At 41.4% G+C, this 209,716-nt stretch overlaps 17 protein-coding genes across 27 annotated transcripts; 9 read left to right on the top strand and 8 right to left on the bottom strand.

The window, feature by feature from the left end:
- Window positions 1-6: 6 nt before the first annotated feature.
- On the top strand, window positions 7-4,351 carry LOC109471010 (baculoviral IAP repeat-containing protein 3-like). The gene is made up of 6 exons (XM_019770159.1): window positions 7-30; window positions 356-540; window positions 1,230-1,272; window positions 1,595-1,656; window positions 1,877-2,222; window positions 3,079-4,351. Coding segments are annotated over exons 1-6 (846 nt in total). The 5' UTR covers window positions 7-29; the 3' UTR covers window positions 3,288-4,351.
- Window positions 4,352-12,341: 7,990 nt separating this feature from the next.
- Window positions 12,342-13,287, bottom strand: LOC109471299. Its single transcript, XM_019770596.1, has 3 exons — window positions 13,081-13,287; window positions 12,596-12,727; window positions 12,342-12,462 (listed from the first exon to the last, which is right to left on the bottom strand). The coding sequence occupies exons 1-3, from the start codon at window positions 13,261-13,263 to the stop codon at window positions 12,394-12,396; spliced, it is 384 nt and encodes a 127-aa protein (XP_019626155.1). The 5' UTR covers window positions 13,264-13,287; the 3' UTR covers window positions 12,342-12,393.
- Window positions 13,288-14,640: 1,353 nt separating this feature from the next.
- Window positions 14,641-16,740, bottom strand: LOC109470960 (protein rolling stone-like). The gene is made up of 3 exons (XM_019770060.1): window positions 16,583-16,740; window positions 15,884-15,996; window positions 14,641-15,519 (listed from the first exon to the last, which is right to left on the bottom strand). Exons 1-3 carry the CDS (start codon window positions 16,655-16,657, stop codon window positions 14,766-14,768), a joined length of 942 nt encoding a protein of 313 aa, XP_019625619.1. The 5' UTR covers window positions 16,658-16,740; the 3' UTR covers window positions 14,641-14,765.
- Window positions 16,741-17,896: 1,156 nt separating this feature from the next.
- On the bottom strand, window positions 17,897-24,167 carry LOC109471050 (nuclear transcription factor Y subunit beta-like). Its single transcript, XM_019770236.1, has 10 exons — window positions 24,025-24,167; window positions 22,988-23,062; window positions 22,573-22,661; window positions 22,132-22,247; window positions 21,382-21,447; window positions 20,418-20,485; window positions 19,938-20,067; window positions 19,608-19,701; window positions 19,209-19,297; window positions 17,897-18,817 (listed from the first exon to the last, which is right to left on the bottom strand). The coding sequence occupies exons 2-10, from the start codon at window positions 23,056-23,058 to the stop codon at window positions 18,779-18,781; spliced, it is 762 nt and encodes a 253-aa protein (XP_019625795.1). The 5' UTR covers window positions 23,059-23,062; window positions 24,025-24,167; the 3' UTR covers window positions 17,897-18,778.
- Window positions 24,168-24,795: 628 nt separating this feature from the next.
- Window positions 24,796-27,909, top strand: LOC109471247 (ubiquitin-like protein 4A). Its single transcript, XM_019770529.1, has 4 exons — window positions 24,796-24,997; window positions 25,483-25,588; window positions 26,062-26,261; window positions 26,619-27,909. Exons 1-4 carry the CDS (start codon window positions 24,950-24,952, stop codon window positions 26,724-26,726), a joined length of 462 nt encoding a protein of 153 aa, XP_019626088.1. The 5' UTR covers window positions 24,796-24,949; the 3' UTR covers window positions 26,727-27,909.
- Window positions 27,910-28,814: 905 nt separating this feature from the next.
- On the top strand, window positions 28,815-38,957 carry LOC109470505 (thioredoxin reductase 1, cytoplasmic-like). The gene is made up of 16 exons (XM_019769468.1): window positions 28,815-29,211; window positions 29,399-29,459; window positions 30,706-30,923; window positions 31,301-31,373; window positions 31,748-31,816; window positions 32,083-32,133; window positions 33,671-33,708; window positions 33,990-34,094; window positions 34,328-34,443; window positions 34,920-35,145; window positions 35,502-35,588; window positions 35,737-35,813; window positions 36,049-36,205; window positions 36,653-36,856; window positions 37,171-37,305; window positions 37,654-38,957. Exons 1-16 carry the CDS (start codon window positions 29,101-29,103, stop codon window positions 37,714-37,716), a joined length of 1,791 nt encoding a protein of 596 aa, XP_019625027.1. The 5' UTR covers window positions 28,815-29,100; the 3' UTR covers window positions 37,717-38,957.
- On the bottom strand, window positions 38,737-45,516 carry LOC109470819 (putative glycerol-3-phosphate transporter 5). The gene is made up of 12 exons (XM_019769910.1): window positions 45,232-45,516; window positions 44,427-44,519; window positions 44,014-44,094; window positions 43,753-43,821; window positions 42,957-43,082; window positions 42,665-42,724; window positions 42,466-42,538; window positions 41,436-41,502; window positions 41,149-41,239; window positions 40,929-41,023; window positions 40,320-40,555; window positions 38,737-39,998 (listed from the first exon to the last, which is right to left on the bottom strand). Exons 1-12 carry the CDS (start codon window positions 45,331-45,333, stop codon window positions 39,826-39,828), a joined length of 1,266 nt encoding a protein of 421 aa, XP_019625469.1. The 5' UTR covers window positions 45,334-45,516; the 3' UTR covers window positions 38,737-39,825.
- A 6,076-nt stretch (window positions 45,517-51,592) lies between these two features.
- LOC109470337 (pseudouridylate synthase 7 homolog) lies at window positions 51,593-80,782 on the bottom strand. Its single transcript, XM_019769260.1, has 18 exons — window positions 80,623-80,782; window positions 80,114-80,297; window positions 79,253-79,442; window positions 78,598-78,736; window positions 78,161-78,272; window positions 77,826-77,903; window positions 77,280-77,345; window positions 77,098-77,160; window positions 76,547-76,672; window positions 67,579-67,640; window positions 67,288-67,457; window positions 66,713-66,845; window positions 66,187-66,303; window positions 65,727-65,796; window positions 65,465-65,524; window positions 65,237-65,328; window positions 64,807-64,961; window positions 51,593-52,430 (listed from the first exon to the last, which is right to left on the bottom strand). Exons 1-17 carry the CDS (start codon window positions 80,780-80,782, stop codon window positions 64,834-64,836), a joined length of 1,950 nt encoding a protein of 649 aa, XP_019624819.1. The 3' UTR covers window positions 51,593-52,430; window positions 64,807-64,833.
- On the top strand, window positions 52,450-57,640 carry LOC109471084 (serine/threonine-protein phosphatase 6 regulatory ankyrin repeat subunit B-like). Of its 2 annotated transcripts, none has more exons than XM_019770294.1 (4): window positions 52,450-53,022; window positions 55,208-55,401; window positions 56,115-56,243; window positions 56,608-57,640. In XM_019770294.1, the coding sequence occupies exons 1-4, from the start codon at window positions 52,854-52,856 to the stop codon at window positions 56,836-56,838; spliced, it is 723 nt and encodes a 240-aa protein (XP_019625853.1). In that variant the 5' UTR covers window positions 52,450-52,853; the 3' UTR covers window positions 56,839-57,640. The 2 variants fall into 2 exon arrangements, with proteins under 2 accessions (XP_019625853.1, XP_019625842.1); XM_019770283.1 differs by having other exon boundaries at window positions 52,453-53,022; window positions 56,605-57,640.
- Window positions 60,941-64,540, top strand: LOC109470987 (hydroxysteroid 11-beta-dehydrogenase 1-like protein). The gene is made up of 6 exons (XM_019770110.1): window positions 60,941-61,139; window positions 61,422-61,552; window positions 62,055-62,166; window positions 62,523-62,723; window positions 63,274-63,440; window positions 63,968-64,540. The coding sequence occupies exons 1-6, from the start codon at window positions 61,058-61,060 to the stop codon at window positions 64,190-64,192; spliced, it is 918 nt and encodes a 305-aa protein (XP_019625669.1). The 5' UTR covers window positions 60,941-61,057; the 3' UTR covers window positions 64,193-64,540.
- A 547-nt stretch (window positions 80,783-81,329) lies between the features above and the next one.
- On the top strand, window positions 81,330-121,443 carry LOC109470192 (SRSF protein kinase 3-like). Of its 9 annotated transcripts, XM_019769034.1 has the most exons (20): window positions 81,330-81,554; window positions 81,647-81,749; window positions 104,157-104,287; window positions 106,719-106,827; window positions 107,163-107,192; window positions 110,920-111,007; window positions 111,493-111,580; window positions 111,960-112,066; window positions 112,877-113,077; window positions 114,352-114,495; window positions 114,777-114,875; window positions 115,018-115,222; window positions 115,481-115,732; window positions 116,726-116,890; window positions 117,289-117,333; window positions 118,270-118,358; window positions 118,833-118,940; window positions 119,143-119,212; window positions 119,439-119,531; window positions 119,995-121,443. In XM_019769034.1, the coding sequence occupies exons 1-20, from the start codon at window positions 81,539-81,541 to the stop codon at window positions 120,177-120,179; spliced, it is 2,328 nt and encodes a 775-aa protein (XP_019624593.1). In that variant the 5' UTR covers window positions 81,330-81,538; the 3' UTR covers window positions 120,180-121,443. The 9 variants fall into 9 exon arrangements, with proteins under 9 accessions (XP_019624593.1, XP_019624633.1, XP_019624584.1 ...); XM_019769074.1 differs by lacking the exons at window positions 81,330-81,554; window positions 81,647-81,749 and adding an exon at window positions 98,616-98,726; XM_019769025.1 differs by lacking the exons at window positions 81,330-81,554; window positions 81,647-81,749 and adding an exon at window positions 101,249-101,480 and having other exon boundaries at window positions 114,355-114,495.
- A 2,936-nt stretch (window positions 121,444-124,379) lies between these two features.
- On the top strand, window positions 124,380-135,606 carry LOC109470130 (coatomer subunit gamma-2-like). Of its 2 annotated transcripts, none has more exons than XM_019768916.1 (22): window positions 124,380-124,523; window positions 126,218-126,351; window positions 126,695-126,846; window positions 127,087-127,162; window positions 127,506-127,598; window positions 127,814-127,900; window positions 128,190-128,306; window positions 128,566-128,740; window positions 128,954-129,021; window positions 129,198-129,308; window positions 129,707-129,807; window positions 130,151-130,223; window positions 130,730-130,994; window positions 131,242-131,317; window positions 131,446-131,549; window positions 131,791-131,916; window positions 132,735-132,800; window positions 132,969-133,108; window positions 133,353-133,524; window positions 133,998-134,095; window positions 134,380-134,518; window positions 134,750-135,606. In XM_019768916.1, the coding sequence occupies exons 1-22, from the start codon at window positions 124,484-124,486 to the stop codon at window positions 134,977-134,979; spliced, it is 2,643 nt and encodes an 880-aa protein (XP_019624475.1). In that variant the 5' UTR covers window positions 124,380-124,483; the 3' UTR covers window positions 134,980-135,606. The 2 variants fall into 2 exon arrangements, with proteins under 2 accessions (XP_019624475.1, XP_019624482.1); XM_019768923.1 differs by having other exon boundaries at window positions 124,381-124,523; window positions 130,751-130,994; window positions 134,750-135,605.
- A 385-nt stretch (window positions 135,607-135,991) lies between these two features.
- Window positions 135,992-140,206, top strand: LOC109470814 (protein O-glucosyltransferase 1-like). The gene is made up of 10 exons (XM_019769896.1): window positions 135,992-136,180; window positions 136,476-136,575; window positions 136,942-137,091; window positions 137,240-137,375; window positions 137,805-137,929; window positions 138,179-138,338; window positions 138,463-138,521; window positions 138,723-138,890; window positions 139,028-139,084; window positions 139,227-140,206. Exons 1-10 carry the CDS (start codon window positions 136,012-136,014, stop codon window positions 139,369-139,371), a joined length of 1,269 nt encoding a protein of 422 aa, XP_019625455.1. The 5' UTR covers window positions 135,992-136,011; the 3' UTR covers window positions 139,372-140,206.
- An 889-nt stretch (window positions 140,207-141,095) lies between these two features.
- Window positions 141,096-142,191, bottom strand: LOC109470966 (protein CLN8-like). The gene has a single exon (XM_019770073.1). It carries the CDS (start codon window positions 142,167-142,169, stop codon window positions 141,291-141,293), a length of 879 nt encoding a protein of 292 aa, XP_019625632.1. The 5' UTR covers window positions 142,170-142,191; the 3' UTR covers window positions 141,096-141,290.
- A 1,531-nt stretch (window positions 142,192-143,722) lies between these two features.
- LOC109469980 (WASH complex subunit SWIP-like) lies at window positions 143,723-162,253 on the top strand. The gene is made up of 35 exons (XM_019768745.1): window positions 143,723-143,786; window positions 144,501-144,640; window positions 145,019-145,184; window positions 145,564-145,714; window positions 146,035-146,077; window positions 146,197-146,300; window positions 146,568-146,688; window positions 146,957-147,074; window positions 147,370-147,497; window positions 147,755-147,915; window positions 148,336-148,377; window positions 149,614-149,728; window positions 149,950-150,075; window positions 150,372-150,479; window positions 150,618-150,659; window positions 150,796-150,844; window positions 151,048-151,103; window positions 151,215-151,294; window positions 151,554-151,659; window positions 152,061-152,177; window positions 152,884-153,052; window positions 153,542-153,696; window positions 157,138-157,212; window positions 157,578-157,682; window positions 158,114-158,248; window positions 158,804-158,912; window positions 159,122-159,188; window positions 159,433-159,519; window positions 159,745-159,808; window positions 160,001-160,084; window positions 160,314-160,410; window positions 160,625-160,719; window positions 161,137-161,332; window positions 161,649-161,727; window positions 162,152-162,253. The coding sequence occupies exons 1-34, from the start codon at window positions 143,729-143,731 to the stop codon at window positions 161,711-161,713; spliced, it is 3,534 nt and encodes a 1,177-aa protein (XP_019624304.1). The 5' UTR covers window positions 143,723-143,728; the 3' UTR covers window positions 161,714-161,727; window positions 162,152-162,253.
- Window positions 162,254-164,023: 1,770 nt separating this feature from the next.
- Window positions 164,024-177,912, bottom strand: LOC109469016 (calcium-activated chloride channel regulator 4-like). The gene is made up of 11 exons (XM_019767408.1): window positions 177,736-177,912; window positions 171,691-171,979; window positions 170,420-170,694; window positions 169,726-169,974; window positions 169,059-169,301; window positions 168,529-168,717; window positions 168,066-168,200; window positions 166,808-167,105; window positions 166,300-166,479; window positions 165,959-166,180; window positions 164,024-165,703 (listed from the first exon to the last, which is right to left on the bottom strand). Exons 1-11 carry the CDS (start codon window positions 177,910-177,912, stop codon window positions 164,055-164,057), a joined length of 3,906 nt encoding a protein of 1,301 aa, XP_019622967.1. The 3' UTR covers window positions 164,024-164,054.
- A 4,095-nt stretch (window positions 177,913-182,007) lies between these two features.
- LOC109470753 (vasopressin V2 receptor-like) lies at window positions 182,008-187,680 on the bottom strand. The gene is made up of 4 exons (XM_019769822.1): window positions 187,260-187,680; window positions 184,404-184,593; window positions 183,698-183,908; window positions 182,008-182,481 (listed from the first exon to the last, which is right to left on the bottom strand). The coding sequence occupies exons 1-4, from the start codon at window positions 187,678-187,680 to the stop codon at window positions 182,008-182,010; spliced, it is 1,296 nt and encodes a 431-aa protein (XP_019625381.1).
- Window positions 187,681-209,716: the final 22,036 nt, after the last annotated feature.

Genomic DNA, 209,716 nt, shown 5'->3' with positions numbered 1-209,716 from the left:
ACCTGGCTAAAGCTGGCTTCTTCTACACAAGTAAGTATTACATGGTACAAAGCTATTGTGATACATAGGTTATTGTTGTCTTCAAAAGCTGTAATCTACTAGAAGTGGCCTGGTCACACAATAGTGCCCCTTTGTATGGTTCTTCAATGTAGTTTGAAGGTAGCATAATGTCAAATAGATGTACATGTGTACTAAATATACCTAGATATGACTTAGTGAAAAGAAATGATGTCATGATATATTTTACCCTTACCAGCTGCAGCAGTTTGTTATTTCCAGGTTTTGATAATTGTTTATTACTCAAGATTATCAACCTCTTTCTGACCTTCCACAAACCTTCCTGTTCATACTTCAGTGGTTGCTGACAACGTGAAGTGCTTCTACTGCGACGGTGGGCTGCGGAACTGGGAGCCTGGTGATGAGCCGTGGACGGAGCACGCCAAGTGGTTCCCTCGGTGCGAGTTCCTGCTGCAGCAGAGAGGGGATGACTACGTACAGGGAGTACAGGCTCGCTTCCCTAACCTCCATGCACAGCAACAGGTACAGGTACATGTGTGCAGAGTTCTCCTCCTTTGGTTTGATCTAGTCTACTGGATTGTTGTTAAAGATAAAGGACCCTGTTAGATGTGTGCCGTGCATGTGTGCACTTCCTTTGGTTTGATCTTGTCTACTGGAGAGATGTTACAGCTCTTGGGTTGACAGCAGTTGGAGAAAACCCTGTCCAATCTGTCAGCCAAGTTTATGATGTGTGCCTAGTTCTCTTCCTTTGGTTTGGTTTGGTTCACATAGAAGCTTGTGCTCTTCTGGAACAGTTGTTAAAGGTCTTGAGTTGACAGCAGTTGGGGAAAAAGACCCTGCCCAATCTGTCAGCCAGATTTGATAATCAATTATAAGATGTGTGCAGAGTTTTCTTCCATTGGTTTGGTTTGGTCTCCTGAAATGCTGTTCTTGGAGCTCTTAGTTGTAGGTTGACTGGTTGAGTTTGCACAAATATTAAAGATCTTGATGCATACAGCATGGAAAAAAGGCCCTGTCCAATCTGTCAGCCAAAGGTAGTTAGGTGCAGATTTCTCTTTGGTTTGATTTAGTCTAGAGTGCTGTTCTGGAAATTGTAAATTGTAGGTTGGCTGGTTGAGAGTGGACAGATATTAAGGCTGGAGCAACAAGGAACCCCCAGTTACCTGTTTCTATGTCAGCTAACATGGAACATTGTCTGTTTTGTTCTGTAGATACTGCAGCAGCACATGAGACCACCAGATGAAGCAGGCACTGGTAAGTACTGGTAATTGTACATCGTCTTCATGAATAACAGCAAGGAAAGTGTTATTTAAAATTCCTTGAAATATGTATGTAACAGATATTGGCAACACTTTTGAAGAAAATAAATGTGAACAATTTAATGACAGTGCCAGTTCTGTTGTAAAATGTAGTGCAAAGTTTTGCAAAGTTCAGCAGTCGACCTGTTACACTGCCAAATTTGCATATACTATGCCAGAGCCATCCCTGAGTCCCTCACTGAAATTCTTCAAGAGCAAATTGTCATGTGTAGTCCAGATGCTGTGCCAAGACTGAATCTGAACTTGAACTTTTTTAGGCCGGCCAGCTCCGCGACCGCAGACCTCCCAGAGCAGCCTGGCTGTGGAGATGCAGAGTCAGGTCAGTGTTCAAAATACCCATCAGCATTTTGCAGAGTCTCAGATTTACAATATTGTGGAAGAAAAATGCTGCAATTTTGCATTATTAGGTTGAGAAGGTTGTAGTATGGAGGCTTGTGTATTTGCAGAAAGTGTTTCCAAATTGCAGATCAAAATTTTGACTCATCTGCAATATTGCAGAACATACATTGTATTGCAAAGAAGTATTTCTACCACTGCAGGTTGTGTCAGGTGTGCTGGAGATGGGCTTCGACCCAAACATAGTCCGGAACGCCGTACAGCAGCACCTGCGGGAACACGGCAGTGGCTTCACGTCCGCGCACGAGCTGGTCGTCGCCGTGCTGGACCTGGAGGAGGAGGAGGAGAGGATGGAGCATTCAGGGTCATCCCAGATGGGGAAAGGGGCTGGACCAGGGGAGGGGGCGTCACAGAAGCTGAAGGAGTTGGAACAGCCGGCTGCAACAACAACCACATCTGCTTCTGCTGCTGCTGCAGGGGCCAGTGGGACAGAGGAACCACAACCAGGAACAAGTGCACCCATGGAGGAACCAGCCGCTGCTGCTTCAGGTAAGGTGCTGATGAAATCAGTCAAGTTTTCTTCTCGGATCAGATTCATAATTTGTATGACAAAAGTCTTTCACATGCTGCTTCCAAAGTTTGTAGTTTTTAATCTGCCATGATTGTGTGGGTATTATTATGATGAAATTTGAAATAAAGTCATTAGCCTTTTAGCTGAATATGACTCATCAAACACGCATTATCAAACATGCCTCACAAGCTTCAAACATCAACTATACCTCCTCCAATGGTGACCTTTGACCCATTAAATATGTCAATTATGGCCGACAAATCGGCCGATGGACATTAACAGGAGAAACAACCAAATTTTCTTTTGGCTGTTGCATTGTTGGCCAGATGTTTCCATGGCAACCACATATCTATCCTCTGTGCAGCCTTAGGCCACACTGACTTAATTTTATGGATGACATCCGCGCGCGCATTGATTTTCGCCTGTCGCCCTCAAAAAAANAAAAAAAAAAGATCACGTCCACCGAGGATCTGGCCTGGCTCTAGGCATGGTAGTCAGCGACAAAACAGAGCCGAGCACCCAGGCTATCGAATTCGAAGTTCCGCGACTCAAGTACTCAGTACATAAGTACAGTACCGATTCATAAATACCGCAAAAAGCAAGCATGTCGTACACGTTGCTAAGTACTGCCACATATTCACAATACCAGCTTTGTATTCCTGTGGTTTAGTAGCATTTTTATTTTTGGCCGGAATTTTTTTTATTTGCCCGCGCGCACTAGTTTGGTGGTCTTTAGAGGATGTCATCCATAAAATTAAATCGGTGTGGCCTTACTTTCACTTTCTTTTTTTTTAAACAATACATTTCTGATCATCTACTACTCTTGCTCTACAGGAGAAGGCAACAGTCTTGAACAGTTGCAGAAGGAACTGGATAAGTACAAGGATGAGAGAACGTGTAAGATCTGCATGGATGCTGAGGTTAACATAGTTTTTATCCCGTGTGGGCACCTGGCGGTCTGTGCCAACTGTGCAGCCAGCGTACGCAGGTGCCCCATTTGTAGGGCTAGCATTCGTGGCACTGTCCGCACGTACATGTCTTAGGTTGAAATTCAACTTCAAACACTAGTTCAGTTTAGGTTGCTGGTTATTGTTTATGGTTATTAATTTGTTACAGTTTTTGAACTGTGAAAAAATAATAAAAACAAAAATATACAGAAAACAACAATAATCATATAAACAATAACAACATCCTAACTTAAGTCTTATACATATCAAATCCAGCACATGCACAGAGACCTACATGTAGTCAGGCAGATATGCTTCTAAGATATACTTAACCAGGATGAAGAAGAAAACAGGAAGCTGATATCTTGTTTGGAACCCTTTACTGTGTTTTCATGTTGAACTGTATTCATCCTAATCCCTACATGTCTTGTGAACAAATTGAAGAAACTTAGTTTATATGAAAAGGGAAGGTAGCCAAATATTTCCAATCTATCACATATGTAGTACTCACAGCAATTACTTTCAACCTCTGTTATGTTACCACACGCTATACTTAAGATTACTAGTCTTATTTTGAAAACAACAAGAAATTAATCATGTAATGTACAGTACAATGGAAATGTTTGAAGTTAAGTCCAAGTTGAAATACATTGTACAGGCATTTCTTGCATTTGGCTTTACAGATATTTACAGTTGAATGTTTGAGTTATTGTTCTTGCCTTCTGTATGTACATAATATAAGTGATAACAACTACATGTATACAAATATTAAAATCTACTCTCAGATTGTTGAAAATTTTTCAAGTTCTGTAATTGTAATTAAACTTACATGCATAAAATGAGTAAAATAAAACAAAAAGTTGCAGCAAATTCTGACTGACAATTTCCGTATGAAATTTCCTAGATTTCATAATTTTAGTTTTTGTTCTTTCAGAACATTGATCAATATAATTCATCATTTTTGCAATATCAATAATTTCTTACCCCTATTTTCTTGATTTACTCTAAAACTTGGAACATGTAAATATGTAAACTTTAAATCAGTCAGTCCACAATAAGCCACAAAGTCCACAGGAAAGCTTAACGTACTGCTTAATAGAGGTCATTTATCTAAAACTATTCGCAAAACATAAATGTACAATGAATAAAAGGACTACCAAAAATACTGGTACAACTTTTGCTTTCTTTGTACAAGTAGAAAAGTAGTGACAGATGAGTTTGGTAGACATATGTTTTTGTTGATATGCATTAAAATATAACCTTATCTGTGATATTTATTTTGATATTGACAAGTTTATTGGACAACAATTGTATAGGGCAGCTTCTATTTTAGAGGACTTAACTGCTCTATAAAAGACCAGGATAAAAATATATACCTGAACGTCTTCATGCATGTGTACATAAATCCTTCGGCTGAGTTTTTCTAGATGTAAATGGACGAACAATCTTGCACGTTGTATGCTCCAAGGGCTTGTTCAGTTGTGACTCCGTTCTCAGCAAAGTCTGTGGTGGAATGATGGTAGCACTCAATGTTGTAACGCCCAGGAACCTCAGTGTTTTGGTGAATAGGCTTCCCTTGCACCTCACTGACATCATAGGCAATGGTTCCCATAAAACGATGGTAACGTCCATAGTCATAGTGTCCAGGTACTTCTGTGTTTTGCCGGAGAGGCCTCCCTTGCACGTCACCGACGCCAAAGTCCGTCGTGCCGAAACACCCATGGTTATAATGTCGAGGTTCTGTGTTTTGACGGATTGGCCTCCTTTGCACCTCACTGACACCATAGGCTACACTACCCATACTAGTGGGATGATAACGCTCAATGCTGTAATGCCCAGGCACTTCGGTGTTTTGACAGACAGCCATCCTTCTTTGCTTATCTCACTGAGATTACAGGCAACCTAGCAAATTTGAGGAAAATGTCAAAAGAATACATGCGAGGTGCTATAACGTCAAATGCACATGTACGGGTGGAATATAAAGCGGTAACTTGCTGTCGGTCACATTATACTTGGCGAGAACTTGGATTTAGAACTTGGCATGGAACGAAACTTGAATGTGTAGTTAAACAGAACTCACCTGTGCGCCGTGGAGGTGCTTTAGCCGCTGCCGCACTTGTTGAAAATTAAGTTGCATAGGATAATACGGATGTCAGTATTGTTGGAAATACTAGTAATAGCATGGTATAGTCTAGGTTGTCTTTCTATTGCAACGCACACCCGTGGACCTGGTGAATAATCAGAGTCATTCAGACTCAAAGATACAATATAGTGAACGTGCGAGAAATAGTGGACGTCTGGAAGTCTTAACGCGCCGGACAAGGGGATTCCCCCGACTCCCTCCGGCGTGACCGCATCGGCCAATCAGAACGCTGGAATGCATTTGAACCTTCCTTCCTTGATGACGTAATGACTTAGTGGGTCGCAGAGAACTGCCGGTTCTAGCCTCCTGTGCAGGCCCCGCGGCGGTGGAGAAGAGTTTTTAACGCGTTATTTTGATACAGCCGGCCATCCTACATAGCCGCCGAGAGAAGGTTGCTTTCCGCCCACGTCTTCTCTCGTCGGCTATGTAGGATGGCCGGTAGCCTGACTAAATCGCGCTCCTGGCGGCCGCCGCCCTAGGTTGGGGTGGGGGTCATTAAGTGATGATTAACCTCCGGCCGAGAGCTTGTATACACAGGCTAGATGGCCGGCTGTATTAAAATAACGCGTTAAAAACTCTTCTCCACCGCCGCGGGGCCTGCACAGGAGGCTAAGTTTTTAATTTCCCTTTTTTCTTGCCGAATGGGAGCAGGCCCCGTGGGCGGAAAGCAACCTTCACTCGTCGGCTATGTAAGGTGGCCGGCTGTATTAAAATAACGCGTTAAAAACTCTTCCCCACCGCCGCGGGGCCTGCACAGGAGGCTAGAACCGGCAGTTCTCTGCGAGCCGCTCAGTCATTACGTCATCAAGGAAGGTAACTTGGCTAGCAGCCAAGTGCTAGTAGCGATACCAAATTTCTGCATGTTTATTCACCAGGGGTGTACGTTGCGATAGAAGGACATCCTAAACTAAGCCATCATATTATTATATTTCAGTCCATACCATGGTATGGATGAAATATATTGTGTTCTCTGATGTTTCTTCTCCTTCTTCTCCTCCTCCTCCTCCTCCTGCCACACAGTCAGAGGGATTCAACTCCGCCATCATTCAGCCAAATAACTTGAAATTTGGCATGGAGGTAGAGTGGGCCAATACCCCCAGGCGTTTTTTTTTCATTTTTTTTATACTGTACATGCCTTTAAAAAATTTTTATGAAGGTTTTTTGGGGCAGTTTTCGCCAAAAAATGGATTTTTGGATCCTGAGCCCTGGTTTTACAACCAAATGATCTGAAATTCGGTATAAGGGTACCTTGAACATGTGTCTACAGAACAACAGTCACATATTTGGCATACACCACTTCCAAATGACTCATTTAGGGGACTTTAATGGCTATTTTCAGCAAAAAAGGGCCAAAAGTGCTATACCCGTTCCATGTTCTATCTAAAGAATGGCACGTTCTATCTGCCGTTGGCCATGGAACAGGTGTTCCATTGCGGGTTACCTGAGGTCACATTGCACGTAAGTCGTGCGTAATGACCCACACATTCAATTTTATGTGCCTAAGACCTTCAAAATGTATCAAATCTCATCATTGTTAGTATTTGCATACCTGTAAGAAGATTAGTAAAGCTTTCGAGATTCAATGTGCTTGTTGTTGCATCTTTGTTCTCAATTACATGGCTACTATATAATTCATTTATTTGAGAATCTTTGCCAGTTTTACACTGGGGTAAGTTTGGAATAGTCCACTTTTGCGTGGGAGGGAGATGGACTGAAATATGCTGTATTTGCTCCCAAGCAAATGTCGGCCTCTCTAGTTTCCAATTAGAGTTCGTGGAAAACATGCTTTCGCCATATGTAGAGTACATTCATGGCTTCACCGCACCACGAAGTGAGAGAAAGCAATATGACTATGGGTGTTACATCCGTGTTATCGGCACAACAGCCTATGGTGTTATAACACCATAGGCTTGTTTATTTTGGTTAGAAAACTTGGAGAGGGGTGGGTGTGTTGTTTGCTTGGAGACGGGTATGGAGAGGGGTGTTTCTCTCTCTCTCTGTCTGTGTGTGTGTGTGTGTGTGTGTGTGTGTGTGTGTGTGTGTGACACTGAACCAAAATATCTCCATGCAGATCATTGGCTGAAGATAATTACGCGGACTAAAGAGACTTGCTACCAGACGAGACCACTTGTGTGCCAAATTTGCAAGCAGCATGGCAACATCTGAAAGAACTGTTGAGTTAGTACCCGTTTCCAGGGGACAAACACATGGACGGTCCCTTAGGAATTCTAATGAACTGACCCTACCGACCTGCCGAACTCTAAGGTTTAAGAACAGTCCTGTACCGTCGATGTTGCGGATCCTGAACGCTAACTGATATTAGAAGCAATTGCCACTAATGTATTATTTTAAAATGTATTATTTTAAAGCTATGTATTATTTTAAAACTTTGTTGTAAATATTTTTAATGTGTCCTGCACAATATGTATGTACAGAAGGCGCAATTCAGCCTGTCTGGCTGCAATGTCTTTTATCAATAAACCATTTTGAAAGAAAAAAAAAAAGAAAAAAAAACGACCGTTGGTCAATGGTTACAGCCTTGCTACCCGGTTGGAAACAAGTTTGGTTTCCGTTTCACACACAAACACCCCTCCATACAAGTTGAACTGCATGTTCCGTGGCCGTGCTTCATATGCTGAAACACCTACACTAGTACATGTACTAACTAAACATCGCGATATTCGTGAGTCGTGATCGATATGGACGCACAATGTAAGTTGCCCAAAATTGTCCGACAGAAAACAAACACGCATTTCTCGGTGACTTCTGTTCAGGTGAAGACAAAATTCCGACAAATCGAACCTGGTGATAATTCATGCATATGTGCTGATCGGGGTTGCGGGGTTATACTTCTGTATAATGTCCTTGCTTTGATCAAAGAGCTTTCATGACATGTGATTGGAGTTTGAACCACCACAACACTGTTGTGCAAGCCTTGATAAAACCACTTAAACTGAGTGGTTTTATCAAGAATTGTGTACCTTGACCGAATAACAGCATCACCGGTACTGACGTATCCGCTTTTTGTGTAATGGGTGTCGTATTTGGATTTGATTTTAAATCTCCTTGGTCAAAGGTACCTTTCCGCGTGGGGGAAAGCTGAGGATCGCTTCCCACATCACGCACACAAAACATTTCCGTTTTCAATGAATGAATGAATGAATGAATGAATGCATGGGTTAGGTACAAAGGGTAACTTGAATACACAAAATATATACATAACAAGATCAATCTAGTACTAGCACTACAGTCTGTTACATAATTTCGACTTCTCTTCGCTTCTCTGTGATGTTGAAAAGATAAGAACATACAAGTTTAAGGATCGGGGTTTGTCTAAGTTCATTAAAAATGTGAATTTGTCTGTATTACTTAGGTGTGTAAAGTGGGGGAAACATCGATGTTATTCGTCTATAAAGTTCAATTCTCGCACTGTTATACAAACTACATTCTACTACAAAATGAAGTTCATCTTCTATTCTATCTAGATTACAGTATCGACAATTACGTTGTTCCAGGGGAGTGCGGTTATGTCGACCGGTCTCAATGTGCAGTTTATGGCAGCTGATCCGTAGTTTTGTGACGGCGTTTTTGTGCCGTGTGTTGTCGATATTTAGGTACTGTTCTTCATTGTAGGCCAACTTGAACAGTCTTTAGGTCCTCGGTTTGTTTTTAGCAGGACCACCTCTGTTGTCATTGTGTATTTCTTTAAAGAAGGTTTGGATGTAAATGTCTTTTAGTCGCTGATGGATGGAGTTAATAATTTGAGACGCATTTGTGTTGTATGAGAGGGGACAGTGCCATATGTAACCATAACCACACTCCTCCAGGGACTTGCGCACTCCTGATGCCCAACATTTGGCTCCAGCTTTGTCTAACTCTAGCTGGCAAGATAGAGCGTCAGCTTGTAGTAGTAGAGTGGTTTATTACAAGAAAGAGACAAAGTACACACAAGCCTCCTGGCAGCCATGATAGCTGAATTGCGAGGCTTATTCTAACAACATGTTGCGAACGAACTTTGTACATTCATAAAATCTAAAAATATAGTTGAATTTAAAAGCGAATATTTAAAATCGGCATACAATAAAGTTGTGTGGTAAGTGAATAAAACACAGTGTGGAGTTACTGCTGCTAAAACGTATGAGTAGTAAAAGTTCATGATCTAGAGTTCATTTAATCGTCTGACCAGGGCAGGGATCCCACTTGTCGTGTAGCGTTTGGTCCCGGAGGGCTGCTGGTACCTACTGGCGTTACGTAGATTTCTGCCATGCAGTTCACCACGGGTAGGGGGAAGCCAAGAGCGGAAGCGTGAAGACTTTTCCACGCTGGAAGCAAAGTTCGAGCATAAGTGTTCTCTTCTATCCGCCAGACGTTGCAAGTCGAGCAGCGCTAGGGTTTCGGTGTACGAGTTGTACCTGCGTCCCAGAATGATTCGGCAGGCGCGTTTCTGAACGCGCTCTAGGGCATCGGACTGTTTCTGCGTCAGCGCAGTACTCCAACAGGGGGCGGCGTACTCAAGTGTCGGCCGGACGTAACCGCAGAAGATGGAAACCAAATCAGTAGTGGGGACCCCAGAACGGCGTAGTCTGCTGATAAAGAAGAGTCGCTTGCTGGCTTTAGTAACCATCTCGTTCAGCTTGAAAACTATCCCCTATATGACAACCCTCCTGAACGAGCAAGACACATAAGCCAACACTGTGTATTTTATTATATGACGCCCCTTGTTTATAAGTACTTAGTATAAATCCTATATGAATAAGAGAAATATTTTTATAATTCGATTTTAATAATTCGATATAGCACATGAATGTCCATCTTTTAACCAACGCATTTTACTAGTTTTATTATACATTGTACACTTACATAAATTGTAGTTGTAATTCATAATTTTTAACCTTCAGTAATAATTGTTATAAGTCCATGATAATGTATGTATGTACTGTTACCATAATTCAGTCTTAGGACTGCAAGTGTGACATCTATGAGTGGAACTTCAAATAAACCATTCTTATTACTATCGGCTGGTACATTCTGGCGTAGTCTAAGCAAATGCTTGAATTGATAGCGTTTAGGGTGGCTTCCACTTGAATGGGAAACCTCCCTAATTCAATAGCCCTGGGCCACACAACAGTACAATCACTACAGCATTGATCCGTCAGCATTGAGCATTTCGAAATTTTCATGGAACTTCCGTTGGAAGTGGATTTTTGTTAGAGAACTCTTTTTAAAGGAGATCCTAGTGAAGTGTCGGATTGCAGTGTCAGTCCACATTTCACAAGTCAGGGTCTATGGGAATTCAACTACTGGTGGGCAAATCAGTCAACCGTCATCTGCTTTTTGCCTATACCACGATCACTGTTATTCTCAAATTGTGTATATGTGTGATCTGTTACTTTCATTGTCACTTCTGGTAACCCAAAGCACATAAAAAATCTAAGCATTACCACCAAAGTAAGGCGAATTGACTGTCAGTTTCAGCACTGTAGAGATTCTGTATTACGCCAAGTTTGTTTCTATTGAGATTCTTACTATAGGCTTGCATACAATTGAATACAATCAGTATTGTAAAAGAATATACTAGTTAGCAGAAACAGTGTTCATCTCATGTGAAACACACGTGATACGAGGGGTGTTCAAAAAGTTCTCGGCCTCACCTAGAAAACGTCAGGGCAGTAAAATTTTTCTTACACTATTTTTTAATATAGTCCTCTCTAACTGCAATGCACTTGGTCCAATAATGTTCCAGCTTTATTTTCCCATTGTGGAAGAAGGTTGCATCTGGACCCCCCAGATTGGCCTATACCGCATAGATGACGTCATCATTACCTTCAAAACGTTGACCACATAAGTGGAACTTAAGTTTAGAAAACCGGTAGAAGTCCAAGGGTGCTAGTTCTGGTGAATTGGAAGGGTAGGGTTAGACTTCAAAGCCAAATTCGTTTGTTGCTGTCACTGACCCCTGTGTTGTGTGGACAGGTGCATTTTCATCACGACAGCTCGGTGCTTTCCTCTCCTTTTCTCTTTGACTGTTGTCGTCAACTGTCGCAATTCTGTTGAATAATACTCCCCATTGATGCTTTAACCCCCTCGCAGGTAGTCAATAATGATTACTTCCTTACTGTCCCAGAAAACAGAGGCAAAAACCCTGACAACGGACGAAACTCGCTAAAACTTCTTGGGGGGCCGGGGAAAATTCTCCATCCATTGTTTTCCCTGCTGTTTTTATTCGGGCTGAAAGTGGTGAACCCAGCTCATCTTGGGTTACAAATGTTTTGAGGAAATTGCATGGATTGGACTAAATTCGTTCATTGAACATGATGTCCAGCCTGTTTAACTTCTGATGTTCAGAAAACATTCGAGGCACCCACCATGCAGACAGTTTGTTCATCCCCAGGATGTTCGACAAAACATTGTGAACTGAGTCATAACACAGGCCAAAGAACCTGCTACATGTTGGCCAGTCTCACATCTGTCATTCACTACCATGTGATGGATGGCCTCAACTGGATTGTCCGTGGTGCTGATTTGTGGCATCCTGACATATGTTCATCTTTTGTGCTGTCCTTGCCGCGCTTGTAGCTAGTAACCCACTTCTTTATAGTTGAATAAGAAGGGGAGTCATCACCAAGTGTCTTGACCATGTCTTCATGGATGTCCTTATGAGACATCCTTTTTTATCGATATACTTGATCACAGCACACGCTTGTGTTGCGGCCATTTTGTGATTTTGCCCTTACCTCACTCATTTTCACGGGGCGTCACGTGCTAATTAATGAATGTAAAAATTTGAATTTTTGTGTGCAGTGATGTAAGACGTCATAGTATACAGCTATACCAAAGAATAGGAGTTTGACCTTTATTTTCTAGGTGAGGCCGAGAACTTTTTGAACACCCCTCGTAAGAACAAAGAATTACTTTATACAGAACTAAACGTTATACAGAAAGAGTACAAGAACGAACACACAGTCATTAGGCAAACTTTTATTAAACTCCTAAGGCATTGTTAAGATGTGTTCTCCAATGTTTACCCTTCACTGTGTAAAGACGGCTGCCAGACAGGTTCTACTGACCACGTGGATCGGTAGGTTGGCAAACAGGGTTCCCCTGCACATCACTTGCACCATAGGCAGCCTGAGAGTAGGTAAAAGCAGAACATGAATTAAGACAAAAGATTAAGACAAACGCACATGAGAAAAACTACAACCTATTCATCTAGCATATTCTCGAATGTTGATAGATTGAAGAAAGTAGTCTATAAACGTACCTGTACCTGGTCCTGGTTGTCCTGTGTACGACGCTCAGCAGGAATGTTGCAGATATTGTGGCAATGCGGACAGGTGGCACTGAGGACGAGCTGAGCCTCTGCCAGAGCCATGGCGTTATCTGCACTCACATCCTGATTTGATAACAAGTGGTTGAAACTAATCGTAGAGTGATCTATTCCGATCGCCAAATGGATTATCGGGCATTGAGCTCCCTAGGTGCTGTTGTACATACGTAGTATAATCTTTATTCACATTCCCACATCATTGACTCGCCATGATGATTGAGACTATTCGTGTTCGCAGCATATTAATTCACAGAACCCCAAAGCTTTCCTTTTTCTGGACTTCCTAAACTTAAGTTACAGCCAAACTGTCTTCGTACAGGTTCAGTTTGATAAATAATGGCGCACAAGTACTGTCTACTGGAATTTCTAAACTCGCCAACTGTTGGGCGGTAGTACAGGGAAAGTTTTAGGTAACCCACCTGCGTGTGTTGCCGATCCGTCACCGTTGCCGACAGGCGAAAGTACCTTCCGCAGTCAAAGCGGGGGCATCTTTGTCGACACTTCACTACCAGATGATAGACTTGGTCGCGATCTGCTGCCGGCACTTCAGCGTTTCTAGCTTGCATGGTTCGAGTCTGAAGCCTCCTTTCAGAAAAGTGCATTAGCCCTTGTAAAACTAAAAGACTTGGTTGTGATGCCTCGGTTTGTGGCGGTGCGAGAAACCTATTTATAAATCTTTTCATACTGATACCATGCAGGTAGAATGAAAGTATGATGCTGATACCCTCACAGGCAGGGGAAGTCCCTACAGTGTCCACGTTTCTTATTGGTCAATTTGGGGGTGTGTGTCTGTACGATGGCCAATAAGAACGAGAATCTCTTATTTCTCTGGTTCCCCAGGAGCCACGTGATGAAAGTCGTCTCGTTTTTCCGTGCGCACGCGCAGGTAAACTCCACCCACGCTCTACCCCTACCTTTCTGAAAAAAGCCGATGCCGCTCTCTTCATCGGCTTTTTCGGACGTTTGCGAAGAAAGCCGATGCCCGGGTCCAAATTTAATTAATAGGCCAGTCCCGTGCAATGGGGAAATCCCCTAGCCTCTACCAGGCACCGCGGATCGCTGGAATAGTAGAAATTGGCCGAAATAAAGGGATAGTATACCAGAGAAGATCCAGGGCCATACGGGTCTGGTGTACTATCCTACTCTCCAAGCAGAGGTTGTGGGGAATGATCGTTACCTTTTTATATATGGCCGTTTTTTTTGTCCTGATCCCCACCACCCGTCGCGTCGGTGGCCGCGGAGCTTCTCTGGCTAATGGATACTGCCTGGCCAATTTGATACTGTCTTTTTGCCACCCAGAGGGATCTGCTTGGAGATTATACTATCCCTTTATTTCGGCCAATTTCTACTATTTTTCCACCGATCCGCGGTGCCTGGTAGAGGTTACGTGCAATGGGGGAATCCCCTTAGTCTCCACGCTTCTTATTAGTCAATTTGGGGGTGTGTCTATACGATGACCAATATGACGGTGATGACCAATAAGAAACCCCGCCGTCGGCCGTTCAAAATTGCCAAACCTATTATAGCTCCCGAGTCCTACATCCTCTCCGCCAATGCGGATGTAGGACTTGGGAGGTATAATAGGCATGATAGGTTTGGTAACCAGGCTACCCGCCCGCCCCTTCCGCCCGGTCCCCCCGCCCCGCCTGCCAGGCCAGCTCAAAACGCTGAGTTGGCAAATCTTTCATTTCCGTGGGCCAATCAGAACGCAGTGAACGCACCAATTTTGCTGCTAAATAATTTCACCAGTATTGTCAGTTTCTATATCTATCTTTTGTTTAGTTTACTAGTATTTGTTTATTAAAATTCATCAGATGGAAGGGGAGGGAGAACATGTGGGTCAGATTTACCAGCTCCCTCCCCAAATTACATTACAAAATTCTAAAACAATATTTATATCATATACATACATCTTAACGCAAATAATATACAAGTATCCACCAGTGGTACACCGCAACTAATGTTGATTTAATTAATCCATTTCAGGAAAATGACATTAAGTCAGTACAGTTATGATAACATTTAGCAAGACTTACGTAAGATTATGCTTTTGTTACAGGCAATACTAAGAATAATTTCTAAACCTGGCATTTATCCACGTATTCTATACTGTTGCCAGTTCAACCAGCGGTTCTGTCTGAGTCTGAGCGTCCTTCTGACCAATATTGGGTTCTGCCTTTAAACCCCCTCCGTGCACCATCCTCAGAAGTGCCAGTCTACACCTGTACAGTACGTACACGATCGCGTGAAAAGCGGGCACCACGAAAACGATCATTACCACAACCAAATAAGCGGTCCTCTTGGTCTTTCCCGCGAAATCTAGGAAAACGTACACCTGGCTGTACTTCCTGAACCCGTCTAAAGACGAAACCCAGCACACGAAAAGCACATACGTCACTAGATACAACTCCGGATAGATGACGTGAGCAATTCGTGAGGGGATGTCACAGATAAGGACCTCCGTCACGACCAAGACTGAGTTCATGATGTGTAACAGCCAACTGTTGGTGGAGAGATCTCCACCCATGGCGGAGTAATATACAGTGGAAATGGTCAGTGCGTGGGTGCATGCGATGTTGTACAGCGCCCAGTCTAACTTCATGTACCAAGGAAGTGGTCCCGTGTTTCTGCTTTGTTCGTGGTGCCTACTTTTACTACTTAATTGGCGGCTTAAGGATTCCTGCTCCATCTTCGGTCCGTTTCGATGAAAGTCGTCGTCTTCAAGTCGGGCGGAGTCGTCGAAAAAGTCGTCGTGGCCGTCCCTTCCGACTTTGACGTGTTCCCGGAGGCAAATGGCGGCGGACACGCACATGTGCGCGGTCAGGGCCACGAACCCCCAGTGCGTGAACTTCAAGAACCTGTAAAAAGGAGGATTGGAGAGGATTGATGAATACGTGAGAACTAAGAATGTACATGGACGACAAAGGCTGTTTCCAGTGCTCCCAACTAAGAAGTACGAGGGGGATACAAACTTAGCCACCACAGTAGCCACGTTTGAGATTGTGTTCTCGCCGCAAAAGCGCCGCATACATCGGCTATCATAATCAGAAACGTAAGCAGGTGAGAATCATGTTGTGTATACGTAAGAAGAAAATCTCTATATCCTATGTCATACCAACCTATTTTCGGACGCATTGTTCACGACAATTAAACATTTGAATGGTTACAGATACAACCTACAGATGAGCTGTTTAAGATTTTAATCGTCAGGTGAAGACGTACCAGCCGAAGTTTGAGGTGATGTTGAGCACCACCATGTTACCCTGCAGCACCAGGAAGGTGAAGATGGCGGCCAGACCACGGTACACCAGGAACGGCGTCTGGTCCGCAAACCACTGCAACACGGAAACGGACGTTTACTAGAGATATAGTTTCTACCAGCTCTTGTGTTGTGATAAAGTAGTTGGAATTAAGATTTTAGACGTTTTTTTCCAGTTTGGGACATGTGAGAAAGTAATAGTATACCTAATGTCATGAAATATTCGTTCTATTGTGCCAGAGAAGGCGCGGCCCAGTATTTAGATTCACCTCATAGAACGAACAAAACGCTTTCAAGAACCCGTTTATCAAAATGAGACCAAATCGTCCATACATGTAGTTGTCATAGTTGTGCTCTGAGGCAATCATACAGAAGGCGGTCGGACGACTTTTACTTGTCATTATGTAACTCAACTCAACTCACTCACATTTACTGACTGTCATTTTGGAAGCAAAGAAATCTGTAGTTTTACCGCCTCTTGAACTTGAACGAATGACTCTATGTGGAAAGTCCACCGTACATGTTGCCTTTCAGTGTCCACCGAGGAAAGAAGTGTATGAATGGAATAACCTTTCACAGTTTGTTTACTAGTAATACTCTGTTTAATTGTTAATACACCAAACGCCCATGAAATTAAAAGAGAACGTGTGTTATAAACATACCGGTGAAGTGTAGAACGCGCTCTTGTCTGTATGACTCAGTAGCATGGAGGCAAGTCTGCACATTCGGCGGCACATTTTGGGCAAGATTTCCGGCTGTTGCTTTCTCTTGTGGTTGTACTACAGGTTGCCGGTCGAACGAGTCAAAATTACAGATGACGTCAAGGGTCATCACGTCTGTGATTGTCAGTCTTGGATCCCCTGGGGACTGTTCCATTAACAAGTTCAGGGGTGGTCATATTTTATATACTACCTTCAAAGAAACTCTTCAGACTTCTACACAACTTTTATTCCTCATGTCGTGACTGCCAAGCGAGTAGCCGGTTATTTTTCTTAAAATCGTGTTATCCATACCCACTTATAAGCTAATTTCAAAGGACTCTTCCATTCCGAGTTTAGGACACAAATGATTGTATCTTTGGAGCATGCAGCAGCGCCCCTACAGGCCATATTACAAACTGCATGTTATGTCGCCAAACTGCAAATGTTCCGTAAATCTTAAAATGATTAAGGCGCCTTTATTGTCGCGACGCCTTGCCACTTCAAGATCACGTCAGCGCAAATTTGTTTTTGTGCTACAGTATTGTTTCGGCCATGAATTCAAAACTCTTCAAAAAACTAGTTCTCACTGCCACTACATCAAACTTAAAATACCATTTCTTTAGCAGCAACTTTATATGAAGTGCTTTGACCGACTGCCTATTACACCATGCAGGTTTGAAAATTCCAGAATTTCCTAAAAAAAGGTTTAGACTACAGTGGCAATACACCACGAATTCCTGGTAAAATAAACAATGACAAGTGTTTGAGATGGTCATCAATCTCTTTTAATGAAATCATTCCTTACATAATATCAGCAGTCACTGGTCTTAATGCCGGATTTACACTGGTAAAGATGAGTGTTTCAAATATGTGTTTTTCAAATGCATAAGGCCACACCAATTTAATTTCTTGGTTAACGGATTTTTCTAGAAAAAAAATGGAGCGGGCGGGCGAAAAAAAATTAAAATAAAAACAGGCCTAGGCATCGTATTATGACCCAAAATGGTACGATAGGAGCCATGAAGTCAACACACCAGGCTGGTTCAAATTTAAACAATGAATTTTGACCTTTTTATGACACCATTGCATTGAAAGATGGAATAACTGTAACAACTAGGATGAAAAGGACTGTTTTCAACTGTTCAGGTCAAAATATGAGCATTTTGCAGTTGATTCTGAATTTTTATTTTTATTTGCAAATCAGAAAAAAATGAAGCGGCGAATCCGTTAACCAAGAAATTAAATTGGTGTGGCCTAAACAAAAGTAATAATATACTAGTAATAACATATTCTGTGAAACATAACTTAAAAGTTGCCTTATTTGGAGGTTCTAGATACACATGTACTTTAAGTGGTAGTCATATGAAGAAATTGAGATAAAACAAAAGAAAAACCCACTCTGGTAGTTTAAGTTCAGTATATAGTCTTGAATGTAGCAGTACTATTACCAGTATCACATATTGATATATACAAGAGAAGGAATGGAGTAAAAAAAGCTGCATCAATAGACAAACTTTGCATTATGTGTAAAAACATGTCAAGGTCCTTACCGTATTTACAAGATACAAAAAATGAGTTTATCTTTTCGTCACGTTCAAATCATTTTCTGAAGGCCTAAAGATCAACTGTAGAGAGTTCATCTGCATGTTTTGAATGGAAGAAAGCGATTTAAACCTGATGTCTCATTTTTGTTACTGTAAGCCTCTGTGCCTTCACAAATTCAAACTGGCCGGCATTTCACGAAGAAGTCATCCAACACTAGATGTGGGGAAACACTCCACTGGAATACTTCACAGAAGTTTGACGGAATCTTTCAAACAATCTCTTAAAATGTTATAGCCTTCACTGATCAGTAAACAAACGATACAGCTCAGAAAAATGTTCTGTGTCCCTGTCAGTATACATACAAATCAAAGCAACAGACGGAAAATGCACAACCTGGAAAATTTAAGTATCTCACAGCTATGCTACCTTTGTAACAGATACTGTGACAAATGATATGATCTACATATACATGTGTTACTATTGAGGTACGGGATAACTCGTGAAACTGTATGTGTCCTGATCTCTGTACAAGTGTGACACGGCTGTACGGGAGTGCATGGAGGGACGTTTGTGCAGATTCTGTGTGATCGTGAAGCTGTGAAGAACCTGTGCTCAGCTGGACATTCCTGTGAACTGTAGCTGTTGGCCCATCTGTGAAGATAGATTAAAGTTAATAACACAGACATGGTTTAAAATAGTATAAAAGCATATTTTTCTGATTAACCATAAATTAGAAGTACTTCCATCGACCGTGGCATGATGCATTCCTCTTAAAGCTTTACATGGGAGTGCTGATTTCTGCTGCACTTTGCAGAACAAACCAGATTTTACTACATTATATATCATACATCTTTTTGGCAACAGGATAATAAAAGTTTAGTCTTCAGTTATGAGTTCTCATCCAAAACTAACTTTGGTCAAAAGAAGCATCTGAAAAACAGTGGGAGGACTATTCTAGAAGATTAGTATGGAACTGAACTCCTCTGCAGTCCATGAGTGTGTGAACGGTGAAGGTGTGAGGGGACAGAGAGAGGAGACTTACTTCCAGTACAGGAATCCTACCCACCTGAACCTGTGTGGGGTATGTGTACGTCATCGTGGTCTGGCCGTCTGTGGAGATGATGTTGGCAGCTACAAGGGAAAAGAACAAACAGTTTGTTTGCTTAGTACTACTATTAGAAGTAGTAGGGTCTTCATTACTGATTTTGCAAACATAATTCTCAGAGAGTCATTTTCACTATATACATCGGTGCCAATAAGGTAATAGGATCAAAACTTGTCCATTGTCAAAAGTTGCAATACAGGTCACCTATATATACACTAGGCATCTTTACATCAGTTCTGTCTGAAATGAATACTGTTTCAAATACAGCTTGCAGAAATCTGTACTTTGTGTAAGTTGCGACAGTAGTTTAGAAGGTACAACAATTACAAGACTTACTGAAAGACTCATCAGCCCCGAGGTCCGACGCGAGGCTCTCATCTCCAGCACCTGTAGTGGACGTATTCATCCCTCCCTTCTCTCCTTTCATGGACTGGGAGAAACAAAAGCTGTTAGTCTTACATACTTGAAGACAAACAACTGCTTCTACATTTTATCATAACCTGGTAGGCTGTATACTAGTAGTACATGATCAACATAAATCTTTGATACAAGATTATGTTACATTGTTTTTCCTAAGGCAACAGTACAATATATAGGAAGAGAAAGCTATGCCAGAGTTTGAACCACCTTTCATTGTTCACCAGTTAACTTGACTTGTAGTCTTACCTCCCTGTACTTCTGTAGGTACAGTTTGAGTGGTTCCACGTAGCTGTCAAACCCCAGCGTGGACATGGCAAACAAGATGTCCTCCCCGTTGATGGTCTTCCTCTTCTCCTGGTGACACCTGTCACTGGCTCTACACAGGTGGTTAGGGATCATGTCACTTAGACGTTACAGCTGCCCCTCTTATAACCCGTTTACCTCTTATTACTGTTACTGGGGTGGGCTGGGGGGGATGCAGGGTTCGAGTTAACATATGCTCAGGTACAAACCTCCATTAATTTTATCACCAAATTCAAATGCTTTCTGACCCCAACCACCCTTATGTTCTGGGCAGTATGGTATTTTCATGTTAAGTGCTTGTGTAAGAAATGCACACTGAATACACACACAATGTATAATAAATATCGAGACATAAAGGTCCTTTCTTGTAAACACATCCCCTTGATGACATGGCAAGCTAGCACAAGGCTGGTCAAAGGATACTCGCTTGTGATAAAACTGATGAATTCTGACACACACTCCTGAACACACTCTTTAGCGTCCTTGGCAATCTGTGGAGCCAAAAGAAAAAATTTCAGTTAAAAAGCAAGTAATTCCACTTACCTGAATATACTTATCTATGAAAGACATTTCTATCATTTGCTTGGCATAGAAGACAGTCATCTTTGACAACATTAAGAGTAAAAGAATGTATAGTACATTAAAAATGTAATTTCATACCCTTACCTAATTTAAAGAATTAGATTTTTTCACAAGTGTATGAATTTACTCAATTGAAATGTATTCATAGTACAATCATACTACATTGCTCAGAAAATCTACTTCAACAATGAATTTGACTGGATTAGAAGGAACTCTTTCTGAATACAATGAAAAACGTGTAAAACTATGTGCAACAAACTTTCTATATAGCACTTCTGGGTGTTTACAGTTATGTTTAAATGTGATAACGTGATATTAGTATGGTGGGTTAGTATGTATAACAATATTGTGTGCACTAGAACCTATCCTTTTTTAATGTGATTCTTTTTAACTTCACAAATATGCAGATGCTATAATGCATTGTGTTTTTGCATCTTGTTAGTGGTCTTGTACATCTACGAAACATATGTTAAGCAATTTAACTGCATTTTCATGTCTGCAGGAAAAACAACTTGAATCTACATCATTTTCATTCCGACTATTCACTATGTATGTATCAATTGTTACATGCAAATGCTTACACATACGAAAACTACTCAAACATGCATGTCTACATGGAGAATGTAGGTGTAACAACAACATTACCTTTTCTTTTTTGGGAATAGCCTTTCTCATAATGCGACTAATATTGTGAATGGGCAAAAACCGGTCCTGGGATTGAGCAGAAAAGAAGTGAAAACACAAAGTTAAAACTTGCTAGGCAGGCAGGGTGGGTAGCGATATACTCAGAAACATGCCACATTACCTTTGCCATTTTGGGGATAGAGTTTTTCATGATGCGACTGACATTGGCTATAGGCAGGAATCGGTCCTAAGAGTGGCGTAAGAAAGAAGGGCAGAGAACGCAACACACTTTAGGTGTCAGGAAAGTGGGGAGGCACTCTCTTCTGGTGCAGAATCGACTACCTATTTCCTAGCTGAGTCACACATAAGCCATCTGTTTCTACACACTACCGGTAGTGGTTACATATGAGATGTAGAAAGCTTGAGCATCACATTTGATGACACAGCCACATGTTAGGCAACATCTACCCATGGCAATTAATATTAGCATCATGCATGCAGAAAGCTATACATCATACACAGAATTTCATTACAAGGACTACTGTACCCTTTCATCTGTAGAAAAGTAAATGAAGAAGGATTTCTAATTTTCTATTTAAAAATCATGAAATAATACTGCATGTTGGGGTCTGTATTGTTAAGAAAATACAAGTTACATGCTATATCATAAACAGGAAAAATGATAAACACACAACTCAAACAAATTACTTCTCACAAAGATGAATGGCTTTAGTAGAATTACATATCTTTCTCCTTTCATGGTTGTATCAACTTTAAGGAAACATTTTCAATTGAACACACATCATTTTGAAAAAAAAAAAAAAAACATTCCAGTTATACTCTTGTTACTACATGTAGCTACTTGAAAAAGCGCCATACTTTATCTGAGTTGAGGTCAGTGTGACAGAAGAAGAGAACAGAGTATAGTCACCTGTTCCTGTAGAGGCTCCACGCCGACATGTTCACGGAGGCTGTCCCCGTCTTTATGCCCTCCGTCCTCGTCACCTCCGCTCGCTATACTGTCATTGGCCGACGCACCTGTTGCACCTGGGAGCATCAAAAGTGACAGGTGAGTTTCTAGTACTAGTATAGGCTTCAGTACAACAGACTAGAAAGGATATTGTAGTACAATGTACCAAGGATAGAAGTCCTCAGTGCCTGTTCTTTTGATAATTTTGTTTCGTTTGCAAACTTTTCATCTGCAAGGTTGTTACTGTTTTGAAGAAATGAAGTGTCTTCCTATACTGAAAGCTTTTAGATGTAGACTCTATCAAAATAAACTGAATTGACAAAGATGGATTTCTCAGGGCATTTAATAGTAATGGAATGCTCAAAGGTATCATTCAGAGTGAATACTAGTAGCTCTACTTACTATCATCCAGGACATAGCTGTAGTCGTTGGTCAGGAGACCTTGTGTGCCGTCACCTCCTTGTGGGGTTCCTTCTAAGTGAACAGCCATACTGGAAAAAAAGTGGCAATGTAAGATTTGCTGGTGGGACATTGCAGAAAATCCCAGAACCTGCAGACCAATATGTGAGTTCACTTCAGTGATCAAGAAGCTTTCTGAATCATGTATCTGGTATCTGTCAGTCAGTCAGTCTCAAAAGACAATGACTAACTGTGCAACAGGATAATACAATTCCAAATGTGTTTCATCATCATGTCCGACGGCTTGTTTACAGATCAAATCGAGCTTGGTCCAAGGTTAAGTTCACTGTTCAAAGGACAAGATATGGGGACTGTGTTGTCTCTGAATCATGTACAGAGTTTTGAGTACTAGTAGTACCTGAGAGTGCCACTTTCATCTGCTGTGTGATCTGTGCCTTGGTCCATTTGTCCCTCTCCACCACCATCCATGGGTCTGCAAGTTAACCCAGAAAATGGTAGGTTAACATGTAGTGTGTGTTGATAGATTGATATGCCATACAGGAGTGTGAAGGCTTCCTCCAGTCCTAGTCCTGTGATGTACTGGTCTTCAGTTTGAGTTAATTACCAGGACATAATTCATTATACTTGCCAGGACTCTCCGATTGCCCATGATCTTCACATTGGGAAGGCTCATCATATATAAGTTACCTGTTCCACTCAGTTAAAGATGTCATTTTCACTGGGGAGACGGGGAGCCCCTGGTTTACACGAAGTAGTCATGATCCATGTGACTAGCATCAAATTATGAAAAGGATGGGGATTCTATCCAGCGTTGATAGAACTTTTGAAAGAGGTGGCTCAGGGAATGTAGTTTATATATGGGCTTTCAAAAACAGTGCAAGGCTAAAATTTTACACACCGTTAAAAACTGACCTCCCTGTGTTTTAGCTGACAATAATATCATGCTAAGTTAAGCGTGGTACTAACTGACTATACAATGGGGGCTAGTAGAAGTATATGCTTCCCACCCGTGAGTACCCCCACCCCCTCCCTATACACTACAGTATCATGGCTTCCGACTTATTCTAAACAAAGGAGTATGAGGTGGTGACAGATGGTCAAAACCTGCGGGCAGCCGTTTCGAAACGGGTATAGGCAGCAAACAGTTTGCAAACATCGTCCCTGGATCACGATCTTACTGGATTTACGTTCCACAAGCCATAAACTACAACCTATACATCACTCGGGTAGTGTGGGCTGCCGGCTACCACCGCCGCACACCCCCGGCTCCAAACGGGCCCAGGCAAAAATTACAAATGGCGAATCTTCCGTCCCCCCTCCCCATCTCCTTCGTCCCATCCCCCCGCGTTTCGCACTTTCTCGTGCATCTATCAGCCCGCAGTCCGTTTGAAAGTGCAGCTAGAAAGTCACCATTGGTGGTTAGGAAGAACAAACCCGTGTTGGAGTGGGCGAACTGGTTGGCTGGCGGGCCGGGAGCCAGTGAGGAGGGAGCCCGCGGGAGTCTGTGGTTGGTAAAGCCTCAGCCAGTCGCCGCGCAGAACTGCCGCCCGCTGGCTACAACCTCCGGAAACACCCCCACTGTAAACAAATCCTTTTTGCCATATTTTCCAGATCACACATTTATATCGCATTTTATCTCCTGTAACACAATACATGCAGTATTGAAAATGTTTTTTGTTGGAAATTAGCGGCGTTATGTTTAAAAATTGAGATTAGATTATACATAACATTGGGATCCTAGGACGCTATGACAACAGATAGAACAGCCGAATGCTAGGAATCTGGCTGTTCCCTATCTGGACAAGCCCCCACTGGTCAGAAAGACTGCCAGCCTGATACTTCTTGAATGTATAGCGTATTTACAACTGCATTACTATAAAAATTGAGTCAGGTTTTGAAGCAAAATTATACTTTGTACTTTCTTTGATGGTCAGCGAAGCCAAATATACTAATATTTTGGGTGATGGTAGTGTATAGAATAGCGGTAACCTTTAACCTGGCCGGACATCAGTCATAAATCTCCCTGTGTGAGTGCGCTGGTTCGGAACTATTTCTTATGTTTTCCCACACGTCTACAATCATTAAGTAATAAGTTCAGCCATAATTTTTACGGCTACCATAGAATCTTCACAGACACAGACCTCTAAGTTAATAAACACACTGCTTTGACCGCTGTGTCCCTAGTCAAACTTTGACTGAGGCAATGTTGTAATGATATGTATCAATCCGCGACGCCATGTTTACAAATGTTCGAGTGAAAGTTTCAGTGTAGACTGGCACATGAATGTTTTTCCCTCGAAAACAGGAAGTTTCGACGTGTTAGGCTAACCCAGTGATCACGTACAGAGGACAGGGAAACATGTTTATCACTGTGAAGATATTACAAGGCAGAGAATGTTGCATAGAAGTAAGTATATCCATGGAAATAATTTAGAAAGCAGTTTTTTGGGGAGGGGGGCCGGGGGCAAGGTGTGCATGGTGTGAGAACGGAAACAACAAGCACGTCTTCTGCTTAGCCAGTCTATCGTTGTGGGAACTGGAATCTTGTAAATATTTCGTGACCATTTTGTAGATGTTGGTCTATCATGTTGATCCAACCATTTTTCTTGACCTTATGAGGCCATGCTGTTGTATCTTGCAACATTATATAATATTTTGCTGTCATAAATAAAATTTGTATTACATCGATTTCTGTGGACTTAGAACTTTGATATATAGTGTCACCAAACGAAATACATTATAAACGATATCATAATGTGGAAATTAATAGAACCATCAAAGCCTTTTTTTTACAATCTTACAAAGCAGTGCTCAGTAAAAGTTACGAGTAGTACTAGTACATGATCAGTCAGTATCATAATGATAATATCATCTCTGGTTGTTTGTGTACAGGTGGCAGATGCAGACTCTGTTATGTCAGTCAAGCAGCTTGTAGCTAGAGAACTCGATGTGCCAGTGGACCAGCAGAGATTAGTTTTCAGGGGCAAGACCCTGTCAGGTAACGTACCATTTTACTTTCATGTACCTTCATTTGTAATAGAACACAGCTATCCAATACACTTGGGATGGGTGACTGTCAGAGAATGAAAACGTTAGGATCATACACCCTAATGTCTGTTTGTAAATTACTAGTAGTACATTCATTCATTCAGAGTGGTACTAGTATCTGATGAGTAATCATGTTACATTTATACATGTGCTAATGTGGTCAGGGGCTGAAAACTGGCAATGTAATAAAGATTAGAAATAAATTCAGTATGCAGAATGTGATGACATATACTGGTGTTCATAAGTGATAATGAACTATCAATAAGACTCACATGTATAAAATATTGGGAACTGAATTTTGGGTGAACTTTCACTTTGTGAAATTATTAACATTATTAGATTATTAGAATTATTAAAATTAGAATTATTAGGATTGTTAAAATTATTAGAAGAAATGTAACTTATGATTTACTGTTTCCACAGATTCACAATGTCTTGGAGACTACAACATAGGACCAGATGCCAAAATACACCTCATGGTTCGTAAAGTTGAGAAACAGCAAAGCAGCACAGAATCCACAGACAGGAAGGATACAACAGTACTCTGGGCAGAGACAAAAAAGTTGTTGTTAAAACATTTTAGCCCCGAAGACGCAGACAAGGTCATGCATAATTTTAGAAGGGTGAGTACATGAAATACAGTATCATATCCAAGCATTGTATGTAGCACATTAGGCATAGTGTAACTTAATGCTAGTTTTCCCTATTTCTGTGTGTGTGTGTATGTGTGTAGTGAGTGAGTTTTTTTTGCACTAACCTTTAAAAAGAGTGTTTTGGAAAGAAAATTCTACTGGCAAAATTGAAGGACATTTAATTTTCTTCTATGTTACAATTCCCTTTCAGAACTTTAAAAAGAACAGAAACAAGTGTAAGTCAGGATGAAAGTCTTTTTCGAAAGCAGAGTTTCGTAAATTGTATTCAAAATCATATGTTGTGTAATTGACTAATATTCAACATACATGTTTTTTCTCTTCCTCTAGGAATTTGAATCTACAATAGCAAGTGTTAGCCTGGATGATCTAGAAAGAATGGCAACAGCTAACCTTCAGAAACGGCATTTCCTTGGTGACCAGTCAACTTCATCATAGGACTCAATGACACCTGTGCCATTCATGGACATTTTGTTTCCCATTGGATGCTAGGAGCATTATGTGAGGAAGGAAGAGGAGAAGCTGTCAACACGTAATGTTGGAACTTTTAAGAAGTCATGTATCTTGACACTGTGCCACCAGTATGATTCTATCAGCCTTAGGTACAACAACTGAAGTATGTGACATGCACCCTAATTTCAAATCAACAAATCCAGGGACTCCAGACAAGTTTTATCCTTAGGGTCATTGTCAGGAAATTTTCCTTCATATTTCTTGAAACAATCTAGGTTAGTATTTGAGGTAACAGCCAGAGAACATCTTATAGATCACGAAATCACGGGTAACACAGGGGCAAGTGACACCTAACCATAACAATGCATATGCAGTGCTTGTGTGCTGTAATGATTTTGTTTGCCCTGTGATTTTTCCAGAGTTCTCCATATTTCCCAGCATACAAAGGCATTTGTAAAATGGTCTTTGGAACAGGGTATGTTGTACATGTACTGGTAGTGGTATATTGTTGTATTTTACATTGTGATTTTTTCCTGCTTTCTTATGTTTAATAACATTCATTGTGTCATTGGTATTGTAATTGTCTCAGCACTTACTAGTATTAGTTAGTAACCCATTGAAGAATTTGGACATCAGAAATGCAAAATAAGGTATTTATGTATATTTAGTGTTTGGCTTCATTATACTTGGTTTGTCAACACATTTCCGGGATCCATAGATCACTATGTTGCTACCAACTTGTACCAGGACTTTGGATATATCCCAAAATTACTTTGCAATTATTCCAAAATGTAATCATATTTATTTGTAAATTAATGAAGAACGTGCTACCAATGCATTGCTCTTCGTAACATAGTGCATATCGGAAGGGAATGTATCTTCTCATGTTGAATGTTGGTAGATGTACAATTTGTACAATTTCCATCCAGCGTACTTGTAATGTTATACCCACCCAATCTTGCTGCACTTAATCTTTGCAGGGCAATCTTTTTAACTGAAGAGCTGTGACAAAACCATTTTTTAAGCAAGAAGAGGGGACTTTGTTTTGAAACAAGCACCACCAGTTTGTTTATGGTGATGAACATGGCAATGCTTTACTGATTTCTGAAGCATGTTTATAAAGACATTGGTACAAGGTGTAATAAAATGAAGCAAGGACCACAAACCACTACTGCTGTTGGTCTAACTTTGTCCTCAGTGAAAGGAAATATTTTTTGTACAATGTAATTATATATTGTGAGACCATAGAGTAGAGGTCTATTTTTTGCCTTGTCAAATGTTATTGCATCATTGTCAGCATTTTTTTGGTGCAAGTCAAACAAAGGAGATGTCAGCTGACATATGATATAGCCATTGGCTCTGTTCCAAGTACAAAATGTACTAGGTTGTCTTATTTGGAGTTACACCCATATATACGAAGCATACACCTAGTTCTACCTCACGTCTACTAAGAAACTAGCCTGGATGCCATCCGGTTTGTAACGGCTATCCCGAAAAAATCTTTCGGGGTAGCCGTTACAAATCAGATGGCACCCAGGCTACTAACAAACTAATGATATGTGACATGAGATCCTTAGTGAATGTCATCTACAAAATGTAAATTATACGGTAAAACAAGGATGATCTTACATGAGCAAAATTTTTAAAAATAAATTTCAAAATGACCCTGCAATTTTTGAAATGTCAGATTTTCCACTGGATGATGAATTGTATCGAAGTTCAAAGTCTTGAATGTCGCTGCGTCACTTTGGGCACGTATATTGCACAGCACAGTGACTAAGCACTATTAAAACTGATCTTGCTCAGGATAAGGAGTGACCCAGTTCTGAGTACTCGTGTATTGCGTAATCTTTGACGTCACGCTCTACGCCCTCACCTTATCCCTACAGTCCCACTCCCGGCATGCTCAAAATACATATATATCGTTCATTTCTGGTGATTTTATCATTACCAGATAAATGTTTATGATAAAAATGTATGTAGGATACGATATGGTCATCATATTTGTAGTTTTTATGTAATAGTTTATGTACAAAAGTAGCTACAAGGTCTGTGAGGTTGAAATAGCCATCGCGGACTAGGGTAAGAATATCCCCTCGAAAAACTTGGCGCGCTGACTGCCGGGTGACCCGGGTAGCGCAGAGCCGGAGGTGGCCGACGTAAGTTATAGAAGCATTTTCACCGCATCCTGTTGCTCCACAGTACCATCAACAAAGGTGTGGTATAGGCGAGAAGACACAGTTTCAGGAAGACCGACTCCTCAGCGAGGCAGTGCCGTGACCGTCGCGGCAAGATTAAGCGCACGTCGACCGAGACCTCAGCGGGCGAACGCGCGGCTAAGGCCCGAACTCCCGCCAACATGCCTCCGGTGACCGCGAACGGCGCCGACCTGAAGGCGGCGATACAGAAGTACATCGCCGACAACAAGGTTATGGTCTTCAGCAAGTCCTACTGCCCCTTCTGTAAAAAGGTAAGATTCTCTCGTATCTTTTTTAATCGCATTGTAACGTTTCAAACCTCCAGCTTGAGCCTCACAAAAATTTGCGACCCGAGTGGGAGGGGGGCGTGCACATGTGATTTTTTTTCGTGAGAAGTCTCGTGGAATTCTTCTCGTTGTTTTAACGCACTCTCAATGGTGCGTGTTTCCTTTTGTACAGGTGAAGGACTTGTTCAACTCTCTAAGTGTGACGTACACGGCTCTGGAACTGGACCAAATAGGTGAGCTCAGATGTCATGATGATAAGACAAAAAGCAGTGAAAGTGGGCATGGGTCTAAGAACCGTATTTTTCGCTGAACTGGACCAAATTTTACTCATGTTACTGTATATGATCAAATGTAGAAACTAAAACGCGAGGGATCACAAACCCATCCTCAAAATTTTATTTCATTATGTGAATCATAGCTATAATGTTATAGCAAATAGGGAATTTGCTTGTCATTGATTGATGACAAATACATATTTTTCCTCTCAATACACCTGTCATGATGAATTAGTTAACTATTAGTTAGTATTAGTTACTATTATACACGAACAACAGGATGATTTCATATGGACATTTAAATGATTGATGCCTATAGAAAGTTTCCCTCTTAATAGCCTAAATCCATTAAAAATTATGTAGTCATTTAATCCAAGGTTTTTCAATGTACAAATGTATTTATACTTATAGTCAGCTTGTGGAATTTAAAAACCTAAGGATATAACGTTACATATACTAGTAACGTTATTTATAAAAGAATTGTCATCTGCATTTGACAACAGATCAGTGAGCAATTAGGCTATGTGTGAAAATAGAAACCTGTTGCTAGCCACTAAATATGCCCAGCAGCTTCATCGTATCAAATCATATCAAGTAGAAATAGCAACCTCTCTCTACCAACAGGTATCAAATATGGCTGTTGCTTATGCTTTGATATTAAAAGCAGCATCAAATATTGTACTCTCACAAGAAGTGACATTACTGTTCCAACCATTCAGTGTCTTAATTACTGCACTTCCTATTGGGAGTGGGAAAGCAGCTGGTTTATACAGCGTCTTTGTAATTTTGACACTTGAGTATTTGCAGAAATGACAAATCAAGATGGCTTTTCACTGTGCAAACATTTTTAGCAACAAAGGACATTGTTTGATTTGAACCGTATTGTGGGATGTAATTTTGTGTTAGGGTTTTCCTATGGAGAGTTTTAAGTGGGAGTGAATAACAGTCCACCTGGACTATTTTAGACAGAGGAAAATGGCAGTAAAACAGTCTTTCAACTACACCAATCACACGCATTGCACATTTTGTATGTTAATGGTTACTCCAGCTAGACTGGAGATTATTCCCAAAATTTAAGTCAAATTTTGCATTGAAATGAAATTAGATAATTTTCCTTTACTCAAGGTTGTACTGAATTCAGAAATGTATCTTTTGTTATTAAAAATGCAACATTTGAGCATTAAATATTTTTGTTGTTTGACAGAAAATGGAGGAGACCTGCAGAATGCCCTGCATGAGTTGAGTGGGCAGAAGACGGTTCCCAACGTGTACATCAACCAGGCGCATGTGGGAGGGTGTGACGACACGCTCAAGCTCCACACTGACGCTAAACTCTTACCCATGCTGTCAGAGAACACGCAAACGTACGACTACGATCTGATCGTGATCGGAGGGGGATCAGGAGGGCTGGCTGCCTCCAAGGTCTGAGACTTTAATTACACTGTGGTGGGGTTTTATGATTACTGTTAAGCAATATGCAACCACACACACACATACTAATATGTACAATATACAACTGTTCCTTCAATACTGCTGAAGAAGACCACTCACAGGGCCAATAAAATCTGGTCTATGTGGACAGGTGGTCACTATACACAGGATTCGTAATGCTTGCTCACTTGGAAAAATCATCTAAGGGACCACCAAAAAGTTGACAGTTAACTTGTCACAATGGCCATGTATGTAGTCACTGGTATCACAGGTTGGACTGTCATTCAGAAACCATTGGTGTTTTTCACTTAGATTTACTGTCGTTTAACTCACAGAAAATCAACCTGGCGCCCATTTTTGTTTTTCAGGAGGCAGGCAAGCTTGGGAAGAAAGTGTTAGTATGTGACTTTGTCAAGCCGTCACCTATTGGAACAACATGGGGTGAGTTTTGTTAGCTGTCAAGAGCTAAAAAGATCAATAAATCAATAATATTCAACTAGACATATCCTGCTAGCCACCTGGTGTGGATACAGAAATGGCAAAGAAATGGAAGTTGTGAAGTAAACATTTCCAGGTGCAACTGTTGCAAACAAGTACATATTTTATGAAGTAACTGGAGAGATAGAGAAAGACAGAAACAATTTGATGAATGACTACAGATTCCTAAAGGCATTAATGCTCAAAAACTGCTTGCTGTGGAATAAATAATGTTACATTGAGAAGTGATTTGTATTAGCCAAATAGTCCAAGACTGAAATCATGCAAAGCATGAAGAGACATGAGTTAATGTTGTGATTTTGTTTGTTGACCTACAGGCCTGGGAGGCACCTGTGTTAATGTAGGATGTATTCCCAAGAAGCTCATGCACCAGGCTGCACTACTGGGTAAGTTTTTCGTCACAATACTAGTATGTACAATGAGTGTTGTTTGATGAAGTGAAGAAACATTTTTTTATGAAGTGGAAAATAAACTTTGTTGCTGTCTGCCCTGAATGAACAGTTTTTGTGCCTTGAATTGGTGGGCTTGGTTTCTCTTCATCAACTATAAGGAAAGATGGGAAATGCTAAAAGTTCTTCATGATTTCTGGTATGATTTGACACATCTTTTTTCCAGTTGTGACATCTTTGTCCTGTTTTTATCCTGTTGATAGGTCATGCTGTTGATGACTCCAGGAAGTTTGGATGGGAGGTGCCAGAAGCAGGTGAGAGCATGAGTTGGCCTGTCTTTAGATGGTTGCCTACATCAGATTACTTGATAGAAGAAAAACAAAATGAAACACAGGGTTAAAATGAGAAAAGGTTGTTCGTATTCATGGTAGGATAAGGATTTCCCATAGTTATGCATGCAAATCACTCGTTTTCATTCAAATGTACAAAATGCTGTCGCCACTCTTTACGACTAGGTATGAGCCAAATCATGGACCTCATCGTTGCTTTCTTCACTTTTCCACTACACTTACTATGTTTCACGAAAAATGTACCACAAACCCAGGTTTGATTGATGACTTGAGATAAATTATGGTCGCGGGTTGGATTTCTCCCCCTAAAAAGCGGCTGTCGCCTGAGACGAAATAGAAACTTTAAAAAGCAGCCTAAAACGTAGCAATTTGATTACGGCAGTAGTTTTCTGCCTGATGAAGTTGGATGGCCAGGCCCTCTGACTAATCAAGTCAGATCGCTCCTGTCACTATTCCTGTACGTCGTGCGAGGTGGTTCATACCTGTCGCCAAGTTCTGTAACATCCGTTACCGCTCAAGTAAGACGGTCGTGCAGTTTAGATAGAGTCACATATAAGACAAGAAATTGCCATTTTGATGACTTTTAGCAAGTTTTCTAGGTTTCTAAGAGAAGATGAAAAGAGTGTGTGCTGTCATTTGTAGCTACCTTCGCTGAACAAATTGTTTTACAGTAATGAATGTAACATCCGTTACCGTTGTTTTTACTTTCAATTTTAGTTACTTCACCTGGTATATAAAAAGTCGCCCAGTTTTAAAATGTCCGTACTTATGCCCCCTTGTTCTCAAAGGATGAAGATAAAAACTGCAGATCTTCTGGAGAAATAAACAAAAACGTCCGTTTTGTAACATCCGTTACCGGTAATGGAAGTTACACCTGTAGCGGAAAAGACGTAACAAGAGATTGAATTTCCCTTCCCTATGCACCATAAACATAATAGTTGGAAATAAAGTAGAAAAAATATGAATCCGAAGAAAAATAACCCTCTGTGGCGTCAACAGACTCTACTCTTCTTTGCTTCCAAAGATATTTTTTGCTACTTCTATACACTGCATTTAGCTATCTTCATGTGTTCGATACGTGTAAATTTACCAGTAAATAATGGGTTGACAGAAGTACTTTCATAGATACTGACGTCTAAACTAATGGCTTTTGAGGTGATGTCATGAATACGTTTACCCAATTCATGCTGATGTTCCAGCGTTTTTGCCGCACTAAAAATTGCATTGTTTACATATGTCTTATCTAAGTGCATAAATTTTCGGTAACTTCCCGTGGCAATTAAGCTGTCCTTTTTTGGTAATCATTAATTGAGATGTTTTCCTAAAAAATAAGGTAGGTTTGCCTGAAAAAACAGATCATCGATTTTTCGACCCAAAAAATCACCATTTTGTACATTTCAATGAGAATGAGCCAAATGCCCTCACAGTAATGCCAAGTACTACATACGAAACCCAATGTACTGTTATTAAAATGTAATGTTTTTCTGTTCTCTCTTACTAGTGAAACACAACTGGAACACAATGAAAGAAGCCATCCAGGTTAGTTACATGTACATCTGTTACATCCAGGTTTATGTTGTTTGTAATGTGCCATGATGTCGCATAAAGCAAGAAAGCTTCAAAGCAGAGTTTAAAGACATAATTTTTCTTATTTCATGAAAATGTTTCGAATAATCTATTTTTTTTATAAATGAAGATGTTCAAGATATTACCACCTTGCATTCTACATGTATTGGTCATTTAGTTTCAATGAAATATATGGATGCTGATACGAATCAGTTTAAGTAATGACCTCTTTTCTTTTTTGTCTGTTTGTATAGAGTTATATTGGATCCCTGAACTGGGGCTACAGGGTGGCCCTGAGGGATAAGGATGTGAAGTATGAGAACGCCTACGCTGAGTTTGTGGATCCACACACTATAAAGGTGGGTATTTTCTTCTACTGTTGATAACACATACTGTGAAATAAGCTGTGTAATACAGCAAGTTGTGTGGGAAGAAATGTTTAAGTAGCATCATAGACATACTCACATAGCTAAGAAGAGGAAACAAAACCTGTGGTATTAAATAAAACACAGCACATCAGTGTAATGACTTGCAGTGAACACCTGCAAACAAAACCATGTTTACCACGATGGTAACTAATATTGTTTTGCAGACAGTGAACAGGCGAGGGAAGGAGAACACAGCCACAGCGGAAAGGTTCCTGGTGGCAGTAGGGATGAGGCCGAGGTACCCTGACATCCCAGGAGCTAAGGAGTACGGCATCACCAGGTAAGGGGAGAGTGAGAGAAGGACCTGTACTGTTTTAGACAAGTCTGGCAGGCTCTGTGTACGCAAGGTGTGACTCTTCTCAAACACAGGACCTCCATTTAATGTCTTATCTGAGGGAAGTCCCCAACCAAAGCTAAGTACTATTTCCACTTGCACAAAATTGGTGACATGGCAGGATTTGAACCCGGGACCTCTTGGTTCTGAGGCAAACACTGCATCACGCCATTAATAATTATGCCACATGGACCCCGTATAGACCCTTCAGCATCTATAGTGACCACCTGTTCACATAGACCAGATTTTATTAGTCCCCTGAGTGGTCTTGTTGGGCAGGTTTGACTGTATATGGGTTATTTATTTATTTTTAGACATTAGATTCTACATTGCCATATTCAGTATATTGGATCAACGTAACAAACACCATGCTCAATATTGTTTTTTCAACCAAAACATTTAACGTTGTGTGTCTCCTGCAGTGATGACCTGTTCTCGCTGCCCTACTGTCCCGGGAAGACCCTGGTGGTTGGTGCGTCGTACGTGGCGCTGGAGTGTGCGGGGTTCCTGCGGGGGATCGGCCTGGACACCACCGTAATGGTACGGTCCATCCTGCTGAGGGGCTTTGACCAGCAGATGGCTGAGAAGGTCGGCGCCTACATGGAGAAGGGAGGGATGAAGTTCATCAGGGGCTGTGTGCCCACCAAGGTCAGGGTTACTGACTTACAGCTTTTTTTTCTAGGATATTTTCTTTTTCACGACCAACTTTTGTTGGTGTCTACCAGACACCTTCCTCGGAGCTCCTGGCTGGAGTTCTGCTTCTTGATGCCATATGTAGCCAATATAGGTGGCGCTTTAGCATCGAGAACACATCCCAATTCCAAAACGTGTCTAAGTGTTGTGTAGCCTGCATGAAGACGGCATCTTTTTTCTTCTTGACACACAAGAAAGGGATTAAGTACTGACTGAAATGAAAAAGGTCCAAAACCTCCTTTCTCGTAAGTCGTTGGCCGCGAGCCCATTTTTCAGACAACTGATGTTATTTCCTTTTCCCCCTCTTGTAGGTGGAGCGGCTGGAAGAAGGGCAGCCTGGGAAGCTGCGAGTGACAGGGATGCAAGATGGGAAAGAAGTGGTCTGGGAGGGCAACACGGTAAGGACCCTTCTGGTGATGTAAACCCCTTTGTTAGGAAATCGTAGACAGCTCCTTGGGTTTTTTTATACCTATGGCTGTCTTTGGTGTCAGACATTTTATTTTAGTGAAAGGTTTGACCTCATTGTTTGAATTCTTTCCTCCTCAGATACTGTTTGGCATTGGGAGGGATGCTGTCACAGAAGGAATACACCTGGAAAAAGCTGGAGTACAGTTCAACACAAAGTAAGCATATCTGAATGTGTCCTTCTTCTTTTACTTTACAGTTCACTCTGTTTACATGTTCAGCACATATGAGAGTGGGCTAGCCCTCTGCTGTAGTGCTTGCACAATTATGACATCCAGAAGCTATAGAAATGGAGGTGGGCATTGATCGCCCTATACACCAAAAGAATTTTAACTAACATTGTTGTCAGCAAAATGTATGAGACATTCAGAAATTCTTGTTTTTGACTTTCAGGAATGGTAAGATCTACGGGAACGATGAGGAACAGACAAACCAGCCTCACATCTATGCAATTGGTGACGTCCTGGAGGGAAAGTTGGAGCTGACACCAGTCGCCATTCAGGCTGGCAAGCTGCTGGCACAGAGGCTGTACGGGGGCTCACAGGCTAAAGTAAACATAGCAACACTTTGTGAAACTTAATTTTAAAATAATTGTAGTAGGTATAAATTATAAGTGGAAGTTGAATCACCGCTAATATCTAACAATCCTAAGAGACTTATCTACTTTTATAAATAAAAGTGAAGACACTCTAATTATGATAATACCCTAAACTTATACCGTAAGGACCGAAAGAATATTATAATGTCACCAACTCATTTTTTAAAACTCTACCCTGGGGTTATTTCATTGTTGAAATTGACGGGGCCAGGGGGAGGGGGGGCAGTCAGGAATGCTTTCCTAAACCTGGCAGGATCCTACAGTGAAGGAAAATATATTGTTTTGTGTAATGCTTTGGGGTGAATATTTTCCTTTCCAAATGTTGTTCTGTCACTATAAGATTGCTGTATTATTTATAATACATATCTAAAAAGTATTTGACTTCTTTACACCCCCTAGACGGACTACGTAAATGTTCCCACAACTGTCTTCACCCCCCTGGAGTATGGGGCCTGCGGTTTGTCAGAGGAAGATGCCATTGCAAAATACGGGGAGGACAACATTGAGGTGTACCACTCCAACTTCCAGCCCCTGGAGTGGACCGTTCCAGGTTACGACCCCAACGACTGCTATGCAAAAATCATCTGTAATCGTCAGGACAATGTAAGTATCATTACTCTGGGAGTCTGGTAGAGATTAAGTTCAATTGAGCAGCCCAAAAGTTGAAAAAAGTTGTCTTGTAATACTGTACTTACCCTTTTGTAGGTTCATGTTAATCATTTATTTGCTGCCTGTATACTTAAGTAGGCAGAAAGCTTATAAAGCTAGTGCAAATATATTTTGTACATGGCTGTGAGTAATTTATGTCTTGGGAAAGTATAACAGTTGTTATAGTACAACAACATTATACATTATAACCAACTTCCAAATAGACTGAGTCGGTTGAGAATATAATCTTCCTGTTCTGTTCCTGCCAGGAGCGAGTGGTGGGCTTCCATGTTCTCGGCCCCAATGCCGGGGAGATCACGCAGGGCTACGGGGCTGCCATGAAGTGTGGGATGACCAAGGCTCAACTGGACACCACCATCGGGATCCACCCAACCAATGCTGAGGTAGGTATCCACATAAATTGTATAAAAGAAAAGTAATTCCTCTGACATAAGGTATGCATGTGTATCATATTTAAGGGCCATTCAGAGATATCTTTAGTCTCAAATGGTGGTATTTCGTCTCATACATATGTCAAATCTATCATCTTTTTTTCCTTAACAACAATGTTTCTTAACATTTGACTGTCAAACACTTTCATTGCATTACTTCCTTCTTTGCAATGCCCTTGTATTATATTGATGTACCAACTAAGTAATACTATAGATTGACTTGAATTCAGGAAGAGACACAGTAATTATCATAAACACATCTTGAATCCTGAAGCTCTATATGCTTTTCTGTTTGTCCAGATTTTCACAACGATGGACATCACTAAGGGCTCGGGGGAAGACCCCACCAAGACTGGCTGCTGAGGTTAAGCCCCGCTGTTGCTCGTCCCCGGCAGATCAAAAGCCACCTCTAACCTTTAAGATAAACGTACAGGAGCCAGAATTATATACATGCTTGCTGCTCAGGTTGTAAGGAACAAACACATTCTTGCTCACAAAAGGAATTCACTCTCACTGACTTGATTTCTGTGGGTGTACATCTTTACTTGTGTTGGAAAGACGGATAAAATTTAAGCGATGCTCAAATCATCCTCTTCTATAAGACACAGACTTTGTCAATGTGTGATACAATTGACAATGTCCATGTTTTAAAACAAAGAAAACACAATGTGGTATCACCACACATGAAACCATACTTCAGCCTTGTAATTTATATTATCATAAGGTGAAGCAAACATCTGGCTCGTTACTGTAACATAAGAGGTGGCAGCCATGTTGGTCTGCAAGTCAAGGGGACAAGAAGCAATAGCGGGGGTGAAACTCCAAACTCACCAAAGGTGGTGACACAGCATAGCACGTTCCTGCCGTAAAACTCAGCAGTCTTTTCAACACTGTGACTGTCAGGTTAACAGAACAGCGGTAACCATTCAAGATTGGATCACACTGATATGACGAAAAAGAGTACACTTGTAAGTGGAAATTGAAGAGAGATCTTTGTGATTAGCCTGTGTGCCATTCTGGTTACATAGTGTCTACACTGGTAGTTGCTTGTTTGCGACTATTAGAGCAGATGTAAACTAACCACTGTTTTGTTAAAGTTCTTGATGGTCAGGACAGTTGTGACTGAACAGCTGATGAGTTTTTAAGCAAAGTGCATTTATGACGGTCTCCTTTTCAAACCCAGATCTGGGCTAGAGGAGACTTGAAACTGCTGTGTGTACCACCTGGTAAACTAAGTTTGTAGATTAAATATACAATGGTACTATGTATCTTACACATTTCACCTGTATAAATGCCTTGAAGCTCTTCCAATGAAAGCTTTGAATGAGTTTGAAATGAAGCTTTTGTCATAGGTTGGTGAACTCTGTTACTATGTACCGTTTAAATTAGTGGATCACAGCCACAATTCCTTAATCACTTGTCTTCACAATCCTCAAATCAGATGATATGTATGCTCTCTAGGACAGTTTCTAAGATGACATGCAAACTTAATGTAGAAAACCTACAGCATTTGTGGAATTCTGATTTATTTTAGACGAATCAGGAAATGTGAGAAATGGATTATTACACTACTTTCCTATGCACAATGATTACAGGTAAAAAAGCCTTTGTTGTTTTCTCATTTCTGTTTCCAAGTCTGTCAGTAAGGTTGTTGTAGCCTTCTTTGTTAGTAAGTACATATATAAATAAGTTTGCTTGTGGCTAATTAACTACTTCTCGAGTAAAGTTTGTAGACGGGAAAATTACCAATAAGTCTAACCTTTTTATTGGGATCATGTAGAACTTCAATAATGGTAAATAATTTTCACTTCACCATGGAAGTTTGGTTAAACATATACCAAACAAATGGTAAACAATTATCACAAGGTTAACCTCCATGATGCATAGAATATCAGGTGTCTAAGAGCATTGTAGCATGATACAATATACACTTCTGGTACTTAAAATAGCCTGCTGTTACACCAGGTGTCTTACTGCAAGCAAAATACAATTGACGAGAATTCCCTTATCCTTCTGTGAACTGGTCTTGTTTTGTATCAACACTGCAGTATTATAACTCATTACACTCACAAGGATCTAGCACAATGCGTTATGGAAACCTGAGTCTGTAAGTAACTACATTAACCATTGCATTTGAGAATATCCTAACGTATTTTGAATTGCACTTAAGATTAGATGGATATGTATTGGTCTAGAAAATATTCTGTGTGAAAATTGGGGAACATGGCCCAAAAGGGGCCACATGAACATGTATAGGAAGACACGTACTTAACACTTACAGAGTGTTACTACTAAGATACATGTATCAATGGAAGCTCTCTCTCTCTCTCTCAGTCAATATCATCATCAAAAGATGTAACAACAGGATGTTTCAGTTCCAAATTTGTTTACAGATCAAATTTGAGCTTAAAAATACAGATCAAATTTGAGCTCAAAACTGAAGCTAACCTACAGTGAAACAGTTTGACTGGGCTATCTAACCAATGCCCCTGGTAGATCCTGCCGTGTGGACACAGCTCGACAGATGCAGAACGTTGCTATCAGAGAAACGACGATCATGAAGTAGAAGGTGCCCTCCCAGCCGTACCACTCTGCTATGGCTCCGATGATGGGACCCTGCAACACTGTACCCACACTGCCAAAACCTACAGGGAAAAAAAATGACAAGATTGTGTTATTCTAAAAATAAAAACAGAAGATAAAGATAGCTTTATAAAGCTTTAAACAATGTTAGATAGACAGAGGCTAGGTGTAACAAGTCAACTTCTGATATAGCCAGCTGCCATTGCGCCGTGTGCCTACGAAGCTGGTGTGTTATGTGGAGGGGGGGCAGTTATATTGGCTATGCTGATACAAATACAGAAGGCACACATTAAACTACAGAACAATTGGGTAACAACCTGATCAGGCCCACAGTTGAACAGCAGCATACACATGACATTAAAGGTATAAGACAAGGTTCTCACCGTTAATGAACCCTGAGATGGCGGCGTGTGCATTCCTCCCATCCTTGTCCCCCAGCTGTGTAGGTAGTGACCCAGTCAGGATGGCATCAGGCCCACAGTTGAACATCCCTGTCAGCAGCATACACATGACGTTGAAGGGTATGCCCCAGGAGGCGGTGAGGAGGAACAGGATCAGGGACAGGGTACTGAACATGATGACTGTAGACACCCCCTGCAGACTGTCACCATGGAACAGTCTGCGAGAAATAAACGGAATGATCAGGAGATTTAAAGGCATCCAATGCAATTTTAAGGTAGCAAAACAAAATATTCTGGATGAGGAAATCTGATATTGACATTTAATCCAATTTCGTAGCACATTTCAAGTGTTTGAAATAGCCCAGAAATAAGCTACATGAGGAGTCCCTTTGTTTTTTGGGTACCACCCATGAATCTGAAAAGCTAGAACCAGATTACAATACAGAAGCGACTGTTTTCTGTCAACGTACTGCATTTTTGCCTCACAGAAATCGGTATGCTATGGAATAGGGTTGATTAAACTTACTACAGGAAATTGAGTCGACTCAACTTTACATGCCTGAAACAAGGAGAGGAACGAATAATACTCACTTATCAATGAACACTCCCAGTGTTGCACTTCCCAACACACCACCAATCTCAAATGAAGTAGACAGCAACCCTGCTTGAGCTTTGCTGTAATGAAGCTGAAAAAGTTTACAACAAGTGTTGAAAGATAAGAGTGAGCCAAGGATCTTTACAGGGCTTTTAATAAAGGGCTTCTAAAAAATACAAGTTAAAGTATGTGGGCAGTTTATGCATCCATGCTCACCTCTTGAAACAAGTACATAGGCAGCCACATCAGCAGACAGTACCTGACAATCTTTACAAAGAAGACAGTAGCAGCCAGCTCTGGTAACATTCTGGGAAAGATACAGAAGAACATATATACTAGTACATCAACTTACAATTGAGGCACCTTTTATTTTTTTTATAAACACAGCATTTTGTTAAAACAACCACCTGTTAGTATGAAGTAAGGGACATATAAGATAACATATAACCTAACTCTTGGTAAATTCAAATCATCAGTACATAGACAACAAACCTGCTACCTACTTTATTCCCAACAGTTGCCAGAATTTGAGGGAAGTGGTGTTTCCTGCTTTAGACACTGGCTCTGGATCTGACAAGTTACAAAGCAGATATTAGTGGTAGTTTTGCAGGTCTGATCACACATAAAACTTTCATACATACTTATGTTAGAGTAGTACATGAACAGCAAACATTGTAGCCCACATGCAGCCATGGAATGTTCATACAAAACATACAGTGTACGAGCAAACAGGTAGCATCCAATACCTGTGAGTTTTACCTTTTGGTCCGTCAAGGTATGTTCTACAGTAGGTTATTAATACAATTTCATTCTGCTAATACCTACATGCTATTGTCCAAACAGTGTTTGGTATATTATTTGCAAGTGTTAGGAAAATATGAAAGAGATGCTCACGCCTGTATTACCAGCACTAACATTTCTTAAGTATGTCAAACTACAGGTACATGTATGTGAGATTCATTTCATTCCACGAAGTTAGCTGTGGTCAACCTCATTCTGCATTCCTGAAGACAATATCTTCTCATATCTTTCTGACATGTTAAATGATTAGCCTGCATCAGCCAGCAAAAACTCTAGGGCAGTTCACACTCAGAAGGGCCTTACTACCAGCATATAGGACAGGAGTCCTGTGTGTTCTCTGGGCCTGCAAGGTTCTCATACTCTCCCCGTAAGGAGTGGACACCATGGGGCGGCTGTAGGAGGGAGCTGTCTTTGTAGCTAACACAGGAAGTGGCAGAAAACTTGGTGTTTTAATGCACTTTTGATGCATGATGATACACATGTACAGCCAGGGTGCCATCCTCTTTGTATTCCATATTATATTTAGGGAGTGAGTATGGGAGCCCCAGGTATACAAATAGGATGGTACCTAGGCTAACCTACGTTTTGTATGTACGAAAAATGTGGAAAGTTTAAACATTAAGTCACACTTGGTTGTGATTTATATATCATTAGGCAGTTCAAAATTTCGTATGAATGTATGTCAGTCCTGTTGTACATGTACTTGGGTCCAGCCTGTCTACTTAAACTTACCTTTCCCTGGTATATCCAGCCCAACTTCCCATGGAGTGTGCAGGAAGATATAGACAAGTGCTCCCACTGCAGCCTTAAAGCAAAACAAGAGAACAATGTTACCAAAACATCACAATTCTTACATGCTTTTTGGTGTGAAAAGTTCCGGAAAAGATCTGGGATCATTCGCAAATAACATGAAATCTGTTAATGAACTTACCACTACGAGTGCTGGGTAGAAGAACACAGACCTCCATCCATACATCCTCTGTATGTGTACCTGGGGGAAAGAATATCACTCATCAACTATTTTCTGAAGGTTACAAAAACTTTCAAAACCCACAAGACTAAAATAACCAAATGTTATGGTCAATCAATGAGTAGTGAGAATACAAAAAATGCAAAAAAACAACAACTGGTCATTGATTGAAAAAACGTTTTGTATTCAGCATCAATAAATCTTGTATAATGTGGTTTCTCCCTTCCTCTTTTTAACCCCATCCTGTACTCACTGCTAGACCAGTTCCCATGATGCCCCCAGCAAAGGTACAGGTCCCCCAGATACCAAATATGGCGTTGCGCTGCCTGTCAGGGTACCAGGAGCCGAGGGCCTTCACACAGCACGGCCACGTCTGAGCCTGGAAATGAATAAGAAAAAGAGAGTGTTGATAGCAATGTCACAAATGAAATAAAACATTTACCTATTACTTTTCCAACTACATGTATTATCACAATGCCATACATGCATATTAAGTCCTGTCTGGAAATACACGGGTACTGTAAAAGGTCTTTCTTAAAAATAATCAGTTTACCTTGATTGCCCTGTTTACACTCCAGATTTCTGAAGATTTATAAATTAGAGTCATTTACACTTGTCACCTATAGGTCAATTCTATCAATGAACAGCTGTGCCCTTAAAATTGGTCAGTGCCAACTGGGATTCAGGTATTGAGTACCAGGTGCAGCCTTCATTTGCCCTGGTATCACCTTTACTCCTCTAGAGAACTTGCAGACAGAAGTTGAATACCCTACTGTATGGATTACTGATATCCACTCACTTTTGATCCCAGGTACTCAATACCTTATTTTGTAGTTTTGTATAGTTTCTCTGTCCTTGGTGCTGAACTACCACATTGTTTCTCTGTCCTTGGTGCTGAACTATCATTGCACAAGATATATATATTGTATTTTCTTGACAGACAAGGTGTTAACCTGAATGTATAATTTGTTTTTCTCTGTCCTTGGTGCTGAACTATCATTGCACAAGATAAACATTGTATTTTCAGATACAATAGATAAGGGTTTTACCTGAGCAACTCCATTGAAGAACAGCATGATCATGAGAAGGAACACGTCTATCCATGTACCAAATCCAACCTGGAAATAGAGACAAAGTTGCAACATTCAGAAACAACTTGAGGATTGATACAAACACCCAGAAAAACACCTGAGAGAGTTGCCAGTTAACAGGGAATTGATTACCTAACACTTACATGGCATTGAACATGGCAAATGCTAATACATCTACTACATTGTTAGTGGCAGGTTAGCGAGTGGTTGATGACTTACCACAGAGGCTGCTGACAGAAACAGGCACCAGGCCAGGGTACTACGGGCACCAAACTTGTCTGCCAGAGGACCCAGGATCATCTATTGGGAGTACACAAAGTGTAAAAAAATCTAAAGGTACACAGGTATGTGCTTAGGAATGCCAAGCTGATTCAATGACAAAATCAGTATGACTATCTCATTTCTGTGTATAGTTTTATCAGGTTGGTAAGTCACTGAATAAAGAGACTCTTTTCACACAATCAAGTCTTTTATTCAGCCGACATTTTGGTGACCATCTGTTACCTTCCTGATGTGCCCTGAGAAGGGGACAGACAGTGATGGTTGTGTAAAAAGAGTCTCTTTATTCAGTATGACTGTCTCCAGTTGAAATCTTTGTGATGATAACCAGTAATAGAATCATAGAACAGTACCTGCATGGTAGCGTAAGGTAACAGCATGGAGGTGTCCAGCCATCCCAGCTGTGTTTTAGTCAAACTCAGTTCTGAGGCCAGGTCTGTCTTGATCTGTGTGTAAAGCAGGGGACATGCAAAAATGGACCTTTGAGTTATCTAGGTTTAAGATGCTAATCTTGTTACAACAATCATGGAATACATACTGATTTTATAAATTGTTTGATTGATTTATCATTGCATGCATCTTGAACTAACCAAACCTGTAACATCCGTGTCCATAATATCACCAGGGTCCATAATATCGCCACCTTGAGAAATAGTGTTTAATAACATATTTTTACTGCAACATACTTTTGGTATGCACTCCTGCACACCTCAAATGTACATACCTAGGGTATGTTGCAGTAAAAATATCTTTAAGCACACTTTTTCTTAAGGTGGCGATATTATGGACCCTGGTGATATTATGGACACGGATGTTACATTTTGGAAACAAATTGTCTCTTGGTAGGATGAAGGGTCATTGAAAACATACAAATACAGCAAATGATCTATACAATTGATAACAATTATTTTATTACTTTTACCCTTTCAAAACTGTGCACATCTGCAGTGTGATTTCATGCCCGCCACATAATTATATGTGGCTATCACTGATGAATATGTAACAGCTTATAAAGCTGTAAGAGGTCATTCAAGGCCACAAGTTGGCATGGGATGGCAAAGCAGTGAAACCAAAGCAGGACAGTATTATGCATTGTTGTCTACATATTTTACTTTTCTTCAATGAAAGAAGTCATGAATAATAGGAGTCCGTTCTTACCACCCCCAGCGGTTTCCTGACCAGGTATGTGGAGGCGTACGCCACCCAGGTCAGAACGAACGTCGCCACCTGTCTTCTCTGCAGACGACTAAACGACAACATCCCGACACTTCTTCCCTCTCTCACGCACAATTTTACCCCTAAGTCGTTCTACAAACTAACTATTCGAACAGCATGGGTCACAAGGAAGGAATGAAAGTAGATAATTAGTACAAACGGCGACGTTAGATTATGGGAGAACGAGATTTTAACCCTGTTTGTCGAACGACGCACCAGCCGCCATGTTGGAGCAGACGACCCGGAAATGAACGTTCTGATTTAATTTTTGGCGGGAAAGTTTGATCCGGATTTGGCAAGAGGTCAGTGTCGGTAAGAAATACAGTCTTTCGGAAGAAATAACATTATCTGAATAAAAGAAATGCTGTCATCAAATGATTGAATAGGAAAACATGGTGTTATTGGTCGATTATGCGACAACCTTGTGAAATATTACATTATTCAAAAGCGTCTCTATGCGGACCTACTCTGCACTGCAGAATCACGGAACAGGTGCAACGGCATACTAACGTGGAATGTCATTTCTTTTATTTTATTACCCGTAAGGGAAATTAATGAGTAAACCACTCATAAAACGTTTTGGAGATGGATAGTCTACACACAACATGTTCTGTTTTTCTCCGTCAGCTATGTAGTTCTGAATCAATTCAAATGCGGTTCATCAGGATTTTTATTTGGATGCGGTGTTCATACATATTCACTTTCCCCAATGCGAATCCTGGCCAGAAGGCAATGTTTACAATCGTACGGACGGATCCGCTGTTCCCAATCGCTTCATCGTGGGGCTCTTTGTCGGGCAGTGCATTACCTGTATCTGCAGAGGAAATGTCTCAATCTCTCTAAAAGGTTAGTGTTTTTTTTTTAAAGAAATGTTTTGATTTTCTAACGTTTTCTTGTGTGATTTATGTATTCCTCAAATGTCTAAATTGAAAATTCAGGCATCGGTGAAGAAGAACAATGAAATATTCTGGATCACCATCATAATCGTCTCCTCTGGCGAAAATTCAGAACCAAGGGTTTCCATCGAGGGCGGCAAAATTTAAGATTTGCAATACCGGCACTTCATATCCATTATGATTTGTTTACATTGCATATGTAGTAACGTGTATGTAGTTAAATTTGAAACGGCTTGAAAATAACGGCCTTTGTTGCAAAAAGACGCATATCCACCGTAATAAATTATTTTTTTAGAAAACGGGACAGAATGGATTTTAAACTTTTCCGTTCTGTTATCTGGCACCACGTAGGCTTGTGCTGCAAATTGTGCATCAATTGGCATCACATATAAAAGCCGGGTAGAATATAATTTTTGCATCTCTCCCATGGGATACAACCTTTTACAGATGTGAAAAATCTAACCATAGGGAATAGACTTTGTCTAAATTTAACGTTGGGAGGTGATTTTTCACTTTCCTTGCGTGGAAAAAAGATTGATTGCATCTTGTTTCCTGGCTGTGAAAATGCTCGTGCTGGTCACATGCACGCTGCGACCGTAAATCTTGTGCGCCAAAAAAATATGTCTTTGGCAATTGCAGTAATGGGATATTGGAAATGCAATGAGCGTGTTTCATGTTAGCATACTCAATCACCTAACGCCAAGAGCCCTTACAAACAATACGCCTGCTTTGTGTAATGGAAATTGCTCCCAGGAAATTTAATATCGCTGACTGAATTTATTCCTGCATGGGCTGTGAACGGTTGTGATTTTTTTCTCTGGGCGAAGCGTGGTCAAAACCGGCTCTCATGTGCTCCTTCTGCAATTGCTAATTGATTTCGGGAGATACTAGTAGTTGACATCGGGCAATTAGGACCAGGGTCAAACGATGGGTTGGAATGAATTGCCCCCCGGAAAAAATTGTAGGAGGCTCTTAACATTCGAGTGGTTATACCTCGCGTACCGCACCTGTGCGTTAAGGAGGATTATTTCTCACTTTTCTCCGGTTTTGGTTAAGCCTCACAGAGAGGGAAAATGCTTCAGGAGTCATTGGGTTACCGACTAGTACTATAGTATTACAAATGTATGTACATTGGTACATGGAATAATCCAGTTGATTCCATTTTTGTAGGGGGTAGAAATTTTCCCTGAAAAGAACTTGCCACCACACTGCATCCTTTGTAGTTTTTTTTTTCACGTGCAGATGGCTAGGACCACTTTAGCCATGGAATAATATATCAAGTTCAAATATCGAAGATAATGTTTCATAAGCAATGTGAGCAGCAATGTTTCCAATGACAATGCTGAATATTGCATATTATAAAATGTTCTCTCCCAATTGATGCAGTTTTTTTGCTGCCCACTCTGCCAGTCACAAGATGCTATTGCTTGGAACAAACCATAAACACCAGTATAAAGGGTGGTGTGAACTAGATGTAAAGTGCTGATACACACTTTATATGCTTAGGACACAGTGCACACATTTCTGTATGCATTTAATTAGTATCTCTAATTCAATTGCCTGATAATTTGAGAACAGCTTTTTGCACTACTACTAGTACTAGTAACATTACCAATGTATTTGTGAGTCGGTATATTTTCAATTCACAAAATTTGGGCAGTGGCTGGGAAAAGCGGGACAGTTGGGGTCAAAGGAACACGGCTTTCGACCCAAACATCTGTTAAAGCGTGAACCAATCAATTTGGTATCGACCCATTACCTTCCAGAGCTGCCGGTCTTGTGCATGAATATCTTAATGTTTAGAAGACATGGGAGCAATTTTCACTTCGTGCTAAGGGCATAATGGTGTAGTTATGGTGTAGTGGATAGTGGGGGAATTTTTATGGTGAGGTGCTTGCTTTTTTTTATAGAAGATCAAAATGGAATTATTTCCTTTAGCAGTACAAATGAACTTTCATTCTCCTGTATAATGAGATTGTGGGAGTGTTGAGGCATGGGAAATCACATTTTGCTGGTGTGATCAAATATCAATGGTCGTTTAGAGCAAATAATCAGGTGTGAAAAAATTAATAAAAGACAAACAAGCTTTTGTTAGATACATGTATTTGGAAGTGGCCTAATGCTCGGGTTTTCATGATTCACCCTTAAAATACCTACTACGTAATTGCTAGTGAGGCAACCAACCAAATCAATGAATGAATAAATTCTGCCTTTACAAGGCGAAACCTTGTGTTTGCAGTTACAGCATGTACAAATCTTCTATTTGCCAGCAAAAGGGCAAGTACTCTTAAAGTAACCCTAGGCACTAACCATATCAATTTGGTGTTTGTGAGAGGAGAAAAAAAAGTGGAAATGTAAACAGCAGGAGTGCTGTCTTAAAACCAGGTTAATTCTACTTCAAGTCGGCGCAACCTTTTTGTGCTGCCCACATCCTGCTCCTTGACACCTGCAAGGCTTGCAGTGATACAGAGGGTACTGTAATGCACTTAATGTTCACGGTAGCAAATGTTCCTGGTCTGAAAAAAATGCTTGCAGAACTATATGTTCACGGTGGCGGTAGGTGTAGAAAAAATAAAGTCAGCGAATTACTTGTTCACAGTAATAAGTTCGCAGTACAGAAGTGAAGTGACCACAAAAAATGCAAACATAAAAGGACAGCGAAAAAAGTGAATTACAGCATCATATGGAAAGAACTTTTGAGATACATTCTGCAAGTCATCAGTTATTGCAAGTACAGTCAAACCTGTACCAGACACCACCTATGCATAAGGACCACCTGGCTATTGAGGCCACTTTTTTGGTAGTAACTTAGATTACATTTCCCATTGACCCAAGCATTTGGAATCCTGTCTATAGTGGCCGCCTGTCTACTGTGACCACTTCTTTCAAGTCCCTTGAGTGGCTGCTTCAGACAGGTTTGATTGTACATGTTAGCCTGGTATCCAGTCATGTGCAGCTTAGATCCGCTTCCCAACAGATCCTTGGCTGGGAAGCAGCCATTGGGACACTGAAATTTTCAAGTAGAAAGAATCTATTGAGAACAATAAACCTGTTTGTTAAATGGCATGAAATTATTAAACCTTTTATTATGCAATAAAACATAGATTTACTACAAATAGACTTTGTCTCATTTCATTCTGCATGTAGTACTCGTACTTCGTTTCCAGTCTATTTTCTTTAATTGATTAAGCACACTTGCATGTTTATGCAATACATGATGCTATGGGATCAATGTTTCAGAGTAGGACCAATCGGTTTACATAAACTTTGATCTGAATACTGCGTCCAGTTTGAAATAAAATTAATGGCAGGTCAGCTTACCCTACCAGATCCCTTGAAAGCTGAATCTTGTAGACAAAGGACCAGCATCAAACGCTCAATACACCTAATTGAACCCATTGTAGATTAAGTGGATTCAGACCCGACATGCAACAAAGAAACATGGCAGTTGGCTGATACCCTGATTGCAGCAGTTGACATGAACAATTGCTTGCAACTAACCAGGTCAAGAGACAAATGATTCTATTGGATGAACTCGGGAAGGCCTGATGAAGTGTGCCAATTAATGATCAGGCCACACCAATTTAATTTGTTGGTTCTCGGATTCGCCTCTTCGTTTTTTTCTGATTTGCAAAAAAAATTGATTCTGGTCCTGAATCAACTGAAAAATGCTCATGTTTTGCCCCCAACAGTTGAGGAAAGTCCTTTTCTTCCTAGTTGTTACAGTTTTCCCATCTATCATTGCAGTGGTTTGATTAAAAGTTCAAAATTCAATGTTTAAATTTTAACCCAGCCTTTTGTGTTGACTTCATGTTGACTTCCGTAGCATTTAAGCCTATAATAGGATGCCTAGACCTGTTTTTATTTTTATTTTTTTTTCGCCCTGTCGCTTCATATTTTTCCTGAAAAAATCCGAGAACCAACAAATTGAATTGGTGTGGCCTCAGGTACCATCTGTCTAATAAAATATGGATGCATCAAATTTTTCTCCCAGTTGAACAAGTCAACTTCTTGTTAGCACTAGTGTTATTATATTTCAGTTTTTCATTTTCATATCATATGGATATCATATGGTTGTTCTTGGATCCAGTAAAAACTGTTTGTCAGGGTAACCATTGTCTTTTTCAAATGTTTGATCACCATCATTCTGAACCATCATCTTGTACTTCTTCTTTTTCATCTTGTACACTTTTGGGAATCGATTCAAAGGCAAAATATATCCGAAAGTAGTTTCATCAGGTTATTAGAACATGGGATTTTCTTACACACAACCAGTACTGTCTCTTATCTTGCTTGCATTTAGGTGTTTCGGAATCTCTGAGGAAGGTGTCTGACAGACACCGAAATGTAAGCAAGGTATGAGACGGTACTGGTGCATGTTGTGTGTGGTTATGTAGTTTGTAGTTAAGCCCTACCATGTTGTGATGATAGTAGTTTGTAGTCAACGACTCAAGGAAGAATAGTATGTATGGCAACTGTACAAACTAATGGAGATCAGTCTAATAAACAAACAAATACTGGTTGTGTATAAGAAAATCCCAATATTTTAAAACCTCATAATCATAACTGTTACCAACAGTACAGATAAAACAAATTGATTATACAGAAATAATGAGCAAAATACAATTAAGTGTGATGCTAATTTTATGTCCATGATAACCGTACAGCACTGAAGAACCAAAGAACTCACGTGGGAGTGATCCGATCACTTTCAAATTGAGACCATCCCCTTGCAGTGCTACCGTGCTGATGACACAGTAATCAAGTTGAGTGCTGCCGTGATGGTATCAATGCTCAGGACAGGACATCGGTACATGTATCATAGCAACACAGGACGCAATCAGCAATGAGACATCAAACCTAATTGCAGTCTGCAGTTTGCCTCTATTTGATTAGTTTTAGCCAAGGTCGCCGTGCATTTGACCTACGATAATCAGAATCTGTCGTCCGTGTCAGAGGATTGTGTGTGTAAAAGTATAGGAAACTCTAATGGTTTGAATGGGGATCTAGCATGTATCCTTGAGGAACCCCTTCATATGAGTATACTCAATTTGATAACTTTAACTGACGCCAGATGTGAATTTGACCTTTGATATCCAACAAAATTTCACATCTATAATTGTTGGAAGTTTTAGAAGTTTGGAAAAGCATAATTAGGCCACACCATTTTTAATCAATTGGTTCTTGATGATGAGCAGCAATAAGCATCAACAATAAGCTGAATTTTCTACTAGAGATATTATCCATTTGCCACAAGCAAATTTCAGCTTTCTACTATGCACATACTACACTGCTATTATTATCATTGCAACTTCACAATACTTGATTGCTGGTTGCTGGAATACATTCAAGATATCTTTAACTTCAGAAAATTTAATTAAGTCTAGAAATACCAAAAGGCAGGTCTGATACATGTTGTACCAGCATCCAGCAAGTATAAGGATAGAACACACAGAATGCCTGGCAAAATGCATTTGTCTGAATTACAGCTTTTTGAATGTTATTTCTAAAATGACCTTTCCTGTTATGAGGAAATCAATACCCACGCAGCACTGAGGGTATTTGTTTGGATGAAGGGCACCGCAGAGAAGAGCCCCGTGCCTGATGGCACATTAATTTCAATTAGGGAATGCAAAATATGCAGGGGAACAGATGTCAGTGGATCAAGTTAAATCATTTTTGTTACATCCCTGAACAGCGTCCATACATCAACAAAAATGTGGGCAATTCCAGCCTCCTACTATGATCTCTCTCCTGCTGAGGAATAAAACAAATGCACAACAGCTGATTTCCAAACCAGATGAAGCCATTAGTCCAGCCTGGCTGTAGGCATGGCGATTGCACAGCATGTTCACTGCCAAATTCATCAATCGACCATCATTTCTATTCCAGGATAGCCGAGCAGATTGCCCACGTAGAGCAGGAAACTGGACTCGTGAATTCTCCATCGACAGAATGATTGAAGAGGACATCAGCATAACCAAGGGCTATTATAGGTGTTGATAGGAGGACCACCACTGGGACAAGTACCGGTACAAGCAGGACAAGAAACCTCCACTGGACTGACCCTGCAGCGATGGTTTGATGTGTAAGATATAGGAGATAACTCTTGTTCTGGTGATGCAGTGGCATTGATGTGTAAGTTGTAGTATCCAGTCTTTGTGACAAAGTGGAACTCCAATGGCTTCTGTCTCCACTTCCAAGGCCATGTGAGGGACTTTGAACTGACAGCGGCTGAGGATTCATCTGAAAGAAAAAGAAAAGAGTGATGAATGCTTGTACAATTGAAGGAGCCAGGGCTACCACTGTGACAGGTATCACTGCAATCTGAACATTCGGCTTGACAGACAAAGTTTGTTGCAATCTAAGATGTCATTTGCACTGTTCCACTGATCAGGTCTAGAGGAGACAATGCAATAATCTTACAGTAAACTTGATTCTGCTGTCACAAACGAACCCAATAATTGTTGGAATCCAAGACTTTATTCCTGAATCTGGCAAGTGGCTGTGGAAAACTTAATTTGGCAACTGCTTATACATGTAATAAGTGCCCCGAGGACTATTATTGTGTGACGAATGCTGCTCTGATGAACCGAATTTGACAGAACCAAAAAAAGACTCTCTCTGTCCGAGTCTGAAGTGGCTGTGGGGAGACATTCTGGGACCACCATGGGTGTGAAGAGCAGCTCACTGTACATGCTGGACTGCCGCATGTCCGGCCAACACAAACAGACGTGCCTGCCCAGAAAGCCTCCCAACTACAACCACAACTGGACGGAGCTGCACTACACCGCCAGTCACGGCAACGTCGAGAAGCTCAGGGCAGCCCTCAGGAAAGGTACGTGGGTCAACAGTATAATTAACGGCCTTTAAATTTAGCAGGCTCTATATCTGGGGCTTTTTTGTGTGCACTTTTTCTGACAACTTCCATTTGTATTTGGGTTCTTGTACGGCTGGCTGATACAAGAACTAGGGCACTAAGAGAAGCCATCAGCAAAAAAGCATATTTATGACACAAAATAAGCCCCATTTGTAGAGCTAGCTAAGGAGGTTAGCATGACTACCTAATGTAAGTAATATGAGGTGTAAACTCTAATCTCACTATACACAGTAATTCTATAAAGTTGATTGTTTATTTGTATGCATGACTTCTGCCATAAACATCCGATTCAGAAACCTCAACATCAGTTCAATTTTCTGACCCTCACATAGGATAAGTGACCTTCCCACGTTACGATCCACATAAATATCTTCTAGAGGTCATTTTGACAGGCTTGGCCTAGTTTTTTAATAGCATTATTCTGACATATCCTCTAGCTGTGTAAGGTATAATTCAACCATTCTATTGACATGGCTGCATATCAGCACCTGATATGTAGGCATGTCATATGAACGAAACTCGTGCTAGCCTCCTGATATGTAGCCATGTCACATGATAGGAACTTGTGCTTTTAAGCCTCCACAGTAGGCTTACAGTTGGCCATTTTGAAATATGCTGTTTTCTGATTGCATGTCAGTTAAAACTGTACCCAGTTTCTGACAGCTGCCACCTGTAAGCCTGCTGTAACTTAGGTACAATCCGATATTGACATTACAATTAGCCCAATCTGCAAGCCTGTTAACGAGGCTAGCGTTTTGTGCCACGGCCCAGTCATAACATACTTAACACTGAAAACAGTTCAATTCCCTGTTGGTTCTGTCATAATTTATTTATTTACCATTTAAATTGATAAGCTGTGCAGGGATTGGATACAGGAATCCTGTAAACTCTTCAGGGTGATGAACTTCCCTGTGCATGGTGCTAGTATTAATGTGCTAATATCTCAAGAGGGTTGCCTGGTAATCACATTAATGGTACTTAAGTGTTTTGAGGTTCAACAACTATATGTTGGCGATAAGGAAAAGTGGATTCACATAAATCAGCCAAGAACAAAATCAAAGCATCCTGTGCATTGACAAGATTCTGCGGTACCCGTGTTTCATTCCATAAAAATTCCAGTAGACAATATTTTCAGGTTCAATCTGCCATTCTGGTGCATAAAATATGGGGTCGCAAATTCCTTTATTTGTACAAGACTAGCAGGTTAATGATTGTGATTCACAATTGAATACGCATTGATTTTTAAAACATGAAATACATGTAAAACTGATTACTTTCAATTTGAAAATTACAACAGTTACTGTTACAATAAAATCTATTTTATTCAAACCTTAGACAGCCAATACATCTTCCATAATGTTTTCATCAGAGTAGACCAACTAGCACTGTTTAGTATCGGTATCTGTATTGGTATAGCCGGTATAACCGCCCTTCGGTGTAACACACTAGAGAAGAGTTGGGTATTGTGTGACAAAAAAGATGTTTCAGCTTGAATTTATGATGCAGTTCAAAGAGCAACTTCAAAGAACGTCAAGTTTGTTTTACATCAAAAAGTCTGAAACACTTGGAGCTCGAGGGTGATGTCCTTCCTAATACCTGTAACCTTGCAGCTGACAGGTTTAGATGAAGCATGTATAAGTCTGAGCCTGCAGGGCAGCTGGAAATGGAGCTGGATACCTTGCGGGAAGCAGGAAATCCCCCAGGCAGACAATCATTACTTATTAACCGCTTTACGCCGGGCGAGAGTGGCTCAGAACAGCAGCTGAATGCGCAATGCGAATGTAAGAATCTGATAATGGCACATGGTGAAATAAACATATCAATCACCTTGTACATGCATCTTTGCACCACGGCAACTGAAAAGTCACGGGGCATGTCAGAGATGATATTACTCCAGGGTAAAAAAGACTGGCAGAACATACCTGGAATATTAAACTTTCGAGCCAGTTTCCATATGCATGCAAGGGTGCTGAAAATACGCTTTTGATGTCTATTAGATGCTATGCTAAAACAGAAGGAAATAGGCAGATAACTCTTTCTTACTGAGTATTATCATACCTTTAAGTTATTATAGTGCCCAACTCTAATCTTTGTCATTTTTTTGTCAGTTGACACCATGACTTCTTGCCTTCTTTTTCCACAGGTAACTGTGATGTCAACAAGACTGACTACTATGGAAAGACGGCGCTGTACTGGGCTGCATACAAGGGTCACACAGAGTGTGTGGAGGAACTGATCCTGCATGGTGCTATGGTGAACATGCAGTGCAAACACGGCTCAACACCGCTGCACGCTGTAGCCAGCCTGTACCCTGACTGTACAGCACTGCTGGTGCAGGTAAACAACATGTATCTTTGAGTAAAGAGACTCCTTTTACACAACCAGGAGGTTTATTCAGCCTATGTTTTGGTGATGGTCTGTCACCTTCCTCAGGGAAAGTCTGACATTTTCACATTGCACAGCACAGGTGTTGCTAGCTGTAATAGTGACTTATTCAGTGACTAACCAACCTGATGAAACTATTCATGGATGATATATCTTAACATGAACATGGAGTTCTTTGATACATAACGAAGAGGAATCTACAACTAACGTTTCCATAACTCTTCTGATACCTTCTTCAGTGCTACATGGTGCTGAAATGCCATCCACTGGACGTTATCTTGCCATTCTGTTCAAGGCAACTTTAGGACAGTTCTTACTGATCATCACTTGTGTCTATGTTTCCATAGCTCCATCATTGACACTGACAGGAAGTTTAATAGGTCAAAGGTCTCAGGAAAGTTTATCAGAGGTTATCTTATTTCCTGCCATACGCATGATTTTAAAAAAAAAGTTTGCTCTGTGAAAAGCCACACGGGGCACTTCTGGGCACTGACCATAGCTCAATAAAGCAGAATCTCTTCCCCCTCCCTAAGTCAGAAACATCAAGCTTTGGGCCAGTGAGAAAATAAACATACAGAATCAGTGAGATATTCACAAAAATCAAAATAGAGCAAGATATTTACAGCTCTCAATATTTCATGAGATGTCTGATTTCTTGTTTGTAGAATGGTGCGGATGTAGATGTGCGAGACAAGTGGGGAGTGACTCCAATGTACCTGTCTGCCACTGCTGGACAGCTGGAGTGTCTTAGGATACTGGTGGACACTGGGGCCAGGATGACATACAAGAATCAGGTAGGGGAGGATTGTGGGACAGATTAGTTAGCTTGGTACATGGTAGCTAGTTCTAGCTGTTATCAAAAATATGTTGAGCACACTTTGTATTATTTAAGATTTTACTTTTCTAAAGATCTGTTTTGTATCAAGGAAAAATTCTTGAAAATTGTCCTCTGTATGCAGCTCTCCATCCATATTTGTCTCAAAATTTAATCACTACTTTGTTTAGGCAAGAGCTATTATTGGAGTTAGTTAATAACTTTTTTTTAGTTCTCTTGCTTATAAATCACTTAAAAACCAAGAAAAGAACTGAACCTGCAAGTTCTGGCTGCCCTGGCAGTGTTGGCACTAAATCACAACCTTCTCGCTCTTTCACCAGAAGACGGGGGAAATTCCCAAGCAGCTGGCGGCACACAAGGAGTTCTGGAAGTGGCTGAACCACCTGTCTCGGAACCCGCGCAGCCTGGCGCACCTGGCGCGGCTGGCCATCCGCAGACACCTGGAGGACCACCGGGAGTGCACCGTTGCCCAGCTGCCGCTACCCAGGGTCCTCACAGACTATGTCGCTCTTAAAGAACTCGATCAGTACATCAACAGGAACACCAACAACTGAGATAGCGCTTCTAAACACTCGAAGAACAATGCACGACAACATCAGTACATGAGATCTCCCGTTTCTTTAACACCCACTTTGTGTCTTGAATGTGAGAAATGTGTAAGTTGTGGGTTAAAAAGTGTGATGGACTAGTACAAGAAATGTGTACTGTGAACAGTGAAACTCACAGGTTGAGTACGATGGAGTTGTAAAGTATATGATGGACTTGAAGATATTCATCCTCTTACTCTGAAACAACTAAATGTCTCAGTCGTTACATCAAAAGGAATACCGTACTACCAGTTAGTAACAACTGAGAATGTACTTAACCAAGAGGGAGGATATCCAGGATGCATTTTCCCACTCTCAAAAGAACTGGACAAACAAAAACTAACAACAAAAATCCATGAGGAGAGTTTGAATTTTTGCATCCAATATCAGGGTACAGACATTTGGAAAGGCATAGATTTTTGGGTTTGATCCAATGTTACCACTTACAACACACCATAGAGCTTTTAGCCTAACTGAAAATCACTAAACACGAATTTTGTCTTGAATAATTTTATTATCCAGAAAGCTATAACTGAGTGAACATGGCCGTGAGTGATGAATCATTTACAGATGCAAATTACCTGAAACAGAAATCTGCCCAAAAACCATCTGATAAGAACATCAGACACAGTTAGAGATGAACACAGGATAACCAGCTGTCTTCCTGTGAGCTCTCTGTTAGAGGTAAATCTCTGCACCACACACGACAGGCTGTAGGCAAGATAAATCACAGAACATTCCACAATCTTCTTACCTGCTTCCTGAATCCATTGGTATGTGTAAGGCAAGATGCAGATGTGCCTGTACACCTGTTTTACCATCCATTCCAAAAAAAAAAATGGTCAGATCCAGTAAACAACATGGGATGTGACCTGAATTATGAGGAACAGAAGTGTGAGGCTGCTTATAATAACATAAAATCTCACCTTAGGATAGGCCAACGAAACCTTTCATGTTGATGGTAGCTAGTGAAATACAGTTACTAAAGCCTTTCCATCCAAGCTAATGAAAGAAGTCATCGTGGTATTGTCATAACCAGCAGTTGGGGCTGAGCAACACTCAAGTCTGATAGAAAAATAATTTGTAAAAAAATGTAAAAGATTTCAGTTGAAGGCATCAAAACCAATGCTCTGCAGACAGACATTCTTGCAGTATAGCTAAGACAGAAATAGAAGACTGCAAATTCTGCAAGGAGAATACAAACACTTGCATACGATTGTGAGACCTCATTCCAGAGGTAAACACATCTAGCTAAGCCATGTCTTGTATTCTATGAACAGGCTTATGCTAATTGTTTAACATGGCAAATGTTGATTCAGAATAATGGACACTTCTCCCTCTGTCACCTTACAGTCTGAGAGAAAGTAATCCTCTCTAAAATCTAAACCTAGGCCCAACCAAACCAAATCAAACCAAGAGTGTCAACTATGAGGGCTACTTGTAACTATTAAATCTGGTTTCATGATCACAACTGTATGTAGTACATGGTACTAACCAATGTGTGATTCCTAGCAGACTGCAGCTAGTAAAATCGGCAAATGTATGGCAATAGACATAATCCAATACTTGAAGCAGCAATCTAACCAATGGTAGTAATCTACTACATATATGATAGTGTTGATGCAGGCAAATTACACTTCTGACACAATGCTAGCAACTGTTGATGTACCAGCAAAATAAAACTTTCAGACTGGACACAAAAACTTCCCTAAAAGCACAGGGAAAAAGACAACAAGTATCACAACTTAAAAAGAAGCCAATCGCAAGCAGATTAAATCATCAGCTGCCTTTGTCTTGATTGTATTACAGACGATGTGAATAAAACATGCAATTTTGTAGTTTTCTATTGAATAATTTATACTAATGGCTTGCTGCAAGTCGGCACGGAAATGTAATTGATTTGACATGTAGTAACAAAAATAACTAAATGTGCGTAATCCTGTAATGTCCTCCTCTTTGATGTATGACTGTGCAAGTGTTGAGTTTGGACCTCTTGGTTCGTAATGTCACAAGGTTTAGTATTTCATTGCTGTTTGTGCAATAATGTGCTCATCTATCATGTAATACGTAGAATGAGTGCAAGAAAAGGTGCTAGTGTTTTAAGAGGAATGTTGCCCTCTTCTACGATATTTTACATATGAATCAGTGTTTATAGGGATTGCAGACTGTACTTCATACGGAGTTAAGACCTGACTTATGTATCGTTATCATTTCAAAAGTTTTAAAAACTTTGGACAACTCATTTTACCACTGGGTCAAAAATACCAAGGTAGCCTTATATAAGGCAACATACTTCCCATTTTCTTAGGTATCATAGAATCTGATGTAAAAACCTTTCAATGCTTTTAGGAGGATGTAATGTTATGAAAATTTCATTTTGGGATGTTGTACAGGCTTCTGTGAATATCTGCTAACACAGTTAGGGTATTGATCAGCTTTGGTGTTTGCGACAGAGATAGAGTGTCTGCAGCTGGCAATAAAGCACAGTAACTGTTCCGGATCTTTGTACTGACTGACCATCTGTCATGGTGCTCTGTGCTAATGCATGTCAGTTTACAAAGTGCTGGCAAATATTAGCATCATGCTTCAAGAATCCAGCTAGTGAAGTCAGCTACCTGACCTCCCCTTAGCTATTCCCCTTGTTTTGACAGAGACATACCAGGTCACCCACAATGACACAATTATCATACAATTAATATGTGAAAATAAACATGGGCTTGAGTCAAGATTACTGATTGCAATTGTCCAGGAAAGAACAAGAAAGTTTAACTTTGTATAAGTTTCACCATATACATTTGTAATATAACTCATATTGTTCAAAATCTATTCATTCCTGAATCTAATGCAGTCAACAATGAAATTCATTCAGCACTACAAGGCACTTAACATTTTATGCCAAACAGCTTAAACATTTTCTGGACATTTTGCAATAAAGATAGACAGACAGACATGACACTACACACAGGACAGGGGCACCTGGCAGCCTGCCATCAGGTCACCAGTTCTGTATGCATGCCTAACTCTCACAAGATGGAGAACAACAGATGAACACTGAACTCATGAAAGGGTCTGACAAACTCCCTGCAGGACAGACCAAGTATTGTGTGAGAATCAAACCATGCAGCTGTGTAGGAAACAAAATCTTTCTAAGGCTATGCATGTGCATAAAAATGCAATGTCATACAATATAATATTCTTGGGCAAGGGTTGCTTTATTGATAATATTTGTAACACATGTGCCTCTAACTTGTGGGTCAGGTACAGTTAACTGTTGAGGTTTTGTAAAATCAAGAAGCTTGAAAATGGATGTTTAACTTCCTGAAATTTCTTATCAAGATTTGTGTGAAAGACTTTAAATATGTGCAAAGCAAAAACAACAACATGATTTTGGGAGAAAATAATGCTAGTTAAGGTTTCAGGCTAATGGTCAGTGCTGTAAGTCTTTTACATATTAGATTAAGCCTGCAGTGAAAAAATCATCATACATGTACATGTAGTTCGTTGTTGGACAACTTTTCTTGATTTGACCTATAATTCCAGGGTCACCAGATTTACCCACTGAACAATTGATACTGCCTGCCGGCTTCTTTTTGAATTCAACCATGTAGGTAACAATATTGGAAGGCTACGGCTTCAAGGCTACATGTTACATGAATAGGCATGGAACAGTATCTCTACTCATGAAGTATAAACACAAATGGGACAAGCCTGACTCACCGAGCTTTACTTTACTTGGCAAATCATTAACCAACAGTGTTCCACTCCCTCCAGCAGACTTTGTCCTAAGTGTACTATATATTGTATAAAGTAAACAAATTAAGCATTACTGTAAGCTGAGGCTATTCCATTTGTCAAAAAGATCAGGGGGGAGAGATTACAAAAGGAGTGGAACTCTTTTTGTATCAGGGCCATTTATTATAGTGTTCCAGTAAGTACAAGACTCTGGACGGGGGGTTTAGTACATTAAGTTACTTGGGGGTATTGAAATTAAAATGGAAGGAAGAGGGGTCGAACAATTTTCCGACAGCCCCCACAAACTCTTCAAATGGAATAGGCATGAAAGCATGATGATCGTAAGATGCTGGCAGTTGTGAACACACATGCCCCTTACTCCCATGTGCCAGTAGAAGTCCTGTAAATCACGCTATTAGCCGTACAGTCAGCGACACACTCCCCAACTGCAGCCATGGCAAGAACACTGTGGTTGCTGGGATCCCTGATTGCTGTAGGAATTGGGTACATCTTATATGAACCCAGCTTTGACCCAGGTATGTAGACACTAATCTGGCAAACATACCGGTATGGCATTTTGACTTTTCACATCTTCCTTTGGCATCAAAGAAGAGTGAAGTAGCATTCAATGGTCTTTTACTAGGTTTGTTTTTCTAGTTTTGAATTTAGGAAATCTGGTGTATGGGCAGAGATAAGGTCAATGATTGTGACAATGAAAAACTGATGCTGGGCATCTAGTTGACATTTCTCAATACTAAGAGGTTAGAGAGAGACCAGTTAAAAATCAGTTGACCAACATCTTTCTGATTTCCCGAAAGAGTCCTTGCGGGGTGCGAGAGTGGTGATCACGGGCTGCAGTTCCGGGATCGGGGAACAGATGGCGTACGAGTACGCTCAGATGGGGGCAAAGGTCCTCATCACAGCCAGGAGGGAGAACAGGCTGAAGGAGGTATTAAACTAAAGATGACAAGTGATAACGACAGGATTGTCTTAAAACTTCAGTTTAAAAAAAACTGTTACTCTTAAAAAAAACAGAAGGAAAATATTTCTAAGTTAAAACCCTCGTCCTGTTGGCAGTTCTGTTATTGCTCCCTATGCTGGGATTTCACATCCTCTTGGAAATTGGTGTTGTTTTGTCTACAATTGTCTAAAAAGTCCTGAAAATATCAGTATTGCATTCATGAGAAAACAGTCCAACCTTCCCAACATATGTTGGGCACAACATTGGGGATATGAATATGCTTGAGCAGCAGGGCAAGCCATTATAGGGTTGTCTAATTTAATAAAAGCTTAACCCATGCCCCTCAAATTTTAAACCATAACTTTAAAACGTTATTCCCAAAACTCCCCTGGCAAATCGTCTTCCCCAAATGATTTGTTTTAAGTCTTTTTAGTCTGATGGAAATTACTTTTCTGGAGCAATCTGGTCTAACACTAACCCGGTGTTTCAGGTAGTGGCCAAGATGAGAGAGCTAGGTGCCCAGGAGGCTCTGTATGTAGCAGGGGACATGGGGAAGGCTGAGGACTGTGAAAGGACCATCCAGACTGCAAAGGAGAAATTTGGTATGACAGCACAAAAAAGTCTTACAGCAAACTTTCCAGAATAAAAGAAGGAGGGAATATCCATGTATATCAATCCGACATGATGATTATTACAACGTTTATGTTGCATAGCAACTGTATGTCACCATAGAGTTCATCCTTTAACAAATACAAAACATCAGCCTTCTCCCATCTTGGTTTGACAATGGATTTGATGACTGAACATTATATCTTTTTCTTGAATCACAGTCTCAACTACCCTGGGAGCCAGACTAGAGTCAGGCCTATCACTAGTGAACTGGCCATTATACGGCCAGATACTAGTCTGGCTCCCGAGGTAAGTTACTGCATTGTGATATATGTATTGTTTTCTGTAGGTGGACTTGATATTCTGGTGATCAACCACCTGGCATCAACAATCGACAACAAGTTCTTCCAGTTCCTGTGGGACGGGGACATGGACTATGCCCAGAAGCACATCCAGGCCAACTATGTCAGCTACCTCCGCCTGGCCTCCCTCGCCTTACCCTCCTTACACAGGAACAGTGGCAGCATTGTTGTGGTGGGGTCAGCTGCAGGTAATTTGGTATTTTCATTCAAATTTGCAGGATAAAGGCTGTGCACTGAAAGTATAGCCTCTACTCAACTGGCCAAATTATTAATAGACAGATTATGCCAGGCATTGGCCCGTGTTAAGGGAACTGTTTGCGTGGACCAACTCCCCTGACATAATCTGTCTATGTGGCCAATTTCTTCTCTTTTCAGGTACTTCCCAAAGCCTGGTAGAGGCTGTTGTGAAAGTGAATATGAAAGAAAGTTAAACTGTTGAGTTTGTGAATTGTTTTCCACATTTTTGCATCCTATGTTTTGACTGAGGTGGACAGAGCTTCCATAAGCATTTCTATCCTTCCTATCCACATGTACTATTATGCCAAAAAGGCACTGTAATTATATTTGACAGTGACTGTGTGTTCAGTTCATCAGACTATGTTTTGTTCAACAACAGATTATCATATGCATAAGGATGCCTAAGAGTGCTTAAGCTTTGGTTCACCATGCAATCACAAGAAAAGACCACTGCATGGACATGTAACAGTTACTTGTACTGACTCTTCCACTTTTTTCCAGGCAGATTCGGTGTTCCTCTGAACACACTATACTCAGGCACCAAGTTTGGCCTGCATGGGTTCTTCAGCAGTTTACGGCAAGAGCTTCACATCCAGAAATCCAATGTCTCTGTCACTTACATTGTGCTGGGAGCCATTGACACAGTACTTGGCAAGAAAGCAATCCACGTAAGTGTTGTATTACTGTTTACTTTGTGTTGTAATGATACTAGGGAACTGTCTGTAACAACACTAAAACTGATTTTGATGTTTTCTGAGCAGATTTCCAGTTCAGATCTATATTTCTTGGTAGCTGTGGGCCGTGGTTTTGCAAGTCATCGACGTTGGTGTACTTAAATTATAATAGGCTTCATATTTCTACAGTGGCCAAAATTGTCTTTGGTGACCCTCAACCTCATGGAGTATGATGCAAGATGGAAAAGTATGATTTCAAAGACAACAAATGAAAAATTAGTTATCTAATAGATAAAGAATAGGTAAAGAAGTGATTTTTTTAAACAAAAAAAGTCCTTTATATAATACTATAGATAGATATTTGTTTTAGTATCTTTCAAAACTTTTTGCACATCTTGCATCACACTCCAATGAAATTGGTTGAGCGATCTTAGACTATCAAATATTTGGTCACAACCTCTTGTGGAAAGAGGGTTCATAGAAACAATACAAAACATTTTCCCACTGCTGTTTCACACCAGGATAGAGGACTGGACACCAAACAGCAGATGGCTCCTGTCTCCAGCGCTGCACAGGCCATCATCCGAGGAGGGGCGACTGGACAGAGAGAGGTGTACTATCCCTGGGGACAGATCTGGACTCTGGTCAAAGTCTGGGACTTCTTCCCACAAGTTGCAGACTACTTTTTAGAACTAAGTGTGATTGATGGCCCAAAGAAATTAGACAGGTCACCATTGTTAGAATAGTAAGAACGTACTGTATGTTTAGCTGTATTTGTCTGTTATGAGAGATAAGACAGGAATAGTAGCACTTGGAGGCTAACCTAAAATTTAGGTGTGCAGGAAAAACTTTTGGTGCTCAACATAAAATAGAAACAAAACAGTATGATTTATAGGGTTTTGACTTGAGACAAGGGACTGACCAACACTTACAACTGCCAAATTTACATGCACCTTTATTTCTAATAAATTAATATATTTAACACAGATATTCAACTTCAAACTTGATTTCATTATCAAGGTTAGCAATGCTTAATACTAGTAGTGGCGCGGGAAAGCGCACGACACGAAAATAAAGTCTTATTCATTCATTCATTCATTCATTCATTCATTCATTCATTCATTCATTCATTCATTCATTCATTCATTCATTCATTCATTCATTCATTCATTCATTCATTCATTCATTCATTCATTCATTCATTCATTCATTCATTCATTCATTCATTCATTCATTCATTCAGTAGTGTCTACATTAAAACAAATAGTGTCTAAATTCAAATAATTTAAAAGTTGGTGCTATGTGTGAGCAATACACAAAGTAATGATGTAAAGTTGTGCAGCATGTCTCCTCTCCTTACTTTCTGTATGTTGGTTCCTGTTGTTGACTACTGTGTGTTGAGCAGAGCCTGGTGCCCGCTGGACGTGTCAGTCTTCAGGACCTCCCGAAGGGCCATGGTGGCGTAGGTAGAGGGCGGCAAGGTGAACTCAACCTTCAGGGCTTTCATCTTCCCTTCTAGGGAGCACAAGAAACACACAAAAATAATCCAAAACTTTTGGCACAGTATCATAAGAAAAGATGTTGATCATATTTCTTTGCTTTCTGGCTATGGAAACTTCGAGAATTACATATATAAGTTATAGTGACTGTCATCAATAAATTTTTATCCATTGACAATAAAGTAGACTTTCCAATATTTGCTTAAGTATCATGACACATGTGCAGATGAGAATTAAGAAAACACAAAATTGAAACTTCAAGCTAATTACAGTCACAGTGACTGCTCCCACCTGATGCAGCTAAAGGTGCTTCTTTTCCATCCAGAATGTCTTTGTCTGTCAGCATCAACGGAATCTTCACATCATCATAATACATGACTGACCTGCATGTATAATGAGAATGGAACCAAAATAAAAGCAATTAGAAGGTGATAACTCTTATACACACCATCAGTAATTCATGGTAATGGCATTCAAATGTCACGAAAGCAAGGTGCTTTAACAACATCTAAAACTTGCCATTTGCAATTTGTTGGTTTCATGACGATCTTCCTGTAGGCACCAGACAAGGAGTAGTCCCTGGAAACATGAAAACAATCAAAGTGTTTTTGACCATAGAAAAGTCTTGTCTGCTTGCAGTTATTTCACAATTCAGGATCTACCACACTATGTTTAGATCTAACTTTAAAAAAAGGGCATTAACAAGCCATAATACAATATTTTCCTATTACAGGATATCACCCTATGAAGAAATTAAAGAAGATTTAATTGCCAGACTGACTTGACTTTGTGTCTGATGTTGTCCATATCCAGCTGGTCCACTGACAGCATCTCTCTATACCACTCCTCAGCTGAGCACAACACAGAAAATTACAGAACTTTTTGTGAAACCACACAGTCACAGGAAAAGAATTACACAACAACAGATTTCTTTTTGTCCAATGTTTTACCAATTTGTCAGCTGGACAGAACAGAGCAAAATTTTGTCAGTCACCCATTATGTTAAATCATAACAGTTTGAAATGTCCATTGCAATCAATAGCTTGTAACGATGGCCAGCTGTCACTAGCCAATCACGTCACCACCTACAGTCAAGAGGCAACATGATTGGCTGGTAACTCTCCCTCCAACTACAAGGGGGTTATCTGATTGGTTGGTGACTGATTCATACAAGGGACAGACCTGGCATGAGAGGATGAGCAGAAAAGAACTATAAATGCTGAGATGTCTCATAGCTGTACCTTTGTGCTGTGGGTAGATGACATCATATCCAAACAAGGGAAAAACAACATCGTGGATGGTGCAGTTTTCTAAGTCTCCCTCTGTTAACGCCTTAGCTTCAGCCCTCTGGTCTCCATCTGTACAATACACACCAATTCATTTGTCAGCAAAACATCTCTTGGGTGGCACCTATAAATGTTTAACAGGTCATGCCAACAAGCTCCATGTAGATTGAAAAGATAACACAGTAACTGCAAATAGTGAAACATTTAGATAGCTGCTCAGCATGGAACTATAATACAATTGATAAATTGAATGATAACATTTTTGCTATATATTAACATACTAGCTATAATGTTTACCTTTGTTTGTGAAGTGGACAGACACACGTCTGTTAAGAGTAAAAAAGACTTGTACAACTCTTTCCATTTCTGATGAAGACTTTGGAATAAAAAGTCGAAACTGGTAAATTGATAGTCTCAGCCGTCATCCTTCTGATGAACTCTTGACTAATAAAAAAGACTTGTGTAAGAGAAAACGCCCAACCTTTCCTGTCCTGCAGCACCAGATCCCCCACCACTGGCTGGAAGCCGTACTCCTGCAGCCTCCTGCTCACCACACTGTTCCAGATGTAGCTCTGGTAGCTGTGAACATACAGCATCCGGGTGTTCCTGGGGATCTGGGAATACAGGGCGAATCAAAAAAGGCACCAATCTCTTTAAACAATAGGTTTGGTCATGTACAGTCAACAATACATCTTAGCACTCAATCATAACACAATGTTCCATGTGCAGCATCTTGTCAGTTAACAGCACTCAAGACGTATTGTATATTTATCACTTTAATACACTCAATAAACTTGAAAGAATAAACTCCAAACTATAATTAAGTATGCAACTAGTTTCTTATAACTGTAATACAGTTACAGAAACTAATTATAGTATTAATTATTATCATAATTATGAAATTTGCTGTGTTACCACCATTGCACTTAAAAAGTGGCTCACAAACAATGTTTAAATGTACATTTATATACTTATTACAATGTAGATTCAGATTCAGAAGGTTGAGATTTGCAACCAAAGACATGAAACCACACAACAGATTCATCCCAAACTCACAGATGACAAAGCCCCCACTAAGTCCTTCCCATTTTTCACAAGCCCCTGCAGAAGGTGGCCCTCTATATCCTTGGACATATTTCTCTTCGGCATCCTCTCCAGAGCACCCTTGGCATCCCTCGTCTTCCACCAGTAGTCCCTGCAGGCTGACACTGCCCCCTCCTGGTGCTCTGTGGTATTGCAGGAAGACAGAGGACATAAACTTGCAATCGATGTGCCATCTGCAAGATTTGAGTTTTCGAGGATTTCCGGAAGTTATGAACTATGAATTAATGTGAAAAGTTATCCTACCTCCTTCCCTTGGCTTCAGGATGAGCTCTATTGCCTCTTCCCACTTACTGTGTAGCAGGGCTCTGTGAAGAAAAAGGAACAAGAATGAAAGTTTGGACTGTTGAGCTTCCAAAACTGGCTCCTGCCCTCCAGAGGCGATGTGAGCAGGCAGAAAACTGGCTTTTTGACCAATATTATTATTTTCTAGCTATTCCAAACCAAACCTCCAGACAAGGACGACAAGATAAGGTGAAGGTGAAACAAACCAGCTGTTCTGACATGCGTGGGTGATCAAAGAAAAAGTAGAATACTTTGAATGTAAACATGTTGATGATCCAACTGTGCATTGAGAAGTTGATGTGTTAAGATAACTGGTCCAACCTTACATTTGCTCAAAGACAATCTTAAGAGCATGATTTTAAAAAGTCTGTTTATTCCCAAAAAATAGTATAGCAAAAGTTACTAAGCTGTAGAGGAGGTTAACAACCTGTTAAATGTTGTTGTTGGAATCTCCTGTTGGTGCGACAGATGAGTAGGCGTACCAGTGAAACGCCTACTCATCATATTCAACAATGTTAATATTCATGTAACTACTCTCAGACAATCAACCAATAAAAGGCTTAGAAGTTTTACAGCTTGCCGGAGAAAGTTAGACATTTAGGTAATAAGATATGCCAAAAAAAAAACAACAGTTACTCAAGCAACTGGATATGATTTTGGATTTTCCAGTTGCATTTAGTAACTGTTTTTTTGCATGTTTTACAGCTTGCTTCACGAAAAAAGGCATTTGAAGGCCACAACCTTCAGGGTAAACAGCCTGCTGAATCTTAATATTCATGATGATGATGATACTCAGAGTCAGACAATTAACTCAACCATATAAGTAATGCTCCTTTAGTGCTGTTGCCACAACTACACGGTAGCCAGTCAGAGTAGCTGGTGTGTTATGCCTGTGTTTTAGCTGGCGTGTTACGCCGAAAGGTGGTTATACCGACTATACAGATACAGAGTACACATCCTACAACAAGCACAACTGTGACAGAATTCCAGAAAGACCATCGTGGTGAGAAGAACCACGGCCAGCTGAAGATACCGGGGTATCAGCTTTGGATAAACTTCAAAGGTTAGTGTCTTCAGTAGCCAGCGGAGGTTTAAGCTTAGCAAAAGATGCAAAGAATATTATTGTATTATTAGCAGCAGCTGCCATGTAGGAGGGCTGTAATCTATAAAAGGCCAAGGAAAAAAATGTTGTGTTTCTGCATGGTTTCATTCCTGAAAAAACTAGGGTTGGTAGGTACTAGGTAGGGATTCTCTTTTTAGATTTTGGCTGAAGTGATCCAACAAATACGGATTAACAAATGTAAAGACCAAATTCCTAATGATCAGGGCTGTCTCTGGGAGTGTTCCCTCCATTTGCTTGTGGGGGAAGGACTACTGGTAATATAATATTAAATATAATTCACCCGATTTTCTCAATGAAATTTTGGTTCTGAGGGTGAGAATCCTTGAAAAAAGGGTTTGAAATTCAGATATCAGATTCATAATTTCATGACTTGCCAGTGGTCAATTGTAAAAAAAAAAGGCTAGGGTCTACGTTGCATCAGAATTTTGCCTGTTGCAGAAGACATCTTTTCCGGCAAAACATTTGGAAACTACAGACGGATTATTAGCGTGAATAGGACCTTATGCCTAAGTGCTATGCACAATACATACGGGTTTCGTGCAGGTGCGGTATGTTGAGCCTGGTATGTTCTGCCGATGTGATGCCTACCCCCTCCTCTAGCCTGACTAAATCACACTCCTGGCAGCCGCCTGCCCTAAAGGTTGCCGCTCCCTGTCATTAACTCATGGCTGAGAGGAAAACACAGGCTACCTACTTCTCTTGTTTATCCCACATTCACCCTAAGGCTTCCCAGTTCACCTTGAATGCACTTTTTTTTTCTAAATTCCTGCCTTCTGTTTTTTCAGGTGTGAAGACAAAATGGGAAGAAAGTTAAAGGAAATGCTCATTTTTCTCCTCATTCTCCTAAAGGAGCCCAACATGCCAGAAGCAGCAGATTGTACCTGTGATGACATAAAGGCCTGCGGTTGTACCAAACGGGGGCTCCCTGCCGTCCCTCAAAACCTGCCAACATACATTACTTGTTTAAATTTGAGACAAAACCAGATCACAGGCTTAAAACGGTCAGAGTTCTTAAGGTATGAGTACATGATAACTTTGCACCTGAATAAGAATAAGATAACTAACATTGAACCCGGGACATTCTCAGACCTAAGGAATCTCCAATATTTGGGCCTGCAACACAACCACATAGCTGACATTGTGCCTGGGATATTTTCAAAACTGTTACAACTCAGATCGTTAAATCTAGCTCGCAATAGAATAACTAACATTGAACCCGGAACATTCTCAAACATGTTGAAACTCAAACATTTACACCTGTATAGCAATAAGATAACTAAAATTGAGCAAGGGGTATTCTCAAACCTGTTGAAACTGGAAAAGTTGGACCTGTCATGCAATAAGATAACTAACATTGAACCTGGGGCATTCTCAAACCTAGCTGATCTCCAATATTTGCACCTACAAACAAACCACATAACTAAGATTGGGCCTGGGATATTCTCAAACCTTCTCAAACTGAAATATTTGGCCCCATTTGAAAATCAGATAACTAGCATTGAACCCGGGGCATTCTCAAACTTAACAAATCTCCAATATTTGAACCTGCACTCCAACAACATAATTAACATCAAGAATGGGACATTCTCAAACCTGTTGAAACTGAAAAGGTTGGACCTGTCTCGCAATAAGATATCTAACATTGAACCTGGGGCTTTCTCAAACCTAGCTAATCTCCAGTACTTGAACCTGCACTCCAACAACATAATTAACATCAAGAATGGGACATTCTCTAGTCTGCTCAAGCACAAACAACTGAGCCTGTACTCTAACAAGATAACCAAGATTCTTCCTGGTACACTCTCAAATCTTCCGAAGCTCAGTGAGTTGTATTTACACTTAAACCAGATTTCTGTCCTTCCCCCCTCTGCTCATCACGTGTTGTCATCTATTGAACTTGTTAAAATCCACAACAACCCCTGGCAGTGTGACTGTAGGATGGTTCCTTTCAGGAAAAAGATGACTGGTTTGCATCCATTTGAAAACCAGATAACATGTGTCCATCCTATAAACTTTTTGGGAAAACAGCTGAAGGAAATCAATCCTGAAAAGCTGACCTGTGAAGAGTCAAGCATATCTACACTGCCCAAGATTAATACCAAGGTTTTTTCCACATCACCTGAGGCACTGATACCTTCATTTGGCAATCCTGAACCTACAGCGCGTCCTGTAAGCCCCAGATATGCCACATTGCCTGTTGATACCCAAGCCTTTAAAATCACATCAGCTGTAGTGTCCACATCTTCTTCACTTGTCAGTATGAAGAGCAATGCTGTGGGCTCCCCATCTGCCACACAAACCCTCACCTTGAATAAATCGACTCAAGGGCCCACTATTTCTTCTCCTGGTAATTCCAAGAGCAGTGCAAGCTTAAGGGCAGCACATAATGTAGGCCCCACATCTTCCTCCATGGCTTTGATCACCCAATGGCAGGTCACTACAGTTACAATGGCACTATTAACTCCACCCCTTGTTATCACTGGTGCACCAGACAAACCAGGAAGCACAACCCATGACGATAATAGCAAATCTGAAACCAGCTTCCCCCTGCCCATACTCATTGGCTCTGTAAGTGGTGCGGCTGTTGGCTCTGTCCTCATTGTGTCTGTCATTTTCACAATCTGGTACAAGAGGCGGTCCAACAATTCTCCTTCAGGCCCCAAACCTATAGCTACTGATATTTTGAGCAGCACAGCTACTGCTGCAATAAATAGTAGTTATGAGCAGACAGGGCAGGGACAGGCTCAGGCTATCCCTGAATCCTCAAATGTCAGGAATCCACCACCGTCCAATAGCAACGATCCTCCCAAAGATGAGCCTCCCCCACTCCCTCCTCGCTGGAAAGGTGCAGCTATGGCACAAGAGAATGACAGTTTATATTCACACACAGTCCCACACCACTACCAACCTCTGAAAAAGACCAGCAATGAGCCAGCTGATGCTAATAATGACACCCCTCACTTCTGCCAACCCCTGAAAAAGACAGAGAATGTCAATGGGCCTGTTGATGCCAATGACTACTTGATATTGGTACCAAATGCCAATACTAGTACGTAAAATTTGTTCTAAACATCATAGACCCAAAGCACTCATCGAAATATGCTCCTTAGGCCACACCAATTTAATTTGTTGGTTCTCGGATTTTTTCAGAAAAAATATGAAGCCACAGGGCGAAAAAAAAAATAAAAACAGGTCTAGGCATCCTATTATAGGCTTAAATGGTACGAAATGAGCCATGAAGTCAACACAAAAGGCTGGGTTAAAATTTAAACATTGAATTTTGAACTTTTAATCAAACCACTGCAATGATAGATGGGAAAATGATTGGAACAACTAGGAAGAAAAGGACTTTCCTCAACTGTTGGGAGCAAAACATGAGCATTTTTCAGTTGATTCAGGACCAGAATCAAATTTTTTTTTGCAAATCAGAAAAAAACGAAGAGGCGAATCCGAGAACCAACAAATTAAATTGGTGTGGCCTTATCATGGATTTCACTTAAAATTTCAATGAAAAGTCTAACTATGATTAAAATCACCTAATTTCCTTTATTTTATATTCTAGCCCCTCATAAAAAAACTTCAACAATGAGTACAAATGAAAGCGAAACAACTAACCAAGCCCTACCCATTCTGTTGTGGACAGTAGTAATAAATTGAATGTAAAACTTGTAGATCAAACCTAAGAAATAGTCTAGGGAGTTGCAAAAGCTGTGCAAAAGTTAGTATCTTAGGTTTCTCCTTACTTATCCTTCACATAATTAAACCATGCCATCATTTTACGACTACGACTGGCAGTTTGAAAATTCTGCCATAACTGCTGACCTTTGTGACCCTCTGTGGACCTATTAAAGCTCTAGAAGGGGTAAACGACCTGTTAAAATGTAAATATTCATGTAACTACTCTCAGACAATCAACCAAAAAAAGGCTTAGAAGTTTTACAGTTTTTTGACCAAAAAAGGAATTTGAAGGCCACAACCTGAGTAAACAACCTGCTGAATCTTAATATTCACGATGATGACGATGGTGATACTCAGACAATCAACTCGAGAATGTAAGTAAGGCTACTACTGAGTGCTGTTACCAGTCAGAGTACACATCCTGCAACAAGCACAACTGTGACAATTCCAGAAGGACCATCCTGGTGACAGAGTCACAGCCAGCTGAAGATATCAGCTTTGGATTAACTTCAAAGGTCAGTCTCTTCTGTAGATAGCAGGGATTTATGTTTAACAAAATATGCAAAGAATTGGATTATTGCTCCTGCCATGCAGGAGTGCTGCTAGCTATAAAAGTCTGAGGAAAAAATGTTGTATTTCTGGTTTCATTCCTGAAAAAAAAAAGGGTAGGTAGGTAGGGATTTTTTAAAAGATTTCGGCTAAAGTGATCCAACAAATACAGCTTAACAAATGTCAAAACTGAATTGCCTCATGATCAGGGCTGTCTCTGGGAGCGTTCCCTCCAATTCCCTCCAATTCCTTGACAGTTGACGGATCGTCATGATTTTTGGATTTTGTAGCTTACATGATGCTCGATATAAATTATGTGACAAGCATGCAAATATGGATGTAATTTGCATAATTGATGGGGAAATTCTATAAATCAGCTGCATTCCAAGATAGGACTATTGAAGCTTGTGAGCTTGGCAATTGAGAAAGAAACACAGGCAGATATTGATTATGTAAATGAAGACTTAATTTGCATAATTAATGAGAAAATGTTATAATTATGTAATGATAACTGCCTGGAATTTCATACTTGTGGTATTTGAAAGTTCAGTGAAGGTGACCATCATTATACATAATGTTTTTGAATCAATTTATGAGAAAATGCTAGAATGGCATTGTTTGTTAATATAAGACTGTCTTTTGGTTGAGATTTAACTTGAAAATATGATAAACTGATATAATTCATGAAAATGAGGATCCTATTTGTTAAATTGGGGAACAAAGCATAATTTGTCAGTCATAAAGATTACCCAGTAATATCATTTGGCGAAGGTAAGAGATCGGGGAACTCTAGTTTTCATGTATTTCTTGCTCCATTACTGCATTTTGTAAATGAAGTTAGACCAATTGTCTAAGACAACCACTTTTCCCTGGTCCCATGGATGTCTGTATTAGACAAGTTTGACTGTACAGCATATGAATACCGGTATGTTTCTTTATTTATCCAGTAAAGTTGAGACTTGCAAAGCATGCACCATGACAGACTGTTACATAATATAATACATAAAACTTTCATATTGTCAAATCTTCTTAAGTATTCCAAGTACTTCCTACTCACTGCCACTGTCACTTCCAAATACTTCCTACTCACTGTCCAGTGTACCCTTGAATGGCCTGCACTTACTTTTTTTTATAAATCTGTGCCTTCTGTTTTTTTTTTTTCAGGTTTGAAGACAAGATGGGAAGGCAGTTCAAGGAAACATTAATTTTTCTCCTCACCCTACTAACAAAGTGCAACATGCCTGAGGTGGCAGGTTGTAGGTGTAATGTTGTAAAGGCTGAGTGTCACAGTAAAAAACAGGGGCTACCTGCCATCCCGCAAAACCTGTCAGTATCCATCACTTGTTTGGATTTGGGAAGAAATCAGATCACAGCCTTAAAACGGTCAGAGTTCTTAAGGTATAAGAATATGATAACTTTGTATCTGAACAAGAATAAGATAACTGACATTGCACCTGGGACATTCTCAAACATGTTGAAACTCAACTGTTTAGACCTGTCCAACAATAAGATAACTAACATTGAGCAAGGGGCATTCTCAAACCTGTTGAAACTCGAAAAATTGTACCTGTCTGTTAACATGATATCTAACATTGAACCCGGTGCATTCTCAAACCTACCTAATCTCCAATTATTGTACCTACACAACAACCTCATAACTAACATTGAATCTGGCATATTCTCAAAGTCAAACCTGTTGAAACTCAAACGGTTGACCCTGTTTGACAATAAGATAACTAGCATTGAACCGGGGGCATTCTCAAACCTAATGAATCTCCAATTTTTGAGCCTACGTTTAAACCAGATATCCGTCCTTCCCCCTTCTGCTCATCACATGTTGTCATCTATTGGTACTGTTAAAATCCACAACAACCCCTGGCAGTGTGACTGTAGGATGATTCCTTTCAGGAAAGAGATGACCGGTTTGCATCCATTTGAAACCCAGATAACATGTGCCCATCCTGCACACTTCTGGGGAAAAAAACTTAAGGACATAAATCCTGAAGATCTGACCTGTGAAGAGTCAAGCATATCTACACTGCCCAATATTAACACCCAGGCACTGGCACCTTCACTTGGTAATCCCGAACCCACAGTGCGTCCTATAGGCCCCAAATTTGGAACACTGCCTGTTGACACCCAAGCCTTATTCACATCATCCGCAATATCCACATCTTCTTCTATGAAAAGTAGAACTGAACCTACAGCACATCCTGTAGGTCATGTATCTGCCACACTGCCTGTTGCCTTGAATGAATCGACTCAAGCACCCACTTTTTCTTCACGTGGTAATAGCAAGAGTAGTGAAAGAGCAACAACACATATTGCAAGCCCCACATCTTCCTCCAGGCCTATGACTACCCAATGGAAGTTCGTAGCAGTTACAATGGCGCCGTTAACTCCACCAATTACTATCACAGGTGCACCAGACAAACTACGAAGCGAAAGCCATGACAATAATTGCAGACCTGAAACCAGCTTCCCCCTGCCCATACTCATTGGCTCTGTAAGTGGTGCGGCTGTTGGCTCTGTCCTCATTGTCTCCATCATTGTCACAATCTGGTACAAGAGGCGGGCCAAGAATCCTTCTTCAGGCCCCAAACCTATAGCTACTGATATTTTGAGCAGCACAGCTACTGCTGTAATAAATAGTAGTTATGAGCGGACAGATCAGGGACTGGCTCAGGCTATCCCTGAATCCTCAAACGTCAGGAATCTACCGATGACCAATAGCAACGATCCTCCCAAAGATGAGCCTCCCCCACTCCCTCCTCGCTGGAAAGGTGCAGCTATGGCACAAGAGAATGACAGTTTATATTCACACACGGCCCCAAACCACTACCAACCTCTGAAAAAGACCAAAAACATCAATGAGCCAGCTGATGCTAAAAATGACACCCCTCACTTTTACCAACCCCTGAAAAAGACAGAGAATGTCAATGGGCCTGTTGATGCCAATGACTACTTGATATTGGTACCAAATGCCAATACCTAAAATTTGTTTTAAACATTGCACACACACACAATGCACAGTGGCTGAGCCAACTAATGATCATGGTAATATGCTCCTTATCATAACTTTCGCTTAAAACTTTCATCAAAAGTTTATCAACTATGATTAAACTCACTGGATTTCCTACAATATTTGCATATTCTAGGCCCTCATAAAAAACTGCAACAATGAGTGCAAATGAAAGCGAAACAACTAACCAAGCCCTAACCATTCTGTTGTGGAGATAACTTTTGGACAGGAGTAACGTATTGAATGTAAAAGTTGTAGAACAAACCTAAGAAACAGTCTGGAGAGTTGTAGAACCTAAGATGCATTCAAAAGCTGTGTTTCTAGTGTTGTAATAAATAAGTATTTTAGGTTTCTCCTTACTTATCCTTTACATAATTAATATGTAATAACTGTAAACAAGGAATATGTCAAACTACAAAATGTATCAAAGTTTAAACCTAAATATCCAACTCAAGAAGTGTTATAGATGTAAAGAAATCTAAAACATCTGTACCAGAGTTGACAATGACTGAAAAATGGCTGAAGGGGTGAGAAAAGATCTTGTATAAATGACATACCTGCCCACGTGGTGTGAGGGCACAGACGTTGTACCAAACCTCTGCATTCCAAAGTAGTTGATGAAGCCGTTGTCTCTTAATGAGCTCATCCCAGCTTCTATCTGTTCTGGCCTTCCTGTACAGTTCCTGAAAAAGGCTGGGGCTACATTATCAAGTGCCTATAGTATTGTCTTAGTGCCTGTACTTACCGTAGTTGCACTAAATGTGCATATCATATGTAGTACAATGTACATGTATATAATTCCATGTTAAGTGAAACCTACTTCAACAGACAACACTTTCAAACTTTTAAATCTAAAAAATTTATTAGTGACCAAACTTGGATTAGTATGACCTACGTGATGTATGACTTATTATTTGAATATGATACATGTACATGAATTACATTGTAAAAGTGTGACTTGAATTTGAAAGGAACTTAAGAAACAACAAAAAGCAACTTACAAAACAGCAAGATATACAAAACTCAATTCTTTGTCAATGACATTTATTAGAAAAACTAGTGAGATTTTTTGGCACCCAATATCTTGGTTAAGCACAAACAGGCTCACCTTAGTACAATGGTAAAGTGATTGCCGCTAAGAAGCCCCAGCTTTAGGGGCTGTTCAGTATATCTGAAATGGAAATATCACAAAAGATTATGTTTAAGAGTTTAGTAATCCTTTCTCAATGTGGGAACAAGACGTAGAACAAAATGTACAAGACAATACAGTATGTGAAGAATTCCACGTACCTGAAGTTTCCTATAACTACATTTCTTGTCTGCTTGTTGAGGTCACAAAATCTTTCTGCTGCTATCCTACAAGGTACAGTTGTAAGACAAACCTTACCATGTATATTTTTTTATATATATCAACAAGGCAATTGTTGTTTTAATCATAAGGGTGTTTATGTTCAGTAATCAACGATGATACAGTGAGTTTGTGATTGTAGAAGTCCAGGAAGACTATACAATATATATATATATAGTAGCACACTACTAATGAATTTTCAATAAAGTGTCAGATTCCAACACTCTTTGAAGCTTGTATATATTACTGTCATTATGAGGAAAATTGCTAGCATTCTGACAATTTATCCTCCTTGATAAAACCTACATGTTCCAGACTTGGTTATCTGGTGCAGGAACATTCATGCCATAATCATTCATGGTATCACTATTTCAAAAACTAATGAATAAAAAGCCAAGCCACTAATTCAAAATTCTCTAAAAAAAATTCCCTGTCTAAGGACATATTACAAGGAACATAATGTAGGTAATTCACATGACAGTGTGTACCTGTATGCTGTTACCTCTTGTACAGTTATCGCCCTTTTGTCCTTTGTTCCTGCATATGCAAAGAAGCCAGGCCTCACCCTAAATGCACAGATTGAGTATACTAAATGTGTGATCGAGATTTATCAAAACCATTATAATGTATGTCCATCAGCACACTTGACAAGTATCTGAACAAAGGAACAAAGACACAAATCACACAGGTGTTAAAATTAGGGTGTCAGCTGATTTAAATCTGAAACTTTCTTCCTTTTCAACATGTTACATTAAATGTGTATAAACATGTTTAAGCATATCTTAATATCATACTAATGTCTCACAAGCAAGTGTAGCCTTACCGCAGCTTCATAGCCAGTAGGTTGATGGCGTCCATGGTGTCCAGGTTCTCTTTATACAGGACAAACTGACAGTAGTCTGGTCTGCCTTTGGGCCACTTGAACCTTTTCTGTACTAAAACAACAGACCATATGCACACATAGAGTGTATGAGTTAACATGACAAATAGCATGCAAGTATTTTCCAATCTGGTGCCTTATTTTTTCAATGTTATAATTTCATGCTGGACACCTCATCTTACACCTCATCTTCAGATCCAAATATTTTAGCCTCTAAATAAATTCATTCAAATACAAAGTAACTTCAACTTTATATATATTAACAAGTATGCCATGTTTCACCACCACAAATACAATCTGGCCAAATTTAGGAGTGAATACGTACATGTCATTATAATCAATATGTAATACAGGTACTGTACAGTTGATCAACATCTTACCTCGGGCCTGTGAACCTTTTCCATATCTGACCCTGATGACCTTGGTGTCGCCGACCTCCAAGGTCTCACTCTGCAGTTCAGAGAAGAGCTCCTTGATGGCGTGGTGAACTCGGGTTCTCTGCTCCTTGTCTTCTCCAACCTGAGAGTGACAGCAAAGTAGAATCAGTAAAAAAAAAACAACACTTAGATACCAGATATCTTTGACCAATTGTTGACATCACACTTCAGAAAAGCCATGTGACAAGTCTCACTGGGTCAGTCTCCTGAGGAAAGGTGAGAGCATTTCCCTTTGTGTTGGAAGAAAAGTTTTACCTTTAAACAGATACAATATGTATAGCTACAGTGGAAACTGTCTAATAATAGTATGTATAGTGTCCACTAAATGGACTAGAAGAATTTAATGGCAGTAGACAGAAGGCCACTGGACTGGATTCTTCACCATTCTTAAGTCAAGGGGACCACAATGGCCTAACATGGGTGCCAGACCATTTCCAGGGCCAACATAGTCCAGTTCCTTGAATCCGGGGCCAACATACCCCCGAGAAAACTACACCACATTATACCACTGTTGGTTCAAGACTAGCATTGGTTGAGGTAGTCGTTACAGTATCACAATGCAAGAAAAGAGGAGAGGCACAATTCTTCACGTTCTCACTTCAATATCAACAGTAGCTGACTTGTCCTTTGATTCCAGCAGGTTTTCCAGTTTCTGCTTGTCTTCCTGAGAAAGCACATTGTCAACACTGCCGGCAGCCTGGGCACCGCTGTCTACAGGTGGGGATGTGTCGGTCAGCTGGACAGTCTTCCCCTGGACATCCACCTCTCTCACCAGGAAGTCTGAATACCTGTGACAATGGACAGCAGATATTGAAGCAATGTCTTTATTGGTTTGGCTATTCAGGACACACAGCCAGGGCAGCCTGTGGCTATTGCGAACAGTTTGCCCTGCTGACACAGACAAGACATTACAATATCATACAACAGCTCCATATAATTTATGTGAAGATATTGAAGCACTGACACAACCAGCACATAAATTGTATTTAAATGACAGCATTACCATTGTCATGACACAGGGAATTCTGCTCTGTGTCAAGTACTCTCTGGTGTGGCTAGGCTAGCAGACAACAGATCGAAAGGTCACAAGTTTGAAATTCCTGGCTAGACATACTCCACCATGCATGGGTACCTGACTTCGGTTGGGGAAGGAAAAGGAAGTGGAAGGAGAGGGATGGGCTTTAATCTGCAAGCAGATCTTTTTGGGGCTGTTGGCCAATAGTGTTGGCCAAGCTTTATCCATTTTACAGACTCTCTCCATTTGCATACAATCTGGCAAATGGATACAGCCTGACCAATTTGATACTCTCTTTGCAGCCACCGAAAGATCTGCTTGGAGATTACCCCCGGTAGATGGGCTCCACTGTGCCTTACAATGTAGCTAACAACCCGCTGTCCCTACAGCCTCAAAGGCTAATTGGGTCCCGGACCTTTACCTGTACCTTATCAACCTCCTCACCTTTGTTTGATGATGCCTGAGAACCCCTCATGTTTGCTGATATATTCTGTGATGCCGACGTCTGTCTCCCTCTGTGCCAGCAGGTTCACTCTGCTGGGAACCTTCTGAGCCGAGACACTGGTGCCGACCGCACTACCTTCCTCTGTATCTGCCTCACAGCTAGCGTCATTGCCTTGTTTGTCATCTTTCAGTTGCAGAAGAGAAAGAAAATCATTTTTAATGAAGTTAATCACGTCCCATGTCCTTTACCACTTTATGTTGCACTATTCACTAGTTTGAGAGATAATATAGTATTTCAAATTCCACATGACATGTTCAAATATACTCAGCTGTATCATTTTAAAGAGCATCTAAATGTATCTACCAATAGATAATTAACCAATGCACTGTACAAGAAAAAACTACTAGCTATTGTAGCATGTTTGGTGGCAAATTACAAGAGTTAATGAACAGAACTTGAAAAAATTACAATTAGTAAATAAACGTAGTGAGAAATATATCATTCCTACCTCCCACAAGTTCATCAGTTTCTGGAGTCTCCCTAGTAGCAGTCTGCTCTTCACCTTTATCAGGGATATCCTCAGACACTTCTGATAATTTGATCTTTTTAGCTGATTTCTCTGGTGGCTCAGAGTCTAAAGATCTCTTTTCTTGTTCCATATCTGCCATATCCCTATAGAGTATAACCGTTATAACTGTTAAGTATAACGTGTGACTATAACATATCTACAAGGACATTATACTATACACAGATGTGTATATTAAATGTCCTTGATATCTAGTATGATCAGATGTATGCTAAATTCTAGTGCCTCAACACTTTTGTTGGCTTTGTTATCATCAGGAAGTTACAGGTTTTGTGCTTCTAATATTGTACCTCAACAAGCAATCTGAGATAGCAGACTTCATCCCATACTAGTGATAGGCGCCCTCTGCCAGACCACACAGAAACTGCAGCATGGAACCACAGCCAGGCACACATACATGTGAGTGCATGGGACAGTCACGCCACAACGTATTACTTCATATCATGGGGTGAGGTGGGAAGTACAACGAAACGTTGTATACATGTGGTTAGTTTAAATAAATCAGGGAAACTTCCACGTGCACGAAAGAAGGATAAGAAAGAACCAAAGCAAAGTTTACCTCTCGCCACTTTCCCTTGCCCACGGTCGAAACTACACCTACTATTCCCTGGCCCTGCACTTGCTTACTCTGCTAGCTAACTCCGCTGTTGCTTCCTATGTGCTGTGTGTAGGTTAAAAACCACACAAGAAACCCAGATTCTGTAGTTTTGCCGAAAACCAGAAAATTTCGATTTCCCTCTTTCCACGTTTGACCCCTGAGCCATCCCACAATGCATCGTAATCACCCAGGGCGCAGGCGCGGTGACCCCAATTTCAAAATCGAGAAAAAAGTTTGAGAATGAGTTCCAGAAAAGGTGAGCAAATTGGACCATTTTCTCGGCTGTTTTTAACCGTGCCCCGTTCCGTCTCGGTCAGGTTTGTTAATGTGTATTCTTCTGATTCGCAGTGTTAGCAATCCAGGCCCGGAAAAAGCGGACAAAAGCGCCAAAGGGCCGACTGAAAAATGCGGCGTACCGGGACCGCAATCGGCAGGCTGGCAAGGGACAGGGGTGAGTAGAGCTGACATGTTGTTCGATGTACTTGTCAACATCGCAGATTGATCAACTTAACTAAATAAACACTGCCCTGTTTGCTGTGCTAATTGGTATCATCCCGTCCATGACGAATATTCGCCAGCAGAACGGCTCGGAGACCACACGGTCTCCTGATTCATCATGAAAGACCTGCGTCCCGCTCACGCCCGCTATCCGATATGGCTTCCTACAATCGTTTTACCACACTATTCATCATGTTCTAAACTAGCTAGCCATTTCCCCCATTCGTGATGGCATCTAAAACACTTTTGTGCGCCAAATTGGCAGCTTTCCGCCGCTCGCAGGAGCTTGTCGGCGACCTAAGTGTGTGAAGATTGTGTCACAGCTGAGAAAAGCGCAGTCGTACTGTATTTGCGCGGGAGGACAAGGTTGTGTGAGGTCAGGGCGTGTGTCTGACAAGGCCAAGCCTCTGACCCTCACACAGGATGGCTGTTGTCAGTCCTGAGTATCGTGTACCCTCACTTCATGCTTCCACATATTTATCCTAAGTATTAGACAGATCTATGTCCCTTCTTAAAGGCCAGGTTTGTAGTAGTACATTTGACAGCAGCCTTGAAGGCATGTTGAGGATAGTGTGCAGTACTGTGCACCAATGTCAGTTTAGTGTGTTAGGAATCTTCACTGAATGTTTTCTCATGTGCAGTGGTCCTTTGTGCCATCTAAATGACCTTGTTTGTGTAATTAAGTACACCTGATGTGACAGCAGACTTCATGTCTGTGTGTTTTTCTAATGTCCTTGGTTTTACCAAGGAGGTTTTGTATTTAACCTTCTTGGTTTCACCATGTAGAACAATATAAAACATAATCTACTCTCCTGAAGTCAGTAACAAGTGCATGTTTTCTCATATTTATTCTGTAACTATGTGTAAGATCTGAGATCAACTTGCACCAAGTCGGTAGCAGTAATGGCCTACCTCCGTACAAATCATCGCAAGGAGGCCTTTGATCATTTAGCTTTATGTACATATATCTATATCAAGGACATTATACGACATCCTGGCATATATGCTGTCAAAAGTTTTAAGTGTTGGAAACTTTGTATTGTAATTTGTAGTGTGTTGTTTTACTGCATGCTGGTTTTGTTTTTGTTGCAAATCTTAACCCCACTCCCCACCCACCCACAGCAGCAACTTTTGAATCTCTGTTCCCAATATATTCTAGTTCAGCAAGCCATACTGTTGGCTCTGACTATTATTTACATTATAATGGTCAATTATTTTGTCAGATTTGTTGCATCTTTCTAGGAAAGTGGCACCTATGACCCACATAAAATGACATAATCAATATTGCATCAAGCCCAGTAGAAAAACATAGGTAACAGATCACAAAAAAATCAATGCTGTTGGGTGTTTCAGTGTTTGTTGAGGCCCATTCTCAGGCCCATGTGAGACAAGTTTGCCAGAAACACCCCAGTGATACCGAGAAAATGGGGAAGCTTATTACTGGTATTGTATACCTCTGTCCAATAAATGTCCAACACTGTCCTCTGTCCGTTACTGTTTTAGGCAGTAAAAGTGTCCCAGAGTCTTGACTTGGAAGGGCAAGTATACTGCAAAATAAGGTGGTAAAAGACACCACTCTCAAGTGTTTGCTTAACTGAACTGCCAAGGAAAAGAAATCCCTGCTATATGCCCTTGACAATGACATTGTGCAATTCTATCTCAAAACACTTTTTCTTCACCTTTATTAAAACATGGGGATAGCAGTTGATACCTCTGTTGACTGTCCACATATCTTTTGGAACAGATCATCTACTTTTTATGTCTCTAAAACCAAAGACTCTTAGTTTTGCTAGTGTGCAGTTTTAAGCCTTGAAATTTTTCTCCATTTTTGCCATTCCCAACAATGTGTAGTTATTTTGTTTCTGGTATTAGATGTATCCCTTTAATGCATTTTTTTGTTAGCTACATTATTTAAGATTCAATATTATCCTAGTGATTCACCTCTGTTACTAAGTGTTAGTGATTGGTCTATTTCTGTGCAAGCAGTTGATTCATTCATGCATTGTAACAGTATGGCCACACCATACAAGGTTAGTGTGTACTGTCTGTACAAGGCAGCTTAGTGTACTGTTTCCGGTTCTTAGCTTGTCCACACTGCTTTCCCTCAAGTCTGAGCAAGGGGATCTAGGTTGTTTATAGAAACAAACACAGATAGACTCCATGTGTGCCTAACCTAGTATCTGTCCCCAGTGGGGAAAGACAGGACATGCTATAGGTCATTCATGGGTCAGGATATGAGACAAACATGCCTCTTATAATTACTTTCCTCAGTTTTATGTTTGCTGTTTTAAATTGTCTGGGATGTCTGCCTTTTCCCTGCCTTGTTAACCTTTTCTCCAACCACTAGCACAGGCGAGCCCTTGTAGTTCTTCTGTGTTGCACTGTTTCAACTGCCAGAAGAAATATGGCACCTGCTTTGAAGATATATGATACATGTGTGTTTGATATAGGATGGAAGGTACCACTGCACAGTTAATCCTACAAGGTTGAGACTGCATTAGTGTATTAAATGGGCTGCTTTTGCATGATACTCATGTGTCAGTGTTGTCCTAAAAGGCCACACCATTTTATTTCCTTGGCTGCTTTTATTTCCTCAATTGATCATGTTTTAAGTAAAAATCTGGTGAATATCATGAAAAGAAAACAGAGAGCCAACAAGGAATTGAAATTCTTGATCCTAATTATATATGTAACTCTCCAAAACTGTTTGTACCAAGGTAAGACTTTATAATTTTTTTCATTTATAAAGAATTCTTAAACCACAACTTGAATTGGCATGGCCTAACAGAGTGATCATTGTACCAAGAAACCAAACACTGTATTAGAGCTTTCCCATATCTCATACAAGTAGTATGATACACCTACTATGTAATGACCCAGAAAATGTGATGGTCGGTGCTAGTAGTACTTGGATTGCAGTTACAGTGAGATTTGATGAATCGTGCAGATCGTCTCTGTCCTGTTGCTTGCGTTGCATCAGATCATTGATTTTGCAGTGACATTGCAGTCAGCCCATTTTTGTAATAACGCCTGCCTGCTATATATTGGCACAGTGGCTTCCTAACATGTTTAATTTATGGATGTCTCAAGTATTGCATTTAGAGTAAGCGCCTTATTATGCTGACCACTTAATCTTGTTGCCAAATATGTCCTTTGTTGTTACATTTTAGACACTAATGTATCTCACATCCTTCTTCTACCATCTATTTCTGTGCCAGGCAGCTTGTTGGTACATTTTAGCAGTGCAAAGCTTTAACTATTAGTATACAGGACCTATTAGATAACTGTACACATAATATTTGTTTACATTACAGATCTAGAGAAATCTGAATGAACAGGATAGGTGATATTTTCCCTAATCAAACAAATTAAATATTTTACTGGCAGAAGAAACACTGAACTAATTTCAGCCTGCCCAGATATTTGATTATACTATAGTATAGGATTGAAGTTGGAAGGGTCAAAAATGGCAAACAATTGACAGCAAATCTTTGCCATATCATAACTGGATCTGAAGCTTTGTAATAATGTCTTCTTCATATTGAGGCCAGATATATACATTGTCCATGAACAGTTGTTGGCCTTGATTTGATATGGTCTGGCAGCTTGGCATTAATTTAAAGGTCATGTCTTCTTCTACATGCTCGAGGGACTGTCGACTGCCCAATAAAGTGGCAATACATGTACATCTTGTTCCAGAGTCCAGTTCAATGGACAAAGATCAGTTAAAATAGCAAAGTCCAAGGCCATAGAGCTTTTTGTAGCGGGACTGTCCTATATAATTATCAATTTGTTTATGTTATCTATATTAGTAATCACCATAAATTGTACATATATATATAGTTTTTGATTGATTGTTGAACAATTTTGGTCAGCTTTCTACATATCTAAAAGATATATGTTTTTCGTTGTCACTCTGGGATATATTGATATTGCAATATCTAATAAATATGGCTAAAACTTTGTGACTGCACCGGTGTGTTATTGATTTTAAGCTTAAAAAATAATGTAATGATATGCACATTTATGTCATTGTAAATACATGTATGTAGTTCATATTTTGTACTGGCTTGAGATAGTAGGAAGTTGCATTCTCTTCTGTCCCTGCAGGCCTGTCTAGTATGTTAGATCAGTGCCATATGTTATCTGTTTTGCTTGTCAATACTATAGAGTGCTTGTATATCTGTTCCAGAAATACACCAGAAGTGTTCTTATGTCAACACCTGGAGTACCCTGGACAGTTTTTAACTTGAAAATTCCAGCTTTGGCATTATTTACAGTTGACATAGTTCAGAACCTAACCTGGTTACCTTCCAGTTTTATGATATCCTGCTGTGGTAGTGGTTTGTGTGGATTGTACATGCAGAAGTGGGCATAAACTAATCAAGATGGTACACAGGCTATTGAGAACTGTCTTTAGAAACAGATGTTCCTACATGTTCTGACACAAGCACTGGCAGATTACTGGTTTTACAACCTTTGTGATCATATTTTTATCAGACTCAGAGGTCTTAGTCCCACTCTCTTTATAAATGATAAAAATGTAAGTGTTAAAGTGGAAATTAATCCTTATCTTTCTGTTGATGTACATGTAGACAAATTTAGCTGTATCCTAGCTCTCTGCTTTATCAGTATTGCTAGTTGCTTTTATCAGTCTAGACATTTGTCTAATCTATTATTTAGGGAACAAACTCCTGCGAGTTTGTTTGGGCAGTGCGTACGTAAGTGGTTGGATTGGTAGGCTTTTTGTTCCCATGCATGCCTAAAGTGCAAACTAGCAACACTGATCATTGTAAGGCTTTCATTAGCAGACTATACATGTGTGAGTGAAACCAGAAATGCTTGGATAATGTGCAAATATTATATATGTATTTGCAAAGAACCTATTGGTAATATACATATAAGTTTATAATCAAATCCATGTAGGATACAGATTGCTAAGATTTATTGCTTTCTTCCTGGTATGTATTAAGCTTATTTATTTGGGGCAATCAGATAATATATCAACTTTGTAATACCTTTTAGTTTTTCGTGCAAGGATAGAGTAATGCAATGTTGTTACATGGGTATTTTGAAGAGAAAATCATTCAAATAATTGTACAATTTTCTTACCAGGTCTACCCAAGGGCTGAAGGAATGTGAATTTATTGGCAGAGCAAATGCCAGCAAGTGGCTTTGATTTGTTTGTGGCTGTTTGCTTTAGTGTAAATCACAATACATGACATAATTAGTCCAGTCTGGAGTATCAAGACTTAGTGTTTTCTGACAGTCTGAGTAAGGTAAAAAAAATAACGCTGCAATTTTATCGTCCTTATTTTACAACTGATAATACTGTATTTTAATTATTTTTACAAGCATTATGATTTTATCATTGTCCTAAATAGATAGTTGAAGAATCATAGTGGTTTCAGAAACAAGACTTGTTACTCATTTTATACATGTACTATGATGTAGTATCTAAAATTTCCTTGCTGTGTTGTGACCTGTAAATCTGCTTTATCTCAGGCTCAACCCAGATGTCTTCTTTAATCCCCCTGAGACTGTGATGCCCCCAATACCAAACATATCTCATCATGCAGTTTGAATGTAGGAGCCACCCCTTTAGAAACCAACCATCAACTGCAATTGCTTCTATTTCTATCTAACATATACTAGTAATTCTTTGGCTATCATTTTGATCAAAGCTAATATAACTATAAGGTATTTTCTTGATATTCTGTATTATTTTTGGCGCCATCATATGATCATTGCTTTTACCAAGATGGATGGGGATGGGTGGACAGCGAAATTGAAAGTGATCGAAAAGGGAAAATGAAATTATTGATGTGCAAGAAAAGATAATTACTCTTGGGCCTGGTTTTGAGCTAAGTGGTTTTGGGCTTACAGTGTATTGAGCAGCATTGCCAAAAACACAGAAGGTGCCTCGATAATTGGAATAACATTATCTTGTGTTTTTTGATGCAATCTTGTAATTGTGCAATCTAATCTCGTGATGTGTAACTCAAGGAGTATTTTCTTGTTAAAACTAGTCATGGTGTATGGAAATGGAAACCTTGAACAAATTCAGACATCTGTGTATGTGAAAATGGCTTATGTTTCAAATTTCCAAGTCCCTTTTTAAGAAATGTTTGACTAATTGTTTGGAACTACATGGCCCGAGGCCAAGTAACCTATTTTATTGATGTTTTTCATTTGATTTCAAACCAATGTAGTATTTCCCTTTGTAGCTATTAAACATGGACACAGAACAACCTCCTTCTGTACACCAACTGACTGATGTCTTAGGTCAGTGACACCAGAATAACAGATGTGAATGGGATCAATGCAATTAAAACATTCATCCTTTGCTGAACTTACTGTTGTGTTTTACAAATTGTATGTAGTAAAGTGTCATGTTCTTTTATGTGATTCTAACATATATACTTACCTATAGATTGATGATACTAAATATTCCTCATATCTGATGAGGAAAAAATTACAGATACGTTGTAAATTACTACTGGTATCTCTTGAGTATTTTGTAAGTGCAGTTCTGTATTATTTTCCCAAAGCCATCATCTGATCAACTAGAAATGTCTATTACCTGATAATAAAAAATATTCTGATAGATTATTGATATTTTTTAAGGTTTAAAAAAGGCAGCTTCATTATCATATACAGTATGCAAACATGTCCATTTGATTTTCTGACTGATCAGATGTATCCCCATTATTTTTCCATTGACTGGTGCTTTACAAGCTTTTGAATGGGCATTGATTAGAAGACCCTGTGGGAAAAGCACTAGTTGTCACACTAGATATCCCAAAGCAGGTGATCTCTAACAAAGAACAAGTGTTGAACAAGAATTGAAGGCCAAAGGTCAGTAAGTGTATGACAATGAGACAAAGGAATGTCTCTTTGTAAATATCCTTGACCTTTGACTCTTTGACAGCCATGGAGTAACTTCATAAGAGCAATAATCAGCTTGTTTACACTTTCAAATTTGATTTAAGTTCTGTACATTTATCCAGAAGAACTTAGTTTGTCCATGACATTCAAGAAGAGACACTATTGCCCCCCCCCCCCCCTTATAATTGTTAAATTGTCTGTAAATCTCTAGCGGGAAGTAACCTCAATGCAACTGCAGTACCAGTGCGAGCTGCTATGTCCTAGTGGCACTGCAACAACTTGGTGTGGTGTAATACAAGGATCACACCATTTCAGGCTCAGAATTACTGGCAAAGGCCAGGCCAGCCAGATCTAATTAGGTTAATGGGAAAGCAGTCATCATAGCCTTGTAATATTCCCAAGTGTAATCATTACATTCAGTAAAGGCATATTTTGAATGTTGTGTATTGATGTTCAAATGCTTACAACTTTAAGCTAACAACTTTACAACGTTAAGTTAAGAATTTAAATACAAACTTTTTGAGTCATTTTCTTGTGTCTATATCCAAGATGATGTTAGCAGCCAGAGGAGATGCAGATGTGATATTGAGCTGCTTGTGTTGTTTTCCTGTACAAGGAACTTGTCCTCGAGTAACATCGGTACATGAAATATTCAAAAGTATGCGAATAATATTTCAGATAGCTCCATAACCCTTTGTAGTGGAACAGTTTGCCTGATTGTCTATCTTCAAATCAAATTGAGTTTTGAAATTTGTGACATTATTAGTACCTATGGAGGAAATGTTTATATGGGAAAATTGCTGAGCAGTAGTCTAACCTTCATGTTTTTCTAATGTAGTAAAAGGCGGGTTCATGGTCGTCCATGGTCGTATCATTTTTTCTTGGACAGTATATTGATATGGGAGTTATCCCATGTTGCTGTTTGCAAACGTAAACCAGAGCATAAAAATAATGAGGCTGGTGGTAAGTTACCAAACATTCAGTGTAAACATATGTATGTATTGTCTGTCCTTTGTGAAAAATGTATATTGGATAATGATTTAATTATCAGATATAAGAAGAAAATGCTTCTGCCGGAATTGTATGCATGATGTGTAGGAAATTGATACTGACTGTCCCATAGGCACAATACATTATACAACTGGGTGCTAACATTGCAACATATTCTGTTGTGAGGTCTGTCAAAATAACCATTGTAGTGCTTTGTTTACATCCCTTATTTGAAGTGTCACATTTCAAACAGACAAAAGCAAGGTGGAAAATACATACATTCAAAAGAATGCAGACGTTGAAAGGTGGCGGTTAGTATATAAACATGAAGATGTCAAACAGAGCTTACCCTCAACAAGGCAACATGTTACTGGTACTTTGCTCTCAACAAATGCTTGTTCACGCTAGGAACATTTGCACCTGTATTTCGAACTCCTTTCCAAATAATTCAACACTGTTCTATTGTTACACCTGTTCTTGTAAAGCCATTTATTTTCTTACAATACACAAGGGCCATGTTGTCTGAATGGCATCAGTGCACATGAAAGATTTTCCGTTACAGCGAAGGTAATAGCTGAGTGATTGTAAGAATGTTGTTGCTTGCTACAGGGTGCCACATTCTGTACGTTAGGCTTGACCTTTGGCTGAGTTGTATTTTTCAAAACAAGAAGTCTGTTAGTCATTAGGTTGGATCTCACAGAAGCTGCAGGGTTGGGCCAAGCATTCTATATATGATGATTGTGCTTGCTTATCAAGGCAAGCATGCCGTCATAAGCATTCTATTTATTGATCTAGAGACAAGCTATGCAGTGAACAAGACCATTCCGTTGCAAGAGCTGTCTTAAGAATTTGAAAGAAGGATCCACCATCAGAAATCCGTTGGGGAAGACTCCTGTAGTAACCAGTTGTGCAGGTATTCGCGTAGAATTACTGACCGATCGTCAGGGTGGTTCGTAATTATGTCGTAAAGCTGGACGGAAAATTACCAAGAAGTAGCGTGGTGTTGAAGAAGACATTTCTCTCCAAGACAACAGTGTGTGGAGGTCACCACCAAACTGTCCCAGTCAGCTGTGTCGGAAGTGGGAGCGTGCCAGTAGTGATATATCGATAGACCTGATCTCAGTGTGAACCTTTTGTCTGGAGCCCCGACAACATGAAGGAAAAGATGGAGAAAGGGAAGCTGAAAACAGCGTGCCTGTCCTAGACAACGGCAATGAAAAGATCATACCGGTGGACCCTCTCCAGGAGATAAAGGATTTCCTGCGCAGAAAGGACCTCAGGGGCCGAGCAAAGGTGCGGAGGCAATATGTGGAGAATATCATGGCAAAGGCCATTAAGAAGAAGAGGTATGTACCGTGTATTAGACGTTACTTTGAAGCAGAGATGTTTGACCCAGTATTTGAGTCAGTTGGTAGTAATTATATGTTTATGTTTGCTGTGGAGTCTGTTTTACTGTTGGCTCAAGTAAGGATTCAAGCACCCTCTGTGTTTGTTTATGTTTCTTTAAACACTATCAAGACTCAAGCTAGCCAGAGTGCTAGGAAACAAAAAGAATCCATGTATGGTTATATCAAATTTACAATGACCATTTTGACAGTCTGACTCTGAGTCTGACCCTTTTCTTGCCCCTGAAGTCAAGCCCCATGAATATACAGGTGCTGCTGCTATAACCCTTGTTGGGGAAGAGTAATAGCCTGAAATGACTGCTGACTGAGTCCAGTGTTCTCAAGAATTACATTCAGCTCACACCCAACATTGCCTCCATGAAATATAACTCGTCTGTTCAATACCGAGAAACTGTTGCAGATAGGATTCACGTTATTGTGGTCATTTCAATTTACTATCGTGTATCATTGACTCATTTCTAATCTTACATTCTCTTATTGCTCGACTTGCTACTAGATTTTGTATTTTTAGTTTGGCCTTGGAGAAATCAAACAGTACTCAAATGTCTTCCTGCCAGGGTAGTGCATGGATATGGTGATAGGAAGATTATCCGCAGTGTAATAAAAATGATTCTGCTGTTAACAGTCATGTCACATCTTTAAAAGGTCCAGACGTTACGTCACTGTTTACCTGTGGACACTAATAGATAGGCACACACAGACATAGTCATAGGGTTATGTGGGGTCAAAATGATTCTGAATGAGTGAGTGATTAATATTACTACTATTGGTTATTTTAAACTTACAACATGACATTGTATTGTTACAACTTCATCCAAGACCGTTGTACCGAAAAAAAAAAGATATGTAAGCTTAGGTATTCACATTTGTCTTTTTTTTGCTATACATAACTGTATAACTCTGTCCTAGTCAGTTTTCCATTGACTGAGTGATGTAAAAATGTATGGGATTGTGCATGAAAACTATATATAGTTCAGTCAATAAGAAAGGGGCACTGCAAGGAACTGTGCAGTGATTCTATGCATCAGTGCATGTTGTATCATACCTACTACCTGGAAAGCTTCCAAGTTAACTATATTGGCTGTGGTTGATACAGGGTCCATTTTAGATTACAGCAATCAGACTTTAAATGATTTAGTGCCATGAATGTTGAAGTGGCTGTGCTCATTGTTACCTGTGTCTTGGCTGGGGGTTGTTAAAGGGGGGTTTCCAGGGAGTCAATTCACACTGGGATGGAAATAGGATGGGAGGGACTTTGTAGGGGTGCTAATTTCCACGCCCCTCCCCTTTAATTAAGTGAACTGAAACTGTGCATATCAGATAACAGACTTTATTGCAACATTTAGTCTGTATAGATGCTCTAAAAATAGTAAAATGAAATCAAACATCTTCATTATCACATATAACTTATCCTGCCTCTGGGTCTAGTTTTGCCAAATTTGCTCGGATTTCACACACATTGTTCCCCTTTGCTGTACTTTAGTTCCTGTCCATTTATAATAGTACAATATACCTCTGACCCTGCAAACTAAAGTAAAGACATATACAACTTTATCAAACTCTCATGCCAAAGCCTCTCATGTAGTAACTTGTATTAGCATCCTACATTGAGATATGCAACACCCTGCACCTGTATTTGGTGTAAACAAGAAGGTTTAACAAACAGGATGTTTTTGAGCCTCCTTGGTGTAACATTCAATCAGTCTGTTAATAAATTTTATATGTTTATGTACAGTTTGTTGTCATTACATGCTTGAGAAGGTGTGATAATGACTGTCAATTAGGTAATTGGGTATCGGAACTAGTCTATAAATGAAACAATTTACATGTTTTATAGAGGGTTTTATAATTCATACTGTAACAATTTGGCCATTTAACGCAATGGTGTCAATTTCCCCACATGAATATGAAAGGAAGTCTCAATTGAGCTAGTACTTTGACTCCATTTATTTACTACCAGCTTTTGTTGCTGCAATACTGCAACGAACCACAAGAGGGCATTAATTAGCTAGCTAACCTGTTGCTTTGCACTGGACATTACACAAACATGTATATTGAAGCATAACCATAGGCCAGACTTCTAACAGACAGACATTCATAGTTACCTTCGCCAAGAAGGTTATGTTTTCAGTAGCGTTTGTCTGTGTGTGTGTGTTTGTGTGTGTGTGGTTTAGCAAGATAACTCGAGAAGCAGTTAATGGATTGGAATGAAACTTGGTAGGTGGGTAGGTCTTCATGAGACCTAGAAATGATTAGATTTTGGGCCCCCTTGCGGCTTTCCTAGGTACTGCAGCTTAACTTCCGGTTTTGATATCTCATGTTCTGGACATGCTAGGGTCACGAATTTTGGTTGGTAGATAGCTCTTGGGGTAGGAAAGAAGTGACATGGGTTTGGGTCCCCTAGCTCCTTGTTCTGGAACTGCAGGAGCATTTGTTGAAAAAAATTAGAAGGACGATAACTCAAGAACCGGTTGACGTATTGTCGTGATTTTTGGTATGTAGGTAATTGAAGTGATGCTTGACATAATCAGATGGCAATTATGCAAATCAGGGGCTAATTTGCATAATTAATGAGGAAATTCTATAAATCTGCTTTGTTCGATAATAGAACTATGAAACACTTGTGACATCTACTTGAGAACGAAAAAAAACATCTGAGGATATAGATTATGTAAATGAGGACCTAATTTGCATAATTAATGGCAAATTTTTATAGTTTCATAGTTGTAACTGCTGCACCCCGAATTTCATACTTGCCACATTTGGAAGTTAAGTGAAGGTGAACATCAATAAACATAATTTATTCAAATCATGACTTCATTTGCATAATTTATGAGGAAGTGCTATAATAGCCTTTTTGTTATGATAAGGCTGTCATTGGATGGAGAATATGATCAACTGATATAATCCATGCAAATGAGGCTCTTATTTACAAAATCAATGATTAAAATTGTATAATTCGTCACCCGCAAGGGTTAACATCATTTGGCGAAGGTATGAGATCGTGGAACTCTTGTTTTTCCTGCTTTCAAAGGAACTTGAGAGTTTTCTATCCATTTCTTGCGGGCTCAACAACAGAGATGCATAAACTGGTGCAGAACTCGTTTTTGACTCATGTACAGGTTGCATGGCCTATCACTTTTACTGCACAAACATGTAGTGAAAAGGAAGTATGTTTTGGCACTGGGTAATATACAACAACTCAGCTAACATGAATTCGCAACAGTTATAAAGCATACTCAGCACTATTTCCTTGCAATCTAAAGTAGATTTCCCTGCTGTAATCTTAAATTTGTCCAGTCCAGGCTTGCATCAAACCCCATGGGTTATCCTAATGCAGTCAAAACGAGCCTCATGCACAAGTTGTACTTCAGGCTTCATTTAAATTACCTGCACTTGATGAGATCCACCCTGCTCCGCCGCAGATAAGGAACCATCTAATATCAGTCAATGTTTTCCTGAGGCACCTCTGATGCCATGGGGCTATTTCTGGATCCTCCCGAGTGAGTGGCAAGGGGGTAATGAGATAGAGGCTCTGTGTGATGTCCCCGGCAAGGGCAGAAGGGATAATCAAGGAGAATGGCGGAATAGAAGTGAGCCGCAGCATTCCAAGTAGTCGGGCTGTAAAAAGGAAAGAATATTTGAAGTGTCAATTGTTTTGCCCCATTTTGGGGAATGAAAATTGTATTCGTGACTTGAGTTCTGAGTATCAGTTGTAAGTTTACAGTACTTCAATTTCTTAGCTATGTGAAATCAAGAATTGTGTTGACGTTGTCTTTCAGTCCTGTGTACGTATAACTCATTGAACAACACAGCATGTGTTCACAGTGTGAGGAGTTTGCGGTGGGGACATATGTACCACGAAAATGAGAAACATAAAAGTTAGACTGCTGTGAATGTTCCACAATTTACAATCAGTATGTACGAATTCCTATTCAAGAAGAAAAGTTTTGATGATGTGAAGGATTGGTTCAAAGTTACCTTTATCCTTCAAACAGTACAGGAAAGACATGTTAAGTCTTACTCATGCTGGCTACCATATCTCTACAGTTTTTCAAAAGCCATCAGGCACTCGTTATCCAAAATGTAAAACCTCGTTTGGGACCAAGGAGGCTTTTTGAAACTTACTTAAGAAGTGCATGAACACAAAGGACTTCCAGAAATAGCCACTCTGCATGCAAGGTCTCGTGTCTTGGCATCAGAACAGTCAATCTTGCGTGATCTTAGCCCAGCCAGCCCTAATGACAGGACCGGGGCAGGCTTCCCTTCATTTCTGTTTGATAAGGGGCAGGCTGGGGCACTTTTCTTGTAGACTGAGCCATAAATTATGTGAAAATCACACTGTAGTTCAAAGGGAACCTCCCAGGATCAAATTCAGGGCCGGAGATAAGGAAGAGCCCTGTTGGCATGTTGGGATGCATCACGTGTAATGATACTCCTTACTGCTGGACCTTCAAGACGTGGGAGTTATTGCAGAAATAAGAAAGACGTTGAAGCTGCGCCATGGATCTTAGATTCCTGTGGCTTGTAGGCATCGAGCCGTCATCTTCATACATCACAATGTAGGTACCAAATAATGACTTACATGTACATGTACATGTGCATGAACATTTTTTTTAGCTCCAGGGCTTATTCTATGCAGTCAGTTGTTAGATATTGTTGGAGCATTCATGTTATATTCAACTGATATGTTGAACCTGTGTCTTTACATGTACAATGTTGTAGAGGGACAAGCAGCTTAATTTACCCCAAGGGTGTGTGCAGGTAACAATGGTAACAACAGCATTTGCCTGCTCAAAATATATTTTTCCCTCAAGCCATTTGATGTATTGGTAAGTTTATTGATTTTGACATCAGATTGTCAAGGTGTTGCCCTTGTATTAAGTAAGGGCTGCAACGTGGAACATGCATAAGATATTGTAAATGATGATCAAGATCAGTGTGGAAGTCAAGCCTCTGTGCTGTTTTCAAAATGGATACAATTTTGCTACTCACTGAGAATACTAGTAGCAGACGTTCAATTTTGCTCTTACTGTACAGTACATTATTGTCAAGGAGCAAAAAGCACAAAGCAATTCCTTCTGTTGCTATCTGTAAACTCCGGAGATAATCACACAAGAATCTATGGTCATAAAAATTGTCTCTTATCTTTATTGTCTGTCTTCCAACTTGAGCAGATTGCTAGCCTGTGTGTGTTACACAATTTCTTGCTGTTAGAGGCTGATTGGGGCTTATTACTTGTGCAAGTTGTGGCCATATGGTAACTCAAGAGAACCATTCTCATGCCTAAAACTAGAAGCTCTTCTAAATCTATCACCTTTAAAATCAGTACAATAGGAGCTCATAATTCTCAGTCACCATGGAAACCCAGCATCATAGCCACCAACTTTTTTTGAGTAGCAGAGAATTCTCAGTCTGACAACAATTTTTTCCATTTTGCCAATTAGACTTACCCAGTAGAGGTGTTGGCTAGAAGTATGATGTAGTTAGGCCAGCGAGCTAGTAACTCCAAATTTATATTTCCATGGTTTGTGTGTACCATAGGATTATAGCAGACAGTACCTGCATACATTTGTACATGTCGGTTTCACCTTCGGGGAAGGTCAACTGAACGTAATTGGATTTCTGACTGTCTGTCAAAGAAAATTTACTTTCAACAAGTGTATATATCATACCTTGCGGAATGCGAAAGGTTGCATGATATAAATTCATACCTCATTTTCTACATGCAACCTAGAAGTTATATATTTTCAAGATTTGGTCATGCTGCTAAATACGCTAAGATTATTGACTCATAATTTGAATACCCCATGGCCATGTTAATTACAGTAGGAGTATGTTGGTATGTTCAACAGACATATACTGTAATCCAACAGGATGTAAGTGACAGCATATCGACTCGGCGGTAGAGCAAAATTGCATAATTCCGTACAGTTCAATTTTTGAGTAAACGGTTATATTGCAAACTTGTAATACAGAACCATCACCATCATTGTATGACATACACTGAAAAATTGTGCAGTTTGCTTTATATACATAATCAAGTTTCAAGCTCATAGTTTATCTCTGTGTTTAAGGAGTATTAGTTCACTGTGAGTTTTTTAAAGTATATCGTAATATTCTTATACATTTGTATGTATAACCAGTCTGATAACATATGATTGCCAGCTCAAGCCTTTTACAAGTATTCTGGTATGCTGGCCTCATGGATCAAAAGTAATTTTGGACAGGCAAAGCTGCCTCTATGCCTCATCCTTCATACATACATGTAGTATATGGGCTGTATATTTCCTGGATGGTGCTGCATTATGACTGAGTTTTGTGGGCTTTCAGCATGTTGCGTATGTATGAAACATTCATCCTCTATATGGGTTTCCAAAGTGCATTCAAAGTGAACCCAAGTATTCCACACTGTCCTCTGAACTCTGATTGATGAGACCCTAGAGCATGTGCGACGGAAAAAAGGGTACCATGACAAAATGAGTTGGAGACTTCTAAACTCCAAACCAATCTCTAGAAGACCAAAAGGTCTTTCTTAAGTTTAGAAAGGTCATCCCAGTATCTCCAATCGAAACCTATTTTAGCCAGGTGGCCAGACTGTGTGTCTGGGATATGGTATGATCTGGTCCCTGTTGGCTAATAACTCATCATCTGATAAATTCACAAAGTTGCCAGACTTGTATATAGAGAGAGGAATCGGATACACCTTTCTTGACACAAACTCTACTGCACTGACACGTTTCCTTCGTATGGAGTATTGAAGTACGGTATTTTCAATTTACTGTATACCAAAAAAAATTCTAATGTTTTTAAGATGTCTCTGTCACCTGACATCTCGGTGTGTATTTGTTCATTTGCTTGCTCGTAATTGTAACTTGATTTGTAACTTGATCTTTAATAGACTTTTATACAACCTTGTAAATTGTCTTAAATTGCCATACTGGAACAGTGACTAAACACTGATTGATCTAGCCTCAGGCTAAAGAAGAAATAGATGAATATGTACATAGATAAAGATTTATATCAGTATATGCCTGAAATTTCCTCTCTCGATCACCTGAAGTATAGCAGACTAATTGTACCACTGGGTCATTGAACTTGTAATCAGGAACAGAGTATCATTGTGCTGGCAATGAATTATACATCATGTGTCTCCTATCGAAAACGGGTTTAGCCAATTAAAAATTCATACGTCCACATAAGCGTTCAACAGGGTATTAATAAAAAATCATAAATTCATCCGTTTATCTCGTTCATCAAAGTTTCCAGGCCTCGCAACAGACATTATGATAATTTTTCCCTGCTCGCTGATTTGATAACGATGGTAATTGACTTGATCCTCCATAGAATCCAGGCCGGCCGGCGGAAGTAAAAAGCCATTGACACTGGCGGCGTAGGGCTCCCCTGTGTGACTGTGAGTGAGCTCGCACCACTCAGTCTGGCCGGGTCGTTAACCATGCCGGGTGAGTGGTGCCGGGAGAAGGCCTCGCCAGCGTATTGATCGGTGGGAGACTCTGACTCGCGGGGTGCTTGGTGCTACTGTGCCATTGTGTATGGACAATCCTACGGTCGGCTTTCCATGGCGCTGCGAGAGACATGTCGCTGGCTGCACAGCTCCAGCTCCAACTCGCACAGCTGACCCTCAGGTATATATACCTGTGCCTCCGTCTTCAACTTAGCTTCTTGGCACAGTTGCTCGGTAGATTGCCTTTATCTTTCCTTGTTTCCCACCGCCATAACAACCAGGCCAGGTTCTTTAACGTGTTTTACGCAGATATGGCAACTTTCCAACTCAATTTTCACTGGGTGTGGTACAATCTGAAGTGTTTTTTACTGGCCATATTTTATGACTCCATTTCAGGTTTGAGGTATATTTCATAGTGAATCCGAAAAGAGGGAGTTTGGAGTGTGTTGCTGTTGATAAGTCCCTGTGGGGCAATTTGGCTCCTGTTCAGAATGCACGCTCCATTGCCAGCATAATCACAAGTTATTTCTATTACAGATGAGATTTTGTGATAAACAGATGGTACGGAATATTAGCCCTTCCAGTTGGTACAGTGGCTTGATCTTTTACACGTGCCAGGCTTTTACATGTGTCACAGTAATTCTATGCACCTATGACCTTTACAAGTAACCCACTGGGACTAAAATTGAATTTCTACTTTCTGACATCACCCTCTGAAATTGTCTGATAAAGAAAACTGATTGATGGTTAAAAAGTCTGTAACACTGTTGTATATTATGTCTGTTTACATAGTACTATGTTTATGCTGTCTTTATCAATTCTCTTAGTAGTAAAGTAGCATATAATATCTTACTATATACTTTGACTTGCATCACATATACGATACACAATACAAATGTACACTTTTGGTTTGATCCACACACGGATATTTTGTTTGAAAATCTGTATGGTAGCTTTGATACTGATAGGGTTTGTGTTATGGGGTGAAAGTTTCCCTTATTACTCTCTGGTTTACTGTATGTAGTTGTGACCTACATTTGCCCACTACATGTAAGTGTTCATTAGTTAATGGAGCAGCCTGTGATATATGTAGCCTTTTGCTGTGCATGTTATTAATCAAGCAGCAGTATATCACACCTTACTGTAGAATGTGCTATTTTTCTAAAATCTGAGTCATGAGTTGACAAAAAGGCTCAATTGAATACTATAAATCATGATTTTTTCGCGGAACTGATGAATTTCATAGTTTCTGGAATAACACACACAAATCTTCTGTACCGCGAACTTACCATTACTGTGAACAAATAATTTGCCAATTTTTGCTGCACCTGCCAGCACCGTGGACCGTGGACGTATAGATCTGTGAACATGTTCATTTTCCTCAGACTACAAACTTTTGCTCCCATGAACATAAAGTAATCTACAGTGAGTATTGAAGATTCCATGATAGAGAATGATAAAAGATTCAAAATGTGATAATAAGGAAGTATTACGATTGTAATATGTCAGTCACATTTTTCACACAATTCATTCAGTTTTGTTGCTATGTGATAAACTCAAAACCACATGTTGGAAACACCTTATTAATATTTCGCAGACTGTGTAATGTTCCGCTACCTGTTTTTTGTCAGGCACCAGTGAGGACAGACTGATGGATGACGTCCAGGATGTGTGTTTACAGGGATGAATTGTATCCCTCTGTTCTTGTTACACCATCAGGACATAAGTTGTGTTGTGATTTATGAGAATACATTATAGTCTGGCTATGCCTGAGGCTGATTAACCGATGAGTAAGTTAGTGTCTGCTGACAGACAAAACTCCGAACACGTTTATTGATGCAGTACTTCTTAAGTAAAGTAGGAACATTGATCTCTCTGAAGTGGCTTCATTATTTTGCAGGTTGAACCAGTGAAGAGTTTTTGAATGCCTCTGTGAAAGTGATATTATAGTGATTTATCGTGACATTTCATTTTTGCCAATGTAGCATAAGTCATCTCAGCTTTAGGTTGCAACCTGCTTGAATGGATTGTCCCATTCTTGCCCAGGGGGTCCAGAATGGTAAATTGGTTTTCTGTATTTCAGTGATAGTCCATGTAAGTAGAAAATATTATACAATTTCACTGTCATCAGGATACCAGTCATGGTACCAGTATATTATCAGAATATCAGCAGGCAGCATGTTACCAGTATATTTGATTTTATTACATGTATATTGGCAAAATATTTTCCATATTGTTGGAGATATTATATAGGTTTCATTCCCCTCTCACAACCAGCAATATTTGTCAGGTATTTTAAGACTGACACTCCCAGTCAACCAGCCAATTTAGTCAACTAATTCACAGCTAAGCCCATCATTACCCAACCTGTATGTGCTATACATGAAATAAGCGCAATGTGCCAGACATGGCTTTTTCTCTTGATATGCTTTAAAACTTGCAAGGCAGCATTTAACCATAAATAATGGTCAATCTTACCAAATATGTTGAGATAACTGCACACTAAAAATGTTGGGTGCTGAAGTATGCGGCTGCTGGATACTTGAAACTTGTCGCCAAATTTTTATGTAGAGGTTAAGTGCCTCTGCAATCGAGTGTGTTCAGCTGAGTGGCTGCCTGGAAGCCATTGGCCAAAGGTGTAGGCAATTGTTTGCTAGGGTAAATATTGTTGTTTGCACTGGTCGCCGCCACCATGCCACGTAAACTTGGGCCGTTACAACACATCAGAGGAATGGAACGTGGTGGTGGGAGTTAGCTGACGGTGTCGGGTGGAGGTTTCCCCTCGTGTGTTCCTGTCGTCCTCGTGTGCTATGGTGGTGCAATGTGTCCCCGCGTCCCCGGGTAGAACAATGACAAACCCTACAACATGTACCGGTACTTCAACTGAACCCCAGAACAATCTGGACAGTTGTACTCAAGAACTCTGCAATGTGTGGTAGGTACTGTGACAAGGTGTAGTGTTTCCTATGGCAAGGCTCAGAGATTACCTCATCCCTTCTGCTCTTTGTTCCTGTATAGCGTACCATGTAAGCACAGTCCTTTTTTCATCGTAAACCAATTTTCCCTATAGCTATACCCGTGTGTGCATGGAATTCTGTTTGGAGAATAGAAGGAATTCGGATTGTCAATTTAGGAAATGAATCCGGAGACTGGTGGGGATTGTAGATTGACAGTTACATCATTTATTTGCCAGGGGTCCGTCCACTATTTACTTTGCCTGGGTACAATTAGTGATTTGTTAGCGACTCCTTTTGAGGATTCCTAGGTTGGCTAGGTGCTAGGGCGGCCGGGTTCATGTCCGTTACGACTGTTCCAGACGCTGCCTGAATGGGGTTTGTTTCCCCCTTGTTCTCCGATATGTTGACACTGTGGAATGATTATCCAGATCTTTTGTGTGGCTGGTGTTGTATAGAAATAGGATGTATCAGTATTGGTTTGAAATTGGATATATTGTGGTTTGTTTGGCTCGATACTCAGGCCTAGCAGGCCTGAGGCCTTAATAAGTGTGGAGCAATGGTTTTCCCTGGGGCCTAGTTTATGCTTAACTTACAAATGTTTCCATATCCTGTTTGTAACACAAGCGAGCTTCACATATAGTGACATAGCTACAGTTAACTAGCATGGCTTGCTCTGTTACTTCAGTCATCACACTGTTCAGAATTGAAGATTAGTCAGTACTAATTTAGTAAACTGTTGATTTATGATCAATTAGATCTTGACTAATGCAGTAATTGCTTTAGGTTTTATAAGAATTACAATGTTATGATCCATTACTGTCTTAGGTTTTGTATTGATCATTTATTTGGGCTAAACAAATACATATATATAGCTGAAGTTATATGTTGAAGTACATGTACATAGTGGAACATTTGACTGAATTGCAAAGTTTCTATGCACATGTCATTTTATGCAGTTCTTAAATTTTCATGGCCAACTTGCAATTTTCCTTGTGCATGTTTACTACCTTTCCATCGCAGTGTTGATTGCAATTGCCATAATGTACAATGTAACTATGGAGCCTTAAGTTGACCTATGTTATTTTAAGTAGTGCACAAACCAAAAGACATGCCACCGGATCTCATGCAGGCATACAGTGGTTGCTAGCAGAAATAAATGGTCTCAATCGATCCACATGGTCAAACCCTCATTGTAGTTTGCACAACTGCAATGCACCTGGCATTATTGTCATATCCCCAAAGTACCTGCCTCGCTAGATCAAGTTTTATGGCCTCTCTAATTAAGCTTAATTGGTTGCTGCAATTAGGATGTGTATCAAGCATGGTTCTGCTCTATATATTACATGGAACTTGGTTGAATTCTGGGTCAGCTGTACATGTTTTGCTTCTATTCCTGTATATAGTTTTAAAAGAAGTTGTCAACTACATTTTTGTACCAGGTTGTTGCATGGGCACATAGACATACACACAAAGACCCTGTCAGTCTACAGGCGTTGGTGACCCTAGAAACAGTTACAGATAATGTCAGTTGGAGAAGAAACAGACCTTCCATGTTAAGGTGGACAATACATGATGGATGTGGCACTGTCTCATGATGCTCATCTGTTGTAAAAGATGTCTGGGTAACTGCAGACACACTACTGTCCAGAGGTGTAGGTTCTATAGTGATACAAGACATAAGGTTTGATACAGCAATACTGGCAATAACACCATGTATGATCATACAATTTTGTGTAAAACTATAGTATAGGAGTATAATAGGACCTGGTGACCTGGTACACTTTTGAATCACCATTGTCCCTGCATAAAGATATATCAGCTTTGTCAGCATATTTTTATGTTAAATGTTAATGAGTACATTTTGTATGTAAGTTTGATCCAGACATAAATACACATGTACATGTACATTTCCAGACCTGCAGATGTGCATTTTTCTAGAAACTCACTTTACCAACTGTTACAGTTTTAACTTACATGTAGCTCACAACTTGTAGGTTTCAGTTATGTACACTGTATATTCAAGTATATTCATCTTACTACTGCCTAATACCTGAACCTGCAATGTCCTATTGTATGTATAGTAATGTGCCCATTAATGTTTACAATGAAATGAAAAGATGTCCCGATATATCATCCTACATGGACAATAGACAGGTCAGCTGACCCAACCCTTTGTACAAGAATGTAGCCCGAGGCCATAGTAGTCCATAAACCAGTTGCCTGGAAAACAACAAAACATGAAGAAGCAACAGCCTTACTCTGCGAAAAAGTCCTTCAACCTGCTCAAGGCAGCAAAGATACGTTTTCCTGCATTGCCCATAGTTTGGCCCAAACCCCTATGGTAAGACGTGACTGTTTGGAAGGCTAATTGTTCTAACGATGTGGCCTTATATCCACGGGTTCAGTGCATGACTGATACATTTCTATATCTGTATAATCTGCATTGTATAGCCGGTATAGCGGCTGTTGGCGTAACTTTACAGGCAAGCGGTGGCAGCTGGTTACGTTACATCGAACGACTTCTTACACCTAACCCTCGCACATCCAACTCTCTGCGTAATGTTGAAACTTTGTTAAAGGTGTCCAGCGAGGATGCCGGTACTCCCCTGCTTGGTGCACGTGCTGACTTTGGTGTGTTGTTGTTGGTGTTTCAGGCCAGAGACAGACTCGACGACCACCCCTCCCAGCAGTCACGAGGAGCATTACGCAGACGACCATGACGAGGATGAGGAGGTGTTAGGGTCAGACGAGGACGAACAGGAAGACCCTCAAGACTACTGTAAAGGTCAGTCATAATAAGGGGAGATTATGAGGCAGCCATGACACTTGCCTCAGCTGCATTTGTTATAACCTCTAAACATGTATGTTGTTTGAGTTTATTAGGAACTGCAAGTTGACATTTCTTTCAGCTACTTTTCCTGTGGTCCTTAACATGTAATACAATAAAGTCACATACAAAATCACACCAAAAAACACAGAGCATCATATTTACTTAAATTTTAAAATACATTAACAAAATACATATTATAAGTACACCCCCATGTTTAAAAATAACAAAGGTTATCGGGTAATATTTTAATAAAAAACTTGTATCGATATATTAGAATTACTTGTGCAAATATATTAGGAATGAAAATTGCAAATTAACTTACAATAATCACTTAAACAGATCAATCAAAAGTCATTATTTTTGAAGGCTTCAAAATATAATGCGAACTGCACAACATCCTTTACTCTGGCTGAGTTCCACAGAGAGATGATATTGAATAGTGATAGTCTGCACAGTTGGCAGCATGTTGCCTACAGAATATAGATGGTACCTCTCTAATGCAACTAACCCAGGTCTGGACAAGAAAAACATTGAATTAATGGCAGTACTCAATTTCGATAATGGATACAGGATTGATCAGCAGGATTTTTGGCCAGCGGTAATTTATATTCCAGGGAAGCAATTTGATCATGTTTTGGTGCCGTTCGTCTGTCTGGTTTGCTAATTACGTTCTTGAAAGTTATCATCGTTAAGGCTTTCTAACGTTGACAGTCAGGAAACTAGTGTCTGGACCTGGACTGAAAAACTGGCCATCTTTACTCATAATCAAGTGTGATGTATGTGGGTCGAAATAGCTCTGGTGAGACAGGCTAGAGACAGGTGTGTTGAGAAATGGATGTTCTATCCTGTGATAAATGTATGCCATACGTTAAGCCATTTACTCTACCTTATCCTTTGAGTGGGGTGGGAGGCAAGCATCAGGGCTCAGATTATGAAACTTCAAAGGGGATCTTTTTAAATGAAGATGGCAAAATATGAGATGAAGGCCTGAAAGGTCTGTATTTCCTCACTCACTCACTCACTCACTCACTCACTCACTCACTCACTCACTCACTCACTCACTCACTCACTCACTCACTCACTCACTCACTCACTCATTCATTCATTCAGTGAGTATTTGTTCCATTCCGCAAAACATGTAATCTATTGAGTGTTGAGACTGCATTCTCCTGATTGCTCTTTTTGTTAATCTAGGGGTTTGCAGCTACTTCGTATGAATCAGAATATTGCATATGATTATAAGAGCAGTTTCCATTATGGATAATACATCAGATATTTTCTGGGCTGTCATATATCATCGCCGTATCTTTCTGAAACCCATTTAGAGATAATAGTCTTCGGTGATGGAAACGGAGTTCGTTAGGTGTTTAATTTGTCAACTGTCACTATGGATATACCACCTGTTTGCACCCTATTAAAACTGTGCTAATGTGTAAATGCCTGAGTATGAAACAATATTTTGGTAAATATATGTTTTTATATGTTTTATATATTCTTATGTATGATTTGCCATTATGAACAATGCAGACTGGACATGATTTTTACACAGTGTTCGTGTAGCTAGAAGCATTGACTAATAAATTTCTATATATTCCATCCCATATGGAATACATATACATGTATAAAACACTCAGACTGTCTTTTATGGTACAATGTATATAGAGACTGAATAACGACATACTAATGGCTAGGCTTGTGCACATAATTACAGTGCCCTTTTCTTCAGCACCCTTCATGCAAGCTACGTAATTGCAAGCAGAATATTATTAGCAATGAAACAAAAGATGTACCCTAGAAGCAAACAATTTAATGTGCAATCAGCATGACTTGGGGTAATTGTCAGAAAATTTGATTGTGATCCTCACAGCGAGCCAAATTGATAAAAGCGGAGAGGGTACTAGTAAACTGAAATTATGATGCTGCTGGTGTCGCGTGAAGGCATTGACTGTCACGTCTCGCCATCTGAAGTCACAGTCTGAGTCAGGTTATAGAAAATATAATGGTGATCCATCCAAGCATCTCACCCACCTTCCCAGGGGTGCCGGTATGACTGTGCTATTGATGTAGCCCGTGGCATCTGTAATGATGCGCAAGAGAAATGGAGGAGAAACTTTCCAAACTGCGGGAGGGTGCCTCGGGGGCTAAAAGTTAATCTTCTGTCTGTGACGTATAACCTGGGCAAATAAGGCTTGACCTCAGGATAAAAGTCTCAGGAAAAGGCATGTCGAAAATACTGACAAATTATTCCCTGCACATTTGAATCTGCCCAGTGTGTATCCATGCCAGCTGACAATGAATGTATTTTAGAATCAATTTGTTGAGGAAGGAAAGTTGTGTATCAACCCTGGCACTGACAATTACACATTTGTACGTCCCATGCACACAGGTGGTTACCACCCGGTGAAGATTGGGGACCTGTTCAACAGCCGCTACCATGTGGTGCGCAAGCTGGGCTGGGGACATTTCTCCACTGTCTGGCTAGCCTGGGACCTCAAGTAAGTCAGCTCACAGGCTATCAATTAAACATTAACAGTTTTGTTAGTATGATTGTGTAAGATGCTGTTGAACATATAGTAATTTTTTGATCATGATATTTTTTATTTAGAAATGCTTGCAACTTTATTTACATTATGGTGTTATAATTTTGCATGTTTATCTTCAGAATATCAGTAGACCCTGCAAAGTAAGAGCATCACTAGTAGTTGTAGCTGCTGTAGAACTAGAATGTCTGAAAGTTTAATCCTTGAGTTGGAGAACCACTGCATATGCCAGCTGAGTTGTCCCATGCTTTGCCACCTCATGACCGCTCCTTTTTGTCACTTATGCGCAGACCCCAACAGTCATCAGACCCAAGTGCCAGGTCCGTCCACTCATCAGTTACCACTTTGTTCAGTCCTCGCTTTGGTCCTGCTGCAAGGCAAATCATACAACAAAGTAGACATTACAAAAGATAAAATATGTTCAATGTTTAAGCTGGATTTGATTAGATTTAAGTGATCAAAACTGAATGTTCTTCTTTAATAGTGATTATTGCTAGTTTGAACCGAGTTCCTTCAAAATTCATTTTGAAATTCTTGTTTTAATGTTATGTAGTGCTACGTCTTAAAGTTGAAATTGGACAATCACACACATTTCAAATCTAAGTGCTTTGCTATTATCTGCCTTGAGAACCTTTTCAAAGATTGATTTTTCCACCAGTTGATTTTTGCAAAGGGCAAAGACTGTAGCTGCACAAAACACTGTGTTCACAAGAATTTTTTGACATTCTTATTAATAGGCTTTGAGTAATCTTTTCTTACATTGAATTTCTTATCTTACAAGAGTTCTCACACAACAGTATTGATTTAACTTTTCGATTGTGCCTTAACTTAAGTCTTTGCCCTCCCAGTGTCCTTTTACCCCTATCTGGAAACACTCTTTGAAGCAGGGCTTTAGCCAGCTCGAAATTTTTTACCGTCAACCCCAGGTCAACCCAATTCGCGAAAAAAAAAATACCGTCAACGCGAAAAAAAAATTCCGTCAATGATTACTTTTAAAGAATGTCTTTCACGATCCGGTGATCGACATCACGCCCTCCCGCACACTTAATGCATTCGGTGTTCTAAATACCCGTCAAGATTGCAGAATAAAAAAAAAAAAACTACACAATCTGCAATTTTGCAGAATGAAAAAAAAAACTACAGTTCTCACAAGGAGACAACACGCAATGAACAATCCGCTATGCCCTTTGTTTTGATCCGCTCAAATCCCGCCGCGATTCAAGCCGCGGCCATGCAAATGAACCTACTCATGACGTCACAGCCTCCGATTTCCACCGAGCCGGCCCCGAGCGCTGACCGACAGCGGGCGATGTGGCTCAGATCTCCGACGATTTCCTTATTTAGAGCGTTCGGAAGACTTCGGGTAGCAAACAAAATGGCCGACATGTACATGATTTTACTTGTCAGCTTCGCTTCTCAACCGAAATGAGGAAGTTACAGCTCCTTTGAGGACTTTAGCGGCCATGAAGTTGACTTGGGGAAGCGCTGAGACGTGATTTCGCTACGGCATAGGGTATTTTGCCGCGGAGGGAGTTACGTGGCCGGCAAAAACTCGCGTGTCAGCGATCCTCCAGAAATCTTTATGCTGCCGCTCAAGTCTTCGCGCGAAGGAGGTCTGACGAAGTTTTAGATTAAATAAGGCCACATTGTGTGGATCAATCTCCGTTTGCTTGCGATAGTATGATTATTCAAGTACAGTATATTATTCAAAAACGTTTGATATTTCTTTGTTCGTTGTCACATGTTTATTTATCGTATTGTCATGTACAGTTAGCAGCGTGTGTCTGAGTCAAGCCATTGTTTTATTTTATTCTTATGTGGCCGTTAGCACATGTTGTTTTAACAGACAGTAACATTGAACAATAGAGCCAAGTCAACAAACGTCGGCACGGTCCTTGAAATCAGGTTTCCCGCCGCCGTGCGTTTGGAAAAGACGCCGCGCCGTGGCTCATTCAAATTCGCTAGATTTTTTCCATGTCTTTACCCACGATTTTTGACCGTCAATGTTGACGGTAAGGACTAAAATTTTTACCGTCAGACGGGACAAATTACCGTCAATTGACGGTAATACGGGCGCTGGCTAAAGCCCTGCTTTGAAGTGACTTCAGCACCTGTTCAATTGATTTCTACAATACCCAACATTCATATTTGCCAGTGTTGCATTTAACATTGAAATTGGGACTGCCTCTAAGCACCACTAGTTAGTGATTACATGAAGTATCACATTGTGTATCATGTTATTATTTTGGTCAACCTTTTTCTAATGTAGTACTTTTGTGTTTGTTTTTAGTGTAATACATTACCAGCACTCACTGTATAGCCCACAGAGCTTTGGCCAGGGCAGATGTACTTAGTCTAGTAATACATGCACATGTTATTGTCTGCCTCTTTTACATAACATTCCACATTCTGTACTTCTATCCCAGGAAATTTCTCATTCTTTAATTCTCTTTCCACACACAGATGTCTCGCCATTCAATTTCTAATATGAACAGTTATCCAGTCATTGTTATATGTTGTTAAAGGGGAGGTCCAATACTTTCAGTTTTGGGGCCTTTCTACCCAAAATCCTATTTGTAAATGGTGATTTATTGGTTTCTGCCAACCCCGCACATATTTGCCGTGATATCTGACATGCTCGATGTTTCGCGGCTAGCGCCAGATTGTCCGCTAGGCGGCGCTGCGACTGGATCTGTGACGTAAAAGGTTTCATTGGAACAGAGTTAGTACACAAGAAGAGCTTCCACTGGCGGGTGTGTTCAGACCATTTCGAGCCTGGATGCTTCACGCGAACGTCAGTCTCAATAGACGTAATTCCTTTCTGTTGGGCGTATGGGCGGTCGATATGAATAAATCCGTCAAAGGGTCGAGTAAGTTGCAATGTAAACAAACTGCGGTATTCGCGGTACCGACCTGTTAGATACAGGCTCCTGCACGCCCTGCCGGATCAGATCCCACCGAAAAATCAGCAACGTTCGGAGGTTTGCCGGGTGCAGAATCACATCGAAGTCAGGGTGGTTTCTAATGCATGGGTGGTCTGTACCGACGTTCTTTTCAGTGTCTGTCAGCTCTGGCAGGTCGTGACAACAAACACTCTCCCGTACAGAGGGCATTTCCAGGCAGTTTCTATTGTCTTCGTTTCCACACCGGCACCAATCCCGGTTCTCCAACCCTCTGTCTCCACATCACCTCCATCCCAAACGTTCTCATCGCCTGGATCGGGGTCAGAGTCACCACTACTGTCCGTCTGTGGCTAAAAACGGAAGGGTTGCACGCCCGCCATTGTTGTTTACGCTAGTAGCAGAATGAAACCTTTTACGTCACAGATCCAGTCGCAGCGCCGCCTAGCGGACAATCTGGCGCTAGCCGCGAAACATCGAGCGGGTCAGATATCACGGCAAATATGTGCGGGGTTGGCAGAAACCAGTAAATCACCATTTACAAATAGGATTTTGGGTAGAAAGGCCCCAAAACTGAAAGTATTGGACCTCCCCTTTAATATTCATCTGTAATTCATGTTCTTCCTAACGATGTTCATAATCTAATCCACAACCAATTTCACCTGTAATTTCTTATTCCAGATTCATTCATTTCAAGTCTTCAAACTCTTTCCAGTTGTATTAACATTGTTTTATAATCACCTCATCGACTTTCACATCCAAAGCTTTTTCTTACAACAAGTTACATACCACTTGTTTGATGATATCAGGGATTGTTGCCAAGATTCTATTCTAATCTATATAGCAATGACTGTACACTGCCTCTAATAAAACCATGGCTGTGAAAAATTGCATCATGGTGTACTGTTGCATCAGCCATTTGACTGATATTTTATGACCCTGGAAAAATGAAGCCGGCAACAATCCCAGACATCGTCCCTGAGCAGTTTGATTATTTACGATGGTACAAAGCTTGCACATAGACTTTACATTACAACTAATTACAGTCAACAGTTTCAGTGCATATAGTCGATGCATTGTAACAATTGTATGGAAGAATGCAGTGTCTTGCACATGTGTGTAACATGTTTTATCTGTATCCGTGCAGGGGCCGTAGGTTTGTTGCATTGAAAGTAGTGAAGAGTGCTGCCCACTACACTGAAACGGCCCTGGATGAGATCAAGCTGCTCAAATGTGTACGTAAATGCGCATGTGTATTTTTAAGACTTAGTGTTTGAACATGGTCTGAACCATGTTTTTATTCATGTTGATCTTAAGTGATAAATAAGATTATTTATGTTGTGTAAACATTCATATTTTATTCATAATATAAGAATGTGCTCAAATGCTATGAACCACATTTGACATGCCTTTGCACAATGTGAATCATTCATATAAATTGTATGTACAAAAATGCAGATTGAGTACAACTATTGTTGGAAGATACATCAATGTACATGTGAAAATTCCCTTAAAGATTAAATTTTAAGACATTTTTTTAATAATTTGACAAATATTCATGAATATTTCTGTGGCACCAGAGTACCGGCATTGACTGAATATTTTATATGGGAACTACATATATTATGTACATGTCTAATTAGGAAGAGATCATAGCAATGTTAATAGTTATTACTTGAGTAGTTTTATGACTGACATATCTTTCCTCTTCCATTGACAGGTAAGAGAGAGTGATGAAATAGACCCCATGAGAGAGAAGGTGGTTCAAATGGTAGACGACTTCAAGATTTCTGGTGTCAATGGAACACGTATCCTTTTTAACATGTACTTGACATTCGTGTATACATGACAGTATGGCAGCACACCATATGTCACATTGTCATAACCAGTGAATTAGATAGACTTTCCTATTAGCCTATGACATAAGTGGAGTTAAAGGTGTCTGTAATCAGACCCTTTATCAATCGTTCCAACCTTGAACTACTGTTACTTGGCTCTCGTATACAAAGCATACCACAGATGCTCACCAAAAATAAATTTTGTGGGCAATTGGCCACAGAATTTCAGAATGACTGCCCTGGGGCTTGAAATTTTACCTCATTGCAAGATCACATTATGTAAGAAGCTGTCTCTATATATAAGAAGAATCTTGTATCACTGGATATGTTCTTGACTCCTGCACTTCAGATGTATGTATGGTATTCGAGGTTCTTGGTTGCCATCTGCTGAAGATGATTATTAAGAGTAACTACCAAGGACTCCCCCTTCCAATTGTTAAGTGTATAATCAGACAGGTAAGGAGTATTTTGTGATGGTGATCAAATTTTCTTCTGGTTGTGTGATTGTGCTTTGTTAACGATTTACCTACTAAACTGTCCTGAAGATATTCTCACTAAATCTCATGGTCTTTTGTTTTAATTCTGCAACTTTAAATATTTGTACATCCGTTAGACTATAGCCAAAACTACTAACATTACTTAAAGAATTGGGATCATTAGATTAACTGTAAGCCATGTACTTCAGCATGTTGCTGTCAGATACCATAATTATTAATTAGTGTGGAATCTTGAGCTGACACTCGTTAGCTTGATATCCATCATATTTAGCTCCTTGATCCCTGTCCAAGTGCCGGGCATTGCAAAGATAGGATATGGCGTAATGGGTCCTGAATATGGCCACCACTGAGAGGAAATAGAGATAGATGCCAGGCTTTTGACTTCTGTCTTGTACTTTGCTTATAATGTCCAGGACAGAAAGAATCGGAATATGTATCTGTATAGCCGCCCGTCAGCATAACCAACCGGTTCCAAGCACGCGGCTCAGTAGTTTGCTACAGCTGAATAACCTGTTACACCCAAACTTTGCACATGGGAGGTGTTGAAGCTACCTATACATGTAGTGATGATGCCCCAACTGTTGTTGTTGGCAACAAGTTTCACTCTACGATGGTTCTAGGAAAAAAAAAACACACCTCAGTCCTTGGTTCCTCTAGTATTTGAAGGCATAATTATTTCTTGTTCTTTTCTAACCTGGTATTAGATTTATAACTTAGTAGTTGTAGTAAAATGATCTTAGACTAATGAAACACCTCTGCCCCTCTGCAGACCCTCCAAGGGCTGGAGTACCTCCACACGAAGTGCAAAATCATCCACACGGACATCAAGCCAGAGAACATCCTGCTGTGTGTGGACGAGGCGTTTGTGAGGAAGCTGGCTGCGGAGGCCACACACTGGCAACAGGTCGGCGCCATGCCCTCCGGATCCGCTGTCAGCACCATCTCAATCATAGAGAGCAGGAACAAAGAGGTCGGTGCTCCTGGTTAAGTTTATTCATTTATTGTTTGAATCAGGCAAAGCCCATAGACAACATAGACAACACAAAATACATAAATTTAAAAATACAATGTCTAGAATAAAAGAAACAGGGCCTATTTAAGGTCTGCATACCAACTGGCAGTATCAACGCCAGAACTGACTTCTAGGGAAGGCATCAGAGCGTAAGAGCAAATTGATGATGCCGTTACCAGACGCCAGGAGGCGAGCCGCAAAAGAGTGCGTTAGCTAAGTACCTACTCCCTGCTGCCTTAGTCTGTGCCCTTTACAAAGCTACTTTACCAAGTCAAGTCAATCCATCCACCTCAACTTGAAAATAGGTTCTTGATAATAATCCTATCCTACAGTGTCAAAACCTGTTGAGTCAAGAGGTATCGAAAGTTCTTCAGCAAGGTGCAGGAAAACACTTGGAAAAGAATATCAGCCATTGAAATACCTACTTAACCTTCTACCTGCTGCCCAATGCCAAATGGCCACAACCAATAGCTTGTCAGGCTAATGTTTGAAGTGCAGGTTTGCAGATTTGCACTACCACCATGGCTCCCCATGACTTTCAGTCCAGCTTAGCTTTCCCATGTCCTCATTTTATATTCCTGTGTCCCTTCCTAGAACCTCCAAGCACAAGTAAGTGAGGGCTGGTCTACCTGAGTCAGTTGTGTTGGTGTCCCAGTGATGATCAGATGCTCCCTCCTGATGCTCCACACACAGTGTCCCCCTTAAGCTTGTTTCTGTTTTGTCAGACAGTTATGCAGCAGTCTTTTCGATCCATAATTGTGTTGCTGATATTGTTTACCTTGTCATATTCAACATTCTGTTCATTCATCAGATGCTGGTTATCACTTTTCCTACAGCACAGTTTTAGCCTCACTGACCACACAGTTGTTCCCTGTGCTTGGGAGTTGGTTTTACTACCGTTTAGTACCGTATTATTTTGGAGTAATACATTATATTATGTTGTTTCTGTTCATGTTGAATGCTTTTGCCAGTTATCTGTAACCTCAGTTTAAAAGTTGCCACAGATACTCATTCAGTAAGTACAGGATTAGTTATCCTGATAAATGTGACAGTGGTTGTCAAAAATTTGATCCTTGTATACCCTTGTGTTGGAATAAAGTTCAGCATTGTACTATAATTCATACTTACACATAGAATACCAAAGAACCTGACTAGCAGTCTGAGGTAAGTCTTATAGATCATACCTGTGAGTGAGTTTTACCAATGATCTGGCTGACGTGTCCCTCCTGCAGCAGCCCACGAAGATGTCCAAGAACAAGAAGAAGAAGATGAAGAAGAAGCAGAAGCGGCAGATGGAGCTGTTGGAGCTGCAGCAGAAGCAGATCGAGGAGGAGGACATGAAGAAGAACCAGGAGGGACAGGAAAACATGGAGCAGGTCTGTCGGACTCTTCTATTCTAAAATGTTATTGAGGATTCAGTCTTACCATCACAATCTCACTTATGGGTGACAAAAATTTGGCCAAATCCATCATCTTTGATGGACAAAAATTGGCATGTAGAGATAAAGAGATGTCATCAAACTAAGCTTAGTCTACCAGCAAAATTTGTCCCCCCCCCCCAAAAAAAAAAAAAATGCAGGAAATGGTGTTTTGGATGGTCAAGATGTGGGTCAAGATGTTTATTTAGAATAACCTGTGTTTGCGTCACTCCACACAGGGGGATGCCAGCACCCCAGCTGCCACCCCTCAGGAGGAGAACCCAGGAAAATGCCAGGTCAACAACAACCCTGTCCCCAGACCAACCAATATGGAACAGGTCAGTGTCGTCTTGTTGATGGATTAATATTAATCAATCTAGAATACTGCCAGGGATGCTGCCAAGACAGAAAACAGTATGACTTGCTACTCCAAGATCTAGTTAGAGATTAGGCTGTATCTTTTCTCTTTTATCATTGCAGGAACCAAAGAAAATGGAAGTGGGCCAGGAGAAAGCAGAGGAAAAACAGAACAGTCCAGAAAAGCTGCAGAACAGCAGGGTGGATCCACAGAACAACCCTGCAGACAATGTACAGAACAACTCAGAAAACAAGGAACAACAGAGACCACTGGACAACGACAGCAGTCTGACCAATTCTACACCTTCCACTTCTACAGAAAACACAGGTAAGTTCCTGCTGTACATATATCAGAATAGGCATTTTTAAATTTCAATTGCCCCTTCTACAATCAAAAAAGAAAGGGCCTGTTTGAAGAGGCCAACAAATTTCATTCTAATTTCTCCACCTTTACAGACCAAAAGAAAACTACTCTTAACATCACAAAACCCACACAAAAGTGGGATTATCACTCTCTCGGAAAAAGAAGTAAAACCCAGTAAGTTAGAAGTTTACATTATTGTTTGTCTCTTTTTGTTTTCTGTAGAAAATATAAAAACCCCAGACAGTGAAGACGGTCCGCTATCCATGGAGAGGGCCAGCATGAAGACGTCGGAGAGTTCTGAGCCCATCTCCTCCAGCACGTCCAACCCTGAGACAGAGGAGAGCCCGACCAGCTCAGAGCAGCTGTCCGTACCAGCCAACACCCCCGTCACACCCTCCACTCCAGACACACCCATTGAGATCAAGATGGAGAACCTGTGCAATGGGGAGATGAGTGGCGTGGAGAAAGTCAATGGTTAGTATTGTACTTTCTTTTCAGAAATATATGATGCCATTTGATAGTATAGTAGATAGTAAAACAAAGGAATTTGGACTGATACACACGACTCAATGTTTCAAGCACAGAAGCTTTCAGGTGACATCCACCATCTTTTTTCAGCTGCTAAAGAAGGTAGAAGCTAGTAGGTAGTTTGTCTCAACAGTCTCAACGGTATCCACAAATGTATCTCTTGCCTCAATAGAAAACTGACTTGATTTAGTTTTTTCAGTTAGACTGACATAAAAATGTTTTTTTTTTACACTCTCCTCTGAGTAACTGTCAGAATTTTTAATCATATCCTTACAGAAGGGGAAGAGAAAGACAAAGGGAACCCCAAAAATAATCTGCCTGAGGCTGAAGTCAAGCCTTCAGACCAGGAGAAGGGCAGACCTTCCAGATCCGGCAAGTCTTCTTAACGTTTGGAGTAGACCTTTTGGTTCTGTGCCGTGATTTGTGCTTGATAATCCTCTCTAAACATTTGAGTTTTGTTTTGATGTGTACTATTCATTCATCACAGGGAAGAAGAAAAAGAAGGAAGATTATGACAGTGTGCCCAAATCGGATTGTGCTGGCAATCCAAAGCTTGCCGGCAAGTGCTGCACTGCAACAACGATCAGTTTTGAAACATGACTAACATTTGGTTATTGTTCCTCCTGATCCAATTTTTGCCCTTTGAGTTGGGTTGATGCCGTTTGTTGTGATCTTTTTTTGGCTTCAATTTGTATCCAGCTTTCCATAGCAGTTCAGTGTACCATGTCTCCAGTTGAACACTTGTGTGCAAAATGTTGATCATAATCTGTTTACAGACATACAATGTATACCTCGAGAGGGAGTCTTCTGTTTGACATATGGAATGGATGTTATCTTCAATTCTGTTATAGTCAATTCTGTTATGGTCTCCTTGTTTATAAGCACTCTTTCCTTGTTGTCCTGTCATCATGTGTTAACCATATAATTTTTCAACTACAGGAGAGCAGGAGAAGGAGAGAAGAAACTCGCCAGACAGCGACCCTGAGTTGGAGTCTAAGGACAACGCTCACAGCTCGCACCAGAGGCCCAACAGAGAACTGAAACCTGACACCATGGACTCCAAGTCTGACAAGTCCTCACACTCTTCTACTGATGGCAAGAGAGGTACAACTCACTTTAAACATACCATGTAGCTTGGTAGTTATAGTAACAATCTGGAAAAAATTATCCAAACTAAAATTTGATACCTTGACAAGTGGTATTGCCCCAATGGTTTTTTGATTGACCTACAAATTGTATTCTTTTAGTTTCATGTATTCAATTTTGATTTAATTTAGCACCCTCTTGAACCTATTTAATGGTGAAAGGTATGATACAATCACGTACAATTACGAAGAATTTATCTACTCAAACGAAAACTGGACTGAAGTCAAGTTTTGTATTAAAAAATTGTCTCCATGAAGAAAATGCCTTGACAATGAATTGCTTGGAGCCATTTGGAACACACAATATTCATGTATCCTTTGTATCCCTGTCTAATCTACTGATTTTGCCACTGACAGTTCATTCAACTGAAGCAAGTGAGGCCTCCATAAAATCCGACTCAGGTCAACAAAATTTCTTTTCCTAACCACGCCATTATTGCACACACGTACTTTGCGACTGATAGATATTGCAAGGGCATTTGTGGTGATTAATAAGGAGATAAAGGAACATGCAGGTCCCAGCTGTGATCGCATTTATCTTAAGCTGTGCGGTGGCATTATTGACTCTGTGCCTATTGTTCACTACTACAGCATGTAAAAGAGACAAAACGGGTATAGTGTTACTGTCCATAGTGCTGAATTTGTGGCTGTTACTGTACATTATTTTCATCCATTCTGAATTTAGGTCATTCAGTAAAATTCAACCAGGCAGTTGGTATCACAAATATGAGCTAATTTCGAAACAATGTTAGTATGGTTTCGGGGCAAGATCAGAAAAAGTCATGCTCATTTTTTGTTGAGTATGTGAATAGTATCAGTCAGTGATCAGTTACATACTGAATCAGAATGTCCTTTTGCAAAAACCTCTCATCTGCTAGCTGTAGCTAGGTGTTGCCATTTTCTTCCTAAATAACATGCATATTGGCTACATAGATGTTTTACTGAGGCTTTGTCCTAATGCCCTTTCAATTTCTATATTTACTGCTGTACATGCTGAGATTGATTTGGGAGAATTAAGGTGTAACAGCAGTGCCAGCCAATTATGCATTGATCATCCAGTAGCCAAAGGAAATTTAAATGCTTGACTTGGAAACAGGCTAATTCTGTATGCTTGGTGAGTAGGTGGTGGTTTGACTCCAGCAGTGCATGGGTCAGATGAATCTGATTTGAATTGACTTTTCATTACAAAGTTGATCCTCATACATATACAAATACCTCTCCTCTATTCCCAGGCTAGAACTTCCCTCTACGTCCTTGTACATGTATGTTGTTATCTAGATACAGGCTTTCTTAGCAAGTTGTTGTTTAAGATGCTGACATTTTCTGTTTCCTCCACAGTACCTGATGGATATCCAGACTTCTTTAATCCTGACAATGCTGACATCATCAAGGTGAAGATTGCTGACCTGGGAAATGCCTGTTGGGTGGTAAGTCTTATTCAGAATAATGACTGCATTTTACAAAGTGTAGATACGGTTCTTCTCAGCCTTAGAACGTATTTAGCACTCATGTTTAAGACCTGGTGTGATTTTTTTCTAGTTTTAGTCATAGTAGGCATGCTGACTTTGTCTGTAACAGAGTAGTAAGATCTTTGTCCGCAATACCTGTACATGTAGAAACAAGATTCCATCTAGTGACAGAAGGAGGAACCCTGGGGAAAATCACACTAGTGTAGTGAGATTAACACTACAGAAACGTGTCAAAATATGGTGTAAGGATAATAGAGAAGAGATAAAAGATAATGATTTTACAAAACGTTAGCCCTTAGGCCATAGATTTTATGATTTGACTCAAAAGCGTTTCTTGATGCATATCAAAATTGCCATTATTGTTAACACCACTACTCTGCCTAGTAGTGCTGTTGTATTCATGTCCATGTAACTGTGTGTTTGTTCTATTAGGACCACCATTTTACTGAAGACATCCAGACTCGACAGTACAGAAGCCTGGAGGTGATCCTGGGGTCTGGGTACAGTGCACCAGCCGACATCTGGAGCACAGCTTGTATGGTGAGGAACATGTCTTAACACAAAAGTTACTGTGCATGAGACTGTGCCTATCTCAAACAATCATCTTATACATGTATACCTATCTTTCTAATTTTTTACTCTTAGTGCAGTGTTGAGAAAACAAGGTTTGACAAACTGTTAACCAACATGTATAATCAATCATTTGCCAATGGTTCTCAATTGTAGTGTTCTTCTGTTTCAGGCATTTGAGCTGGCAACTGGTGACTACTTATTCGAACCTCATTCTGGAGAAGACTACTCTCGAGATGAAGGTAAGTACCACCTGTAAGACTCTGCATCTAAACTTTTATGAGTTTTTGTCACTTCCCAATCACATGTCCCAAAACAGAACCATAAATCTCCTAAAATAGGAGATCCCTGTACATACTGAAAAGGTATATGCTACTTTATGTTGAGTTTTTGTTTGTACTTGAGTTGAGGATGTTGTAACATGCTATGACATAGCATATAACTTTACTATTTTCTTGCCCTGTACAGACCATATTGCCCACATCATAGAGCTGCTAGGCTACATGCCCAAGCATATAGCCCTGTCTGGCAAGTACTCCAGAGAATTCTTCAACAGAAAAGGTGAGAAAGTTAAACATTTGCTGTTGTGTATGAGATTGTTTCTCAATATCTTTCCCTAGCTGTTAAGTTAGCATCCGTTAAGTTTTCATCTATTTTTCAAGAGCAGCTTTTCGTGAAGCTAAAGTTGATCAGTATAGAATTGGAACTCCCCCTTTTTTAATTTCTCATGTGAACTGCGGCATGTCCTTAGATTGAAGTACCGGGGTCTGTCCTTTGTTTTTTTTTTCCTTAGATCACAATAGTAAAAGAACAGTCCTTTTTCAGTACTGTATTAGGCTAAACATACTCTCCAAGCAGAGATTGGTGGGGAAGATTATGACCTTTATAATATGCCCCGCTTTTTCTGTAAGCAAGAGAGAAAAAATGGGGCATATTAGAAAGGTCACAATCTTCCCCACCAATGTCTGCATGGAGAGTATGCTAAACAGAGGTACATGTGTCTAATGTTCTCTGCACTCCTCAGGTGAGCTGCGCCACATCCACAAGCTGAAGTACTGGGGCCTGTACGACGTCCTGCGAGAGAAGTACGAGTGGCCCCACAAGGAGGCAGACGAGTTCTCGTCCTTCCTCATGCCCATGCTGGAGCTGGAGCAGGAGAGACGTGCCACCGCCGGCGAGTGCCTTAGACATCCCTTCCTCAGCTCCTGACCAGCATGCACCGGGGCCAGCAGTCTCGTGACCAGGGCACCGTCCCTGCTTGTGACCGGGGTACTTAGTATCTCAGTTTGGGAGAGGTACATGATTACTGTGTAAAGTTATTCAACCACAATCTTAAATAAAATGCTGTTATAAAGCTTGTATGTTGACAAGTCAAAGAAGGCATCAAGGGAATCGCGGGTGTAGATTAGGGTTGCTCAGGGGGAAATAATGGGCAATCTGCAACAGAGTAATTAATGTATAGGAAAAAAAAACATTAGATAAGCAAAAGTAACCTGGGGAATTCAGTTTCTTATCCACGGCATTCCATTCAGCTGTTATGTGGACTTTCTATGAGTTTTTCATCTCTCATTGTAGACATTGTATAATTCACCGTCAGGGCTCAAAGTACTTTTGCAATGTAACGTTCAAAATTACCTGCACCAGACAAACCTGAAGCATGTACATGTACCTCGCAGTCCAATATTTAAAGGTTGTCAATTTGCCATAATGTAAATCTTAAACACAAGAGAAACTGTTAATATTAAAAGGAACCATTTGTTTGGAACTTCAAGGCTGGTAACAATCAGTACAGCAAACATGCATCCAAATCCACCCAACTGTTACAGGTTAGGTCCCAGGTACACATCTTAACTACCTGTACAGCTCCAGTTTTACCTACGCTAACCCACATATGCACGTGGTATTTTGAGCCCTGTCCATGTCCATAGTAGAAAAAGGTCTTCTACGTATATTGTATACCATTAAACATTGAGGTCTCAACTGTCCGCTTGTGCTGTGTACACTAAATGAGCTGGATTGCTTATCTCAGACTTGTACAGATTCAATTTGAGATGGAAATTACTAGTTACGCTGAAGCCAGGAACTGAATTGTAAGGAGAGTAGACCAGGGCATACATGAACTTTCCGGTATCCGAGAAAGAGCTGTCAAATGTTGCATTAAATGAGTGGAATTTAGATATGTACAAAATGTATTCCGGAAAGGGTGGTGTTGGATATGTGGCGAAGGTTTATGGTTAAAATCTACAATGCACTGCTTCTCTCAACTGTTGCTACAAACTGTTGAAACAATTCCTGCTGTTACAAACTGTTAAAACATGGTTTCCAAGAAAAGTTTGCAGCAGTAAAATCGGTTTAAATGAACTATGAAGGAACGTATTGTTAACTTTTCAGTGTATAGTCCTGGTGAGAAAGAGGTACCTGTGAAATTTCTTTTAAATGCTGGAGTTTGAAATAAACTGCTGAAAATACTGCACCCCAAAGTGTGATGTGTGAACTCTTTCAAACATAGATAGAACACTGTTGCCCTTTATGCATGTAGCAATGTTGTGAAGTAAATATTGTTTGCACAATGCTGTTTAAGGCTTTTCGACAACACCTATTGGTTGTTACAGGAGCCTCAGAATGAAAAATCTGTTCTTTAGTTCAATTCTTTAGATTACTACAAAATGAGAATCATTCTACATGAAACTGCTGCTGTAATCTTAGCTTGCCTTTTTGTTCCTTTCTGAATTTCTGGAAAGCCTATGTTCTCAGCCTTTAAATTTATTTGTCAAAGATACATAGGTTTTTTGATAATGAATAAATGAGAAAAGCAGTGCATTGTGGAAAATGTGTTTAAGTAAGTGCACATGCAATGTACTATAGCATTAGACTTTGTCTACAGGAAAAATTTTTCGAAGCAGTATACAGGTTTAAAAGGTATACATTGTTATGTAGAATGCATACCACCAGATCAGAAATAGAAGGAAAGACATGCACATAGTATGTACACCCTAGAAACAAGTGACCATTTAAAACACAACAAGCAAAAAGAAATGTTCTAGTAGAAAGACGAAAAAGGCCTTGTACAATGGCCGTGGAAAATTGGTGTTTATACACAGGTTTTATCAGGCACACAATGAACAAACTTCCATAGAATGTTACAGACACTGTTCAGTACCCGGGTGCCAGGCCCTGTCTGTGTATGTAGGTACCTTGTAAGTGTGGCTATGGGTTTGGTAGGAAGCCAGATGAGAAAACATTCACTCCGGTAAAATCACCTTTTTTCCTTCTAAATCAAATTTTTGTGACTGTGAACCTTGGAAAACTGTTCTTCACCTAGATACAGTTTATGTCACTGTCATGACATATTTACATTTTTAGCATCATATACCATGAAAGTTAATGTTTATACTATATTACAAACTTCAATACACAAATCTACCTTTAATTCTAGTACATAATATTACAGTGAATGTATGACTGAAAGTTATGCTAATGTTGGTTTAATGCAAGCATATCAAAGTGTTGGTTTAGTGCAAGCATTTAAACAATCATATGCCTGTCCTAGGACATACTTGTCCCAGGGTGGCTTTACCAAACCAAAGTTGTGAAGTGCTAGACTGTCAGAGGAAAAGTACAATGTAGTTGATTATGGAAAATTAGCATTACATCATGTATTCCAGGCATCCCAGTTATTGTGTTCACATTCCTGTTGTCAATAGGAAAACTTAATTTCCAAGTAGATGTTTGGGAAGGGTAAACCTGAAAAGTTTTTGTAGCTGCCCCTTGGAGGCCAGTTTGGCAAAGATGAGGGCATCTAAGATGTAGCCTCCCCAATATCTGCTTGGAGATTAGGCTTAACTATATGGTAATGTAGCGTACCTTACTTTTCTTTTACCACTTAATGAATACCAGTAGCATGTCTATGTTTTCATGTTGTTAATGTATATATCATAGTATGCATAAAAAATTCAATGCACCAGTAAGTCCAACTACTAGGCCTAAGTTTACATGTACAGAGTTAGACATTGTCAGTGGCTGTTTCATCTTAACATTTTCATCATTGATAGTGCAATGTGTACTGTGTAAAACTAGAATTAGGTACTTCATACAGATGTGAATAAGAAAGCCATTTTCATAATGTTCATCTTTGGATTAGATGTAAAACAATACAACCTCTGGCACGATGAACACAAATAGAAACTTAGAATTATCTGTATCTTGTGGCTTATACATTAAGTACAATTATTTACAGTACTTACAATAACAATAGGTTGTTAATTCTTAAGATGTAACATTGGTTGGTCAGGCATACAGGGTGATAGCTGTCTATAAGGCTGTGGTACGATTGAAAAAAATTGCTGAAAGAAATTTAATGGTGTGCATATTCATAATATTTGGTGATTGATAATCCCTACTAATTTATCTTTAACCTTGTTAGGTTTCCATGGTTTTCTCTCCAGAATTTTTGATAATGGCAAATGTTCTTCTGGTATCTAGGAGAAGTTTGGATAACTTAAAAAAAACGTCAGCATATTTAAGATTTGCTGTGGTCTGTGAGCTGCTTTGTAATGTGACTTAGCTCTATAAAATTGAAAGGTGAAGAGAAATATAAATTTAGACCCGTAGAAAAAGGTTGAGCTGAAATAGCAATGGCAGCATTGAGGATCAAAAGAACAACAATATGCACAGATTTACTGTAGTGGTGACTGTTGCAGAAGAGAATTTTTAAGGAAGTCAATGCTCTGAAGAATTTAAGGCAACTGCATTGTAGAACTCAACATAGAACAATTTCAACACTATACATAGGTTTCATCCAAGTCCCTCAGAATTTTTAGAGAACAAAACTACAACATACAGAACTTTAATGATGGTAAGGTTACATGTAGCTGTGTCCAGACAATCTTCTTGAAGACAGGACAGTGTAACATCACTTCATGTTCACTGATAACAGAGTATAACTGGTCTTGTCAGTGCATTGTTGCACATAGATCTGTTTTAAAGTTCCTATGTACATTGTCATAATTTAACTCAAGTAGCTAACTGTACAACATGTAACAATTGATCTTGCTTAATATTTCTGGGTTTTAGGAGGATTTTCTGTTCTTGATTGAACAAAATAAAGTCCATGTATTTGTTCATGATGGTCTTCCTTCTGAATGTTTGTGTAACTTACTAGCAAGTGTAACTTTGTGGTAAGTGCATACCTGCTATTAAACTACATACTATTTCTTTTCTGGTAAGCCTAGAAGGTTTAGGGATTCCTAACATTGTAGGCAAAGGGTGGAAAGTACCAGTAAAGTGCATGTGTACAACATTGTATTATTGTATATTTGGTATTACAAATGTACTACAATGTAACATGTGATGCAATGTAACAGCATCTAACATCGCCCTCTTGCGGGTAAGACAGAACTGCAGTTTCCAGGTGCGCAGAAAGCTGCGCAGAAGACTGAAGTGACGTGGCCTGCGAGTGTTGGCATGAGAAAACTCCTTCAGCGATCAACTTAAGATTTTAGTCGAATTTCAAGATGCTGGGACTACGTAGAGATAAGAAGGACGAAGAGGATGGTAAGTAGCCTTTGCCTAGCAAGACAAGTCACGTTGAAATGGTGTTTTATGCATCCGATATAAGGAAATCGTATGCTGTTGGAGAAGGGGGAGGGGGGCGGTAGTAAACCAGCAAAAAGTCCACAAATTTTGCAGAATATTTTAACATCATAAAGCTGGAATTCGATCTACTACAATTGATAGGCAACACACCAGGAAGCATTAACAGCATTTCCGTGTGTTCAGGCTTTGAAGGAAGTTGTTTTAGTTTACATATCATTTTTGTGTCGGTGAGATAATCTTCGTGCATGCGCATGCCACGTCAAAAAGAGCACACGTAAAAATTATTATTTATCATCCTACAGGTGCACCGGTATCCGTATTAAAACTTAAACCATGCCACCTGTTACAAGTGGGGTAGCTTTTCACTCGACATAACCCCTCAAACGTCTCATGGGCACTATTAAGCCAGTATAATATTTGAAATAAATGAAAACAAGAGTTCCACGATCTCATACCTTCGCCAAATGATGTTAACAAATTGACGGTTGACGAATTATACAATTTTGATCATTGATTTCGCAAATAACAGAGTCATTTGAATAGATTACATCATATGGATCATATTCTCCCCCCAATGATAGCCTTATCTTAACAAAATAGGCTATTCTAGCACTTCCTCATAAATTATGCAAATGAGGTCATGATGTTAATAAATTATCTTCATTGATGTTCACCTTCGGCAAGTATAGAATTCCCAGCAATTGCAACTATGAAATTATAAACATTTCCCATTAATTATGCAAATTAGGTCTTCATTTACATAATCTATATCCTCGGATGTTTTTCTCGTTCTCAATTACATGTCACACGTGTTTCATAGTCCTATTATCGAACGAAGCAGATTTATAGAATTTCCTCATTAATTATGCAAATTAGCACCTGATTTGCATAATTGTCATCTGATTATGTGAAGCATCACTTCAGCTACCTACATACCAAAAATCATGACAATCCGTCAACCGGTTCTTGAGTTATGCACCTTCGGAGATTTTTCAAGAAACGCTCCTGCAGTTCCAGAACAAGCTGCTAGGGGGCCCAAACTCATGTCACTTCTTCCCTACCCCAAGAGCTATCTAGCAACCAAAATGCGTGACCCTAGTATGTCTATATCGCGAGATATCAAAACCAGAAGTTCTGCTGCAGTACCAACAAAAGCCGCCAGGGGGCCCAAAATCTAATCATTTCTAGGTCTCATCAAGACCTACCCACCTACCAAGTTTCATGACAATCCATATCAAGCTTCTTGAGTTATGCTGTTCACAAACAAACAAACGGACAAACGCTACTGAAAACATAACCTTCTTGGCGAAGGTAAATATGTAGCTCATGGTAACCAGAGATGATAGAGTTTACCTTCATAATATCTAGATATTTTCTTCCCAACAAAATTATTCTGGGCTCTTATATAAGAATATTAATTAATAAGAAAGAAGCACGGGGGATGTATGTCAAATTATGCTACATTGTGTATATATCCTATAATCCTAATGATATATTGAGAAGCACCAAAACACACAGAAAGACACACAGTCACATAAGACAAATGATTTGTTCATGGTGTATACAGACAGATAACTGCAACTCGGTGATTTTATTTCATTGAAATTGCAATAGCAACACAACTTGATAATTTCTATTGCTTTGGTCCTTAGGGTTTTCTCTCAACCCTTTCAACAACCTTGAGAAGACGTCTGTCCTCCAGGAGGCACGCACCTTCAACGAGACGCCCATCAACCCCAGGAAGTGCTGCCACATCCTCACCAAAGTGCTGTACCTCATCAACCAGGTAGGGGGCAGCGCAGCAGTCTGATACATGTTTGCAGCACTTACTAGTACTGTAATTCCGCCAGCTCACGAACCCAATGCACTGACCACAAGGCTAAAAGATCCTGTCCAGTTTGATTCACTGGTCAGTTGGTGGTGCTTGAACCCCACTACACCAGTTTTGTACTACTGCACATGATTAGACTGAAGTTGGATCCACTCACACCAGGAACTGAGTTATACTTGTCCTAATGGTTTGAAGCAAATGTTTTTGGAAGATTGTTATTTGTAACGTTACATGTTTGTAGTGCCTAACTGGTAAACCACCTTAAGGCATTTGGTACACAAGTTTTTCCATGTTTCAGGGCGAGCACATTGCGACCACGGAGGCCACAGAGACGTTCTTCGCCATGACGAAGTTGTTCCAGTCCCAGGACGTGACGCTGCGCCGCATGGTGTACCTCACCATCAAGGAGATGGCAGACCTGGCCGAGGACGTCATCATCGTCACAAGCAGGTGTGTTTCTGGACAAGGAATAGCCTGACTCCATCACTCTGCTAGCACAGCCCTTCCACTGGTCAGGCAAGGAGGCCCGATCAACCCGAGAAGGAGGCCCAATCAGCCTGTCTGTTATTTTTTTGTCACTGAACTTTCAAAAACTGTAGCAGGACATACAATACAAAGAAAAAAACACAAAGGAGCCAATTTGAGCATAGTCTACTTTCTAACTAATCCCTCCGTCTTGTTTTTGTACAGTCTAACTAAGGACATGACAGGGAAGGAGGACATGTACCGGGCAGCTGCCATCAGGGCTCTCTGTAGGATCACTGATGTAAGTTATACTAGTAGTCTATCTTTCTCTATCGTCAAGGTTCACCTTTAAGTATTGTGAGTATGTAATACTACTTGGTACATTCCTGTAAAAAGTGTTATCACCCAGGGTAGCAACATCATTATTTTACTTCCTGGACCAGTATTTAAATTAATGTTTCAATATGCTTCATATAGTAAACCACATTAAGGATCTGCCAATTTAACATATTCACAGTAAAATGGAGTAGATCCCCCTTTGTGAGCATTGAGTTAGGTTATTTGGTGCATTTTTGGTATATTATGTGAATGAGTTTGTGATGTTTGGTATGGTACCTAATGTAAGTTGTGTTGTGTTGTCCCAGAGCACCATGTTACAGAGTATTGAGCGGTACATGAAGCAGGCCATCGTGGACAGGAACCCTTCTGTGTCCAGTGCAGCCCTCACTTCCAGTCTGGTAAGTGGTTGAATTTTTACCTTGAAATGTCATTGGAACCACGATATGTATCTTTGTTGTTTATAGTGTGAATTATTTCCATCCAGTAAGTATACCAGCTTTAAATAGTGTAGTCATCATAACTGCACAGCAAGCCAACTTTGATGTATGTAAAGCTTCCTACATCTGTAGTTACATCGTACAGTAACCATTTTTTCCTGTGATGCTATCATCAGCACCTGATGAGGTCCAGTGGAGATGTGGTGAAACGTTGGGTGAATGAAGCTGCTGAGGCTGCTTCTAGTGACAACATCATGGTCCAGGTATGCTTCGAGATTTGAATCTTTTTTAAAATTCATAAAAAAAGCACATAAAATGTTCTTGTGGCCGAAGTCTTTATTGAGTAATGTTCACTGCCAAGATGCGCATATTTACATACCATAAAATTATGTTGAAGCAAAGGACTTGAAGCAAATTGTCACAGTAAAAAGGTGACCACTATAAACGGGGTTTTAAATGATTGCATAGATTTTGTACGTTCAACTAATAAATATGAAAACTATTGGAATTCACATTGGAATGTGAATTGTAATGTTGTTCCGTTGTCCCCAGTACCATGCCATCGGAGTGCTGTACCACATCAAAAAGACTGATCGACTGGGAGTGTCCAAGCTGGTCAGCAAGTTCACCAAACAGTCGCTACGGTCACCATATGCCTACTGCCTGCTGGTATGTAATTAAAATATACTCCTAAAATACTTTTTATATACTGTAACAAAACATGCATGGTGGCTTTGAAAAGGTATCTTTATGTCGACCTGTTCCACCATGCCTACCGTGTATGTGGAAAATCGTAATAACTAAATAAATATATGCATTACTGTTTGTGTCACAGATTGAAAATTCATGGGTCAATTGCACACAAAATGTTGACTGTTGTCAGAGATTTCTGTTTTGCTAAGTTGGGAGTCCTCCCCTGTGCCCACAGATCCGTATTGCGACCAAGCTGCTTGAAGAGGAGTCAGAGGGGAGAGACAGTCCGCTGTTCGACTTCATCGAGACCTGTCTGCGCCACAAGAGTGAGCTGGTGATCTACGAGGCTGCCCACGCCATCGTCAACATGCCCAACACCAGCGCACGGGAGCTAGCACCTGCTATCTCAGGTACGTCCCGGGGGGGGGGCAAAAGTTTGTGGAAACAGTGTTGTCTGGTGGGGTTCTTCTGTAAAAAAAAAATACGTATATTTTTGCAAAATCCATCAACTAACCATCTCAGAAAAAAATGAACTTACAAATGATGTTGTGTGTATCAATTTTAGAAGCAGTACACAGAAGACTTTGTTACAGTCCTTTACAACTATTTTCTCCCCTCTGTAGTGCTACAGTTGTTCTGCAGTTCACCCAAACCCACCCTACGGTTTGCTGCTGTCAGGACACTCAACAAGGTGGGAACATTATGTTCATTTTACAAATTTCTCACTCATTTAGAAATACTAATTTTTAAGCACTAGAAAATCAGAGTGCAAGCACGTCTAACCCTCGGTTATGGGGAACAACAGACGATAAACTGGTTTATCAATTCATGTAAAGGTGAAGATAATCTTCACTGTTGTGTCCCCAGGTTGCGATGAAGCACCCTGCAGCTGTAGCAGCCTGTAACCTGGACCTGGAGAACCTCATCACTGATGTTAACAGGAGCATTGCCACTCTCGCCATCACTACTCTGCTCAAGGTGGGGATGTCTGTGGTGGTAGTTACATGTTTAGAGTAAAAAAAATTTGTTTCAACACAAAGGATTGTACTCATCTAGAGCTTCTGGTCTTCTTCACATTTCCGAGAAGCCACATGACAAGTCTCACTGGGTCAGTCTATTGAAAAAGACCAGAGTGACTGGTCGAAAGCTTTAAGTGAGAACTATCCGTTGTGTCGAATCAAAAGTTTTAACCCTAAAATGTGTGTATGTTTGTTTGTGTTTCTGCACTCATGAGACTTCTGTATTTTCAACAAAATGTAATGTACATGGCATAGGTTAATGAAAGAGTAGAATGTGAAATGAAACACCTTAAAAGAATAACCCTGAAGGCAACGAAGTCTGCCATCACTGATCGCCTGTTTCATGGTGTGTTTCAGACGGGCAGTGAGAGCAGTGTGGATCGGCTGATGAAGCAGATCTCCACCTTCATGTCGGAGATCTCGGATGAGTTCAAGATTGTCGTGGTGCAGGCCATCAGGTACAGAGCCAAGATCTCGTAATCTTTTACACCTTACAGACCCACAAGATTTCCATATTCCCTTAAAAGAGCCATGTGTCAGTCATATCAAACCAAAATTGACATGTATAAAAACTTGCTTTCCCACAAAATATTGAAGAATTGAACATGTTAATTGTTATCATCCACCACTGTTTTGGGCCTCTTCACAAGGTGGTTTTTGTTTCATATAACCAGCCTTTGCTCCAAGCCTCCAAAGTTGGTGTCACTACACTGAAGGATGGATATACGAGTTGACCAGTTTGGATTCACAAAAATCAGTTGAATGCAGAAATTGACTGATTCCTGACTTTCTTGGTTCCAGGTCCCTGTGTCTGAAGTTCCCCAGGAAACACGGTGTACTGATGAACTTCCTGGCCTCCATGCTCAGGGATGAGGTAGGAACACAACTGGCTCCCCTGGGGTCCGACTCAGTCTTTTTGCGCTTTTTTTAAAAGTCATTGAATACAGTTCAATCAGGCAGGATCCTGTACCTGCTGCCCAACGGTGTGACCAATACAAATTTGATGTCAAAATGCTACTTCAGTTGGGAAAAAATCAAAGATGCTGATACGCTGTTTAGCCTACATGTGCTTCTTTGTGATGTATTTTTGCCTTTTGTTTGAGTTTCATTGGTTGTACTTTGGCTGCCTCTTAATTTCTGGCCTGGTGTGGCTGCATGCTTCATGTATATGGCTGCTGTATTTCCGTCTTGCAATGTAAAAAAAGTGCCTGAAAGCTCTGCTCATCCTGTGAACTTTGTTTTTTTATTTTCATTTGTCGGTGTTGTGTATGTACTTAACTGGAATCCTCCCTTCTCGGCTGCCCTGTTTTTCGTCTCGCTCTACCTGCTTTTCCAATCTTCTCTCCGCCGTCTTCTCTCCGCCCCGCACTCTGCATTCAGAACTCCTCCAATTCCTCGCAGGGCGGCTTCGATTACAAGCGGGCGATCGTGGACTCCCTCATCGGGATCATCGAGGAGAACCCTGATGCGAAGGAGGCCGGCCTGGCGCACCTGTGTGAGTTTATCGAGGACTGCGAGCACACGGTACTGGCCACCAGGATCCTCCACCTGCTGGGCCGGGAGGGCCCCCGCACACCCTCCCCCTCCAAGTACATCCGCTTCATCTACAACAGGGTCATACTGGAGAACTCTGCTGTACGCGCAGGTAAGGGGAGGGGTGAAATACTAACACTTCAATTCATGTAGTGAATTTTGTTAACAATACAAAACAAATAAGAACTTTTTTAACAGCTTTTTATCCTTTTCTCTTTTACTGGATATGTTGAGCACACATGTAGCATTGATATTCTACAAATTATGGATGATGTACTGCACACAATACTTTTTTTGTTGGTGGGGGAGGTCCTAAAACGTATAATGTTGTAAAATCCATTGATGGTTATGTTTCCCAGCTGCGGTGAGTGCCCTGGCTAAGTTTGGAGCCCACTGTGAGGAACTCATGCCCAGTGTGGTGGTGCTCCTGTCTCGGTATGTACTTTTAAACAGCAGCTGTTGATTGTATTTGCCATTGGTTGTAAACTTGTAGTGTTTGTGCTTGTTGTGTATACGGATATTTGTAGATTGGACAGAACTGTAAGCATGTATGTTTGTCGCAGGTCCCTACTGGACACAGATGACGAGGTAAGAGACAGAGCCACCTTCTACCTGAACGTGCTGAAACAGGGCAACAAGGCGCTCAACTCAGCCTATATCCTCAATGGTACGTCCTGTGCTATGTCTCAATGTTACTTAAATTAATTACTATTATGTACGATTGGGCAAGACACTGTCAGTGGTTAGTAACCTTTCTTCTTTTTGAGTTGAATCTTGGCTGATGCTGCTCACCTGATGGAAAAGCTGATAGGTTTTTCATTTTTGGTCCAACCACTTTTGAAATCCACAGTTTACTTGCTTGAGAAGGCCTGGAATTAACATTATTATTTTTTCTTATCTCTGTATAGGCCTGAATGTGTCAGTAGTGGGTCTGGAGCGAGCTCTGCACTCCTACACACTGGAGCCATCTGAGACTCAGTTTGACATGAAGAGTGTCCCACTGGCCACACAGCCACTAGCAGAACAGAAAACAGGTAAATATTGTACCACACACTTCCTCTGGTTAGTTTGACTGAAGTGACCAAGGCATTCACTCTTCATGTTGTTTTGCCTCAGTTCCTTTACTGGACAGAAGGCATGCGTGTTACATGTAACTGTTCTGTTGCAAATATGATGGTAGAAGGACCAGGAAATATGATGTCGGGGATGTGTGTATGATTAGAAAATGTTATCACTTTTATCATCAGGCCATTTTACATTTTTCCAACAGTTTTCTTTTGCAAATTATAATTTTTTAACTTTCCAGCTCAAACATGTTTAAAACATGCACATATTTTTAAGTCCTCTATATCATGCCTGTTCCAGGGCTGCGCATATTTGGTGCAGAGGGTCAACTCTCAGGTATTACATTTGTACACCATCATGTCCAAGGCAGATTGTCAGCACTTTTGCTCTGTATGCTCACAACATGCCCTTTTTCAATCTGCTGAAGAACAGTAAGGTTTCAGTAGATGCCCTGGTGGTGTTTATTGGTGTTTTCATCTCTCCCTTAGCTGCCTAGTGACTGCTACTCTTCCAGGAGATGGGAACATGCATACATTACATATTAGATAATGTGGGTTGCAAGGTTTCAATAGACAGCTGAAGCTGAAATGTGGCCCTGCTGTGGTTGTTTGGTTCTATGCCAGCCATCCTGTCAAGTTTTCTCTGGGTACCTCTACCTGTGAAGCAGTTGTTCAGGGGATCAAAGGTTCAATCATGGCTTCTGTGTCTGCAGTACGCTTGTTAAGCTGTTCAGTCCAAAGCAAATTAGGTTTTGTATAATTAGATTGTTTCAAATGTTCCCATCCAGCGGAGGTCACGCCTGCAGCCAAGGCACCAGACAAGGTGGCTGCTACCAGACAGGACATCTACGCAGGTTTGTTTGTTTGTTTGTTTGTTTGTTTGTTTGTTTGAGCCTTTGCTTATTTTAGGAAACATAAGGACTTGTACCAGGTAACTTTTCCTGTAGATTCTGCTGGTAACTGATTTTCATAGATGATGTACCTGTGGCTTGTTTTATTTAGTTTCTGTCTTCTGTTCACAGAACAACTTGCAGCCATCCCAGAATTCCAAGGTCTGGGGCCTCTCTTCAAGTCATCCGCGGCGGTTCAGCTGACGGAATCAGAGACAGAGTACGTCGTCAGATGTATCAAACACACCTTCACCAACCACATCGTGTTCCAGGTGAGACATAGTTATTGTGTGTGTATGCTTAACAACTTCAATAGACTAAGTAAGTATTCAAATAAAATCACTGAGTATGTACCTGATAAAATTGCACTGTATCCAGTCAAATTGCCAAGTATACTTAGGCACCTCTAATATTCAATGTAACGGTATGAATATTTTTTTAAATCTCTATAAATTTTCAGACACTCTTTTTTCTCCGTCAAAGTTATTACATATTAATCCTGTTCCTCTCCCGCAGTTTGACTGCACGAACACGCTGAATGACCAGATCCTGGAGAATGTGACAGTACAGATGGAGCCGACGGAAGGGTTTGAGGTCCTGTCGTACGTCCCAGCAGCCTCCCTGCCGTACGGACAGCCTGGCATCACATACACCTGTGTGGCTCTGCCGGAGGATGACCCTACTTCTGGTCAGTACTGACACACTTTCTCAGCCTGTGTTTGTAAGGATAGTTATCTGTACATGTAAACATGATGCATAACTAGCATCACCTACACCTACGTGGCACTGCCGCAAGACGACCCAACATCTGGTCAGTACTGACAGGCTTCCTCACCACCTTATCTTGTGAAGTTCTATCTAAAACTGTGTTTGTATGGATAGTCACATTTTACATGTAAACATGATGCATAACTGGCATCACTTACACCTGTATGGCACTGCCTGAGGACTCACAGACCTTCTCACCAGCTGATAAGGCAGTGCTTTATCAATAGCTGTCATTGCAATGCACTCTGCCCTTCTTGGTTTGTGTGTTGAGTTCTTTTATTTGCAGAGGTCACCACCATCAGAACAGTAAATGTGGTTGATGTATAAATTATATGACTACTTGAGTATGCTTTGTGATGTGTATTTCTAACTGCCCTGCTTGTGTCGCTGCAGTGATCGGCACCTTCAGCAACACGCTGAAGTTCCTAGTGAAGGACTGTGACCCCAACACAGGAGAACCTGATGAGGAGGGGTACGAGGACGAGTATGTGGTGAGTAAAACAACTGAGCTTGGGTAACTAGATGTCTGTCATGGCAGGAAACATGGTTTTGATTTTAACACCCAAAAGACTGTGACTTACATGTACATGACGACACGTCTCAAAGAAGGGCACGTGTACATGTATGGCTAACAATGTGCTAAGTGTTGAATTGAAACTCAATTTATTTCCTTGTGAGTGGCTCCAAGTGGCAGAGAGCTAGAGAGAAGAAATTTCTTGCTTTTGATCTGCACTACAGATTGAAATTTACTAACAGAAGCCTTGCTGTTTTCCAGTTAGAAGATGTGGAGGTGACAATCTCAGACCACATCCAGAAGGTGCTAAAACCAAACTTTGCAGCGTCCTGGGACGAAGTCGGGGAAGACTACCAGATGGAGGATACATACGCACTGTCTACTGTCAAAACTCTGGAAGGTTCGTAAACTATGCTTATTTCACTGTAGTGACATCTTGATATCTAGATTGTAATCTCTTGTGAATTCTAAATTCTTTTCATTTTTCTGCTACGTCTATGCTGATTTATTTTGTTGTGTAGCAAACAGGTTTTGAATGAAGTGTTTTCTTTTATATACAATGAACGTACAAATTTGTATGTTTGAAGCAAAGTGTGTTGCTTTATCATAACTTAATCTTCCGCCCCTCTAGATGCGGTTAAAAACATAGTGGACCACATGGGCATGCAGCCGTGCGAGCGGTCCGACAAAGTGCCAGCGGACAAGAGCGCGCACACGCTGTTCCTCGCTGGAGTTTACCGGGGCGGCCACGACGTCCTGGTCCGAGCTCGGCTCGCGGTGGACGACGGCGTCACCATGCAGATCACAGTCCGCAGCACGGACGAGACAGCTGCAGAAGTTATCTCTGCTAGTGTAGGGTAGAGTCAAGGTTACATGGGGTTTGTCTTATGTATGGTGGGCTGGCGGGGATACAGAAACTAACATAAATTCTTTATTGGTCTATTGTAGTAAGCTTCAATAACTATGATCCAAGAATTTCCTGTTTAATATTGGTTACCACGATAAAGACAGTAACAGCCAGGGCAAGATTCTTTGGGGCAGTAGACAGAACCAAGATTAGGACCAGCATTAATGTATACAATGATGCTGGGTTAGGTATTCAAAGGTTCCATCTGTGCTGTTTTGTAAACCTCCTAAACTTTTATTACCAACAGTCTTGAATTCAAAGGTCTACTTGTATATCAATGACTCATTCAACAAGAAAGCTAACATTGTATTTGAACATTGTCGAATATAGCATGTTAGACATTCCGTGATTCATCAATGCTGGTAATGAGAAAAGGTTATCTACATGCAAAATCAAGCAATTTAAAGCTCTATAAAGAATACATTGTAGGTACATGTATGACAGAACAGTTGCACTAATACCTGTGTCTCAAATATATAGCATTAGTTACACCACTATATCTATAGTAAATTGCTAGTGTCAACTTATGTATGTGACCTATTCCATGAGAATAAAGATGCCTTGTGTGAAAGATTGTGTCAGAAATATTATTATTTTCATACTTCTCTGTCCCTGCAGTTAGCAGTAGTGAAATTGAATACCTGGTATGACTTTAAAATTTAAAGAGATGTTCAAAATAATACTTATGAAAATGTAGGTAGCAACACTGTAATGTTATCTGTCCATTTGGTTAAAACTTGGTCCTCATAACTTGATATCCTAGTGGTGATTCTCCTTTCTTTTGGGCATCACAGAAGCTATTCTTTAAACATGAGGAATATCTAAGATGCCACAAAATCTGTCATTAATGTTTTAATTTAAGACATCCATTATACGTGCAATATTAACACGATAGCGCCTGTGTGTGATCACCTAAGTCTGAACAGTTGTAGTTTTGAAACAACCGCAAGGAGGCGCCCCTGCACGGCCCGACCAGCTGATGTGGCATGATGGCGACTTCCCGGTACAGTTTGAAGACATGGATCACCGGTTTCCTTGTTTTCCTCCAAATCTCTAGCTTGTGGGCGAATTCTGACGAAGCCTACTGCGACAAGGAAACAGGAACATGTGACGAAAATGTCACGGAGCAAGCAGAGAAGGACAAGTACCGGGAAGGTCGTGCAATATGGTTGTTTCGTGTGGGGAGGGGGGCGTTCACTGTTATTGTTATGCTTGTCTTGTACTTTCTTTTATGACCAACATGTAACTTCGATATCTGTAAGAATATCGTCTTCGCCTTGGGAAAAAGTGCTCTGAAACCAAGAAATATAGCCTTTGTTTTTGTCCATATATTGATTTACTTCATATGTGACTCCATTGTTAGTATAAAAGAAAATATTAATGTTCAAAAAGAAAGTGAACATTTTCTTTACTCTGAAGAGTCTGATGTTTCGTTAATTACTTCGTTCAGTTGACCCACGATGGCAGAAATACCTGGACAAAATTGACCAAGCCTTGGAAGACTACAAGCCGTGCCCCAACCCGGACAAGAAATGTGCCTGTCACAGTAGGTGAGGAATTGATTTGTTTTTAAATCCTGACTGTTGCCAGCAGCCCACACACAGGCTAGCCTCCACCAGACCTGTGTTTAATAATAGGACAGTAACCATTATCTTATATGTAGTGCTTTACAAATGAGAGAATGTATTGTAACAGAAAGACATGTTTAACATACATCATGTAACATTAACATCCATATTCCTTGAGTCCAGCATACCCAGTAGTCTTGTATTGATTGCTTTGTCATTGTTGCCATATTTATATTACATTGTCCTCTGTGCATGTAACATATAGTTATCACCATCGAGCAATATAGGTTTATTCATTCATTTATGATGACTGTTGCTGTTACCTGCTTATTTTCCGTCCATGCCTAGTGTTATAACTAAAGACCTGAAGCTGTGGAAGGACAGAGGAGGGATCACCAGGGAAGAGTTTGATCACACCTTGGAGCAGGACAAGGGAACTCACTACCAGATCATCGACCACAAACTCTACAGACAGGACAGGTGTATGTTCCCGGCCAGGTGAGATGCGACAGGTGGTCCCTAAGATTATTTTTCCCTTTGATCTAAGTGGTAAGCATCCAGATTGTTTCTACTGTGTAGTTAAGAATGTGAAATGATACACAAGTTCATCATAAGGACTCTTTAACAGTACCATGTTCCCTTCCAGATGTTCAGGTGTTGAACACTTCATCCTGGAGATGATCTCTGAGCTACCAGACATGGAGATGATCATCAACGTGCGAGACTGGCCGCAGAGTCCCATGTACCAGCGAGAACCCAAACCTGTCATGTCCTTCAGTAAGGTAAGACTCATCTTTAAGTTCAAAGACACTGAAATTACTCTCCAATTGCCATGCAGAGGTTGTTTGGGGAGATTGTGACCTTTATATCATCTGAACTGTTTTTTGTCGCTTACTCACCCACCCACCAACACAGAAAACAGGGTATATGATAAAAAGGTCACAATCTTCCCCACCAACCTCTGCCTGGAGAGTAACCAAAAGCTCAGAAAAGATCAAGTTAGTCTGTCTTCAGTAGCATATTACCAGCCCCAAACCTAAGGTCTTGGCCTGAATATCTTCTTGCCTCTTTCAGATTTGATGAAAAGGTGATGATTGTTTAATGATAGGCTTGATGGATTTTTACATGTTCCATGTGACATTAGATGAATCACCCCCTTTGATGGAGGAGAATTGTTGTTGGGGTTTAACATTGTGTAATATATATTTCAGACCTTTAATGAACACTGGGACATGATGTACCCAGCCTGGACATTCTGGGAGGGCGGCCCGGCTGTCTGGCCTCTCTTCCCGACAGGACTGGGCAGGTGGGACCTCATGAGGGACTCCATCACCAAGTAAGTCTGTCTGAATCTGGGGAAAAAGGGGGCTGTAACAAAACTACATTGTACTGTAGCTACTTAAAAAAGCATCATACTTCATCTCAGTTGAGGGTAACTGCTTTACCTTTTACCTTTTAGTTTAACATGAAACTACATAACTTTTTCTATTGATCCATGACACTTGTTTTATACATTTATGGTATGGCATTTCATTTATTAGGGAAGGAAAAAAGAAAGAATAATTCATGATTAATTAATCCTCAGGGCTAACGAAGATTGGCCGTGGGATAAGAAGGAAGACAAGGCGTTTTTCCGCGGGTCGCGTACGAGCGCTGAGCGAGACCCGCTGGTGCTGCTGTCCCGAGCTGAGCCTGACCTGGTGGACGCTCAGTACACCAAGAACCAGGCCTGGAAATCTGACAAGGTCAGTGGGAGGGAGACTCACGCTTCTGTGCAGGGAGACCCTATTTATGTATCATGACCTGAGCTCATTTTCCTTGTTTTTAGAATCTCACAATGTTTTGTGGATTGTTTCTTCCCAACCACAGGACACACTGGGGATGCCAGCTGCCACAGAGATCAAACTGGAGGACCACTGCAAGTACAAGTAAGTTGTCACAAATTGCAGATATGTAACATTGACACTTACTGTTGTAGTGTGCATAGTCCAGTGGTCAAAGAAGTTGACTGTTGTTTAAGCTGTTTCAACCGTCACCAATCTGCAGACATTCAGTGGTAGAGCAGACACAGGTTGAACGACTAAGGCAGGAACACGTTTTCAAACATTGCTCATCACTCCCTTTTCCAGATACCTGTTTAACTTCCGTGGCGTGGCAGCAAGCTTCCGTTTCAAACACCTGTTCCTGTGTCACTCCACGGTGTTCCACGTGGGGGAGGGGTGGTTAGAGTTCTTCTACCCTGCCCTCAAACCCTGGGTACACTACATCCCTGTCAGTCAGGATCTCAAGAATGTCAAGTAAGAAGAAAAACATTCTAATTACTATGCATGTACTTCATAATTCAGTACAGCTTTCCTTCTTTTTATGAAGGATGAAGTTTTCTTACCAGATGTATGGAAAAAAATGTAATGAAAATGTTTTATTTTCCTCACAGGGAGCTTATTGAGTTTGCCAGGTCAAATCAGGGTGTAGCAAAGGAAATTGCTGAAAGGTAAGGAATTTTTTTAAAAACATATCTTGCTACATGTACATACAAGCTTGAATTTGAGCTGCACTGAAGGTTCCTAGTTAGGAATTAGAGCCTTTCTTTGTTTGAACAAAAGTCAACATAAGTGTGATAAAAATCCTTCCAGGGGTTTCCAGTTCATTTGGGACCACCTCCGTCAGGAAGATGTGCAGTGTTACTGGAAGAAACTCCTTAAGAAGTACGCCAAACTCCTCAAGTTTACACCCACCAGAAGGAAGGAGTACAAGCAGATTCAACCCAAGAACAGATAACCTGTATGGTCAGAGTAGCAGGCATCTTCCCGGATAGAATTCAGGCTGTGAGGAAACTTAAATGTATGTGTTTGTGGGATAAGACTACTTTATCATGTTACTTTCCAACACAGGTGAGCTTATGATTATTCCATATTTGTAATGCTAGATTCATGTTTGTAATTCTGAGAAAACAGAGATGTTGCTGTATAGTGTCGACTGATAACATTTCAGTTCAGAGTTAAAAGTGTTGCGTAGATATTCAAACAGTAGATTGTACATGTAGTTGCCATGTGTGATTCTTACACACAAATCTTGTTAACTGTCAAACAGAAAATTAAGCACAAACATTAATTCCTTCATAATTGAAGGGTTGAAGACTTAAAAGATGTTCCCACCGAATGTTTTTCATGTTTGTATATTGTGACGCACAAAAAAATGATGAAGTAAGAAAAAGAAGATTGCCACATCTCACAATCTTGCACCAAGCAATAATGTTTTCTGCAGAAACTGAATGTTACAAGAAGTGTTGTATATGTTGTGGTGTTGCACTGTTGAAAAAATACATTATAAAATTAATACATGTATTAATGATATACTATCAAGTTACTAGTATAGGATAGATAAATTTGGTGCTGAATTCGATATATTCCACAATGTTTCATCATTCAAAAAAAGCCACGTAACTTAGAAATTAGAGACTAATAACAATTGCCAGATGAATGGCATTTAGTGTGATCGTACCATGTATGTTTTGTGATATTACTACTAGTACTTAAAGGTACTAGTAAGTACATGTATGTCTAAACTTATGCTGCTAATAATAAAGCATAATCATATCTGTTACAGAATTGTTGGTTATCACAATGTCATGGGACTAGTACTCAATGAAGACAGTTGTAGCTACACAAAAATACTAATGCCAAAATAGATTAAAAGTCACATGTATTTTTTCACAAACATATCAAATCACATTTTGCATCACAGCACCTTGACAATAATAAAATCACATTGTATAAAAATGTTTATGAATCATATATTTATATTCATGTATCATATAAAATTATACATACATGTTACACATGTATATTTCATGTCACAAGAGCATCATATTGTCATTTCTTGTGTGTTCATTTTTGCTCCTGACATCACAGCTGCACTAATTGAATAACACTTGCTCTCTTAATTTGATCACTACATTGTGCGTTGATTGAATTTTGTACATCTTAAAATGCAGAGTCCATCCTTAGTACTTTGCACATCTTAAAATTTCAAGACATTCCAGAGTCCATATCCTCAGTAACAAAACATTGGTAACCGCCAATGTCTGAAACACATTGGGACCTACATTTTCTTTCTAACTAAAAGGTTAGGATAGGAAACAATTGTCTTGTAGAAGCAACACAAAATACCATTGTATGGAAGATTCATCAATATTCGTAATGTTAGATCAATCTTTACGTAAAAAATTGGCTTCCTAATTCCTTAGCAAAATTCATAGCAGTTGTACTTAAAAAAATTTTTTTTTTACATTTTTATTAAAACATAGTCAGTGGCATTTTTACGTATTTGTAGAAATTTTACAGTACACAGAATATCAAAAATACATGTTAACAACATGGTTTGTGATGATTTGGCTTTAGCCTATGTAACCCAAGCTCCGGGGGGCTCCCTACATAGTCCGCCACCCAAGACGGCTGGATGTTGGGCGGCCGGCAAAAGCGATTTAATCAGGCTAATTTGGCTTCATACATGTATTTCTGAAAATGCCTACCTAAAAGCATATAAATCCTACCGTTTCTATCTATTCCACCCAGCCCTCTTCACTAGAGGAAAATTGGGCGACGTTGATACATTATTGCAGTATTGGCCTCAAGTAAAACATTGCATCTCCCCTGTTCTCACATTTGCATGATGATTTTTGGATGGAACAGACTGTGTTACTTCTCCTTCTTTGCCGCCCCGTTGGTGTTTTTGGTCTTCTCTGCGTCCTGGAAGTTCCAGTCGATGGGGTTGAAGAGCTGCGCAGACTTCTTGTAGGTCCAGTAGGGGGTCATGACGAAGGACACCAGGGTCAGCTCCGTGTAGAACGAGATAAACATGGAGGCCGGCATGTCCGCCCAGATGTGGTCCCAGTGCCGGTAAGTCTCCATCCAGAAGAAGGCCTCCAGCACAGAGCGCAGGTGGAAGGTGTGGACCAGCACGCACTGGTTGAGCCACCAGGTCCGCGTGTCGGCCCGCCCGCACTTCAGCAGCACCCAACACAGCGCCGAAAACGGCGTGCTCATCTCCAGGATCAGCCCGTTGGTGGCGAAGTAGTGCGTGCTGCCGACCCACAGGATGAGGGAGTAGCCGACCAGCGACAGCCAGTGGTGCAGGTTGAGCAGGATGCTGACCTTGCGGAAGATGATGTCGGACAGCAGGAGGGTCGAGCACTCGAACAGGAAGAAGCCAATCGTGGTACAGATGGCGAAGAAGCTGGTGGGTGTGGTGGCGAACACGACATCCTTCTTCAGCTCCTGGTCCCACCACAGCGCCCAGATCCCCACCACGGTACAGAACACGCCGAACGTCGCCCGCACGATCGCCAGGTTCCAGAAGATCCTCTCCTTCAGACGCAGGCCGTTGTATGTCTTGAGGAATGAAGACAGGATGTGGCACAGGAGGTAGACAAAGGCAAAGAAGAAGAAGGAACCGGCGATGATCTTGAGCTTGACATGCAACTGGTTGTAGTCGATGTCTTCCCAGGAAGGGTTGATGGCACCGAGTAGACCCATGGCTTTGGCTTGACTGGGCTGAAATGCAGGTGAAATGGTCATGTGAATTTCAGGGTCCCATATCTGAGTACAAAGGTTATAGCTTACAAAGGCTAAGGCCATTACAACATGGGCAAACAATGATGTAATGTTGAAGAAATCATTACAAGAATCAAAGTAAAATGCCTCACTTAAGATTTATGAATGATACTAGTAACAATTAAAAGTCTCCTTGTCTTGAATTAGGGAGACACTTTCCAAACTTAACAATAGTGTTATTATAGACTATTTTCTTTGAGTCAACAAAGTTTTACCTGGCATGTGTGGCCTTGGGGTCAGGGTTGTTGACTCAGAATCTAGGACTCAATCTTTGGTTTGAATTAATTACATTAATGATCATTAATCACATGCAATAATTGTTAGTTTCAACGTACCTGTCCCTGAGTAGTTGTCTGAGCCATGGCACCTGAAGTGATCGAGTTGTTGGACAGCAGAAATGATCACAAGGCACTGAAATATATGATATATTACATGTAACATTTGTAACATTACATTCCTTTAATGTTCTGTCATTGAAAGAAATTAAAAATCTCTGACAAAGTTTTGAATCAGTGTCCTATTCATGAAGTTAACATGAAAGGGTCACAAACGTGGTTCCCACTGAAACGTGAGACAATGACCAGACTTGTTTATCTATCAGGTCATGCATCTTGGCGTCAGTACTACTACTAGTATATAGGATGCCCTTAGCTTTGCTGTCAGCAGACACTAAAATTTTAACATGTCACCTATAAATCACATACTCTTTGTGACCAGAAAGGCTTTGCTCAAACCAGGATAGGAAACACAAACCTTCCGTGAATATAAGCAGAACAAACTGAGTGAAAGCGAGTGTAAGACGGAATAATTTTTAACGCCAAACCAATAAAAAAGGAGGCGTAGCTGTTTACGTAACCCCGGAAACCAGACAAATCCCGACCGAGTTCTTCCGTTTCTACAACACCTAGTCTCCTTCGGGCACGTACCAGGTTAAGGATCAAAACAGTTTCTTACCTTACATAAGGACGAACCGGCTGGCAGATCCTTTCCTTGTGAAGCGTCACAGCTGACTAAAGCGTCACATGGGCTTTAAATCGACCTTTGACCGCCCGTTATGTTTACCCGTGACATGCACGTGGTTTGGGCCCTTGGCCCAAGTCCATGTTGAAAACAAACCTTGTCTTTCTCATCTAATGGCTTTGTCTCAGTAAAATGAGCGTTGCTTTGCCGTTGACGTAAAGGCTATAAAGCCATGTGACATGTAAACAACGATTATCCTTCGCGAGGATTAGAGGTTCATTGTCTGCAGTTTGTTGTAATTCCGCTAAGCGTCGCTTTTGGTCTACTTTGACAGATGACCGCTAGAGCGCATGTAAACGCATTTTGCGGTTTCGCCAGATCGAAACAAATCGAGATATGTATCATAATTCAACAAAATATCTATACAGAGATATCTTCCAATAATTCTGTAACTCATAGTGCTTCATATTAAATGGAAATACGGCATATTATGGAGTTATAGTCGGTGATCTTTTCGATCTCACACGTTTGGATCATACATCATGTGATTAGTTTTTCACAACATGGCGATGATGGAGGAAAAGTGGGAGTTCGACAGTTTTGACGACGGCTCCCTCAACAGTACGTACACTTCTGCGTGTCTAACTAAGAGTATTACAACTATTGGTAACCATATAATGAGTTGGTGTTGCTTTGAAGCTGATATCTGTCTTGGTTTATAAGAGCTACGATGTGTAAAATTGGTTCCGGTTTAGTTGATTTTTCAGGGGGAGGGGCGGACAGGTTTGCTTACATGTCAACAGGTTGTAAAGACAGGTAGTAAAAATTATAGTACATAAGTATATGTCTGTTGACTCTGGTACTGATGTCGTTTAGCTAGAGTAATTCACACATCCAAGGTTGAAGCTACAGCATATTTGCAAACGTATTTTTTTAAAGTAGAAGTTCTGGTAACCTGTTACTTGAAAATGTAGTTGATTAGATGACCTTTAATAGGCCCCAATACTCAGGTGTAGCCTAAAAACATATTGGGGTTCTCTTTGATACCAAACCAAACATATCCTTCTGTGCAATAATATATTGCCTACCTGGCTGAAGAGGTCTCTACTCTACTCCTAGTCAATGTAACGTTAGTACTGTCAGATAGGAGCTTTGAATATTCATGCATGTATATAACGTTATATCCGTCAACAAAGCCAGCCCTTGGAGGACAACAAGTCACTGAAGTCTCTCGAGGTTGTGCTATTAAAAAAATAGCCTATGATAAATTAACTACTAAAGCAGGACCCTTGCAAAATGTTGGGCAACAGATGAAAAATGTTGTTTACCTTGCAGAAATTGTTGGGGAGATCCAGTTGAAGAAGTATGGCAAGTTTATGGATGACTACGCCAGCCAGCTGAAGAGTATAGAAGATGCGCTGGACGACTCTATAGGAGATGCCTGGGACTTCACTCTGGACCCCATCGCACTGCAGGTGACTGGGACAATCATGCAGTAACTTAATTGTATAACTATAATCCTTGCTTCTAGATCAGACATGCAAGAGTCAAATTTGAATCCTAGCTTTCTTTGCTCACAGTTGTTGATCACCTTCTGTTAATCCGTGGGTACCACAACTATCTGCTGTACTTCAGTCTTGTCATCTAAAAAAATACATTGTATTTCCTTGCTACTCTAAAAGTTTATAGTAACATTAAGAACTGTGATTTGGGATCCCAACCCTGGTAAGAGCGTCCAAGGCTGACAGGGCATTCCAGTCAAAATAGAGGCTATTGATTGATTGGTCGATGAAGGTTAGACTCCAGGTAATATGATTGATTGAATTGAACTATTTCATTCTGTGTTTCTCCAGTTCCTGCCCTACGAGCAGACGTCTCTGTTGGAGTTGATAAAGACAGACAACAAGGTTCTGAACAAGGTGCTGACGGTGTTCTCCTCACTGTGCTGCGAGATGTCGGCCCTCAAACACGAGGCAGAGACCAAGTTTTACCACGCGCTGCTCTTCTACGGAGAGGGAGGTGAGAGAAACTGACTTTTTATCTGTTTTCTCCCCAGCTGTTGTGTTGTGATTATAGAGTCAAGCCTGTCTATAGTGACCAGTCATGGGTCAGCAGGAAAGATAATATAACAGACTGCTGAAAAGTGGCCACAATGGACAGGTGGTCCTTGTATACTGGTCCTTAAATGTGGTCTTTTGTACAGGTTTTACTTGCATTGTTGCTTTTGTTTTTTTTCTCGGAACTAGTTGTTTGGGCTTCTGTTTGTCAGGATGATAAAAATCTGAGTGCTTTTGCATCACTCAAACTGTTTAAAAATATCTCTATTTTGCAAGGATGGTACAGTTCTTTCCTTTATGTGTATAAAGTATTTCTAACCTTAAACATTTCCCCCCACCAGAGTTAGATAAGGTACAGGAGGAAGGAGAGGCGCAGGTCCAGATGGGCCGGATGATGCCCGTGCTACAGGAGCTGTCGTGTTTCGTGTCGCGCTGCTACGAGGTGGTCAGGAACACGGTACAACAACTGGGCTCATTACACACCAGTGACAGGTCAGTACATGTATGGGGTAATATCATCATATAATATACTGGAGCTAAATAGAAGATGATTGGGAATTTGCAGTTAGCTTATGCTCTACTGTTTCAGATAGTTATACTTCTGAGTAAAGAGACTCTTTTTACACAAGTCTTTTATTCGGCAGACGTTTTGGTGACTGTCTGTCACCTTCCTCAGGGCAATTCTGACTGGTTCACGTGATCCTGTGATGATTTGTTTCTGAGAGTTTGAAATATTTGCAAGATTATTGCATGCATTATGTATATTGCTAGCATTAAGAATTACTAGTAAGTATTGTATTTCTTCTTTACAGGACTGCTCCCAAGACAATTGATGTTTCTCAAGTGCACTTTCAGGTAAGCACGGCTTTCACCAGAGATCTGTGTCTGTGTTTTCATTGACTGAAAGCACTGCTGTTTGTGAAATATTGGACTATATATACTGTCACAAGTAAAGCATGTTGTTTTCCTTCCAGCCTGTTTATGAGCACCTTGGTGACTTACTGACAGTCCTGACCACCCTGGACTCTATAGTAGAGACACACACCATCCTCACAGACCACTGGACTTTATATAAAAGGTAAGAAAACTGGTGGTAGTTGTTGAGGAAAGTTTACTTCTTTGTTATAATATTGTATGTTGCAAAAGTATTCTGGAGGTGGAGACTTGTGAAAAAAAACATCTTAAGTCACTGACAAAAGATAAAGTGTGGATTATAATTTTACATATTATTACATGTACCTAAGGGTGTGGAGAAAAAAATTGGGTGCAAGATGTTGAGAAAATAGAACAATATGGATGGGGATACATGTACATGTATATGTAGTAATGTTTCTTGTCTGTACAGAATGCTGAAGTCAGTGAGGCACAACCCCAGCCGGTTTGGTGTGGCTGAAGACAAGCTGCGACCGTTTGAGAAACTCCTCATGAAGCTGGAGGGACAGCTGTTAGACGGGGTCATTCTACAGGTAAAACAATCAACAAGTCTTATATCTTAACATGCAAACTTTTGAATCACTCCAGCTACAGCAGCCTACATGTATGTTATCTGAAGAGAAGATGTACCTGTATACATGAACTTACAAAAACATGTCTCTTTCTTGCAATAGAAGTATGCTAAGCTATAGATGTTTATGTACAAAAGAAGGAACATAACAAAGTCTATCAAATTTGACAATGATATAGTTGAAGTACAATAGCGGAAGAAATTTGACAAACACTGTGTTTTTTGTGCAGAACTGTATAGAGCAGGTGTTTGATGAGCCATCTATCGGAGTGGCCAGGAACAGTGTTTTTGCTGAGGAGTTCCTACACAACATCAGGGGTCTCTTCAGTCATATGGAGGCCAGGATTGGTAAATACAATTATTCAGTTGTAGGGTTTGAAGCTCAGGATTTGTGAATGTTGTTAATGCAGACTTGTCAGGTACATCATATAAAGCTATCATTATTATTGAAATGTGGATGTATTTTGTTCACAATTTTCTGTATTTTTGAACCAGAAAGACTAAGTTCAACTTGGTATATATGGATATCTGAATACAGTATCAAAGGATTTTCCACTTTGATATTCTGTCCAAAGTTGATTAGTATTTTCACTTATTTGGTATGTTGTTTTGTTTACTTGTTTGTTTGTTTATTTTCCTGCAGGTGAGAGTAACGAGGTTGACCAGCGGCAGAAGTTTGTTGGTGTGTGCAGCCTCTACGTTCTACACTTCCAGATCTTCAGGACTGTGGACAGGAAACTCTTCAAGTCACTCTGGGATGTCTACAAAAAGGTAAAACTTCAGAAAACAAACACACAAAACATGGGACAATTAAGGTTGAAGATTCGCTGCGAATTCTGGAAAGTCTAATCAGTTGTTAGCCTTCTTTTTATCTACCACATGTATTAATATTGTCACATAGTATCATCATGATCTTCACAGCATGTGACTTGCACTAGCAATTTTTTTAACACTACTGCTGCTATAACAGTAGCAAACTGTAACAACTTGAACAAAACAACCACATATAAAACTGTTTCCTTGTTTAGGTTCCTGCCATCACCCTGACAGGGAACATCGTGTGGTACCCAAACGACTTCTTACTGAGTAAGATCAAACAGGCAGACAAGTGGCTGGATAAGAAGGCCGTCCTCGCTGTCAAACAGTTCCAGACTCAGTATCTACAGCAGAGGAACCAGGCACTGGCCAGGTATGACATAGTCTTAGGTTTTACCTCACATTGTAATCATTTACACCACAACAATGACTTCTTTCCATGTCTGTTGCTTCAAAATGTATTCTTTCAAATGAATGAAGCCTGTATGTTTTTTTAAAGAAAGTGAAACTAATTTGCCATTGAAGTCTTACACCAGTACAATATAGTGACTATATACATCATCTTGTTCTTCTTGTTCTCATAAAAAGAAACATGCTGTTGGCATTTTGTACCTAACATACAATGTGATCTACATACCGGACAGAATACTGGAAATAAATTCGCGGTGGAAAAGTGACCACAAAAGCCACAACAAGCCAAACAAATGCATAAAATATTTCAAGATTAATATTACCACGATGTCCATGCTTTGCATTTACACCTCCCCTTCTCTCTCTCTCCCTCTCTGACTAGTCTTTTCTCCTCTCCCACGCATACATTCTTCAGTAGGAGCAAGTAAGTCCAGAGTAGGCATGGCTTACATTGTGTACACTGTCATGTAGGTGTATGTCTCCAACATTGAACCTGGTACTGTCAGAAGTGTGTTAGACTTGCTTGAATGTATTAAACTTCAAAAAAGGTTTACACCTGCATTAGTTGTGAGGAATACAAGTCTGACTATGTGGTGTGGCTCTGTCTGTTCTACCATTTCATCAAAGCTGTCTTGTGTTAGCCTTTCAACAGCTTGTTAACAGTTAATCATCTGCTGGATATTCTTTGAAGTATTTTGCTTTTTGATTAACTGCCTGTCTGTCCTAATGAATTTAGGGGGAACAGTTCTTAACGGTGCACACCCCAGTTCTTCCGCGACCGGGGTCCGTGATAGTCCGTTGTAAAAAAGTGACGAAAGGGTTTTGAGGGTCCAAGTTTGAGGTGACATTTCTTATAAACTGCCACGAAGTATCATTAAACATTAACATGGCTGAAGAGTGTAAGAAATGGTGATTTTGGGGTGAAAATTTCTTTTGGCTCCGAACCTTACTTCCGGGTATCCTTGCGCGCCAAGTGTAATCCGCCCGTTTGACCTAGTTTCGCTCTGTGGCTTCGTAGGGTGGATTTGCAACCCTCGCGCCGTGGACTGTTTAGAAAATTACAGTACTAGAATTTTCTTTATAATTTACTCGGGTATAGTCAAGGCTTGGGTCTTTCTGCCAGCATCAGTCATTTCTGCCGGAAAATTTTTTTTTGTGGGATTATCCTACGCGAAAATTCGCAATTTTGGGCATTAATTTTGGAGTGAAAATAATGTTTTTTCCGTTGATTTTACCAAACTTAAAAAGGTTGAAGAAACCAAACTCAGCTTGTCTTGTAGCTGAAGATATACCCTTTCGTCCCATATACAGTTATTCTCCTTCCGAATTATTCCACGCCAGAGACGGTCGCTAGATTTGAGGGTGTGCAGCTTCGAAAAGAGGCCCCAAATAAACTGGGGTGTGCCCCCTTAAGATAATTTCATGATAAATCATGCACCTTAGGTATGCATGCTGCTTGTGCTTCTTTTTTTTTCTCTCTAAATGACAGTCCAGTTGCCTGATATAGAGCAGCAGCAGCTAATTACTTGTTAAGAGTTCATTATTTTTTAATGGTGCTCTTCAGTTGTAGGAGTAACACTAGCAGCAGATTCAGACTCTGTGTACATGTGTAATGGTACAGTTCGGTAGTTGTAACACTAGCAGCTAATTCGTACTCCAGGGAAACCCAGACTCACCACCTGCAGGTAGCAGCCTGGATGGTGAAGGTCGAGTCAACCTTGAACCAGAAGAACCTGATGGAAGATCTCACGTCAAGGTGTACCCTCTTCATACAGGTGAGCATCTTGGCTCCAGGTGTAGTCCCATTATATTCAATTTCATTTTTCATTTTGATCTCTCTAATATACCTTGGCCCACAACCACAAATTGGTGATTTAACTGGGGTATTAAAATTTGTGACCCCAAAATTGAATTTGCTTCTTGTCATTTATTGTCTGTGTACAGTCGAGCCTTTTACTGATGTTTATTTTTACTTGGTTGTTTGTTGTGCCATTAGGGAATCCTGTATGCGTACAGCCTGAGTCACCTGATCAAAACCACCATGAACCTGCACGTGTCCATGAACAAACCCATGACCAAGACTGCCGTGCTGTCCCTGTGTAGACTCATAGAGCTGCTCAAGGTGAGACACTGCTACAGTAACTGTACATATCTGGGCTTCATGCAGCTGTGTGAGATTGTGCAGCCTGAGATAAATGCTACAGATATTAGTCTGTTGATGTGAGTGTGTGTGTGTGTGTGTGCGTGCATGTGCGTGCCTACGTGCGTATGTATGCGTGTGCTATCTTGTCTATGAGTTTGTGTGCATGCACAAAGTACATGCATATGCACATATTAGACAAGTAATTAAGCTGTCAGTTTTTAAGGCTTTCCCCTTACTGTGTTAAGAGGATGAGTTGTTTGTACTGTCCCCTGCAGGCCATAGACCACACGTTCCACAGAAGAACCATGCTGATAGCAGACTCCATCCACCACATCACACAACACCTGTGTTTCCTGGCCATGACCAGTATAGAGACAGCCAAGGTCGGTTGTAATGCAAATTTACTCAATGAATTTACACTTGCTTATCTGTAGTGTATATTTGCTAGTTCCCTAATAATGTTGTTTGCGAAGTCTGTTAGTTGTCATATTGGAAACATTGTTTGACATTATATCTTCCAGAAACGAGTGAAGTCTGACAAGAAGTACAGTGACAAAGCCTTGGTGAGGCCTCTCTCTTGTGTAATCTCTGGTACAATCCCTGGAAGACTCTTATTCTTAAGTAATCTGTTACAGGTTGTTATGAATATGATTGCTATTTTTGAAAAAGAAAGTAACACATCTATATGCTTCCATACAGGATGTGATGTCAGCCCTCATACTGGCAGAGAATGCTCTCAACGGGTCAAGTAAGTTATGATAGAACTACATTTAAAGTTACCATAATGTTTTAAATGTTTGCCTTGCCAACTTGCTGTCTCAATAAAATAACTCTGATGTTAACATGTTCCTATGTTGCCTTGCACTGACCATTGTGTAAGATACAGAATGTTGACTTACAGTGTCTTAGTCTTATAACGGTATAACAAGCCAGTTGTTATTGTTCCTACAGTGACCAAGGAAAGAAGGCTCATTATCAACCTGGCAATGTGTGTGGGTGCACAAATGGTATGTCCTATTCTTTGTGGCCAATCCTTTCTGTATGTCTTGATTATAAATACTTGATAATAGCTTAAATGTGTGGATGGTTATGTTATGTTTTATTTCTGTATCCTACAGAAAGCTTTCAAAGAGGATGAACTGAACAACTTCCAGCTCATCATGAAGAAACTAGACATGATCTGTGACATCAGGCAGAGGTAGGTCAGAGGTCAAGCACAGGTTGACAGTTGGAGTGGATGTCTAATTTTTTCTGTTGCTTGCATGTGGCTTTTTTGATCATCGTACTTGATTGCAAAGTGTTCCACTCTCCAATACAGATTTTCAATTTACAAACACTAAAATCTGTAGAATGTGTTTCTTGCTGTGTTGTCGACTGGCACAAGAAACTTGACACACTTCTTTGTCTATCATAGTTACTCTATCTATCATATTTACCTAAACAATATTTCTGTCCAGGTTACATGCTGCTTGTGACTGCAGTTTTGTGTACTGGCACCGGGTGGTGTTCCCACTGTATGTACAGGATGTGTATGAGGACAGAGTAGACGCACAAAGGATACATGTGAGTATACTCAGAGCCATGATTCTTTCGGATTATTACTGCAACCAGCTGTGTACTATGTAATTGTAACCTGTTGGTAAATTGTTTGCACCAATGTATATCATCTACATGTACATGTACAAATGTATACAGTATTGTACACCATGCACAATTCAGGATGAGACACACTGTGTCTCACTGTGCCTCTCTCTGTCTATGTTAGTTTGAAGCTTGTTATAATAAATGAATGAATATACTAGAAATATCCTTGTTATAATAAATGAATAAATACAGAAATATCCTTGTTACAATAAATGAATGAATATAAAAATATCCTTTCCTGTAGTACATGTTTGCAGCCCTGCATGACTGTGTGGCTCCCATGCAGCACAGTAAACACACAAACTCTCCCTCTCCTGTAGTACATGTTTGCAGCCCTGCGTGACTGTGTGGCTCCCATGCAGCACAGTAAACATCTGGACTCACCTCAGACTCTGCTCAACATCTTCGACAAGGAGATCATGGACAGCATGCATGAGGTGGGGACATTCAATTTTATAAGGCTGTAGCATCAAGGCATTCACTCTGTGTCTGTCTAGATGCAGAGCAAGAATTGAGGTGTTCAAATAAGCACAGTTGGGGTATCATCACTAGAAAGCTTTAAATGTGCAAAGATTGAGTGTAACAAGCCATTCTGTGTGATATACATGTAGCTAGCTGCCACCACGCCAAGTGCCTGCAAATTAAGCTGGTGTGTTACGCGGAAGGGCAATTATCCCGGCTATACCGATACAGATAGATATCTCTGCCAATTGGGTTATGTCTTTATAATTATGTCTTAAACAGTGTACACTGTTGGCCACATAGCTTAACTTATGTTGTACCCCTGTCTCACAGCACATGCTTGACCGTCTGTGTCGGGACGTGGAGACGGACCTGCGACTGTCCATCCACACTCTGTGCCAGTCTATATATCTTTACCAACCTGGTTATGTCCCTATGTCTTATACCCAGTATACTGATGGTAGCCATCCTGCTAAACTTGCATCCTAATAGATTTGTAATTCCTATCCCTGTCTCCCAGCACATGCTTGACCGTGTGTGTCGGGACGTGGAGACTGACTTGCACCTGTCAATCCAACCACTATGCCAGTGTAGATATCCATGCCAAGGAGGCTTTGTCTTAAACAGTGATTAATGATGGTAGTCACACTGTTAAACTTGTGTTCTCCCCCTGTTCCGCAGCACATGCTTGACCGTCTGTGTCGGGATGTGGAGACAGACCTGCGCCTGTCCATCCACACTCACCTGCAGCTGGACGACAGGAACCCCTTCAGGACCGGCCTGATGGACCTGAGACAGTTCTTCATGATCCGACCCATCAGGTTCTTCAACAACTTCATCAATATCAGAGGTGGGGCAATGTTATTGGCTTCAAAGTGTTGAAAAAAATCCACTGCGCATCTTTATATCTGTTGCAGCACCTGGCTCAGTACCTATAAGTGGTCATTTGGCTTTGCATTGAGCAACACCGTTAAAAAAAGGAATGTCCAAGTCATTAGAGGCAGACTCAAGATAATGGCTATGTTGCTAAGATCTCTTATTAGCAACTACAAGTCTCAACACTCATGATAGAATTTGCTGGCAAAAGTTAGAAAAGAAACTTCCTCAGTTTGCACCAGTAGTTAGCTGAGGAATGACATTTGGAAATCTTCTCTTCGATAGAATAAAAGTAGTCTGTGTAATGCAAACCCTGCCGTCCATGGTTTAAGTTGGATAAGTATTAGGGTAACACATGTAGCATTTACTCCAATTTGGCAGTACTTTTAGCTTCTACATTCCTTTTCTGTCACTTGAAAGTTTTCCTAATAGATTTTCCCTGTGTCTGCCCCCTCTCCCCCAGCCTATGTAACCCACTACCTGGAGAGAACCTTCTACAACCTGACCACGGTGGCGCTGCACGACTGGAAGACTTACGGAGAGATGCGGAACCTGGCAGAGCAGAAGTACGGACTGGACATGATGGAGGCACACCTTCCCACACAGACTCTCGAGCAGGTCAGGATTTATTTACACATCTTCTCTCATTTTCCTCATGTTTACAGTCTGTGATGAATACCTTTCTTCCTTAAAATAATTACATTCATTGTACATGCCTCTGTCTAACATATATTAGATACATTACATGGCCTGGTATAAAAGCTGTCTTGTGAGATGAGGTCAAATGTGTTAAGCAAAAGTACATGTAATATATAACAGAATAAAGTTTATTATACCTTAAAAAATAGAAAAGTGAAAGAGAAAACTATCAGTACAATGACAAGGACAGTGTATATTGAAATACATGTAACTTGACTTATGTACAGCCCTACTTTTAAATAAGAACAACATTGATTACACATAACACAGTACAGTAACACATGAAATTGTAAGTTATTTCCTTATTTTTACATAGTCAATGCAATGAGCAAATGACAAGATTATCATAAGGTTGACACAAACTGAGTGTCTCCTTGTTTGGCCAGTTCAATGTGGCATTGTCTCATCAGTATTCCTAGATTTCACACTCAGGCAGACTTCGGGCATTGTGCTTGAACACAGGATCATACGTGTGAGGTCTAACCCCAGGTAATAACAAGGGCCTGAGTGGGATTTGTGTGCTAGTCTGCCTCACAGCCATGGCTGCATCACCTGTAGCCTGGTAACCTATGGGGGGTAAAGGTATGGTCTTAAACATATCAGGCTCTTCTTTGGTGACCTCTGTACGGTTGTGTGCACCAACACTTTCTGTGGAGATCTCTTGGTGCTTGTGCATAGCCACAGCAGGATCACTCTCTTCTGGGATATCTTCCATGGTGTATGTAACTTTAATATGGCCACCATCTTCTTGGGTTTCTTGGTTATTGCATATACTTGTACCATGATTGCTTTCTTCTGGGATCTCTTGTTGTGGTTTATGCTTATTTGTAGCACGATTGTTTTCTTTTGGAATCTCTTGCTGATTTTGAGCATTCGAAGTACAATCATCCTCTTGGTGTATGTGTGCATTTGCAGAACGTGCACTCTCTTCGGCAATGTCTTCATGGTTGTGTGTAGATGTAGCAGGTTCAGTAGCTGCTCTGATCTGCTGTGGTTCCTGGTTGTGTGAACGACGACGTCTCGTGTACCGCTTAATCAGACACCCTACAATTAGAGACAGAAGGAAAGCCCCCACCACCGACACCACTATGGAAATTGGCACATGGTCTGGAAAAGATGTTCCTTGGTCACCTCGGTCGGTGGGTACCTGAACTGGCGAGCTGGTTGTTGTTGTTGTCGACATCTGATTTGCTTCCGTGGTAACAACAGAGTCATCAGCTTTCTGTGCAAGGAAACAGGTTTGGTTGTTTTGCCTTCGATGCTGTGGAACCTGGACTGTTAGGTGAGATGTACTGTTCTTGGTGATTAGAAAGCAACTTATGTTTCTAGTGTTGCCATGACTGCTGTTTGAGTAGTTGATGCTGTTATTTTGTGGGTGGTCGAACACCATGGCTACAGTTGTGAGGGATTTGTCCCGGTATGTGTCCATAGGTATGAGCTGTAAGCTCAGTCTCTCAGAACTCCCCAGAGCCAAGGTCAGACCTCCGCTGTGCCCCCAGGCCTGGCTACAGAGCTGGGGTTCATGTGAGGATCCGTTACCAACAATCAGGACAAACGGCGCCTGAGTCACGGTGCTGTTAACCCTGTTTTGGGAATCCCCCATCTCTGGGCAGGACCCAAAGTGACTGGCTGCCACCTTCTGCCACGCAATAGTCCTCGGACCAAACAAGGAGGACAGTTTCATTTCCTCACTTTCAGGGTCATACTCAAAACAGGATGAGAAGCCAAGCCTTTCCAGAGATACATGTATGTCCTGGTTCCCAAAAATCGACACCCTGGTAAAAAAGCTCCATGGCATTTTACTTGGTGGCTGATCATGCATCATTTGTAAAACAGTACCACTTACATTGAGGCTCTTTAACCTGCGTAGTCCCCAAAACGCATCCTTATCCAGACAGGACAGGGCGGTGGCACCCAGGCCCAGACTTTGGACGCCTGGCACGTTACGAAATGCTCTCGGACGAAGGTATGTTATTGGGTTGGACCCCAGGGACAGGGTGTGTAATGTGTGTCTGGACATGTACCTGTATAGTCCATAGAACCAGCCAGGGTTCACCACCTGTAGTAAGTTGTGTTGCAACTCTAGCCTGGAGAGGGTGAGGTTGTCAAACGAGCCCGGGTCGATCTGCACGATTTTGTTGTGAGACAGGATCAGGTGCTGGAGCCTTCCCAGGCCGGCGAACCAGCCCTGCTTCACGTGTGTCAGTTCATTCCTGGCCAGGTTTAACCTTAACAGCCTGGTAAACCCTCTCAGGGAATTCTTCTCTACATCCGTGATTCCGTCCTCAACTAGAGCCAGGCTGTCCAGGGTGGAAGGGCGAGGGATGGGCAGTTTACCGGTCGAGAAGATGCCCAAGGGGTAGCCTCTGATGCCAAGAATGGACCTGGCTGTTTCCTCACCGAGGCACACTGGAGTTGATATTTGTGATTGGGTGATGTAGTCTGGATTGTTGCACAGGATGCATGTCTGGCCGGGGACTGTGCTGGTGTGTTGGGACGGCCGTGTGTTCTCCAGCTTACACTCTACCCAGCTCACCCTTCTGCAGTGAGTGGGGAAACACAGGCCATCCACAGCCACACAGGTGACCAGCAGGGTCAGGATACACAACATGGCAGAGTCTGTACACTGGAATGGAAATGAAAAATATATCTCAACTCAGTTCACCTTACTGGAATCCTGTCCTGGTCTTTACATTTGAATTCAATGGCATGTACTCCACCATTAAAAACTTCCATAGCTGAGACTTTTCAACATGTACAATACATGGTGAACCCCATAACATTGCCACACTCCCTGTCCCAGCTTCTCTATCCAGGATCAAAATAGCTAACCACTAGAAATACACACTACAACATTGTAACTATGTTAAAACACTGTTGGAGTGTTTTCTGTATCAACATATATAAGAAGTGCAGTTTCTGGCTGGGCCCTTAACATACCTGCTCTTGTAAGATTATGTCCTTCCACGGAAAAACTGCCTTTCTTGCAAGCCTTCTCTCACCCAGCCCTACTCCACTGATACATGTAACACAACTGCCAGTATTACCCAAGTAAGTCTCCAGATAAATCCCCTGTTCATATCAAACACTTGCGGTCATGTTAAGAATCAGAACTGCCTTTGTTCTGAAGGAAATTAGATACATGATTACCTCCTGGTACATAGAGTTGTGCAATCCACTTAGCCATACTTGAGTAGGCATTGACCAGTTCCAATATAAAAATGCCTCCGGGCAAAGGATTAATAATGTAGATTAGACTGTGTGAACTTTATCGGTAGGTAGGAAGAATTTGTAGGGAGGTTTATTAAATTTCAAGTGAATATAAAGAGGTCTAAACCAGCATTGTTTTACTTTGTACAGGGCCTGGATGTGCTGGAGATCATGAGGAACATCCACATCTTTGTGTCCAAGTACCTGTACAACCTGAACAACCAGGTAGGACATTGTAGACAGCTATATTGTAGACCATTTATTGAAGGATATTTTGTATGTCAGCCATAGGACTTTTCATGTGTTGTAGAGTAAGGAAGTTCAGTAAATTTATGTTAAGTCCAGTGAAAACTACTGGACAGTATGCTCACATTTACATGTACATGTATATTGAAAGAAAGATGTCTATACTGTAGGGTATCTATATGTGCCAGTAATTGATTTTGCAGTTGTATAAGGTAGGATTCCCAACTAAAGCCTTTCCTGTAATCTGATATATAAGATTAGAATTGTTTCTCTTTTTCAACCAGGCATGCTAATGTTATGTAAGACAAGTTATCTGACTGTGTATATTATGTTTCTTTGTGCAGATTTTTGTGGAAATGTCCAGTAACAACAAGCACCTGAACACCATCAACATTCGCCACATCGCTAACTCTATCCGCACACATGGCTCAGGCATCATGAACACTACTGTAAGTAATATAATCATACATTGTACACACACAATTTCAGGGCTGGATTTTAGATGGTTTGAAATTCAGGCATGTGTGAAATTACAAGTTTTAAATCGGATGTTTTCTTTTAAAAAATGCTGACTGCTCAAGTTATTTTGCATTCTATGAATATACAGAACAAAATCAGTATACATGTATCATTTCACTATCTTATATGATCACACTATTAGCTTCTGCTTATATTTGAAGTTTCCCATATATGAGTGTTGAATGTTTTCTTTAGACCAGTACATGTAAATGTATTTGTTCTGTAATTTAGGTGTTTATCATTATCCCAGTGTGAATGTTCACTAATAAATCAAAGTGCAAATAACAAACAAAAACTTCACTTGTACATTGTACTCAGTCTCACTAGTAATTACTTAACAAGTCATTCTCCTTCCTCCTAGGTGAACTTCACCTTCCAGTTCTTGAGGAAGAAGTTCTTCATCTTCTCCCAGTTTCTGTACGATGAACACATCAAGTCCAGACTCATCAAGGACCTGCGTTTCTTCAAGGAGAACCATCTTCAGACGGATCAGAAGGTTTGTACGTCTGAGACACTGCAGGTGTTTCTTGTCTCTTGTCTTGTGCAATCATCACAGTGCAACTGTGTACTGTTTATTTTGTATTGTATTGTATGGTGTGAAATTGAAAACAGATTTTGAGCTAACAACTTCTTATACTGTTAACTGGATGGTCTACACATATCCTATTAGCAATTAAAATGCAAATTTCTGAGTAGTATCCAGTCTTTGATTACACTGCTGCAGGGGTAAGCAACAGATGGCTAGCCTTTACAGTGTTTGCCCCACACCTCTGGCAAGGCCACACTGTCTAGTGTCTTTCCTACCTGTCAGCTACAGTTCAGTGATGGAGATACACTGGATCATTTGACGTGTCCATGCCACTTGAGTTGGCGTGTGGAGTGATCAAAGCACCATAATTTAAAATGCTGTAAAAATGCAATATAGTATAAGACAACCGGCAAAGCTAACCAAATTCACTAAAATCCCAGAAGTGAATTGTACATATAACCTTACACTAAGTCAGCACCGTGGTATTTAATTTTTCTAACACTCTTACCTGTGATTCCACAGTACCCGTTTGATCGTGCTGACAAGTTCAACAGGGGGATCCGTAAGCTTGGCATGACTCCTGACGGCCAGAGTTACCTGGACCAGTTCAGACAACTCATCACACAGATAGGTTTGTAGACTGGCCTCAAAATTTGTTGTATTTGCTTTAAATTTGCTACTTAAAAAATTCTGAGGATACTTAAAACATATTTCAGTTGTAAATTTATCTCTGCTGTTTGAATGAATGTAACACGTGATTTCAAGACTTTTATGACATTTAAAGTTTTAATGTCAATTCATATTCTAATGTTTTTGTTTTGCTACATGTATTTCCATCAGGCAATGCTATGGGCTATGTCCGTATGATCCGGTCTGGTGGTCTTCACTGCTGCAGCAATGCCATCAGGTGAGGAGATTAGATGCTACTCGTTCAGGTGGTACATAATACATGTATTGTTGATGGGTTGTAGATGGGAGGGACAAAAGAGCTTGCCTCAGTACATTTGTCCAATATCATGATGATGACAATGATACATGATAATACATGTACTAAACTTGATGTACTACTGTAACAGCTTTCCATCAGTACCTAGATGTACATGTACATATATTTATGTATGCATGCATTTTGCCATTGTTTCCCCCACCAGGTTTGTTCCTGACCTTGACGACATTGTGACATTTGAAGACCTGGTGAAGGATGAGGGTCTGTCAGAGGAGTGTCAGACCTCGGCCAGGTTAGTCGGACCATTAAATTTCCTTCCCTGGGTATTTAGGGAAAAAAATAACCTTAGCATGAGCCCATTTTTGGTCTCATGATCTGTGCTAAAGACTCAATTTGAATGAATTCTATTCAGTCAGTATAATGCTATTATGCATTAGTGCAAGTTGAAAAAAATGCCAGTAGCCCCCTGTACATTTATTATCTTTTCCTGTAACATGTAAATTCTTATCTGCCCCAGACATCTGGACACTGTCATCTCAGATCTTGTGAAGAATTTTGCAGAGGGAACAGAGTACTTCAAGGTGATGCACCATATTAATCTTTTTTAAAGTTTTTATTTGAAAGTACATAATTATGTACATGTTAAATCTGTTTAACCACCATTATTGAAGTACTGTGACACTAAGTCTTGCCTTAAGTATTGGTTCATTACTAATTGCATGACTTTCCAATGCTGTTGTCTTAAACACTACTTTTATGTTGTTTATTTACAGATGCTTGTTGACGTCTTTGCTCCTGAGTTCCGTAACCCCAAGAACATGCACCTGCGCAACTTCTACATCATCCTCCCTCCTCTGGTAAGACTCAAGGTTCTGTCAATTGACCAGTGATGGTGCTGTAGGTGTACAAGACCTGTCAATTGCTACTGCATTTCAAAATAAGTCACTACTGGTAAAGTCAATCTCACTACTGAACCAAGCAAAAGTCAAGGATTCTAACCAAATGATGTCATTAAGAGATTAACCAGGCAAGAAATGCAGATACATGTGCTTTGAAGACAAGTTCTAATGCGTTTGTTCTTTCCAGACTCTGAACTTTGTTGAACATTCCATCACCTCAAAAGAGAAACTGAACAGGAAGAACAAGGTGGGAGCAGCTTTCACAGACGACGGCTTTGCCATGGGTGAGTGGTTGACCTTGATGTCCTGTTTGTCACAAGAATAAGAAACTTACAGTACAACATGTACTAGCTGACAGTTGTTAAGTTACTAAGTCAACCTGCTTATTGCTGTCCAGACTTGTACAATGTAAGGGATGTACAACTATGATGCTAAAAGCTAAAACTCACTCCAGTAAAATGGAGGACAAATGTTGACATCAGAACAAACTTGTTCCAGGTGTTGCCTACATCCTGAAGCTTCTGGACCAGTACCATGACTTTGACTCCCTGCACTGGTTCCAGTCTGTTAGAGAAAAGTACAACAAAGAAAAGGTAAGTCTTCTACATGTCCTTTTATCGTAAATTCAGTAGGATCTACATAAATTGTACCTTGCCTCTGTGATGTGATTTATATGATGAAGAGGGAAGCACCTTTAACAAAACTGCTCCTTCTTTTAGGTTTGGCACCTACTTATTTGCTTTCCTCTTAACACTTCATCACTCAACTCAGGTGAAAATGTGTTTGTTTGAACCACTCACACCAGGAAGGACCCCTACTGTTTCTGAGAAGTGTGATGGGTTCGTAATAAAAAGAAAGTAATATGTTGAGCTTTATTCCAACACAAGGATTACACAGAGATCAGATTTCCAATGACCACATTTTACTATGATTGCTACCAACACAGCTGAAGTTTCATGATTACCGGTATGTAACAAAAAGAATTTAATTCCTTCCACCCCCCTCTACAGAGACAGATCCACCAGCAGCTGCAGACATCGCAGACAGTGGAAGATGAGAAGCTGCAGCAGACCCTGAACCTGACAGTACGCCGGCTGGACGTGTACGTGCAGGAGTTCGACCTGCTCTACTACTCACTCAGCTCTGCAAGGATCTTCTTCCGCGCAGACAAGACAGCCGCCGAGGAGCAGGAGGAGAAGAAGGAAGGTGAGAGAAACGTCTAGAAGAAATCTGAAAGTAGCCTGGAGTCCAGCTTTGTTAGCTGTAGTCTGCTCTTCAAGATCCGCCAACCCACGAACAAGTTGCAAAAAGTCCCAGACCTGTTGGGTTATGTTATGAAAGATGAACCATTTATGAGACTAAGGCTGGACTCCAGGCTAACCAGAAAAATCATTACATGTAGAATGTAGTAGGGGGTGTGCAGGAAATGTACTATGTATTTTTGTGCATGTACAATGTAAGTCTGTGCAGATTCCTTTGACATTCCCTTTCTCAACCTTCTTAATGTAAACTCGCTGGACAGAAGCAGCTGGAGATCTGTCATCAAACCCTGATGCCCAGAGTACAAGCACAACAGGGAATAACTGACATTAGAACACATAGTGAGTGTAAATGTGTGAGTTGTTCTCCATCCCTTTGTTTGGGTTTAAGGTTGATGGTGGTTGAGTTTGGTGCATTTTTATGCTTATTTAGAGCATGCCTTACACCAAATTGGTACTGGTATTGTTCGTTTGAACCATTCTTTATTCATGTGAAGTTCAAATCGGCTCTACTCATGTTACATACATATTTTCCTTCCCATTGTGGTTCAACCTTAACAGTCTGGTCTCTGGGTTCCCATCTTAAAAAGGTTATAGTCACCTGTTATGTCAATCCTTTCTTCTTGGTTGTCCATCGTTAAAGATTGTTGCACACGTCATATAAAAAGCTGTTATGGTAGAGAAAGTTCTGTAAAGTGTTCAGAGAAAGTTCTGTAATGTGCTAAGAGAAAGTTCTGTAACATGTTTCTCTTCTCTTCTCTTGTAGCTGAGAGCAGCAGTGCCGCCCAGCCAGGGCCTGAGGCACCTGCAGGAGGAACAGCTCCAGCTGCAGCACCTGCAGCACCTGCTGCTCCACCACCACCACCTGCAGGGGGAGGGGCACCCCCTCCTCCTCCTCCACCCCCTCCACCTCCACCACCACCCCCTCCCATGTAAACCCCTACACCACCACGCCCTCCTGTGTTAAGACATGATAGTACAATTCTATAACAGCATTCAAGACGTCACTGTGATCTACAACATTTCTGTTGTAGAGGAGACATACAGCCATTTGTCCTTGAACACGATAGAAAAAGTAAACTAGGTAATCCCTGGTTGGCTCAACTCTCAGGCTAGCCATTTTAATACCCTTTGGCTACATGCAGCCAGCTTTGATTTGCATGGCAGACAAAGCAACAAGATATAAAAGATTGAAATTATATTAGAAAGGTGTAATTAAAACATATAGGGAAATATTTCCTGCTAAATTTTCAAGGAAGAGATTTCTGTATTTTTTTTCCTTTCAAGGCATCTTTAGATTCTTAGATTTGACTTCAAGGTGAAGATTGGTCTTCATGATCATCTAAGAGGTGCATTCTATGATCCAGGCAGTAGGGACAGAGCAAAGTGGAAACTTAATCTTTCTAGCAGGTATAAGCACCTTTCCAATTCGTTGTTCGAATTCTCTTTGCATTCTTGCCAAATTTGAAAGTTTTAAAACTGTTTTCACACCTATAAGATAACCTTACAAAGGTTTTCATCATACATTTTGCCAATTAAGGTTTTGTGAACTGATAAACTATCATGGAAAGTACTAAATCTACATGACAAAAAATGGAGGATAGACATGCTAGAGGCCAAGCATAAATCATAAATTTTCATGATTGGTGTCCAAAATATACAATATTGGAATGTCAATTGTTATCCACATATTGTTTCAATAACTGATTTTGATTGATTTTGATGAAAATTCTCCAAGAAGTCCTTTATTTCTTCTTAAACTTTAAAACATCAATGGCCCAGGTTACATAAATGAGAAAAGATTTCGAGGGGTCGAAACAAAGTGAAGCAAGAGGACCAACAAATTCTACCAAGCTGTTAAACAAGACCATATAAGACAATACTTGAAAAAAGACACCAACAGTCTTGTTGACACTTGATTTTATTCAGAGCTCTTAATTTGCTTTGATTTATGATTATTGCTTAAAATGACAAAATGCTGAATTGATTATAAACATTGCTATGTATATTAATGTACTTGACTTGTACACTATATTGTAAATGTATTGAACATAATAATATTCAATTCAGCAGTATGTTCAAATAAACAAGCGAATATTGAAAAATGTGTGAATTGTTCAATTTTTCCACAATTTGTTTTTCTTTATCTATACACTTTGATTAGAACTAGAAATGCAAATTACAGGTTTACATCATGTTCCCTTTTCAATGTTCTTGACCTCAATATGTTATAGAAAAATAGTCATAGTAGATAGCAGGACCAGCTGCATATAGAAAGGCTTTTAGTCCAACTCTTTAGAGATATATACAATTTTACAACTTGATTCAATAACTGTATTTAATGATTGTATCTTCATTTTCCGAGATGTTTTCGGTCGTCATGGCTACGTCTAAACGAGGCCTTTGCTTGATCTTAGAAGGCCCTAAAGCGACAGGAACGTGGACATACGATCGCGACTTCTGTATCTGTTCTTAAAACATCAACTGCAAAAGAGCCATAAAATATGCATATAGGTTCTGTTTCTTCTCTCGCAAGTGGCTTTACGCGTGCTTTAAGGTGTTCTTAAACACAGGATTTCGTATTGAGTTCATTTTTGTTCTTAGGACATCCGGAAGGCAATCCTGACGTTTTGCCATGACTTAAACGTTCAGTTTTGACGTCCTGGCTGTTATATGCGCGACATGACGAGCCCGCCCTTTCCGTACTTCTCATCAGCGAACGTGACGTGTTTGTTGATGATGCTGGCCAGGCGGCTGAACTCCCGCGAGGACGACACGGTGTTGACGGACGACGCGCTGCTCTCCGTGTCCTTGCTGCTCGTGCTGACGTCGCTGCCCCGCCGGTGGCTGGTGCGTAAGATGGGGCGTTTGCCTCGTCTCTGGATGGAGTCTGTCCTCATGATGAGTCGTATGGACTGCGCGTTGAACGTCTCCATCGTGGAGGAGGCGATGGAAGAACTGTCCTCATCAGACGCGATGTTGCAGGAGAAGTCTAGAGTCCTGTTGGCAAACGAGGAAAACAGGAAGCTCCTGATGGGAGTAGTTCTACAGGAATCCAGCGCGTCGCTGAGCGAGCCGTTGTCGACTGCGTGGATGACGACGCTGCCAGTGTCGCTGCCGGAGCTCTGCGGCGTGTCGCTGTCTGACTGGGCGGTCTCCCCGCCGTTCCTGTGAATTATAGTCCCCAGGACAGAGTCCTTCCTGTGAGGAAAACGTGTCGGAAAAGGACGAGAGGACTCGCTCTCGGTAGAGTCACTGTCCGTGTCCGATCTGTTGACACTAGTCCGACGAGGCGCGTACTTCGGTCTTTCGACGTCTTTACCAGCGCGCCAGTTCATCTCGACGATGCTGTCGAACTTTATGTCCTCGGGCACTGAATCTCGTGCCCTACGCCCGCTCACGGGTCTCGATTCCCGTTCAGAATTTGTCTCGCTTCTGCTTAGCCGCCTCTTCATGTTCGTGATGCTGAACTTTCTCGGCTTCCCGAATACCTGGTGGACTTTGTTAGCGAGGGTCTGCGCAAGAGTGTACGCCCCTCCCGGGCTTTCTTTCCCGTACACCGCGCTGTCAGTGTCGCTGCCGAGTTCCGAAATGTCCCGGTCACTGGCCACGCTCTCTGTACCGTCGATGCTTTCGTGAAAGACCGGATTGAACTTAACCACGACCTCTTGCGGGTCTCTCAAAACTCCAGTACGATTCGCCTCAAGCACTCCGTCATCCATGCCCCTTACTCGCGGGATCCAGTCGTCTCCCATGTAGATGTTGTCGTAGTTCAAGTCGAAGTCTAGCATAGCGAATCCTCCGTTGACGTGCCCATTGTCGCCTACAATGTACCTGCTGCTTCTGTCGTCTGGCACGAATTTCTGAGATTTCCCTTTGCTTGCTTGGTACCTCTTTGCCATAGATTTGAGGACAATGACAACGGCTAAGACCATCAGAACTGCTGCTGCCACACCGGCGGCCAAATATGTAGCAGACAAGGGCGCTTCAGAGGGAACGGTTGCCGGCGACCGAGTTGCAGATGGTATTGGTGCCGCTGTGGAGCGTTCCAAAGGCGGGATGTAAATGAGGGAGGTAACAACCGGCCGGGACGGGCTGCCGGCATTCCCGCTGACGTCAATCGCGCGAACCGAGAGGAACAACGTGGCGTTCTCTCTGACGTCAGGGAGGGCGATGGTGAAGGTCTCCGTCTGGCCGGCTTCGCGGGGGTCCGTCAGGATGCCTGACGTCACGTTGTCTTGAAGGATCTTTGAAGCCCCTTCGAAGTTGCTCAAGATGTCAGACAAAGAGTCGCTTATTCGGATGTCGTAGTGCGACGCTGTGTGGGGTAAGAAAATATTGGCATTGTTAAGCATAACAGCATCTTACTGATGAAACAATCTTTGCACGTATAAATGGACACTAGCTTAACAGTGACACTAAATGATCATTTTGAACTGTCTTTTTCCAGTTCCTTCACATGTGATTAGTGTCGACTTGTTCTCTCAGTTCATTTTACTGACGCTGAAGAAGAGTGTTGGATGTAATCTCCGTAATTTATCCAGTAGTAGAGTTAGAATTATCATTGTCTTACCTTTGCCGTAGTTATAGTCTTCCCCGACCGCTGTCCAAGTTAAGGTGACCGTCCTGTCCTGACTGGACACTGCAGTTATTCGCAGGTCTGTGATACTGGAAGGGTCGAGGTCCGCGTGGTCGGTCTGCACGTATAACTGTGGGACGTCGATGACGATTGCGCCACCTGACGTCTTCCGTTGGAACTCCTCCAGTGGTACCAGTACAACCTCGACCTCCGCATCTGGAGAATTTAAAATCACAACAACCCTAAAGCACGGTTCAGTGAAGGGGAAGTGAGCATAAATATTTATTCTGTCTCCCACAGTTTGAAGGACAATAATAGACTGTATGTTCCCGTACCTGGATGTGCTATTGGAGCCCCCGCCATTGTCCCTGGCCCTTGTGAGAGGACTGTTCTGTTGCCGTCGTTGTCTGCCAGAACCGAGACGGTGTACCGGGTGGTTTTGCCGGCCGCAGCTCCCAGCTCGTTCACCAGGAGGAAGGCAGAGTAGACACCATCGCCAGCGGACACATCAGCCCCTGGAGTGGGGAATATATGAATGAAAATGCGACTAATGATGCCACAATCAACCTTTCAGGAGTCTTTGACCAAACCTTGTGGTCACGTGTCTCGAAGGTCACTGTGTCAGAAGTGGGTCATTCACCCTGATAAGGACCGAAAAGTATGGCAGTTGTATTCAATGTATTGGAACCAACGTAGACGTTATGAAATATAACATTTACCAAGATTGAATTGAATATATTAGATGCATATAGGCTCATAATGTCAATCCCAAATGGTGCAATTACCATTTGTAGGGCTGTGACAGAACACAATAGTCAGATTATGGTCAGGAGAACTACCCACCTACGCCGTTGTCGAGCAGTGTAATGTTCGTATCGTTCCCGTACGTTGTCTCCACCAGCGCCGCGACCCTAGCCGACAGAACCGGCGTGTAACCCTTCCTCAGGTCGGCGCGAACGGCGATGGCGTCAGACGACTGTCCCAGGGTCACGTGATGGTTGCTAAGGTGACACGTCAGCGTGATGGTTGGGTTGTCAGGGTCGTCAGGTTTTGAGGTGACGTCGATCTGGACGGACTGGGCAGTTGTGTCTCGTCTCGACCGCGTGGCTTCGTTTTGGATTGAAATGGTCCATCTTCCCGTCTGAAATGTAATGCGGATACTTATATTACAAAGCTAGAAAAATCAATGGTTCAAATTCAATGGTTCAAATATTGACCTTTCGCGGAAAAAGTGAAGCCATCTCAGTGTAAAGAACATATGTTAGATTGTTATTTCTCTCTAAGGAAACAAAAGTTTTGCTTCATTGGCCACTGTCGACCTGACCTAGTATACTGCGTAGCTCCTATGTTCCCGTTTTGTAAGAAAGCTGTTCACAAATATTTCGTGTGCAAGAGTATCCTTGTCTTGTACCGATTAATCTCTTGGGGAAAACCCCAAGATTCAAATCTGAAGCTCACCTTTGCTTTCCCGCCAATCCGGAGGAGCATGGTTCTCTCTTCGTCGTTGTGGTAGAAGTCAGAACGTCCGTACGTGACGTCATCCGGATCGGTGACCACCATGTTCAGACGTGCGCAGTCCCGGCAGGCGAGCCGGAATTCCGTTTTCTCGCCGACGGTGGAGTCGATGTAGACGTGTTCGTGCAACCTTTCCCCTGCGCCTAGGCTGTGTGAGAAGGTCGCAAGCTGGAGAGGACGAGAAGACATTATTGTTAATTTTAACGGCAAAAGTACAAGTCTTTCTTTTAATGCTAACGATTATCATACTGATCATTCTGGCATGCTAATTCTTTGCAAGAGTCCGGACTGTAGAATTTTTACTATCGTACACCAGGGCATGCCCTTACTCGTTTCCGGAAGGTGTGGTGGGTTCTTTAACGGTCTAGTGTCTGGCTATCCCTGGGCTCCATTTAACGTCCAATCCGAGGGACGTCGTCCCTAAACGAAGCTTAGAGGTATACTCATTTTCAGCTGAGTCCATTGCTCCACGGTGTGTACCTTTGTAGCTCAAGTGGGATTCCTTAGAATTCTAAGGAACACAATCCTACTGTAGCGTCGACTGCCACAACATGCACAATTGTGGTAAAATTGACCACAAACTCACCGAAACAGGGACGCTGGTGCTGTCGTCGTCCACGTACTTCAGCACGGTCGCCGTGAGCGCGTCATCCAGTGCCGAGCCCCCGGCGTCACTGTCGGGGGAGAAGAAGAACTGGCCTCCCGTCACCTGGGACAGCATCTGGGGAGGGAGAACATGGACATGGAAATATCTTAAGAGACAGATTTTGTGAATGTCCAGTTAGTGTGCGGGGAGAGGACCCAATGTCTTCTGCATCACAAGGTCTGTCACTTAATGTAATTTAAGGAAACCTTAATACTGCCGTATTGATACATGTACGACATCGCCACAGAATTTTTAAAGTTACTTTTTCATCACCTGCTACATTTACATAAGGACAGAGGAGAAAACAGCGACAATTTTTAATATCGTTTTTCGTAGACATGAGGCCCGCAGGAAAAGCTAACCACACATGCCATTAGTGTCTACGTGTTCCTACAAATCTTACCGGTAGCGCCTCTTCTGCCCCGTCCCCCAGCGCGATGGTGTCGATGACCACGCCTTTCGCCGTCTCGTTCTGCAGCATGAAGATGACGGAGTTGTTGAGGCGCCGGTCTCTGCCGTCAGTGATCAGGATCATCTGCCGCGGCCCGGTACTGTCTCCCAGCTTACGGTCCTGCACCGCAGGGCCAAGGATCTGGAGAAAAAAAATAGAAGGATTTTCGTGAAGAAAATGACGTCTCCATGTCTTTTGGCATGCCGTTCAGTCCACTTTCTAGTAGTCTTTATAGTACTGTTCTTCGACCAAGAATTGAAGGCCAGAGGTCAATGTGTACGTAAAGGAAAAGTATCAAGCTTCTTTCCTGTGGATACACTAGACATTAGATGCATCGGTTTCCTGCCTAGAAATATCTGTTTTTGAACCTTTATTAGTCAGCTGGATAGCCACGTTTGGCGTAACACGTACACCTACATTTGTCACGTCCTGTAGATTGCCCGGCAATTTATTAATATCTCAGAAAAAAAAAACCCTCTCACCTGTACTGCCAGCGTGACTGCCCGGGTGATGTTAGTGCCGACCCTCCCCGTGCGGTTTGTGAGCCCCTCCAGGGTCATGTTGAGGATCTCCTCCCGGACGGCGTCTCCGTTCAGCTGCTCCAGGTCACAGATCTTCTGACTCGTCCCGCGGAACGTCACGATGCCCAGCCACGCGCCGTCCTCTAGGGTGGACAGGATGTAGCTGGACACTGACCGGCGCAGGCGATCCATGCGGCCTTGACCCTGTGGACAAAAAAAAGCAGTCCTTTTAGACAAAATTTGGTGTTTGCCTTTTTCAAAAGTATCCTGAGTGTTATCTAAAAGACAGGTCACAGATTTGAGACGTATCCCTCATGGTAAGATAGATAAAACTGAACCTGAACCCAATCGCTTGTCCCTAATGTCACGTGACGAAAGTAGTGGTCATTATTCCTGAAGAAAACTATATATACTCTACCTCTAATGACATTCAGGCTTGTAGAGACCAGACCAGTAACTGTCTTTTCCCCCACGACAGTACAAGTCGATGGGATAAAGTAAACTTAAAGTGACTACCTTCGTCAGTAGCTTCCGGAAGATGGTGGATGTCGTCTGAAAACTTTGTATTGTAAATCGTGTGTACCAGTTTAAAGTTTCCTTCCTTTTAGAAGGAATTTTTTTTACTCACGGTCATACTTCCCGACACGTCCAGCACCAGCACCACCCTCCTGTCGGTGCTCCGCACGATCTGAAAGGTCGGTTCGGTGTACGTTTGAGACAGTTTTGGCGGGTTCGCTCCCCGTGCGAAGTCCCGGTGGTCCGACAAGACCTCCCAGGCGCTGCGGCCGCCACACTGCAGGTTCTGCGGGCTGGGCGCCTGGCTGTTGTGGTAGGACAGAGGGTCACCGGACTCGTTCCCATGGCAGAACTTGAACACCTGGGAAGGAGATGAAAAGGTTGTTCTCTTGGCTCTTTGGGACTTTTCTACGGTGGCCCACAGGCACATGCACGGTGTGTACAGGGGTGTACATGTGTCGCAGGGTATGTCGTGGATAAGGCAGGGGTATGTCGCGGATAAAGCAGGGATGTCGCGCAGATAAAGCAGGGATATAGAAACTTGTACCTGTCGGCTACTGTACTTTTCGCTGACTTAATAGAATGTTTAAGAAAGAACTTTAAACCTGCACGCGAAACATGCTTTGACTTCTGTCTTAACAAAGACCAACAATGTCAAAGTTTCCATGCCATCTCTTTGTTATCAATTTCCAGTTTACTTCATTTTCAGCGTTAATCTTGATTAGAAATCAATACTTTTAATGAAAACCCTTGTGGAATCTTAATTATGGCCTGTAGCAAAAATCGTTGTACAGGACATTACTCACCGAGTCCAGGTAAGGAGCATACAGGATGGACCCTGTGGCGTCGGTGTTATTCCTGTCCACTTCAAACCTGCAGCCGGCCTCGTACAGGGCAGTGGCCGGGTCCCGCCGGCACGGCTCCCCCGTGTCCCTGTGCCTGTACGCGCCGCGGACCGCCAGGGAACACCGCGTGGCCTGCACCTCGCCGTTCTCGTGCAGGTAGAACGCATTGTCGCCGGAGGCGTACTCGTCGAAAAGCCCCCACCGCAAATGGCCCCATTCGTGCACCAGTACACGACCTAGCGGACAGGGGTTGGAGGGGTGCATGTTTGTGATTTAGACGATATAAAAAGTGACACAAGATCATGTTTTTATTGTTGTAGCACAAAATTATTTCATACACTCGACAAAAACTACAACTTAAAATGAAGCTTAGAACGCGTTGTCTCCCGAGGCGTACTCGTCGAAAAGACCCCACCGCAAGTGGCCCCATTCGTGCCCCAGAACCCCAGAACACGACCTAGCGGGTAAGAGTTGGAGAGGGGCATGTTTGTGATTCAGACGATAATGAAACATGCATTTGCGTCATCAATTCCTTTTGATGTTACAAGTATTTTCTCGAGATGACCAGCAAAAAAAGTGACAAAAAAGTGACGCAAGATCAAGTTTTTAGTATTCTAGCACAAAATGTTATATGCACTCGACTAAAACTACAACTTAACGTTGTCAGGATATGACGAAACAGTAGGACAAAAAGTCACTTTTGTGGGAGTAGATTAACACTGTGTCTAGTTTGAATATTTTGGCAGGCTTATGGGATCAATACGGGCCGTGTTCTTGTGTCGCTAGTGGCCTTCAGCACACACGGCACGCACCACAATAATGTGAAGCACCTCTCCACCGCACTTCTGGGGTCAAGCAGCGGCAGGTGAACGTTGTTTTGCGCTTACCCCACCTCCCCCCCGCAACAGGCATTTAGTCTGCATCCGAGCGTAGCCTGGTGTCCTCCACGGTCTATCGTGGTTTGGGGAGGCTCTCTTCGGGGCTGCAGGAGCGCTTCGCCGCCCAACTCAACTAGACTCCCCGGTAGGTTTTTGCGCGACGGAAGTTCAATTAGCCTTGGTGGGGCTAATAGAATTTTTTTCCGAACAAAACACCTACAGGCGCAAATCTTCTACCTTGCGGCCAGTTGAGCTGGTCGGGGAAAAACTAGTACATCTCTAAAGAGGGCCCACCCCTACCACGATAGACTGGACACTAAGCTATTAAGCCCGAGCGAAACGAAATAGCCTTACCTATAGGTCCGTAGTTTCTGGTCACGTTGGGGTCCGTTAGAAATCCCGACGTGAGGTGCAGATACTCCCCGGGCTTGCCGCACCCCTCCGCCCGCTTGACGTACGGCGTGTTCCCGTACACGGGGTTGGCCCTGTCGACTCGCACGGCCGCTCGGCAGAACGTCTCGTCGGTGGCGGCGGGGTAGTCTGTGCCGTTCCACGTCCTCGGCAGTAGGATGGTGATGTTGCCGAAGTAGGCTCGGTTGTCGGTGGCCAGGAAGAGCGCCCGGGAGGCGCGGTTGAAGGCGTCCTTTGTGAAGAGACGGAATAAAATACGATTCACTGAGTTGGGAAATTTCAACTGTGTGTTTTACCGCAATACAACGACTGATCAACAAACATTTAGTGATTTAGCGAGCCTTTTCTGGCAATAAAAATACACAAATCACTGACGAGAGATGTTATAAAAGCTAATTTATCATTTTCATACACGATGCGTCGCTCATAATGAAAAGTACGTTTCCAACTTGTACCCCACAGTTCACAGGAAACTATAGATGTCCTTATAAGAGGTTACATAAACGTAACTTTATCTGAAAGCCAACGTTAGCTATAACAGTACTTCTCAACTCATTGAAGATGGCAGATCTTCGAACGAACCCAATTAACCCTCACTCCTGTTGGCAGTGCTAACTAAGTTGAACAATGTCAAGGCTGAGTCTATAGTACTGCCGTGGTTTCTATTCTCCTGCCATTGAGATGACAATGTTTACACTGGATTGAATTCGGACGTTGTATTATCTGCACACGTTTCCTTACAAGCAGAGACGGACAAACTTTGCTAACTCACTGTGAATATGCTGCAGAAAGCCAAGTGTAATCATAATAACCATATTTCGCCAAGGCTTTGTTCAAGTGTTGATTGAGAACCCGGTCTGTATTTGTGCCACAAAAACACGTCTGAAACACGATCCGACCGCGAGCGTTTATATCATAATAGCCGCAGACGTCCTGACCAGCATTGCTTACGGGTATGTATTGTGGGGTCTCTTTTCATAACGTCGTCTTTTGTCCGATACCTGGAAAAATGCTTCCTTGTAAAACCTACTGCGACACAGCCTCTGGTAAACAAAGTGTGTTTACTTTTTTTTTTACAAATCTCAATCCACGTATTTGCTGGTGAATCTAAGATAATCAATTTCTCCCACGATTCTTTACAACACGTTCTTTTGTCCGATACCTGGAAAGTGCTTTCTGATGAATTGTACTGCAACACATTCCCTGAGGAACAAACAACATTTTCTTACGAATCCTAATCCCACGGCGAATCCTTATATTTGTCGATGAATCTAAGACATCTTGATGAACATTTCTCACGTCTCCCTTTCTTATCGGCCTCCAGGGAAACGCAGTGATTTGGTAGTCAGTTAACAGGACACAGCTCCTGCTGATTGAAGCGTTAAATGATACATTACAGAGTAAACATCATCATGTCGGATCTGTTGACATGGGAGGACGATGAACACGTCATTACCCGACCGCTGGATAGCTTAGGCAAATCCGCAAATATCCCAGCAACAACACGTTATTATAATAGGACATTACCGAAAAAAGGTCACACCGACCTTACGAGAACAGAGCAACCGTTGAAGGTAATAAAACAACCTGGCCAAAAATATAAGAACGGTAGATAAGGGAATATTCATTTAGCCTTTAACATATATGGAACACCGTCCAATGTCTACCCTTGAACAGAAGAGGGAGTGCCAAGACTTTTGTTACTACTCTCTGTAGCTAGAGACTCTGACGTAAAGAGCAGTCACAGTAAATCAAGGCGTCATTTTCTCAGTCCACCATGCTTGAACTACACAACAGAACGCCGTCCAACGACCGTGTCTCCAAACACATTTGCTACAGAGTGCCCGTTCCGCAGCGGTTACCTCGTGCGGGTGAACCGCGTAACAAGCAAACTGTGGACTCAACAAGGCAAACACAGTTATTGTAAGGCAGGAGAAAGGCCATTCGATATATATTTGTTTGAGCACGGGCTGCCTGCAAAACTTGAACAAATATAATTATAGCCATTTGAAAGGAATGACGAAAATCACGGTGCACGTTAAATGGGCCCTGTGAACGTTCGAACGTTCAGCAATTTCGTGGGTTAGAGATAAATGGAAAAGGCGGACTGTGTTTGATAAATAACGTTAACTGGATCATTGCTATGGCTATTTTGGCTGTTTCATGAACTACGTACACTAAGCGGACACGTACGACTTTTTTCCAGGTAATCCCACGTGTTAAAAGCAAGTTAATGTATGTTTTAGTTAAGTTGGGACAAGTTTTCCCTGCTTGTTATGCTTCGCCTTGGTGACGATGTGAACGTCTATTGTGAGTGTGAGGAAGAAATGATCCGGGCAAAACGTAACATTCTCATGGGTCTTAAGTCTAAGTGTTTCTTACGCACGGGGGCAAGCTTAAGTAACCATGCACACATGTGCGGACAGGTGTTCAGCACTTAAGTAATGATAGAACACGGCATCGTGCCTCACTTAATATCTTCTTTTCAATTCGATTCCGTCCACAATTTGTACATGTGGCGTACTGGTTATCCTTAAATACCTAACATGAACGTATAAGCAAACAGTATACATGGGTAACTGTGACCCAAACTGTCGCATGGTTTAGAACATGATTGGGAAATTTTATACGCACACTAAATACTAGTAAGTTAGCCACGTACAATGAGCTGATGTGTAACTGAAGACGATTAAATGGAGGACTAGGATCAAGCTTTTAGATTTCACTCAGCCACTATCTAGAACATTCATTTCATGCAAGTAATCACTATAACGCTATACACCCATTCTTAGTTAACGTGTGCAATTGGGGTTAAAAAGTGATAAAAAATTAAGTTGTCGCTAGGACTTGCCAAGTGGTCTTAACTTATTCCCTATACTATTGACTTTATTAGGCTACTTTTTTTAAAGTGCCAGCTGTTTTAATTTGTGAAATATCGAATATTTATCTTTATCATGTCACTTTCAAGAGAGTGATGTCCAAAACACCAGTTTACACACTGATAACGGTCTGAACATATATTGTTTATTGTAACAAACCACAAAAGTATTTTTTCTCAACAAGAAGCCCTAGACGAACCTCCCAAGGGGCATCATCTTACAGTCGTGTTCGTTTTTAGGCATTTATCATGAAATGTTCGCATACTAATAGTGGTTGATTTTAGGAAAGATAACTGCACAATGTAGTTTTTTCTGTTGTGAATACAAATTTTACTATACTTAATATATTTGTACTTCACGGAAAGCGGTAAGAACCATGGAATGCAGTATTGATTACAATTTAAATGTATCTGCAACTGCACTCTGGGCCAACGCTATCATATGTTGGTAACGTAAGTAACAGCATTGTCACGTAACAATAACATGGTAACAACAATCGAAAAAAGTGAATGTTGCTTTCCCCCCTAACTTAACAGCATGCATACAACGTGCAAGTGATGTCATCAATGCTACTTCTTGTTTTTAGACATTTATCAGAAACATTTGCATGCTAAAAGTGGTTGATTCCTCACAACATACATGTAACTTCACAATATTGTCTTTTTTTGTTTGTGAAAAAAGGTTTTACAATACATTTGTACTTGGCAGGAGGCGGTTATAACCACGGAATGTAGTAATTGAAATGTGAAGTATCTACACTATATACAAACGCTAGCAAATATTGGTAACGTAAGTAACAGCTTTGACACGTACATAACAACATGTTAAGTACTGTTGAAAAAAGTGAATGTTGCTTGTCCCCCTACTTTAAACAGCACTTAGAACATGGCCGCCTTTCCTCAGCCAATCAGGAGCCTGTATTTCTTGTGACTAAATCCACATAGTGCGGTCCCCAAAGGGACAGGGGTGTACTAACCAACGAATAAATTAGACTAAGTCGGAGACGCCCATGTACTAACCAACGCATAAATTGACTAAGTTGGAGACGCCCACCGTTCACATGCAAATAAATTGATTAAAAAAATTAACAACACAAGACAACAGCAGTTTGATCAATTTCCCTGTACATCTTTATTAAAAAAGGTAGACAAAAGAAACTCATGACAAGGAAAGTGAACAACGAACAGAGAATGAATAACGAGTATGGATGAAGCAAAAAAAATCAGAAGGTTTCTTACAAATGCCATGTATAACGAGAGTTTCTCATACATTGTAAAAAATGAAACACAGAAGCTACAAACTTTTAGCGATACATTAAAACGATGCAAAGTCTTCCCAACATGTCTGACATGATTTGCTCATTCTTAAACTTTGAAAACAAACCATGGTAAGACTAAAAAAAGAATACACCAACATGCTTAGACAGCAGGGCAGGCACTGGGCGAGGGAAGGAGGTTTGAGCAGGAACGAGTCGGCCCGGGAAAAGAACACTGAACAGGCCGGCAGAGACGCCACGACCAACTTGTTTGGGATCAGGTCAGGGACTGCTGTCTCAGACAGACAACCGAGAATTTTTTAACCCAAAAACAGAAGGCATTGTGGGGCTAGCAAAGTGTTGTAAACCATGACAAGAACTGCTATGCATATTTCACACAAGGCTGCGAGAAGTAGCTCAGCTGCAATTCATGAATGAGAACAAAAGGACGTACTACAAGCTGTAATGTTGGTAAGGTTTCAAGGAAAACAAACGTGTGGTTTTTGAAGAAAACAAACATGACTGTGTAAAATGTATTTCATCTGCTTCGGAAGATGGCCATGTTCTAAGTCAGTTAAAGGATGGGCGAATTGCTCGTATATGTGGATTTGGTACAGCCCCGCACCCCCCTCGGATTTTGTTGGCACCCCTCGGGCTCCGCCCTCGGGATGCCAACAAAATCCTTGGGAGGGCGGGGCTGTACCAAATCCACATAAACTCGCTCCGCCCATCCTTTAACTAATACAAATACATTACTAAAATTTAGATAAAAGTTTATCTTTATTTTATAATGCGTCTAAAATTGATGTGAGAACTCTTTCGAAATCCTAAATGTCGATTCTACTGAGACAGATTTCTCATGTCGTGTGTATCCCACTTACACGTTGTCTGGTCACGAAATCCATTTGCGTCAAATCATCCCTTGCAGTAACAAGATGTGGAGCGCGTCCTATGACCCTGATTATCGTAAAATGTCGCTGTATGTTCGATACCGTGTATCGCAAGACAAATCGGTAACGTAAGTAACACGGTAACGTAACGCAACATTTGGGGACATACCCATGAAAAAAATATTAATAGTGAGCCACCAGAATTAAAACGAGGTAGGTAAGTAGGTATCTCGGCATGCCCTTTCTACACAAAAGGCAAGGGATGGCCATTTCATTTACAACCTATAGTAAGCACGGTAACGTAACGTAACATTAAAAAGTGGCCGTTGGCCATACCCTCACAAGATGCGGTAATATTTGTTGTGTGAAAGGACTGTCCACTCTTTCACGTCTTTAATGCTGTACAATACATGCGAGGCTACAAAATAAGATAAAACGTTGGTGGAAACTGTAGTTTTATCTGTGACTCATGCCCGTATTTGTGCGGTAACGTAAGTAACCTAAAAAACTTGCGACAGTTTTCAAGTGCGACCAGATGTGATATAAGCAGAAGATGGACAAGCTCCTCCCCCTGCTTTATAATGGTCTAATTGATGGGTATAATTAACCAACGGAAGTCAAGTCAGGGAACACATTTTAAAGAAATAAATGTAATGGTTAAGTGCTTTTTAAGATTTGCGACAGGTGGATTTTTACTGTCTCCATACAAAACGCTGCCATTTAAGATCAGAAAATGGTCAGCTGTTGCGGTAAAAATGTAACACACAATATTTCTAGGGTTCATAGATTAGGAATAACTATCAAATACGAAGTTATATTGTAATTTAGCTTTCCGGCAGCCCGATACTTTCTTGCGACAGCAATTGCACACGTTAACTAAGAATGGGTGTATAACCAATAGAGACTTGCTAACCCAGCAGCTACTCCCGAGTGCTGAACTTAAATCAAGGAAACCCGTACTTACCTTGATAGCTTGGACCAGACTGTCGTTCTGTGGAACACTTCTGTGCACGCCGATCACCAGGCCGGTGTACTTGTTGTTCTCCAGTTTGATTCCCAGCGCACTTGTTGTGTCTCCGACGGTCAGAACTGTCACTAACAACACTACCACTGTGTCTGCTATGCTCCTAGACTGCTTCATGTCTTCGCGTAGTTTCGTCACATTGACGGACGAACAACAGTTTTGTTCTCGTAGATCGTCTGACAGCTACTCAAGTCAACAGGGTTCGCGGTATAATATCTTTCCTCATCCCCTGTGCAGGCAACTCAGGAACTGTCCTGCCCAAAACCTCTCCCCGTACGGCTCTCAGACCTGCCGTGTGGCCGGTTACATGTTGCCCGGTGCGGGAGACGCGCGCTGCCCGGCCGTGCTTGTCGGTACGTCGCCGTGCGAAAGTGAAGAAAGTGACCCCGTGCCTGCAACACCTGCCGTAACCCTGCCCTGACGGGCGAAACCTGAGACGTCGGGTCACGCCGCTTGTTTAGACTTTCTCCCGTCGGGATCCGGACGTGGCGTCGGCTTTCTTACAGGGAGACCCGCGCGGACGTTCAACCTAAGAAGACGTCGACGTAATCTCCGGATGTTAGACAGTCGACTTTTCTTTCGCTCGTTCCTGGCGGGAAGGCAATCTTTCGTTGCTTCTTGAACTTAAACTTCATGTATTGCTAACAACGACAGGTGTTTCTTAACAGTACATAATGACGCCGCGCCCTGTATGTTCACACCCACGCAAAATTAGCAGTCAAAGTCTCTGTACACGCGCAATATTCGCACATCGCCCACTCCGTAGCCGATAGAGATGTGGCTCAGTCCGAGAGGATTTGTATCCTTGTTCTCCTCCGTCAGATCAAACCGCGGGAAACTCCAGATAAGGAGCTTTGCGGCGCGTTTCCTGTACGCTTCGGGAATCAAAGCGGCTGGCTTACATAAAGTCACGGACACAAAAACGTTCTATTCCGTCGAATACACAATCAAAAAGAAGAAAAAAAATTACTATCAGACACAAACGGTTTTTCTGGTTAAAAGAAAACTTGTTTTAACGTCACTTCGCAATTTGTACCCAAGCCAAACGTGGTCTTACACAACACTGCGTGCGGATAGCACAGAACCAATACGTTTTGATGCCATCAATTGCCCTCAAATATTCTAAAACCACTCCACAAAACTCTCGAGTTTAACCAACTGAAGTGCTGTGGGAGAGAGACAAAAATGCCGACACACCATGATAGGCGCAACAAGCCGCAACAGATGCATATCAAGAGTAACGCTCGAAGGGCGCGCTGCCAAGCCGGAAAATGGCCGGAGTGAGGACCTATTGTGGGGGTAAGTGTTTGCTGGGACCTGCTGTGGTCTGGTACGGATCGATACACCGGCTGCTACACAACAATCAGAAATAAACATGCCGTCAGATTTGTATAACGATTGACCGGTTGACTGGTTAGTTGGTTGGATGATTGGTCAATTGATTCATTGATTTATAGATAAATAGATTGGTTTAAGCTCCTTGGTGTAACAGAGAGCTAAATATTAATGGATGATTAGCCTACAGATGATAAGTCATTAGCGTTTGCCTTCGGTATATTTTCTGTTTTAGAAGATAGACTCTGTAAGGTTTGCCGACGTACGACGATGAAATTGGTCTTCAGCTCTTGAACGCCACACTTCGGAAGCGGCGCGTCCTGTCGACAAGCCGGGCAGTTTCCCCACTCGGGCTCTTCTCCAAACACGGCTGAGAGAAGTTTTGAAGGAACGGTAGCACTTATTATATTTCAGTCCATACCATGGTATATGGATGAAATATATTGTGTTCTCTGATGTTTCTTCTCCTTCTCCTCCTTCTCCTCCTGCCACACAGTCAAAGGGATTCAACTCCGCCATCATTCAGCCAAATGACTTGAAATTTGGCATGGAGGTAGAGTGGGCCAATACCCCCAGGCGTTTTTATTTTTTTGATACATGCCTTTGAAACATTTTTATGAAGGTTTTTTGGGGCATTTTTTTGCCAAAAAGTGGATTTTTGGATCCTGAGCCCTGGTTTTACAACCAAATGATCTGAAATTCGGTATAAGGGTACCTTGAACATGTGTCTACAGAATAGCAGTCACATATTTGACATACACCACTTCCAAATGACTCATTTAGGGGACTTTAATGGCTATTTCAGGCCAAAAAAGGGGCCAAAAGTGCTATACCCGTTCCTTGTTCTATATAAAGAATGGCCTGTTCCATCTGCCGTTGGCCATGGAACGCGTGTTCCATTGCGGGTTACCTGGGGTCACATTGCACGTAAGTCGTGCGTAATGACCCACACATTCAATTTTATGTGCCCAAGACCTTCAAAATGTATCAAATCTCATCATTGTTAATATTTGCATACCTGTAATAAGATTAGTAAAGCTTTCGAGATTCAAACTGCTTGTTCTTGCATCTTTGTTCTCAATTACATAGCTACTATTTAATTCATTTATTTGAGATCCTTTGCCAGTTTTGCACTGGGGTAAGTTTGGAATAGTCCACTTTTGCGTGGGAGGGAGATGGACTGAAATATGCCGTATTTGCTCCCAAGCAAATGTCGGCCTTTCTAGTTATAAGGCTGTTTGTGACGTTCTCCAAACAGATCTGTCATATGAGTTCTTCGTCTGTCAGATTTTGCTAACCATGATAGACACCATCCTATGTATGTGCGAACGTCGGTACCCCACAGAAGCATCGGGTAATTAAGGGCAAAGCTTCATTAACTGTTACGTGTAACGTCAAACAACTTACTGCTCCTATCTTAATTGTGTATTCATTTTCGTTGTGCAGAGAACATACAAGGGTGGATTTTACCCTTCCCCATTATGCTACATATTAGACAGTGTAGTTCCCTTTTATGTCGCTATGCGTCGTGTCTAAACGGTTGGTTTGCAACAGAGCTTCGTCATGTCCTAACTACATTACCATCTTTCGCAATGCACACATGGTGTAGATCATTTGGAGAAGTTTATTGATTTCTTGTCAACAGACGTTACAAAATACCACTCATTATATCTAAATAATTTTTTCTTTACATTCCTATACACTGTAATTCACGGGTTTCACTTGGCATATACATTCGGTATAGCAAAACGATTCATTGACACACATCAAATATAAACTTGAATGTCAAGTAATCTATATCACGTTCTTTAAATGTTCTTCTTTGTAGCTATTTAAGCAGATAAGACACACTGTATGTTAAATTGCAGGTTTCCGGTTATCATAGACAATTAATTTTACAACCCACAGACATTGACAAGATTAGTTTCATCGTTTGGCAGACACCATTGACAAAAGCAAACAAAGCACTCATGCCTCTGTTAAATATCACCAATATAGACACAAAATCTTTGTTCTTACAAACGCACAGTTACAAGAACACAAAAGCACAGTCATGTCATCACATACATATGTTCTTGGAACCACGTTATAGCGTTGTTTTGTTATGTGAAATCCTCTGTTTATGAAAGCAATCCCAGAGATTTGCCCATCAGTGACGTTGACAATAGATATGCCATAATGTGATAATGTGATAATACTACAAAACAAGCTTAGAAGTTGCCCTCAACTCATTCAATTCTGTGGACACAGACCCCCTCCTGCCTCACTGAAAGATCCAACAGGACAACAATACCAAAGTTACCGCTAATTATAGACTTCCTATAACCCACTGTGAATCAACTACAGCATGAGATCGGTATGCAATATAAATCACAGGGGGAACAAATGGATTGTTCTGTAGTAATGGGTGGTTTGTGCTGAAGCAGTAACGATTATGGATTTCTTGTCCGCTGAGTCTGTGAGGATGTTGGATCTCAGGTCTATGCAGACATCAGTAGATGTGGTGCTTTTGTGTCAGGGTCGATGAAATGTTAGTTTACACGCGGTTGATTTCCGGTTGATGTTCAACGACTCAATACACGTGTACGCGGTTGGGAGAATGACCATCAACCCCTTCAAATATACCTTCAGAGCTTCACAGAAACAGCAAGGTTGCCCAGCCGCCCCATGTGCCACTAAGCACTATCGACCTAGGCTCTACCAGGCTTCGGGAGGCAGCTGGAAAGAGTAAAAATTGGCAAGATAGAGAGGTATTACATGCCAGGGGACTTGGTCCGCTAGAGAGCTTTGCCGCACTCTATATGTCCAATTTCTATTCTTTTTTAGCCGCCCCTAAAGCCTGGTAGGGGCTAGACTAAACCTTCAAACTACCAACAACTACACTGCTGACTTCAGCACACCGTTGGAGTTCGGCACCCTGTTACCATTGCTTGAACCGGAGCTTTTTCGTCTCGTGCCCAAATTGTCCATCTCGATCGCCAGCGTGGCGCGGCGGTTGGGGTTGGGTTTCCTCCTGATGCTGCTGCTTCTGGACAGCCTGTGGAACGACCGTCTCATGAAGAACGGGTCCGTGTACGTGTCCTCCGTCTTGTAGAGGGAGCTGGGGCGGGACCAGCCGCCGTCAGCCCAGGAGCAGGGCAGCATGGACAGGATGGTGTTCTTCACGTTCAGGTTGAAGAACCCGTACACGATCGGGTTGAAGGCGGAGTTGAAGAGGGCCATGGTCTCGGCGATGACGTACGCCACGTCCGGCAGGGACTTGCCCGTGTAGACCTCGTACAGCGTGACGACGAAGTACGGCGTCCAGCACGTCACGAACCCGATGATGATGCAGAGGGTCATCTTGATCGTCTGAAATTTACAACGTGACGAAAACGTGAGGGAAATCAACCAAGAATTGATGTGTTAAAAAACTCGTGCTTTCCAAGAACTATCGTAGAGTGGAACTCGTTGCCACCAAGTACTGCAGTTAAATGCCTGTGTAAAGATTGGGTGTATCAGGTCGTATAGCTAACTGTCGCTGGGCCGCGTGCCCGAGAAGGTGGTGCGTTGCGCCGACGGGCAGTTATACCGGCTACACCGATACAGATAAAGAAATCAAAACTTGAGAACGAGGATTCACCACGGTCGTAGGTTACTAGTAGTTGTATTGTTGAACAATTATACAGTATTGGTCTACTGTCTAGTCACTATATCTATCTTGGGACGTGTTCTTCTGACAATCGGTATCTGAAATGTCGTCTGCCTGTCCACACTCCTAATTGAGCCTCCTATTGTCACGACCTCTATATTGATTTCCACTAGACTACGCCGAGGCACGTATCCATCTCCCCGCCCCTCACCAGAACCGCATCGTTGGAAAATGGGGTAAAGAATTTCCCAAGTAGCCTTCAAAACCCTGCTTCTCCTATTAAGTAAGTTAGTTATCTCTCTTAGCGAGTCGAGCTGGTCTCAATCACGATGTTTGCTTCTTAGGGAGAACAGATGCTGTTACAGTCTGATTCATGTAACCCGTAAGGCCGATTGTTGTTATGGGGTGACCAATAAGTATCTGTCTGTATCTATCTGTCTGTATCTGTATAGCCGGTATAACCGCCCCTCGGCGTAACACGCGGCGCGGCGGCAGCTGACACCGAACGAACTGTTTTCGCCCAATCTTTGCACATCTAACCGCAGCAGTTATTTAAAGATTTGTAGTGATGATGCCTCAACTGTCTTCTTCTTCTTCTTGTATCCTCATCACGAGGTGTAGCAGGAGAAGTTCTGCTTTTTTTTTTATATTCCGAAACATGCAATCACAAGACGTGGTGACGGCACACTCAAGTTTTTTTAACTTATATTAATGCCGCCACCAACACAGGGACAGTACAATACTCATTTACACCTGAGCGAAGTGAGGAAAGTCGTGTAAAGTGCCTTTCCCAAGGGCACAAGATATCGGTGGCATGTCAGGACTCGAACCCGGGGCCTCTGGTTCCGAGTCGAGAACGCTGCCGCTACGCCACACGACCCCAGTTCTGCTTCCAGTACTGTACACTGTACTACAGTAAAAAAGAAGGATCTTCACCTTGATTTTAGCGGACGTGATGGTGGACCCCGTGCGGCGCATCCCCCTCTGCCTTCTGCAGCTCATGCGGCGCTGCTCGCGGTCGGTGTGCCACACGGTCCTGACGATCCGCACGTAGCAGCAGGTGATGATGACTGCGGGCGCCACTAGCACGTACACCGCCATCCACGTCATGTACACCTTGCGCTGCCACTCAGCCGTGTACCCCTGACTGTACACAGGGGAAACAGAGAGGTAGTTATAATCTTCAAGCAGATCTTTGAGTGGCTGCAAATTCACGTATCTAGTTGGCCAGGCAGTATGCATTTGTCAGACAGTAGCCATTTCGCAAAATTTGGATGGCGTATTGGGTACTATCCAGGATGCTGCCTGGCCAATTTGATACTGTCTTTGCAGCCATCCCAAGATCTGTTTGGAGATTAAGGGAGCTGAGCATGTGGACATTTTTTGTTTGGAAACTTTGATATCTTTTTTGAAAGATCTAGATGACATGATATGGGCCCATGGAAAAACTGAGAATGTTGTCAAATAACGATTTCTATGGTCTTTCAATGATTTTTCAATGATATCAACAACCTTTCGACGATTCCCAACGCTCAATGACCAGTGATTTATGGTCACTCATACGCTAGCACCAACGGCAAGACGACAAACGACATGAAAAATGTGTGTTTGCTGTGTATGAGTGATTGCCCGTGGCACTGACCTGACACATCTGTGCGTGATGACGCCGTCTGGCCCTTCCTTCTCCTGCTGCAGGAAGATGAAGAGCTGCGGCACGGCGACCAGGAACGCCATGATCCACGCTGCCAGGATCATCCGCTTCGCCTTCCGCTCGGGGTCCGCCGCCACGTTCATCGGGTCCGTGATGGCCTGGTGCCGGTCCAGACTCATCGCTGCGACATACAGGAGAACTTTTATCATCATATTGTCATGAGAGTTTCATGGATGTTCATGAGTCTTTTCCGCCAGCTCTCCCTATCCTCCATAGCCCTGGACAGGTCTTCTGGTCTGCAACCTGCATCCTCCCACAATTGATATATGCAGGTTGTGTAAGGTCTGCCTACACTACCATGGCCATGTTTAGGTGCCCAGAGAAGAACTTTATTGCAAGACAATTGTACAAGGTACAACGCATGGCAACAGCTACTGAACATAGCACAAAAAACTATAGAACAAAACTAAAAACTTAATTACTAAAACAACAAGGGCTATAGCATAAGTCTTTGATGTAGCGTTAGTCTAGTGGGGCTAATCATGTTTTCATGTAGTTTTTCTACTAACAAAGCATTCTTTTATAATTTGACCTATTTTTGCATTGTGTGCATTTAAAGATACATTCAAATCTGTCAGTGACATGGACTTTCTTGAAATCTGTTGTACTTGATTCGAGAAGTGTAGATAGCTTGTTACGGTGCCGGTCCGAACTCATCGCTGCAACATACATGGGACTCATGACCAGATTCTGCTCATCCACGGGGTGGGAAACTTTAATATTCAAGCAGTTCTTTTCATGGCTGCAAAGACCATATCAGATTGGCAACGCTGTATCCATTTGCCCAACAGTTACCATTTTGCCACCATTTTAACTGTCTGGGAAATGGATACGGCCTGGCCAATCTGATACTTTCTTTGCAGCCATAAAAAGATCTGCTCGGCCATTGGAGATTAGGGCTGAAGATACGGTTATGTTAGAATGTTAGAATCTCTTCACACAATCGTCATTTGGTTTAAAATCACATCGAGTGAAACTTTAGTCCAATCCCATTCAAAAGACTCACGCATCATATTACGTAACGCGAGCTCTAATGTTGCCATTACATATTCAGCACTGATGAATACTTGATCTTCACTTTGAAACTGCGTCATACATGACAGACGCCCCGAAACTACGCCACAGACCTGAGGGATTAACTCATTGATAAGGTATTAAAATACATTTTTGTGCGCCACTTATCGTGTTCAGTCTGAAAGACAAATCTGGGCGTGCTTAGTCTAGTGTATTTGCGGAAATCGTGGTTTGTAAAGTCCATCTGATGATATGGGCTAATGGGTGATCTGCCCAAGTTTGAGAAACTTGGCAAACGAGTGAAAAGCAGACTGGTTATTGTTGCGAGGCCTGTATCCACGGAGATAACGGTCATTGTAGGAGTAATGTCCACAATTTGTCACAATTTCGCCGGCTGGAATTACCTTTCCTTTTTGAAATGTTAAGCACCGATGCCAAAGTAACGTCTCTTGTTCTTTCATACATAGACACATATCACCGTTTCTTGGCATGCAGTGGCAGTAGTTTGTCCAAGTGTAGTCAAGGGGCGTCCAGCAAATTGGAAGCGCCACGGTACACTGAACCTTATGGCTTGACAATACAAGGAACCCCATAACCAGATTCTGCTCATTGAAGGGTGTGAAGTGAGTTAGAATCACTTTACACATTCCTCAGTTGGTTTGGGCATACGCCAAGTTAGACTTTAGTCCAAATTCTTTCAAAATTCCCACGCATCATAATGTTAGGACGGGAAAGTATACACCAGGGCTCTGATTTTACTTTTAGATACTACTCTGGTTGGTGAATACTTGACCTACACATTCAAACTGCGTCATGCATCACAGAAGCCCCAACACTACGCCAGAGACCGAAACGATTAACCCATTGATAAGGTCTTAAGATACGTCACTTATCATTTTGATATGTATTCAGTCTGACAGACAAATGCCACTTACGTGCTTAGTCTAGACGGAAAGTGTATTTGCGTAAATCGTGGCTTTTAAAGTCCCCCTGATGATATGGGCTAATGGTTGATCTGTCCAGGTTTGAAAGGCCCGGCATTATGTCCCCGTGAGTGATAGACGCTGTTCTACGTACCCACTTATTGTTGACTGGATGTAGTTACAGGACTTACGTCAAGGGAGATGGTACTGACACTGACATTTTAGAATTGAAGCTTAGTTAGTGTGAAAACTTGAGAAGACTGGTTATTGTTGCGATGCCTGTATCCACAGAGATAACGGTCATTGTAGAAATAATGTCCAACATTTATCACCACCACACAAATTTTCCGGCTGGAATTACCTTTCCTTTTGAACTGTTAAGCACAGATGCCAATCTAATGTCTCTTGTTCTCTCAGACATAGAATATCAAAGTAGAATATCAAAGTTTCTTGGCATGTGGTGGAAGTTTTTTTTTAGTTGTAGCCAAAGGCGTTTAGCTGCGCACAAGATGGAAGACATATTTGTGACTAGGTGAAATACCTGATAACATTGATCGTTTTCCAGTGTGAAAATACAGGGCACACACTGATATGTATCTGAAAAGTGGATGAAGTTTTTATAGTCTCCTCCAGGTAAAGCAAAACTTAGTCTCGACGCGAGTTATGCCAGGGTTTCGGCGGCCGCCGCCTCACAAATATGCAAAGGAGGCTACGCAAAACACACATTCACGTGTGCCATGCATGACATATAAACGATAAAACCGTCTGTACAGGTTAAAACCATATGTAGAGGTGTGAAACACCACATAGACGATAAACAAGTGCTGTATAAGATGGAAACAAAACTTACCGGTGAGGATGAATGTTGTACTGGCCAGAGTGATGACCTGCGCGTACACGATGACCTTACAGAGGACCGGTCCGAGCACCCACTGGCCGAACGCCACGAACACAATCTCACTGGTCATGGTGACCAGACACACGCAGATGTCCCCGATGGCGAGGTGCAGGATAAAGATGTTGACTCTGTTCAGGCCCTTCTTCACCCCCGCGGCCGATACGACCAGGATGATGACACCGTTGCCGACCAGGTTCAGCACCATGAGCACCGATAACGTGGCCACTCGCTGGACTACTGGAGCTGTCCAGATACTCTGGAGGCCGCCGGCAGTGGCGTTCCACACGGTCGCCTCTGGCAGTGGTGCCGGGGTGGCAACGTTAGCTACAGGCGTTGCCGAAGGGACATAATCCATGGTTGCGTTGTGGATCATACCTCACCGATGAGGCCAACACTGAGCTCGTATCAGTGTCCGTATCAGCCAGGTGTCCGTATCAGTCCAGGCGTCTGTATCAGTCCAGGCGTCTGTATCAGTCCAGGCGTCTGCACAGTCCAGACGTCCGTATCAGCCAGGTGTCCGTATCAGCCCAGGTGTCCGTATCAGTACAGCTGTCCGTATCAGTTCAGACGGTACTGAAGGTCTGCAAAGTCAGTACCTCCAATGTTATTCTGAATCGTAGGCGGTATATGAACCTTTACCTTTGGATTGTCTGTGAATGCCGATGTGGTGCGTCTGTAGCGCAGGTTTAATGTCTGTGTTCTTCCCACCTCTCTCCACCACTGCTGTAACACGGAACAACAGCATTGCAAACTCCACAACTTTACGTCCAGAGAGTGGCGTATATCGAAAATGTTATCATATTTCCGATGTTGGCTGAAGAGAAGAAAGGGGCGTTCCCGCGATGATTTGACTAGAGGCTCACGTTGTTCGGCAGGAGTTGGCCAGATCTACTGCTATTCATTGGCACCGAGTCCGAATCTAATCCCCGCTGTTCTTGTCCGCCAATATATCGATCTCTTCTTAACTTGCGCAGTCATGAAGGAAGTTTGATACAGGTCCATTACTGCGGGTTCTGCGCGTGAATTCGATAAGCCTGCGTCTAAACGGCAGACTCTTCAAACCGCTAGCCAACGTTTCCCGGAGATTAGGACTTCATGATATCCCGCAAAATTACATTAAAAATGGATGTGTCATATCGAGTTTGTCCACGCTGTATCCAGTGAGGCCGATCTGATTGTGTAACACTAGCTAGTCAGCACACCCACGCCGGGATCCTACAGAACATGCGAAAAATAACACGGTAATAAATAACATGTTAATGAAATTTTCTAGTCACGGTTTCATACACATGAAAAGAATATGGACACAGCTTAGTAATGATCATAGCTAATTCATATTTGATGGATGTTCTTTCGACCGACATGCAAGAAAGCGATGTACACAGTGATTTGGTCCGAACCATTAACTAACATGAATATGGACGACGAATGTAAAGCCAAACGTAAATGGATTGAAAGCCATTTTTGCGAAGCATGGTGTCGAAGTGGATGTGGAAAACAGATGCCAAACCTGAACTAGAAGAGGCACCTTTTAGAGAGCTCGTGTGATAACTTTTTTTGCACAGAAACTCAGACAATTATACCCGTATTTTGTAACCCTGACCATCCGAGAAGACTTTGATTGAACGTAAAGGCGACAATCTACAAGGCCAAAAGGTCCCTTATGAATGTAGAAGCAATATTGCACTTGGTTTGAAGTCATTACCGTGAGGGCGTTTTTACCCTGATGATTACAACTTACTTTCAAACCATGTCCCATTTGTATAACTACAGCTACATGTACCAGACCAGGTCTGCTAGACGATGGTGTACATGCACGTTTCCGGAAGTTTACCACTTTTCAGGTGGAAAATTGGTCTTTCGATCGGTTACAACAAGATAACAAAGAAAATCAGACTGAGTGTCTTCCAGTAGTCGAAGACAAATGAAAGTGACACCGTGAAACGTGTCTCCACCCTTAGTCCTACTAAAACAAGAATATATGAAAGTACGTTCTGAAAAAAACGTGGCTATGAAAAAGCGTGGTCAGGGTGGATCTGAACATGACTCCGACCTTGTCCCCCACGCCTCTGCACCTTCGCGCGCTGGCGAATAAAGACGCATAGGTGTGGAGCTCTTCCTAACACGCGCTATGTATCAACGACGTGTTTCGGCTAGAAAAAAGTGTTTTAGCACCCAGATATCTGCTCTGGTGATCTTACGTAGGCGTTAAGGACGTCAGTGTACGTAGGTGCCTTCACATCTCGTTTAAGGCCGCTGATGTCATTGCCTGCGAACGTACGCAGTTCGTAAAATGCCCCATAGCCATTGTCCTCTGTACCATTCCCCATGTCGTGTGTCAGCGCGCATTCGGTCTTCATGCGTCACGCCATTAACACCGCAAATCAGCCGGCAGCACTCAGTCAGCAGGTCGTGTTCCCAACTCTCTGGTGTAAGGAGAAAGAGGTTCTTGCAATATCGTGACAGTCGTGGCTACAAAGACAGATCTAGTACTTTCACAGAAACGCTTTTGCTTTTGTGCACGCTAACATCTTTTAGCCTTCTCTGACTTACATCGCCTTTCTACACAGAGATGGTTCAAAAGAAAAACATGACAGTTCCAGATGATAATCAGAGTGAGAAATAACCTTCAAGTGTGCACTGCCGTGTCCCTCGAGCTTACCCATGCGTAATTTACCACTCAACCGTGTTTTACACTTTCATCCTTGTATCACATGAAAGAAAAATCAAAATCCAATTAAGGTTTTAGATTAGAGTGAGAAATAACCTTCAAGCATCGATTGCCGTCTCCTTCATCATCCATGCACAAGTCGCCACCCGCCATGCTTTATATATTGATCATTGTATTGTTAGAATGAATGTCAATAGAAGACGGCAAGAAAAGACAAACTATCAAAAGAAGACAAAGTATAAGATTGGCACGGCGGATCTCGTCGTCTCGCTCGGTAGTTCATTTGAGGATAAATCAATGCTTTGATACTAGATGCCAGCGGCTGGAGTCGTAAAACACCCACCTGGGATAAGTAAGTGTCATGGAGATCTATCCTTGCCATCAACAAGGCTCACGGTCAGCGTCATGCCGGCATCAGTTTACCTACATCTGTACCCCGTTACCACGACATTTAGGATTCAACCGACGCTTTACATCCCTGTGTTAGAAGCCGTTCTCTGTTTTCTAGCTTCTAAGAACGTAAGCTGAAACTGGGTAGCTTAAAGTGGCATCTTCTGCGCTCAACTAGAGCTCGCCTGGAGCAGAGCGCCACCTCCACAGGTTGTTGGAGCTGATTAAAAGTTTCTGGCGAGCGCGGCCACCAACCTTTTCAAGCGGCATGTATTCACATCAAACGGAATAAAGGGGCTGATCGGAAAACCACCACGGGGCTGAAACGGGTAGATTTTCAATTTTGGTTCCTGTCACACACGTAACACTGCCGTTGATATGTTAGGGTTTCTGACAGCTTCAATTTTTCAAGTCTGAGTTCTGTTCCGCTGTATCCGACCGGAATGTGAGATAATGGGCAGGAACCTAACACCTGACACAGCTCACGGAGCGTGTTAGGTACCTCATGTGGGGAGGGTATGAAAGTAGTTGTTGGGTGATGTTATATTTATACATATAACAACCTATCACTTAACTCTTGTGCCGACGGACGTCAGCGAAAAGCATGGTACAATAAAGATGTCGATACCCTGCATTAGCTCCCCTGCAAGCAGCCCCAGTCAAGCCATAGCATATCAGTAATACCGTGAGGTTCGATGACATTACATGTAAAGTAAGGTGAACTAAGGACATAGCATGTACCTGTATTTATATCATTCAATACTGATCCTTTTAAGACTAATCTCCGTAGCAAATGCCACGTGTGGTCGTCCTTATATGGGATTAATGACTTGAAATCCTCTTGCCGGGTCCTACGGTTCTGATGTTTGATTCAGATAGATTACTATTCAGCAGGGCCTGGAGGGTGACAAAGTTGCCCCTTTATTTATCATTCTTTAAATTTACTTGTAATTTCTGTTTCCTTCCGTTGCGTAAGGACTCTACTAAGGAGGGAAGTCTGTGAAGACAAACGGACGCACAGTGTGTGTGTTTGACTAACGAGGAGCCTCGCTGTGTAGTTGATAGTCTGAAGGATCTCATATGGCCACATTGCCGCACAAACCGCTGATCATGGACGGTCTGGCTCCCTGGAGTGTTACGTAAAAGTACCAGTATTCACTGATAAACATGCCGACGTTAGGTGTTGGAGACTGCAGGCAGTTTGGCAGCTAATATCACCTGAATGTCTCGTTATGTAAGAAAGTGTCTGTATACATTAACACAGCAGCATGCTAACGACCTCTCCTGGGTGCGAAGTTTTATGATGAAGTGCTACACCGTCAAAGTTATACTGATGAGCTCTGCTGAGTGTTAAGTTTTACGTACTCACACATGTTGACTACTACATGTACCATTGACTGTGCAGTTATGGACAAAAGCACACAAGTTCGTCTGGAACAGCCTGTTTGGCTGATCTGGCACGTAGGCGGTGCTTCCGACCCTCTTTCCGGGGGCGGAGGAAGTAAGGCCCGAAGACGATAAGGGTTCATGCTGCAGCCCCAACCCCAACGTGACGCCCATGTTGATTGCCGTGAGTTCCAGACGTGCATGGCACCATGAGTACCTGGTGTTTCATCATGACGCGCGTTGTGGCAAACATCAGAGCCAGACGGTATTGTGCCCAATTTGAAGAGCAAGAATCTGCCACTGCTGCGCTTACAACATAAGATATGAATATTGCAGGGTGCTGGCTCGACATGCAGACATGATGAAGCTTTAAGACTGTCTGCGTCGATGATGTACTGTTCCTCGTTTTATGATTAACTGTAGTTATTGTTCACGTAATGTGCGCTTGCTACGTTTATATGCGATTAGTTTTCATTTGACTTATGTATTATTCATTTATGTCCGTGTTTGTACATATTGGCCTATTGGAAACACTAGTATACCAATCACTCTCAAGATAGATACACGAATGAGCGAAGATGGTGTGCCACACACACGACGATGGTGACAACTCTTTCGAAGATCATTCTTCTGGTGACGTTTAACAAGAATTGACTGACAAAGTTTTACCGGTAAAATCTGTATTCTACAGCTTTCGTCCCATTTAACGGTGAAGGTTGAAGTGATTTGTGGTAATTTGGCTCGTAGAACCGCTTGCCTTCGTTTTTCTTGCGCACTGACACAGACTGCCCCCTTTCGATTCAAAGTAAATAGTTTCAAACTTTCCCATTGTGTAGACTCAGGGCAATCTCAGCGGTCAAAACGGAATAACGACATAGTTGAGAAATCTTCTATTGAATTGAACACCATCAGATGCAAGTAATCGATTCTTACAAAAAGAACGTCAAAGTTGATTTCCCCTCCTTGATTTCACCTCCCACCAGACAGGGCTCCGCTCGGCATTGGTTGATTGGACTTGAATAGAGCCTGCTGTGAACGGACAGATTCTGGCGCCTGGAGGCAATTCTGTCTTCAAAAGTTGTGCGATCACCCGGGATGGAAGGTCTTTATTTTGTGTGTATATAATTTGCCTTGCGCCGCTTATATGCACACATGGAGACATTACTGTACAGTGAATAGGATTTCATCTCTGGAAGAACACATTTGAGAACTAAGTAGTTGAGAGCTTTGGGTACTTTGCTCTGCAATATGAGTAATTTCTCCTCATATGGAAGAAGTATTTACTTTTTGATATCAAAGATTTCACGCTGCTTCTGTCTAGTCTTTTAAACCATAAACCACACCAAAGTACAAGTTGGTAAAAGCTTTCTTGCGGTGTGGATCCATTTACGATCTCCACCATACATATCTAAGCACGCGACCCCTCCAGACATTTGTATATCTCAAAGTAAGCTTGATGAGGCCTTGGTTGTGGTATCCTGGCATTAGCGCTACACCCTGTGCTATCAAAAACGGTGTTAACGCAAGCGAAGACAAATATACCTGGATCTCGTTATCGGTAAGATGCAGCTGTGAACGCGCACATACGGACTTACTTCTTTCCAATGATATTTACAGAGTATTGTTTCAGCTTCTGGGTGGTATCTGCCCACACAAAGAAACAGTTAAACGCATGGAAACAGGCTGGTATTGCGGCATACGGAAGGCTTTGATGAAAAGAGGGCTCTAATAGCAACTGATGTTTGTTGACTCGTCGTCTTGGCGAGAAATACATGTAGTGAGATCAAACTTATCTTATAGTTACATGACAAGTAATCTGTGTTGATGAATAACAAATTAAAACTGTTCACGACAGAAAAGAATAAAAATGCAGATTCAACCACTATACCGAACATATTAATTACTTTTTTTGCACCAGAAGAAAATTTGACTCTCCATCAGTCTTCATAACATTCCCAAGTTAACTTTGACATTACCAGTAGGCACTGAAACCACTGATCCGGTACGATATCGTCCCTGCTCGACAGATTTCTCAAGATCTTGGGCTTATCGTAGCGTGTTCATGTACCGAGATAAGGCATTAATGAACAGCATAGGTGTTGAAGTACATCGCATCGGATGTTTTTTATTATTTAGATTTACGGTTGCAGCATCCTGGTCCCTGAGCGGGGATGTAAACTTCACCCCTCCTCACTAAGCGTGAATGTAGAATTCATTACCGGTCGCTGAGCGGGGATGTAAAATGTATCCTTCTTCGCCAGCCGTGAAATTCCTAAGCGGAGTGATCAGACCTAAAGCATATGATTGGTGCGCACTTCAGAAGCAATAATGTCATGGATGCGTTTGTGGTTTATGGTTTTACTGGAAATAATAATGATGCACACCTTTATTTGTGAACTGATGGTTGGCATATTAAGTTCGCGGATGGAAACACGGGTTGGAGACATATGTATGCATTAACCACGACTACCACTCCAGATGTGCACACTTGGGCAATCCTGCTGACATTTTTGCCTCACAAAAGACGCTGAATACCGCCCAAAGGTGGGAGGTTGAATGACATTTGCCCTTCTAAAGTTGCAGTAATTAAACCAGACAATAGCAGGAGAGGCGAATCGTGGGCACATTTTCAAACCCGCCATGAAATCCTCATGAAAGCCGCCTCAGGATTCCACTCTGTGTAAAGCCTCCTTTTACGAGTCCAGAGAGGCCAATTTATGCTATGTGCCGAGGGGCATGAGGAGGTTAAAGCCTTGAATAGTGGAGCATGTAACATGTAAGGGCAGGAGGCTCGGACCACGTTTTCAAAAGCTACTAACGAGATCCCGTTTCCAAACAGGACGCGTCCTTTCTACTACCACGGCCCCGTCTGAAGTCTAAAAGACGTAAAACGCTCCGGCCATTATGTCGTAAACTGCATCAATAGGTTTGGTCCGTGAGGAGTAATTTCGTAAAAGAAGCTTGATTGCCTACAATTGCCATGCAGTAGCCATATAAGACACGCGAATTGGCGATTGAGTTCCCCTTATGAAAATACGTGTCAGTCTGCTGCCTGTCAGACAGACCACCAGACGGGAGGACCCATCATCGCGTAAATTATCCGGTAAAAGTTTTCACAAGAGTTCCCGTTCTTAGAGAGTTCGCGAAAGTTCAGTTGTATACTTTCTTGCTAGAGCCAGACGCAGTAGAATAAGTGCAAGGATACAAAGGCATGAAGATAAAGTGTCAGGCGGCTACATCCCAGACAGTGCACGGGCTGGGAAGATCCACCATGACCATACTCATCCATTAAAACATTCACAGCATCTTGGAAGGTTCCCAGCTGTGCGAAAGTTGAGTTGTTGTCTACTATATCACGTCCTTTCATGTGAAGTAGGAAGACTAAGGTCGCGGATACAAGAGATTAAGAATACGTGTTGGTGTGTGAAGTCGCAGGAAATGCTCCATAATTTACAGTCTCGTTAAGCCTTTACAACTGGCGATCTGCCAACTTCAGTAAAAGTTCAGGTTTGGCTGACCAGATTGAGATAGAACGGAAACGTGGAGACGTGATTCACTGATTCCATCATATCTGAAATATCCCGGCGTACAGAAGGATCAACACGACGTAGTCATCACCGTGGAAAATAATTATTATCCCCTGACAATGCGTGTCAAATATACGATGGAATTAAGAAAAGATCATCATCATCATCATCGGTCGGCTGTGGCGCAGAAAAGATATCAGACTGTATAAGCAAGGTTTAGTATTTTTGTACTTCCATTGGCATGAACGCAAGAATTCCATTTTTTTTAAAGTTATCTGCAAGAAACGGTTGAATGCAATTGAAAGACAACTAGGGGATAGAAGACGTAGAGCTGTGGAAGATCGGGAGAGATGCGTGGGAAAGTGCAAGAACATCTGAGAATCCAGCTCGGCAAGATGCTCCTGCTGCTGCTGAAACAGTAACACAGGCTCATCAAACTAACTCGTGCCAATGACACTTCCCCACAAAGTCCGATATATTGCCTACTGTGGCAACAAAAGCTGTATATAGACACTGATGTTGGGGATACAGAAAACTTTGCCAACAAACTTTGTTCCGTTTGAAATCTCCTTTAGTACCTCTACTTAGAATCGTGCACATCTCGGAGACAATCAGTGACTCCATCATGTATTCTACCATTCTTTGATGACTAAAGCTAGAATATAAATGTTAACGAAGGACTAGTTGAGGCTTTATACCTACCATGTATATTGCCATGGGACTTAACTGATTGCTCGGAACATTGCATGTCTGCCCGTCTGATCATAATCAGAGATGAAGGCAGGCATAGCTTCAAAGTCAACCATCAAATGAGATGCTATTAACAATTTGAGAAAGCTCAGTCGTGGATATCAAAGTCCTTGGCGACAACCGCTGTTTCTTGAAAGTCACAGAAACTTTAGTGGCTACTATAGGCAATGGACTTCGATGATAAAGGAATAAAAAAAAGACTTCAGGCTAACATGAAACTAAACATGCTTTCCCAAATATATTTCTAGAACCATAGATATCTGTTGTCAACCAAGAGAATCTGGGAGATAATATTTGTAAAAAATAATTGTTGAGAGCGATGCACATTTGAAACATATACTGAAAAAGTTCAGGCGACATAAAGGCTAAGCACATAAGATATGCATTATTACACTATTTCATTCCATTTATTTGAAACATTTAATCGCCCAAGCTTGCAAGATAAAAGTTTCACTCAATTTTCCTCGAAAAACAATAAAAACCATGAATAACTCCATGTTAAATGTGACTTGACATATACTTTAAGCTGTTAAATGAAGGCAAAGTGCTAACTAATTTCCCATCTCATCGTTAAGGTATTAAAAGAAAGATTGCTTCTTACATCCTTGGAGTAATAAACAGGCACGATACTTCATCATATATTATATTCACAGACGTCCATGGTACAACTTTCTGACTTTCAACCAATGCTGTTGCAGGCACGAACTCCTCTCCCTAGAAGGTTATACCTATTAACCTAATGGCAGTGTAAAGTCTGCTGCCAAGTCACCCCGCGACCTTTAGCGTGTAGAATGTTGTGGTGAGCACCAGCCCTGCACACAGTGTGCCATGTATGAGTCAAATTCACTGCGCTTAAAACTTTATGATCCACTTTAAACTGTTGAACCCTACGAGATACACAATTGACTGGCAGGTTTATGAAAGCTGGTTTATGAACGGTGGGCGGTTTGGAGTTTTTAAAGTGCACTATCTCTGAACAGTAGATTTACTATTACTGAAAAACCAATAAAAAGTTTCAGTTGGAATCTGGAAAGCAAGCAAAAAGGTTATTGATTTGAGTAGAATTCAGTATTTCAGTGAGCGCTCGGCGAGCTTGAAGGTCTTCTAACGATCTCCAGTTGAGAGATCAATAATCGTCAATAATCGTCAAGGTCTTACGGAAATCTCCAAGATCTCACGATGACCTCTCAACGATCTTTCAATGTTCTTAATCACCAATAATTGGTAGTTCCTCAACCGTTGCTTAACGGTCTTCATTACGTGCAGCCCGGCCCGGCCCATCATCCTCATCAGTCTGTCTGTACCACGTCCCTGACCGGATGAGGAGCTTCCTCACCAGACGACTGATTGAGATTTCAGCCTGGGGTGGCCGGGGACGGCTTGGCGTGGTTGCCAGGTCAAGGACGCCGTCGATACTTCATCCAATAGAAACGTCAGCTTGATTACTTTTGGTGGATCAATCCGGCGCGGTCGTTCGGCCACTGCAGGCTGATGCATCCATTATAGCGTCGGAGCTTCTATCTTATCTGGGCAGCAAATTGTCTAACGCGCCAGGTCGAGTGGTTAGATAAGATAACGTCCGGGCAAATCTGCACATCTTTGCGATAAGGAAAGTAATTAAAAGTTCCGTTACATGCTGCTCTAACCTGTAACCAGGGGAAAGGTCGTCTAGCATCTATAGTTGTTGTTTTACATCATACCAGCGTTTCTTTTAGGAGCCTTGCTCAACGTACCACAATAAATGGTCACTTCAGTGAGTTTATCCTTCTGAATGCCGATTTGTTTTATGAACAATCGAACATTTATCACTGTACATGTACCATGGCCATCGTTGCCAGTTGTAATTTGTGGCCTGACCATTTATGATGCACATTGTTGTGTATATTGAGCCAGAAAATCGAGGAAGTGAGAGTAAGCCTGTCTGTCCTTGAACAGTCCAATGCGTGGAATCATCAGAACTTAGTTGGGTAAGCTCCGCCGACGTATTGTGGCTCCAGATCATCAGTTCGACCTTTAGGAGATCGAAAGCTCTGGCGGGTCATAGAAAATTGAAGTGCCAACTGGCAGGGCCGTTCTGTATGTCCATTTCACGGTTATTTTCAGATGTAATGTGCAATGTGCTTAATAGGCCAGAAAATAACTAGTCCAGCATGCACGGGGCGAACGGGGCGACGCAAAGAAAAATAAAATAAGGCAATTGTAACGGCTGACTGATTATATTGGCTTTGTTTTGAATTCATTTGTGTGTCGATTTTGTGTATAAACACAACATGTTGCGTTTGATATCATCGGTTTTCCATCCCAACTTGCCACCTGAAATAGACCAACCACCCACCATCCCACCTTACCGCCCGAAGCACGCCACCCACCCACCAGCGCCCGTTATACATCAATGGACTTACATGGTGTTACATAAGCGCAATCAAGGCTGACTGTGTCCTAACCCTCCAGATCCACAGCGCGCTAATTAATGACACATGGTTCCATAAAGATACGTGAAACGACTATATATGTTCGTTATGTCGCCAATTCCCACCGATAGTCCAAACCCACGGCCGGTCTAACTGACGCCTTTATGGCGTAGGATTTACCCTGAGAACGCGCACTGCGATACGATGCATCAATCACTCATTCATGGTATACGTTTTCTATGTTATTGTCTTCAGCTAACAACGTTGTAATATAACAACTCTACAAATGTATCAAGAAGAGAAAAGAAACGTATAAGTCATAGATATAGATAAAACATAGGATAGTTCCCATATGATAATTACTTATTTTAGCTAACTTACTGCATTTCGCCCCAAGGCCATGGGGCATGGATATAATAAACTTCATTGCCATTGTCATTATATTACGTATTCCTCAAGGATATTTGAAAATCCTACATGGTCAACTCCTATTATTGCCACCCTTGTATGCTTAGTGAGCAAAGGCAAACCTTGTGCCTCCAAACTCAAAGAGTACCAATGACGGATATGCTCGGTTTCAGGGTGTGGGAACAAGATGAAAACAATTGCCGGAAACCCTCCAGGACGGAAACACTTCATTTGTCAACATCCATCGAATTTAACACGTATATTCCCTATCGGACAGGGCGATCAGAGGATACAATCACAATTCCTATTAGGAAAATGGGAAAAGCATGTTTGACACCCAAGGCCCTGAGCCAAGTTGAGTCGGAGCGCTAGAGCGTGTACGATTACTCGACAAGCCGTAGACTGACTGTACTAATCCATCGTTCCTTCCTGTGCCTAACTTCAAACCACAGGCTGTGCCCCCAGACATATACGCCTGCCCCTAGCCAAATGGGAAATCGAAGTTTAGTCGCCAAAAAGCTTCTCACTCTACAAGATTGATTGTCCAGATACCAACAAGTTGGACACACGTACGAAAGAGTGCGTCAGTGTATGGATGGGTTTATGTGTGTGACGCAGGACTATATCTTACCGGAGAAATTAGGGTTGTGAGAAAATATGTAGCTGATAACCTTTTACATGTAGAAATCAGTTTCCACCAGACTGTAATTGATTGCGGGAAAACTAGCAGAAAAGTCTGAAAATAGATATAGGGGAGTTAGCTGGTCATAGAATTATAAATGGTAAACTTTGTAATTCTGTGGCCAGCTAGCTCCTTTGACATATCGTTCAATCAATTTGGCCAATTTGTATTTTTCTGCAACACAGTGAAGCCTGGTAGAAAGTATAGCTTGAACAGCCTTATTAGCTACGTACCCTATTTGTCAATTCCTTTTGTAGAGTATATACTTAGTCATCATTAGAGGCCGGCAGAATCGCGTACTAACAGCGTGGAGACGATGTTGTAAATGATTCTTGCTGTTAAAATGTTTATAGGTCCAACAGGTTGCTCGTTACTATAACGTGGTGCAACAAAAATAGTATGTAATCATTTCTCTTAGGACCATTAGGAGCATGTTTAAAGCATGATGAATATGAGGACACTTGTATGTCTGTATAGATAGATACATGTAGGTAGATAATAGATAGATAATAGACAGATAGATACATGATAGAATATACAATGCCCTCTTTTAAGTCTTCTCATATTTATGATGCGACAATGTCCCTCACACACTCTCGTACGTGTATGTATGTGTGTGAGTGTACGGGTGTGTCTGTTTCCATTTGTTAGTCTGTCTATGTGTCCACAGATGAAGACCCTGAGATATTTGATACTGTCGCAAAAGGCAGGGAAGCTCAAGAATTACGATCAATGTTACCAACTTGATGGATGAGTTTGTGGGAGATACAGACAGTCTTTTTATCAGACACAAGTTAAACCTTCGACACTGCTCTATCAAGATTCCACAGGCTGTCTGAAACCTGAGGATGGTCATTACTCCGCGTCACAGAGTCTCATACGTACATTTCGTCTGGGAAAGGTCGGTGCAGACGACATTTTCTACTTCCTACTCGAGATTCTCTCCTTTTGCCACAGCTGAAACATTACTTAGCGACAGATAAGGCAGAAGTTCATAGATTTGTTCACGCTTTGTGTGTTTGTTGTCTTTTTGAATCATGATCAAGAATTGAACAAGAAATAGCCATGCCTTCAACTGCCAGAGTTATCAACCAAGGATTGAGGTGTTCAAGAATTCATTCTTTCCTAGAACAATCACAAAGTGGAACTCACTGTCACCAAGTACAGTAGAGGATATCATTAGATAGCCTCAAACAATGTTTAGAGTTAGATGTTCAAGGGTTATCTATAGGTATAACAAGTCGTTCGGAGTAATGTAGCCGGCTGCCGCCGCGCCGCGTGCCTGCGAAGCTGATGTGTTACACTAAAGGGCGGTTATACCGGCTATACCAATACAGATGATACGAGATTACGTCTATATTACGTCTAGCATCATATTTCAATCATGCATTCAAGAGTCACACACATCCAATTTTGGCCGCTCTATCTGTGATTAGGCGTCTGGTGGACAGGAGGCCTGAAGGTTAAAGTGTAGTGACAGGGCAGTAGGGATGTTTAGACCTCCGGTGCACGAAATTACAACCGGAGACTACTCGGCGCTCTCACTAGACATCTATTCAAACTCCTTTCTGTGTCGTTAGACGAGGGGTCGTCTGGCGTAACGGTCGAGTGTTCGGCTCAGACCCAAAAGGTCCCGGGTTCGAATCCTGCCCGATGCCACCGATCTTGTGCCGTTGGGAAACTCACTTTACACGTCTTTTCTCACTTATTCAGGTATAAATGAGTACCTAGCTTCGGTTAGGGACGTCCCTAAATAGAGGCCCCGTGTTTGGGAGAGCCACACCCACGCACGTTGAATAACGTTAACCCACCTACTTATCGAAAAGAGCAGGGGTCATTCCTGGTGTGAGTGGTTCAAATCTTACAATCCGGTCTTACTCAACTTGTACTTACATACTACTTACATGGTGTGTTACGCCTAAAAAGGGGGTTTACCGGCTATGCGAAACAAACAAACAAACAAAAAAACTTGTGTGTGCCTGCAGGAAAACAGCGCTACTTTGGACTTATTTCAGTGCGTCATACTTGTATTAAAGAACCAAACATGAAAGGCCTGTTTCCTTGTAAAGAGAAGGGTAATCATGGTGTTATAGGTCATATACGTCACGTTTCACGCTGAAACACATCCACAAAGAGCAGCTACATATTGGATTAACCTATTCTAATCGACGTTCAAATTAGAGGACCTTCAGAGGCCAACCTTTGAATAGTATTTGGTATAGGAGGTGAAGGACACTAACATCCGTTGTGTGCCTAGATAGAACTGTCCTAAATACTTTATAATTGCCCCATTTCACTTTTGGCTCGGATCGCTTCTAAAAGAGCTGTGGGAAAACGACTTTTGGGAGTGGTATACACTGCCCGGCAATGTCAGCAGGACTGCCTCTTGTTCGACCCTGCCTTAAACATTTTGTCAGTGTGTGTACACTGATTATTAAAACTTTAAGATTGTGGAATGGAGAGATTACGCAACCAAGTGTTTTATTCAGCCGGCGTTTCAGTGACAATGTGAACCAGTCAGAATTGCCCTGAGGAAGGTGACAGTCGGTCACCGAAACATCGGCTGAGTAAAAGACTTGGTGGTGTAAATAGAGTCTCTATTCGGTGACTTACCGCATTGATGAAATCCACGGATTTAAAATTGATGTTTTAAAAACATTGTACAGCCTCCCCCATTCTCTCCATTGTTTTTCATCTAAAGCTAGGCATTAACCTCTTATGATAGGGCTTCCATCATGATGATCAATCAAGTTGATAGTTTACACCGCTGGCATTGATTCCAGCATGTTTCGCTTGGACACACCCAGCGCCCAATATTAGGAAACTATTATCGAGAAGCATGCCAGCGAATACAGGTGGCCGCCAGAGTTCGGACAGCGTCAGAGCAAACTGACGGACCGTCTCCAACACCTCGCCCGGCTACGAGTGTCTTGGAGTGATGTTTTATGCCTGTTGCAGTGGTTATTTCTTTCTAACGGTTATCGTTCAAAGACTAGGAGCCGGGCTCTTCCACGTAAAAACCGTGAGAACAGGGTGGCGTTTCGCAGTTGACTTTGATGACTTTGATTTCATCACCTTGACACGTTTCCGTGGATGGTAAAGATTGCACGAAAAGCCAAAATCATAATAGTATTGTTTCTATATAAGAACTTCTACAGAAACCTCAACTCACCTTCAATGAGCGCGCCGAGGACGGGCAAAGTGTTCTCCCTGTCAGACGCACCACCTCCCGCGCGCCGCTGTGTGGTGCAGGGCGCGCGCACACCGCCTTTATTGGCCACCCGGTCTGCCAGCAACGCTCATTGGCTGAGCGAGGCCGCCCAACACCACTGACGCATTACATATGGACCTACACACACACGACCGCCGACCAGGCAATGTAATCACTTTAACACACAATGCCTAAAGATATATAGCAATGTTTGATATAATAGCATATTGATGTAATGAAAAGAGGGTCACTAGTTTATATATCCCATGGCAGGACGGTCTGTAAGGCCTCTCATGCAGAATGAAAAAGTAATTAAGAACTCAGAATTCCCAATGACGTGCGACACACAATTCCACATTGTTAATATTCAACTTAATATCAATAAAGAAAATCGTATCTAAACATGAATGTCGATTGGCTGTCTGGCAAGGATAATGATACAGAAACTAGACATTTGTAGCCTTTGTCAGCCTAAGGCCACTCATTGCATACCTCTTCAAAACCTGACAACCATGGATCAAGCCCCTGTTTCCGTGATATTTGGCAGTTCAGCAGTTCTTACATGGATGAATTGTGGTGGCAATCGTGACGTATATATAATATATATAATAACTTGGAACAGAAAACTGTCAGATAACTCTTCGTATAGGATCAATTTTGTTAATATAGTTTTATCATTCTGTCGTGGAAACCGCGGCTGCTACAATCACGAGCCGTAAGCAACTCTAAAAATACCGTCCCTGGAGACACAAATCAGCATGGCGAAATGGTTTCAAATGTTCTCGATTCCATGTTTAAATTTATTTGTCTCATTTTACATTCAGCAGATGACTATTTATCTACGTTGTTTGAAGACTAAAAGCAATTTATCTGATAAACTTGATTGCCCTATATCGAACAACATCGTATATAGAAATATATCCATATCAACTCGAGACACCTCCCACCTTATATGCGGTGGCAAATAATCTTAGGAAAACCTGAGTTCCCACGGTATATTGCCAGCAACACTGGTACGATCCTGCATAGTCTGAACTAAGTGGAGAATTTATAGCCTGTGTGTGGATGTACAATGGTTGAGAACGGGTTCGAGTGATTTAAAACCTCTCCAAAGGTCATGCGGGCAGGCATAACGGCGACAAACACACACATGCCGTCATTCTGCAGATGAACCATTCTGGTGTGGCCGACAACACACAGGTCTCGTGACATGACTTTACTGTTCAGGCATGTACATGGCTTATCTAGTATGGCAATATTAGGCAATCTGCTATAACCTAATTACTAGGAAATTACGTATTTCCTTACATCATAGGCAATGAAATGTCAGAATAATGTTAAGTTGTTTATCATCATCTCTTGTTTATGATGGGCGTAATTACCGGGTAAGCAGGCGGTACCTTTTGTTTCTGCGCTTTTGAGTGCAGTAGAATGATGTTGACATTGGTAAACAGAAAGGCTTAATTGAGGTGGCAAATTTTGACATTTCACATTCGAAATGGCATGGATAGGTTTGCAATGCATGAGTCAACGACAATACTATCAAAACTGCATGTGCATGTATAATACATTTGTAACTATTTGTCAAAAGAGAAGATGAAGAATAAGTCAAAACCTGTAACTTCTAGTGAGATATGCAACTTTGAAGTTCAAGTCCAAGAAATTCTCAGAACATTTTTATCCGACGCTTTTCGAAGAAAACTCTTATCACGTCTTTATTTCGAACACAAAGCTCTCTACTTCCACCCCCGGCTACCTGGGTATGTACGTAATGGAGCGGCATGTCTGCCCTTCTCCCCCGCAAACGTCTGGCCTTGGTACGGCACAAAAACATTCCAAGTGAACTGCTCTCTAAGCACGAACCTTTCTCGGGTATTTGAGCCGTATTTGCATATTGATAAAGCCCAAAATACATCCTGGTAGACCCACCTCACAGTGTCTGACTGATCCCTTTCTCTTATTACTGCTTCAGGTATGGAGATATAAAAGATAAATGTCTTTATCTTCTTTTAAGTTATATAATGCTCAGATCAAAGGTGGAGTTTGCCAGAAGACACCGTTGTTTCTTTGAGAGTACTGAGGAGACCGGTTGTGCTACGGCAGCTCACTCGCGGCTTCTACCGAACGTGTAGGCGTTAGAAAGAACTCATCGGAATAAACGTTGGCAGCGATGCAGCGACGGGCCCATTTGCAGCGTTAAAACCGCTCTGGCGTGTTCCTATACCCAGAAAATTGGGCCAGGCTCCGTAGAAGTGTTACATTTGACGGCACCGATTCAGGACGCGGAAAACACTGAAAAACGACTATCGTAACAGGAGGAGGCCGGTGGTTGTCAAATTGTATATTCTGCCAGACAACACTATATGCGGTCGTGATCAAACTTTGGGCTTGCCTATAGACCAAGGATCGCAATTGATTTCTATGTTCCCAATCTTACCACACAGCACCCTGTATCAACTTTAGATCAAAATCCATAGCGTCAGTACATCTAGGCAATTTAAAGTTGCGTTACATGCTGGTGGGTCTTGATATGTTGAAAATTGTCCAAAGGAAATTGGAATGACATACCTGCATTTCAATGAGCTACATGAAGAGTTTCTCTTGGTAAACATTAGCAAAAGCAGGAGATGACTTCATCGTATTAGCTATCAACTTTCATAATGTTGTCCTGGTAAAGAAACAAACGCATCCTTTAGAGACCAGACGATGGGATTTAGGTCATTCACTTCAGGCAACAAATTGTTTTCCGCATTTAGAAACTGGAGCGAGACATTTATGTGATCATGTCCAGACAGTATCAACTTCAGCATCAGCAAAATGTCAAAGGTCGCTCGCTGTCTGTTGACTTGAGTGCACGTAATGCTAACCGTAGCCAGAGTTTCGCTACAACTTTTTGTCTGGTTAATCCTAAGGATATAGCTTGGCGTCAAAAGTTATGTTTTGGAGAGGTGACTTCCATAAGTCTTCATTCTGAGCTAGTTTGTAACCTGTCCTGCAGTCGTGTATCACTGTCTTCTGCTCTTTACGGCAACCAGTGGAGCAACAACATAGCGCTACCGACCATGGTATTACTTTTCCATTTCTATTTCACTGGTAGTACTTTTGAATTTTAGCATCTTATGTTCAGACATTACGATATTGAAACAGAAAAAGTAATATCACACAGATATACATGTAGTGCATCACTGAATATCATAGGCAGACCCATGATGACAAACCTTTAACATTTGCTCGTCAAATGCCTGCATGACTGCGAATATCATTGTTGACTTCTAATTAAGAAAGATGCACCGGCGCCGTGCTAGTCAACTTCACCATTTAACGTTAACTATTGAACCATGCTTGAAACTATTGATTCAGAACCAACTATTACAAATGTAATGAAAATTGATAAACTTTTTCCTTCTGAATCCACTCGTCAAATGTCTTCATGGTGGCGATGAACCGTCGGGGGGTTCGTCAGCTCCGGAGCGATAAACGCAGCTTGGCGCCACGTCGATCAGCTGAAACTGCCTCCCTTTCAAACAATCAGCCACTAAAGGTCGATTTCATGCAGGCAAAATGGAGTCGTTGTTTGTCTCAATGCAGGTATCAAAGAAAAGTCGCTCTGACGTCTTCGTCATTTCAAAGAGTTATACCACAGTCATTTTTGGGACCTCATTTCTACTCGGTGAGGCATCTTGTCGACGCCTTAAAGTGGTTTGACATGCTTCCAGCCAGGAGCTGCTGTTTCACTATGAATATGATATCAATCATCTCAGGTTTCCTCGGAATGATGGAAAATGCACCTTTGCAATCTCGCCGGCGCCCTTCCCGGCGTTGCCTACATGTATTCCAACACTGTATTTACCCATAGCCTTGATGGATGGTTTAATACGTACGGTAACATCAACCTGTGATATTTGTAGTCCAGTGGGCGTATTATTTACAGTTTCAATAATGATGTTTTGTCGTTGATAGCTGAAATATTTACTGATGCAGATATCAAAGTAACATGTCCATTAGACAGTATGTTTATTCGAAAGTAATTAACATCTCGGTAAAATATTACCAGACAGCGGTGATGATAAAGTAATCTCACTAATATCTTATGTCACTTGTATTCTGATACTGTATCAGCGCCAGTCGCCTACGCTGCCAGCAGCCTTTAGGGCGATAAAAAGAACAACGATCTATCCAGAATACTTGAGACATGCCTCAAGGACAGGAACTTGCCTTGAATACATAACATCTAAGAGCAGCAAACCCCAAAATGAATGAGACAGGCATCTACTTGTATTTTACTCAAATTTAAAAAAAGACTGATGTTGTGTGTTTTCACTCCTACAGTCCCAGATCACAGTGGGTGGTGATGATGATCAAAAAAGAAATGTATTTGCTACTCCGGAGGGGTATAAGTTTCAAGCTGTCAGTTTGATAGATTGCTTTTGCAGTGCGTATCATTACAACGTGATTGCAGTAAGGAACACATCCTTGGTTGACATTGTCCCTTCAGCTATTTTTTTTTTACATTTGACCTTGTTCATGCTTGTCAGGAAAGACTGGTTGGTGCATTTCATTTTTATTTTTTTTAATACAAAAACAAAACAAATCCTTTTACGAACACCTGCAAACTCGTACAGATCATCAGCCTCAACGCCACCGAGGTAAGGCAGACATATTTTTATTTGCTACAAATTTTCATCACAAGACAAGGCTCATATGAACCACTCACACGTTTTGGGTGATGAGAGATGTTTATTTATCTTAGACTTGAAACGTTTAAGGTTGTACCATTTTGGAAAGCATTCACAGGGAAGCTTGTTCCACATGTAGTGATGTAATTCTAGGAAATAAGCTTTCAGCATGGAACTTCCTCCTGATAGATCCACCATGAAGTTACGTTAAGGTAATAACTGCCGTGCGTCTGGCGCTTGAAATATGTGTAACTAACGAGGACACAGGTGGTCCCATCAGGTGGGCCTGATTCGGCCCGGAGAGAGCCGGCAGAAGTGTTGATCACCGATGAGGACGTACCCGGAGATCAGGGATATCTGCTGGACCTGATAGTATTGTAATGGTCGCTCATCATTGCAGGCGTCCCGGGGAGTCAAGGCCGTGTAATCACTCACTCCATTACTCACCAATCATCTGGATACCTGTGGTGCTATGTTTTCTAGTCTGCATCGGATTCCTTTGTAGGCTGAATAAATTGTACAAATCAGCATAAAAAGGGATGTAACCGGCCAATGAGGTTAGCCGGCTATAGAGGGTCCACTTTGCCTGTACGGCTAACTCCCATTCCGTTTGGGGCCGATTTCTAATATCTATTCAGCCTGCAAAGGAACGTGTTGGAGACTGAAAAACATAGCACCACAGGTTTCCAAATGATTGGTAAATAATGAGTGAGTGAGTGATCACACGGCCTTCACTCCCGGCCTGCAAAGGAGTCTGGTGGAGACTATGTTTTTCCCATGTACGTCTTCCGCTTGTCTGCTGTCTCTGTGGCTTGAGTTGACCGAGTTGACCAGGGTAGTTGACCGAGTTGACCGAGTTGACCGAGTTGACCAGGGTAGTTGACCGAGTTGACCGAGTTGACCGAGTTGACCAGGGTAGTGGACCGAGTTGACCGAGTTGATCGAGTTGACCGAGTTGACCGAGTTGACCAGGGTAGTTGACCGAGTTGACCGAGTTGACCAGGGTAGTTTACCGAGTTGATCGAGTTGACCGAGTTGACCGAGTTGACCGAGTTGACCAGGGTAGTGGACCGAGTTGACCGAGTTGACCGAGTTGACCAGGATAGTTGACCGAGTTGACCGAGTTGACCGAGTTGACCAGGGTAGTTGACCGAGTTGACCGAGTTGATCGAGTTGACCAGGGTAGTGGACCGAGTTGATCGAGTTGACCGAGTTGACCGAGTTGACCGAGTTGACCGAGTTGACCGAGTTGACCGAGTTGACCAGAGTTGACCGAGTTGACCGAGTTGACCAGGGTAGTTGACCGAGTTGACCGAGTTGATCGAGTTGACCAGGGTAGTTGACCGAGTTGACCGAGTTGACCAGGGTAGTGGACCGAGTTGACCGAGTTGATCGAGTTGACCGAGTTGACCGAGTTGACCGAGTTGACCGAGTTGACCGAGTTGACCGAGTTGACCAGGGTAGTTGACCGAGTTGACCGAGTTGACCAGGGTAGTTGACCGAGTTGATCGAGTTGACCGAGTTGACCAGGGTAGTGGACCGAGTTGAACGAGTTGACCAGGGTAGTTGACCGAGTTGACCGAGTTGACCAGGGTAGTTGACCGAGTTGACCGAGTTGACCGAGTTGACCGAGTTGACCGAGTTGATCGAGTTGACCGAGTTGACCAAGTTGACCAGGGTAGTGGACCGAGTTGACCGAGTTGATCGAGTTGACCGAGTTGACCGAGTTGACCGAGTTGACCGAGTTGATCGAGTTGACCGAGTTGACCAGGGTAGTGGACCGAGTTGACCGAGTTGACCGAGTTGACCGAGTTGACCGAGTTGACCGAGTTGACCAGGGTAGTGGACCGAGTTGACCGAGTTGATCGAGTTGACCAGGGTAGTTGACCGAGTTGACCGAGTTGATCGAGTTGACCAGGGTAGTGGACCGAGTTGATCGAGTTGACCGAGTTGACCGAGTTGACCGAGTTGACCAGGGTAGTGGACCGAGTTGACCGAGTTGATCGAGTTGACCGAGTTGACCGAGTTGACCAGGGTAGTGGACCGAGTTGATCGAGTTGACCGAGTTGACCGAGTTGACCAGGGTAGTGGACCGAGTTGACCGAGTTGACCGAGTTGACCAGGATAGTTGACCGAGTTGACCGAGTTGACCGAGTTGACCAGGGTAGTTGACCGAGTTGACCGAGTTGATCGAGTTGACCAGGGTAGTGGACCGAGTTGACCGAGTTGACCGAGTTGGACCAGGGGTAAGTTTGACCGAGTTGACCGAGTTGATCGAGTTGAACCAGGGTAGTGGA

The sequence above is a fragment of the Branchiostoma belcheri genome, unplaced genomic scaffold (genome assembly GCF_001625305.1).
Source record: "Branchiostoma belcheri isolate BF01 breed outbred unplaced genomic scaffold, Haploidv18h27 scaffold10, whole genome shotgun sequence".
Taxonomy (NCBI): domain Eukaryota; kingdom Metazoa; phylum Chordata; class Leptocardii; order Amphioxiformes; family Branchiostomatidae; genus Branchiostoma; species Branchiostoma belcheri.
The sequence above is the reverse complement of the archived record's forward strand: the minus strand, read 5'-3'. Positions and strand labels throughout refer to the sequence as shown.

Excerpts from the sequence above, each read along its gene's own strand:
- LOC109471010 (XM_019770159.1), top strand. Across the intron at positions 1,273-1,594 it reads ACCAGATGAAGCAGGCACTG|GCCGGCCAGCTCCGCGACCG; the intron begins GTAAGTACTGGT and ends GAACTTTTTTAG. Across the intron at positions 1,657-1,876 it reads CTGTGGAGATGCAGAGTCAG|GTTGTGTCAGGTGTGCTGGA; the intron begins GTCAGTGTTCAA and ends CTACCACTGCAG.
- LOC109471299 (XM_019770596.1), bottom strand. The coding sequence starts at position 13,263 with ATGCACTTTTCTGAAAGGAGGCTTCAGACTCGAACCATGCAAGCTAGA. Across the intron at positions 12,728-13,080 it reads CGGATCGGCAACACACGCAG|GATGTGAGTGCAGATAACGC; the intron begins GTGGGTTACCTA and ends TTATCAAATCAG. Across the intron at positions 12,463-12,595 it reads ACAACCAGGACCAGGTACAG|GCTGCCTATGGTGCAAGTGA; the intron begins GTACGTTTATAG and ends ACCTACTCTCAG.
- LOC109470960 (XM_019770060.1), bottom strand. The coding sequence starts at position 16,657 with ATGTGCCGCCGAATGTGCAGACTTGCCTCCATGCTACTGAGTCATACA. Across the intron at positions 15,997-16,582 it reads GCGCGTTCTACACTTCACCG|TGGTTTGCGGACCAGACGCC; the intron begins GTATGTTTATAA and ends TCCGTGTTGCAG. Across the intron at positions 15,520-15,883 it reads ATCACCTCAAACTTCGGCTG|GTTCTTGAAGTTCACGCACT; the intron begins GTACGTCTTCAC and ends TCCTTTTTACAG.
- LOC109471050 (XM_019770236.1), bottom strand. The coding sequence starts at position 23,058 with ATGGATGGTGGTGGAGAGGGACAAATGGACCAAGGCACAGATCACACA. Across the intron at positions 21,448-22,131 it reads TGGAGCCTCTACAGGAACAG|GACCGATTCCTGCCTATAGC; the intron begins GTGACTATACTC and ends CGCCACTCTTAG. Across the intron at positions 19,298-19,607 it reads CGGGGCTGATGAGTCTTTCA|CTGCCAACATCATCTCCACA; the intron begins GTAAGTCTTGTA and ends TTTCCCTTGTAG.
- LOC109471247 (XM_019770529.1), top strand. The coding sequence starts at position 24,950 with ATGTTTATCACTGTGAAGATATTACAAGGCAGAGAATGTTGCATAGAA. Across the intron at positions 24,998-25,482 it reads GCAGAGAATGTTGCATAGAA|GTGGCAGATGCAGACTCTGT; the intron begins GTAAGTATATCC and ends GTTTGTGTACAG. Across the intron at positions 25,589-26,061 it reads CAGGGGCAAGACCCTGTCAG|ATTCACAATGTCTTGGAGAC; the intron begins GTAACGTACCAT and ends CTGTTTCCACAG.
- LOC109470505 (XM_019769468.1), top strand. The coding sequence starts at position 29,101 with ATGCCTCCGGTGACCGCGAACGGCGCCGACCTGAAGGCGGCGATACAG. Across the intron at positions 29,460-30,705 it reads TCTGGAACTGGACCAAATAG|AAAATGGAGGAGACCTGCAG; the intron begins GTGAGCTCAGAT and ends GTTGTTTGACAG. Across the intron at positions 37,306-37,653 it reads TCCACCCAACCAATGCTGAG|ATTTTCACAACGATGGACAT; the intron begins GTAGGTATCCAC and ends CTGTTTGTCCAG.
- LOC109470819 (XM_019769910.1), bottom strand. The coding sequence starts at position 45,333 with ATGTTGTCGTTTAGTCGTCTGCAGAGAAGACAGGTGGCGACGTTCGTT. Across the intron at positions 43,083-43,752 it reads TCTTCAATGGAGTTGCTCAG|GCTCAGACGTGGCCGTGCTG; the intron begins GTAAAACCCTTA and ends ATTCATTTCCAG. Across the intron at positions 41,240-41,435 it reads TGGCAACTGTTGGGAATAAA|AATGTTACCAGAGCTGGCTG; the intron begins GTAGGTAGCAGG and ends TATCTTTCCCAG.
- LOC109471084 (XM_019770283.1), top strand. The coding sequence starts at position 52,854 with ATGGGTGTGAAGAGCAGCTCACTGTACATGCTGGACTGCCGCATGTCC. Across the intron at positions 53,023-55,207 it reads CAGGGCAGCCCTCAGGAAAG|GTAACTGTGATGTCAACAAG; the intron begins GTACGTGGGTCA and ends CTTTTTCCACAG. Across the intron at positions 55,402-56,114 it reads GTACAGCACTGCTGGTGCAG|AATGGTGCGGATGTAGATGT; the intron begins GTAAACAACATG and ends TCTTGTTTGTAG.
- LOC109470987 (XM_019770110.1), top strand. The coding sequence starts at position 61,058 with ATGGCAAGAACACTGTGGTTGCTGGGATCCCTGATTGCTGTAGGAATT. Across the intron at positions 61,553-62,054 it reads GGGAGAACAGGCTGAAGGAG|GTAGTGGCCAAGATGAGAGA; the intron begins GTATTAAACTAA and ends CCGGTGTTTCAG. Across the intron at positions 62,167-62,522 it reads GACTGCAAAGGAGAAATTTG|GTGGACTTGATATTCTGGTG; the intron begins GTATGACAGCAC and ends TGTTTTCTGTAG.
- LOC109470337 (XM_019769260.1), bottom strand. The coding sequence starts at position 80,782 with ATGGCAGATATGGAACAAGAAAAGAGATCTTTAGACTCTGAGCCACCA. Across the intron at positions 80,298-80,622 it reads AACTGATGAACTTGTGGGAG|ATGACAAACAAGGCAATGAC; the intron begins GTAGGAATGATA and ends TGCAACTGAAAG. Across the intron at positions 64,962-65,236 it reads AGCACCTTTAGCTGCATCAG|AAGGGAAGATGAAAGCCCTG; the intron begins GTGGGAGCAGTC and ends TGTGCTCCCTAG.
- LOC109470192 (XM_019769017.1), top strand. The coding sequence starts at position 101,356 with ATGGTGGTGCAATGTGTCCCCGCGTCCCCGGGTAGAACAATGACAAAC. Across the intron at positions 104,288-106,718 it reads CCCTCAAGACTACTGTAAAG|GTGGTTACCACCCGGTGAAG; the intron begins GTCAGTCATAAT and ends CCATGCACACAG. Across the intron at positions 118,941-119,142 it reads TCTGGAGCACAGCTTGTATG|GCATTTGAGCTGGCAACTGG; the intron begins GTGAGGAACATG and ends CTTCTGTTTCAG.
- LOC109470130 (XM_019768916.1), top strand. The coding sequence starts at position 124,484 with ATGCTGGGACTACGTAGAGATAAGAAGGACGAAGAGGATG. Across the intron at positions 128,307-128,565 it reads CATATGCCTACTGCCTGCTG|ATCCGTATTGCGACCAAGCT; the intron begins GTATGTAATTAA and ends CTGTGCCCACAG. Across the intron at positions 131,550-131,790 it reads CTCAGCCTATATCCTCAATG|GCCTGAATGTGTCAGTAGTG; the intron begins GTACGTCCTGTG and ends ATCTCTGTATAG.
- LOC109470814 (XM_019769896.1), top strand. The coding sequence starts at position 136,012 with ATGATGGCGACTTCCCGGTACAGTTTGAAGACATGGATCACCGGTTTC. Across the intron at positions 136,576-136,941 it reads AAATGTGCCTGTCACAGTAG|TGTTATAACTAAAGACCTGA; the intron begins GTGAGGAATTGA and ends GTCCATGCCTAG. Across the intron at positions 138,891-139,027 it reads CAGGATCTCAAGAATGTCAA|GGAGCTTATTGAGTTTGCCA; the intron begins GTAAGAAGAAAA and ends TTTTCCTCACAG.
- LOC109470966 (XM_019770073.1), bottom strand. The coding sequence starts at position 142,169 with ATGACCATTTCACCTGCATTTCAGCCCAGTCAAGCCAAAGCCATGGGT.
- LOC109469980 (XM_019768745.1), top strand. The coding sequence starts at position 143,729 with ATGGCGATGATGGAGGAAAAGTGGGAGTTCGACAGTTTTGACGACGGC. Across the intron at positions 157,213-157,577 it reads TGTACAACCTGAACAACCAG|ATTTTTGTGGAAATGTCCAG; the intron begins GTAGGACATTGT and ends TTCTTTGTGCAG. Across the intron at positions 160,085-160,313 it reads ACATCATCCTCCCTCCTCTG|ACTCTGAACTTTGTTGAACA; the intron begins GTAAGACTCAAG and ends TGTTCTTTCCAG.
- LOC109469016 (XM_019767408.1), bottom strand. The coding sequence starts at position 177,912 with ATGAAGCAGTCTAGGAGCATAGCAGACACAGTGGTAGTGTTGTTAGTG. Across the intron at positions 171,980-177,735 it reads GTCTGGTCCAAGCTATCAAG|GACGCCTTCAACCGCGCCTC; the intron begins GTAAGTACGGGT and ends CTCTTCACAAAG. Across the intron at positions 170,695-171,690 it reads CAGAAACTACGGACCTATAG|GTCGTGTACTGGTGCACGAA; the intron begins GTAAGGCTATTT and ends CCTGTCCGCTAG.
- LOC109470753 (XM_019769822.1), bottom strand. The coding sequence starts at position 187,680 with ATGATCCACAACGCAACCATGGATTATGTCCCTTCGGCAACGCCTGTA. Across the intron at positions 184,594-187,259 it reads TACAACATTCATCCTCACCG|CGATGAGTCTGGACCGGCAC; the intron begins GTAAGTTTTGTT and ends TGTATGTCGCAG. Across the intron at positions 182,482-183,697 it reads TCACGTCCGCTAAAATCAAG|ACGATCAAGATGACCCTCTG; the intron begins GTGAAGATCCTT and ends TGTAAATTTCAG.